Raw genomic sequence first — 267160 nt, 5'->3', positions numbered from 1 at the left:
ACCATGTGCTCCCCGACAATTTGATGTGAGTACGTTTTCAATTTAATAGTAAAATATGGAAACTAACCGTCTCTTCCACCTCGACAGTTAACGTCTTTGAATGCTCCCATTCTCGCCAGTATGCATATTTCAGCATGCTATTTAGCCGTGACCATGTTACACAGTTATGTTCAACCACAACTCCTAAAATTTTGTTCAAGACACACTTGGATGTCAACATTAATTAGTGCATGGTCCATAAAAAGTATACTCCATCAAGAGGACATACATCCATGCATATAGAGGGAGAGAGTCAGCTTTTGGTGGAAAAGAGGAAGTGAAAAGGTCCAGAGGCGTGGCCTCTCTAGTGACTGCATGGGGCATGAAATGACTTAGCCTTTGAATCAAACCATAAAAAGTTTTTTTTTCCATTAAAAAGTTTTATACCTTTTGTCTTTAGAAACAAATTTATGATGTCCAAGTTTTTTTAACTATAGAGGAAACCAAAAATGGAATTATGTAAAATTCTTTGAGCTTAGGTGAGTACACCAACAATGGCTTTTTGCTTCGATTTTACTTTTGTATGGTTTGTTCATTTGTTTTTGTCAACGTAAAAATGCATTTTACATCTATTGGAGTGGGGTTAGTTTTTAATATGGTAGAAATAATAACTAGCTAACTCAGCAGACTTAGTATATTTCAGTGGACTTTTGATATTAGGATCCAATAGATTTTTTTTTGGTCAAAAGGATCCAATAGATATACATAACCTTCTCTAACGAATAGCCACTATACTTATTAACTGAAATGGCTTGTTTGGCGATTTCTTTTCTAGTATAAATGGGATAACAGACTATCTATCATTCCATAAACCTTGCATGTGAATTTTAAATCTTTTGGAGTTGAGCCCAACTTACATTTTCATTTTGTCTCAAAAGATTTCTTGCAGCATAGTAGGGGTGGGCACTTTACCCGATATCCGAAGTGGCACCCGAACCCGATCCGAAAAATCCGAACCGAAATCCGAACCGAAGTAGTAAAATACCCGAACGGGTATTGAATAAAGAGAGATTGGATATCCGAACCCGAACGGATAATACCCGAACCCGAATGGATATCCGAAGCTATCCGAACATATGTATAATTAACCTTATATTTCTAGTTTATATTTCTCATTTTATATAAAATATTTATATTGATACTACACATACTTTAAGTTCATATGATATACATACAATTATGGAAAAAATGATTTGCTACCCACTTAAAATGCACGTCAAGTTTTTTATTTCAAAAATTAACAAAAAGTTACATCCAAAATTAAAAAAAATAACTAAATTAATGCATTTTTAGTTTTAAAATGTTATGTCCAAATCTATTAACCATTCAATCTATTAAAAATAAAAAATTAGTTAACTGAAAGTTATATTTTTAAATACAACAAACTTGAGAAATGAAAATTTTAATTTTTTTTTCAAAATCTAAATATCCGAACCCGATCCGAAATAACCGAATCCGAACTAAAAATACCCGAACCCGATCCGAAGTACAGAAATACCCGAACGAATTCTAAACCTCTATACCGAAATACCCGAAAATCCGAAATACCCGATCCGAACCCGAACGGGTACCCGAACGCCCACCCCTACAGCATAGTCACGATGGTTGGTTAGTTTTTCCTCTAATTTTTCTTAGATGGTTTATAAGTACAAATATGAAAGTCTTTCATGTTCAGAACTCTCCGGGCGAAATAGAGGTGATAAGTCCCGTGACGGAATAGTCCCGCATACGAAATAGGTTGTCATTCCACTGGATTGGTATAACATACTGATTTCGTCATAATTTTATTGCTTACATATTACTCTATATATAATTGTATAAAATCATCAGTTCATCACTACACAATGTTTGTTTCTCTCGACTCAAGAATCATATTCCATATTCCATTAGAAAAAGTAAAAATTAAAATGTTAACTTATTGTATAATTGTGTATGAGTTGTAGTCCATTTATAAAAAAAAAACTATATCTAGCCAGCCATTCACGTAACAGTATCACTTGGTAAATTTTTAATTAGAATGTTTGTTGTATAATGTATAAACATGGACATGCATACTGGAAGAAAGATGCCCTTAGGCAGGCTTATTGGGACAAGTAAATTCTGAGGCATATAGTGAAGAGTGAGTGGAAGAGTTATCATTCCAATGTTGCAAAAGAAACATGACTTTCTCTCTCTTTCTGCATTGCATGTCCCCTTTATCTACAACCACCTCTTCCTCTTCACGTCTTAACGAATATTCTCCTTTACAAATTTAATACATAGAGAGACATACCGATACATGTGCATACATAGAATATTATCATCATTCTCTCGTTTATTGGTCAAAATCAAATTTCTGCGTCAACCTACTTCTCTTTCTCCTGATTCCAAGTATTTTCATATGGTTTTGAGTTGCAGGCCACGCGAGATTCTCATTTTTTGTTTTTCACCTATACATAAACACCACTAAACTAAGTATTCAGTTTCTGACATATGTTAGAGCTAAATGCTATATTCATTTATTTCTAGTTATTATATATGCTGAGTGTATATAAGTTGGCCTAAATAACTTGAGAATCAAAACATAGCAAAGCAAGATAAGTAAACATTTCAAATAAGTAAACATTTCAAATAAGCAATTTGGCTATAAGTCATGGGAACTGGTTAGATAATGACAAAAATCACTGATAAGATACGAAAATAAAAGTAAAACTAAAGATATACGTATATTTTTATGTTCAGAAGATGAGATTTAATAATAGCAAGAACAATGCTGATATATATATATATATATATATATTCCAGCATTCTAATTTTCAAGGATTAGACTCTCACCATGGTTATTTGACAACAATGAAGAAAACAAAACACCGTCTTCAGAATTTTGTTGTTTGATTGTTGATGGCTTTTGAAACTGATGCTTTTGCGTTTTTTTTCTAAAGTGTTTTGTTGTTCGAACATGCATCACTTTTTTCATACGATTACGAATAGTGTGTACATACATCTATATAACCGGTGAGAATATTTGGAAGACATAAAAAGGACAAGAAACGAACTAAACACACAAAACCATAAGCTAAAATTACATTTCTTCGTTTTGCTATTTCGCACTGAACCTATCACGCAGAGACTGTCCATCCAGGATTGCAATCATGATCCACTTCCATGCTATTTTTAAAATGTGCACATTCTCTTGCTTTTCGTGTACACATTATTTTACTCCCTATAAAATGTTGAGATTTTAAAAGCTTACAATTGATTGATATACAGTATATAATATAGGTGTGTAAAAAACCTTGATGGCTTTCGGCTGAAACATGGACTCACTTCTCAGCTGAAATTACTAGTGCAAAGAAGAAAAGCCCATTTGAAAACCCGTAACACGAGTTTCAAATATAAATGCTAAGCCTAAGTAGGATCTTCTTCGTTGCCCATTAGATAGATAAGCATCGGCCCATACATTTTGGGCTGGCCCAAGATGACATCGGAATAACATATGTGATCCGATATATCTAAACTAAATTCGATAACTAAAAGCCCTGTTCGGCGCAAACTAGGGTTTCTGTGAGTCGTGGCCTATAAAATAATTTTTTTTAGCTATCTTATCATTCAGACGCTATCTCGCAGTTCCTTCTCTTTAGTTTTTTTTTAATCTTCAGTCTCTTGACTATCTGCTGTTTTAAATGTTTCTGTTTAAGGTTTGCATGTCGGATGGATTACTGCTAGTGTTTTGTTCTGTCTTTTCTCTCCACTTTTTGGAATCTAAAATTTTAATTTCGATTAAATGAATCGGAGCAGATGATGATTTTTTTATGCACTACAACGGTGCTTCCAATTAACCATGCGGATTATATAAATCGAGCTTTTTAAAACTGATGCTCCCATTCACCAATCTATAGATTTTTCTTCTTTTGCAATTTCATAAACTTCCGCTTAAAATGTTTGCTAATTGCTTAAATTGATTTATAATGGATTTAATCTCTTGGTTCGGTAGATTGAATTGTTTTCAACCGATGCCAATTAGGAATGTAACATCTTGTGATCCATCTGTTCTTGTACAGAAGAAACGCATAAGAATTAGTAATGGTATGTCTCAAACTAGTGTGAAAGGGAAACCACTGTTGATGTATCATGACTGCTTAGTTCAGATCCGTATTTTGACACTTAATTTATATTAAATCTGGCGCTAGTTAATTTGGAAATCTTGATTGATTTTGATGCTTTTCGATCAAAATGTTTTTGAATTTATATTAATTCCTATAAGTAGATTTGATCTGAACGTATTACACAGATGTAATTTGAATTGATTCTGACCTGTTGCTCTATAATACTACTAAAAAATTGTTCCATATCCAAAGGAGTTTAAAAGATAGAACAAGGCTTGGCTAATGAGCATGATTCGTTATTTGGTTGAAACGATAGATTCAATTTTTTCTATCAAATCATGAATGTTTAAAAAGGAATTATAGATTCTTCAAAAAATTTAAGTTTGAACAAAGAAGATTGATGGGGAAAATATATTAGATATCGAATACTTCTGCATTGTAGAGTGTGTACTTAACCAAAAATGTTTAATCAACAAATGCTGATGCTACAAATCAGCGGTTTCATGAATGGTGATACTTGCCTTGTCGCTTTAAATCTATATCGAATCCAATTTAAACTAGTGGAGTTGTAATAGTTTAGAAGTATTAGACTTGAGTTATTGTATGTCACCTATTGATTGTCATGTAGTGGAGTTGTAATGACAATTATTGATTAGTAGCTCAGATTACGATTGTTATCTTTGATACATAGATCAAATCAAAACAGTGATCTGCAGTTGCATTATTAGCCGGATAAGTTTAACCATATCGAAATTATTAATACTTTTTTAAAGATGTCAATAATGCTAATTTAAGGGATTAAATATTCAAGTCCCTGTGTGATCTTAGCCTTCGAAGAATTAACCACCTCCATAAATTCTAAATAACAAAGCTAATGTGTGTACTAATGTGTGTTTGTCATGTTCATACGGTTTTCCTATCGAAGGCGATTAGAAATCACGCGCCCCCAATTTCTCTTTCATTCCTAACTTTCGAAAACTTTTTTTCTTGGATCCGATCGCCTCTCCGGCGCGTTCGGCGCTGCGAGAGGGCTTTTGCCGACCCCGCCATATCCAAATCCATCTTCGGCGTGAAGGTTTGTCGGTGAGTGACTCTGTTTCGAGTCGTCGTCTTCGCAGAGGACGTCGTTAAATTCGTCGAAACTGAGAGGGTTTTGCGATGCGGTGCCTCTAGCGACTGTCCCGCCGCTTCATCCTCCGCACCACCGAAGCAATCTCCTCTCCCGACACCTAAATCTTTTCGCAAGATTGGAAGAAAAGGTCGCTTTTTGCCGCTACCTTCAAAGGCTATCCGGGTACGCGTCGTCTGAGCTAGAGGTTTCGGGACCTCGGACTGAATGCGATAGGATCATCTCTGTCACTCCGTTGAGTCAAGATTGGCGATTAGCTACTGAGTGATGCATTAACTTAGCTCCTCTCCCCTCCTTTGTTGTTGGTATTGGCGTTTCTTGTTATCATGGATTGGTATTGCAGGTTTAATTGAGTTGGGTTGTGGAGGTTCTTCGTTTCCTTGGAGCTCCTGGTAACACTTTGCAGTTGGAGGAGGTAGTAAGACTCGGGAAGTGGTAATGCTGCCCCTTTCTCTGTACCGATTTAGAGGGGGAGTGCGGTAGAGTTACTTGAGCGCTATTAAGTACCCGTAGTGTGTGTTGTCCCGTCTTTTGCTGAATCCGAATTTAGTTCTTTCCCAGTCCGGACCTAGAGGACAGTCCTTGAGCGGAATCGTTTTTGTCTCTCGGAGTAAAGCAAGTTGTGCAGGCAGCCGTTGAATCCGCTTCCTACTAGGAATGGCAATTGGTACCACCCGCCCCGCCGTAGCCCGCCCCGCCGCGGTGTCTCTCTCCGGCGGTTCTTTGCGGGTTGGCCCGCCACAACCCGCGGTCTCAATTGCCATGCCCAAACCCGCCCCGCTAACATTTTAAGACTCTGCGGGCAGCCCGCGGGTAGCCAAATATTAGTGGCAAACGGTACCACCCGCCCCGCCCCGCCGTGGCCCGCCCCGCCGGTAGTTCACGTCTCTCTCTCCGGTGGTTCTTTGCAGCACTGCTATCTCAGATAATAAATTAAAATCAAGATTAGTCTAACACTGTTCCAGTACAAAACCAAGTGTTACAAAAAAGGTATTGATTCGTGAAGATAAGACTCTGTCTTCCTACTTACACGTCCATAGCGACCAGTTGGATCGGTTTTCACATACTCGGAAACTTGGTTCATGTTCATGGTTGACCAATACTAGATTGCTGCTCCCAAAATTTTTGAGACGATGAGCTCTCTTTGGATCCCAAAAGTCGTCCTATTACTTCTTATTCTACTTCATCAAAGAAGCGTCAGCAGATAATACGTTGAACAGTACGTGGCCTTAATCACATAATATAATGAATAAATACCTTTATAGTCCAGGAACAAGAAGCACCGGTGGAGGCTCTAGGAAGGAGAGAAGCTCCGGTGGAGGCTCGAGGAAGGAGAGAGGTTCCGGTGGCGGGATCTCCAAGAAGAGAAGTTATGGTGGTGGAAAGAAGACGGAGAGAAGTTCCGGTGGAGGCTCGAGGAAGGAGAGAAGCTCCGGTGGAGGCTCGAGGAAGGAGAAAAGTTTCAGTGGCGGGATCTCCAAGAAGAGAAGTTATGGTGGTGGAAGAAGACAGAGAGAAGCTCCGGTGGTGGCCTTAGTCAAGGAGAAGAAGAACATGCATCCTCTGGTGTGCGTCAATGGAGTCGCGGCTTCTCTGAGAACATAAATCGCCATTTTCGTCTTTGTCTTTTTTTTTTCAGGTGGATACACAACAAAGAGGAAGTGGTGCGGGTTCAGTCAGACCCGCAAGACCCGCAGTGACCCAAACCGCAAAAGCCCAACCCGCATGAGACTTAGCCCGCGAGACCCGCTCACAAATGGGCCTACAGTATCTCTGCCCAAACCCGCCCCGCATGGGTCTTGTACGGGCCAGGCCCGCGGGCTGCGGTCCATTTGCCATCCCTACTTCCTACTAGTGTTCTGTTCCTTGCGTTCTAGTTTCTCGAGTCTTTCCTTTCAAGCCCGTCTCGGCTCAACCTTCCATCCGGCTATTACAAGTTTGTATCGATACTTGAAGTCCTGTTCGCTCCAAAGCATAATGGTTTCAAGTTCGATTGATGTCTGCTTCCATGTTTTTTTACCTTTTTTTGCCTTAGTAGTATGTTTTAAAGGTTTTACAGTTTGTTCAACATATCTTGTAAACCTCAACAGTTCATTTCTGAAATGATGTTTACAATTTAGCAAAAAAAAAAGAAGAAAAAATGTGTGTTTGTATTTTCATTTAATATGTCATTTTAAATATGCAGAATATGCTATGTTATTAAAAGACTACGTACTTAGATAATGATCATGATTTCACTTCAAATATACACGCACAAATCATCTGATTGTACAATTAATGGTGGTTTGGTTTAAATGAATTGCTATGCAATATATATATGCAAGTACAATAGATGATCATGATGTCACTTTCTGAAATTCTAATAACAAAAGATGATATGGTACTTTGATTTCAACTGTAAAGACGACATTAACTGGGGGTTATTGTTTCTTTAATCCGGACAAGCCGTGCTTTGTTAATGCTAGATTGATAGTGATGGATACTATTCAATTAAAGCGGTAATGGTAAAAACCCATGGGTTAAAACGAAGGCGCACACACAAAGTAACGCCCACTTTATCCGTCTCTTATTTCTCTTCCCTGGTTATGATTCCACCAAACTCGTGCTATGACTAAAGACTTTAAGCAAATAAGTCACATTAGTCGGCAAGACTCGACCGTTCGTATTATAATAACAAACATACACTCACGTGTTTCTTCAACTTATTTCCATTATAATACATATATAGGGACAAGAACCAAACCAAACAAATATATTTATAATCGAAGACGGTGTTTATAGGCACATTTTCTCTAATACGCAAACGGAAGCTTCATGAGGAGTCAAGATGGGCGTTAATTTTCTTTTCAAAATACTAAAAATACAACAAACGTAGTGGAAGTATAGCGCAAAAGGTCAATGACACTAGAGAGAATAATCATTTAAGAAATTAACAAACATATTTTTATAACATACTGTATTTTAATTCATAGAAAGTAACGTTTAGCATGTCGTCATTCCAAGGGAATGGAGAGAAGCCAAACGCAAAACGAACGTTGATGTATTGGAAGGTGAAATGAACATTTGGTTTCAAGTCCCAATCAACAAAGAGATGAGAGTTTCGTTTAGCCTGATGTGGGGAAGTAAGGAGATATTGATACTAATCTGCAACACACAAACAGAAGAAAAAGAAAAATGTGAAAACGTGTTATATAGCGTAACTAATTGAGAACACGTCAAGATCTTTCTTGGGCCGTATGTTACGAATAAAACAAACCGACAGATGCTCAGTTTCTTTCGATATTTCTCCTCATTTCCTCATCATTTTGTCAATTGACAATTTTTGGAAGTACACGAGAAAAGAGACACTATAAGTCAACGCGTTTTGATTACACCACAAATAATCTACACGTTCTTATATCCTCATATACAATCTCCGATATCTACGTATAACAACATGCATGTACTTTGTTGAACTAACAGAGGCATATCTGAAAGTTGTATGAGCTAAAAAAAGGCTCGAATTCTAATCATTTTCATGGTTTTAATGCAATAATTATAAATAAAGGATTAGGAAAAAATCTTTAATGTTATTTTTTGGGGGTTAGAGTTAGACCCTTGGATGGTAGGAGAACAATTACCTCTCCTTGCGCTTCTCAAGAAACCTTTGCAGTGACCTTGTCCTCTGGATGGGAAGATCTGTACACACACAAAAAAAAACAAAAACACACCTCCCTATCAGAAAACAAATATTTACACTTTGTTTTAGTTCCTGAACAATAGTTAATGGATCGGTCCGGTCAATTTTTTCTGTCTGACTTCTACATGCAAACCTCTACATGCAATTAATGTCTAGTATACTCTAGAAGAATCAACTACCGGGTGGCTCATTGTTGTGTTTCAAAAAAAAAAAAAAAGGTGGCTCATTGTTAGTTTCTACTTTCTACTAACCTCCTTCTAGATTCTTGCCAAAGAGCTTTGTCCTTAGGGTGGTCGGAGGAATTACCAAATGATCTTTCACAATCGATTTGTCTTTCTTTGGTGCTGTTTCCATGACAACCTTCAGAATATCATCAGCCTGGTTAGGAGACACTTGGTAAACGGAGACGGTTCCATTGTAGAAGATTGTCATAGGAACAGTTCCAGAGCTATGTTCCGTTTGCCTGAAAAGAGTTATTAAAATTTTATATTATTATTTTGTTTGCTTACTGGTTGCGCCAAGATGGCAAAAATAATAATGAAAGAAACTAACATGGTGAGAGGCGCTTGGACCGGAGAAATAGGGATCTGAGGATAATCTGCCTTTGGAGTAGACGGAACCGAAGGAGATATAGTCGATGAATCTGCATGGTTAGCACCAGAAGCTAACAACGATTTGATAATCTCCGGATGGATCTTAGAAATCGCACCTTGAATATCTGTAATAAAAATAATAATACCAAATAAAAATCGATAAAATGGTTCGTGACAAAAAATAATAAAAAAAGAGAAGTAAAACGAACCTCGGAAACTGCGACGACGGTCGAGAAATTTCTTGAACTTAGGCTTTGGAACGTTGTTGGTCTGCTTCTTCTCAAGACCGAAGAAGTCTAGCTCTGTGGTAACTCTAGACATCTTTGATCTGATCGTTCTTGCTAGCTAAAACAGAGATGGAGAGGAAAGAGAAAAATGAAGGATATGTTTTTTTAGACGAAGAGGCGCGAGAGGAAGAAGTAATGATAAAAAGATTTTTTCATGTGAGTTTTAAAAATAATAAATGATGTGTATCTGTAAGATAGTATAACGCACGAGGTTCATGTTTTCTCTTTCCTTGCAGTACAAATAGGCCAAACTTTTACACCATCTCCAACCCAACTCTATAATAAAGATCTCTAAAATAGAAAAAAAAATAAAAATAGTGTTTTTGTTCCAAAGTATTCCTCTATAATAGAAAAATGCTATATTTGTCTCTATAAATAGAGGAATGCTATTTTTTTCTCTAAATATAAGGGAAAAAATAGCATTCTTCTATTTATAGAAGCAAATATAGCATTCCTCTATTATACAAGAACACATTGGAGCAAAAACAACTTCTATATTTTTTCTCTATTTTAGAGATCTCTATTATAGAAATGGGTTGAAGATGCTCTTACTCATCCACTTTTTTTTTTGTTTATTTTCTGTTTTCTATCCTATATTCAAATTCATTTTTCTTTAGGCCCCAACCTCTCATCTTAACTAATATTTTAATGACCAAAACACATGCTAACAGCTTAATATTTTTAGAATTTGTTTATCACTCACCCGGAAAATAGCAGAAGTCCAATCAAAATGGTAACGTTTTAACAAAGAAAATATCTTTAATTCCTATTGGATCCCAACAATTATTGTGTAACATAATCATGTATAAATAGTGTACCTTAGATGTGTGCACGGTTTACGTTTTTCTACTGTAATTTCAAGATCCATAACGTTTCTAAAACATGTTTTTGGATTTGATTTTTATTTTACTTTCTTTTCTTTTATGAATTTTCTATTTATTAAACAGGAGCACAACTGCTTTTATTTGGCAATGTTCTTTCCGTATTTGCTTGTAATGTACAACATGTACTTGAATTTAGAATTTACATTACAGAAGACCTGCAAATTGAACAATACAGCTTTGGTGACCAAACTAAATGTCTTTTCTCGTAGTGTTCACCATGGCTTCTGACATTGTACGTTCCCTACTACAATATTGTATTTTCTAAAAACCTTATAAAAATTAACTTTTTTTCTTGCTTGTATCATATACAGTCCGGAGGCTTGTGAAAATAAATATAAACTAGATTTGGACCCGCACGCCTGTGCGGGTGTATTTTTTTTTTAAAATATGATGCTATTTAATTTTTATGTCACAATTTAGGGTTGAGCAAAAAATTCGAATTCGAAGAATTGAACTGATCCCAATCCGAATAAGTAGTACTAAATCTGAACCGGAATTGATTAAATATCCGAATTATTCAAAATTTTGGTATTTGAAGAACTGAAATCTAATCCGATCCGAACCGAAGTATTTTGGGTATCCAAAATAGATTTATATACTTATATATATTAATTATTTTTAGATTATATATATAAAAAATATCCAGAATATATATGATACTTTTAAGTTTTCTTAAATGCTTAAAAATATATACAAATAATCAAACGTAAATATCTTAAATAGTTAAAATATACTCAAAATTCCAAAAGTACTTAAATAATTATTAATTATCTATCCAAATATTTAAACCAAACCTATTTATTGATTATCCAAATCCAAACTAAATCCTCAAAGATCTCAAAATGAACACGAAATCCCAAAAAGACCCGAAAACGAACCATCAAATAATTTTTCTTATAATTAATAATATTTTATACATACAATCATATAAATAATCACATAAATTATATTTTAAAATTTAATGTGAAATACAAAAACCATAATTTAAGTTGGTGTTTGAAATTGGGCTTTGTGTTGTATTTTTCTTATATATATTGAAAACATTTTTATAATAGTTATTGGAAAATATGTTAGTAAAAATCAAATTTTGAATATATGTTTATTTTTGAATAAATTTTTGATATAAATCAATTTTAAATTATTATTTTGATTTGAATATATATATCAAGTAATATATACCCATTACTTTTTAATATAATGTAATGCACTTCCAATTTTTTAGTAGCATAAGCCCATTATTTTTTTTTCTAACTTACTGTTATCCATGTTTCCAAACAGTACTATTTTTTAACTATTATCTATATTGTCAAACAATTTCAATGTGTACTTCAACTTTAATAATATACTAGATTTTGATTCGCATACCCGTGTGGATGTATTTTTTTAAAAAAATATGATGCTATTTGATTTTTATGTCACTATTTAGGGTTGGGCAAAAAACTCGAATTCGAAGAATTGAACCGATCCCAATCCGAATAAGTAGTACTAAATCCAAACCAGAATTGATTAAATATCTAAATTATTCAAAATTTGGTATTTGAAGAACTGAAATATAATCTGATCCGAACCGAAGTATTTTGGGTATCCAAAATAGATTTATATATATATATATATATATATATATATATATATATATATATATATCATCATATATATATATATATGTCATCCTATATGTGTCATCATAGGATACAAAATATGTGTTATCTTCTAATTAATCGTATTTAATACGTACCATCAAATAAGTTTTCTTATAATTAATAATATTTTATACGTACAATCATATAAATAATTACATAAATTATATTTTAAAATTTAATGTGAAATATAAAAACCATAATTTAAGTTAGTGTTTGAAATTGGGTTTTGTATTGTATTTTTCTTATATATATTAAAAACATTTTTATAATAGTTATTGGAAAATATGTTAGTAAAAATCAAATTTTGAATATATGCTTATTTTTGAATGAATTTTTGATATAAATCAATTTTAAATTATTATTTTGATTTGAATATATATATCAAGTAATATAGATCCATTACTTTTTAATATAATTTAATAGATTTCCAATTTTTTAGTAGCATAAACCCTTTAGTTTTTTTTTTAACTTACTGCTATCCATGTTTCCAAACAGTACTATTTTTAACTACTATCCATATTGCCAAACAATCTCAATGTGTACTTCAACTTTAATAATATAGATGAAAAATTTAGCAAAAGAAGTTAAATAAATAAACATAACGAAAAAAAAATTGAAAGGGAAAGAGTCAGAGATGCATGTCTTTCACGTGTTGAGATGTAGTTAATGTTAAGACATCACTATTCACTACCAGGCAAGGTGCATTTCTCCATAAGTCTTTAAGGTTTTCGTCGCTTTCTCTCGTTTCCTAACAATTCTGTTTTGACCCAGCCTCTCTCCCTCTAAATAAAGTTAATACGCTTCTCTTATATTCCGTGAATAAGATAATTAATTCATGCATCTCACGTTTTCTCTGTCGATATTACTTTTCAAGCTAACCAATTCGCCTACCTTCCACGTACCAACTTCCCTTCTTTTGGTCTTTAGTCTCACATCTAAACTAATTGTAAAAACAAAAAAAAAACTCTTTTTTTTTGTCTCAACACATTAAATGTGTCATTTTAAAAAGTTGAAATAAATTGATGGTCTCTTTTTTTTTTCCGTCGAATAAAATTTCATTCCATGTGAAACACACGTTCTGATACACAAACTGGCGGATAATACAACGTCCCCAGAAGCAAGAACCCAAACAACAGGCAGCTAAAACCCACACCGGAGTGACTTACGACCACAACACAACACAACCAATCAAAGCAAAGAAACTAGAAACACCAACTAAAAACAACAAGCTAAAACTAACTACACAAAGCATAGAACAATCCAAAGCAAGAAACCTCCTGAATAGCACAAAGCAATGATCTGGAAGTATCGATGCTGCCCTCGGCCAACCATACGATACACTCCACTTGTAGAACCCAAGACTCTACGTCTTCCCAACTCGGATTTATCGCTGCCGCCTATGGCCTGCCGAACGATACCATCCCCACTCGTAACCAAGAACCACGACTTCATAACCCGACAAGAGGAATCGCTTCACGATACACACAACTTTCGGATACGGCTGGACTGCACTCTTTGACGTCCACTATTTACCTAGATAGAAGCCCGCCAAAAACTCCCCACAACCAAGCCTCGTCAAATCTCAATCAAATAAGAACAATGACATACCAAACCGACGAGAGATCATTGCATTTACCAAAACAGGAAGAGAAATTTGCGACTGAAATTGTCAAACACCAAACAACGGAACTGAGCCTCACTGCGACTGCCAGACTTCTAAACTCAGAGGCGCATTCCTGTGTCGGCCTCAGAACCTACGGCACTGGCACACTCTTTAGCCACAAACGATGAACCAGAATGTCAGACGACAAAAGACGGGTCTTGACTACAAAGCACAAACCAATAGGCCAGATATTGTTTCCAACGATGTCGAGCTCGTACCACCCGCTAGGGTAGGAATTCCTCACCAGCGTTGGTATGAGCCCCACCATGTACCGACGACCAGGTAATCTCCTACGATTGACCCAAGAATCAGGTAGCAAATCGCCTTCCACTCTCCATCGAAAATCTCCTCTGTGTCTCATTGTCCCATTGGAAGGGAGATCCACTGTGAAGGAGTTGTCTTCCATATTTATGCGCCATCGCCGAGTTGGACTCACCATGGATCTGAAGATTGAAAACCAGATCTGATTTATCCAACCTCCCTAAAAGCCGACTCCCTCCTCCTCTGCCTACTCATGAGTCTCACCGCTGCTCCAGATACAGCCAAAGACCGTCTCCGTTAAGAAGAAGACACATCTCCGGTTAGGTCTAAGGTGACCCAGAACCGCTAATATATCGACAGAGAGAGGCAGTAGAGAATAGAGCAAAGGAAAACAGAGAAATAAGGGATTAGAGGGGCCTCCGGCACCGGCAAACGCCGGACCGGAGTTAGGTTTGCTTAGGCGGCGGCTGTTCGCTTTCTTCTTCGCGAGAGAGAAAGGTTTTTAGGCGATGGTCTCTATATATATTTTTTTTTCTGTTTTAGTGTCAAGATTCGTACCTTTAAACGTGCTACTTCCTACTCAAATATTGAGCAATAAATAGAACTAAAATTCAAAAACGTATCACAATTAGACACACAATCGAAGTAGAAAAAAAATAAATGAGGTAATATACTAATATCAGTCTAGATATTTTTAAGATGTCAAATACAACACTTTTACATGGAATGTGTCATTGTGAGACGTTTAAGCTCGAGTAAGTAAAGTTTTCTTAGATGCTCAACTAAATCCCAATATTATACAAGCATTTTTTATTTTGAAGAAAATCCATTTCACAAGTAAAGATTTTTTTCTTGCAATTTTCACAAAATATGCGTATTTAAATAAATTACAAAAGTAGAAGGAACTAAATGGTTTTGTGTGGCCCAAGTATTTAACTTTTGGTGGGCTTAAAGAAACGTAAGCCCAAAAGTTTGTTCGTCCTCCAAATTCTTATCTTGTTTTGGAGCGATTGCTTGTTTGTTTCAGTGAGTTATGGATGGACACATATGAAGGAGACCTAGAATTCAACAGAGAAGAATCAACTATTGGACCTTTAAGCCCAATATTGGTTTTACGTTCTTTATTTATAAAGCCCATTAAGTGTGAGTCTATCTTCTTGACGGCATTCAAATTCAAAGCCTGTTTTCCTTTTTTTTTTTGAAAAAATGTTAAATTAATTCAAACAAAAAATCTGTTTTACAGAGAAGGCATATAATCGTGTCTTCTTCCTACCAAAGTCCACACAAAAATCGTCCCAGGAAAACCGTTCTCGTGACGGTTAATGGCGATCGTAAGTGCGATTTTTTCTCCTTCCCACTGATCAAAATTTGGCTCTGATCAAAGCAACAACTAGTGTTTCTGGTGATGCATCTACAATCCAAACGTCATCATGGTGATTGCAGTGATGAAAATAGCCATGGTTATGGCTCTTCTCCAACGACAAATACATAGTATTTTGTCATTTCTCTTTCTCGTAACCATGGTGGTTGTGGAGGGATTCGTCTTGATGATGATGATCATTAATCAGAATCTGGATTTTCAGGGTTTGAGATCAGTTCATCCATCGTCAACAAGAGGTCTAACGCAACAACATTCGGTACGTAACATGTTATTTGAATACATTCACGGTGTCGGTACAGGACAGTCTTACGGCAAGTTCACTATGACATCTTCTATCTCCGTGGTGGAAAAGGTCCACTGCGATGATATCTTGCTTATTCATCGCTATAGATGGTGCCTTGGCCGAAGAATTTGGGATCCAGGAAAGTTACAAGCTTTTATGAAGCAACTACATCACAAGATCAAGATGAGAAGATCAATTTTAGGAGAAACAAGAATCTTTTAAAATCTATATTTCGATACAATATATTTGGTATCGAAATATGGATAAATCTGCATTATCGTTGAAGCCATGTAAACCACCATGGAAAAAACGATCTTCCAAAATAGAAAATGAAGCCTTTTTGTTGTACGGCGACGTTCTTATAGTCGTTGAAAGTTGGTTATCCCAGTTTTTAGTTTTTGCAGTTGAATCAATATATTGGATTCAAAACTGGAAAATATCTATAGTTCTAAACTGGGATAAGATCAACATAATACAACAAAAGGAAGTGGTGTTTATGATGCGATGCAAATTTAAAGCTCGCAGAAGAACTGATAGAGTTGATACTCTATCAAAAAAGAAGACCGTGGAGGAAAAGCATATTTACAAGTTAATTCTTTTGATCTAGTGTTGTTTACTCTTCATCTTGATTATGCTATTAGTTGTGTTTTATTATCTTATGTATTGTATATGTATTTGTTTCTGTTACATTCTAATTAATAAATTCAAGTTGATAAAAAAAAAAAAAATCGTGTCTTCTTCCTCACTGAAGCAAAAAAGAGTGCGTTGAATAAGCTTCACACCTTCTTAATACTTCTTCTCGCTGTGTATTTGCTTCATCTTGAGCGTTGACGGTACCAACCAATACGGATGTCGAAAGAGGGATCGGAGTTCCGTATTAAGCGGGACAGAACCTGTACCAGGAAGGAATCGTGACGCCGAACGCTATCTATAGAGATCCGTTGGGTGCTCTGATCCATCAAACGATATATCTATTATCGCTATTGGTAGATCTTTGTTAAATTAAATGTTGTCGTCTTTTCATGCCTGTAATTTTTGTGATTCTATGTTGTTTCCTCTGTATTAAAGGTAGTTCCATTCACGTGATTGATTATTTCATGCAGGTTGCTGATGTCTGGTGATGGAACCGCCACAGTGGAAGCAACCAAGCTTCGCACTCCATGCTTGATAAAATGCACTTTTTTCTTCTTCTTGTTAAATATTGCATGTGAAGTTGAGTCGTTCTGTTGCATCGTGCATGTACCGAACTAAATTGAAAGATTAAGAATCACACCTATAAAATGTGTGTTAAACGGAGTATATACAATTGTCTAGTGATTCATCAATTGAACAGTCCATGTCTCGACTCTTGTCTCTTCTTCGTTATGAAACAAGACTCTTCACGTATAGATGTTTTGCACTCTTTAAGAACAAAAAGGTAATGACGGTGTGATGGGCTGTTCTGACCCGTTTGAGCCCGCCATACTTTAAGCTAAGCTGCTCGGTAGCCCGGCTTGTTCTGCTTTATGGTTTTCAAGCTCTACTCTGGTTTGTGAAATGGACTCCCTAAAATCATCACATTTCTTCCCTCTCCTCGTTGGCTCACTCACAGGTACTTACTTTTTTTTTTTTTGCTTAAACATAGTACTTAGTTTAGTGGAAAACTTCAATATATAGTAGACGGCATACGGCACACGAACATTTGTGGAGATCCCAGAATTTGCTTAAATTGATAATGTCACAATTATCATAATAGTGATAATATGTTTAGTTCACCTATTAGATAAATCAGCAGGGTTTGATATGCAAAAATCTTTATCAATTGAAGTTTATAAATATTATTACTATATTGTTTCCAGAGTTTTTTCTTTAAAAAACATAACTATTCATGTATTTATGTCTTTTCCTAGATTTTATCTAAAGATGGTCCCAAACTGAACAAAATATGATTCATAGTCGTGGTGTAGACATGTCAAGATTGTACTATTGGTTGTGTTTCTTAAACTCCTAGACAGTGAGTATTCTGGTATACTTCCCAGTCAATCGAGATCATGTAGATAATTGCAACTTATGTTTATAATACGCCACTGCTTTTGTTTTGTCTTCTCTTTGTTGACATTAATTTGCTCCTTGTTCTGTTTGGGTTTACAAAAGCATAACATTTGTCTGATAGGTCTTTGATTAGGGAAACATCAAGTCATGTGAATAATCCTTTAGCAACTTGAATAAGTTCATTCTTTTTAAAAATGGAGACTGGTAAACTAATAAACAGGGAGTTGCGTGGAAAGGTGAAAAGGAGGATAAATTTTTAGTGCAATACAGATGTACAACTGTAGTTGTCACCGAGCATATGCCTTGTCTGTTGGTTTCAGTGTTCAAAGCTTATACTCTTCTGTTTTGTTGGAATCCGGGAACAGTCATAGTTGCCTCTTCAGAGTGTGAAGTGGCTTAATTGGTTAGGTTCTTTGGGACCATTTAGATGTCTATCAATAGCAAGAATTTTAATCCCTTTCACGAAGTTTTGGGATTAGTTCTTAGCTATAAATGTCTAATCATGCCTCAAATAAAGGTCAATTAAGGAAGATACAACTGAATCTTTGATGGGGTCCATGATTGACAGTTCTTTTCAAGATACGTGTAGGATTTGCTTAGAGTTTGGAGAAGAAGAGGACCACAAGAGGAAAACATAACATGTGATGCGAGTAAAACTGCTCCTATATCAAACCCATTTGGTTGTCCAAAAAAAAGAAAAGAAAAATCAAACCCATTTGTTATTTATCATTTTGTCTCAGAAAGCTGAAGCTGATCCTCGAGTCACTCCCTCACAAGGGGTTTTGCTTCTTCACACGCAACCTATACACAAAATATCAAACTCTTTTTTGGGTATTTTATCTATATTTTAATATATTGCCAAAAACTTCCAGATCTTTTGGACAGGGGACTAGAGCATGCAATTTAGTGACCTAGTTCACGTATACTTCCCCATAGTAGTTTCGACCAGTTTTATTACCAACTTCAGATTATTTTTCGTAAAGGGTGTCAAAATAGACATCAGGATAAGGTTGATGATGATTATGTACATGTTTAGTAATTAATTATGGGGTTTAGGTTTGTGTTGTCATCAAGAAATGAATATGGGGAGTGTCACATCTATAGTTTTGCTTAGAGTCTCTAGGCAACATGTCTTTGCTGACTGACCTCATTCTCCTCTTTTAATGCTTTGTTAGAAGCCTTATGGGAACAGGCAAGAGCCATAAAGATATTCTGGCTCTTGAACTAAATAAACAAAATTTGATGAAACAAAATTATAAAAATACTCTCTTGTGTTATTTGAGTTTGTTTACCCAACTAGTTTCCTTCTTGTTTTATGTAGTTTAATTATGGTGTGGTGGTTGGGAGAAAAAAAGAAAAGGATTGGATTCAAGAGATTTATACAGTTCTTTTGATATGCACTTTCTAGTGCTTCTTGTGAAAATGTTCTTAATCTTGTTAATAAATCTCGCCTATTGTTTTCTCTCAAAATTTTCGGCTACTCCAGAGTAATGATCAACCAAGTCTTTGATTTATTGCTCAATAGCTTTTATATCACGTTTGGTTCTTGCTTCGTTTGTTTATGTTTATGTTTATCATTTTTTTTTTTTTTTTTGAAACACACTTATATTAAAAACCTTAACCGAAGTTAGGTGCAGCCATAATGGCAAGTTCAACATTCAGACTCTGTTTTGCTAAGCTGTCGGCAACTGTATTTCTCTCACGTGAGATCCAGTTGAAAGAAATAACATCAAAAGATTATCATTTCTTATTTGTGATTTTTCTTGAGAAAATATCACTTTGTATTTTTGTTTGCCTTTCGTAGTTTCTCTTTAGCGTGTAACGTTCACGAATAAGTTTACGAGTGCGTCTTTATCTTCTTCTTTTATTTTTGATAGTATATTTTGTTGTTTTTTTTTTGTTATCTTTGCGATTGTCTTTTGCATATGTATGTCTGCATAAAGAAAAATTTTAGTTGCTAAAACATTCGCATTAGCATTAAATTTCAACGTTTTGCATTTGTATTTTTTTGTTTGCGTGCAGCTTTAATTTGTTATTATGCACATTTGTTATTACCAATTTGGTTATTAACCGCTAGAGTAGGTAAGTAAATCTATGAGGAATATACATATGAATATAACATACATATATATTGAATTAATTAATTAAATCTATGATTAAAAAAAAGGAATATACATACACATATATTGAATTTGGTTGGTGGAAGTGACACATAACTATGCAATATGAGTGAAAAGGGCGTGTGTGCAATGATGATTTGTGAAAGTGTGTGGATCTCCCACGTCTCCTAACTCGCAGCCCACTTGGAATTTTATGCAAATTTGAATTTCACAAAAACAAGTCAGCATTATACGACTCTTTCCAGATTCTACCTTCTCTTGCTTCTTTTCTTTTCTTAATTTTTATTTTCATGAATATACACATGTATTTGTGTGGGTGTTACTTCTTAATAATCTAATTTTTTTTTTGAAGATAAAGATGAAATTCTTAATAATCTAATTAAACCGCTAAAAAGGTAAATTTGAGATGCACTTTGATTCTTCTCACTAAGCTGAATAACTTATGTTATGATCTTCTACTTCTCAAATAACGGGGTTGTGTTTCAAACAGGGGAAACTTGCGTCGCGAAGGACTAAAATGCAGTTCGGATACTATATGGGTAATATATGTGCACATAACACTACCACGATCGTCATTGTGACTGCGAACTACAGGGGGAGTAGAGATGAAAGTCGGCTCTCATTATCGGACTACTATTGTATTTGTATATCACTCTTACTGTATTTGTGTTAAAAAACGGAACCATTTAAAATATATCACATATATAATATATATCAGATATCAAAATTAATACTATATTGGGATATTTTTTTCATGAAAATATAGGTTGGATAACTACAAACTTAATTATAGTGGAATTGAATGGTTATATAAGTTTGGGAATTAGACAACCACTAACCGGTTAACTAAGAAGATTATGTCCTTCAAGAAAGAGATATCACTTTTTCCATATGGTAGAATTTCTTTTTATTTCATAGCCATTCAATAGAATTTTACATAGAAAAATAATTTTATGTTAGCTATAGAAATAATTGTTTTGCTAACAGACTTATTTATACAACGTTCTTTTCTCTCTATATATGTTGTTCTAATATAACAAAAACAGGACTTTAGCGAAATACTATAATTATTTTTTGACAGATTTTATCGTTACTATTTATACCCTATGATTTTGATAAAACAACAAGTTAGATATATATATTTCATACCACTTAGAGACTTAGAGTATATATACGTTACACCACACATGTTTATCTCTTATTATTATTTTATTTTCTTATGAAACTTATTCTCTTTTTAATTTACAATATTTAATTGTTGAATCATATTTGTTATGAAAGAGTATTATATTGCAAAATTCGGTGTAAAATGCGGGCCAAATCCAATATATATTATCCCAACGCATAATCCGAGTCAAAGAAGTAACTTGTGGGGAAAACCGAACAAAATATTTGAACAAATCCACTATCAACTATCGAATAGCAATAATGGCGTACGACCTATATTTTCTCTACGGGTCGGGAAAAATATTCTCTACCTTTCCTTGTGGCATACGGTACATGAAAACAATCCTTAAAATATCATAACATTATAAAAAAGTTGTTGATTAATATGACTCAATCGATAGTCAGTAAGATGATTAAGATTGCTTGCAAGTACAAGAAATCGCAACTATATGCTTACCACCACTAGTATCGAATATGCGAGTCGTGTGAATTAGCAGATTTAAGATATTATCGGGGTAACCTAGCCATGTTTGTTTACTTGAAAACCTAGTTTTAGGCACGTATCAGAATGCCTATACCGAAGCTTTCAAAAATATAATTCCTTAAAGATTTATGTCTTATAAATAATATAGGTTTATATGAAATAATAACAGAGTAGTTTTTTTTTGACATCATAACAGAGTAGTTCTGTTATGTATCACATTATAATATCGCATTTTTGATTTTTACAAAAAAAAAAGAAATAAGTTATCGCACTTATGTTTGGAAACATTGCCAATATTTATAGGTTAGGTTTTCCAAGGCATAAAAATAGTGGAGATGAATGTAAGACTTAATAAATGTATCTCTCCTTACGTCGCTGTTTCATTAATTCGAATATGTAATTGCGTAGTTGCAAAAAAAATTGCGCAGTTTTCTTTGGTAGGTTTTGTGTCTCACTAGGTCGAACACTTACCAGACCGTTACCTAACTTTCCAATTTAGTTACGTAAGGCATAGTAATTGGATGGAGACAAAAGTAACATATGCTGTTGAACACACAACTCAGTAACTCACATAGAATGTTTTTTTTTTTCAGTTTGGAGTAGGTTTGAAGATTGGAATGGAATCTTAGATAGATAGAGAGAGATTTGATACTCTTCGAATATATTATCCTCGCGGAATCTTGTTCTTATTTTTTGATTCTTTGAAGCTCTTCCTTTTGCTCATAAATTTAGTTATAACTTTCCATCTACTTTTTTGTTTGAATCTATTCCTGCATAAACTTTACTTGTAGTCCTTCCATGTTAGAATCCTATGACGACAGGGATTGTTTCTCCGTATTCTCAAAAAAAAAATCATTAAAAATATATATAATCTTGACTTTATATCTTTTATATATTTGTCCTAGTAATACAATTTCAAGAAGATTGAATAGTCGATGTTAACGACGACAAAAAAAAAATAGTCAATGTTAACAAAAAAATACTAAACTTGCTCTCGTTTACTCTATACTGGTTTTTCCAAAACAGTGTTTTTTAAAAACAAATATATTATTAAATAGTACAAGATGTAACAAAAAGATTAATATAATTTATCTTTTAAATACTATACTTTTTATTTTGAATTAAATATATAATTGAATCGAAATAAATTATTTAAAACATAATTCAACATGAAAGTTAAGTTGGATTCAATATGCTCTAAAAATTTTAAAACACACAAAACTTGAAAATTTTCTATAAAGTGAAAGTTTTCGAAAATTTCAATAGGACTATGTTGCATCATAATGAAATGAGCACATAGGATACATTTTTGAATGTTAGTCGTAAACAATGCACCAAGTTTTTTGGCACACGGTTTGTTGAATTGTGGAGCCAAATGTCACCTGATCGATATACGTACCTTGAGTTATGGAGCCAAAAACAATAAGGTTATTTGGTAAATGAATTATGTACCACAATTATTCATAGCCCTACTTGCCTCATCACTTAATAAAAGTTGACTATTATATAAAACAGTAATTTCAAATAATTTACTGTTAATTAGTTTTAAATGCGAAACTATTGATAAATTTAAATTTAACACGGTATCATAATTATCCGACATCATCCCATTAATATTATTTCTATAATTGTCAATGCTTGAACGTGATATAAAGTGTTAATTAAAAAAATTCATATTGGTAATTAAAAAATAATTAACTAATATACAAAATAGTGTAATTCGCTTATCGCCAATTTGAAACTTATAATAACTAGATACTTTCTCCGCGCTACGCGCGGCTAATATATTTAAATTTGTCATATTTATCATTTTTATTTATATGTAAATTTTTGTATATTAAATTATATATAACTAATTTTAAAATTTGATTTTTTTTTTATATTTTCAGTTTGAAGTAAGTAATTCTATTATATGTAACACAATTAACTAATAAAATATGAAGAATCAAGTCCGATATTTTAAAGTTATGTAAAAAATATATAATTATGTATAGAACATAAATTATCTTAGTTTAAAAAATCAGAATCTCATCTCGAATAAATTCACGAAAAGAAAAAGTACTCCAATAACCTACTTAAAATATAAAACCTCTTTTTCAAAAAATGCGTACTTAATAATATTCTTTTACATGTAATAGTTGAAAACTGACAATTGAATATCGATCTAGAATATTATTTTAATATATCTAATTGTAAAATATTAATTGTAATAAACAAATTTTGAATTTTGTAATATTACATGAATTAGAAGTCTTTAAATTCTAAAATCTATTTTATTAACATAATATATTTTTTATTCATTTATTATTTTGACGTTACAAAATATTTATTTAGTTTTATTTGTATATTAATTTTTTAATAATTTAGTTTATTTTTAAGTAATTTTAAAATATCAAGAATATAATATATTTAAAATTATTTATTTAAATATATTTAAAAATGATGTCTCATTTTTATGTGCGTTTGAGTGGAGCATTTTTAATTTGTAGTTTCTATATTTAAGCACATCAACATTGATCATTTACGTCGGTCATGCTTTAGACCATCTCCAATGTATTCTTCTATTTTTCTCTAAAATAGAGGAATTTTATAATATAGATGTATTTGTCTCCGATGTATTTTTCTATTTTCTCTCCTAAAAAATAATATTTTTGATATATTCTTTTCTAAGCTTACAAATAATTTTTTTATTTGTGAAAGTTGAAAACCAGCCCAATTTATTTTAGTATTTTATAAAATTATGATATTTTTTACACTAAATATTTTTTTACAAACTATTATGTAAATAAAAAAATATAACTATATTTATATAAATAATATATTCACAAAAAAAATTGGTAATAATTGTTTATGTAAAAAGTTAAAGGATCATTTTGTAAAAACAAATAGAAAATGTGACATAGCAAAAATATAGTTTTTCATTGACCGATTATTTTCGCTCAAGAATATCATGAGGGAATGCTTCCGGTCGGTTCATGTCGGGCCACATAAATTCTAATGATACCAACACTTATTTGGAGGTGATGATAACTTAGGAATATTTAACCGTCTAGGAGATGTATTTCGAAGCATTAAGAGGGTTACAGCCATTGTGTGATGAGATTAATTAAACTTGTGCTTTAATAGTCTAGTGAAGAGGATGATGGTCGTGGCTGCTTCGGGCCAAAAAAATTGCAAAACTTGATAGTATTTTATTTTAAATTTGAAAGCATACAGCTAGTGGCAAATATAGCTCAACTATTATAACTTCTACTGATATTGGGACAGTCTAACCTAGAAGCGTTTGATTATAGCTCTGTTCGTTTAACGAACGCGGAACAGAGACGCGGCGTCATAGATTTGTTCATAAGTTTTCCGGTGTTGCCGCTGAAGAGAGACGCGGCGTCAGAATAAAAGAAGCTTTCCGGTGTTGCCGCTAACGCCAAAAAAAGTAGCGACCATTATTCCTCATTTCTCGCTCCTCTGTGCGACTGAAAACAAAAGATTTCTTCCCCTGTTCTTCTCTCTTCCCCTTTGGATACTCCTTTTTTCATTCTGAATTTTGAACTCTAGCCGCTGCCGCAGCGTTCGTTTAACGAACGGGGCTTATGCAGTGTTTAGAAATAGTTTTGAACCAACCAATAATTTCCCTAAATTTTACATATGTAAGAAACTGTTAGTTCGCACATGAAACACTTGTATTTCTTCAAATTACAACGTTTAAATTTACTTGTGCCGTACGGCTGTGTTTACCAATACCTACAACGGACATAGATATATTATATATCCATGAACCTTCAACTATACTTAAAACAAAGGAAATATCAACTTCCTTCATACTTCGTAAAGAGAAAATTGACATACCTATCACAACCTGTAATGAGTTTCCTAGAGAAGTTCTTTGTAGGTCCATGCCTTCAACATCTAGATAACCTGGCCCTATCTGATAGATTCAGCGCTTCTCATAAAATCTCAACTTGGTCTTGAGAGACCTGAGCTTTTCATTCCAAGGGAAAACATCCTCCAAGAGAGAAACATGATACATATATGATGCGAGCTTCGATTCTGTAATCTCTGTCGTCAATAAGTCCCCTGAGATCTCTATGGTTTCTCTTAATAACTGTGAACATGTGTTAGCTCATCTCATAGTATCCCAACCTCGGCTTTGAAAGATCTGCGTGATCTTTCCAGGGGCAAGCACCTCACAGGAAGGAGCCTGACTCGAATATAAAATATCTTGCAAGCTCTCCTGAGTTACTAAACCTGATTCACCTACTCCTAACTAAAGCTTCACTACACACAACATTCATTTGGTAAGATCCCATCTTCTTTCATTTTCCTAAACAACACATCAGCCTCACGCCGTAAGCCTTTCTTATACAACCCCAACATCATCGTAGTGTACGTCCAAATATCAGGCACACGTCCTTTCAGATTAAGGCTACAATACAAACCCCAAGCATGTGCAACCTCACCAGCTTTACACATCCCGCGAATGATGATATTATACGTAACTATATCACCCTCCATCCCACTCTTCTCCATACCCTCCAACATCACCAACGCTTTCTCCACCTTCCCATTATCACACAAACCATGCAACAAAACATTGTAAGTGACAATATTAGGAGACACACCAGAACCAACCATCCTTCTCAAAATCTCTTCTGCAACATTAACCTTTCCAGCTAAACAATACCCCTGGATAAGAATCGTATAAGTCACCACATTCCTAATCACCCCTCTCCGAGACATCTCGCAGAAGAGCTTCATCCCATAATCAACCTTCCTAGACTTGCAAAACCCATTAATGAGAATACTATAAGTCACCACATCAGGGAAGCAGCGCTTGCTAGCCATATACTCAAACATCCGCTCCGCTTCATCTAACCGACTGTACACACAAAGCCCATCGATAAGCAAACTGTAAGTAACAACATCAGGCTCCAGAGACCTTCTAACCATCTCCATGTAAAGCTCCTCAGCCTCCAAAAGACTCCCTCTTTTCACAAAAGCGTCAATCAACGCGTTGAAAGTAAACACGTCAGGGCTAAGACCACTCTCACTCATACACCTCACCATCTTTAAAGCCTCACCCCATCTACTTGCGTTACAAAGTCCCGAGATAAGAGAGTTGTATGTAACTACATCAGGTCTGCATTCTTTGATCTGCCTCTATCCGGTGATACCAAACGATTCACTTGTTCAGTCGTCGTCACGGCTCGTTTTCTTGACAAACTACAGAGATAAAAGGAGCATGATAACTTCAGTCTTTATTCTATCTAGGAAACCCAACAAAATCATAGATGTACTTGTTCATTGAATAAAGAATGTGATAACTCACTGAAACAAATTCTCATTTTTGTGATATTCAGCGTCTCGATCTTAGACTCCATCAGTCAAGGTTTTACACCTAAATAAAACCCAAGCAGAAACAATATGTTAATGTGAACAACAACAACCACCACACAAAACTATAAATGAACATGTTACATAGCAAAGCAAAAATACAAACTTTCGATGAATCTCTTTTAAGCTATATCAAACTTGCAATTAAACGTGGATAGGCATAATGATTCAAAAGCTTAGGGAAGGTCCTGAATTGTTCTAAATGGATGCAGTGTTATTAGCTGACTATGTATTTCTAATAAACGTAAGGCAAAGCATTTTTTTCCGATTCAAAGATCCCTTTAAAAAACTTTATTATCTATTCGTTTTTTCAGAATTTTTTTTTTTAGAAAACAACGATAAATATTTAAAGGTCAGGAGAAGGATGTTGAAACCCTTTCATGAAGATGGTGAAACCTACAAATTCAACATTCTTCTTGATGTTCCTTGAATCCCAAAAGCGGAGGATCCGGCCAACAACCACCTGAGAAGTCGAACCAAGGCAGAGATCGTCGAAGGTTGAAGAGGAGAGGCTGTTTGAGCAACAGTAGCAGCAGAGGAGGACATTGTCGATGATGATTGGTTGAAATCTGTGCCGGTTCAACAAAGCTTTGACTTGATATGAGATACACTGCTCCAGTGTGTCATATGAATATATATATATAGGGGAGAACTTCGCATAGGTTATTAAACGCAACCATAATTGATTGTCTGAGTATCTGGGAGATGAGGAGATAGAAGAAGATAAACAGTGCATCCATTTAATCGTTGAAGACGGAAAGTTAATGTATGTGGGTGTGAGTTTTGTAGCTATGATGAAGAAATCTTAGATATAAACGGAAGAGAAAGAGAAGGCGACTTATCGGCTTCATTGCGCCAGAACAAATAAGAAAGGTCGAGATTAATGAACCTGCAGGTCCCACAAAAATGAGAGACGCTTACTCGGATGCTTTTAACCCGAAGGAAGTGAATTGCATAGAATTGGGCTTAAACAGAATCACAAAGCCCAAGCGGTTAAGTCTATCTAACGTGTATAAAAACTTGCTTCTGATTGGATGATTTTTCAATCTCACGTGGCATCCTTCTCTATTCAGTATATGTTCCTTTTAGTATAGGTTAGATACTGAACTTTAATAGACCTTACATTAAATGAACTAGTTGTACTTGTACATAGTACAATACATAACAAGAAAGAATCCCCAGAAACTTATCCTTACGAGTTAAGGAACGATTAAATCTTAATGTTACAGAAGATTAAATCTATAAGTTAAAGAATTTCAATAGTGGGGACCTTATTTGAAATCAAATCACATAATTGTTAACAATGAATGCTTTTTTCTTCTTCTTAGGATCTGAATTTGGAATGAGTAAAAATCTATGATTGTGTAGTTTCCACCGAATAATTATGACCTTTTGACATTAAAGTGATAAATACTCATGAGTCATGACACTCTAATTACGGTTTCGACACTTTTGACAAAAAGCTCTCTTCGACAGCCTCTCCATGCCATTGTTACCCTTTTTAGTTGTAATCCTCCATGCATATATGTAATCATATACACTCAGTGACTCAACTGCATAAATACACCTAATGCCGTCAATCAATAAAAATACACCTAAACACATATTAATAATTTCACGGTCACGTGCAGAGAGTAAATAAATTTCAACCGTAATAATTTCCACTTTCACAATACTAACGCTAATACCTTTCCATTAATAATAACGAGATTGCTATAGTTTCTTATTTGAATTACTTTTAGGCATGAGAATGTCGTTCATGGAGCAAAAAAGAAAAAAACAAACCAACGTTTAATAAGCTATCGCGTCTTCTTCTTTTTCCTTATTTCCAAAATGAAAATATATTTTCAGTTTGTGGTAGAATCTCCAAGTAAAGTGCATACGTGCAATGACTTGCAAACATATATTTATTGCAATAAGTGGACCGCTGGGAGAAGAATTGAAATGTTGGTTGGGAATGAAGTTAATGCATTGTTCTTGAATAAGGTGGTTAGTTACTTAGATAAAATTCAACTAGTTCAAGAAACAGATTCGTTTTCAAGTAACATGGAAAAAACCAAAGGAGAGTCGTATTAATATAAAATTATTATATAAGATAGTCAACATTAAAACTAAATTAAAGATTTCTTCTTAAACTATTGCAACTACTGGTCTCTTCATCAGAAGAGAAGATCTCCGTCGTGACTCCACTTGAAGCGTGACCGGAAGAAGGAGAGCTCGGCAAAAGGTTCAAATCCGTAGTCCTTTCTTTTCTCATGAAGTCGAAGAAGATTGGTTTGGTTTTATCTTCGGTTTGGTTTGTCGTAATTGTTTCAAGTTGGTCATTATTATATCTAAGATTCCGGTTATCTCCCTCGTCTTCGTTCTTGTCACCGGCTCTCTTCTTAAGGAAAATACGACAAAGAACCCAGTTCTGAGTGGGGCCTATAGAACTCTGAAGAGAAAAGGGAATCTATAAGTTTAGTGAAGCGACATGGTGTGGAGATAACCGGAGACTAAACCGGGAAACTGAGAGAAATAAATTTGTACCGGAGGAGAGGAAGAGAGCCGATATTCGTGCATGATCCAATCGGTTCTTGAGCCATGAGGTGGTTTGCCTTTGTAGAAGACAAGAGTTTTCTTTAAACCAACGATTTGGTTTCCTCTAGAGGTCACAACCCGTTTATCAATACCAGTAGCTTTCCAATAACCGGACTCAGTTGCTCTATTGGACCGGTTCCCATTTGGGTACTTGGCTTCCCTTGTGCTAAAGAAGTACCTCTCCTTTTCTAAGTTTCCTGTATATAGAAAAAGAGAAGATGATTTCATAATTCTAAAGCTTGTATTTGAGATTTAAACAGCCGTAAATGTACTTATGTTAATCCTAATTAAAATTAGAATTAAATTTTTGATAAATTGAAGACCACTCAACATATGTATAATAGGTCTTTAAAGTTTAGAGGCTGTGAATGTTTTACATGAGTCTAAGGTCGCTGGTTCGAAAAATAAATGGACACTAATTAATGAATTACAGCAGAAAAGCAGAAAACCAACCAGGTAAGTGCCAAGGATCAGCTTTGCAAACATCGACATCAGGAATGATGGAAGATGGTAATGGGGAAGAAAAGACTTTTCTCTTGAGATACTGAACCACAAGTTCTTCGTCAGTGGGATGAAACCTGAAACCAGGTGGCAGTCTCAAAACACCATTCTTAGCGAGATTGGTCTTATCCATGGATACAAACAGAGGAGATAGACGGGAAGAAGAAGAAGAGAGTGCGGTGTAGGTAGAGGGAAACAAGGATGGTGTGTTTTTATAAGGTAGAAGACGATACGAACAACTCCTTTTCTTTATTATTGTTTTTGGCGTAAACCATACTCAACCTGCTTCCTACTTTTGACGGCATTTTCATAAAATCTATAGTATTTTCTTTTTAATATTCATTACTATATTTTTCTTGTCTCTCAATTATTATTATTTCTAGTCGGTATCTACCTCCTCACCTTTTTTGTATCTTTGATCTGTAAAGTGAAAACTCTTCAAACATATTTTTTTTACTAGAAATCATTGTATATGCAAATTGAAAAGGACTACTTTACTAAAACAACAGCTCCATTTTTAATTCGTTTTAAGAAATTATAGCGTAATCAGGCACTCAAACAAAGTAACGTGGACGTGGTAATTTTTTACTACAGACATTAACCAACCTAAATTAAGTCGCCCATTAATTCTCTAATTTGCTTGTTAGGTTAGGTTTAAACGACGTATTCTTTTTGGTGTTGTATCTATCCAAGGCCACAGTGGCGGATGTAATGAAGGCTTACGTGAGTCATGTAACCCCTGTGAAATTAGTCTATATTTTATTTCTAGTTTAAATTTGGTGAAAAATCAAGATAAAAACTACCTAGTAAATTTGTGTTCAATCTTGTAAATGCCTTCTTATTTTTTTTCCATCTACGGATAGATACTATAAGTTGATGTATCAAACTTGTTTTTCATGACCCCTACAGAAATTATTTATATATCCGCCACTGCAAGGACACCATCCTCATTTGCGTGCTTTTGGCTTGAGAGAGTCCGAGAAGGTTTTTAATTGCGAAGGCGGGTCCGTTCAGGCCAGTCGATGATGAGGTCAGCTTATGTCACGCTGACAACCAGAGATTGCCCTCTGCGTTTGCACCCTGCGTATACATAGCCCTTTTAAGATTCTAAATTATAACAGATTCCACTGACATTTTACGATGAAATTTGTAAATAATTTGTGAAAAATGAGAGGGAGGGATGGGCATATGTATATGAAGGAGGGGGGAGGGGGGATGTTAGTAAGCCTCTGTTTTCTGAAGTACTTTGGGCAAAGGCTTCTGGAACTACGATAATGTTTTATACAATGTTCAACACGTTACATACAAGTCCAACAATATCCATCCAAATATTTTAGTTACAATCATTATTATATAACATACTCTATAACATGTCATATCTTGATGATAAAAATGCCATATATATCCTTGAAAAATCATAAGTTTCGCTGGCATGCTTTCTCTAGATAACAAACAATGTAACGTAAATCACATATCCTTCTTACGTGACAACTCCATAAGCTCTCTCACATATTCTATTTAAAAACTTTTAGTAACAAAAATAATTACACAACATGCCATTGATCAAAACATTATAATTTAACTAAATATTCATATAGTCCCTGTAATTACCTTAGCTTTGTCTACATTTGTATCACATATATACGTATCACATATAAAGTTGTTATCATTTATTTCTTCGGTATATGAGAACAGAAGTTTTTTCATTGATTTGTTTCAACACAAAAACATTACTATTTTCTGGACATACGTATTGGTCTAATTTTTTTATTCAAAAGGAATATAGATGTCAATAAACAACTTTCATATTACAGCAAAGAAATTTATCAAAAACGAAAAAACTTTTTGACTAAATAACGGTCCATATTATATTCTTAACATTTTCACCCAAAAAGATTATTACGTGTATATGTTTGAATCTAGAATAATTTTCTATTTCTATATCAAAGTACAAGTTGACCAACATTATTTTATGCAACGTATATCACAGTTTTTTTATACAAAGTCTTTTTATACAAATTCGGGGTTAGATAAAAGTTTTTATTGGTTATATGTTATCCGAAGGAGATGGTCGTGTTTACAATCGTGCCAGCTAACAAATATTGGTTATATTTCATGAACAAAATGTAATACTTATCTATATTTTTTATTTCTGTTTCTATAATAAAAAAGAGGATGATCAATCGTGCCAGTAATGACTGATTTGTATTCACTTGTCAGTAACGACTGATTTAATGTAATTAAGTTTTTTTTATATAAAGAAAAATGATATTTTTATGTATCCAAATGAAATGAAAGTGGTCTCTACTTATATATAAGAAAAAAATTTGAATTTTGATATAATTTTTATTATTTTTAATAAAAAAAATTTATATAAAAATACGTTTGAATTATTGAGTGATGATAAAAATCAAAAACAATCTGTAGCCAATCAGTCCACTCCCAACATGTGGCAGTGTTGGCCCACAATTTTTTTTTTAACTGTTGAAAATGTTGAAACCACCTAGATTGATCTAATTTATCAACAACATCATTGAAGAGAGTTCCAACTGTTGAAAACCCTATTGTGGGTGGTCTAAGGCAACTATTTCTCTTTCTTGTCCATCAAAATATATAATATAAGTTTTATATATAATTATCATGCATATAAAATATAGTAAATGATTATGGATTACTTTGATATATTTAGTTAGTCCATTTTTACGAAGTGGTTGCGCTTATTTATCAGTATATGGAAATATATTAACTATATTGTCTAGTCTTAAAAAAAGTGTTACATAATTGAATACTAGCAAAGCATTTATGCCGCTTGGCCAAATGATAGACATCAATCTTATTATTTAATATTGACAACTCAGACCACCACCAAAAGAAGAAATTATGGAACTCCTAGTATTTGATAACCATATGAAATACCCAAGACAAGTCAATGGTTTCTTACAAATGGAAAGAACAAAATACACACGTATGCATGCAAATTCGAACACCAATTTGATAAATTATTGGTGTATGGACCATGCGCTGCATATATACAGACGTGAGACAACAATATCCATGTATAATATACGTAGAAAGTACATGAGATAGAAATCAAGGACCGGCAACAAAATAACTATTAAAAAAGCGGTTTAATAATTAAAGTTAATTCCTATTAATATAGATAAATAAAATAAAATCAATGTCAAGGGGTCCGTGAAGCTGACAGTGTGCTGTAAGTTCCTCCAATCCCGTTGTCAACCTTCTTGTTTTGCTAGATCACATGAAATTGTTCTTTTTAATTTAATAAGTTAAATGATCGATTTCGTCCAAATATACGTTATCTTTAAAATAACAAAGGCGTGACGTTATTGTCGGTATAATAATATTCACTATTGCCACTACAAGTTACCTCTTTATTGAGACCAAGGCCGAACAAAACATATACATTTAAAATAGAATACTATCGTGGTTATTAAGGATATCATCGTCGCTGTTATATTAAAACTTAAAACGATAACTTCCACTCTTTTAGTTTTACTTGAATAAAATAACATATATAGCTTTGTACCACCAGTCGTTTTCGACGATCTAATATGATATGAGGTTCAGGAGAATAAGGTATTTATATGTACATAGCATTTTCCACCTGTTTTTATATGTTGTTTTTTCTGAAAATATATTTTTATATGTTGTTCTTAGTTCATTCAACAGTTGATTCTCATATTATAGTCCGATCTCTAAATTTGAAACGATAGTATATCAAATAAATCGGTATTGGTTAGCAATTTATATTATTGCTTTTTTAACTTCAGTTATATCATAGTTATAATGGATATAAACTCAATTCTAGAATCGTTTATTATTTTCGAATGAAGTTCAAATTTTCTTTTGCAAAACAGATCTCAACGTCTCAAGTATCTACCATTTAGAAAGGCTTCAGAGTCGCCGTAGAAGCGTTTATCAATAATGAAATAAATTTACATGTATGTTTTTTGTTCGTTGTAAATAACATGCATTATAGATTTAAACATGAGTGATGAGCGGTACTATGAAAAATATGATTCCAAAACGACAGCCAACCACATCAGACTGAAGTCTTGGAGACACAAAATGCAATGCAAACAAACCACTTATCATCTCTCCCTCTCTCCCGATTTCCCAAATCTTCTTTGTCTCAAATTTTATAATCACATTCAATGAATGGTCCCTTTCAAAATTGACAAAATTCCCAATAATAAATCTATTTTATTCGCAAATCTATTTTAATTTATTCAAAATGATTGCTTTCAAAACGTTTTATAAAATTTTTTTTTTAGTATTGCTTGTCCTCACATATTTTTCCTTTTATATATTTTATTGAAAAAAATTAAGTTGGAGTATAGGGAAAATATATATAGGAGGTTCCTACAAGCAAAAAAAAGGCAAGCACACGCACTCCGGTTACGACTTGGTCATCAATGGTCTACATTAAGAAAAATCAAATTAGGATTTCGTAAGTAATTTTGCGGCTCTCGTTTTTTTTCTCTTACCATGTTATTAAGAATTTCCATCACTTTGTGATATTACATTTTTTCTATTTAGTTTAGGCGTTACCGTATAATAATAAAGTGTGATACGAAAAAATCGTGTGAGAGCGTCAACGGAGTTTGCGTGGGGATGTTGGAGAGAAAGTGAGAAACGTCAAAGGTTGCAACTATAACTAAATGGTTTTGAATCCCAAATATACTTACAAGTTACTTGAATTAGATGTTCCATTTCATGCATGGTCTACTGGTTTCGTCCTAGACTCAGTTTTCTAATAGTTGAAGGTTCAATCTCTCATTTCTTTACGTTTTTCCCAAATATACTTTAAGTTTTATAAATAATATATATCACCTATACGATGAAAAATGAACTATTTCTAGATAGGAAATCTATCATACATGCAAACATTTAATTCTTGAAAAAAAATACCCGAATACTATATAGAAACTCTTAAATTGTTTTAGCGGAAAAGCTAGCTACTAGAACTTCCATAGTTATATAAACAATACATCACGGAAAAATATATATACTATTCTCTCCGTTCACAAAGATAGACTTTTTAATATTTTCACGCATATTAAGAAAACATATTAAATTACCATAATGAATGTATCGTTTTCTGTAATTTTTAATTTTTAATAATTTTTAACCAATAATAATTCAATTAATTTTTTTGAAGTTTATAATTTTTTCATAGAAAATACAAAAAAAATCATCTTTATAAAACACTTTTTTTTTTAAAAACGTCTATTTTAATGAAACTGAGAGAGTATAAAGTATATTTTTTTTGTTTCTGAAAGCTAGAATTTTTAGAATATTTACGATTGTTAAGAATACAACAAATATTCATATTAAATTTATTATTTTATTTTTACTATATATTTTTAATAACTATCAACCAGTTACAGTTAATAAATTCAAATATTTTTAATTAATAATTTTTTAAAAATATACAAAAATACTTTAAAAGCATTGAATTTTTTTTGTAAAACAATTTTTTATTTAAAAAATATTATTTTCGGAAACTGATGGAGTATTCCTTTACTCATTTGTCAAACGCGTGTGATGGTCGTATAAAATTAATTGCCCGCCCAGTTGTTTGGAAGGTTTCGTGCTTGGTTCCGAGATTCAAGTAAAATAATGATTTATAAACCCTTCATAAAACACGTACAAGCAGCAATCATATGCCATTTATGACCGATCCAGTTTAGTATAACGTCTACCCGAGTATGCAAGTGATAACAATATAACATCCATGCGAATTGTTTGGATTAGTACGCCTGAATATTAAACGAGCTTCACTGTAACCGTTTTTCATTATTACTCTGAAATTTTGATTCTTTTCTCGAAAATATATAAACCCAATATTGATTGTCGATATAGTTAGAAAATGATAGATTATAAATTTATGGTTATATATATATTTATAATTGGAAAGAGATTTTATATTTTCACGTCCCCGTTGGAAATAAATGGATTGAAGAAAGTTACATATGATTTGAGTTTTAACTGTTTGGAACAAGAAATTTAAAAATTGCAAGGATTAAAACATTTTAGTTTTTAGAATCGAATAAGGCATTTTTCTCGACAAATAATATAAGTATAATTTATTTTCTATATTCAAGGATGAGATAGGTTTTGCTTTTATCCTATCGAAATTATCTCAGTTTCTTCATTTTGAAGCTACACTTTGTCAATTTCAAAATTGCATCCTTTCATAAAAAACTTTTATTAATATTCTTGATCTATATATTTAGCTAATATTAATTAGTTTTCAAATATGCTTTTTAACCAAAAAAATGGAAAAGTTTCAAAACTCTCTTCAATTACCGTGGAATTATGCCTTCAAATAAACTCTGATTGAACAGCAACATAGTACAAAGTGAGCATATCATAGTTCAGAACGTGTGATTATTATACTCTTTCCGTTCCATTAAGATAGACTTAGAAGAAAAAAATTGTTTTACAAAGATGTATTTTTGTGTTTTTTATAAAAAATTGTAAATTTCAAGAAAATTTATTTAATTTTATTAAATTACTATTAGTTAAAAGTTATTGAAAATTATAGAAAACGATACATTTATTATGGTAGTTAATGTAATTTCTTAATATGTACGAAAATATTAAAAATCTATTTTCTTAGAACCGATGAAATATATTATAACATCTCAATGTAGCGCATAAGCTTCTGACCGAAATAGTTTAATTTTGCCAAAGTCTTAATTCAACTCTTTGCACAAAGCATCATGTAGTAAGACTATCAATGTGTATGGTTATAATATATTAAGAATCGAAATATAAAATTCGTCTTCAGTGGGTCCAAATCCTATGATATATGTGACCAACCATAAATATCTAAATATATTTACTCACAAAATACTATTCAGGATAACGTCACTATACGAAACCTAGATATACACAGCAAGTCTGCTGCTTATGTCATATATGTGAGCTTGGAAGTTGAAGAAAAACCCACTAAAAGAAAGAGAATCCTTTTAAGTGAAGCAACCTGAAGAATGAAGTTTTTCTTAAAATTACTTTTGAAATATGTTTTAATTGATTACTTTTGATGAGTTTTTGGTGTGGCCTTGAACATTGTATGGCTTTTTATGGCATGTGACTGAACAACTTAAAAACTTATCAAAAGATGTTTTAAGAAAAAACTAGATATTGACCCGCCCTCGAGAGGGCGGGTATATGTTTTGTTTTAAATTTTTTTGCCTAATATAATTTATATGCTTGTGTCTTTGTATCATATTTTTTGTATGATATAAATTTAATAGAATAGACAATTTTTGTAAGTATATTAAATAAATCAAGTTTCATAAGTATGTACTTGTGTCTTTCCTTGTATCATATATGTATTTTTTTTATACTCATATTTTAGTTTTTATATGTGATCATAGTTGCGTAATTTTCTATACAAAATGATTAGTAAAGTATTTTGATAATTGTATTGAATTTATTATAGGGTTAAACTATAAATTTGTGACATAGCCTTTTAGTTTATTAATATGGTACTTTATTTTAAAACAGTAATTAAAAAAAAAAGAACAAAGTATTGTTACAATTTTGTTTAGTAATAAAACAGTAATTAAATAGATACATTAAATAAATTAAAAAATATTATAAAATTGGAATTATTTAATTTCGTATATAATTGTAGTTACATCGTTATTACACATAATAATTTGTATCCACTCTATTAAAATAGAATCCTATTTTTTATCTACCATACACAAGTCTATGTTAGACCATTAATTAGAAATTTAACTAAACATTCTAAAATTACTCATATATAATATTCTCTTAACAAAAACAATATACATCTAAACAATAACATTTCTAAGAAAAGATAAATATTTTGTCATTAGGTAATTATCATTGACTGTTTATCATATTTAATATAGACCATATTTTATATATTCCAGTAACTAATTTTGAAATCAAAAAGTATAGCCCAATTCTTTTTAAATTATCAAATTAATTTTTTATATAAAAAAAATAAATAATATTTTATTGGTTGTAACTTTTTATGTTGATATTTTTAGTAAAAATAAAAACATTAAACTGAAATATAATATATTAAATAAAATAATATATCAAATAAAATAATATTTTAAAATATAACAAAAATAATTTAATTTATTCACATAAAAACATTTCGAGAATAAAAATTTCTAAACAAATAAGCTAAATTTTTTTTATAATTATATAAAACTAATGTTTAAAATTAAACTATTAATATTGATGTTGCATTTTAAATAAATAAACAAAAATAATTCATTAATATATGATTTGTACAATATCATCAAAAAAATTTCAACAAATATAAAATTTCAACTCTATTAAAATAGAGTCATATTTTTTTATCTACCATATATAAGTCTATGTTAGACCATTCATTAAAAATTTAACTAAACATCTTAAACTTACTCATATATGATATTCTCCTAACAAAAACAATATACATCTAAACAATAATATTTCTGAGAAAAGATAAATATATTATCATTAGGTAATTATCATTTGACTGTTTATCATATTTAATATAGACCATATTTTATATATTTCAGTATAAAATATTTTTGTAAGCTAATATTTATTGATATTGATAATATTTATATTTAAAACATTTCGAGATTTTTATAAGCTAATATTTATATTTATTGATAATATTTATATTTATATGATAATATTTACTCAAATTTCTAAATTGTTGAAGCTAATATTTTTTCGGATCAGTTCGGTCAAAATTAAAATATAAATAACTGAAATTATATTTATTGATAATATTTATATGCATTTAGAGTTATTAAAGGTTGATTAGTTACAAATTTGGTGGGTTTTAAGTAAGGTTTTCAACAATATGTTGAAAAAAAACAGATTTGTTTGGTTAAATAAATGTTTCTGAATCATGTTTGATTTTATTTATAAGTAAATCCCACCTTTGATACGTATATGATTTTTTACATATAGGAAAAGCATATATTTTAAAACTGTTCCACGTACACAATATTATCTCATGTAGGTTTTATTAGTCGAGAGTTTTTAGGGAATAGTGGGTCTTGTTTAATAAAAAAAGGAGTAGTGGATCCTGCATAATTAATGTAGAAAGTGTTTATACAACATTTAAATTAAAAAAGTTAGTTGTTATTAATATTAAAAAATAAATAGTTGGACATAACCTTTTATCAATGGGTCACACTGCTGTTTTAATAGAATATATTCTCTCACGTGTGTTGCTACCAATCCGTGTGCCAACTTTCTCTTCTTTTTTAGGGGAAAAGAAAATAGTTGTGCTTTTGAGAAGGGAGAAAAGTTGTTTATCAAAAAAAAAAAGTTGTTTATCTGATGCTTATTCCAAACTTGAAAGACACAAAGTTCCTGCCTATTAAAGGTTATACTTTCATCATCCTTTTTTTTTACTTTCTTTTTTTCTCTCTCTCAAATCTTGAAAAGAAAATACAATGGGATTATATGTTTATTCTCAGTAGAGATTGACATTTTAGTTTAAAATTGAATGTGATATGATTTTGTTTTGGTTTGGTCTAGTTTAATTTAATAGAAATCTACATAAATAAGAGCAATACTGTTTCGTTTGGCTTATCTAGTTGTATGTATTTTATCATTTTCGAATTATTTATTTTAGTTTGGTAGTATGTAAATTTGGTTTATTTAGTTTGGGTTTGGATACTGCCTTACTTTCGGCTTGAGAGTCAAATGACCACACTATAAATCAAACATCATTTTGGGTTGTTTAGCCATCTTAGTTTGGGTTTTATAAATCAAACATCATTTTGGGTTGTTTAGCCATTTTAGTTTGGGTTTTATATTAATTTTTTGAGGCCGTCCTAGCCTTAATAATGCGTACACTAAGATAAAAAGGGAGAAAGGTGTGTTGTTTAGATTGGGCCTTTTTGAGGACTTTGGTGTAGTACTTAATTAAAGATTTGAGAATTACTGTGTGGAAGCTGAGGTTTTGATGTTATCAATAAAAAATATTTTAGGTCTAGTATACCCATTATGAGTTGTTGGGCTCTCTATTTGACAATAAGCATATACCAAACTTGAAAGACACGAGGTCCTGCCAATTATGCATATCAATAGTCAGAACGGTAACACACGTAATGAATTTCAAAATTATTAATGCTATCAAATAATATAGATACTGAACAAAACATAGTTTTATCCTTTTGTTGCAGATATTTGTTTAAGCTAAGATTTAGGTAGACTTCAACACTCGAGATATTAAGCGGGAAAAGGAGCTCAGGAAGTTTGTATGGTAATTGTAAAGATATAGCATAAAGGTGATGTAATAAGAGTTCAGATGTTTCTAGTTCTAGGTGTTTCCAAAAGACAATAACTAAGGCCATCTTCAAAGGGGGAGCACATGGGGTGTGCTTGGGCTTAATATATTTGGATTTAATCTAAAAGTGGGCTAAGAGCAGTTTGGGAGGGCTTGTCGAAGAGCTGTGCTTAAGGGAAGTGCTGGTCGACGTGGCAAGTGTGTATTGGTCGAAAAAATGAAAGGAAACACGGGTTTTTCTTTTCCCCATTTCCTAGGGTTTGCGATCTATCTCTCTGTCTCTCGAATCCACAAACGGCGACGAACGGGAGAAGCCAGTTCCGTTCGATTTCCGACCGAAGCACACCGTGAGTCGATCTTTTATTTCTTCCTCACCGATCTTCTGTCATTTCCTAGGGTTTGGAATCAATTTTAAAATAAGTTTTTTTGTTACATTATTTAATTAATTTTATTTGGTTAAGCACACCCTTAATTAAGTGATCTCTTTGAGGATGTCCCATGTTCCTAGCCTAAATACAATATTATACTACTATTTTCACTCTAAGCACACACCTAACTGCTCCCCCTTTGAGGATGCCCTTAGGGGTACGTGTGGAATCTTCTGACCACTTGCTCAACATTTCTTTGTGTCTGAAACATATGCATCAAGTTCTAATGAAATTCTATAGAGCCCAAAATTTATCGGGCCCTTCAAACTTTTGAGTCATTATATCTCTGTTTCTGTGTAGTCATTTCCATATTTGACTCGAGGGTGACACTCAGCCATAATTTCATTTTATCCATATATAGGTAAATATTGTTATTTTCTTGGTCGAATTATTTACATTCAAAACAGAAAATATGGATAAAATGAAATTATGGCGGAGTAGTAGGTGAAAAGTTCATAAGGGTTTGAAGATGCACAATTGAAAATGAAAAGTAGCGGAGATAATCCAATGGGAAACAAAAGAATTAGAAAGATCATCTGAATTTTTTTCTCAAAATGTCATCTGAAAATCAAAATATTCATGGACACTATCGCCTAATTTCACAACATATATATGAAAGAAAAGAGACGTGCCAATGGCTGAATGAATACATCAAAAGCACATGCAAAATGATTGAGAGGACAGACCAGGAGTTAATAAACAGCTATTTCATGAAAACCTCTAAAAATCTGTTTAAAGTCATTACTTGTGACAAGAATAATTCTAGTTGGATATCTCGAATATTTAAAATATTCTGTCGGTATTTATTTACGATATATACATTTGTTATCCTAAATAAAGGTTTATAAAATACTTCAACAAAATAATACTGATTGTTAGGGATGAGTAAATATAAAATTTCACATTGTTTTGCAGTCTAAATCTGCAACACAAACGTTTGATCTCATAAGTAAAATAATATAAATATAAGAGAATATAGGAATTTTAAAATAAACCCCATAAGATATTTTTCCAAAATCCTTAAAATAATTTAATAAAATATATTGAACTAATAATATTTTATGATTGAGATATTCACTTTAAATTTCTTAGAGTTGTAATACTTTTGCCTGCCATATTATTTACTTCCTTTTTTATACACATTTTTTTTACTTCCTAGCTAAAACAGAAACAAAAAATATATAATAATTATTCTTTTACTTGAAGTTCAATCCGATTACAAATACACGTATTGGTTTACTTGTTTTTGACAATTATAGTAGGGAAATTGCAACTTATCTTTATTTTCTTATATTCACATATATCCATAAAAGGTGGTTTCCAACAAGAGTTGTTATCAAATATAGGAACCTGAGAAATGGGTCTATATGATTGATCCTTTTGAGAAGATGAAAACATTGAGAACGACAAACAAGGAGTTTCAAGAGTAGATCGATCTCCAATCATTAGTCATTACCAACTTACATTAGCTTCCTTCTCCCTTATATTACTCCTTGACTAATTTATTTGACCAAAATTTCATAATTACCAATGTACATTTCAAAGTATTAAATGTGTTCTTGAACATCCTCCAGGCAGAAGGGATGTCTGTTTGATTGTATTGATGTCATCTAGACATCTACACATCACTTATGGTTACATAAATACTTGTCCACCAATCAGTACTTTTTTTTTTGAAAAGGCACCAATGAGTACTTCATCGGCTAGTTTGTAAATTTTATCAAGATATACTGTTTGGTCACTGATATACTAATGTCGTAGACGGCAAAATACGTACTTTATACATGCAAATTTACAACACAGTAGGTTTCTTTTTTTTTTTTGTCAAAATTCTTCTTTTCTAGCGTTTTTTATTATTCATATGTACGATTGTAATTTCTTTAGAAACACCATTCTTAAGATTATTTAAACGATACTTAGTTAATAGCCTAAAACACGTAAGTGATATGTTGATTAGTTTTTTTTTTGTCGTTAACAGTTTTTCAATTTGGCCATATGTTAAAAAACTTTATAGCGTACAATCATTTAAATAGCTTTATGTGAGTCATTCGTATGAGCAGTGAGTAATATTGGCTTATGATCTCCACTAAGCCTATCTTCATAATTAATACTGATACATACAAACTTATGTTATCCTGATTAAAATATTGATTCAATTACTCAAGCGATCGTAATGAATCCATGTTCACGATTCATACTAAATACATAGAAACTTCTGTTATTCTGACTAGTTAATATAGGTTCAATAGAGCGATCATTAGGAAGTAGTGGTATATATCTGGTGAACATTAATATATCAAAAAGTTCAAAAGAAAAAAAAAACATTAATATACCAATTCTTCAACAAACCAGAGATACGAATCTATTATTAAGTTAGCTATATTAATGTATGCGTGTGTGGTAAAGCTAGATTCGTATGAACCGATTAAAATCAGAAAACGACAGGATCGGGGAGATTTAATTTCACCCACATGCTTGTTATTATTCCTTTATGTGGTAGCAACATATACAGATTTATACGCATACATCATTTATTAACGTGGGTCACCTAGGTTAATTGAATTATTGAGGTCTGATCAGCCGATGGTATTTTTTTTGTTTTTTTGCTTTTTATTTATTTATTTGGGTCAAGTAAGCAAAAATCCAGCCTAGAATTTCTATTGTTTTTGTGAAGTTCTTCGGTTTCTATTTTCCATTAAAAACCCCGATGGATATACATTGCAAAACTAATAACACAATGTAAACTTAATGTTTGGAGATTTAAAATAGATATGAAAATAACAGTCACTGACTCACTGATATATGAAAATTCTAGTTAATTGAGATGTCAGAAATTCTGTGATTTATATTTATGTCACGTGTTACACGATGATGGAACGCGTCTTCTTTTTTATAGTAATATATACTGTACATAAAAATTCGCATATATAAATAAAAATGAAAAATAAACACAATCGGTTTGGGATAAATCTATATTATTGAATGAAATAATACATGTCAGTGAAAATAATAGATGTCATTTACAATTTCTTTTTCTTTTATGTAATTGAACGTTCGCGATTATCTGTAGGTATACATGATCGTATGAAAATAGACAATACATAGAGAAGTTAGGGGCTGGGAATGTGATTGAAAAAATGCATGCAAATACAGCACGAGAACGTACGTGAACCAAAAACATATTAGGTACCAATCAATAAAAAAAAAGTAAGATAAACTAGAAAAATGTTTCAATAAACATATTAAACAAGTGATGGAAAAACTAAGGTGGAGGAGAACCACAAAAGTGGCACCTCTCATATTTTAGTAAATTCACGACCAAAAAAAATAGAGATATAGAGAGAGGGAGAACAAAGAGCGAATGATAATGATTTTTTTTTTTTGGGTGTAAAACGAATGATAATGATGACAAAAAAAAGAAAAAATGAGAACAAGAATGATTTAACAAAACCGATGATCGTTGTTATCATTCGCCTACCATGTCACTCGTCTCGTGTCTATTTCTTTAGGGGGTGATTGATTGAGATTTAGTTCTAAATTTTGTGTTATAAAATTTTATCTGTTGTAGTTGTATATTTATTCTACAGCTCATAAATTGCAAGTATATAGGAGTTTTACCTTTCTTTTAGCATTAAAAAAAATATGGGAGTTTTACCGTCATTTGCTTATTTGTTGGTTGTAACTTTAGAAGTTAAAGAAAATACCTACATTTCCTTGAAAAAGGAGAACTGTTTTGCATTTTCTTTATTTTTTCCGAAATAATATTTTTCCTTCAGTCAAAAAAAGAAAAAAAAGAAAATCTGATTCCTTTTATCATATTACTGAAACTAACGAAAGAAGAAGATGTATATTCAACCTGTTTCTCACTACTGGTGGATATCTTACTACGCTAGACAGTTACCAAAAGTGATAGATACATGCATCCTTATTTTTTTGATTAAAATACATGCATCCTTATTTGAAATTTGTTTTTAAGTACGCTTAAAATCAAATGTCATCAACCAAAAAGACTCAGTGTTTACTCGGTTTAAATTAAGTTCAATATAAAAAACAACGGAGTCCTGAAAATGTGAATTAAAAAGGAGAAAATTTGCAGAAACAGAAAATATACCCAAGACCTTTAACAAAAAAAAGAAAGAAAATATACCCAAGACACGAAAGCACAGTGAGGGAGAAGTGTCCAGCCAGCATATGATGACGTGGTCTATAGCTCTCTAGGGTGTCTACAAACTATAAAGAAACGCTTGGAGACGTCACATGATATGCACAAGAATTTCATTTTCATGCAATTAGTATTAATTACGCCTCTGCATAACACATCATTTTTCGTTTATCAACTTAATTAATTGTTCTCACGCGCGACGCTTCTTTTGACGCATAGATTTGTGCCTAAAACATGCATGATTTATCGATTTCTTTGTGTACAAGGCTTACAAACGTGTTCTTCTAAACAATTATGATCAGAAAATGCAAATGGAATTTTTTTCTTTTTTTTCAACTTTAACTAATCATTGAAAATACCATAATGTTAAAGAAAACGGCGTCTATTATCTGAGCGTAGATGCTTTCACCTATAAATTGCATTGGTTTAACCTAGTCACCATCTACAACTTTTAGATATTTTTGTTCTTTGATGATCAATTTCACCTAGACTTCTTTACAATTGTCAAATTCTAATTCATTTTAAACGTTTCATTTACGTCATCTATTTATATAAAGAAAATGCATACTTTTTGGACAACAAAGAGAATACCTATAAAATAATAATAAGAGAAATATACTTTAAAATAGTACTAAAATACATTTTTATTTAAAATAGCACTTAAGATTTTTTTTTCTTACAAAATAGCATTAGTTTAAAAAGTTGAAAATATATTTCATTTTACATTTCAGTTTAGTTATTAAATTTTATAATTTTTTATTTATAAAGTAGAGTTAGAGTAATTAAAAACATTGAATTTGGAGTAGTTTCAGTCATTTTATCTTTTAATTAATGCGATTTTAGAAGAGAAAAAATGTGTGTGCAATTATGTTAGGAGTATATATTTTTTTGAATTATGTAAAAGATTTGCTCAACACTTAAATTCACAATAAACAATTTTGAAAAACATAGCCAATGATGAAGCCTTCAATCCTATATTATGGTAAGTTAGGTCTATATTTAATATATTAATTTCATCAAATATTGAGGTGGGATATTTTATATCGTCCAAATCAAATCATATGTGAGTTAGAAAAGAAAGATGAGAAGAAAATATTCGCATTGCATTGTAATCTAGTGATGATTTCCACTATGTTGGTCGAAGTTGGGTAGACTTTTTGTCACCGTGATATTCATGTATGGTCTATAAACTGTAAAGTGCAAACTTACTATGGTAATCTGATTTTTGAAAGTTAATTAAAGAAGAAGCCGTGAAGGAAATAAAATTGTGTAGATTTGCATGTGAGATGCGAGTGGGGAAGAAAAGGACCAGAGTTTAGTGAATGAGAAAATGCAACGCTTCCTACTAATTTTTCCACTTGTCATGCAACCAGTCTGAGTTCGTTTGCCTTTTCGATTCTTATTATTATTTTATTATACTCTACACGTCACACGCTTCAAATAACTCAAAAATTAAAATCAAAATATTTTGACTACATGAATAGTAATTTAGAGGTATATATAAACCACCTGAGACTCATTAGTTTCCTACATGAAATAAAAAGAAACATCTTAGAGAGAGACAAGGAAAGAGTGAGAGGGATAGAAGAAAAGCTTTTAGGGTTTCAAAAAAACTGAGACTCTTAAAAAAAAAAATGGGCGTCATGATCAATCACCATTAGCTCGCTATCATCTTCGGCATCTTAGGTAACGTTTTAATGATACATCCACAAAGCTAAATGCTAGTTTGTTCCTCAGCTATTCTCTTTTTGCTCTCTATATAATAAAGAACTTGCAGTAGCAACAATAATGTGTAAGGTTCCCCTGTATTAGTAGACGTGAATTAAACAGAAAGGTACTAATTAAGAAACCAAATTTAACTGATGGGAAGTTTATCATTCATGAACCACCTACTTATATATGTACATATATTTCTTACTTTGTTTCTAGTTTTGGTTCATCATTTGGAATCATTAATGATCTCCTAATCCTGTATTTAAATCCCAAGCTACCCAAAAATGAAAATTACCCGTTTGGAAAGCTTTACAAATTGAAATCGTCACGCAATATTGTCCATATATACTCGGTACGTGTATTGAGGTTAATGTAGCAATTCAACTCCCCGTTGAAGTCTTTTATGTCTACAATCAACTTATTAATTTCTTTTTGTTGGGTATATTTCACGAAATTACAGGAAACGCAATATCCTTCTGTGTATTCCTCGCTCCGTTGTAAGTACATACCAATTCTGTATACTATTATACTATCGAGATTGGTTATGTAATAAAATAATTATTTGAGAATGATTAGCAACGAAAATGTTTCTCTGATTTTTGTTGTGAATTTCTGCAGGCCAACGTTTTATAGAATATACAAGAATAAATCGACGGAAAGTTTCCAGTCACTACCGTACCAAGTGTCGCTATTTAGCTGCATGCTATGGCTCTATTACGCATTGATTAAGCAAGACGCTTTTCTCCTGATTACCATCAACTCTTTTGGCTGTATCGTGGAGACTATATATATCGCCTTGTTTTTTGCTTATGCCACCAGGGACAAACGGGTAATTTTCTTAATATGTAGCTAAACATGGATAATAAATAATAATGAATCATGGCTTTGAACTATCTCTGATGCGTTGCAGATCGCGGCTATGAAGTTGTTCTTCACGATAAATGTTGCTTTCTTCTCGTTAATTCTAATGATAACCCATTTTGCGGTTAGAAGTCCTAGCCTCCAAGTCTCTGTTATCGGCTGGATTTGTGTTTCCATTTCTGTTTCTGTTTTCGCTGCCCCTCTAATGATTGTGGTAACTAAGCATTTTATTCACAAACTTAATTCAAAATATATTAGAGCTTTGGGGTAAAATAATCTTGAAATGTTTTTCTTGTGAAAAGGCTCGTGTGATAAAGACAAAGAGTGTAGAGTTCATGCCCTTCACCCTCTCTTTCTTCCTCACCATAAGCGCCGTTATGTGGTTTGCTTATGGCGCATTCCTCCACGACATATGCATAGCTGTAAGCATTTATTTCCATACAGTTTCATATTTTCTTGGTTAAAAAAGGTTTCTGAGATTTCGTTTTAATAATGATTTTGTAGATTCCAAACGTGGTGGGATTCATACTGGGGATGTTACAAATGGTTTTGTACGGAATTTACAGAAACTCAGGGGTGAAAATAGATACTGAGAAAAAGATAAATTCGTCAGAACAACAACTTAAGACTATTGTCGTAATGAGTCAGTTAGGTGTGTCGGAAGTGCACCCAGTTGACATCACGGTGGACCCACTCTCTGAAACCGTTCATCATGAAGATCCATCCAAACAGAAGGAGCCATCAATTGAAGATGGAAAGTGCCACGTGGGGACTGTGGCCCGTTTTGAATATATTTGAAGTGTTGATATGTCAGAAGAAAAAAAAATATATCTCTCTCATTCTTGTCTTGTTGGCCGGCCAAATAAAAAAATTGTATCAGTGGTTTGTTTTTTTTTGGTAAACATATCAGTTGTTTGTTTTTATTTATTTTTGTTTCGTAAGTTGAAATTATAGTGCTCTTACAGAATTTGATGTAATAAACCGCAGTAGCTAGATTACTTCTACTAATAAGCCGTTTGTCCATGTTTTTGATGATTACATTTGTCTTAAAGATATCATCGTCAGTTAGTAACTAAACCAATTACAAGACCGTTGACGAATGACGACATACTATCCCATGATTTTGAGAAAACAAAGTGATGATTTTGGGTCATTTATTAATATCCCATTAGTAAGTGACTCATTTATTTGCAAAAAAAAAAAGAGAGTAGCATGATCGAATATTTGTTAATCAAGTTATGTTTTGGACTAACGACATAATCCGATAATATAACAAAAATTGTTAAAGAACAAATGAATGGTTGCGGTTTATGACAAGTTATAACTATAGATTAATCTCCGTAGTTCGTAATCTACAAATATAAAAGAATCATATACAAGATTTTACTAGTTAAGTCACTTTACCTTTTTTTATAAAATAAATCTTTCTAAAAATCCAAACATATAAGAATTTTGAGTATTTAGAGGTAATAGAACGTGATTCACTGAGAAAAAAAAAAACAAAAGTTGGATAAGAAAAATCCTTTTCAAGAGAGAGGACACTGTCAAAGGTTAAAAAAAAGCCCCGACATAAATTTTGATAAGACCAACCATACTCTCACAATCTCAATCGCCTATCCTTAAAATTATTGTCAGAATGCGAGGGCATGTGACCCACGTTGTCCAAAACTAAGCGACGGTGGACATTAGCCACACCACATAACGCTCAGAAGAAAAAAGGTCTATCTAAACACTAATCTTGATTCTTGGATCTTTGCAATTCTAATTTCTATCATTGATCACACGTCAAAAATTGCCACATGTGACACATCACAAAACTAGAAAAGACTCTACACAAAGTCACATAAACATCATCAACTCTCCAGAATCTTCAATTAGAGCTTTGTTATTAAAAATTAGAGTCCCACTTTGGCCCATGTTGCAACATCACATATATAATGTACATCGTCAACTCTTTGTCACAATGTTTTTTTCTTTCTATGTTTCAAAATAAATAAGACCAAAAAAGTATCAAAACCCTAACCGGTGGTACTGTTGCTCTCTGAAGTTCGTTTCTCACTCTGTCTTCGCTTCTCCCTCGAACTCTCTCCCCACATTTTAGCCTCTGCGACCGCACGCTTCCTATCAGTGTCTCGGTTCAATATCCTAGCCGTCTCTCTCGGTGAATCTTCCTTCTCCGAACCTTCTAGATCAAACTTGCCACCTCCTTCATCGTTCCTTCCCCCTCTATCATTCTTGTTTGGATCATAAGCTTGGTTTGCAAGATATGAGATTGCAGTCACCACATCTGCTATAGGAGGACGTGTAGCCGCCTCCTCTTGGATGCACATTGAAGCCACAGATAATGCTTGATACAGTGCTCGTGTTGGAAACCTCCCCTTTAACTTAGGATCCGCCAGTTTTATAAACCTTCTCCTGTCGTTGAACATTGGACGAGCCTGTCAAAACCCAAAAAAAAAAAAAAACAGAATAAGAAACTGAATAAATGTAACCATAGGTTATTCTCTAAGAAGAAGAATGTAAAAGTAAGTTAATGATGATGAAGTTATTTACCCAAGCCACTAGGTTCTGTTCTCCATGAGGCATCTCACTGTCTATTGCTTTTCTACCGGTAATGAGCTCCAGAAACACCACACCGAAGCTGTAGACATCTGATTTAACAGTCAACTGCCCGGTCATCGCGTACTCTGGAGCACAGTATCCATAGGTTCCCATGACTCTAGTGGAGACATGAGACTTGTCTCCCGTTGGTCCGAGTTTAGCAAGTCCAAAATCAGAAAGCTTTGGGTGGAAACCTTCGCCCAGTAGAATGTTTGATGACTTGAAATCTCTATAGATAACCGGAGGGTTTGCTTTGTCATGTAGAAACTCCAAACCTTTGGCTGCACCAGCAGCTATCTTCATTCTCATGTTCCAATCTAATGCCTCCTTATCTGGTGGAAGATCTGCCAAATAGACCATCAACTACAACGTAAGTCTACATATAAACAAATGAATAAAGAATCTGCTAAAGTTAGAGTTGGCATTGACTGAGATCACCAGTAATTTATTTTTGAATATCAAGAGGTTTGGGCCGAAGCCCGTAACCACAATATGTAATATTAGTTTCGTCCCAGCGATCATTCGAACTGGGGAACTCTAACACAGACAGTGGTCTGGAATCCTTTCCAGTTGAGCTAACGACCTCTGGTCACCAAGAATCTTTGGGGTCTAAAGATTAGAAAAAAAAGTACAGGAGATTTACCGTGGAGGTGATCTTCCAATGATCCCAAGGGCATAAACTCATAGACCAAGAGGCGTTGATCTCCATCAGCACAGTAACCAATAAGGTTGACTAAGTTGGGATGATGAAGAAGGCTGAGCATGAGAACTTCTACAAGAAACTCTCTGTTACCTTGTAGACCGTTCCTGTCTAATTGTTTCACAGCAACAACCTGATAAAGATGAAAGAAAAGTAGATCAGCGATATGCAATGTCATCAAGCTAACATAAATTTAGAACTGTGCACCGAACTGTACCTGACCGGTGGTTTCAAGCCTTCCTTTGTAGACACATCCGAAACCACCTTCGCCTAAGAAAGTGTCGGGATGAAAGTCCATAGTTGCAGCAACGAGCTCATGGAAAGCAAATGTATGAGCAGCAATTTGCTCAAACCCATCTCTTGGAAGAAGTAGCTCTCTTTTTGACCTTACATTGCTCTTTGAACTAAGCTTCTCCCCACCTGAAACATCACTAAGACCAATTCAGTTCACCAAAACGCATCCATCCACACTCACCGAACCTAAACTCCAAAACCAAATCACCCTAAAAGCATAAAACTTGTATTTAATTAATATCAATGTCTTCAGGGAGACAAACAAATGCAAGATTCTGATATTGATTCAGTAGGATCATGTGATCTTTATCTTTCTCCACAAAGCTAGAAACTTTACACTAAGGACGAACTTGGGACTTCCCAATCAGATCAAAACAAGTGAAACTGAAGATAAGTAACACGAGTAAAAGAGATGAGAGAAACCTGAAGGAAGTGTAGAGAAGTTATTGGATACTATCGTTTGTGATTGTTTCTGAGGCTTGGATGATTCCTCAACTGGGTTCAGCTTCTCATCTTCACTCGAATTAAAACACGAGAAACAACCCATCTCTTCTTCCACTCAAAGTTTCCACACAAGGGATGAAGGATAGTAATCAAAAACTTGCAAAGTCCCTTTGAACAAGAACGAAAAAGCCAGAAACTTTTTTCTTGTTGACGGAGATAAGTTTCCATTCAAGGAAACAAAACTTCCTTTTTAGTGCAACAAAAAAAAGAAAAACTTATTTCTGCAAATATTTAATTTTCTATTACAATGATTTGTCTGGGTCAAGACAAGATAATTTTCAAATTTGTTTCTTCTTTTTTTAATCCACTGTGATAAAGCAGAATTGCGTTTTTATTTTGTTGTCAACTTTTTATGTGTGATTCATACCTTTTTTGTATCACTATCACCGACATTTTTTAAAAAAATCGATTTCATTGCTACTAGTTATAAAAAAAAATAGCAAATAATATGTTACAAGCAAATAGCAAAACCGGTGGAATGTATATATCAATTTGAAGGATTCGTGTTGTAATATTTGGCATGACAAGAAAAATGGTTAAAACTATAATTGATAATTGGTTCTATAACCTGTTGAGGATTGAGTCCACTTTTGTGATAGGAAAAAATTTTCCTAGCTACACGAAGTTTACTATCCCTTATATATTAATTGAAGAACATTTGAAAAGATGTAACCTCAATTTTGTATTAATTAAAAGAGACCCCAATGCATATGTGACACTCAATTACGTAGTCAATTACATTCAATTGAAAAATAAGTAGGTCCACATTCGATTTTTATATGTTGTTAGATACATAAGTTGGTCAAACTATATGATATAATGATATGATATGATATTTTCTTTCCTTAAAGAAAACCTACGGAATTACCATAAATGATTAATATATATATGACAATTAATGAGTTTAATAATAAAGATTTGATAACAATGTATATCTCCTCCATCATTTTTTGTTTAATTTTATATTATTAAAATAAATTAAACAATCAAATTAGCTATAAAAATAAAATTTAGATTTTTTCGTATATGTTATATTTTGAATTTTTTAAAACGACAATAAATGACTAAAACTATTAAAATTATTATGTTAAAAATTAATGATCAATGGTTTAACATTTTTATTATAAGAAGATACACATGATTTTAAAACCATATGAGTAAAAATATCATTTAATAATAAAATAAATATATATATATATTAAACACTATATACCATAAGATTACATAAATATTTTAATATTAAAACTTTCAATGAATTTTCAAGAACATTTATAAATTATAAACTTATTAAAAATTTCAGATTGAAAATTTTGTTATCGATGATTTAAATATTTTGTTATAAAACGATATGAACGATCATAGAACCGTATGATTATAAATTCTTATTTAATAAATAATTATATAAAATATACTATTCCTAGAAAAATAGGTTGGTCCATCTTAACTTATATTACACTTTTTATTAAACTAACTATCGAATTGATAAATAACGTACCAAAAAATGTTTTGCACTTTCCTTAAATAAAAGCTACGAAATTACCTAATATGATTAACGTATATGTGAAAATTAATTATAATGAATAATAAATATTTGATAACAATTTTTGTATCTTAGTTCTTTTTTTAATTTTATATTATTAAAATATATTTAAAAATCACATTAAATATATAATAAAAACATTTATAATTTTTTTATATGTTATATTTTGAATTTTTTAAAACGTCTATAAATTATTAGAAATTTGAAGATCCCCACTCTGAAAATTTTGTGATCAATAGATTATTTTTTTTGTCATAATAAGTTACAAATGATCATAAAATTGTATTAAGATGAATTTTTATTTAATATTATAAGAAGATACACATTATTTTAAAACCATATGAGTAAAAAATATCATTTAATAATAAAACATATATATTTATATATATATAGATTATAATATATACCATAAGATTACATAAATATTTTAATATTAAAACTTTCAATGAATTTTCAAAAACATTTATAAATTATAAACTTATTAAAGATTTCACATTGAAAATTTTGTTATCGATGATTTAAATATTCAGTTATAAAATGATATGAATGATCATAGAACTGTATGATTATAAATTTTCATTTAATAAATGACTATATAAAATATGCTATTCTTAGAAAAATAGGTTGGTCCATCTTGACTTACATTATATTTTTTATTAAACTAACTATCGAATTGATAAATAATCTACCAAATTTTTTTTTGCACTTTCCTTAATTAGAAGCTACGAAATTACCTAATATGATTAACGTATATATGAAAATTAATTATTATGAATAATAAATATTTGATAACAATTTTGGTATCTTAGTTCTTTTTTTTTAATTTTATATTATTGAAAGATATTAAAAAATCACATTAAATATATAATAAAAACATTTATATTTTTTCTTATATGTTATATTTGAATTTTTCAAAACGTCTATATATTATTAGAAATTTGAATATTCCCACTCTGAAAATTTTGTGATCAATAGATTATTTTTTTGTTATAATAAGTTACAAATGATCATAAAATATAACGCATAAGAATTTTTATTTAATGAATATTCAAACTAAATAATATATATATATATATATATATATAAACACTAATGATTTAAAGCAACAAGATTGGCTGATCAATTTAGTCGTCCAGTTGAAATCTTTCAAAAGTATGTGAAAAACTAAAGTCAAAGTAAATATGAATTTAGAATAGTAGTTATATTTTATTAACCAAATACCGAAAAAAACCGAACCGAACCGAAACCAATCCGATATCCGGATTAATCCAAATGAAGCCAAACTATTGTTTCATTTTCCAAAATATAATAAAAATAATAACTTAATCCTGCGCAAGGCGCGGGTCTTATCCTAGTAACATGGTGAAAACCATACCACTATCCGGTAGTCATGTCCTGGCAATGGGATTTGGAAGTTCAAAGATAATTGGCTAAAATTAGAAAACATGGGCCTCATTTTCAAGTTATATGAGAGCAAGGCCCGGCCCTCGATTACACTATACTTTTCAATTAAAATATAATAAATAATTAGCCCAAAATTTAAACTAAAAATTGCTCAATCCCAGCATTGAAAATGAAAACCTTAAGTTTGGTCAGATTGACAAAAAGTACAAAAATAAAAGAATTACAAAAAGAGAGATCGTGAGACGCATAATCATTCCCCCGCTCGGTCAACGGACAATAGATCCCTACCAAAAAAAAAGAACCTCAGAAATTAAAGTAAAAATACATAACTAAAAAAAGAGAAGGAAAAAAAGACAGAACACGAAGAAAAAAAGACAGAAAATTCAATTAGATAGGTTTTGTAGTTTTTCCCGGCGAAAATGGAGAAACCTGAAAACCACGCAATGGAATCCGAAACTCTTGATCACCACAAATCCGACGATCATTCCGATGAATCGGAACAACAATTGGCGACGGAGACTCCCAAATCAGACTCATCTTCCCAGCTCAGCCTCACCCAGGAGATGGAAGCCGTCGACGATTTCATTCAATCCCTCTCCTCCTCCACGGATCCGTTAAAAGAGATTCCTCCATCGGTGGAGCCATTCCCGGAGACGGTCGATTCCTTGGTCTCCAAGATGGAATCCTCCGGTCTGGGGCGTGACGAAGCAGAGGACTCTGCATTCATCCTCGCCGTTAACCGGATTTCAAAATCGGTTCTGACATTGAGAGAGCTCCGGCTCGATTCAACCCCGGTTTCCTCGTGGCTAAACCGGGCGAGCTCGGTTCAGAACCGTGCAGCGTCCCTCCTCGACGAAGAGTTTCGTCACCTCCTCGATCGTTCAAGAGAGAAGAATAAAAACAACAAAAACGCTGACTTGTCGTCCGATTCGACTCAGGTCGAATCGGACCGATGCGTCTTGCAGGAGGAAGAAACGTTCCCGGACTTTCCACCGGAATCGATCTCCACCCTCAAGAAGATCGCCGGAGCCATGATCTCCGCCGGCTACGAAGCGGAGTGCTGCATGTCGTACGAGATGTCGAGGCGCCACGCGTTCAAGGAGGAGCTCAGCGAGGTCGGGTTCGAAGGGATCAACGTGGAGGACGTGCAGAGGATCCCATGGGAGTCTCTCGAGGGAGAGATCGCCAGCTGGATCTCCATCGTCCGCCGCTGCTCCACCGTGCTTTTCCCCGGCGAGCTTTCTCTCTGCACCGCCGTGTTCTCCTCCGAGGACCACGCGGCGACTCGCAAACGCCTCTTTACCGGCCTCGTCTCCGCCGTGACGATCAGGTTTCTTGATTTCTCCGGTGCCGTGGTGCTCACGAAACGGTCCTCCGAGAAGCTTTTCAAGTTCCTTGACATGTACGAAACGCTGAGAGACTTGGTCCCAGCCGTTGAGCAGTCTGACTCGGATCTCATCGAGGAGATTAAGCTGGCTCAGACGAGGCTGGGAGAAGCGGCGGTGACTATATTCGGAGAGCTTGAGAACTCGATCAAGACCGATCAGGGGAGGACAGCTGTCCCTAGCGGAGCTGTCCACCCGTTGACTCGCTACACCATGAACTACCTCAAGTACGCGTGCGAGTACAAAGACACTTTAGACCAAGTGTTCCAAACAGAACCCGAACAAGAGACAAGACGAAACCAAAGAGAAGACGACGAGGAGTACAAAGTCTCAGCCTTTGGTAGACAAATGATAAAAGTGATGGAACATCTTGATGCAAATCTTGAAGTCAAATCAAGACTATACAGAGATCCAGCACTGAGATCCATATTCCTAATGAACAACGGGAGATACATTCTACAAAAGATCAAAGGGTCGACAGAGATTAGGGACTTGATGGGACAAGCGTGGACGAGGAAGAGATCAACGGAGCTTAGACAGTACCACAAGAGCTACCAGAGAGAGACTTGGGGGAAAGTGTTGCAATGTATGAACCAAGAAGGGATCCAGGTGAATGGGAAAGTGTCGAAGCCAGTTTTGAAAGAGAGGTTCAAGGTGTTCAATGCTATGTTTGATGAGATTCACAAGACGCAGAGTACTTGGATTGTGAGTGATGAGCAGATGCAATCGGAGCTGAGGGTTTCTATCGCGGCGTTGGTGATTCCGGCTTATAGGTCTTTCTTTGGGAGGTATAAGCAGCATATTGACTCAGGGAGGCACTCGGATAAGTATGTTAAGTATCAGCCTGAAGATATTGAGACTTATATTGATGACTTGTTTGATGGGAATCCACCTTCTATGGCACGTAAGAGGACTTGAAAAAAACTATGAGGGTGTGACATATGATCTGGTTCCTTTTGCTTCTTCTTATTTTCTTCTATGATTATTTTTCATTTCGATTATGTTTATAGAACCGTTTCTGAGACTACCATGGAAACTTTTTGTTTTACGTATTGCTTTCTCTTTTAAAAGTTTGGGAATTTTTATTTTATTTTAATGTCTTATGTTTTAAATTCCTTCAAAATAATCTAGGGTTGAAGGCACAAAATCATCTTCAAAATGTATTTGAATCTTTGTATGTTTAAGTGATGATTTTGATTCATGATAAGTTGATCTTGTGGTATACTATCGTGTAATGGGTTGGGTATTTCCATAGCAGTTGTATATAAAAATGTGTAGGGATGTAGAAACTAGAAACTTGGATTTATTAAAGCCCTTCAGAGATTGTATATAGAGGCAAGATATGTATACAAGTTTGGATTTATCATAATTTCAAATCTTCCTGAGAGTGAACAGAAGTAACTTAATATCAATGCATGATTTGCAGACTTGGATTCCAAGAAAGCAATAAACCATTTAAGCAAATTATTGATAACAGACATTATTTCAAAAAGTACACAGACAACAAACTTCTTAATGCGTGTGATTGATTTACTTATGAATGTGTAAATTTCAGCTGAAGGTAAAGACTTGGTCTGAGGAAGAAAGTTTTGATGGACTATTGACAATGCAAGTTTTGCAGACTTGGATCACAAGAAACCAACCAAACCCTTTTATCAACCAAGACAAGGGTATTGACAAATGGCATTATTCCAGTACTGAAAAAAAAAAACACAAATAAATAATTGCGGATTTGGATCTTAATCTGTTGGGTTAAACTTGGATCTGTATAACTAATTTTTTCTTACAGATCTAAGTACAGTAATGTGAAAACACCATGTCAAAATCATCTCGACCAGCCAACATTGGTTTTGTTTCACTAATTTTTTTTGCAACCTTTTTTATTTGGTTATATAGTTGAGCTTTTGGAATTACTTGATAGATAATGTGGTAGCAACTATTTTTATTTGGTGTATTGATAGCTTCTGCGGCTTTGCCTTTTGGGCCGGGACTGGGCCACTCATGATTAGAGTCCACGTCAGCAAGCAAGGGCCCAACTGTGATTTATGTGGACAATAATATTTATTAACAGATTGATTTCTCCATTCTTACGAACTCATCAGCACCTACCAAGACTGAGCTCTCATGGCGGCCTTCTCGATGACTCTGGTTCGTTTCCCTTATTTTCTCTCTCAAGTTTTCGTAATTTGCGCTACTAACTCCTCTCACGCTCTCCTCTTTGTTGGTGTCATCATCATCCACAGTTAAATCCAAAGGCTTTCTCAGCTGCTCCACGAAGACTCTCTCCGATCAACAACACCTCCGCTCTCTCTTCCACCTCTTTCCGATTGAACACCAAGTCTACCTTCGACTCCATCAAGTTTCCGTCTTTAATCGCCTCGTCGCTCCTCCTCCATACATCTTCCACCAAAAGAAACCGCCGCTGCTTGTCTGTTCAATCCAGTGCTGAGGTTGTTGTTTAGAAATGTGTCATTTGATTAGAAAGAGACTGACTTTGAGTTGAATTTGAGCACATTACTCTAGGGTTTTCTCTAGATTTACGAAAAGCTTTGGCCTTTGGATTTGATTTCTTGGTTTTTGGCATGTATTTACAGCCTTTAGCGGAGCCGCAATCGAAGATAACGCATAAGGTGTATTTCGATATAAGTGTTGGGAACCCAGTTGGGAAATTAGCTGGGAGGATTGTTATTGGTTTGTTTGGTGATGATGTTCCCCAGACTGTTGAGAACTTCCGTGCTCTATGCACAGGTAAGTCTCAATGATGTACCTTTTGCTCAAGTTTTTATGCGTGTTGGGAAGCAGCTTTAATCCTGTGAATCGTCTTTGCTCAATCAGGTGAGAAGGGATTTGGCTACAAGGGTTCAACTTTCCACCGTGTCATCAGAGATTTCATGATTCAGGGTGGAGACTTTGACAAGGGCAATGTGAGCTTTCTGACACCATGGTGTTCTCAAGTTTTGTTTTCGTTAGCTTCATTTGGGTTCATCTTGTGTTTCTATCTATCTACTTGGTTGATTTTTTTTTAAAGGAAAAAATAACCACGCCCGCTGAATAGAAACATTAAACTGAAAGAATATTCTTCACATTACTGCCTCTCCCAAATTGATAAGCACTGATGGTTGTGTGTTGGGGTCTTTGGAAGATCGAATGAGCAAAGTATGCTCTCGTTGGCAAATCTCTTTTCTGGCTGTCATAGAGTTTCTTGAGTGCTCATTCCATGTATTGTTATAAACAATAGCTAGAATGTAGATTTCAGTCTCGATCTGAGTTACTGTAAGGTTCTTCTAGTAACTGCTACCAGAGTTCCATTATAATGATACGAAGTCTAATTGTTGAGCAGGGAACTGGAGGCAAAAGTGTATATGGCCGGACATTCAAGGATGAGAATTTCAATTGTAAGTCTATTCTTCTTTATCTCTTGTGCACTCTAGCAATCGAAACTCGTCAGTTGTGATGCATTTCCGTATTCTATTGTGTTGACACGAGTAAATAACACATGCCTTCCTTTTTGTAAAAATTCATGAAAATAATGATGTGAAATATACAACTGCAGTATCCCATGTCGGACCAGGAGTTGTGAGTATGGCAAATGCTGGCCCTAATACAAATGGAAGTCAGTTCTTCATCTGCACTGTCAAGGTAAAACTTGCAAATATCCTCCCTCTATATCATATAGAACCCAATTATACAACCTAGAGATGACATTGGATATACATTGAAATGAAGAACCAACCAAGTCTTTGTTGCTAAGCTGAGTCCACATCAAATTTAATATGAACAGACGTCATGGTTGGACGGGAGGCATGTGGTGTTCGGGCAAGTTATAGAAGGAATGGATGTGGTGAGGCTGATAGAGGAACAAGAGACAGACAGAGGAGACCGTCCCAGAAAGAAAGTAGTCATTGCAGACTGCGGTCAACTTCCAATGTCTGAAGCTTAAGTAACAACATCCAAAACCATGCGACATTGAGATGGAACTATTAATGTGTTTTGCAATTTTACACGCTTTCTTCTTTTGTGAAATGGATACAAGTCCCTTTGTAATAAGATCAGTTTCAGTTTCTTCTTTGTGATCACTTTGTGAGGTTTAGCTGAGTAACAATATACTTAGGCTTTTGCTAATGACGCGAACAGTAGCACTCGCAGAAGCTACAGAAGAACAAATGAATCAAACAGAGCTTTATGCTGCTTATTATTAATGGTACAGAGCCAAAAGGTATGATGACAACACAAACAAGTCTTTTGATCTGACTCTTTTACTGGTCAAGACTCATGTCACCCCACTGAACCTTGTGCTTAGCAGCTAGATAATGAGCACCGACTGGACCACGACTCCCATAAGGATAGTACTCAGGGATTCTCTTCTTCTCTTCAATCTCTTTAAGCAATGGTGTGAATAGTGACCAAGCTGCATCAAGCTCGTCACTTCTTATAAACAATCTTCTTTCTCCTTCTATTGCATCCAGCAGAAGTCTCTCATATGCATCTGGTATCTCCTTTGAATACCTGAGAGTTCAAAAGTTAACATCACTTTTTGCTTGAGCATGTTATTATCTTTTCTTTTTTTCTCCTTAACTCACTCTCACTTACCTAGCGGAATACAGAAGATTCAAGTTACTGCGATCCAATCTCATTCCTAAACCAGGGACCTTATTGTTTATCTTCAAATATATTGCTTCATCCGGTTGGACACGTATCACAAGCTCATTTGTAGCTTTATCAAGATCACAACCAGTGTTCCTGTTATACAAATTCCCCGGAACATGCCTGAACTGCACCCTTATCTCTGCCCTGTGCATATCAATAAGAGTCAAGAGTCAATAAGTAAAAGTGTTCAGAAGTTTGAAGTTATATATGCACATACCTCCTTGTGTGTAGTGCTTTACCAGCTTTCATTAAAAAAGGCACACCGTCCCATCTTGCATTATCAATGAAAAGAGCAGCAGCTGCAAACGTCGGAGTCAGACTGTCTTTCGGTACAGTCTTATCATCGGTGTAGCCTGGATGTGTCACTCCTCCCTTTGTGTGGCTCTTGTACTGTCCTATCACCACATCTTCCATTTGAATTGGCCTCATTGAACGTAGAACCTTAACCTGAAATGGGAAACATGCTTTTCATAATTTTGAACCAAACACAACTTATAAAAGAGACTAAAAGAAAGAAAAAAAGAAGCCAAACCTTTTCGTTTCTGATATCCTCTGCGTCTAAGCTAACAGGTGTTTCCATGGCAAAGAGGGCTAAGATTTGAAGGAGATGATTCTGCATTATATCTCTTATGATTCCGTAGTGGTCAAAGTACCTGAATCAAAAACATTAAGCTTTCAATCCAATACATAAGAGATATTAAGAGTACTGATGAGTTTACTTTACCCTCCACGTCCTTCAGTGCCAAAGTCCTCAGAAAATATGAACTGCACGTTCCTTATGTACTGCCTTGACCATAACGGTTCAAATATAAGGTTTGAGAATCTAAGAACAGATAAGTTCTCCACTAGCTCCTTTCCTAGGTAATGGTCTATCCTGTAAAGAAGAACACAATGTTACAACAAGAAAGCTAAAAGTGCAATATCTTATATCTCCTACCTAAAAATTTGATCTTCTTCCAAATACTGCTTGAGGGATTTGGTTAAAGCAGCTGAAGTTTCAGAATCTCGACCAAAAGGTTTCTCTACGATGACTCTAGTCCATCCATTGACAGATGAAGCTGAAGAGCTTGCGCATTTCACAGCATCTACAAATATATTTGGAGGGATGGACAAGTAAAAGAGACGGTTTGAGATTCTTCCAGCCTGCAGAAAAAAAGAGAAAGGATTTTTATAAGTACTAAACAGAACCAGACTCCAGTCTTCTAGTGTAAGCAGTGCAGACATACCTCATGTTCCTTGAGCTTTTTGTCTAGTTCAGTAAAATGTTCTTGAGAATCATATTGACCAGAATGGTAAAAACATCTCTTCAGAAACTCTTCCATCTTCTCACCACAGTTTGCCCTGAAATGACATAATGATCTCAAACTAAAAAAAAGAAACATAGAGATGGAAACATAGGAGCTAAAACTGCTCACCTCTTATCAATCCTGCAGGTCAAAGTTTTGCTGACCATGTTTCTAAGTTCAACATCTGTCATCTTACTCCTAGAGTAACCGTATATTGTAAAGTGCTGTGACAAACAACATTAGGCTTTAGTATGCAAACCACAAAGACACAGCCAACCAATAATAGCTGATACTATTAAGAAGGTAGTGATATACCTCGGGAAGACAGTCTTCATAGTAAAGTGCGAAAAGAGCTGGGAAAATCTTCTTCTTGGCAAGATCACCAGAGGCTCCAACGACTGTGATACTAACCGTTGACTGGTTTTGACCATTAGATTCTGATCCAACCTTGGCTGCTTCTTCAGATAGAACTGATAGCACCTCATCTTTCAATCCCTTGAGAGATGACTTACTACTCTCTGTTGAATCTGAATTAGTGACTAATGCACCTAAAAAAACAATACAAATGTCACAGCAAGTCCCTCTTCTACTGATGTTAACATTTTCATTTAAGATTTTAAAGTTACATCTAAATGATTTCATGAGACTTGAAAGTTCCAATCTTTCACAAATACAATTTATACACGTAATGATAACATAAGAATTAGAAGTTTCAATTTTTCAGAAGTTGAATTTGCAGTTAATAAGCTTGTTTTTTTAAGGCTTGATCAAATCCAGTAAAGGAGGAGGAAGAGGAAGAGATAAAAAACTGACCATCTTGCATAAAGACAGAACTACGACCAGACTTCCTCTGGAATCTAACACAGAGCTCATGAAGTCCTTGAGGAGAAGCAGATAGGAACGAGAGTGATCGATGTTTGTTACCGTTAACCGGTGACAAAGAAGCAGAATAACCGGTACGATACGACCGGGAGGTGACGGAGGAAGACAAAGACGCCATCATCAAACGTACTACTACTTCAGAGAGAGAGATAAGGAGGATTTAGGCTTAAAGAGAAGGTTTTGATTTTAAAGAACATAAGAAACATCGAAAGGGCATTTCTGCAAATAAGAACCTTTTGAGATCTCCCAAAGGTTCAACACCAACAACTACTGTTAATGGGTATGGCAACGTGAAGGGCGTCCCGTCTGCACAAAAATAATATTCAATTCTCGACAAATCACCCACACTAGTGGACTTTTTTACTTTCTCTTTTTGTTTGTTCCATTTCATTACAAGAGATGTACGAATATTATACGTTTTATCAAAAAAGATGCTCTCTTCTTCTTTTGGGAACTGTCAAATCAAAAATGCTTAGGAAAACTTGCGAGTTTGTAACACTCTTACAGAAAAAAAAGAAAAAGATATAGACTTCTCTTCCCTCAATAACGAACAAACAATGACAATGAATACTCTCTCAAAACACTACTACAAATGTGGTAAGAAGAAGCTTAACTCGCAGGCCAATAGCCTGCACAAAATTCAAATCTCTCTAACATGATTCTCTTTCTACCAACAACAACAACAACAAAACTATCAAAAAAACCTCCAAAGAGATGATCTTGGAGAAGCTCAGAATCACAAAACGAGGGCGACTTTCTCATGAGATATCATTGGAGATGCGTTTGCTATTAATGGCTCGTAATGATCTGCTCCACCACCACACCAACCTAAAAACGAGCATAGACAATTTCATTAATCACCAAACTCAAATTAGATCTGAAAAAGAATCAAATGGTACCTGTGCCTTTCATGAATAGGAAGAGTGGTGATTCAATGACCTCACTTCTCGGTTTGTGAGGAAGGAAGAACACACAGTTCTCTTCCTCCACCATACCATCTGCCCCATGCGCTTGCACCTATCATTATAACACACAACCTTAGTTTTGTTATAATTTAGAAACACAAAAAAAAAAACTTTGATAAGACCAATATACTCACCACATAGATTTCTCGTTTGAACTCTGTGGCGAGACATTCAATCGCAATGTCATCCCCAAAAGCAGCTGCATGCCCTTGTCTATTCTCATCTACAGATAACAAACCATCTTCTGTATACTGCAAGGTGATGATATCATGCTCGTCTTCTGATGACCCTGATATCGACATGTACTTGGCCCAACTAGGCCCATCGTTCACCGGTAGACACCTCTCTCTGTAGATCGACTCTGCAGCTGTTTCTCTGCAAATGCATTAAGACAAGACATAAGCTTTTATACGTCCCGACAACAGATACCAGATCTGAGTTTGCTGTAATAAAAGAACCAAAAGGAAGTACCTTTGCATTCCGATCTGCATGAGCTCTTCAATGGCGGAATCTAGACTCTCACGCTCGTCCTTCTTAGCGAGCAGCTTCTCCTCCTGGACTATATGAATCCCCCACCCACTCTTCAGATCCGGCGAGTACATATGCCTAATCGCCTCCCCGATAGCCTCCTTCTCCACCTCTCCCGCGGATCCGAAATCCTCCAAAAACCTCCGCACGGTCCTCCGCCGTAGATCCCGAGCGTCGATCCCGCACGCCCCCATGGCCTTCTGCGACGCGGTGAAGAGGCAGTTCCCGTCGGATGAGACCTCTCCGCCGTGAGAGAGGCGGAAAACGACGGGCGGCGACGAGGTTTGTCCTTTTCCCGGATGCTTCCACAGCACGCCCATCGCGTGGAGACGCTGAAGGTGCCGTCTTTGCTGCTCCTCGAGACCGTAGACCTCGTCCCACGCGGTGGTAGCGGCGGCGGCGGCGGACATGGTTTTCTCCACCGCTTCGACGGCGGCGGCTGCGGTGGATTGGTCGACGAGATCCACGTCGTCGAGAGGTGCGGAGGCTGTCGGGGGTTCTCTCCATTGGACGGTCGGTGACGGAGATTGCAATGTCGCCGTTGAATCGCAAAGAAGCTTTCCCATTATTACAGATTAGGAGAGAGAGAGAGAGAGAGAGAGAGAGAGTTTTGTCTCAACGGCTAGATAAGGGATGTAAGAGAAATGCGTTTGTTGGGAGTTAACGGTCAGATCTGTTAAGACTATAACGCGGGAGGGGAGAGTAACACGTGTCGTAATCATAGTGGTTTACTTAAGTCCTCTGACTAACGAATGGCTGAGGTTTGACCGCGCTATGGTGGACCACGCCACTCGAAAACAGTAACCTACTTTTTTTTTTTATTATTGCCATTTTATCTTTTAATATATAAAATTTTCAATTTTAATCCTCTCTCGTTACCTTATTTGTTAAATTTGTCCCCCTAGCTGTCGTTATTAGCTGGCGCACACATGATGTAGCCTTTTTGGTAGATGACCAATTATAGTTAGCCACATCAGCTTTTGTAAGGGATTTGACCAATGAGAGAGCTAGGTCACACGTATGAGTTGTGTCAGGGATGGGGCGAGCTGCAACACATGTGCGGATTTGTCTTGGACGGCGTGAACAATGTCATGAATCGCGCGTTAAAGTTAACGGTTTTTTATTTCACTTGTAACGGCTAGAAAATGATAAATCTTTGCTATCCCATTGGCGTGTGTGTAATAATAACCTAAAGGAATAAGGGACCGGATTTAATGTTGTAATAGAAATGAAATGATATTATTGCATTTATATGAAAATCTGAGGTGAGTTATCAGTGCGGGTTCTCAATTTTTTCTCGATATCTTAGCTTACTCAAAACTTTATGCCTTTGTTATTCATGTAATTTTTTTTGGTTAATCCTCTTTTTATGTCACGATAGTTTAAGACAATGACAAGTTTTTCCGGCATAAATTTTAAACCACTGAGAAAAAAGACTATTAATATTTGAAAAGTATAATGCAAGTGCTTTTAAAATATAAATTTAAGTACCCAAAAAAGGAGCTGTGACCCCATAGAAGGCTATGGTTGCACTTGTTCAATAAGACGATGAAATGATAATAGTGGCCCAACGCGGTGTGAAGAAATCAGAAAATGATGGGTTTGTGTTAAAAAGCCCATAGATAGTTGGGCCTTTATGCCTAAGAAGCCCAGGAAGACATAAGAAACTCAAATCCCTCCGAATTTTAAAAGTGTAAAGTGCATCCAAAGATAAAAGAGAATATTTGAACAGACAAGCTAATCATTAGGAGTAGCTATGAATTATTTTTAGAATCTTGGTAAGGTAAAGCAAACACAGTTCACATATTTATTAGTAAGAAACAAAGAACTTATATAACTACCATATCAACATCTTTTTCCATTTTCTTGAGGTTCAATATCAACTTATTAACATCTATGTTCAATGTTCATATGCATAACAGCATGATAGACCATAATGTAATAATTTTTCTTTTATTTTTCAACTCTACCCAGAGAATGCGACGAAACAGAGGACAAAAGCATCGAAAGAATAAAAAAGCAAAACTTGGTAATGGTTGATCAAAAAAACCTAATTTCTCTCTCGACTCACTCACCCCCTCATAAACGCGGCGCTGATTGGATCTCGGGTGACCGGTGCGTGGTGGCTCCGTTAGTGCCACCGCCGGTCCTGTACGTGTTATTTCTTCTTCTTTTCTAGTTTGTGTAGTCGTAAGCTTTGGTGGTTGCAGATCTGGGCAAAATGAGGTCATGGTATAAAAGGTTTGATCGTCAAAGGTTCTGGTAGTGTCCGGCGGCGTTTCAACAAGGTCGTTCACACTAGATCTGAGGTGTTGGTCTCTCTTTGCTTGTTACGGTCCGGAGATTCGAAAGGTCAGTTTCCGGTGCGAGCTTTGCGGTGGTTCTGGACTGGTTGGTGGGGTCCATCTCCGGTGAAGAGTTTCGGTTTCTGCTCGCCTGAAGTGTCTCCGTTTTGCAATCCTCCATAAGCGGTCAGTCCTTTGCGGTTTTACTATGGTCTAGGGTTGAGGATGAGTTGTCTGGTGATGAGCTCAGTTTCAAAGGAGTGACTAGTCGAGATGCGTACTTTAGTTCTGGTTCGCGGTGGTTGTTATTCCGGTTCAGATGTGTGGTTATGGTTTCAATGTATTGTTGCGTCACCTCCTCTGATGGCTGAGCTCTTAGGATTCAACATCTTTCATCCTCCTTATCGTTTTGGTTTCGGTCTGGTATGGATGAGCTGAGTATGGGTTATGCTTAAGGTTTAGTTCTTGTATCAATAATGTGGAAGGTCTCTGTTTTGGTTTGTGACAAGAGTGTCATCCCCGGTTTTTATGAAGATCCAAATGGTTTAATTGTGTTACGATATAGCTGGAGCTGATGGAAGTACCGGCTTAACGTTGTGAGCTTTGAGGTCTCTGCTAAATTGGTTCTTTGGTTCTTAGGATAGGAAGTAATTTCAAGTCAACAAACAAGATCCTTCAGCTTGTTTCTATTCTTATTTTGAAGATCGGCGCGCTCTTCCCTTGTGGTTGATGGTTGCTATCATCAGGACATCCACTTCAGTTCTCTAATATGAGTTTCTAAACTTAAGTTTTAGTAACCCACCCTTAATTTTATTCATGCCTTTGTAATTTCGTCTGGCTCTGGAAGGATTGTGATCCTTGCCGGCTTTTGGCTCCGGAAGGAATGTATTCCTTGCCGGCTTGTGTAAAAGCTTTCATGTTGTACTTCAGTTCAAGTTTAATGAAATTCATAGATGACAAAAAAAAAAGGTAATGGTTGATTGAAAAAAGATAGGTGAGGTGGGCCGTATAATTGGAGTCCAAAATAAATAATAAATTAAAACGCTATAATACTTTTCTGTCTCCTCCTCCTTTTTTTTTTTTCCGTCAATAGTTTTTTTTAATTTATAAAAACGGGCCCAGCCCAGAAACAAAATACAATAAAAGCCCAACAAAGCTACAGGGCAAAACTCGTTACACAATTGGGCCCAATCCAGCGGCCCACCTTGAGAAACCCTAGAAACCAACACGGTTTCGAAGCGCGGCCGCCTCGCAGATCACTCTTTTCAACGCTTGGACACGTGTCAACATCCTCGGCGTCGAGGGTCACGTGTCGCGAGATCGACGCATCGCACCTGCAACTCATCCTCGCCGGAGATCCATCAGCCGGATCACCAGCCACGCCGGAACTCCAAAGTTCCGAACCTCTTCACCGTCAAGAGCTTTTAGGACTCAAATATCGGAGAGAATCGATCGCCGTGGCGAGATCTCATCCACCCCCGTTCACCGCAACCGCCCAAAACCTCGCATGCAACTTCACCCTTTCCGTCGGAGATCTTTCTCTCCTCCGACGCGACCAGAAACCACTCCAAACCAACGACTAAACACCGAAATAAACCCTAAAGGACTAGGGGACTGAAGCCGGCGACGTAAAGCTGTGACAGCCTTTACCCCCCGGGAGCTAGATCCGACGCCGGCAGAACTAAGGGAGCTTCCCCACCGCGGAGACAAAAACCGGCGTCGACGGAGCTGTGAGAGCCTCCGCCTCCCGGAACTAAAACTCGCACTAATGACACCCCCCCCCCCTCCTACCCGCAAGCCCCGCCGTAACTCCCGTACCAGAACCACACCGGTTGGTGACTGATCTGAGCTCCGACCGACGGACACTGAAAAAGAGAAGGAGGGACAGACCCGGATGATTTTATCGGAAGGAAAAGGGGCTCCGGCGACGGCACGGACGCTCACGCGCCGGCCGACCGCCGGATCCCCTTAGAAAAACTTTTCTCTCTCTAACTTCTCTCTCCTGCTTCCTAGGCTTTACTTAATCACCACAAGTAGATTACTCTCCTGCGTCTCCTCCTCCTTATCTTAAGAATAAAAAATAAACAATTTAAAAAAAAACAATAAACAAAGCTCTCACATTTGTTTAAGGCAGAGAAAAGACTGTTCATCCATCCTCTCGTCTACCCCCAAAAAAAACAATCAGTCATTGCAAATGAAGAAGAAAGGGAAAGTTCACCCATCTCCTCCTTCATCTTCCTCGTCTCGCTACCTCAACGAAGATGAGTCTCTCTCTGTGCTGAGGCTCCTTCCAGCGACGATTCTGGTTCTAGTCTCGGTTCTCTCGACCCAAGACAGAGAGGTTCTCGCTTACTTGATCACTAGAGGAAACTGCGGAAGAACCTCGACATCAAAGAAGAACAAATCCAGCAAGAACCACCACAAGCCACCCGTCTTCGACTGCGAGTGTTTCGACTGCTACACTAGCTACTGGTTCCGCTGGGACTCCTCTCCGAACCGCGAGCTCATCCACGAAGTCATCGAGGCGTTTGAGAATCATCAGGGCGAAAACTCGGTTTCGAGGAGCAAGTCCAAGAGAGGTAAGAAGAAAGAGAAACCGGGTCGTCGGGTCGAGTTAATGTCCGAGAGCCACGTGTCGACTCCAGATGACTCGTTGGAGAGGTTGAGTGGAGCTGAGGTGGTGGAACGAGAGCCGCGAGATGAGGAGGAGGTTATTGTAGTTGAAGAAGAGGAATCAACGGTGGAGATTCCGCCGGCAGCAGGAGGACACAAGGGATTAGTGAGGAAGGTATTGCCGGACGTGTTGGGTCTGCTTAATTCCAGTTTTTGGCGACTTTGGAATCCGAACGCGTAAAAGCATCCATCAGACCAAAACTTATGCTTTATTTTTTTCTTCTGATGTTTTTTCATAAGAAAAAAAAAAGATAATCCAATCACTATGCTTTAATTTTTTCTTTCTTTCATGTCTCTAAAGTATATCAATCACTACGTTGTTATGTTTGATATTCTTGGTTGAAAAACACGCAGGCATTATTAGCTTTCTTTATGTTGACTAAACTCTGAAATGTTCAAGTCATAGCTCAAGTCTTTGTGAATGGAGTTTTAAAAAAATCACATGAGAAGTTTATGCAATGGACTAATGGATTCAATGTTTAGCAGTTTAAAGCTCTTTAGTTTCTTGTGCATTTGGTTTGGTGGTGAGGCTCTACTCTCTCTAGGCGCAGTACAGCGACTTTGATGTTTTTTTGTTTGCTTAGGAACAAAGTCTGTGGATTAGGTAGACTGTTTCAGAGGAAGGGTGGGCCAACAAATATCTTTCCTTTTGAATAAGGCATCCCCCTCATAGTGATGAGAGTCTCATTCTATCATATTATATTGATTTATACAATATTTCCCCAATATTTAAGCATCCTCATGTTTATGTTTTAACCTTATCTTTATAAGTTAGATTAGGTTTAGAGTCATTAATGCCCGGACATCATCAATGCGTACTCTAGAAAGTACTTCATTTAGTGCTGTGATCTACTCAAGACGCAAAGATTCAGTTTTTGTCAACCAAAATCTTCTTTTTTTTCTTAATATAGTGAGATACCATAATCTAGTTTACTTTTTGGTAATGTTACTCTTTTTAGTAATGCAACTGAATCTAAGCCAAAATTTAGAACAAACCTTTAGTCGGCTGCAATTAAGTCGACGTAGCTCCCAATCCATACCGTACTTTTAAACAATTTTGAATATGCTCTTTGTCAGTACAAACCTTAACATCTTTCTACACCACTATCCCTCCACACTCCGTACACTTCCTTTTCTTTATTCTCACCAACCGCTTTGATACCCCCCATGCCTTGCTCCTCTAGGCCTAAACTTTCCTTCTTCTACTTCTCAAAACCCAATATCCCTTGATCCATATAATTAGGCCCAAATCATAATGGGTCAAGAAAGCATGGAGTAGCATCAAGAAATGGATAGTAAACATTGTAGAAAAAAAACGTGCGTTTTGCAATATTTTTCTTAGCTTTTCTTCTTTATAATATTCAAACATCATCTACCCTCTCTTAATAATTGTCCCTCTTTTTCTTTTTTCCTTCGCACTTTAATTGGTCAAACAAGCATGGACGAGCAACAGTGGATGGTGAGCTACTTTGTTTTTTTCTATTTGAAACTAATTAATAATTGTGAAAATGTTCAACCTCGGAAGATATTAGGGAGTAGGAACCCAAGATATTATCAACCACGTCTGCGCCAAGTAAAATTCTTTTGCTCATCTTCTACAAGTTTAATTAAAGTTTGACCAATCAACGTACATACGCGTATTTACTATTTACTGATGTAAAAATCAAACTATGGATATATTGACTTTTCATCATCTTGCCAAGAAAACGAAAAACGAATCAATACACGTCACAAGTTATATTCATTAATCTCCATTGATACACATCCACGATATTTATGCAACAAACCAAGCAATAATGATATATATTCGCCTTACAACTGGTATTAACTAACTATCATATTATATGTCTTCCCATGTACATCAAAACCTTTGTGTATCATCTGTAGCATGGAACGGAGAACCGATTTAGATTATTTCACGTGTAACTAGTCAATAGAATTCGGTGGTCCACAAAGTAATTCGTATTCAAAATTCGGAAAAGAGCCAGTTCATCAATTATTATCAACGAGTTTTCTCTCTCTCTATAAATATATATTTGATTCAAACATAGTAGACTTTGCTTGATCAAAGCAATTATGATAATATATATTATTATTATATATACGAATAATATGTAATGTAACATGACGTTCGAAAAAGGAAAAACATAAAACCAGATGACGTTCGGCGAAAAGAAAAAACGTGATCCAATAAGACGTCATTATAGATAAAATCGACGGGTATCCTTCGTTCGTAATGACATTCCACAGTCCATTTGTAAAAAATTCTATGTTCTTCATAAAACAAAACTATGTTCGTACGTGCACGTGCATGGACCGTTTTTTCATCTAGTTCAGAAAATCTAAAAAGCAGAATACTAATTGATTCGTATCCTTCCTTTTACAATACCTAGTTAGATATATAAACTAGCTGTCATCAGATGAACAGAGTATAAGTATATCTTGTAACAAAGTATGGATTAACGGGTTAATATAGTGTCATTATTAATTTCGTATAAAGCTTGATTCTTACGTGTCGTCTACGACACTGCCCCTTCTAGTTCTGGTTTTACAATTAACAGCGGGCCGCCTCTTCGTCTTTGACTTGGCAGTCTGCCTTAAAATTCCTATAAGATATAGATTATAGTATTATTTATATGCTTGTTTTCACACAAGATCTATATAATACCGAACAAACATACAAAGGCAAAAAAATATTCTCTTCTTTTGGAATTTAGGTCGATTCCACAATTAGTTAGGAATATGGAGGGATATCAAAATGGATCGTCCTACGCTCCGTTTTTGTCCCTGACATCGCATCAAAACCATTCTAAATTGGAGTTCCATCAAGGAGAAGAAGAGGCCTCGAAGGTTAGAGAAGGTTCTTCAAGAAGCTTGGAGGTGAAAAAGAAGGGGAAGAAGCAAAGGTTTGCGTTTCAGACAAGGAGCCAAGTTGATATCCTTGATGATGGTTATAGATGGAGAAAGTATGGTCAAAAGGCCGTCAAGAACAACACGTTCCCTAGGTTCATATTCACTCTTCCCTTGATGATTAGCTTATTTATTCATCTCCTTTTCTTTATATTCTTGACATAGTAAGAAAAGTTACACTGTACATATGTGGTTAAGCCAATCTTGAACAAACCTCAAATTAAGGTACATATTTCATTTAGATCGAGTCTAGACTGATTGTAACTAGTTTGCAGATATAATTTGATTAGTTCTAGAACGAGATCAATGATCTATGTTTCTTTATGTCAAAACCAATGATTAAGATAAAAGTCTTTTGGTGGAAAATCAATTAAATGTACATCTATGAACACATATTTTGATGATTTATTGCTCTTGTGAATAACTCAAGAATATATCTTCATATCATTCACATCAACTCTTGAATCTTGATTGATGTAACATATTAGCTAATCTGCATATAGATTGAATATCTTCTATATGCATTATTTTCCAGTCTATCTAAATAAACAGTGCCTAAAAGGAAAGATTTATCTAAAAGTGAATTTGGGAACAAATCTGACTGTTAATGACTCAAAAGCAATTCGCTATTAGGAGAACTGAAGTGTTTGTTTTCTTCTACTATACTAATGGTTTAAATATATGTGCAGGAGCTACTATAGGTGCACATATGCAGGATGCAATGTAAAGAAGCAAGTGCAAAGATTAACGTCGGACCAAGAAGTTGTAGTCACAACCTACGAAGGAGTGCACTCGCATGCCATCGAAAAATCTACAGAAAATTTCGAGCATATCCTCACCCAAATGCAAATCTACTCTTCTTTTAATTAAGCTCTCAATCTTTTATACCTTTTGTAGCGTATAATTCTGAGAGCTCGTGTTGTAAATTATACTTATATAAAAAGTATAATATTACATTGTATGCATGTTAAAAGAAAAACAATAGTCATCTAAATTTTATAAATATTCATTTAGAAACAAAATACTTAGGCCTAAATATTTCATTATCTCTAACAACTTACTGATATATCTTGGTTTTTACTGATTTCTAACCAATATTCTAAATATTTTATTAAGTCAAAATGTGTGTTTTAGAGTTTTTTAGTCTAATATCGAATCTTTTTGAAACACGGAGTTGAACTGGATGTAAAAATATGCATAGACGTCATAAGCTTAGCATTAGATCAAAAATTGTAAAATCATTTGCATCAACCTTACCAAAAGAATGATCATACTTTTTGTTTGTAAGAGAGCAAAACAAAGAACAATGAGTTAAGGTCAAGGCACTTGTTGTTGGTGTTGATTCCTAAGGGCAGTGAAGTGAGCAGCAAGCTGATCGTAGTCTGGAAGCTTAGGATGAACATGCTTAGCTTCCTTTAAACCTCTTTCTCCTTCTCCTTTTACCTTTTGATCAGGCCGCATTGTAAACACGTTGTACACTATATGGAAACACTGACCACTCTCTTTCTTTTGACGCCTTCTATTTCCCATGTTGTAGTACCTCCAACATTCCACGTCTTTGGGCATTGGACTGCTTCTTGCTGATCTCCTCCTTGACCTCTTTCTAGCTCTTGTCTCTTCTTTAGACTCTATGAATCTGAATATCCTCTGATCTTTTCCCACCACTTGCTCCTCTATGCAATCCTCGTCATCACAAACTTTTATTTGTTCCCTTGATGGTTTACTAAGACTCTCTTCTTGTTTTACCTCTAAGTCCGCGTCTGTGAGAGTGAACTTACACACTTCTGCTTCGCTTTCAGCCTACAGACACACACACACACACACACACACACACACACCAAGCAAGTACGAGATTATATACTCTCAACTCCCACAACATTAAGATGCATAGAAAATTCAAAGACTCACCTCTTTGTGAGATTCAGTAGTGTATTCGAGTGCCAAAACTTGTAGGCTAAACTCCGCTGCTATCTCAGACAACAACTTGGACTTGGCGTCATCAGATACTGAGATTCTTGAGAGTTTCTCTATAATCTACAATGCAAGTATGTTTAGTACTTGCAAGGCTCTTACAAATAAAGAGAAGAGAGGAAGAAGACATGGAACAAACCTGAGAGTTGACACGATTACCAGGCAGAAGATATAGAGCCGTTGAGACAAAGAGTTTCCCATACCTCTCCCCAAGAAGTGCCCTCAAGGTCCGTAGCTCAGGCAAGTCGCCACACCTCGCAGAGGCAAATATAAGCGTCGAAACCGCTTCGCTGACGCCATCAGAAACTTCTCTATGCCTCCGAATGTAAGAGAGGTTGAGGAGGATGACATCAGAGAACTGGAGAAGCAAGTGGTAAAGTGACAAGAGACTCTCATCAAGGAAGAGATCATGAGCCCGACGAAGAGCACGGTCTCGTTCACCAATGCGGAGTAACTGGACTATGTCGTGCCGTAAGTGTGAAGAAATGACGTGTTTCTTGTTTTTGAGAAGGTTTAGACGACGCTGAAGCTGCTTCAACGCTCTCTTGCACTTTGAGGCCTTTCGCCATCCAAACAGAAAACCAAACATGGTTTGTTTCTCTGTTCGTATGTAACTCACAAGCTTCAGAGATGGAACTCTTGAGTGTTTGTAGGAGAAAGTGGGGTTTCATCACGATTATGATGTAGAGGACGTGGCCCTTGACGGTTATTATTTTATTAAACTCATGCAAGTAATTAAACTTCCGATACACTAAATAAATTAAAAGTACATCCATACACATGCATATAAAACAATGTTCTAGAAATCGATAGGCACTAATTAGACAATTTATAAAGATTTAGCGAAATGAATTATTGATTTATTTTATATATTATGTAAAATATTATAGTTTTGGTATTTAATTATAAAATTATGATGATGATTATCAAAAATTAGATATAAAATCATACTAATTTAAATTGATTTAAATCTATTAAATAAGATTTTAAGAATATCGTTTCAGTTAAAGATCGATTCAAATCGATTTTAAGACGGGTGATGTAAAATGAGCTACATTTGTTCTCTGTCACTCCTTTACCTGAGCTTTGTCAATTGAGATCTATCTACATGTACTCAAATCTCTATTCAACGTATAGAAACAATGTAGTGAAGCTATCCCAAACTTTCATATCAATTCAATGCGTTACAACCATACATGTATGTATAGGAGTGTTTTTTTTACGTTCTCATCTTCCTTTTATAATTGCAAAACAAAAGTAGTATGAAGGAGAACTAGGAGGAGCAAGAAAGCATGCAGACGCCAGGCCTGTAAGCCCAAGCTGGAGGCAACCTAGCATACTTCTCCATCCCTGGCTGTTCCTCGTAAGGCCGTTTCATGAGACGTAGCAAGTTGTTGACCTCTGAGAAATCTCCTTGCTCAGCTGCATCTATTGCGCTTTGGCAAAGATAGTTCCTCAGAATGTACTTTGGGTTTACTGAGTCCATTCTTGCTTTTCTTTCTTCATCTGATGGTGTGTCACCACCACTCACCTACAGTTTCAAATCCACACACACATAAACAAGGAAGTTGCATCAACCAGAAAGCTAGATACAGGGAATAAACAATGTGATACCTCATGTATATACCCTCGCACCCATTTGATCCATTCTTCTTTTCTTTCCTTTCCAATGTCCAAAACCGCAGCTTTCAAGGGTTTCAACAACTCATCTTCAGGTGTGTTGGGGTCTGCTTTTACATTCGAAAGAAGCCTGAAGAAGTTTGTGTAATCGACTTTATCAACAGCCATGTTGTTCAGAAGTTTACTAATCATCTCTTTGTTGTACTTGGAAAGACCAAGCTTCTTTGTCATTATGGCTTCATACTCATCCATGAACTTATCACCGTACCTGACATCACAAGTCCCTTACTTAAGTACCTCCTAGCAATAGAACCAAGAATAGCACTTAGTTACCTCTCCATGGCGTAGTTAGCCTCCTTTTCATTTACCAGCTGAGCAGCAGCCAGAGCCTCAGCAAATTGAGCAATGTTCCACAAGCCGATGTCAGGCTGATTTGCAAAACAGTATCTTCTTCCAGGGAGGTCTGTTGTGTTTGGGGTGTAACTTGGATCAAAAGCATCTAAGAACCCAAACGGGCCGTAGTCAATGGTTTGACCCAAAATGCTCATATTGTCAGTGTTGAGAACACCATGTGTGAATCCTACACCTTGCCATCTTGCAAATAAAGTAGCTGTACGCTCCGCAACTTCAACAACCCATGCTAATATAATTAAAGAAGCAAAAAGAGTTAGTTCAGTATTCACCATTAATGTAACTATTGGCTATTAGCAAGAGTATCATCTAGGCCTGGCGTTTTTACCCAAAACCGAAATCCGAACGGAAAAACCAAAATCCAAACCAAAATTTGAATTAGGATCCAAAAATATCCCAAATTAGTTAAATATATTAATGTTTTTATATAGAGAAAAAGACTAGGATAGCACCAAACCAAATTTTTGTTCCCAAAGTAACACTCAAGGCTCAAAGTCACAAAAATATGTTTCATTAAAGAGGTAAATATACACTTATACCCCTTGGGTTAATTAATCCAATCTTTAGGGTTTTGTAATTAGGGTTTAAAATTTTATAAAAAATAAATACTAAAATAAAAAATAAAAATTTAAAAAACAGTTTCAAAAAGTATTTTTAAATTTTAAAAAGAAAATTTGAAAAAAAAATAAAAAAAAAAATTTGAAAAAAAAAGTTCAAAAGAAAAATTATAAAAATTTCGAATCTGAAAACACATAATCTGAAACTATAAAATTTTTTCTTTTTTTTATTTATTTTTATTTATTTTTGTTTGTTTGTTTAATTTTAAACTAAGGGTATTAGGGATATTTTACCCTTTAATGAATGTCATTTTTGTGACTTTCTCCTTCTAGTGCTATTTTTGAGACATAAACTTCAAAATGTGCTATTATTGACAATTGCCCTTTTATATATGTTAAACTAATTTAGATATTTAGAGTATTTTAGAGATTTTTGTTCTTTGTTTTATTTGTTATTTTGAATATTTATTAGTTATTTAGGTAGTTTAACTAGTTAGTCTTTGAGTAAGTTATAAATATTTTGAGTTTTTTGGGTCAATTTAAAAAAAAAAAAATTTTGACGACTTCAGACATTGATTATAACCCGGTCCCAACCGAAGTCGAAAATATCCAAACTGAACCCAACCCGAAAATTAGTACAACTAGAGTGAGACTTATGAGCATAGTTCTAAATTCCGCTTCAACTGAACCAAATCTGAACACTCAAGCATAGTATCATCAATGATTTGAATGGCGTCTCATGCAGCAGTTTGATGAACACTTCGTTAGGAAAGTTACCTGCATACTTGTTTGATGTTAGATCCACAACAGAATCATCATCATCATCACCGGTTTTGAAAGATAAGCCATCGCTTCTGTTCATGCTCTTCTCTATACATGGGAAATGATCTCTAATGGCATAGTCTGCCAGCTTCCCAACAATCTCAAGATCCTCTTCTCCTCTAGAAGCATGTATTTGGTATGACCCAAACCGAAGAAACGACTGAGAAACCCTGCAAACGATAGCACCAGGTTCTTCCTTCGCATTGCCACTGCAAAACCGATAGGAGCTAGTCAAAACCACCTAGACATGCATGTATGTTTGTTAAGGTTTGTGGACATTACTCATAAAACATGTCGCGAATGACACCTTGACCTGTCGTGAGGAGACAAAGGGCGCGAGTGGTAGGGATTCCAAGACAATGCATAGCTTCACTGCAGAGGAACTCCCTGATGCTACTGCGAAGCACTGCGAGGCCATCGGAGAAACGGCTGTAAGGTGTTCTACCAGCGCCTTTGAGCTGAAGCTCCCATCTTTCGCCTTTGGAGTTCAGAACTTCTCCGAGAGTTATGGCGCGACCGTCGCCTAGCTGTCCAGCCCACCTGCCGAACTGGTGTCCTCCGTAGCATTGAGCATAAGGCATTCTGTAGACAAAGATTATTAGAAACTTTGGTTTTAAGAAGGTTGAACCTAAAATCAGATTTGGGTAAGGATTACATACGCTCCAGGTAAAGGTTTAGCACCAGAGAGTAGGAGAGGGAAATCAAGCCTTTCAAATCTGAAAATCCCAACAGAACATTGCCAAGAGTTAAAACCAAAAGTCACACTCCTTATAACTAAATATGATGTTGTAACACTCCTTATAACTAAAGATTTAAAAAGTGATATAACTATTAGAGGAAATGAACTCAAGACTTTGGTCTGACAATAGACGTGAAGAATGGAACTCACTCTTTAGGATGTAGATCCAAGAGCTCCGCAACAGAATCAGACCATGCTACAAGCTGAGGATCATCTACTTGTACTGACGGGGAAACTTTTGAATAGCAAGCATGAAATACCTGCCCACTTACAATTAAACAAATCAAAAATCCTGATGGCCAAGTTAATTAGAATAATACATAACAACAGTGAGCAGAATAAATAACAACAATGAGCTATATCAACACAGAAGCAGAGAACAATCCACTCAACTAACACGTAAAAATACCAACTTGATTCCAATTTTAAACCATATAAAAACAAGTATTGACTTAGACAAAAGAATGAAATCAAATAAAGTTTCCTCATTTAACCTCAACCACAAGAATGTTGTTATTACCTTACGCGAGATAACATCGCTTCTCGGATCACCAGGCAGCTCCTTAACAAAGGAGTGGTCCCAGTTAAACTCTTCAAGCTTCCTTTTGATCTTACCACCCCGTATTTGACTCTGCACCTCTTCCCCTAAGGAATCAGTTTCCGAAGCCGGAGAAGATTCCATCCGACGGAACGAAGAAGAAGAAGATCGGGAAGGGACTAATCGTAATTCTCGGCGAAGAGAGGGGCAAAAAGGGAATTCCGTAGAGGAAGTGGAGAGATGAAGTGGTCGGAGATAGAAGAGAGACGACGGACACACACGCAACATCATCATCGCTCCTCCTCGGGACCTCTCCCCTCTGGGACATCATCTCCTATACCCACCCAGCTATATCTCTAATCTCTGTAAGACATGAAAACAAAACAAAAATGGTAAGTTAAATAAAAAGCCGGAAATTACATTTAACCCTAGAACATTTGAAGTATTTACCGGTTGTACCTACCTTAACCAAAGGAATAACCGAATTGAGTTGAACCACGAACCAATCCCTAATTTCGACCCGAAATTAAAACATAACCGTCCAAAAACCGAATGGTACCAATTCCCTATCTTAAATCCCCAAACCAGACCCGATTCCCTCTCATTTTCGGGAAGCCCTTCCCTCTCTCGACACTTCGGCGACACAACCGAGGGAGATCCCCGCTACCCCCACCAGCGACGGCCAATTCCACCGAAGAGGAGACTCCTGACCAGCAACGGCCAATCCCACCGATAGCGACACAACCGAAGGTATGTCTTCCTCGTCGGTTCTGTTTCTCCATCGATCGAGTTTACCATTTTTATGAAGAAACTACAAAACGTCGGTTCATTTCTTTAGGGTTGGAGAAAACGTCGGCTTTGTTTAGTGTTGCTTAGGGTTTTTTAGATGGCGACACCACCAAATGGTTAATTAAGTTGCTTAGGGTTTTTTAGATTCGGTCCATCGATCGAGTGACGGCTTTGCTTAGCGTATTTGATTGATTGAGTTCATGAATTAGATCTGTTGATCGAGTTCATGATGCTAGTTTTGGTTATATCGAGTGCATGATGCTTGATTGAGAATTTTATGCTAGCTCAGTCGATGGAGTTCATGATGCTTGATTGAGTTCATTTGCTAGTTTTCGGTTTTAGCAAATGGTTAAATAAAACTGAAAATGATATAGAATGATATAGATTTGGTCTGTGACTTTAGCAAGTTCCTTGACATGCGTCTAACTTTGTCTAGCTTTTGTTTCTTGTTTGCAGATGGTGCAACCGCAAGAACCTCATTTCTTCCAACCTTTGCTTCCTGGATTCCAGACTCACTTGGTAAACACACTCTCTGTATTGCCTTTTCTTGATTGCAAGAACCTGATTTCTTCCTTGTTTGTGTAACTTACCTCAAATCTTGATTGCAGACAATACCCATTGTATTTTTCTCCAAGCACATCCAAGGGAAGACGAATGGGAACACATGGACACTAACATCCGACGCTATGGATCAAACATGGCAAGTGATACAAGAAGAGAGGCGACTCACCCGAGGTTGGAAGGAGTTCGCTGAGGCACATGACCTTCGAATAGGAGACATTGTCATCTTCAAACTCAAAGGTTCCATGGTCTTTCACGTCACTCCCTTTGGTCCGAGCTGCTGTGACATCCAGTACACATATCCCAACTCAATGGAAGAAGCCCATGACCACCAGAACAATAGTAAGTGTGATTCAAAGTCACCGCACTAGCATAGGTTACTTATGAGGTTTTTTGAAGTTGTTGTTTGTTTCTTGTGTTTCAGCAGGAACAGGGGCTAGGTTTTCTTACTCGTGGGACTACTGTTTTAAGGCTGAGGTCACGGATTCTAATGTCCGTGAAGACAAACTTGTGAGTGAAACGAGTGTTCTTTTGTGTACTTACACATCTTTATGTTGTTCTGACACATATGTTTATGTTCTTTTGTTGCAGAATCTCCCTGTGGGGGCTACTGGTTGTAATGCTCTGAACAAAGAATGCAAGAAGGCGAAACTAGTGAACATAGAGGGAAAGGCGTGGAATGTGTCAATGCGATTTAACGAATCAGGCGGCTTCTACTACATCAAAGGGTGGAGAAAGTTCTGTGCTGAAAACAAATGCCACATTGGAGACAGCTTTGTCTTCAATGTGGTTGGAGATGGGAACACTTTGCCATTGATGTGTGTCTGTTCTCCAAGTAAGGAGTGTCTTAAATCTGCAGGTGACATTGCTTCTTCCTCCCGGGTGAACTAGGAAGATCATGTGTTCTAGTTGGGGACGCGTCTATGTTGGTTGTGACTTGATCTTAAGAGCACAATGTCTTGTGCTTTGAACTTATTTTGTGTGTCTTTTATATGTTTGCTTTTTGGTACTTTCAACTTGTTATTTTGATTTGATGGTACTTTGAACTTGTTATTTCGGTTTGATGTTGCAAACTTTTAGTTAATCATTTTCATGTCAATTAGTTATATAGAGTTTCGACTTTTGGTTAATCATTTTCACGTCCTGAATGATAATATAGATTTGGTCTGTGACTTTAGTTAATCATTTTTCGACTTTTAGTTAATCATTTTCTTGATTTTGGTTTGATGTTGCAAACTTGTTATTTTAGTATAATGTCACAAGACACACGCATAGAGAAGTAAACCACAAAACACATAAACATTAGATAGATAGTTTAAGTCATAAGACACACACATAGAGTCATAAGACACACACATAGAGAAGGAAAGTAGCAACATGGATCAAAGTACCATCATAAGACATAGAACAACAACAACTTAGAACAACAACAACTTAGAGCAACAAGATGGGATCATGGACGGTGGAGTTGGTAAAGCTGAGCCTTGAGGCGATCAATCTCCTCAGCCATCTCTTTGACACGGTCTACTAACTTAGTAACCTCGTCCTGAATCGCGATCACCCACGGCGTACGAAAGTGGAGACCATTATTCTGCACAAGTTTTATCACAAGTTATACAAGTTTTTCAAGTTTTCCAGTTTTACCAGTTTCCTAGTTTTCCTAGTTTTCTAGTTTTTTCTAGTTTTTCTAGTTTTTTCTAGTTTTTCTAGTTTTCCTAGTTTTTTCTAGTTTTTCTAGTTTTCCTAGTTTTCCTAGTTTTCCTAGTTTTCCTAGCAAGTTATGCAAGTTTTACCTGCTTAGCAGGTTCTAGTTATACAAGTTTTACCAGTTTTGCACAACATGAAAATTACCTCAAAGTTTTTGCAGGTGAAGTACCTCCTTCCAGGTTGCGTATCAAAATCATTGGGAAACTTGTTACACGGAGATACCTCGGGAATGATACCTCCACCACACGGGCACTTGGTCGGGACGCCGTACTGCGCATCAGCCACGAAACCAAGCATGTCGTTGTGTCTCTTCAAGGCCTTCATGTGACTGTACTCCTCGTCGGGATGAGTCATGCTTCAGTTATTACTGTCAGAGAGAAATGGGAGAAACCGAAAGAGATCGAGAGAGAGGAATGAGGGATGGAGTGGAGTGGAGAGAGAGAGAGAGAGAGAGATGGCTCGGTAAAGAAGGGGGAGGAGGGAGAGAAGTAGAGGGATGGAGTGGAGAGAGAGAGAGAGATGGGACGTGACATAGAGGGGAAATGGAAGAAAATAGAGAAAGAAAATGAAAATAGTTAAAATAATTAAAATAATTATTTTCCCTCATATGTTTTGGCGCCAATGTAATTTCATTTCCCTCCCCGAAATTTGTTCTTAGTTTTACATAAGATACTAGTTTTACGAGATTTGCTCATAGTTGTACTTTCTGTGGTTTATAATTTATTCAGTGTTACCAGTGCTTTCAGTTTGGTTTTCTTGTTTTACTTTCGATTTTAGTACTTGAACATGATATTTATCTTGTTCACTGCACAAATATTTGGGAAACAAACATTACCTGATAATCTCTTTTGTGACATGTTCTTCATTCACAAAGTGTGAGTGAAACTATAAGGTTTATTATGGAGATAGTAAGAGTTTTCATAATTTTTGAGAAAGTTTTGAAAAAAACATGTTTAATTGAATTATTAGTCAGACTAGAGTAATCATAATAGTAAATGTCATAACGAATCAAGTTTCCATCTACATAATAATAATGTCACACTCGAAACACAATGCAGTTTTACAAAGATGATAAAATAGTTTTCCAGAGTTTTCCAAAAAAAATACAAATTACAGAGTAACAAGTTGTGGTTAGGCCGTGTTCTGCTCTGAAGGGCTTGAACCATTTCCAAATAACAGCCAATTGAAACCAAAATTTTGCCTAGGCCGCTTTTTGTTCTGTGTCCTCCTACGGCGTTCTCCACCAGATGGAAGTCTATTAACTCTTTTCCTTCCCTTCCGCTTGATAGGATCCGGAGGTATGATCTTCAGCTCCCTGATGTGATCCGGGACTTCCCATACAGACATGTCTGGCACAGCATAAATTGTCCTGCAATACGCCAATGCCCACAGTTCCGTCCAATAGTATTTTGAGCACAACTCATGATATACTATGTTGATATCACGGCTCCTACCACCCCCATTATCCACCTCATTAGTGTAATAGATATAAGCAGCCAGTCCGTGCAGACAAGGAATCTTTTCATAATCCCACACCTTGCAAGTACAAGTTTTGGCAATCAAGTTCGTCAAAAACATCTTCCCATGACTATCCTTGACCTCGTACTCTAGCTCATAACTATTAAGCTCCCGCACAGGTAGCGTTCGCGCAAGAACCCATAGATCGTGCAAGTAGTTCTCAACCAGAGGCACTAGCATGGTACCCAATGATTGTGAAACAGCATCCTTCCGACGTTGATTAAACCAATCAGAGAATGTCCTAATGATACAATCCAGCATTGGTATCAAGGCCCACCTCCTTGCCTCTCTAAACACTTTGTTCATTGATTCCACGCTGTTGCTTGTGTCCAAGTTGTACCTGTCACGTGGGAAAAAAACCCTTGCCCATTTGTCTTTTTCAGTTTTCTCCTCCACATACGTGTAAGCTGAAGGGAACCTTAGCTTAAATCTTTCGTAAGCAGCATTGAAATCAGCCATTGTGTACATCTTTCCCAACTCCATGAATCTATGCCCGACTACATCTTTGGTGACGTTAGAAGCATGCCCTTTAACATTTTCCTTCAAATGCCATAAACAATGACCATGGTGAGCCTGAGGGTACACGTTTGCTATTGCAAATATCAGACTTGGATTTCTATCACTCATGAAAACCAGTTCAGAAGAGTCTGGTATAACGCTTCTAAGCATCTCAAAAAACCAGGTCCAACTAGCATGATTCTCTCCATCAAGTACAGCAAACGCAAGTGGATAGCAATGACGGTTAGGATCTTGAGCTTTGGCAAAAATTAGAACACCCCCATATCCGTTCTTCAGCCATGTTGCATCGACAACAATCACTTTTCTCATAACTGCAAACCCTTCAATGCAAGCTCCCAACGCTATGAAGAGGTACTTGAATTTACCTGAGTCATCCAATTTCACACTAGTTTTTGTTCCCGTGTTCATTTTCTCTAACATGAACAAATAGCTATACATCATCCTGTAGCTATCTTCCGGACTACCACGTGTATCACAAGAAGCCAAATTCTTTCCACGCAATGCTGTGGAGTAGGATATCATGACACCAAGTTTGGACTTAACCAGAGCCTTAATATCTTTTGGAGTTGGAGTTTGCACATCTCCTGGGAATTCCTCATTCAAAAAACTTGCCACTACTTCTGCTGACGCTCTTCTCTTGTCGTTGCTGTCACTTTGTTGTGTCCGCGAGCATGTATGCATCTTCGTGTAGCTTTTTATTGAGAAAATTTCTGTCCCAGCAATCCTTGAAGCTCGTATTACCCATTTGCAGTCAGCTTGCGAACATGTTATCACCAATCGATTTCGATCTGACTTTTTAGTGACATAACGATAACATTCACAATATGCAGCTCTATCCACCATCTCCTGAATTGCCTTCTTACTTGGAAATTCGTCATGTTTATTAAGACTCAAACCATCGCCCCATTCCTCTATACAACTACTCCGTACTATTGCAGGTGGCTCTTCAACATACTTATCGGCGGTTGGATGTACGGTATCAGTCTCCGCAGCCGTTTCATTCTCCGCAGCCGTTTCATTCTCCGTAGCAGTATCATTCTCCATACCAGTATCAGTTTCCGCAGCCGTATCATTCTCCATACCTTTATCAGTCTCCGCAGCCGTATCATTCTCCATACCTGTATCAGTCTCCGCAGCCGTATCAGTCTCCGCAGCCGTATCAGTCTCCATACCAGTATCAGTCTCCATACCAGTACCAGTCTCTTTAGCACTCACCTCGTTATTCCCCTGGTTCTCACCAACGTACAATGTAATGGCATTAGGTCCAACTTCATGTTCCAATAGCTGCAAATCGTTGTAGTTCATACCAACAGAACTTTTACCCGCTATCGAAAGTTTATCTTGTGGTCTCGCTCCCGACCTTTCACTACTCTCCACAACCAAAAGACATCTTTGGTTCTCTTTATCGACACATCCGAGGTAAACATAAAGATCGTCATCATCAGCAATAGTTACAGCTTTCTTGCAACGTATCACCATCGGAATGTAGCTCAATTTCAGTTTTTCCTTACGTTCATCCAACCCAAGCTTCTTATATATCTTTTCATGTAACATTGACAACGTCACATCCTCCACTGATGCCTTCACAGATATACCATACATGCAGTCTTCATATGTAAAATGTACGAATACGTTATTGGTCATTCTATCCTGCCAAAAATATCGCACAAGATCAACAAAAACAAAGTTATACCAGTTGTTCGAGTTTTCCTAGTTATTCCACTTTTCTCAGTTTTCCAACAATAATCCAAAACACTAGGTTTCGAATCGCATCTATCAACGTTTAATTCAACCACATTAATGCATTTTATACCAAATCGCTATACTAATTGACCCATCAACTAAACAATGCCGTTGTGCATTGCTCCTAGCTCGATTCCAAATACATGCATTTCTCAAGAGAAGTTGGGGGACCTGAGTTTACCTGCAATACCCAACTCTAGACCTCCGGAAACACTTTGAAAATGGAGGAGGAGGAGAGAAGCTGCGGCGACAGAGCCGGATGGGGGAGCGGGGATGGGGGAGGGAGCTGCTCGGGGAGGGGAGCGGGGGGAGCTGCGGGGGGGGAGGAAGAAGATTAAGCTTTTCTCAATTAATTTTTTTTTAATAAAACCATTAACCAAACTTCCCAAACCAACGATTTCAATCACAAACCCAACCCAATCACATTACAATTTTCGATTTTCATTCAACCCATCCCCCCAAATCAAGGTCAGTTTAGTCTTTCCACAATTCATTAAAGAGTTATGGGTATAGATGATTTTAGTAGGTATAGGAGATTGAGTGATGAGGAGGATGGACAAATGAGGTGATGTCCCCTCCCCTCTTCACATTTTTCTAAAATCCAAGTTTTGTTCAATTTAATTTCGGACCGAACCGGCTTCCTTGGTTTTATCCGATTCAGACCAATGTCGGTTCACTTGTTTTTTTGTCGTTTGTTGTCTTTTTCGTTGGTAAATAAAACCGAAATTACAATAAGAATTATTATCAAACCGGGTTTTAAAACAGAACCGAAAGAGATAGAAGTGAAACCAAAAAACGACAACCCTTGCCGTCGTTTTGCGTAACTCAAACCAAATCAACTGGGAAAAAACTAGGGCAATCGGCTTCACGTCCGCGGCTCATAGATTTCTCGGAAAATTGTTCACGGTTTGTTCAGTGATTCTCAATTCCGCTGCGTAGTATCAGCTTCCTGGAGATCTAACGTTTTCCGAAATTGAATTGGGCGGTGGGAAAGTTTCTTCCTTGAGTCGATCTTGTGATGTTTCGATCAAATCTATGATCTTTCTGGAGTAATGAAAAGTTTTGGTTGATCAAAAGTTTCAAGACTAGATCCAAAGAACACCCACGAAAGAGGTAAATTTCTTTTTGATGTTGTATTCCTTCTGCGCAATTTGAGTTTTGTTCATCTTGAGAGCTAGCATTGTGTGTGTTTGGTTCTGTCAGAAATTAGGGTTTAGGAAAGTGTAGTTCTTTGAATTTAGCTGAAAGTCAATGTATTCAATGATTAGGATTTTGCTTGAAACAAGGTTTATGTAGTTCGAATCTCGTCAAGCTGTGAACTTGTTTGTTCCATGAGTGTTACTAATTCGTTTTTGTGAAGGTTTGGTAGTTGACTTTTGTCAACGGAAGTTAGTACTCTTGGTTCACTTAGGATTCTCAGCTTTGACCTGAAAAAAAAAGTGAAGGTTTTTGTTCTGTTGAAGAGTGAGTGTTTTTGTTTCTTTCTCCCTGTTAATGTTCTGATGTTGTTTTTCTTGGTTTTGCAGGTCCTGCTTTGGTCTAAACAGGTCTCATTCCACGTTTTGATTCTTCAGCTTCCCTGTGAAGAAGCATCATCGGGAAATAACACAAATGGATTACCGACCTTCTGATAGTAGTGGTGAGTCTTGTCTTCTTTTAAAGGATGTTCTGTCTAGCCGTTTCTTAACTAAGCTGGTGTTAGTTTGTGTTCTCAACATTGTGATGTTCTTTTTATTGTAATTGTGGTACTGTCTTTTGGGTGATATATTGTTTTCATTTTGGAGCTCAGGTACGGATGATGACCTACCTCCATCACATCAAAATAGATATCAAAGAAGCGGGAGACCTGCCGGTAACGGCAGACCTTCAGTTCTCAACTCTGCTCCTTTATCAAGAGTGCACAATGACATGGAAACTCAAATTCATCTCATTGAGCAAGAAGCCTATAGCTCAATACTCCGTGCATTCAAAGCCCAGTCTGATGCTATCACTTGGGTACTTATCTTTCTTATCTTGTTCGTTAATAACTCCATGCTTATGTAACTTAACCATCTATAAAAATAAATTATTCAGGAGAAAGAAAGTTTGATCACTGAACTCAGAAAAGAACTTCGGGTGTCTGATGAGGAACACAGAGAGCTCTTATCAAGGGTTAATGCTGATGAAATGATCAGGCGAATAAGGTAGCCTTATTTTTTTAATATTTATCTTCAATTAATCGACAGCAAATTTTTGGTGCTAATGATGTTTAATTTAAAATCATGTAAGGGAATGGAGAAAGGGTAACAGTGTTCCTCAGATGGTTCATGATAATGCTCCGAGTCCAGCTGTTTCAGGATCACGTAAGAAGCAAAAGACATCACAATCAATGGGCCCTCCATCTCCTGCTCTGCACCCATCAATGCAACCATCTTCTTCTGCGCTAAGAAGGGGAGGTCCTCCTCCACCAGGTCCAAAGACGAAAAAGCCAAAGACAGTAAGTCACAGTGCTTCTTGACTCTCGTTCTCAAATTTTTAATTGACTAACAAAAGATAAGCCAATGCAGTTCCCAGCTACAGGCATTGCTGGGAGGCCTCAGGGAGGTGCATTGACCAATGAACCAGGTGAAGCAGGATCATACGACCCGTTGATTGGAAAGAAGGTGTGGACAAAGTGGCCTGAGGACAACCATTTCTATGAAGCCGTTATTACCAACTACGACCCCATTGAGGTATCTTATCTTTCATTCCTGTATATATGTTTAATGTTTTTAGTGCCAAAACTCCACTTTCTGATATTTTATTTTATTTTCTTTGAACATTGATAAAGGGGCGGCATGCTTTAGTGTATGACATTAGCACTCCGAATGAAACTTGGGAATGGGTAAATCTTAAAGAGGTAATAAAGATTATTACAGCAATACACGTCAATGAGAAGGCTTGTCAGTTATTACACTATCAGTAATAAGAGATTGATTAGTTTTTACTTGTTCATTGCTTCATTTCATTCATAATTTAGACGCAGAGAACATCAAGATCTGCTAAATTCAGTTTCTTTATTGCCATCAGGAGGATATAATTGTATTATTAGTGCTAATCTCATTCTTGAATTCTGATTATTCTTTGTGTCTATATCATAGATATCTCCGGGAGATATCAGATGGGAAGGTGAGGATTCTGGGGTTTCTCGTAAAGGAGGACATCCTGGGCAAGGCCGTGGAAGTAGTACAAAGGCCATGCCTCGTGGTGGTCCTAGCGGTAGGGGTCGGGGAAACATGAAGATACAGCCACACAAGGCACATAATGGCATTGGGAAGAAAAGTTTAGGCGATATTGAAATACTCCACACTGATACACTAATAAAAGAGGTATTAATCATCAAGTTTTGGATTATGAGAGAACGAAAGTTCACATCTAAGTATTGATTTTTATATAATATTTGTTACAGATAGAAAAAGTTTTTGGATCAGTTAACCCCAACCCAGCAGAGGTAGAGAAAGCAAAGAGAGTGCTAAGAGTAAGAACCATTGTTCATGCATGTGTTGTTGAGTTTTGGTCTTTGACTACACAAAAAGAGAAGCTGACTATAGTTTTTACTTGGAAATGGTAGGATCATGAGCAAGCTCTTGTGGATGCAATTGCAAGGCTTGAAGAATTATCAGACGGAGAAAGCGGTAATATTTGATAGGGCCTTAGCTCTTCTCAGGTTCACCAACGCAGATGGAGTCTGGCTGAAAGGTGTAGATGGTGGTGGCAATGTGAATCAATGAGGGAAATTTGGAAACTTGTATGGATATAAAGCAAACTGTATTTTGTTTTAGGGAGAAGATTTGTAATGACTTTTGTGTGCCACATTACTCCAGTAACTGGCTGTAAGCACTAAGCATTGTAAAATCCACCAGACGTTCATATAAATGTAGAATGTTGCAGAGACGTGTAAAACTCCTCGTTACAAGGATGAGAGGTCAACTCCAAACATTATGCTCAAACCAATGTAGTCACAACAAAATATTGCATATGGGCCCATATTGGGGCTCAAACGAAGGCCCACTAGACTCGTACGCTGTATGCGTTTTTTTAATTTAATTAAAGAAGAAAAAGGCTACACTAAGTGCCAAATAAGCAGCGACGTGGCGCCCGATAATAGCTCCACGACATTTGTACGAGAATGATATTTGTCTGACTCGGTCCAGCCTGTAAACGGTAATCTGTGTCCGTACAGGTTAAAGCTCATCCCTATAAGAATAGCCAAAAATGACGGATTTGCCCATCCGCTGTACATCTACAGCCTGTAGAACCGGAACTAAACTTTTCTTTTTGGTAAACAACCGGAACCAAACTTTAAACTTATTAGACGACAACTCTTGACGTGAAGCTCGTCACTCCTTGCTTCCACGAGAGGTTTTGTTTTTATTTTAAATGGCGGCGGCGATGAGACTCAAAGGAGGCGTTCTCATCTCGATCATCTTCTTCTCCATCGTCCTTTCTTCATGCCCACTTGCTCACTCTTCTTCTACAAAATGTAAGTCGCTCTCGATAATCTTTTCTCGATTCTTTGGTTATTCCTATATATATATATGACGACTCCGCTTTGTTTTTCTAGCGTTCTTTTGGTTAGAAGAAAGAGAAGATATGAAAGCCATGAAGAAGGTAAATGCTTTATTTCTAATGATATCATTCTTCGTGTAGAAAACACATATAATCATTAACTAAGCTACCTTTTGAGGTGAATGAATATACGCTTTCACCCGAAAGCTAGCTTTGTATTATGATATTCGTTTCTATTCAACTTTGGATATAGTATTATGATATTCGTTTGTATTTTTCCGTTTTAGTTTGATGACAAAATAAATATATATCATTTAATTAAATTTTTGGACGACAGGAGAATGAGATTGGTGTTGTGGGATCAGCTAACGAAGTTGAAGAAAGACAAGTTCCGACTGGATCTGACCCTCTTCATCATAAACACATCCCCTTTACTTCTCCATAGTTTAATTGCCTCTACATCTTCTGTTTCGCACAAATTCATAGTAGTTTGTAGGACTTTTACGTTCTTTACTTCACTCTATCGTTTTGTTTATCCGAGTCAAATTAATTTCAGGTTCTTAAATGATTAATTTCGTTAGTGTTAGTGTATAGCATTTCAATTGATCAAGAAAGTACCAATCATTTTGTCATCTTCTGAGAAATATGTAAGCGAAATATTTGTGGATGCTGAGAAATATTGTCATCTGAAAATGAAAACCATTTATGAGATGTGTTTTTAATTTAAACAACCTTAATTTGTATTTTAAACTTTGAATCATATTTTTTTTGTCTGACTTTGAATCATAAATTAAAAAGCCATAATTAGGCTCTTATCCTCTTATCTAAGGTGGAAATACAAGAAGATAAGATTTGTGGTAGGAAGTCCTTATGAAATCTTAAAACATATTGTACCTAAAATTCTGGTCAATTTTCAAAAAAATTGCTTACCTAATATATTGGTCAGAAATTATTAACACCTAATACAACTAAACCTTTAATGGTTATTTTCATGAGCCAAAACCAGAATCTAAATCTGAGTGTAAATCACGAATTTTGAAAACATTAATTAGAACTCTATCTTTTATTTAAATGCGATTTATGATCAATATATAATAGGTCGACAAAAAATATATATAATATGATATAAACTAGATAATAAAATTGAATTCAAATAAAATTTTAACATAGTTTTAAATAGTGTAATTTATTTTTAAAGTGTAATTTAGTTTGACTTGCTAAATAAAGTTAAATTTTATTGATTTTTTTTGACAAAGAATTTATATTGACATTCTGGTAAAAAAAGTAAAAGATAAATATTTTGCTGAATCTATTTGACAATTTAAATTAAAAGTGTTAAAATAGTCTATTTAACGCGGGAACACAAAAAAATATTATACCCTTAAATATTCCAAATCTTGTTTCTTTTGCTTATACCAAATATTTTAAGATTGTGTGTTTCCATGTGAATGATATAAGCTAAGATCACATATATTCTCTACACAATATACATATCCTTAAAACGGGGGAACGTTTAGATTTAAACAAAGCCGTAACGGCAAATAAATAAAAATAAATAAACAAATAAATAAACACAAGCCGTAACGGACCAAGCGAGGCACGTGACAAACACGCCCGGGCCTACTATATAAACCAGGGTTCCCCCTCCGCTATCAATTCACTAAGTGATTCTGTTGCGGCGCGTGGAGACGGTGAAAGCTATGGCCAATCTTCCTCCTTCGCTCGCTTCCCCCGGAGCTTCTTCCAGCAACAATCGCAGGCTCTCGACGGCGGAGCAGCTGGTGCTCGACATCTGCGATCCCAACCTCAGGGAGAATGCTCTCCTCGAGCTCTCCAAGGTCCTTTCGTTGTTTCTCTCTACGTGATTTGGACTTGCTTTGGGTTTAGGAAGTTTGATCGTCGTTTGGTTTTTTCGTTTTCGTAATCGAATTGTGGCGGTGAATGTAGGACGCGCTTTCAGATTTGTAGGGATAATCGTCGAGACTCTAATGCAAAATTGGACTTGCTTTGCTTGCTAACGTCTAGGTTTCTTTTGTGCGGTGAATCTAAGACGTGCTTTGAGATTTGTAGGCTAATCGTCGAGACTCTAATACGATTATGAAAAGTTTAGTGGCTTTGATGTTTGTTGAGCTCATTAGGCAGAGGATGTATATGTTCTTTTGTGCGGTGAACGATTTATATGATAATCGTCGAGACTCAGATACGAAATGGTTTTGATGTTTGCTGAACTTATAAATATTAATTTCGTATATTGATCTATATGTTCTTCTCAATGAAAATCATGTTTACCAGTAACAATATAACATATGCGACCTCCTGTTTATTTATTTATTTATTTTGCTTTTCTTTTAATTTTTTTTAGAGGAGAGAAATCTTTCAAGATCTGGCTCCGCTTTTGTGGCATTCTTTTGGAACCATTGCTGCTCTTACACAGGTACACTTTCTCCTCTAGATTCAGGGGTCATGATTCATTTCTATGTATTCATTTTCAACTGTTCCTCTATTCAGGAGATCACCTCAGTTTATCGTCTCCTGACTCCTCCGAATATGACTTCTGCTCAATCAAACAGGGTCTGCAATGCCCTTGCGCTTCTCCAGGTGCGTTCAAATCTTGTTGTCTTTCTCTTTGTTTTGGGAAATGACATTTAGTTTAAGATGAATCTAATTTCTATTGATTCGACCCTTCTTTTTTGACATCCAGTGTGTTGCTTCTCATCCTGAAACGAGAATGTTGTTCCTTAACGGTACAATCCTATCCCCGCAAATATTTACAATATTTATTGTTTTATTGTTTTGTTGGAAGCCTGTGTTTCAACTCGCCAAATTTTCCAATTCATTATGATGAAATCTTCCTACCAAAACTGGTTTTAATTAATAGCCACCTTGTCGGTCTCTTTTTAATTGAACACAATTTTAGATAGGATTTTTTTGGTTAAAATATGCTTAAGGCCATTGCTTTTCAAAATACAGCTCAGATGCCACTGTACCTGTACGCTTTCTTGAACACATCAAGCAAGTCAAAACCCTTTGAATACCTGAGGCTGACTAGCTTGGGGGTTATTGGCGCACTTGTCAAGGTATGTCTAGTTATAAAAACTGTGTTCATTCCCATAAGGCAGGAACCCTCCTTCTGCTTGCTTGCTTGCAACTGTTTAACTACGTAAAACACATTGTCCTGGTAAATATATTTTGTCAGTTTGAGAAACAACCATTTTTAACATGCGAAGACCGTTTAGTGAATACTGTTAATAAGACATCACCTAATCATTGTATTTTTGTGATATTGGTGTTGCAACTCTGTTCATTCGGTTTTGTAGGTTGATGATACAGAAGTAATCAAGTTCCTTCTTAAGACTGAAATTGTCCCATTGTGCCTCCGGACAATGGAAATGGGCAGCGAGTTATCGAAGACTGTAAGTTTGTCTACTCTTAGATGTTTATCTTTATATTCACATGCTTGAAACATGTTTATCAAGTTTCGTTTCAGTTACCATAATCGTTGCTTTATACAAATAACTTGTATAACCACTGCTTCTGCAATTAATGATTCTGATTGATTTGGTTTGAGCCCATGGTGTCAGGTTGCTACATTCATTGTTCAGAAAGTTTTGCTGGACGATGTCGGGCTTGAGTACATGTGCGCCACAGCGGAGAGGTTCTTTGCCCTGGGTCGAGTATTGGGGAATATGGTTACTTCACTTGCAGAAGGACCTTCTCCTAGACTGTTAAAGCACATCATACGCTGTTATCTCCGCTTGACAGACAACCAAAAGTCCAATATCTATCCCTACTTTCCTTCATTCAAAACATAATATATACACACTAATGCTTACACGATACGATTATTGATTAAATTCAGGGCCTGCGAAGCACTCAGAAACTGCCTCCCAGATCCTCTAAGGGATCCCTCATTCAGCAGCTGTCTCTGTGTAAGTTTTATGTCTCTTTGATAGCATATTAACCAATACCAATTTATTATCTATCAGTTTAGTTGTTATCTTGTCTCAGTTCTTTTGGTTAAATTGGGACATGGCTGTTATAGCTAATCTTCTTACTTCTTTTTACAGGATGATCCATCTGCAAGGCAATGGCTGCAGCAGCTGATCCACAACATTAGAGTTGGCCATCCAGCACCTCGAGGGTTCGAGCAAATGCGTGTGTGAAGTAAATGGAACCCCCGAGTTTATATTCTGCGCAAAAACTTTTACTCATTGGACAAAAAAGTTAGGCGGAATCAGAATTTACAAATGATGAAAAGCAACACATAACCAAAGATTTTGAGGATTTTTGGATATGTATTTGGATTTGCAGTTGATATCTAAAAAATCAAATAAATAAAAAAACTGAATCAAAGCATTAAACCACCCAAGTTTATGAAAATGTTAACAAACAGTTTTGTGAAAGCAGATGTAGATAATTTCAAGTCTATATTAGACTATCAGATCTTGCAGGTAGTCTCCTGAAGAGATTGAGCGGCACAGAGGGGAGCTTGTGTCTGAACCTTGGATGCCTCAGCACATAGATCCCTGTAAGTAGTGCCACAACCTGAAACGGTGTAACATACAGCACAACAGCAGCTATGAGACAGAAGAACAGAAACAATGTGGTTGCTCTCGGGTCTCGCCAGCTCAGCAGCGATAAAAACCGCTCTCCCTGTGTAGCTAGATCGCCTATCACGGTCTGAACACGTCCCCCTATGCTCCTGAGCCGGTCATAGCGCATCCGTACTATCTCAGGGGATCTGGAAGTTGGGAAAGTGTCAAACTCTTCATCTAGCTCGTCGGGGTGGACAGCGTCTGCGTGGGACAACCGTGTGTCCATGTGTGGAGGGTGCCTCGGTCTCCACCGGAAGTTCCATATCCCGATCAAGAAAAGGTACAAGAACACTGTCGGGAGGATGAGTTCCGGGTAGAGAACCAAGATTATAAAGAGAACATGAATGAGGATTGTGGTTATTGGGTTTCTCCAGTTGCAGATCTGATCAAACCATTTCGTCACAGCTACAAGACCACTTAGAACATTCATGATCCTGAAGAAGTTAGCTTTACTCCTCCTCATGCTCCACATATGCGAGTCCACGTCGAGCATGTACTCCACAACCTCCTTGCGAAGCGGCGGCTCTGCTCTGTTCAGCCTCGCCGAGACAATATTCATCGCCTGGTGTCGCAGGCTGTCCAGCTGAAGTACGGACAACGGGTGAATGTAATGCATTTTGGGTAGCAGCGGCTGAGAATACATATGAAGCATGTTGATGACAGATAAGCAAGTGAACCGCACGGCTAACTGTATTTCACCAGTTTTCTTGATCCCTGAAGGATGAAAGACGAGGAGTGGATATGAATGTGTGTAGATGCGGTCAGATTCAAGCGTCGAGAGACGGATTCTCACTTTCCCGATTCTCATATCTTTCCCGCTTCCTCCTGGAATGTGTCCGTTGTCAAATGCTCCAAAGGTTATGACAGTGCAGGTGTCAAACACTTCCCATGTGTACTGCTCGTTCCATTTAGGCATCAGACTATCGACAATAGTTCTTGTTCTGATCCACTTTTGCCCGTACTTAGCCACACAGTACGCATCTGTTGTTCCTTTCCCGTCTTTAGTCTTCATCGGCATCAGTCCGTGAGCGCTGATGATCCCTACTTCAAGCAGTCCAATGCTCGGCTTCCACAGCTGCTTCGCCGTTGGTCTCAAGTCGCTGCTGTAGTGAGTTGACTCATCAAGAACATGGTATCCTCCTTCAAGAAAGATCCTTAGATGAATCCTGCTAGCGAATTTTATTTCCTTCTTCTCTCCGTCCACCATGATATGCTTCTCAAGGTTGAACCACCTCGAGTGAAGCGGCCTGTGGTCTAACCTCCTCTGTACACTCTGCAACGGGATCCCACACCGTCCTAACGTTTCATCATTGTTAGGTGCAACTCTGTTTTCAACAGCGAGAATCAACGGCTCTTCAAAAGGCTCAGCGACAACGAACATAAGATCTTCATTCCACATAGGATTCAATGTTCTGTTCTGAGAAATCCGAGTTCTTAGAGTCTGGTTCCCGAGCATTGCTTTAACATAAACCTCAGGGAACTTAGTTTTATCATGAGGTATCAAATCTTGAGCCTCGATGACATTAACTCTCACATACCAAAGCTTTGGTGAAAGATAAACTTTGGACCGGATATTCGTCACACCTTCCGGTCCAACCGTGGCTGCATCCGAGTGCCAAGCATCAGAGAAGGCTTCATCAGCTTGTGTCCCCATCCAAACAGCTAACATAAGCTCTCCTTTAACCTTACGCCCATGTCGATCCTCCAACCGATACCACTGAGGAGCTAACGGACTATCAGGCGGAACTCGCTTAGGAATCTCGTTGAGATCAAACATGATTCCACCGATGAAGTCATCCAACATAACGTCTTTGTCTTTCACTATAACCTCCAGGATTGATGCTTGGATCCTCTCTTTTGAAAACGCAAACACTTGCCTCCACTCTGGGTTTGACTTCTTCTCGAAATGCTTGGTCATCCCTCTGTAGTTGCCTAGCTTCACTTCAACGTAAGGGTCGCAGCTTCCGGTCACGTCTTTTCCTGGTAGCTCTTTCGCCTTCACGACCCGGACGTAGAGGTAATGCATCTGCTCAACCAAGTCATAAGTGCAGGAGAGTTTATCACCTGTCACGGCTCCTGCACCAATCTTTGGTGAAGTCTCCTTCAGTGCAAAGTCTATGTTTTGTCCAGGTTTCTGCATCTTGTCTGAATCTTGAAACTAATGAGAAGCAGTTTCAGGGGGAAGCTGCTTGGTTCTGTTAAACCTTCTGGTTAAACAAAAGATAACACGAAAACAATGGATCAGTGAGATTTAAGAGTTCACAAATATGGCAACAACATATTAGTACCATAGAATATCTCTGGAATCAAGGTAAGGTTAATTAGAAAGGAGTTTGAGATCTACACTCTACTGAGAATAATATAAGTAGTTCATGGAAAATGAAAAGGTAGAAACAGAATATGTTAATTATATGGACTCTTGTTGAAGTTTTCTCACCAAATAAGCAGCTACCAAGACCAATAAAAGTTGACACACATTTCCCTACAAATAAATATTCCCAAAAAATTGTACTTAGCTTCTTTCAATAACATAAAAGCGACCCTTGTTTCCTTTCTCCTAATCTGATCCGAGCAAAGCTATAAAGTTTTTTTTTTAAAAAGAGTGAATATGAAGATTCGTTATGTGACCCAAAAAAAGAAATTAATCTTTGAGGGACATAGGTAAACCCCACAAGAAATGGACATAGGTAAACCCCACAAGAAATGTTTTTGTGTTCATGTCTTTAGTCTTCACTGTCGCTATTACTTGAGCAACTGAACAAAACAACAATACAACTACACATAATATAATATCTACAAACAAAAACTAACTTAAAAAAATGTTGACATGGTAAGGTAATGTACCTCAGAGTAGGGATCTAATGAAAAACGGAGAGATTAATTCAGAAATGCATAATTACCCCTTCTTGAATGGAAAGTTTAGAAGAAAAAGAAGATATTGAAACTGAGATGGAGAAGCAGAGTGAGAGTGAATGAAGAAGAGAGTGTACAGTAGAAAATAGAATATATGGGGACATGTGAGTGCTAAGATCTTGCTGCTTTTTGTGGACCTACTCCTTTTGACCTCTTCTCTTATTTTATTCACCATTCTTTTTTCTTAATTTTCTATTTGAACTTCCATTTTCACGCCTTTCCTATTTTGTTTTTCTTTTTCACTTATTAGTTTATTTCTTTTAATGTTGAGCGTATTGATTGAATGGAATCAATGTTGTAGAGCACTTGTTTGTTTTCTTGTCTACGGCTTATTTCATTGCACGGGACTATGCTTTCTGCAGCCTACAGGCTACAGTGCTCTCTTTTAAGAATGTTTCACATTCATGAACCATAAAACAAAGATGTGCAATTAATTACCATGCCAATTTATAAAACCTTTTGTCTATTTTTATTAATAACTTGCAACATACATTTGTAGATCAAATTGCATAACACAAACCACCTAACAGGCTAAACAACTAAACACAACCCTTATAGCTATTTCATAAGAGTTTTTCTTATTTTCCTCCCAATGTACTTAAGGAGTTTCTTTTTGTTGAATATTTCTTTCTTCAAGTTCGTACACTGAAGTAGACATTGTATGTTTCATCTCTTAAGTTGAACAATGGTGATAACACAAAGTTCCTCTGTGTTCCACTCATCATGAAACTCATAGGATTGTATTGACTCATTCCCTTCCTTAACCTAAAGCTTGCTGCCTGTTTAAACTTGTCATCACTCGCATCCGAATCACACTTGAGCTTCAGTTTCATTCCCGCCTTTAAGGTTTGATCGCTATACACAAAACAACCCTTCTTGCTCTCTAGCCTTAAAGAAATACTCCCTGGATTCCCATCAACTCCAGCTACTAACCGGAAGCTCGAGGCTTCTTGGTCAATAGAAGAAGAATCTTGAACCGCAAGGGAGCTATCAGTTGCTTGCGTCACAAGCATCCCAGGGAAATCAAACGGTTCTATCATAACCACACTTCCAATTAGTTCCTCTGGAATCGAAACCTTCCCTTTAGAATCAGCGGTCACGAGCCTGAAAGTTGCTGCAACCGCGGCTTGTGTCCCTGGTTCGGGTGATACTTCCATCGTGATGGTTTGGTTGTTATTTGACAACACGTATGATATGTTACCAGATTGTTGCGAGAGCGTGACAAGGTGAGTGTTGTGAGTTTCAGGTATAGAGCTTATCCATTTCCCATCTTTAGGTTGAGTTGTGATGCTCCAGTCCCTGCTTGTGAGTCCAGCTAACAAATAGGGACCATAAAGTATAGCCTGAAGTGATGAGTATTCAGGCCTATCATCTGAAATAGTCACCATAAAAGGAAAAATAGTGAAATAAGCTTATGTTGTCAGAACAGAGTTGTATACAAATTTTTATACACTATGATATATCTACTATCCTATGCTATACTTATAATTTGGCAGAGTGAGGACAGTGATTTCAAAAGATTTATGTTGGAGAAAAGATCACACGTTGAAAACTTAAAATGGGACTTAGTAATATATAAGAGATTTGAGCTAATTCATTTATCGTCACTTGGTTTTAAGTTGGAGGAATGGTGACTACACCTTTTATAGCTTCGGTTCTGATACTCAACGGTAGCTCCATGGTTACTTGATCTCCGGATTTCCAGTTCTGTTTGATTGATAGAAAGTTACCTGCAAAGCAAAAGTCAGGTCCAATATGATCTCTCATTTTTACATAGTGGAGTCTAGCAGTTTCCGCTTTTAGCATCTAAAAACCGTTTCTAGTAACCTTTTGTTGATAGATAAAGAAGTTAACAATACATAATGCTCAAATCACCTGAAGCTGGTACTTTCAGAGGTTGTCCATTGAAAGATACTTTAGCACTTTCAGAGTTTGTCCAAACAGGTATTCTTAGATTCAAAGTGGACTCCTTCCCCATTCCCTGCAAGAAAATCAGGTCCATTAGAATCTCTATTTACATAAAACGAGTTGCATCTGGTTTCAGAAGCTTACCCCCTTGGAAGAAGAGAAAGAAAATGTCACACGCATGTAAGGATCCCATGACACAACAGGTATAACTCTCTGAGATAGTGTAAGACCAGTAGTCTTCCAATCAAGTGAGCTTGATATATACTGTGTGACATATAGAGCTGGAGATTCTCCATCTTCTTGAAAATATATAGAGTCTCCCAGTTTTGAAAAGGATTCAACTCCTGTGAATGGAGACAAACAAAAATCTCAAGCTTTTATTTGTTTTTCTAAGTAAAAACAATGTAGCAAACCAGCGTTACCACTTACCAGTGCCATAGCAACACCAGAAGGAATCATAGGGTGTTCCCCAACCGTGATAAGTCACAGCCTTAGAAACACCTTTACCCAATGGGAGCATGTAGATCATTAGTCCAGGCTCAGTTCCTCTTTGAATCCCAAGCACACCGTTAGTCAAAGCACGTTCATAATAGTCTGCATAACTAACTTCTTTTGTCCACCTAAACAGATTCCTAGACACCTGAAATTGATATGTTACCACCTTGAGCTATATAAAAATAGAAAAAGTGTTGAATTCATACCTTGAGCATGTTATAAGTAGTACATGATTCCTCGTTTTCAGTTTGCAAAGTAGTCGCCATTCTCTTTGGATCTTGCCTGGAAACAACATTTCAAGATTATAGTTAAGATCATGGTTAAAATGAACTAAACTCTAAAGTTAGGTAATGTTAGTAGTACCAGAACTCATTCACTGATGTTCCACCAGTTGCATAGCTGTGAGAAGCATTGACTATATCCATAAAAAACATTGATATTTCCTGAAAAAGAAGATTACAGAATCAAGAAAAAACCAATTTTTACTTCATTTAATCTCACACTTTTCTTGATCATGTTTCAATACCTTATGGAGTGGATCACCAGTGATCTCATAACGGAGTTGAGATCCAACCACAATGGGAATATGTGTGTTAGAGTGGAATCCACTTATATCATCAGCCTGAAAAGAAACTCTGTTATGTTACCATTCACATACTTATTCAAGCTAACCATCAAGTTAAACAACCTACCTGAACTGCAAGCACTCCAAGAAAGCAAGGTTTGTCAAAGAGATGTGCCAGGAGCAAATACTTGGAATCTCCCTGCAGATTCCAATAAAAAACTATGATATGAACACAAAGCTATGTAGAAATCTAAGAGTCTTAACTCACAGTAATGCTGTATATCTGATAGAGAACATCATTCATGCCACCAGTCTCCTCGTTTAGTGATTGCCAATGTCTTTCAACACTGTAAGTCTTTATCACATTACGTACACGGCCGTAGAAGTAATCACCCATCCATGTTGCCATTTTCAGAGCTTGAGTGTTCCCAGCTAACTTGTATTGATCCACTAGACCAGTTAAAATCTATTAAGACATAGAGTTGAAACCTTTCAGTATAAACACAAGCTGACAAGCATACTAATCTACAATCTTTTTTCTTTTTGAATAAACCAGAACATGTAATATTAGTTTCGTCCTATCGGTCACTCGAACTAGGGACCTCTGACACAATGGCCAAGGGTCATTTCCAGTTGAGCTAATGACCTCTGGTCTAATCTACAATCTATATCGGAGGTTATGAGTATTCACCTTGTGAATGGTGTAGTAAGGAGCCCAGACAGGAGTTATAGCTTCAAACCGGTCAAAAAAGCTAGAAGGGAAAGCAGAGAGATAGCCAGTGCCAAGTTTCTGTTGGCAAGTAGATAAAGCTGAGACAAGAGCCGACATCTTCTCCTTGAGAGTATTGTTATGAGTACTTGCCCACATGTAAGCTGTTGCACTCAGATAGTGACCTTCAAAACAAACAATCAGACATCAAATCTATTACTTGCATACTATGAACAACTTGTACTAAAGAAACTGTATCTAAATTGAGGAAAGGATGCAGCTCTATACCGACAAAATGGCCACGGAGTTCACTATCTGGTCTCTCCCATCCTCCATAGTAACTTCCTGGAGCATCAAGGCCAGCTGCTTTACGGAAGCTCCAGGCCAAACTATCAACATCCAACATCAATAGATACTCCAGGTTTGTCTGCTGAGCTCTCCAGTGGAAGGAGTTTGGGTCCAGTCTAACGTCGTGCAGAGAAACTTCCTTGAGAAAGCTATCAGAGTTCTTGATTTTCCTGTACATCATAGTCCAACCGTATTCATCTTCCTCTTCCCTCAGCATCTTTCTTGGCAGCAAACTAGACCAAGCTGTGTCATCAGTTGGTGTTAGATGGTAATGAGAGAACATCTCTGTCTTTAGAGATTCGTTCTTTGATTGGAGAAGCGCATTGCGGAATGTGTGTGAGGAGAGCTGTGAAGGAGTGTTTGTACATTCTTTTGCTAAACAAAGAACAGAGATTATGTATAATAGTAATAAAGCAAAGGTTATGATGAGACAAGACTTCATCTCTTTTGTCTTAAAAGAAAGACCAAACTCAAAAACCAAGAATCACAAATTCAGATTCCAAGAATGAGAAAGAAAAGACTCAAACACACATTAACAGTTAGAGATAGTTGGAAGAAGAGAGTAATGAGAGCGGATGTATATAAAGTGTAAGAAAGCAAATAGAGTTTTGAAGATTTAAGCAATGTCTGCCACAAAAGAAAACAGAACAAAAGATGTAATATGATCACGTGAAGGAGAAAAAAGAGGGTAATGTGGATAACAATTCAGAGAAAAAAAAAACAAATAAAAAGAATCGAGGAGGAGGTCACGGATGCTTTGTCGCTTACGTTGCTTTGTGTGTTTGTATTTTGACTCTGTAAAAGGGAAGAACTGTTTCTGTTTCGATGAGAGATCAGTGGGATGTTTCTGGTTTTTCTCGAGATGTTGAAGAATAATGGACCACTAAACAAAAGGAACACCATGTCCAAAACTGTATATAATTAATAAACATATTTTAAAAACTGTATACTATTAATAAATGTTGACTTGAAAATGTATCTTTTGTTTGTGTTTAACTGTCTTAAAAAATAATTAAGATTCTAAAGCTTTTTTAATATTCTCTAGAGATGTATTATTCAAACTTATTTAACACTGTTTAATTTTGAAGAAAACTAACATACTAGGTTCACAAATTAATATACTAATTTGTTTGACAGCTGGATTTATATAACAATAGTATTTAAGTAACTGGAATAGGGTGACATGTGACTCATCTCTAACAGTAGTATTAATAGGTTCTTTTTTTCTTTTTGCCACAAGTTATTTTTCTTTTTTAATCTAACCGAAGAATCTTTAGCGACCGATTCTATGGATCCCAACGATGCCGATTTTTCCCTTTTTTTTTTGCTACACTTTATTTGTTGTGTGACTTAAAGCTTTTCTTGTTTTGAAATCAAAAAAATGTATACTAATAATCAAGTAGAAAATGATTTTTTTTACTTCTTAGGAATACATATCTCTTGAAAAAAAAAAGGAATACATATCTCTTGTACATACATAGTCTGGCCTGTGAAGGCTGCCTCGATGATTACAACGCGTAACGTGTCCGACGTTCTATCAAGTCCTAGAGAGAGATACATATAACGGGATGTCATGCAAACAATAACAAATCTATGTCAAAGAAGCCCGTTTTGAAAAGAAGAAAAAAACGTGAATATAAAATTACTAATATAAATCATAAGCATCTTTACTCAAATCAACTTTGAAATATGTTTCAAGAGAAGAAGACATGTGATTTGTGTTAATGCATGTTATTGAAAAGAATAAAACGTGAAGATAAAATTACTAATATAAATCATAAGCATCTTTACTCAAATCAACTTTGAAATCTGTTTCAAGAGAAGAAGACATGTGATTTGTGTTACTGCATGTTATTGAAAAGAATAAAACTTGCATTGTCATGTACTCCATGTATGTAGATCTAAAGAATAGTGAGTATTAGATATAAATAAATGCTCCAAAAGATATACACTGAAATGACTTGTTGTGTAGTTGTGGAGAGTGATGGCTGGTTAGTTAGATGTACTCGTCATTTTGTCAATTGAGAAGAGAAAATCTTATGGACATTCCAACAATATTTGTTATTTTCATCTGGGCTCAATGTATTTGATGCCGTCAGTGATTGGATCAGGTTGTCAATCTTTGTTGGGAAAGCCAATGGTTAAAAGTTAAGGTAAATCACTGATGACGGTTTAGTTTTTTGTTGCTTCAAGAAAAGAGCATACGTCAATGTTAACAACCCCAACGTCTCTAGCTTTTTCGAGTATGCAAATGATATATACATCATACATCATACACGTTTACAAGACTGGCGCTCTACCCAAAATTAACGAGTTATTCTTGAACAATATGGCTCAAGCTTCTGGATCCTTATGCGTTCAGTACTCTGTTTTTGTGACAAACAAGAGTCGTAAAATAGTATTAACGCATTTTAAAAAGTGTCCACACGAAGGATCTAACTACGGACCTTCAGTTTACAAGACTGACGCTCTACCACTGAGCTGTACGGGCCATTTGACAACTTTACTTGTTACAAATATTTATACAAATTTATTCATTAAGAGTGCTGGCCTTTATGAGTATCTTTCCAGTCGTATTATAAATAAATTAATATAATATAATATATCCATATACATATAAATTTGTGAATATTCTGGAAGTTGGCTAAGGTGAATTAGTGTTAGCATAAAATGATAAAACATGGGTTTTTAAACCCTAACACAAGTTAGATTATAGTTCTAACTTTACGGATATATAATTCTTTGCCACATGAACAGTCCGATTATAAAAAATGATAATTTCTCATGAAAAGATAGATGTCAATTTGTTTTAAGAAAAAAACATATAAACTGAATGAATATTAAGGGTGATAAAATACAGTGGCAACCTTTTCAAGTTTTTTTTTTGGCAAGATAAAAACCTTTCAAGTTTTTTCAAATATTCAAAGATAAACGCTTAGCATGAACGCGATATTCAAAATAAAAGATACATATTGCAAATGGCAAGCCATTAATTTGATTACGAACAAACCCATTACAATACTGATAACCTTAAAACGAGCATAGATATGACCAAGAAAACATAGTTGGAATGATCAAGATCTTATTATTATTAATAACCTGACTAGTTACCATCCCGACATTTAGTGGCCGCAAGAACTACGACTCGGACCAGATACTAACTTACGACCGGAATAAATTTTCTCCTTGAACTCACTCGTCTGGCGCTTTCCAAATCCATCTCCAGGAGCTAGCCCGATCACGTCGCAACCACGATAAGGTACCATAGCCACTGAGCACGTGAAATAAGCTATCAAGAAGAGCATAACTTTGAGAAGCTTCTTCATCTCCAAAAACTTTAATTTTTTTCTGTTTGGACAACTCCAGAAATTATTAAAACACTTTATCTTGACAAAGAATTATATATCCGTAAAGTTAGAACTATCTTGGGTTAATTGGTAGAATGTCTACATTGAGAAAACTATTAAGTGAATAACCATGTACTAAAGTAGAGTTTTTGATGTGACATTTTAACACAAATATGAACCATTTTCTCATTTTCAGCATGTGAACATGTGATAAATACATTATATTAATTATACTATACTATATTTATTAGATATGTAGTATGAAACAAAATATTCTTACATTTTCATTATTCTTTTGTCTCTCTCGATTCGTCGTCTTAAAAATTCTTCCAAAAAAAAAAAAAAAAAATATATATATATATATATATATATATATATATATATATATATATATATATATATATATGTGTGAATTTTTAGGGGCATTCTATTAATATATACTTATATATGTCATCTTCTAACCATTAGTCTCATATGGTTACTTTCTTAATTTTTTTTATAGTTGTTGCTCCTAATTTCCCAACTACCTTTGTTGGGAAAGCCAATGTTTAAAATTTAAAAGGTAAATCAGTGATGACGGTTTAGTTTTTTTGTTTCTTCAAGAAAAGAGCACTATCTACACGTCAATGTTAACAACCCCTACGTCTCTAGCTTTTTCGAGTATGCAAATGATACATCGTACATCATCATACAGGAGATGTCGTGACGGATCAAAGAGATGAATGTTTAACATGTAGAGCATTTTTTGTATAACTTTGTATATGTTACAAGTCCCATGAATCATATACATGAACAAGCCAAGCCCATGAGTGATGATTGGTCAAGCCCAACGCTAACCCTTTCAGTCTCTTCGCCTTCCCTAAGGAGGGAAAATTCCCAATTTTGAAATCAAACACAGAAAAGTCCAAAACGTTCTCTGTAACCAACCTCGATCCCATGGATGAACCCGATTCGGATCCCGGATCCTACCCAACTCCGCCCGCTTCGGTCCATCTCGCATCCTTCTCATCTCTCACTCCGCCTCCCTCTGCTCGTCTCCTCCTCTCACGCCACGTCACTCCTCGTACCCGCCCACTCGAATCGTCCACGCCCCTACCTTACCTATCTCTCCAGGGTTTGCTGGACGAAGCCAGCTCGGCGCGATCCATCGGCGGCGGTGGACTGAGCCGAGAGGAAGCTCTCGCGTGGGAGCTCTTTACACCGTACCAGAGGTTCCTGATTGTGGCGGTTATCGGCGTCGCCGCTGCTGAGTCGAAGAAGAACGATGTGATGGCTCAGCTCCAGAACTCGGTTGATCTCAGGGTTCGCTATCGTTCTTTTATATCTCTCAATTAAAATAGAGCGTTAATCTCGGATCATGATTTTTTTTTTTTTTTTAAGTTTACGTTATTTGTTTTTGAATTGCCTTCATAAGTGTTTACGGTTACACAATCGTGTGCTCATCTCTCTAGATCTCCATGTTTTAACTCATTAATTGTAGATAATCACATTTTGAGGATTTTATGTTTAAATTGTTAGAGAAGCTTTTACAGTAACAAGTGTTTTAATTTTAATTTTAATCTGTGGTGTGGATTTGTTTCAGGACCAGCTTCTTTCATGTATGCAACAGAAGCTGGATAATTTGTGTCAACAGCTAAGTCTTACCAAGGATCAGTCTGGAGATGGATCCAAGGTGGTAGATTATGATGGTGATCTACAATCAGCTATCAAAGTAAAGTTTGGATCTGAGAATGTTAAAAAAATTGTAGACTGTGGTTGCTGGCTATGTGATCAACATCATCACTCCTCGCCTGCTATACAGGTTTGTGTGCTCTCTTGCTTTTCAATGGAAATTACTGAGCAATCTCTATATGACCTCATTGTTTTTGCTGTTTAGGATAAAGCTCCCGCAGGTATGGTGATTGACGCTGAGCCTGAGGAGAGGCGTATGTCTTACTTGTCAGATTGGTGTTCTAGTGACACTACTGCTGCAGAAATGCATGTATGTTTCTGTGACTTTCTGAATCAATCTTTGTGGTGGATCTTTTTTTTTTCTTTGTTGCAAATGAAGATCATTTGTTTGGAATGTTTATTGCAGTTTGATAATCTTTCACTCGACCAAGACATGCTTTCTCTCAGAAAAGAGTGTCAAGAGAAGGATGAAACAATAAAGGACTTAACTTCATTTCTTCAGCTAACCAACAAAGCTGGTTCAAAGGTAATTCTTTCTTTTCATAAAAAGACCTTAAGTTTTGATCATTTTTGTGTCCTTATAACTTGGACAAACATGTGTATTTTCTCTCTTTAACAGCGAGAAACAGAACTTGAAGAGATTGTTCGCAGGAAGAAGATAATTATCAAGAAGCTCAAGAGGGACGCACTGATGTTAGAAGAAAAGGTGAGAAACTTGTCTAAAAAAATTCGTATCTTTCATCCTAAAACCTTCCTTGTAACAACAACTTCAGCATTAAGAATGTTGCCGTCCATTCATTGTCAAATGTGTAGGTTACGCAGCTCACTAGGCCACGGAGGTGGTCCTGTTCAGCTGCAATCCCGAGCACCCGTGAATTCCCAATGAGACTGGACAATCTTCTTTATGATGTGGATGCTTCTACAAGTTCTTCATCCTCAGATTCAGAAACTCCTCCTGCATACACACCTCGACCAACTGTGTTGGAGGATGCTCCAGTTGATTCCATCAAGGAGGAGCCGTCAGCTTTGGGACAAACCCAAAAATCAGCGCCAGATAAATCATTGGTCTCACTTGTGAAAGCTGTGGAGACGCCTTCAGTAGTTAGTCCATCGACTAATGGGAAGCCTGTTTCAGTTTCCTCCTCTTCTTCTTCTCCAAGGATGAGACGGGCGTCTTCTTCTAGTGGTGATTCAAGGAAACCTAGAAGGCCAATTCAGGTTGCCCCAAGAGCTTCCTTTGGTTCGAGTAAGAGATGGGTTTAGTACACATTTGTGTGTACCGGTAAGTATCTAAAAGCATGTAGCTAAAAGAATGATGTATATTCCAGAATTACGTTTCTTAAGGATGATGACTTCATATCAGTAACTCTCAGTACTGAGTTTTGAATTGGGTTCTTTGAGTTTGAACTTTGAAACATCAGAGTGTCTGTTCAATCGGTTAATGAAACAAACATATTGTTATCTACATCTTGGCCGATAGTGCCTTTTTATTGTCATCACTCATCACTACCTGATTTGAATTTGGGTGAGAAGTGAGAACTCTGAAAAACAAGCACATCACATGTCCAACGATTAGAGATTCGAAAATATTTTTGTGTAGAAATTATTTGCTTCCCTTGTATATTTATTTACCAATTAGATGAAGTGAGAAACTCTACAAAAAAAAAAAAAACATTTCTATATATTTCTGTGCAATTTGTTACCATATTTTTTTTTGAAACACGCAATTTGTTTATCGTTTAAAGTTTAAACTTGTATTATTATATAATTTTAAGAGAGGGTCCGTTTTATTATATGTGGCCCACGAGGCCCACTTGATTTTAAATTTGAGAGTTAACCGGGTATTTAACCTAAACTCTCGGCGGGTCGGATCCACTTCCCAGAGAAAAGGCGGGAAAATTAAGGACACTCCCAATTCATCGGCGAAGCAGCAATGGAGAAATTCTTGGTTCCGAGAGAGCCGTCGCCGCCAAAATCCACAACTGTAATAAGGTAATTCGATCTCATCTACTTGGGTATCTCTTCCTTCTTCGGCCATCTTCTTATGGTGTTTGATTGATCCTTAGAAGGCGACCATGGAAGCGATCTCTAATCGAATTGAACGGACGATTGGAATCACGCTACCGACACGAAGTATACACTCTCCTTGCTCATTCCTACTCCGAGGTCTACTCTCTCTCTCTCTCTCTCTCTCTCCATCTCTCAAGTGAATTTACATTTTTTGAAAGGCTAATTCGATTTTGTTTTTGTGTAGATTGGGAGATTTTCACACCTTTATCACCTGAACGAGAGACCATGTCATACCCATGTACGTACGATTTTTTATTTAAGCTTTTTTTCTTTCTTTTTTCTCTCAGTGTGTTTTTGACTGAGAGCCAAGAATTTGTAAATTTTCAGATTAGCGACATTCTACACGGCATAGATTCCTCCTCAACGTTAGTCTCTCTCTTTTGTTTCTTATATTTTACAATTTTAATTTTTTTTTTAATTGAGTGATTTTGTAAAATTGAATCACTTTCCAGGGGAGGCGTTGCTGGGCTTGAGTTTGACAACCAGGTTTACCTCTCTCCACCAATTAACTTTTGTGTCTGTATACTTCTTTGGTTTCTCTTGGTACCATTTCTTTAAGGTAAAAGGTTTTTGTTTTTCAGGGAATATATATAGTTTCTGTCACAACATCAGGATGCTTGACCGTCCATGATTTTGACTCTCTATATTGCCATAGTAAGCTTGCCCCAGGTGATTCTTCAAACACTGCTCCTCATATTATGCTTCTTATTCAAGTTTGTATACCTTTGTACATACATTTTTTGAATCTTGAGCTAATTTTGTTGAGTCATTGTCATTAACAGATTGTGTGGAAGATGAGAGTAAGCATGTTGTTCATTTGTCTTTCCCTCCTGGTAGGGAATTCAATGTGGCTAGATGGAATCCCACTAACCAGAATGAGGTATGGGCTTCAAACGTTTCCTTCTTAGTTCCTTCTTACATCATCATTCCAACACATTGTTCTTACAAGCAATTATATTTTCCTATAGGTAGCTTGCACATCGAGGAAACGTGATAAAGTCTCTATCTTCGACATCAGTTACATGTCTCCCAAACCAACTGAGGTATGTTTTTAAACATCTGATTTTCAGATTGCATGGATTTAGCTATACATTGTTACAACTCCTGAGACCACATCATCACGAATTAGGCATACCTATCTCTGTTTTTTCTTTCTTAGGCATAATAAAATTTCCTTTCCAGTATGGGTTCAAGAAAATAGCGAATATAGGAAATAATGTCTGATGATTCCCATCACGATTATAAGATAGCCAGGACATTTTTAATGGAAATTACACATGGCCATGGTTCATCAAGTTTAGTCTGTTCTACTTAGGCTACTTCTGTTAAATATTCATGTCCTTCCACCCAAGTTTCAGTAATTGTTCTAATTGTGATTCAGGAATTGCAAACTAGACAGAAGCTCTCGATTATTGGCCGCAAAACTTCTAGTGGTTTATCTGATGTTGCTATTAATAGAAATGGAGATTCAAGGTTTGTACAATGGCTCATCCCTGGATGCAAAACTATTATAGCTTCTTTCTTCAGCATTTTTTTATTGACTTGTTCTTTTTGCAGAGTATTTTCTCCAGATACGCTTGGTACCGTTCATGTGTGGGATAGAAGAGCAGGCGTATCTCCATGTATAGAACTTTCAACAAACAGATATGATTCGCTCAAGAGTATTCAGATACACGTTGATAATCAGGTAATCATAAAACCGCAGTAAGCTTTTGGTATCAGATTTAGTTAGGCCCCAAAGTTTTGTTTCGGCCTAGTGACCATGTTTCTTTCATTTTCCATGTAGACTATTTTTGGAGCTGGTAAAGAAGGAATCATTCATATTTGGGACCTTCGTGGAGGAACAAACTCTACTGCTTTTCAGAGCCGCAAAGATGTAAGTCTTCCACGGGCTTTATAATTTATCTGTAACAAACTCTACATGAATGATACCTTTATTCTCCTGGCTCTGCCAAAAATGTATTTTATCATCTCGTTCTGATGTTGGTGTCACGTTCAGATGAGCCACTTGCCTTTGGCATCTTTACATCTTGCACCGATGCTACAGAAGATTGCATCTCTTAAGGTAAGTTCTATCTTTTGTTTTGCATCTCTCTCTTGTGCCATCATTCCAGCAACCTCGTGAGGCTTCTTTGGTATTTTCTTGTAAGAATTTGAATCCGTTTGCAGGCACAGTCAGAAATAGTTCCCAAGGAAATCCATTCCATCAATGTAAACCCATCTGCTCCTCATCAACTGGCCTTTCACCTTGACGATGGTTGGTACGTCACTCTCTCATCAACACCTCATTTCGCCTGGGTAAACAAAACGCTGTTTTCATTTTTATATCTTTTTGTCTGTTGTGATTTCTCTATTGCAGGTCTGGTGTTCTTGACATTTATAAATCTGAAGTTACTCATGTACATTGCCCTCCTCCAGCTTGGTTGTAAGTTAATAAGCAAACTCAGGAACTTGCAGCTTAATTTGTAACAAGAAGCGATTAAACTGATTTGATTGTTGGTAATATTGAATTTTGGTTCACTAGGGATGGTTTCAACAATTCAGCTGATTTGATCTTGCGGAAACCGACATGGCTGCCAACATCATCTGTAAGCTCTGCACTTTGTACTACCATTAACTGTCATAACTTCAGATTTTATGACCTTATCTGGCCTTTGCTTACAAAGTTACATGTTTCCTATTGCAGATTTATGTGGCTGGGTCCATGAGCGAGAAAGGGATTCATTTTCTTGATTTTCATCCAAGCTCTAGGTCTCCTTGTCACGTTGACTACGAGTATGGATTTATTAGAAACTCCCCATATGTTTTGTTCTATCTAAACTTCATGGGCTACATCCCTGACATTGCCAATATATTGCTGTAGTGAGGATTCACAGAGAAAGGAGAAGAGAGACAAGTGTAATCACAGTAACAAGTTTGTTTCATTGTCTGAATCTGTCACCGGCTGTGCTGCGCATCCTCTCAATAGCATGATCGTAGCTGGAACTCAGGTATTGAAGTTTGCCTCAATCTCTGTCTTTCTTGGTCACGATGTTTTTGGATTAGTGTTGGCCTGTTGGGCTCATAAAACAAAACAGTGAAACAAACGGACTTGTTGGGAGTCGTACAGTGGTGTAACTGGCATTGTGATTATATTTGAAAAAGTGTTATAATGATAAGTGGATTTCTGAGTTTTAAAAAAAAAACTGGTGATTCTTCTGCAGAAATCGTCGCTGCTATTGATCGCGCAGAGACATTGCTCATCTACAACAGAAACTGTAGAAGGTGAACTGTAGCATCTACTAGCTGGAGTAGGCTTCTGGGCGTTGTAAGTTTGTAACATTTACGAGATTATAAGTTTTGCTTAAATGGGTTCCAAAATGAGGATAGGATACTCATGGAAATGCTCCTGAGTGATAAAGTTCGTGTTGTGTATTAATAACAAGATTTATAAGCAACAGAAACAATAGGTTCAAAGCTGATCCATCGTAGAACACAACCAACAAACACACATTTTATTTAACAATGATTTTATCATCATTATATTATGAACAGTTCAACACTTTTCTCTTATGAGTCTTGCCATTTTCTCGTTGACTTTACAACATTATTGGAAAAACAAATCTTAAGAAATGATCAAATCCCACAGGGAAATCTATCTTTATGCTAACAAATCTATCCTAAAAAAAAGAGGAGATGAAAATGAAAGGAAAACAAGGGGTATTTTCGAGAACTTAGTCTCTGCCCTTCACATGCGCGCTCTTTATTGGTCCTTTATAGAGAAAAGAGACAGATCATTCTTTGACTTTTTTTCTCTCTCTCACACAGACATCATCCTCATCACACCCTTTCCTCGCACGCTCACATTCACCACCTCTCTTCTATTCTTGTTTCATGGCTTCTTCTGAAACAAGAATGAAAAAGGGAAGAGCTAAAGAAGCAGCCATAGCAAACGGAGTGAAGGTGAGGTCACTTCAAGCTGGTTTTATGCAGAAGTCAAGCCCATCCTCAACTCACAGTATCAGAATCCCTTCTTCTTCCTCAGCTTCTCGTCCTCTCCCCAACCTCTCTGCTCATGACTATCCTGTTTTCACTCCTGTAACTACTCTCTCTCTCTCTCTCTCATTATGTTTCTTCTTTGAGTTCCATGTGTTTTCTTCACATTTTCTTGTCTCTAACTTGATTTGATTCCAGACATTATGGGACTGGGTTTGTTGAATTTTTTTTAAAAAGACATTAGATTTATTGGTTTAATCCGGTTTAGGCTTGCTAATTAATTGCAATTCGGTATCCAATTTGTTCTGAACAGTCAGCTTATATATTTCTTTATTTATTGTAGATGTCTTTATGCAATTTGGAGCTTCACATAACATTCATTTTCCAAAAAAAAAATCAAAATACATTACATGATTTTGGTTACTTCATATAACATTCATTTTCCAAAACAAATGTCAAAATACATTATATGATTTGGTTAATCAATTTAGTAATTTAAACCACTGTGAAGTAATTTAAACCTACTCTTGGTTTTCCACTTTACACATTTTCTGTGCTAAACTTCTCTACTGTTCTTGAAACAGAGCTATGAGGATGAGCCTGCCTCTACATATTATCACAAGAATCTCACTCTATCTGAGCATTGGGATGAATCAGATGTTGGTTTAGTGGAAGGAGATGAAGATCTTGACTTGAGACACACTTATCACTCTGATTCCTACAAAACCTCTGCTTCAAGAAACACTTCAAACCCTCAGCAAGATTCTCATCACCACCATCAGTCTCATGTTTTGTCATACGCTCTCAGATCCCCACCTTTACATTCTTGTACATCCGCTACAAGCAACTGTGGCTCGGTCTCTTCTTGTAATGAGTACAAACAAAGAGGCTTCGACACCATGAGCTTGAATAACTCTAATCTTGTTGTTCCCTTGACTGATTCGCACTCCGTTGCTGTTTCTTCTCACCCAAGAAACCGTGGAGGCAGAGGGATGTCTTGGTTGTTCCCCAAGTTAAAGAGGAACCCTAATAGAACAGACATATCAGAAGAGGTGTTCAAGGACTCTGGTTCGGATATTGAGAAGTTGAAGAGAGAGTTAATGGAAGCAAACAGAAGCAGAGACGCTGCGTTAACACAAGTCTCAGAGATGAGAACTTCATTGGGAGAGTTCAGCGAGAAGCTTCAGTACTTGGAAAGTTACTGTGACGGTTTAAAGAAAGCTCTGAGAGAAGCAGTGTCACGAAAGAAGAACTCAGAGATGCCAGTGAGTGAAGATGTGATGGTTGAAGGGTTCTTGCAGATCGTCTCAGAATCAAGACTCTCCATAAAGCAGTTCTTGAAGACATTAGTTACAGAGATAGACGAAGAAGACTCGAATCTGATTAGTAACATCAACGCTCTCCTTCAACCACACAACTTATCATTCACCTCTAAGCACTCCAAGACCATTCAGTACCACTTAGAAGCCATCATAAGCCAATCTGTACAGCAAGACTTCGAGAACTGCGTCTTCCAGAAGAACGGTAAACCGAAACTTCTTGATCAAGAACAAGAACGACAAGCTAACTTCTCGTCTTTTGCTTCCTTGAGGAACTTGAGCTGGAGCGAGGTGCTGAAGAAGGGTACAAAGTACTACAGCGAAGAGTTCAGTAGCTTCTGCGATGAGAAGATGAGTTTTATCATTACAACGTTGAAGTGGACAAGACCCTGGTCTGAACAAATGCTTCAAGCGTTCTTTGTAGCTGCGAAATGTGTGTGGCTGCTTCATCTGCTTGCCTTCTCGTTCAAGCCAGCGTTAGGGATCTTGAGAGTTGAGGAGAACAGAGAGTTTGAGACGAGTTATATGGAAGATATGGGTGCCGATAGAGACCGGCAGAGATCGTTAACGTCACGTGGACCAGCATGGGTTAAGGTTATGGTGATGCCTGGGTTTTATGTTCAAGATAGGGTTTTGAGATGTAAGGTTCTTTGCAGGTACAAGTCATTAGGCTGAAGATTGCCACTCTCTAGTCTAGTCTAATAATTTGTGTAACTTTAATATCTGATAACTAGATTGTTAGCAAGGCCTATCATCTTCATTTGAATGAAAAAAGATTGATCGGAGGACTTTTTAATATACATCATATCGGCTGAATCAATTAGTTTGATAGGAACACATAAATAGTAGATTTTTCTTTGAAAAAAACGTCACAATACTTAACTCGGATTTTGAATATCTTCCAACTAATGCCTATAAGTAACCAAATCACTTATTACAAGATTATCAAATAAACCAAACTATCACATAACTATGATTTTGTTTCAGACCAAGTTTGAATCCCGGAAAAAATATTTTAGCATATTCCTGATCTTGTCTACTATTTGACCACACAACCATGAATGTAAGACTTCTATCTTTCTTTTAGAGAAAACAATGTTAGTGGATCAAAGAAACAATAAAATGAACATTTTATATTTTCTTGATCAATTCGTATAACTAAAATATAAAATAGGGATTGCAAGAGTATAGTCTTCCTAACCTAGAAAATAGTTGCAAAACTATTGTCTAAACAACAAAAACAAAGAATTAAAGAAAAAAATAACATATAAAATAGCATATTCTATAGAATAATCCCAAGAGAAATAGCAACAACTATAATTTCTTCTATGACATTTTGTGGCATTCACTTTTGTATGTGTGACTCTAATCAACAACTACTATCTACCGATCCAACAGGGCGGGATGGGTTATAGGTTAAAAGATAACAATTGCTGATAATGTAGATGTGGAAATGTCCGATTGTGAAATAATTGACATTATTGCATGAAGGCCATTTTCAATGTGTTTTTCTTCAAAGATATTTTAATCAGAGACAAGTCTAACAAAATGTTCTCCACCACAAATTTCATGTAATGCATAATGATTAACCAATTAGAATTTTTTTACTAAGAAGACAGTCCCTGAAGTGAAAAATTTATAGTAATCTTTTCGTTATTATTAAAAACAAATATATAATACACATATAAAATTATAGGCTAAGATACATCACCATGTAAAGTAAGATTCAAGTTTAAGCTAATGCTTTGATTCAATGGTATTTTGTTTATTTCCTTTATTTGGAGCTCTATTCTCATGGGTGATAATTGGTTTTTTAGTTAGTAACCACTTTGTCTTCATTTAGAAAATGATATAATTGTATATGCATGATTAATGTTTCAAATAAATAAACTTGATGTTATCATTTCGTACAGTCTCAAAGGAGTTTAATACACATGACCCTACACTTGTACACAGTGATTAACCTCACACTACTGTATTGTTATTTTTATGCGATTATTTTATGTGTTTTCTGTGTTTAGAGTCACACTAACGCTTCAGTTTAGGGTTAGTGTTAGGAGACGTCTGCATAAAGTTATTTTATACATTTCATTTTAGGAGTGCTATATTTGAAGTTTAGTTAATATACTACTATAATATCTATTTTTTTTAATAAGAATTATGTTTAATCTGCATTCCTGTCGCTTAAGAAGTAGCAATTTGAAAAAACCGAATATCTTCCCTAAGACTTTGGCCTTCTCCATTAGAAATCATGTTCAAGATTCAGTATTCTAACTTCTTTTATATAATTTATATGTGAATGATTTATTTATGATTGTATAAAAGTTATGTATATTATTTCCGTATGGAAGACAAAAGATATTAATACTAATAAATCATATGTACATTTTTTTGTCGGCCTATAACTCATGTATATATGAGTGTAAATCGAGAGGTGAGCGATTTTGACCCACGTTTATATCAATAAAAAAAGATTTTTTTTTTTTGTCGGCATATCAACGAAAAGATAAAAATATGGATAAAGGTAATAATATTTTCTCCATAACAATAATTCGATTTCTTCAAGTATACGTGTTGGTGCGCGAGAGGTGGTTGTGTGAAGCCGAAGCAAAACTTTTGTTCGGCTAAGCCTATTATAAAACAAACTAAGGGGCGATTGGTTTTCCCGCTACCACCCGCAAACGCAGCTTTTGCGGTTGGTAGCGGTTGTCGGCGGTTTGCAACAATCACTCAAATCGCTCTAAACCGTTTCAAACCGCTTCAAACCGCTCCGAATCTTATAAATTCAAAAGCTGGCTCCAGCTAGCGTTTGCGGTTGCGGGCGGTTGCGGGAGGGTAAAAAAAATTTCTTTTTTTTTAAAACAATATATATACAAAAGTAAAAATATTTAATAAAAACTTTAAAATTGAAATTATGAAAATATTAAAATATATCTATTATATTTTAATTAATATTATAAAATTTTACAATAAAAACAATTTCAATAAATTTTCAAAAATTAAAATTATAGCTTTCTAAATATAAATTTTATATTTATATAATTTTATGATTTTTGATATTTTTTATAATTATATTAAATGTAAATATTGTTAATTTATTATTTGACTGTTACCACATTAGGTAGTTAACCAGTCATAAGTCACCCGCAAACACATCAATTTTTAACCGCAGTACCAGTCGTACAAATCTCTTAAAACCGCTAGAAACCGCAACCGCCCGCATCCACAAACTCCCGCAACCGCAACCGCAACCGCTGCGTTTGAACCAGTCAGGCCCTAAAAGGGTTACGACACTCGTCGACTTATTACAAATCAAAATATGCTTATATACGTAAACAATTTACTGAAATAACGTAACATTTGCTTACCTTGAAAATGAAGACAATGAAGACATCTTGAATAGAAAATATATTATGCTCTGATGGATGAATATATATTAATGTTATATAGTATTATATATACACACGTAAGGTTAACGAGTTAGACATGTCTGTAATATGTACCTTGTAAATGAAGAAACTAATGGAAATGGTTAATATATTAAAAAAAAAAGAACAAGTGAAGATCACTTCTTCTTTTCGTCTTGATGTTTGTATTTTGGGTCTCTCTCAAAACCGTTTTCGTCCATGACCGATCAACTAACGTTTCTTCACTTGGTGAAATTACAAACATACATTTGTTGTTGGTGTATTTTATTTACAACAAACAATATTTGTATCGACTCAAAATGTATAAATAATTTGAAAAAGAGCCTGGGTTCGTTAAGTTTTAAAACAAAGCAACACACTATATATTATATAATAGTATAATATATATATATATATATCAATGTTTAAAATAAGGAATAAATATTGAAAAGGAGGAAGAAGAAAATTGGTGTAATGTTTTTTCTTCCCAGAATTGTAAGCAAACCATACAACCATCCCTTTCATCATCATCATCATTCTCCCTTCATCAAGTCTTCTCTATTTCCTCTCTCTATTATAAAAACAAACTTCACTTGTTCACGTCAATAAACTGAGCCTTGAGAAAGATTAAGAGAACAATTAACTCAACAAGAATGAGGAAACCAGAGGTAGGAAGTTCAGCCACTCATCAAGTAAAGAAGATGAAGAAGGGATTATGGTCTCCAGAGGAAGACTCAAGGCTGATGCAATATATGATAAGCAGTGGGCAAGGATGTTGGAGCGATGTAGCCAAAAACGCAGGCCTTCAACGATGTGGCAAGAGCTGCCGTCTTCGTTGGATCAACTATCTTCGTCCTGACCTCAAGCGTGGTGCTTTCTCTCCTCAAGAAGAGGAACTCATTATTCGTTTTCATTCCATTCTCGGCAACAGGTTTATATTTTCACCGTCGTTTTGGTTTGTTGACAATTAAATAAATTAATAAGCTAACCATGGTGGATAAAATTCTTCAAGCATACTATTATTTTTCAGGTGAATCTTGTTTTAGATTGTCTAACTTTTTTTTTGCCGGGGGGGGGGGGGGGGGGGGGGAATAGTAAAATCGCATAGAAAGCCAATTAAATACAGCGTGAAGTTCGGTTATATACATAAACAATGTGTATACTGCTCACCTGTGAATATGACTATATAAGATACATGATCTCTATAGATCGTAGAAATGTATAATCGAACTTCATGATGAAGATAGAGTTTGGTTTGAAATTTCATTGGCACAATAACTGTTGTTCAAAGGGATGAATGATTGTTTGTGAAGAAAATTGACCCAATTGAAAGTTGACATAATAATAGTAACATTAGAAAATAGACGCAAAAACCAAACTAGGAATGAGTACATTACATGTAATTATGTCAGTATGTGAGTAGTCAAAGTTGGTTAATCGTGGGTGCTAAGACTTAAGAATGCTTCTTATAAAAAAAAAACTTGGTTTTTAATGAAAGGGACTTCTCTTTAGCACCTCTTCTTCTCTTCTTTAGGGTTTTACTTCCAACCTTCATTTTCTATTTATACATTTATAAGGTTTTTTATTTTACTGTCACTTTCTCTAAAGATACATTTTAAAATTTATGTTTAACGTTGGACATGACATAAATTTTTGTATATTTTATACTGTATACTTCTGCTAAATTTTCAACCATTTTATACATACAAAAACTTTATTTGATTTTATTGTGCATATATAAACTAATTGACTCCTGGACTTATAATGTTTATCTTTTATACTTATTAGTTAATTTTAAATAGAGATAAATTCCATTGTTGTCAAAACCTATGTCAACGACACTTTGTTTGAAGAAAAAGTAAAAGTTCTAAAACTATATATAGTTATTGTGTGATTTTTAGTAGTGGTAGTGCTTTGTTTTCACTTTTCATGTACTTTAGATCTGTTTCTAATTCCCATGCAAACCGTGCATGTATCAATTTTACATAGCATCGTACGTCCCATTAAACTACTGTCCTCTCTTTCTTCTTCTTGGGTTTCATAGGTGGTCTCAGATTGCAGCACGGTTGCCTGGTCGGACGGACAACGAGATCAAGAACTTTTGGAACTCAACAATAAAGAAAAGGCTAAAGAAGATGTCCGATACATCCAACCTCGTCAACAATTCATCCTCATCACCGGACACAAGTGATTTGTCTAATAATACCACATCTTCTTTGGAGCTTAAAGACATTATAGGAAGCTTCATGTCCTTACAGGAACAAGGATTCATCAACCCCTCTTTCACCAACACACCAATAACCAACAACAATCCATTCCCAGCACCACACATGATCAGCCACCCTTGTATTGACGATTTTACCCCTTATGTAGATGGTTTATATGGAGTAAACACAGGGCTACAAGGGGAACTCTACTTTCCACCTTTGGAGTGTCAAGAAGGTGATTGGTACAAGGCAGATATTAACAGCCACGTAGCCGAGATGAAAACTAATGGAGCTGGAAACGTACCTGCAGAGAGTATGAGAGTGGAAGAATATTGGGACCTTGACCAGTTGATGAGCACTGAGGTTCCTTCGTTTCACTTCAACTTCAAACAAAGCACATGATTTTTTGTTCACGTCATTTTTTTTTCTGTTGCGGAATTATACTCGAGAGATTCATAGCCACACATAAATGCAAATACTGATATATACATAGACATTGAAAAGTTAGAGAGTCTTTTGTATTTCGAATAATTGTCTCGTACAAGGGCTTGACGTGCCAAGTGTAATGATTAGTCAATGGAAACTATATATCCCTCAATAAAATATGAAATAAACACATACATTTGTAGTTATTTTTTCTCTATGAGAAACGAAAGATATAACGTAAAATAAGAAAATAGGTTACAAAAAAAAAACATAAGAAAACAAAACTTTTGAGCTGAAATTGTTAAACTTGAAGAGAATTTGTAACAGGGCACTATGTGTGATATAAAAATCATGCTCGTTTGGGCTTGAAAAGTAAAACCCATTCCAATAGACTCATTTGCTATGTAGATCATGTACTACGTATACTCCTTAGAACATGGCTGTATATCGGCCTGTCAACTACGTAGACCTATGTTTATGATTGATTTGTATTTGTTTCAGTGAATTAGATACATATTTGCAGACAATACGATTGACTTCATCCTCTTTTTTTTTTTTTTTTTGGCTCAACATCAACTTTTCATTTACCAATTAGGGGATTACATGATTTTTAACCACAAGGATTTCAACCACTTTTACATACAAAGTGATTCAGTACCATCAAAAGATCACTAGATTGGATCATAGACTACCGAATTTTATACTTTGATGTAATTAAACCCAGTGAGAACAAGCTCTGTCACAGACAAAGAGCTGTCTCTTCAACCCCTAACATTCTACCACACCAGTGAAAAACATAAGCCCGGATATTAGCTATTCCTAATCAAGATTAACCTAATAAAACCAAGTGCCAGTCACCAAGAGATATGAGTTCAGTACTTGGACCAACACCTCAACACCGAAGCGATGCATTCTTGACCGGAGTAGCTTCACCAGCGACCATGCCTCACTCCATCGCCAGCCAACGGAAACAATCCGTGCTGGGGAAAATAAAAGTCGGGCCTTGGCGGAAGCATCGAAACTGGTACAGTATTCAAGCTTCCAATGGTGTGGGCTCCGCTGTCGACAAGGTGGAGGAACCGCCGCCGACACTGGGAAGCTGAGCCTCACCGCGAACCAGCTACAGAACTCGCTTCATCAGCTGACCACTCTGACAAAACAAGGCTCTGCGTCACGCTGTTCCCGAGAACCGAGAAACATGACCATCTTCAGCTGCCGTCACGTCGATCCTCCGGCCTCTCACCGTCGCACGAGGCGGAAGATGCTCCCCACTGAGTCACGCGCCGCCGCCGAGGAAGAGAAGCCCTAGATCTGGAAAAAGGAAAACCCAGATCTGGTTCTCAATCCAGCCCTAAAAGCCGACCTTTCCACCTCTGTTGCTCCGTAGCCTCGCCGTTCTTCCAAAAAACACCGATTGAACCCGTCTTTGTTCGATTGAAACTCGACGCAGCACCGACAGACTCAGAACAACATGCATATCGGCCATGGAGAAGTCAAACAGAAGAAAGGAAAAGCAAAAGGAAAAGGAGGAAGGGTTGAGAAGGACGACCTCCGGTACCGGCGAGCGCCGGACCGGAGTTAGGGTTTCAAGCTTTTAGTGGAGAGAGTTGAGAGAGAGAGAGTTCTTTTGTTGACTTCATCCTCTTTAATTTGACAAATATCATACATATGCCTTGTGAAAAGAATAAAAAAGAACAAAATAATTTTCGTATTTTCCAAAAATGAAAATTGTGGCCCCCACATTTTCCACGTGTCACACGTCCCAGCCGATCAATTGCGTGTCACTTGGACCCACATTTCTCAAATAAATTACGAAAATGACATACGATGATAACGTCCCAAATCTGCGCGCGCTGGCATCTTTTATAGGGCGCCACGAGACAAAAAAAAAATCACATTCTTTTTTTTTCTTCTTCACTTACTCAAAAATACAAAGAAAAAACAATTTTGAAAAACAAAAATCCCCAAAAATTAGGGTTTCTTCTGCCCAATCGTATTCGTCTCTCTTCTCCAAATTCTTCTCTGGCTCTTTTCAAATTCTGATTCTTTTTGTTTTGTCTCACTCTGAGCTCCATCGATTACATAACTTCAGGGGTCTTTAAGTCATCATCATAGGAACACGAAGACGATTGCAAAAAACTCCCTCGTGAATATCCTCTGGGTATGCTGCTTTTGTCTTCTTTACTTTGTGTATTTTTTTGAATTTTATCTCTGAATATGAAGATTCAGAAAATTAAACAGAGACACGTGCCATCAAACGATTGCTTGAACATTATTAATAATAAGAGTCCGCTTATGTTAGTTTTGAGTTGTTGAAGTTTTCACCTTTTTGTTTGTGCAATGCTTGATAACACAAAAGCTTACTCTTTTAAATTGATGAAATTTACTTTCTTTGATTCGGTTTTGAATTGGTTGTTAACTAGTGTTGTTTTGAAGAGATGCAATCCAAGGGAAGTGGGAATGAAGTGGAAGTCAATCACCATTCTGGTGAGCAGCCAATGATGTATGCAGAGGAGCCATGGTGGAAAAAAAATAACTCTTTTGGTGTCGTTCCTCAAGAGATACCTTCTGTGGTTCTTTCAAAGTCCTCCTCTTTAGAATCAAACGATGTTCACTCAGCGTCTGGAGACGATGGCGCTTGGAAGGATACACAAGCTGCTACTTCGTCCCCTTCAGGTTTGTCTTATCTTCTTGGTTTTTGTGAGTAGACATAGTCATTCTTCTAATGCAGTATCGTTTTGATGCCTGATCTCTTGGGATGCGTGTTGATTACAGTAACTTATTAAATGGTTACTCATGCTCTCTATATAATAGCGTCTCTCATTAATTTCAGTAGATAACCATGGAGTGGAAGGGAATGATCCTGCTGCTTCTGTGGGTAACGTGCATGATCAGCAGCAACTTGTACAACCACCAGAGCTTGTTGGACACTACATTGTATGTGCTTTCCTCTTAGTCTTGTTTCAGTTTTTGAGCTGTTTAATATGTATGATGTACTCAATCTGTATTTGCAGGCTTGTGTCCCAAATCCATATCAGGATCCATATTATGGGGGAATGGTGGGAGCATATGGACATCAGCAATTGGTATCTTGTCTAAACCTCTCTCAATCTTTACAATAGTTACTTATGGTGCAGTGTTTATGTGTGTTCTTGCCACTAATCACCCTTTGTGGTGCTTTTGTTTGCTGTCTGGGATGATTCTGGTTTCAGAAGTTATGCTTGTTAGAGTCAGTGATATGTTCTTGAAACCCTCTTTAGTGATCCTTAAACAAATCTTGCTAATTCTCAGGGTCTGATGAGTCTTGAGTGATTTCGATCATATGACTCTGTTTGTTACATTTGTTGAAGCAAGGGTTTCGTCCATATCCTGGAATGCCTGGTGAAAGAACAGCACTACCGCTTGACATGACACAAGAGCCTGTTTATGTGAATGCGAAACAGTACCACGGAATTCTAAGGCGGAGAAAAGCACGCGCCAAGGCCGAGCTAGAAAGAAAACTTATCAACAGAAAGGTAGTCATTAATGAGTGAAGGTCCAACTGTTATGTAAAGTCTATAAAGTTTCCTTTGTACCTCGGTTTAACTTGTGGCGTCTTTATGTGACAGCCATATCTTCATGAGTCAAGACACAAGCATGCAATGAAAAGGGCAAGGGCTAGTGGAGGCCGGTTTGCCAAGAAAACTGAGGCTGAAGCAGCAGCTGAGAGAGAAAGAGAAAAGGGTTCGGCAACCAACTCACCAGGCCCTGAACCAGTTGAAACAGACTCTAATGATAGTCTGCCAAATCTATGAGAAAGAGAGACAAGCTGGCAAATCATTCTTGGCTTTTAGATGTTGTGTGTTTGCTTAGTTGTTCTTGTCAGAGTCTCATATTACAATGTACAAAGAGAGACGAGTTATGTTAGTTATTAGAGATTCGGAGACGAGAGACAGGGGAATAGTCACTAGGTCTTTGTTTATATTCTTTTTTTTTTCATAAATTACATTTGTTGAATCGTTGAGCCGACACTGTTATTACAGAACTGAAGTTTCTTGTCTTTTTTGTATCTCTCTTTAGACATGATCAGATAATTAGATGAGAATCCACCGTGAAAAGCACGCGCTAGTTGGAATCTTTAGTGAGGCCCCACCAAACAAAAACCCTCAAAAGAAAGAATCTTCCTTTCCGCTGATTCTCTCCACTGCTCTCAATCTATCTACCGCCTCCCCTGAACTAAAGGAGACGACTTTAACAGAGAGAGAGAGAGGGAGGAGTCGCATCAATGGCAATGACCTCATGTTTCTTCACTGTTCCAATCTCTGAATCCAATCTCACACGTCCCCACCTCGCTTTCTCTCCTAGACTCCCTTCCTCCTCCTCCTTCACCGGCGTTATCTCCGCAAAGTCCATCTCTTTCCACCGCCGCCTCACTATTTCCCCTGTTTTCTCCGCCTCTATCGACAACGGCGGCTCTGACAACAACAACAACAACAACGGAGGGGATGGTGGTGGTGGAAGCGGCGATGGAGACGGTGGTAGTGGTGAGGATAGGGATAGGAACAGGAGCGAGGCGATGATGCTATTGGCGGAGTCTGGGACTGAGTTGGAGAGTCTTCCCAAGGATCTAGCGGCTGCTATTGAGTCTGGTCGGATTCCTGGTTCGGTTATCACGAGGTTCTTGGAGCTTCAGAGGTCGGCTGTGATGAGGTGGCTGATGCAGTTTGCTGGGTTTAGGGAGAGGTTGTTGGCTGACGATCTCTTCTTGGCTAAACTCGCCATGGAGTGTGGTGTTGGTGTCTTCACTAAGGTTTTTGCTTTCTTATCCATAACAAAGTTTGGAACTTTTAGTGGTTTCTTAGCGTTTGTTTTAATTTGGTAGTAATCTTTCATGACAATGTTAACCAATTCGAATAAATTGTGAAAATCTGCTAGTTTGGCTAATATTTGTATTTTTGATTTTTTTTGTGTGTTTACAGACTGCGGCTGAGTATGAACGGCGTAGAGAGAACTTCTTCAATGAACTTGAAGTTGTCTTTGCCGATGTGGTAACTCATCTTTCTCTTGCCTCTTTTGGTGTAGCTTCTGCAGGCAGGCCTATGTGGTGATCTTTTGTCTTAAGTGTTTCTGTTAGATCTCATGAATGGTCTTGAAATTTCACTATTAGGAATTTCTGAAATTGTTAGATGGTAGGAGAGATGAATACTCTTTTAGATGGCCCGTTCAGGTAGACGAAAGGTTGTGTAGTTTGTGGTTGTGACTTGTTGTGATGGGGTCTCCCATTTTTCACCATTACTCCATTAGTTTTATTTTTTGCTTGACTTTGACAAAACAGTTGAGATTTGCTTTGTCTTTGAGGTGAGAACCAAATATTGAACTGTACAATAGTCTCATTTGTTTTCAACCTTTTATATCTTCGTTTAAAAAAAAAAAAAAATTATGATGAATTATGGGTCAACCTTTTCTGCTGTGTCACTTTGTAAGTTAAAGCTCTTTCAACTATATAGCAAGTAGATACTCATAAGTTTTGTCTTTTGTGTGTTCATTGCGATCTTCTTCTGTATTGTATTGGATCTAGATATTTTTTTTGGATAAATGGAGTGTCATTTTTGTTTTTTTTTTCCTTTGTTTTAATTAAGGTGATGGCTATCATTGCGGATTTCATGTTAGTTTATCTACCTGCTCCAACCGTGTCTCTTAGACCACCTCTCGCACTTACTGCTGGTGGCATATCCAAGTTTTTCCACAACTGCCCTGATAATGCCTTCCAGGTATCATTTAAAAAATATTGCTTAGAACATACAGTATAAGATTCGAAAAGCTTGCTCTCGTCTAATCATCCAACATGTTTCCTGCAGATTGCTATCTCCGGAACCTCTTACTCTCTCTTGCAAAGGCTAGGTGCTATAGCGGTGTGTAGTGTTCCTTTTTTTTTTTGTCAATTTTACTCCACTGTTGATCTCAGTTACACGTAATAATTTGTTTTATTTAAGGGCTGATAGTTTCTGGATAATTAATATATATCGTTTGTGTGTGTGTTGTGCAGCGCAATGGGGCTAAGCTGTTTGCCGTTGGCACTACATCATCGCTGGTGAGTCAAAACATACATCTAAATCACATTTTGTCTCTACACTTGTTTTGACTTAACGAATCTGTGTAATTGGTTAGGTTGGTACTGCTGTTACAAACGCATTTATAAAAGCAAAAGGAGCCGTGGACAAGACTTCTGAAGGTGAAGTCGAGACTGTTCCAATAGTCTCCACAAGCGTTGCATATGGTGTCTATATGGCGGTTTCTGCCAACCTAAGGTACTGTCTGTGTTTTCTTTTTTCTAACAAACATACTGCAGTTTTAGCATTTTAGATTGGATAAGAGTGATGAGGTATGTTTTTGCAATTAAAACAGGTACCAAGTAGTAGCTGGTGTGGTAGAACAACGTTTCCTGGAGCCAATGCTACACCAACACAAACTTGCGCTCAGTGCTATGTGTTTCGCTGTTAGAACTGGCAACACATTCCTGGGCTCTCTATTGTAAGCACACCAAGCCTTGGTTCTTGCTCCCTGTCCTAGCAAATTTTTACTCACTCACATGTTCTTTGTTTTATTGTTGTTGATTCCAGATGGGTGGATTATGCGCGTCTCATAGGGATACAGAAATCTCATTGATGAGTTAGAAGCAGAAGAAAGAACGTGATCTGCTTTCTGACTTAATGTTATACGAAACTACATGTGTCTTAATTCGCAATTGTTTCGATGATTCCATGCAAAACCTATGCTATTTTCACAAAGCATATATAAAAAAAAAAGACATTATGCATTTGGGGTTTGAAACGTCTTTGATTATCTACAATCTCTAAGCCTCATGGTTGCCACATCTCCACCATCATATTCCACGTCGCAACATTCCACTTTTCTCTCCTAGAAACACAACAATCAAACTGTATTAATTGCCATAATTTTGTAAAAATGCATATTCACATAAAAAGATGAACGAACCTCTTTGGGAGTTTTGGGAGAGAAGACTCTGATCAAAGTGATAGGATCAGCAGATATATTACCAGAGAAGGAACAAGAAGTCATGTTTCTACGAAACTTCGTTGTGTAGGAAGTAACAATTCTTTCCTTCTCCTGTTCAACTGAATCGAAGAAGAACCAGTGAGGAGCTTCACACGGATCTCTAGAAACCGGTCTCGTGTTAAACATATAACCATGAGGCCATCCTCGGAGCCAAGGGCGGAATGTCTCTATAGGACGCTTCAAGTAGCTTCTTGGGAATACATTCTCGTAGATGTGAGCTGAGTATCCCCACGAGACCGAGAAGATCCAGTTACTAGCTCTAACGGGGCATATCGACTGTTTTAGCATCCGTGATTGGTCCACGTTGGCCGCTTTCATGATGTGAAGGACTGAGCCAGGACGGCTCATGTTTGGGAAAAGTGGTGCAACGCTCTCGAAGTGGTGGAGGCTGAGAAGTGGAGCTGTTGGGTGGGACGAGAGTAAACCGGACAAGTCATCTGTCGCATATACAACATTCTTTCATGAGATACAATTTTTTTTGTGCAAACCATACTAATCATGTGTACACCATATTACTTCATTTGTTTTGATGTATGTTTGATGTTTTTATATAGTATATATTAAGGAAATATATTAAATCTTTTTTAATAAATATATCTTTTATGATTAACTATTATATACTCCTCCATTTCGAAAAGATAGATGTTTGTGCAGATTGTAGGGTTTTATGGGAAATGATGATTAGCATATACTCATGTTGACTTAATCCTCTTCTCACTTGTTTCAGATCCTCTCGATCATCAGTTTATAGTACAACATAATGCTTTGAATGAAACATTGACATTTGGGGTCTTGAGAAAAACTGGAGTTTGGGATGCGTCTTAATTAGTGATTATTGGTTCCATTTCCTTCTTTGGATTTGTGATTGCAGCTGTAGTCTCAAAACTGTTCCCACTCTCTGACAATCTCATGATCCAAGCAGTCGAGAATGACAGGTGCACACACACTCTAGTTGTTCAATATCAAGTGTTTGTTTGTGTATCATTCAATTCTTGTTATATTAATGTAGGGGATTGTAGATCTCTATTTGTAATGTTTTTATTTAGATAGAAGTTGGTTTCACTTTTTCTAGTCCAAATCAAAATAATGTTATATTGTATCCAATTGCTTTTGATTCGATATACTGCTTCTTGGTCTCACTGACTACCAACATTTCTGGTTGATGTCTTTTTTTCATTGGCTAAGCATGAAGCTGTTTAAGTACACATGATATAACAAGGTAGGGTTTGAGTTCCACTTTTGGTTTCCCCTTCATATTTTAAATCTGATTTTAGTATAGTTTCTTACTTCATTTGGAGACCAAACAAGAAAAGTCATAAAACATTTTTAAAATTATCGTGAAATGATAAATTATATAAAAACTGAAAAAGTTATGTATGGTCATGTGCACAAGGTTGAACTTTCGAAGGACTCTTTTGTCTCATATTTTATGGCTTCATCTCTCTATGATTAATCCATGGAGTCGTATGCTAGTGCATATGTCCTTCCTGGATCCATGTGAGTGTGTAGGTCTAACTTAGATACTTTTATACACATACATTATGTAGTACTTTTACTTTGTGGTTCAGTGTGATATATATATATTTTTTTTGGCAGCCATGGTTCAGTGTGATATGATGATGATTCTAATGTCATACTTAATCTCTCGTATTAACTGTTGGGAACTAATCTCTCGAATTGCTAGCAAATGCTATAACAGAGACTCAAAAAAGACAAAGCACCACCACAACAATCGTGGAGACAGAAAGAGGTGCATTATTTTCTTGTTCATTTAATCACGACCGTCAATAATATCACATCACAAAGTTATCAATAAAAGAAATCTTACAAAGCAGCAGTAGATTTTATCATAATTTTTAAAAAAATCATTCCTTTTTCTTAATTATCCCCTTTATTTCTTTTACAACAATATCTAACTAGGTGTTTTGCCCGCGATACGGGCTTAAACATTTTCATAAATTTTTGAAAAGTTCTTTGTATACTATACTAGTTATATTATGTTTTCCAAAAAGAATTCTTGCGATCAATTTAGTATCATCTATGCATTGTCTACTCTCGAATATATAAATATATATATTTTTGAACAATTAAATATTAAAATATATTAGTGGTATAATTTAAACTTGGGTCTCTAGTTAAAAAACAAACCTTGTTTCCAATTTATGTAAAGAATATTATTTTTTTGAATGAGCAAAGATTTAAGGATGGTTATTGTTTTAAGAACATTAACTTGTTATTTCTGAACAATTAAATATTAAAATATTTTAGTGCTATAATTTAAACTTGGGTCTCTAGTCAAAAAACAAAACTTGTTTCCAATTTATGTAAAGAATATTATTTTTTGTGAATGAGCAAAGATTTAAGGATGCTTATTGGCAAATAAATGTTTGAGAACTTTTTTTTTTTTTTGAGATTCTACTGCTATAATAGAAGGGTTTTCTAAAATTTCATTTTCAAATTTCATTTCTATATTTATTTATGATATAGTTTTTCATTCTATTTTAACAAAATTTAACGTTATTAAAATATAATTTATTTTTTTTATTCATAAGATACAACTTTCAAAATAATTTGACAATTAAAATAATGGATGTAAGATTTAAAATCCACTATGTAATTTGTTATTTGAATATCACAACAAAAAATTACATAGCGGTAGAGTTTAGGTTTTTTTAACTTTAAGTTTTGAGATTATTTTTTAGTGTTTAGGGTTGGTAGAGTTTTAGCGTTAGATGGGATTTATGGTTAGGTTTAGGTAGGGTTTTAGGGTTAGGTTTAGGCAGGGTTTAGGGTTAGCAGGATTTAGGGTTAGGTAGGGTTTAGGGTTAGAAAGGTTTTAGGGTTAGGTAGGGTTTTTAGGGTTAGGCATGGTTTAGGGTTAGGAAGGGTTTAGGGTTAGGTAGGGTTTAGGGTTAAAAAAGGTTTAGGGTTGGTAGGGTTTAGGGCTAGGTAGAGTTTAGGATTATGTAGGGTTTAGGGTTAGGTAGGGTTTAGGGTTAGGTAGGGTCTAAGGTTACGTATGGTTTAGAGTTAGGTAGGGTTTAGTGTTAGACAGGGTTTAGGGTTATGTAGGGTTTAGGATTAGTAGGATTTAGGGTTAGTGGGGTTTAGGGTTAGTAGGGTTTAGGGTTAGATAGGGTTTAGGGCTAGAAAGGATTTAAGGTTAGAAAGGTTTTATGGTTAGGTAGGGTTTAGGGTTAGTAGGGTTTAGGGTTAGTAGGGTTCAGGGTTATATAGGATTAGGGTTAGGTAGGGTTTAGAATTAGGTAGGGTTTAGGATTAGAAAGGTATAAGGTTAGTAGGGTTTAGGGTTAGATTAAGGGCTAGAAAGGGTTTAGGGTTAGATTTAGGACTAGAAAGGGTTTAGGGTTAGGTAGAGTTTAGGATTAGGCAGGGTTTAGGGTTAGGTAAGGTTTAGGGTTAGAAGGGGTTTAGGGTTAGGTAGAGTTTAGGGTAGGAAAGGTTTAGGGTTAGGGTTAGGTAGGGTTTAGGGTTAGGTTTTAGGTAGGGTTTTAGGGTTAGGTAGGGTTTAGGGTTAAATAGGGTTTAGCGTTAGGTAGGGTTTATGTTTAGGGTTAGGTAGGGTTTAGGGTTAAATAGGGTTTAGCGTTAGGTAGGGTTTATGTTTAGGGTTAGGTAGGTTTAGGGTTAGGTAGGTTTAGGGTTTAGGTAGTATGAAGGGTTTAGGGTTAGGTAAGGTTTAGGGTTAGAAGGGGTTTAGGGTTAGGTAGAATTTAGGGTAGGAAGGGTTTAGGGTTAGGGTTAGGTAGGGTTTAGGGTTAGGTTTTAGGTAGGGTTTTAGGGTTAGGTAGGGTTTAAGGTTAAATAGGGTTTAGCGTTAGGTAGGGTTTATGTTTAGGGTTAGGTAGGTTTAGGGTTTAGATAGTATGAAGGGTTTAGGGTTAGGTAGGGTTTTTAGGGTTAGGCAGGGTTTAGAGTTTGGTAGGGTTTAGGGTTAAAAAGGGTTTAGGGTTGGTAGGGTTTAGAGCTAGGTAGAGTTTAGGGTTATGTAAGATTTAGGGTTAGGTAGGGTTTAGGGTTACGTAGGGTTTAGGGTTAGGTAGGGTTTAGGGTTAGGTAGGGTTTAGGGTTAGTAGGGTTTAGGGTTAGAAAGGTTTTAGGGTTAGGTAGAATTTAGGTTAGGTAGGTTATGTAGGGTTTAGGGTTAGTAGGGTTTAGGGTTATGTAGGGGTAGGGTTAGTAGGGTTTAGAGTTTAGGGTTAGAAAGGTTTAGGGTTAGTAGGGTTTAAGGTATAATCCTAAGCATTATTTTAAACCAAACCTTAAACCCAACCTAAACCTTTCCTACTACCTAAACCCTAAATCCTACCTAACCCTAGAGCCTACCTAAACCTAGACCTTAACCCTATCTAACCCTAAACCCTACAAAAACCTAACCCTAATCCCTAAACCCTTCATACTACCTAAACCCTAAACTTACCTAACCCTAAACGTAAACCCTACCTAACCCTAAACCCTATTTAACCCTAAACCCTACCTAACCCTAAACCCTTCCTAACCCTAAAACCCTACCTAAAACCTAACCCTAAACCCTATTTAACCCTAAACCCTACCTAACCCTAACCCTTCATAACCCTTAAACCCTACCTAAAACCTAACCCCAAACTCTACCTAACCCTAACCCTAAACCCTACCTACCCTAAACCCTACTAACCCTAAACCCTACTAACCCTAAACCCTACCTAACCCTAACCCTACATAACCCTAAACCCTACTAACCCTACCTAACCTAAAACCTTTCTAACCCTAAACCCTTTCTAGCCCTAAACCCTACCTAAACCTAAACCCTACTAACCCTAAACCCCACTAACCTTAAACCCTACTAACCCTAAACCCTACCTAACCCTAAACCCTACCTAATTCTAAACCCTACCCCTAAACCCTACCTAACCCTACCTACCCTAAACCATTTCTAACCTTAAACCCTACCTAACCCTAAACTCCTTCTAACCCTAATATTTATGTATGCATCCATAATATTTTTTTAAACGGATTTTTCTTTAACTAATGTATTTATTGTAGTTTTAAATATATTATAGTTTTCGTGCACTTGATTAAATTTTTTTGGCGTTGGTGGTATTTGAAGTGGTTGAGAATCTGAATGGATATTTACTTTCATAAAGTTTTTGGTGTATGTTTAAAAATAAAAATTTATAAAGGCTTTTAAATCATATGAATATAATATTCAACACACTACTGTTGACTGTTTATATACTTAAAATTCTGAAGTAGGTAATTGCAAATTTGCTTAACTCATAGTTTCTTTGCTACTTTATAAATTATCACAGGATAAGGTACATATGGTAAAAATTGCTTTGATGATAATATAACGTCCATATCGTAATGTGTGTGTGTTTTTTGTTTTATCTACTATGTATTAACAAATAATTAACTCAATATATATAGATTCATTACTAAAATAAATATTAAAATAACTCAATATGATATTTTTAATTATATAATTAAAAAAATTATTTGATTAATATTTAATTATATAATTATGTTTTTAACGTTTTACTAAAATACGTTTTCATATAACAATACAATATATATATATTATCTTTTTTAATTATAATTTTAGATTTTGGATAATTCAATATTCTATTTTTAATTATATAATTAATAATTTTATTTAATAAATATTTAGTTATAGAATTTATGTTTTTAACTTTTTACTTAAAGACTTTTTCAGATAAAATACAATATATACAGAAGTTATCTCTTTTTAAAATTATATTTTCAAATTTTGGATAATTCTTACTATTTTTAATAATAATCAATTATCTAATCAAAATCAATTAAAATTTCGTTCTTATTTTTTTAATTTATTTATACATTTTATTCATTAAGGGTTAAACGATATTAACCACTCTAACTTTCAACGTGAGAACTCCATTGCGAAAATTTACTTCGCAAATAATAGTTTTGAATTATATAATTAAAAAATTTGTTTGATTGATATTTAATTATATAATTTATGTTTTTAACGTTTTACTAAAATACTTTTCAGATAACAATACAATATATATATAGAAATTATATTTTTAAATTATATTTTTAGATTTTAGATAATTCTTTTTTTTTTTGAGAAAAGGCTTTGCATATAACTTAAACGGTCTAGAAGACAATTGTTTTATGGGCTTTTTGCAGTATTCAATATTCTATTTTTAATTATATATATTAATAATTATTGCAACGTGAGAGTTTTATTGCAAAAATTTACTTCACAAATAATAGTATAGATAGATATTTCCATCGTTGAGAAAAAGAGCAACACAATTTTCTTTATGAAGCCGTCGTAATTACTAAATTCAACTAATGAAAATAAGGAATGCAAGTACCGAATAAAGATCTTTTGCAATCTTAAAAATTCCTTATTTGCATTTAATTAGAATAAAAAATGTTGACAGAACATGAATAGAATGTGCTGAGGTGTATAATGTGGTTTTATTTCTTGACAGCAAATTATTTGTTTTTTTTAATTTATTTTACATCTAGAAGACGTCAAATAAATCCGACCTAATTAAGAATCTATAGATTGTCAAACCTATACTAATTACAACACAGTCTGTGTAACAAAATACTACAAAATCAAAATTTAATTGAAGGAAATTACGGTTTCCTATAAAGTTGAATAATGTTAAAAGAAGAAACATTTCCCCAAGTGGTCTCTTACCAGTGAGGAGAGAGCACCAACTGGAGCGATAAAGATAGGAGTGAGACTGAACTCAATTTCAAAAAAAAAAAAAAAAATCAAAACAAGAAGCGAGCGAAGAGGAGGGAAGATCTCCCTCTTTGATTCTTTCTCAACTTTGCTTCAAAAGCTCTGATCTTTCTCTTCTTCTCCTTAGAAACACTAAGAGCAGCATCCAAAGTTGATTACTTTACTTGGTCGGAGAAGCCATGGATTCCGGCGACCCGACAGCTTTGCTTTTAACGAAAATCAGAAGCTTGGAGCCAGACTACGCTCCGAAGATCATCGGATACCTTTTCTTACAGGATTTCTCCGAGAAAGACTTGATGCATCTCGCTCTTGGACCTGAATCAGTCCTTCACTCCATTATCTGTAAAGTGAAAACTCAGTTAGGACTTTTATCGAACAGCTTATCCGCACCTTCTACTCCCCCGTCTCCTTACCCTATCTCTCGACCACCCATTAACGGAGGACTCTCTCACTCTAATGGGTTCATGGGTTTCCGGCGAAACTCCCCGCCGTCTCCTTCTTCCACCTCTCCCTGGTCAATCAACTCCCAAAGCAACGGAGACTCTGCTACTGTTTTACTGGATGATCAGCAGCTAAACGATTGCCTTTCGTTTCTCGACGATTCGTGTGAGAAAACAGAGGATGTTTTTGCTGATCCTATCGATAACGGAGAAACCCATCTGCACAGGAGGAGTTTCTCGGCTGATAACGTTGACGGTAATGTCATTGCCACTGATTCTCCGAGGAAAGTTGAAGACTTTATGAGGCAAGAGGAGATGATGAGGTTGAAAATGGCTTATCAGCGTCAGAGGCTTGCTTCTTCTCAGATCCTTGGTAGGGTTCCTCAGTTGCCGTACGATAAAAGAATGGACTTTCTCTTGCATCAACATGCTCACAGGTATATAATAGAATATGTTTTGAGATTTTTGGATAATTTTTTGGTTTAGTTTATTTTAAAGTATTGAGCTTTGTGCTTTCTTTCTCCTTTGATGCAGAGATGGCGGACTGCGTTTTGGTGATGAAAGGTATTGGAGCAGCAGCCCAGGGAGGCTTGAGAGGATGGAACTAATGGCGATGCATTATAATGATATGTCAAACTCTGTGGCTAGACAGGTTTACTTGACGTTCCCAGCTGAGAGCACGTTTAAGGATGAGGACGTTGCAGCTTACTTCAGGTAAACCATCTCTGTTCAACTAGTGTTGGATGAAGATTATACTTCTTGTAAGATTTATATGGAATAATCAGATTAAACAGTCATTATTGACTTGTTTTTTTTTTGTATGAAGCCTTTTCGGAACAGTGCAAGATGTGAGGATCCCATACCAACAGAAGCGTATGTTTGGCTTTGTTTCATTTGCCCATCCTGAGACTGTGAAGGTTGTACTAGCTAGAGGGAATCCTCATTTCATTTGCGACTCACGTGTACTTGTCAAACCTTACAAAGAAAAAGGCAAAGCCTTGGACAAGTATGGTGCTTTTTTTTCCCTCTTTGTAGTCTTTCTTATTTGTGTTTCAATGTGTCATTCATTGTAAATGAAATGATCACAGGAAACATCATCATCTGCTACAACAGCAGATTGAGTTTGGGAATCACTCCCCATGTACCAGTCCATCTGGGATTGATCCTAGAGAACAGTCTGATTTTCAACTTGGTTAGTCCCAGTTTCCTTCTTTTCTTAGGTGTTTACGTTCTGCATTTGTTGTTAACTAACTTGTTTTCTTGCTTTGTGGTAGATTCGAAGATGTTCTATGAGAGGCGGGAGATGATGAGAAGGAAAATGGAGCAAGCTGATCGGCAGAGGGCTATTGAGTTTGAAAGAAGACGCTTCATTAATTTGCAGCTTCCTGAGTTCAAGAATCATCACCGTGGCTTTTCTGTGGGGTCTCCTGGTTATTTTCCATCTGCCAGCAACCAAAGCGCCGATATTCAATCTGAACTCAATAGTGCCGCTGATGCTTTTGAAGGTTGGTGAAGTGAGCGCTCTTAGTTTTGAAATTTAAGAAGCTTTCAATCTCTTTATTGTTGTTGATTTGTGGTGTGGCAGTGGTTGATGATACCACCGTGCTGCATCCTTACTCAGTAACCGATCCAAGGAGTATTAACAACGATAATGATTCAAACGGTGCAAAAGAAAGGACCAATGAGAGTGAACCTGACACTGGAAGCAATATAGAGCTTGTTCTTCCTAGTAACCTCTTCCCTTCTGCAACATCTACCGATGATTCTGCTGAAACTAATGCAGATGCTGGAGTCTCCGCCTCCTCTAGTTATGGAAATGACCATGAACCACCAGCCACTACCTGTATTACCTGATGCAGTAGGCTATTTCACCTCATAAATGCCAAGGGTCAGTGTACTCCCTAATTGATTCTTCCAATTTCTTTCAAGCTATAGATGGATAACAATCCCTTTTTTAATCTGTCTCAGGTTTATTTTTTTCTTATGGATAAGATGAGGCTACCTATGTGTATGAAATAACGGTAAGCATCTTTGATCATCGATATTATAGAAGCCGGGAATGAGTTCATACAGTGTTTATTGTTGATGCTCATAACTTTTTCTTGGTTTGGGATTTGTGCAGACAAATTAAAAAAGGCATACACAACGAAGTAGGATAATGTAAATATATGGAGTAGAGAAAGAAGGTAGGAGAGATGATAATATGTTATGAATATCGCAAGTTTCGTCTGGTGATAGTATACTACTAACAGTCAGATGCGTTGGAGATACTTAAAAAAGAAAGACAAATCTATATGGTAACTTTCTTTTGTGCTATTATTTCTCTTTGCTTGGGTTGCTAATGTGGTTTGTGTGGTTAATAAACCCACAAGAGTCTCTGATGTAAGAAAGAACAATAGAAGGTTCTGTAACTTTATATATTTAAGTACTAAGCTGTTTCGTATACGCGTCCTGAATCTGTCATTGACATGTAGGAAATGAAGACCATACATTTTAGAGACTTTTGTAGTCTTGGACACTGGACGAACGGAACCAACACTAAAAATTTGCAACTACTTGACAATGATAACTAAACTGAAACGGGGTACGTATACGACGTTTTGGATCTATACCTAATGTTTCACACGTGTAAATCTTGTTTCTTGATAAACAAGGGAACAAGAAAGAAGAAGAGAACGGAACACTGACATCGTATCCGAACCATCTTCCAGATAGACCACGTTTCCGTGCAGCTTGTACAGTAAACATGAGGTCGAACATCGGATCCAAGGTTAGATATTATATATATATATATATATATATTGAATATATACATGTACTAAAACTTGTATTGTTGTCACTGACAAGCAATATGTTATGTATAAAAGCCTTTGGCAGATATGATGGCCCAGGATTCTAAATGCAGATGGGGAAACTACTTCGGCTTTATCATCTTGCCTTTTCACATGGGTTTACAAACCGATCCATTGGTCTATCTAAAACTATCCAAATCCATGATGGCTCGAAAGAAGCATTCTTATCACGCTTTACTAGTGTATTTTAGTATCAAAATCGCCATAAAAGTGTTTGGAACTAAGGTAAATAAGGTGATTAATGAACTTAATTAACTAGAGATTTGCTTGCTATTATCCGGACAATAATAACAATGTATCGCAATATTGTTATTATATTAGGCAGCAGCAACAATATTGAACCGACCCGTGAAGAATTTAACTACATGCGTTTCAAACATCGTTGGTCCCATGGAGGAAATCAGTTTCCGTGGCCATCCTATCACTTATATCGCTTTAAGCTCTTACGGACACTCACAAGTACGTAGTTTTTTTGGTTGGTTTTTGCATAATTTAATAATCAAAGGAAGGCTGTTTTTTATGAACTTGCTTTCTGCGTATTTGTGTTTGATAGCCGTTGTTGGTACATTATGTAAGTTATGCGGGGAAGATGATAATCTCGTTAGCGGTTGATCCTACAATCATACCGGATCCTCACAAGATATGTGATGATATGGAAGTGTCACTCAAGTCAATGAAAGCTGCTCTTTCTGAAAGAGGGTTACTTTAAGGCTTGTGAGTTGTGAGCATTTAAATTAAAGCGTGTATATCTCATTTATAAGAATGAATCAATATTTTAATCTAGTTTTATTATATTATTTAAATTAAAAATTATAAATGAAATTGATTTTTTTTATAGAAATACATTTGTCGTAAAGCATCTAATAATTTTAAAAAAAATTCATTTGAGGCTTTCATCTCTTATCTCTATTTTTTCTTTAATTATTTTCAGATTTTACTACAAGTATACATATACACATGTCTGCAGAGTAATGTCAAGGTCGGCCGGTCCTAGTTATTGAACAACAAAAAGTGTTAAGAAATGTCTCAGATACTATAAAGTTACATGCAATGCATACAACAGCCTGATCTTCTAATATGTGAAATATATTTGCAAATAACGTGAAAACTATTGTATTATACGTATAGATATTATATCAACGGCATTGAAAAGAAATACAAACTCTAAATATGCAGGTTTAAATTATGTGCAATTTTTTTAGCAAAAAAAAAAATATGTGCAATTTGTTTTAGCAAAAATAAAAATTATGTGCAATTTTTTTTAGGTTACAAAATCGTTTACAACTTACAGAATTAAAATTTTAAATTTATACATACAATGTTATCCATGATATATTATTCATATGATAGCATCAAAATACATTGTCCACATTCTGTTATTCAAAATACTTTATTCACAGTACTGTATCCATAATATGTTGTTCATGATGTTTTTATGATATATAAAATAATAAAATAAATCATAAAATATAAAAAAATAGAATTACATCTCATTGTTCAAATTTATTTCTTTTGTATTTTTCATAATGTAGAAAATGAGCACACAAGACTACGAGAGATAAACTATTACTTTTGGTCTTGGAAATAAAAAGAATTCGAATATTGGTTGGGTATACTATATAAGCACATGAGTAACATTAACACAATACTTTTTCTTACAACTTGCATAATGTTTTAATCACAACCACACAATCTTTAAAAAATACGTCTACAAAAAAAAAGGTATGCATGTTAGTATTTTGTTTTTTGTCACGAAGTATGCATGTTAGTAAATGTCAACTAAACATAGTTCAATTCATATCCGATTGCTTTTTCATTTGCTTTCGTCGTAAGGAAAAATATTTTTGTCAGCTTTTACACGAAAACAGCCCAAAGTATTCTTTTTTCTAAAGATGTCTTTTTTGATCAATTCCAGAATTGTCTTATAATGTAAATATATGTCTAAAAGTGTAATGCACTCTTTAGAAAACAGCAGAAGACGAATGTAACTGACATTGACATGTAGGAAATGAAGACATAATACATTGTAGAGATCTCAAATGCAAAATAAACTTAAAATTATGACTTTTCTAGTCTTGGATACTGGACGAACGAACCAGCATACAAATTTGCAACTAATTTGACAAAACAAAATAGTCGTCTCGAGTAGCACCCCCCCCCCCCCCCCCCCCCCCCCACCCCCCCAACAATCAACCAATATAATTGATTTCAAACTTGATCCATAGGCGACCATTTGTCTCGAGTAACACCCCTGGCAATCTCCACGGTAACCTTGTTTGCTTCACGAGCGTGAATCTTGTAACACTTCTTTGGTAGGTGGTGTATTTAATAACCAAGTAGGCAAGGATGACATATGAGGCATCAAAACAATTGTTGTAATTTTGTTAAAAAGAAGTTAATGGTCAATCAAAGTCACATGAATGTAAAAGTGTTACGTTACTATGGTTAGACAAATATTATACTTTTTCAGCCCGACCACTTGTGATTTTCATTGTTTGTTTGTTTGTTTGAAGAACACTTGCATATAATCAAGGGCGGATCCAAGTGATTTATTTAACTGGTGCTTTTAGTAGATGCATGTGCTTTTTAGTTCATACTATATCTAGCTACCCCTATCTACCTTATAAATAACAATATATAAGATAGAAGAGATAGGAATCATCGAAGATGAAAGAGAGAATGACGGATGAGGAGGAGGAGCCGCTCAGCCCGATGGCCCGTGTATTCCAATCGCCAGACGTAGACTACTGCGTCGTCACCATCATGGGCTTCAAAACCAAGATTTGTCCAGACGTCCTTATTGATGCCTTGAAGCATAATGTCTCCAAGCTTCCTCGTTTCTCCACCAAACTGGTACCAACACATATATAGACCTAAAATAATGGCTATGTCGGGGACATCACCAAACCTAATTTTTTACTTTTGTCGAATTATATTTCTGATATTTATATAACTGTCCTAGTAGTTAAAAAAAAAAGCATAACATCAAAATTATATACATATAGATTTTTTTTTGTTGCTGTTGAAACAATACATATAGATATCGACTAGAATCTTTGCACAGGGCTTCTATATTGTTTAAGATGATCCTGTTTTTATACATCTAAACTTTTCTCCAAATTTTTTTTTTTTAAATCCTCCTAAATTGTTCTTGGGATTTGGTCTAATTAATTTATCTTTAATTAATAGACTGAGAATGGTGCAAAATGGATAGAGGCTAAAATCAATGTACAAGACCACGTGGCTGTACCATACATAGATCCAGAAGAGATAGGTGAAGATGGACAAGGCTTTGTCGATGACTATATCTCACGTCTCACGATGATTCCTCTTGATAGATCAAGACCCTTGTGGGACATTCACATCCTTAACGTCAAAACCTCAGATGCCGAAGCAGTCGGTGTAATTAGATCTCACCATTCATTGGGAGATGGAATGTCCTTGATTTCCCTCATGCTTGCATGTACCCATAAGACATTAGACCCCCAAAATACTGCTATTCCTTCCTTGAAACGGCGTGAAACGGTGCTGCATGGCCTTAGAAAACAAGGCTGGTTCTTAAGGTTGAGATGCACCGTTTGTTCTATAGCGACACTGCTTTGGAACACACTTGTAGATATGTTGCTTCTTTTGGCGACTGTCTTGTTTTTGAAGGATACAAAGACGCCTCTAACAGGTGGTGAAGATACCGGGAGGAATCGAAAGAGATTTTATCACAGAGTTATCTCTTTGGATGACATAAAACTTATAAAGAACGCTATGAATATGGTACGTTACGTACAGTTTGTTTTCATAACTATAATTTGAGGGTTACTCTAATATATATACAGTGGATCTTTAACTCATCTTTCGACTGTTGCTAGAGTATCAACGATGTTCTAGTTGGAGTTACACAAGCTGCTCTTTCTCGTTATTTGAGCCGGCTATATGGTAAACATAAATTCAATATATATGATGTAAATACTCCCTCCGTTTTTTATTATAAGTCATTTTAGAGAAATTTTTTTGTGCCAAATTATATGTCGTTTTCGGTTTTCTATGTAAAATTTATTAATAATTAATGTTGTATGACCAATGGTAATATATCTTATATTTTTCTATTGGTTGAATTGTGGTTAGGTAAATAATTAATGATGTTTTTGTTTAGAAAATATAAGAAATTAATGGTTTTCTTAATCTACGTGCATAGCTGTAAAACGACTTATATTAAAAAACGGAGGGAGTATGTAATATTAAGACTTAAGAGTTAACTTTCTAGCCTTAAAGTTAATTCTAATATAATGAAAATAATAATACGTGTTCGATCTATATCTAATGTTTGACAGCGTGTATATCTTGTTAGTTAATGAACAAGGAAAGAATAATGAGGAAGATGACGGAGCATTGACATCGTATCCGAACCGTCTTTCCAGATAGACTACGTTTCCGTGCAGCCTGTGCAGTAAATCTCAGGTCGGACATCGGATTCAAGGTTAGATATATTATTATATATACACCTCATCAAGCTTGTATTGTTGTCACTGACAATCAATATATGTTATATATAAAAAGCCTTTGGCAGATATGATGGCCAAGGATTCAAAAGGCAGATGGGGAAACTACTTTAGCTTTATCATCTTGCCTCTTTCCATCGGTTTACAAACCGATCCATTAGTCTATCTAAAACTATCCAAAGCCACCCTGGCTCGAAAGAAGCATTCTTATCACGCTGCACTAGTATATTTTATCATCAAAATGGTCCTAATGGTGTTTGGAACTAAGGTAAATAAAGTAATCAATGAACTTTGTTTGCATTTATCCGGACAGTAGTATATAACGCAATCTTGTCAAATATTATATTAGGCAGCAGCAACATTATTCAATCAACCCGTGAAGAATTTAACTGCATGCGTTTCAAACGTCGTTGGTCCCATGGATGAAATCAGTTTCCGTGGCCATCCTATCGCTTATATCGCTTTTAGCTCTTACGGACACTCACAAGTACGTAGTTATTATTTTTTTTTTGGGTTGTTGCATGATTTAATCAAATGATAGGCAACTTTTGCTATTCCTAAACTTATGTATTTGTGTTTGATAGGCATTATTGGTACATTACATAAGTTATGCGGGGAAGATGATGATCTCGTTAGCGGTTGATCCTACAATCATACCGAATCCTCACAAGATATGTGATGATATGGAACAGTCATTGAAAGCGATGAAAGCTGCTCTGTGGGAAAGAGGGTTACTCTAAAAGCGTGTTTTATCATATTTCTAAAGTTTGTATTATAGATCAATTTAAACTTTTTATAAGAAAACAGCTGTTATAAAAGTATTTTATGGGTTCTCATATTTTTCATTTAACATCTTGTCTTTTTTTATAATTATTATTTTCATTTGATTTATTTTACAATATTCATTAAGATAGTTGCTGAAATCTACAGATAGACATGTTTATAGCATTTTAGACCAAAAAGTATATGTTTATATAAATACATGTCTGCAGAAGTGCAGATTAATACCAAGGGGACCGGTCATAGTTGTTAAACAATGAAAACAGTGTTTAGAAAATGACAAAGATTTTAGAGTGTGCATACAAATCATACATAAGCCATGTAGAATCTAATGTGTGAAATATAATTGTGATCTAACAATTAAATCATGTGAACTATTGTATTATATATGTATGATATTACACAAAATTGAATTAAAACTCTAATATGCAGATTAATAAATTTTATGGAAAACTTTTACTATGTCTTTTTTTTTTTTTTTTTGAAATACTTGGAAAGAATAACTATATGTGGATTGCACGAATTACTCTGGACCATTCCATAAACTCATGATACCTTAGCTTAATTAAAAACAAACCTTTGATGTATTACAAAGTCGTTCACAACTTACATAATTAGACACCTGAAATCGTTGTCGCTTCGGTAACCAATTTTACTGGTATTTAATTTCCAATTCTAGGTGTGGACAAAGGCTTTTTAATCTCTGAGTTTAGACCCATCTCTTGCTGCAATACAGCTTACAAGGTTATTTCCAGGCTACTCTCCAACAGGCTAAAGAAAGTGCTGCCTTCTGTAATCTCAAACACTCAGTCAGCTTTTATCCCCGGAAGGCTACTAGTGGAGAATGTCCTCATGGCTACAGAGCTGGTCAATGGGTACAATTGGAAAAACATCTCAAAGCGATCTTTACTTAAAGTCGACCTGAAGAAAGCGTTTGATTCTCTCAATTGGAGCTTCATTCTACTCATCCTACGAGTCTTGGGGTTTCCTGAATCTTTTGTAGGTTTGATCGCTGAATGTATTACAACCACTCGCTTTTCGGTCTCAGTTAATGGTGAGCTCGGAGGATATTTTAAGGGAGCACAAGGATTAAGGCAGGGAGACCCTCTGTCCCCTACTTATTTGTCCTTGCCATGGAAGTCTTTGCTCAAATGCTGAACAGAAAGTATGCAGAGGGAAGTATCGGGTATCACCCAACAGCGTCGAACCCCTCAGTAACTCATCTGGCATTTGCAGACGATATTATGGTATTTTTCGACGGTCAATACGGGTCTCTCCAGCAAATAACTCTCACCTTAGAAAGCTTCTCCACATGGTCTGGCCTGTCAATGAATCGAAACAAGACGGAGCTATATGTCGCAGGAATGAGCCAGATAGAATCATCGGAACTAACAAGCCTTGGCTTCTCCCTTGGCTCTCTCCCTGTTCGCTACTTAGGCTTACCTCTTATGCACCGCAAATTGCGTATCTGCGACTATAGGCCACTCCTGGATCAACTAAAAAGGCGATTTTCATCTTGGTCCACAAGGGCTCTCTCTTTTGCAGGACGTAAGCTATTACTTTCCTCTGTGACCTTTGGTACTCTTAACTTCTGGTTCTCATCTTTTGTGCTGCCAAAAGGGTGTATCAGGGAAATTGAGTCCCTGTGCTCAAGATTTCTTTGGAATGGTAATATTACAAACAGAGCAGCTGCAAAGGTTTCATGGGAAACAGTTTGCCTCCCTCGTTCTGAAGGTGGTCTAGGCCTCCGAGACCTTCATACTTGGAACAAGACTCTTGCGCTCAAATTAGTCTGGTTACTTCATGCTGAAACTGAATCCCTTTGGGCCGTATGGACTAAGACGCACAGACTAAAGGGCGCCAGCCTATGGAGTATGGACGCAAAGAAGCAGTCCTCTTGGGTTTGGTCTTCCATCCTGAAGCTTAGACCTATGGCTGAGCAATTTCTTCGCTGTCAGATCGGTAATGGCGCCTCAGCAAGCTTTTGGTTTGACTACTGGTTGCCTATAGGCCCCCTCATTAAGTACTTTGGTGATGCTGGACCAAGACACATAGGAGTTCCTCTCAACGCCAAAGTAAGTGAATGTTGTACCCTCAATGGTTGGTCTCTGAGGCCAGCGAGATCTCACAAAGCTGAACACCTCCAGATCCTCCTCTGTTCAGTTCCTCTGCCCTCTTCATCCACTACCCCTGATGTCTACAACTGGTCTGTAAATGGCCAGTCCCTGGACTCTTTTTCAACTAGTAAAACCTGGGACTGTGTGAGATGTCGGGGCACTACAGTAGATTGGGAATCTACTATCTGGTTCAGCGGACACATTCCTAAACATGCCTTCAATATGTGGGTGGCGAACCTTGATAGATTACCAACTCGATGTCGATTAGCTGCTTGGGATATAACCATTGTCAAGACTTGTTTGCTTTGTAATCTCTATGATGAAAACAGGGACCACCTCTTTCTTCGGTGCCCCTTCAGCGAGCAGTTATGGAACATCATCATTAGGCGCCTCGGATATAGACCGTTCTACTTCCATACCTGGTCCGCTCTTATTGCTTGGCTTGACACTAGAGACACAACAAGCCCTCTCACACTTAGACGCCTTGCAGCTCAGGCAACCATATACAGTATTTGGATCGAGCGCAACAACCGTCTTCATCAACGCATCTCTTCTACACCGGCCAGACTCTGCAAGGATATTGACAGACTCATCAGGAATACAATCCTAGCAAGGAAGAATCGTAGCAACTTCGGTGGGCTAATGCAAGTATGGTTCAAACATACTGTCTAGTGTGATGTGGATTTTCTATCTCATCATATAAGCCTTTTGTTGTTTTTTATCTTTTTTTGGCATCAATCGGCTTTACCACTTAATTTTTTGTAAATTTACAACTCTGTTTCATTTTAATGATAATTAACATACTTATCAAAAAAAAAAAAAAAAATCCTTGCCAATTGCAGGCAGAGTTATTGATAGTTCCCCAAATGAAAGAATACTCTTTTCCAACGACACTGGTGGCAGTTTTTAGCAAACCAATGTAGGAGTATTAAATAGATGAACATGTAGATATGTTTGAATGTGCAAAGCAGCAGCGGCGCCATTTTGGGTGACTTTTCGCAACCACGCTCCATATCACCATTTAATAAGATGATAAGACACATGCACATGATCATACTAAATTATGTTTCTCATGGCACAAGTTGACCTTTTGAGTCCAGTGACATACCAAACAGAATTGAATGAAACTATTTTATTGGATGATGTTTCTCGTCAATCAAAGTATTAACAGTTAATCTATACTAACATTAAAAAATGTAATCGTATAGTTGTGAGAAAAAAAAACAACATTTTTCTTCCCCACCAATTGTACCACTAAAAATTTACGTTCTCCTTAAATAACACTGAAGACATGAGCAAAGAAACATACATCAATGAGGAAAGAGAGAATGAGAGAGGAGGAAGAGGAGCCCCTCAGCCCGATGGCTCGCGTATTCCAGTCGCGAGGCATAGACTACTGTGCCGTCACCATGATAGGGTTCAAAACCAAGATCAAACCTGCCGTCGTCCTTGATGCCTTGAAGCATAATGTCTACAAGCATCCTCGTTTCTCCAGCAAACTGGTACACACTTATGCATATCTACATATCTTGGAACCAGCGGTCGACGTACAATATAGACACGTTTATTACATAGCCAGCATGGTTATTTTTGAGATTTTGAAGGCCATATATAATTTAGTAAAACTTTAAAATAATTTTTTAAACAATATAGAAGTATGTTTAGTTTATATATTGCTTTATCGGTTTAGATTTCTCGTAGCTTTTCTTGTTGTTCTGTTTGTAATTTTGTAAAAACAAAAAAAAATCAAAAATATGAAAACCTTTGACAAAAAAGTATTTTAGAAAAGCCCTATTTGAAGTGGTTCGCTTAAAGTTTTCTTACAAGACATCATATATATGTTGGATAAGAAGTTGCACCAGGCTTCTAAATAGTTGAAACGGCCATGTTCTTTTAGACTGATATATGCACAGATCGTACCTAAATTCTATGTAGGATTTAAAAGTGTTTTTTCTACATTTGTCTTAAACGTCACAGTCTAGTGATGGTGCAAAATGGATCGAGACGGAAGTCAATGTAAAAGACCATGTAGTTGTACCATACATAGATCCAGAAGAGATAGGTGAAGATGGGGAAGGCTTCATAGATAACTATACTTCACGTATAACGATGAATCCTATGGATAGATCAAGACCATTATGGGACATTCACATCCTTAACGTCAAAACCTCAGATGCTGAAGCAGTCGGTGTTGTAAGAACTCACCATACGTTGGGAGATGGAACGTCCATGGTGTCCCTCTTGCTCTCATGTACACATAAAACATCAGACCACAACAGAGTTTCAACTACTATTCCATCGTTGAAACGGCGTGGAAGATACAAAAACAAAGGCTGGTTCTTAAGGTCGATGTTCACCATTGGATCTACAATGACGCTGATTTGGAATACAATTGTGGATATGTTGCTACTTTTTGCTACTTTGTTGTTTTTGAAGGATACAAAAACACATATCAAAGGCGGCGCAGATGTTGGGAGTAATCCAAAGAGGTTTTATCATAGAACTATATCTTTGGATGACATTAAACTTATAAAGAACGCTATGAATATGGTACGTTACACTTTGTGTTCATAACTATATTTGATTACTCTTTAATTTATTTCAGTGGATCTGTATTTCCTTTTTTCACGTGTTGCTAGACTATCAACGATGTTCTGGTTGGAATTACACAAGTCTCTCTTTCTAGCTACTTGAGCCAACGTATGGTACACTTTAACTTCAATATATATGATGTACTATCAGGAGCTATAACAATTAACTTGCCATAGAAAATATCCTAGCGTAACTAGATTGTGATACAAATCTACATCTAATGCATGTACGTATTACATGTATATCTTGTTTCTTGACAAACTAGACACTAAGAATGAGGAGGATGGAGCATTGATACCGTATCCGAACAACCTTCCAGGTGGAATACAATTTCGTGCAGGTTGCACGGTAAATCTGAGGTCAGAAAAAGGGTTGAAGGTTAGAGACACACACCTAACATTTTAATCTAATGTATAATCATGTACACTTCATATATGTTGTTGTTGTTGTATAAAGCCTTTGGCAGATATGATGGTCAAAGATTCAAAATGCAGATGGGGCAATTACTTCAGCTATATTGTTTTGCCCTTCTCCATCGGTTTACAATCTGATCCGTTGGTTTATCTAAAGTTATCCAAATCCATGATGGATCGAAAGAAGCATTCTTATCATGCCCATCTAGCGTATATGATGATTAAAATCTGCCAAAATTTGTTAGGAGCTAAGGTAAAATAAAGTGATCCATTGATCATTAAAAGATTTGTTTTGTAACTGTCATGAAAATATAACACAACTATTGTCACTCTAGGTAGCAGCAAAACTGTTCAATAGAACAGTGATCAACACAACAACAAGTCTTTCGAACGTTATTGGTCCCATGGAAGAAATCAGTTTCGATGGCAATCCAATCACTTACATTGCTACAAGCGGTTACGGACACTCACAAGTATGTAGCTTCTTTACTTCTCCTTCGTTGCATAAACTAAATAAATTGTACGTATATAGCTTAAATAAGTCGTTATTTTTTTCGTCCGACACATGTGTTTCTGTGTGTTGATAGGCATTGTTGATGCATTTCATGAGTTATGCTGGGAGGATGACAATCACGTTAGCGGTTGATCCTACAATCATACCTGATCCTCACAAGATATGTGATGATATGGAACAGTCATTGAAAGAGATGAAAGCTGCTCTATGGGAAAGAGGGTTACTCTAATGCTATCGTGAGCCACTAGCATCCATTTTAAATGTTTTTTTTGTAGTACCAACTATATCAATTTAGTCATATTTTTTATTTGTCTGATAAGTGATAATTTAAATAAAAAACAATTTATAAACTAGGGATCAAAATTATGTAGTACATGCCCTACGTAAATTTTCATTTCTGGATCTGCCATTTCGCGTACAATAAATACAAAATTTATAAACCAGAAGAAAATTAAGATATTAAAAAAGTTTAACTTGTTTTTTTTAAGAAAAAAAATGTTTATGTATTGAAGCCTGAAGAAATACGTTGGGGGAAGATGAACATAGTTGAGATTTTTTACTAATGGGCTAAGACTAAAGGCCCAATAAGACCGCACCGGCATGACCTAAGTTCATGTTTGCTTGTCAGTTGTCACTGTGTTTTGTCTAAAACTCAAGAAAAAAAAAAAAACCTTTCTCCGTCTCCGACGATGACTACCGGCGACCAGAGCAAGAAAAGAAAACAGCATTATCTCCCTCAAAATGTATTCCTTCTGTATCCCTCTGTATTATCTTCACACACTACGTTCTTCTCCGAATCTGCAGCTAATTCTCCTTGATCGTTGTTGCAGAGACCAGCGAAGAAGAAGGGAGCTTACCCTTTGAAGCCAGGTGTACAAGGTTTCTTCATCTCGTGCGATGGCGGGCGCGAACACCAAGCTTCTCAGGAAGCTATTAACGTCATAGATTCCGTAAAGTTCATCTCTTTTTCCCCTTTGATTGATTTAATCTCCTACTAACTGTTCATGTTGTGCTTAGTGTCTCTGTTTCTTCCATAAAGGTGATTTCTTTATTGAAGTGTTTCCTAATTGTAACGTGTTATAGTTTTTTGAGGAGCTAATGCATGGAACTGGCTTGAAAGTAAACTCTTCTGGGATGCTGGAGAAGCCAGTAAACAAAAAGGTTACATTTTCCTATAGCGATGATGAGGATGGAAATGAGGAGGACGGTGAGGGTGATAATGGTGACGAAGAGGGAAACAAAGGGGATGGAGATAAGACTGAAGTGAGAGAAGGCGGTAATGATCAAGTGAATGAGAAAGAAGTAGCAAGTGAAGTCAAACAGTTGGCAGAAACTAAGACTGCAAAGGAGGAAGAAGATGAAGTGAACGATCAAAACGGTGTCAAAGAGCCTCCAAGAAAGAAGACGTGCACGGAAGAAGCAAGTGAATCAACAAAAGTAAGCGTAAATGCAGAGAAGTCTATTGATAAGCTGATTGATGCTGAACTAAAAGAGCTCGGAGACAAGAGTAAGGTAAAGCAACTATCTATGAGTTTGTATGTTTTAAATCTCTTTGTGGATCGTAAGTGTCTTATTATTTATATTCTGACAGAGACGGTTTATGAAGTTAGACCCTGGTTGCAACGGTATTGCCTTCATCCAAATGAAAAGGAGAGATGGTGACCCAAGTCCTAAAGATATTGTACAGCATGGATTGACTTCTGCTGCTGCAACTAAAAAGCATATATCAAGGTTTGATCCTACTTTTTTTTTTTAAAATCGTACCAAGAATTCTATAACTGTTATGCCTTTGTTTTGCTAATATAGATCTTGTGACGCTTAGGTTCATCCTAAGACTTGTGCCAATTGAAGTGTCGTGTTACCCTTCAGAGGAAGAGATTTCAAGAGCCATCAAGCCTCTTGTAGAACAGTATTTTCCCGTTGAGACTGATAACCCCCGGAAAGTAATAATATACTATTAGCACCATTACTGTGTATCCCTTCCTGGATTCTCAGATGCTTATCCTCTCTCTTTTACTATTATTGCAGTTTGCTGTGTTGTATGGAGCGCGTGCAAACACAGGCGTTGATAGGATGAAAATAATAAACGCCGTGGCGAAATCTGTACCTGCCCCTCACAAAGTTGATCTGAGCAATCCAGAGATGTCCATCGTGGTTGAAATTGTTAAGGTGAGAACAAGGATAAGTGTTAATGTCTTGAGTTTTTGCATTAACAAACTGGTTTGGTTATAAACTCAAAATGGGATTTTGTGTTGCAATTTGCAGACAGTATGCTTAATTGGGGTGGTAGAGAAGTACAAGGAGCTGGCAAAGTACAATCTCAGGCAGCTCACGTCGACCAAGTGACAATCTCATTTTCTGTTTTGTTTCTTAAGAGTCCAAGACTAGGATGCTTCTATGTTTACTAGTAGTGTTATAGATTATTCTGGCTTATAACTTATGATCAATAAGATTTTCTCTTTGATGAGTTTGGCTGTCTATCAGCATAGAACATGTTTGGTTCCATGCAGTAACAGATTTGATTATGTTAAATGGTGTCTCCATCAAACAAAAACACAGGTTTCAAGGAAAGTAAATTTGAGCTGTTAACCGCATCTTCTCTGCCGCCTATATATAGAGTTTAAGAAAATCAAATTAAAGAGTTGAGATAACTTCCACAGTTAGCTAATGATCTCAAGCACATGACCAACATGGTCTTCAGGGCATATAAGTTAAGAGAAGAACCAACATGCAGACAAATGATAACGCTAATGGGAGCAGAACTAAACTGCCTTTGTGATGAAGACAGAAGGGTACAAATTACATTTGGTAAAGCTAACAAACACCACTACCAATGGATTTTGGTAGAAAATGGATTCAACATATTCTTTACATACAGTCACATGTTTACTAACTCCCTCCAGTCTGAAAAGAAAAACGAAATTAATGTTAAAATTAACTCTGGTTCTTGAATCCCCTTTTTTTTGTTCAATCTAATTCTAAGTCGACCACTTCACTTTAGTACCTACTCATCCAAGTTACAGTCCCAACAAGCCAAACATAACTTCATACTACCACCAAACATTTTGCTCCTCTGTTTTGATTCTCTACTCTGATTCTTCTAACTTGATCCCCAGCTTAATAATACTCTACCAGCCTCTAACAAATTCACAGCTTAGGATGGGACAGGGGATGTAGTAGATCTCTCATGTGGACAGGTGGGAGAAGGCTTTTCACGACAGAGATGACACCGGAATCCAATCACCATACTTGAGTTCTTCTCGTTAATCCCACACGCATCTCCATGGTACCATTCTAACAAACATTACAGACAAAAAGAGAAAAAATAAGGCTGAGAGAAAAGGAAACCAACTCCTGCAATTTTAATCATGGTGAACCAAAAGAAGGTTAGAAAAATGGATTTACTTTCACAGAGTTCGCAAGCGATGAATGTTGATCCGGATTCAGAGTCCATCGAGCCACATAAACGACACTGACGTTGAACTTGATCAGAATCCGAGTTCTTCAAAGGTTTAGAACATCCATCTCTCGAGAACTTACTGACGCGTTCATCATCGGGCTTTCTTGATAAGCGAAGTCCATCCAACCAATAGCTGAAGCTCCTTTCTGTTCTCTTATTTCTTACGGGGATCTCTTGTTTTACTTTCTTAGGCCTGCCTCTGCCTCTTTTGGTTTCCAGTTTCCGTTTCTTACTCCCTCCAGGAACTGGACTTTCATCCTGCAGCCGAATAACATGCTTCGGTCTCCTGCCCGAACGTCGCAATGGTTTGTTTGCAACAACCTTTTTACGATTCTTTGACCTAACAGATATTTTCTCTGCCAGTGACGTTTTTTTAGTCTTCTTTAGCCGAACTGATTTGCGAGCAGGTACGATGACCTTTTTACGTTTTTGTGTCTGAACTCCAATTTTTTTACGGAAACTCCCTGGGGGCCGTCCTCTTCTACGTACGATGGGTTGTTCTTTTGCTAGCACTTCACTTCTGCATGCGAGACAGATGTAGTTGCCTTCTTTATCCGCTTTCCTGATATGCTTTTTGTGAAATAATCCTGAAAATTATATCATAGGTAATGTCAATAACAAGCTCTCACTAAATAAATATTTTCTGAAACATCATGTTAGGAGCCAACTCTTGATTAAGATTGAGTCTAACTACTAACAATTCTATAGTCTTAAGGAGATCACATTGGTTAGTCAACTGGTTAAAGCAGCTGTACCGCAGGTCAATACATCCAAAATTGTTAGGATTGAGTCTAACTACTAACAATTCTATGTTTCTTGTGTCTACCCCTTTCAATTCAAGATAGTTTTGTGGAGTTTGTTTGTGAAGGGCTAGGTTCTTATTACCATAGCTTTTGCAACGAAAAAAAAACTCTTTAACACGAAAAAACAGCAAAAGAGACTCACCTTTGCAGATGTGGCAGCACGCAGCATCACTGTCAATGAAGGAAAACAAACACCATTAAAAGGCAGTTAAGAAAGAACTCAACAAACAAACCAAAAAAAAACTAAAATATATGTTTTGTAGATCAAATGCCATGCTATCAGGTTCTACGCAGAGTCCAAGCGACAATACTTTTCAATCTTAGTCAAGATAAGATTGGTACGCTAATCAAGACACGGACCTTTGAAGGCAAAAAGGGTTGTGATAAGTACATACCTCAAAAGCACATCTTTTTTACATTGCTCACACAAAGAGGCCTCAGGTCTTTCTGCTCTTTCAAATAGGTATGAGAATCCTTTTCTCTCTGAGGACATTTTCCGTACTCTGTCTATCTCAGAGTGTCTGAAGGAGCCTCCTGGCTTACTAGCTTTACGTACAGCTTTTTTCTCTTCAAATCCTTTCAGAAGATGTAAAGGCACATATGATTCATTCAGCCAGAATTTTTTTCTTTCACTCGAGGATTCTTCAATCATGCGACCATTCTTCAACACAACATCCGGAATATTTCTCCTCTTACCGAAGTCAAGGAGATATTTCACAGTTTCTTCCTCTACGCACTTCCTACGGACAATTGCTTTTTTGAACAGCCTGGCAGATTTTTTGGACTCTTTGTCCGATGCAGGAAGAAGATGACTGTTTTCGATATCATCCCAGTTTATGTAAGAATGGAGTGTCCTCACCTATAAATCACTGAACTGTTAGCTGAAAGTCGTCCAAGGCTCATCCCACAAGTAGAGATAACAAGACAAGTGATAAGTGTATAGAACTGCAAATGTCAGTGAAATAAAATGTGGATGACAAACACTAAAATTAAATCTACTTCACCGCAATATGACAGTTAGAGTAGACAAAAAAAAACTTAAAGATCTCATTTAGTTTGACCATCAACACTCATGCGTAGGGCAAATGGAAACCGAAATTCTTGTCAAAACGTGCATTACCAATTAACCCTTATTGCTTGTCAATGGCAGCGAAACAAGAAATACATTCAGTTTGCCCAAGTTAATATTACCTGAAAACCGAGCTGCTCTGTAGTCGTAGATGAGTCAACAGCAGCTTCCCAGGCAACACGTCGGCTTCTCTTAGCGGGCTCTGAATTCTCAGGATACAGTATTCCTGGAATATTCATACTTCCACCTGCATAGTGCAGAGTGCATGGAAAAATGTAAAATCTAAATGGAAGTGAGAAGAACAAAAGAAAAGTTAAAACACCGTAGAAAAACAAACGTGAAACCAAGAACAAAAGAGAAAATATAAACCTTGTCTAGCAGCCTTCGAGACCAAAGAGCGAGGTAAAACCTTCCAGTTGAATAGTTCTCGTGAAATTCTGCCGCCTCTCCACCAACACATGGCCAGTGCACCATTTTTCTTTGCAGTAGGGTTAACACCCGACTCCAACAATGTCCCCCGCCTTTTAGCAGTCTTTGATGCCAAAGCAATGATATGTCTAGAGGAGCCCATTTCTACGGAAGAATCGACATGGTTTAGCCACTGAAGTGAAAGAACACGATGATGCAAATTTGCCTCTAACTGCAGAGGTAGTTCACAAAAAAACCATTAGTAAACAACAAGTTGGCGCACTCCCGGGATTTAATGAAGAAGATTTGACTTTCGCCAAAAAAATGATTCAACTTAGAAGCATTGCCATTGCAAAATGAAATCTTGAGAAAAACTTACTTCAACTAATAAATGTCTCAAGCTTGATATACTTGATGCGTTCAGAATGTGTTCACGCCAAATTCTCGAGTGCTGTGGATTTAACCATGGACCAACCAAAAGACCTTGCAATCTACTTTCCATGGATAACATTTGGCAAATGATAGCCATAAGATGACTTTTCTTATCAATGGATTGACTGTTAGCAACTTCAGTTTCCGAAGGACTCCGTAGAGCCCCGAGACTCATGTTAAACAAACAATCTGTCTCACTCCCGGCATCCTCAGATTTGCAAGAATGACACCATCCACATTTTTCTTTCCATGCATCTAGGTAGAGGTCTTGGATGTTTCGCCATTGAAATTTAGTGGTCTTCATCAATATAGTCTTCACCTGGGTAGAAGTTATCTCTTCATCAGATCGCATATCATTGGTACGGCTAACTGACTTACGCGCCAGCTCTTCAGAAATTGCTGTAGTCATCTGAGCAAATATGTACTGGTTTCGGTAGCCTGTTTCGCTATGCACATTCTGTTTAATTCCTTTCCTTGTGTTTATTCTAGCCAAATCATGGGACGATGCATGGATATTCAAATTTGGCTCCTTCATGACGACACCCAATCCATTTTGTACAGTTTCAGCAGAGCCTTCGGAACTCAAACTATGGACATCTAGTCCAGTAGCTGAATTTAATACTTTCCGACGAGTCCTATGACAATGATTATGTGGACCTCCATTGCTAGATGTTTCCTCCAGCCTTTTCTTAACTCCAGACGTTGGCTGTTTTTCTGGAGATGAAGCCTTAGACCCATCAATAGAAGAAATCATTCCTTTGGCTGACTTATCCAAGCATACGGACATTTGTGAATTCACACCGCTGATGGTCCTTTTCAGCCCAACAGGGATATTCCAGTGCTTTTTAATTGCATTTATTACGCCAAGATAGAAACTACCGCATGACTTGAGCTGCTCCAATACAAGGATCACATCATTCACATGGTAGTAGTTCACTGAGCCTGGGCTGTCTGTATCGATTCTGCAAATTCATAGTGGACAACATCAGCCAACATATGAATAGACATAGCAGTTCCTACAATCAGCATAGGAAAGAAGTTCCTAGAAGTAGATGATAAGAAACATTCCATATCGTCATACATCGAGGGTAAAAAACATGCAATTCAAAACGAAGGGTAAGAAACTGCATCTAAATAACAAAAAAAAACCAATTCAAATGTCCAAACATGCAACTCAACTTACTGGAATATTTACAGGAACGACAGTTTTATCATGTTATATGCATATTCTAGTTAATCCTACGTGGTTTAGTTAAGGCTACAGCTAGCTAAAATAGGGGTTGTTTTTAAAGCTAAAACCTTCACTTACGAGCTCTGGCATATAATCAACATCTGTCTACAGTGCTCGCAAGACATTATCACAAAGTTGTACCACTGAGGTAAGGTAAGACGGCAAAAATTTAAACTATCATTACAAAGGTATATTTATTTACTAAGCAAAAATATTTAGTGGTGACTCTACTAAATTGATTCCACTGAGATCATGCACTAACCCTTCTTAGAACAACAGGATAAAAAAAAGAAACTTACACCAATAAGTAGCCACAACTGCTGTAGTATCTTCGGCCATGGGGATCAATATCTATAAACTCTGCTCCTCGAATTTGCTTTTCAGGCTTTAATCCTGGTACAAGCCGATCGAATGCACATTCAGGACAGTACCAGTCACCCTCAGGCAAAAGGTCACTGGCAACACCGACACACTTAGAATGATAGGCAGCCGGACAACCATCACAGCAAAGTAAGTTCCCATCAATTTTACAAAGACAACAGTAGTCACTGTTCCGGTCAAACGAGAAATCAATGACCTCATCGTTCAAAGAAAGATCATCCGCCAGCTCCATCATAGTTCGCTTTCTGCGTCTCACTTCTGAATTTGTCTTCCTGTCAGTCTCCATTTCAGACTCAGCTGCAAAAGATCTTTTATCAAGCTCTGATCTCACAATTTCAGCATCAGTCATATCATCACACAAACGGCTAAGTATCTCAATTTTCAGATTCATGGGCTGTCTGAAATACTCATTTCTCAAATAGTTAAATCGAGTTAGATCCACTCCGGGTTTGTCCTCAGACCAAGAAAACAGCAGGTATTCGACCACAAAAAGGGGATAATTAACCACATCCAACGTATCCCAATCAAGACTCCTGCATTTAACACACGATCAGCAGATGAGAACCAAAACCGGAGAAGCTTATGTCCATAATACAGCAATAAAAGTAAAGTATTCATGACTCAAGACAGAAACTATTAACCATACCTCAGGCAAGCAGCCGCAGATCGGTCACCTTCATTAACGAGTTGTTTCAAACGTTTTCTTAATAGTTGCAAGACCGAAACATGGATGCTATCAAGTAATAGACTAGGAGACATGCACCTCAGCGCTTCCACAAAATCCTTCAACTCAAAGGGACTCAGAAACAGCAAAGTGCTGAAGGACCTCAGGCACGAGTAAGCAGTGAAGACATTAAGTACGGGAAGACCATCTAAATTCAAAATATGCGAGGATGGAGGTAACTGTGGCTTTGGCGGAAGCACAGACATATTCTCAGGTTTTTCATCAACGATCCAAGTTTTCTCGTCTGTCAGACTACTAACTGACGGAGAAGGGGATACTTCATCAGCTAAGCAAGCTGAAACAGTGCTGCTGACAGGGAATCGAGCTGACAGTCTACGAGCGCTTCTTCTCAACCGAGGCTGACTCGTGAATTCCGGATTCTCCAAGCCTTTTCTTCTTTTCCTCCTACCACTTGTGTATTCATTCGACATTTCAACAGTCTTAGCATCATGCTCCCGCTCAGCTCCATTAGAATTGGGAGTATTGACATCCTGCAGGGAAACACCGTTCTGCTTCCCTATCTCCTCCAAAAGCTGAACGCTGGACACTTCAGCAACATGAACTTCTTTACATTCTCCAGCCTCCTCGAAACCATTTTCAACCTGCATGTTGGTTTCTTGAACTATGTCACCTCCTCCATCCTTGCTGTTAACCTCCAGGTTCAAATCAAATCCTCCCTCCCTCTCCAAATCACAGCTCGCATCCACATTCAGATCAATAAAGCCCCTCTTTTTACCACCACAATCCTCCTCATAATCGATACTCACATCAACCAAACCTAAACCCTCATTCAAATTCAAATCCAACCCCGTAGTGACATCAAACCCCCTATTCAAATCCATACCTAGGGTTTCCACAGGACCACGATTCAAATCAACATTCCCTCTCAAACCAACGAGAGCACTAACCTCAGCTGATTCCAAAATCTCCGTAGCGCCATTATCGTAAACGATCTCGTAAAATCCAGACGAATCGTCGCGAGATCGAACCGTCCCGGAGCAAAGCCCAACCCCTTCGATCTCTTTCCTAACGACTTTCCCCACCAACTCCATTTCGATGTGGTGGAGAGCTTTGCTTTCGCTTAACGGAAACGGAGAGCGAATCTATGAACCAACGAAGCGAAGCGAACTCATTGGCTAAAGTATGAAAGGGGATGGCGATAAAGAGGAGAACGCTTATAACGTGCAGGAGAGAGAGAGGGACGGATAGAGATTCTCTCTCTTCTTTTCTTTGTTTCTCTCTCTCTTCGGGGAAGAAGGAAAGTAGAAAGAGAGAGATCTCTTTACAGAGTAACGCTTATTAACGAATTCTCTGGTCAAAGTGTGTGTGATATGTTTTTATTTTTGGCCTTATTTACCTTTCATTGATAAATCATTTATAATTAAGCTATGATGATTTAAAAATTGCATGATAAAAAAATTTAATTTCTCTTAATTATTTTTCTATTATATTTTATATAGGACAAATTTCAAAAATATATTTTTATTTCTATCACAAAATAGCATCCCAAATTTGTTTTTATAAAATAGTATTTATTAATTAAATAAAATATCAAATTACCTTACATTTTTAAAATTTTATTCTAGTTCCACTTATAAATACCAAACCTTAAATTTTAATAATTGAACTTTAAATATAATTATATAATATATTTATTTTGTATTCCCTCTGTTTTACAAAGATAGATTTTTTAGTATTTTCACACATATTAAAAACACATTAAACTACCATAATAAATGTATTTTTTCTGTAATTTTCAATTTTCAATAATTTTTAACCAATAATAATTCAATAAAGTCAATTAATTTTCTCGAAATTTATAATTTTTTTATAGAAAACACAAAAAATACTTCTTTGTGAAATAATTTTTTTTTTAAAAAATATATCTTAATGGAACGGGAGGAGTATTTCTTAATGAATATTTAGAAGAATTTTAATTTTATAAACCCAATCATCATTAAACTATAATTCAAATGCTAAAGTGTTATAAATTAAATTGTATTTTAAGTAATTTTTCAAAATTAAACGTTTACAAATGATAAATTTCACAAAAAGTTGAATTTTTACTTAGCAAAAAGAATTGCGTTTGGATTTTGGCGTTTCTGTTTACAGTCAGTAAAAAAGCAAATCTGTAGATGCGCTTAAACAAACAAAATCTAAACCTGAAACAACAACTTTAAACCGGGGGGTTAAAAAAATAACCTGCTACTAATGATAAATTAACAGCTCATTATAATGTCGAAGTTGTGAATAACTCCGCCAAAGCTGACCGTCTCTCTCTCTCTCTCTCCGTCTTTCTCTCCCCCTAAAGCTACCGGTCTCCGCCGGCTAGATCTCGCTCTTCACCGCCGGTAAGTTCCTCCCTATTAAACTTTCCTCTCCCGCATCGTTATCCGCGAGATGGGTCGTCCTAAGTTTCTGACTTTGTAGCATTCTTCTGAGAAAGTTATTTAAATGTTGTGACTTTGATGCTTCAGTCGTTTTTTGTTAGACGTCAATGCTTGAATGTTCGTTCATATGATCTCTCTCTCTCAGACTTATTCTTCAATTTTCATTTTTTTCTTTCTTTCTAATTTCATCAGATGACAGAAGGTACGAGAGGAGCAAGAGGTCCCAGATCATCATCCTCTGCTCCTGTAATACTCGACATTGAAGATTTCAAGGTAAAGGCTTCACCTTTGTGATTGCTTTATGTTTTGAATCATTTAAAGGATTCTGATTTTTATTGGTTACCACTCTCGCAGGGTGACTTTTCATTTGATGCGTTATTTGGGAACCTGGTGAATGATCTTTTACCGTCTTTCCTGGAAGAAGAAGCTGACTCAGGCGATGGACACGGCAACATCGATGGTTTGGCTAATGGGCATTTACGCGGGGGGCAATCTGATGCGTCCAGGTTCTCTCAGGTGTCTTCTGCTCCTTTTTTCCCTGAAGTAGATGGTCTCTTGTCTCTCTTCAAAGATTCTTGCAAGGAGTTGATTGATCTTCGTAAGCAGGTGAGTTTGTGTATTGGTTTCTTTCTCCTTCCATCCTTCTGAAAATTTAAGGATTTTGTTTGACATGTTTTGGAAAGGTTGATGGAAGGCTTAATACACTAAAGAAGGAAGTTTCAACTCAAGATGCCAAGCACCGGAAGACATTGACTGAGGTTTGTTAGAACAAACACTTCTTCTTTTTCATTAGATTTCTTGAATTGGATTAAAAGGATTGTCCTTTTTTAGATAGAGAAAGGTGTGGATGGTTTGTTTGAGAGCTTTGCGAGGCTGGACGGTCGTATTTCAAGTGTTGGACAGACCGCTGCAAAGATAGGAGATCATTTGCAGGTAACATTAGTCCTCCATGTAACGAACTATTTGGTGGTGATTTATCCAAATGTTGACACATGCCTCCTCTCTCAGAGTGCAGATGCTCAGAGGGAAACCGCTAGCCAGACGATAGAGCTTATAAAGGTAAGAAGACCGCTTCTATGTTGGAATCTTGGTTAATTAGTTAGATGGATGCTTAAAGTTAATCCTTGTTCAACAAATGCAGTACCTGATGGAGTTCAACGGCAGTCCAGGGGATCTTATGGAGCTTTCCGCTTTGTTTTCTGATGATAGCCGCGTAGCTGAGGCTGCTTCTATCGCTCAGAAACTACGTATGATTGTGCTAGCTATATTCTGTTTATGAAAGATTACAGTTAAATTGGGCTATAATTTATTTTGATGCTTGCCTTGTTAATATCAGGATCCTTTGCTGAGGAAGACATTGGAAGGCAAGGTGCTGCCGGAAATGCAACCCCTGGCAGAGGACTGGAAGTTGCAGTTGCTAATCTTCAGGATTACTGTAACGGTAAACTATTTTGCTACACTGTTTTTCTTAATAAATATTCACTGAAGATGATTAGTGTATTCTTAAGTTCAACCTTTGTGACATTTGAATACAATCTTGTAGAATTGGAGAACAGGCTTTTATCTCGTTTTGATGCTGCATCACAGCGGAGAGATTTATCCACCATGTCAGAGTGTGCTAAGATTTTGTCACAGGTGAATTACTTTACACTGATTCATGCACCTTTGTAGTTCTATTCTTGTATATGCTTCTTGATATTTAGTTTTCTTCTTCTTGATTTTCAGTTTAACAGGGGTACAAGTGCCATGCAACATTACGTGGCAACACGTCCAATGTTTATTGATGTGGAAGTCATGAATTCAGACATTAGGTTGGTGCTTGGCGACGACGGTTCTCAGCCTAGTCCTAGCAATGTTGCCCGTGGACTTGCTTCGTTATACAAACAAATTACAGGTCTGAAGGATTGCCACTGATCTAGATGCAATACTTGAAACATGCTTACTATGCTGATTCATATCTTTTGTTACTTCTCATGTGTAGACACTGTACGCAAAGAAGCAGCGACCATTACAGCTGTTTTCCCCGCTCCAAATGAAGTTATGGCGATCTTAGTTCAGGTAAATGGGAACCAATATATTGGACACTGTACTGTGACACCGGCATATGAATAAGCTATATACCAACTCATCTTTTACTTTACGCAGAGAGTTCTCGAGCAGCGTGTCACAGGTATTCTTGACAAAATCTTGGTGAAGCCCTCTCTTAGTAGTCCACCACCTGTGCAAGAAGGCGGACTATTACTAGTGTGTAGATACCTCCTTATCTTTCTTTTTTATTTATTTCTTGTCTATCTGCCTAGTATAAATGGGATGAGAACGTTAACTTTTGGTTTTTGTCTTTAGTATCTTAGAATGTTCGCGGTTGCATATGAGAAAACTCAAGAACTAGCTAAAGACCTCCGAGCTGTTGGATGCGGTGACCTGGATGTTGAAGGTCATTTTGGTCCCTCTTGTTATTATGAGTGATAGAATTTTGTTTCGTTGGTGCTAAGAGTCTTTTATTTTGACTGTGCAGATTTGACAGAGTCCTTGTTTTCCTCGCACAAGGATGAATACCCTGAGCATGAGCGGGCCTCCTTAAAACAACTGTATCAAGCAAAGGTTTTATAAGACTTTTTTTTCATTTTCTCATTCAAGTCAGTTTTTTTTATTTTGTTTATTAGTGTGAAGTACTTAGATGTGTGTGTTTCTCAACAGATGGAAGAATTACGTGCTGAGAGTCAAGGCTCGGAATCATCTGGGACAATAGGACGCTCTAAGGGTGCTTCAATATCATCTTCTCAGCAGCAGATAGCAGTCACCGTTGTGACGGAGTTTGTTCGATGGAGTGAAGAAGCAATATCCAGATGCACACTGTTGTCATCTCAGGTTACTCAAGTTAACAATTTATGAGAACATTAGAATATTAACAAACAAATAGTTATAAAATATTGATTTTGGCAAAATTATCTGATATAATATTTTCTTTGTGCAGCCAGCCACACTTGCAGCCAATGTTAAAGCCATATTTACTTGCCTGCTAGATCAGGTATGCTGTTCAATAAGATTCTAGAATCACTCATATACATTATGCTAATACATTATGAGTTCTTGCAGGTGAGCGTATACATAACTGAGGGACTTGAACGGGCAAGGGATGGCCTGTCTGAAGCTGCAGGACTGAGGGAGAGATTTGTTTTGGGCACACTTAGCAGAAGAGTGGCCGCAGCAGCTGCTTCTGCTGTAATTACTCACTCTTTCCCACTATTTAAAGTCTTCATTATTCCAGTTGTTAGGAAGAGCTACTTATAATTCCTTTTGATTATTTCTCAGGCAGAAGCAGCAGCTGCTGCTGGTGAAAGTAGCTTTAAAGCCTTCATGGTTGCTGTGCAACGTTGTGGTAGCAGTGTTGCTATAGTCCAGCAGGTACGTTTTATGGTTATCAGTTTGTTTCAATTATTTAATAGAAGTATTCAATAGTTTAGTCTTTTGCTATTGAAATTCTATATTTTGGCCCCTATTCGAATCATATAAATTTGTTTTTTTTCCAGTATTTTGCGAATTCTATTTCTCGGCTTCTCCTACCAGTGGATGGTGCACATGCTGCTTCATGTGAAGAAATGTCAACTGCTTTGTCCAAAGCAGAGGTTGCTGCTTACAAAGGACTCCAACAGTGCATTGAAACTGTGATATCCGAGGTTAGTTGTTTTTTTTGGGGTGTAATCTACAAGCAGAGATCCTTGAGGATAAATGCTGAACAGGTCAAGAGTCATTCTTAATCATGTCTTTTTATTAGGTTGAAAGGCTGCTTTCAGCTGAGCAGATGGCTACCGATTATAAATCCCCTGATGATGGATTTTCTCCTGACCACCGCCCAACAAATGCATGCATAAGGTTGGTCGATCTCAAACTCTATCTTCCTCTAATGGTGATGGAGTCTTTCAATTTTTCCCGTGTGAAAAGCCAAAAGTGTGCTTGTTCCTAGTATACTTTGTAGTTTAAGAAACCATCTCTCAACACTGTGCTCTTTTTAATATTTTTTTACAATGAACTTGTTACTTTGATCTCTAACTCCACTATTTTGTGTAGAGTCGTGGCTTATCTCTCCCGGGTACTTGAGTCAGCCTTCACTGCTTTAGAAGGTCTTAATAAGCAAGCCTTCCTGACTGAACTGGTATGATTTGTATCACCAAAGATCTCATTAAGCCTTTTTGCTTACCATTTTGTTTATTCGAAAAATACTCTCCTATATACTACTAGCCTTTCATCTGTGGGTGGTAGTCTAGCATTATTACAACTGAGTGATCCGATCCTCTAATGTTTCTGCATCATATGACTGATGCTTTATGTCGAAAAGGGTGAGGATTTGTAGTGAATTTTCTTTGTTATTTTCAGGGAAACAGGCTAGACAAACTACTACTAACTCACTGGCAGAAGTTCACATTCAATCCCAGGTATAACCATACCAAATTTGGTATCTCTGTCCACTTCTTAGTGTTTGATGTAGTCACTCCTCTTGGTATAGATTATTGTCAGATCAAACTCTATTCGCACTAACTAAACAGATCCATTCCATTGCAAAAGGAAAAAAAATTATGGTCTTGTGTGAAATAAACCTTGGGTTCTGTTTTGTGGTATGAATAGTGGAGGACTGCGGCTGAAGCGTGATATAAACGAGTATGGAGATTTTGTAAAGAGATTCAGTGTTCCATCTGTGGAGGAGAAATTTGAGCTTCTGGGCATGTAATAACATTCTTGATCCCTGGTCATGCTATTGATTCTTTTCTTTTATAATTAGTGTAATAACAACTTGCACTACTTGTGAGTGTAGAATGGCGAATGTATTCATCGTTGCTCCAGAAAGTCTGGCGACATTGTTCGAGGGTAGTCCAAGCATTCGCAAAGACGCGCAAAGGTAAGAGAAAGAAACAGTAGGACAACTTGAAAAATTGTAAATGAGAGAGCAGAGAAAGCAATGTTTGTTGATCTCTTATTATAAATGAAATGTTATGTGATGACAGGTTTATACAACTGCGGGAAGACTATAAGAGTGCAAAGCTGGCAACAAGACTCAGCTCGTTGTGGCCAAGCTTGAGCTGATGATATCAAATGTTTAAAGACACTACTTGAACCAGTCCTCTACTGCCAGAGATATTTTATGTATATTACTTGAATAAATCATATGCCCTCAACTCCCTTTGCTCTCTTCCTATCTATGAGTCAATCAAACACTTTGAACCAATCACTCCTTTGTTTTTTTTTTTTAAACTAATTCACTCCTTTGTTAGTTGATTCTATAGCCAGTTAACAAATTTGGAAATTTTTGTCACACTTTGATACAGTTTAATCCTTGTTAATGCATGATTAGTTTGCAAATTACTCTTTCAACTATCTGCAACAATGCTCTTGTTTTGTAGCAACTTTTAATCTTTTATGACTATTTTCCTACATTTTTTCCATATAACTGTTTTTATTATCGCATGAATTTTGATTAAATGTAGAAATCTATTCTATTAAAACAAAAACATGACATATGACCTATTGATATAGCCGTAATCCAACTATTTAATGCAATTACTAAAAAAAGTTATTAATTATTTAAAGAAATATTATACAAAAAACATAAATATGATTAAAAACACGAATATAAAAATTAAATTTCTAAAAAAATATACTTGGGAATCTAGTATATAAATAAAATCATTTTTGTTGTATATAAATAAATTTAGTCCACGATTTATGGACTCTTATGTTCAACCTCATATTAAATAAATAAGTTAAAGAAAATCATTTTTTTTCTTAACACCGCTCGATATCTGGTGGAGAAGCGGTGGTCTTTATCTGCGGCGGTTCCCGTTCCTCTGCTCTTTGCTCTCCTTTAGGTCTCCAAATCATCATTCTCATATATCACTTTCCTCTCTTTCTATCTATCTCTGAGCTATTGAGACTCCTCTTCTTCGTAGTTTTTTTCGTGTGCTTGCGTAATAGATTTCAAAAGGAATCATTTTTTTCTTCTTACCACATAATCGTTCCTTCTCAGATTCTGGGGATCCAATTTTCTTTTTTTCCTTTCGCCGCCATGAGTTCCTCGATCCAGATCGTTGTTGAGACGCAAGTGGAAGCTTTGTCTCTTAAAGATCAGGTTTTGTCCTCGTTTAAACCTGATTGATTAATCTATGTCGTTTGCGTTGACTCGGTCAATCCTTAGCTATTGAATCATATGGGTGCTTCTCTGTTTTGCTGTCTGAATTGATCTGTGTATGCTCTTAAAATTGATTATAATCTCTTCACCTGCTTATTCGTTTTGTGCCTAATGTACATGGGTTAGTTTAAATTTTGGATCTTTGGTTGGATTAACTGTTTTTCCTTGCCTGACGTTGAAGCTGTGACTTGTGTCCGAATTTGGTTTTACTTGTGTCCGAACTTGGTTTCTTTTCCGTTTCTTATTACAATCTCTTTTGACCTCCTTATTCGTTTTGTGCTTAATGTACATGGGTTAGTTTAAATTTCGGATCTTTAGTTGGATCTACGGTTTTTCCTTGCCTGATGTTGAATCTGTGACTTTGAGTTTGGTTTCTTTTCCGTTTCTTATATTACAATCCTAGGCAAATCCTTTAGGATGATGTTGACTTGACTCTCTCTCGTTATTATTCGTTAACGAGGTTGATTGAAGATGTAGTTTTCTCTGTGTGTTGGTTAGGATGAAAAGAAGATTGAAATAGTGAGCAACGAGCTGAGTTTCGGGAACCATGGCGGATGCTGTGCAATATGTTTGGACACTATACCTCTCCAAGAAACTGCTATGGTCAAAGGCTGTGAACATGCTTACTGGTAAATCTCTTATTGATTCTTTTCTCAATCCAGCTTTATTATCAGCTTCGTTGATATGATTTTTTTTACTGACCTCATCTTGTCAGTATGCAAGTTTTTTTTTTGTTTTCTGTGATATTCCTAAGTCCGATTACTATACTAGGCACGTTAGAGTTTGTAGATTAACACATTCGTTTATTAGATCAAAACTAGTGAAACTCGTTTCTTTCATTTGCTTCTATGTACATTCTCCTTTCGTTTTTAAGAAAAATGATTCATTTCTTCTATTGATATATAGTGTAACGTGCATACTACGTTGGGCAAGTTACAAGGAGAAACCTACCTGCCCACAATGTAAACATCCATTTGATTTTCTCAATGTCCACCGCGCTCTTGATGGAAGGTACAAATTAATTTCAATCTCTATTTATATTTTGCACCATTTTTTAGATGTACTGTACATTGTTGTTCTTTCTAACTAGTTATGTTTCACTGCAGCGTTGAAGATTTCATGTTCGAGGAGAGCGTGTGCCTTCTCCTAAGAGCATCTTGGTTTCTTCCACTGGAAGCAGTGGAGCGGGTTTCATACAACGGCAACGACAACTACGATTTCGACATTCCACCTGAGTATATTCCACCAGAGTATGAAGAGGAAGATGATGAAGATGACCTCGACGAGTTTTATCTGCACGGTTCGAATCTTCGTTTAGGGAACAGGAGGTGGGGCGACAATGGATTCGTCAGGTCAGGCCGCCAAGAAGCAAGGCCGGCCCAGGCCCAACATAAGCACCACCGAGGTGGCCAAGCCTCTGGTTCTGAATCAGGCTCCTCTTCCTCCTCGCGTGAGGCAAAGGAGGAGAAGACTAACAACAGTGCTGCTGCAACAGGCAGGCGTGCCAAGAGGGCTATGAAGCGTGAAGCTGCAAACAAAGCTGCAGAAGTAGTTGCAGCTGCGAAGCACGAGGCTCTTTTGGTTAGGTTGGGAAGGAAGTGAGTGATTGGTTGTATCTATGTAATTAAAATCAAACCACGACCTCTAAATGCACCTAACTTCCTTACTTGAGAATCTGTACAGCAAGTTGTAGTATCTAATAATGGTCGAACGACAAAACTTGCTTTATATTTTGTCGTCGAAGATCCTTTGTTAAGAGTTTATTCGTTTAATCTTTACAAATTTCTGTCATTGCTTTTATGAGTGAGATGTAGTATTGGTTTATGATATGAAAATTGATAATATGGAATGACGATCGAATGGTAATGGTAAAATCATTGAGTAACGAATCCGAAGTAATGTAGATTTTAGCAATATTTTAATCAGTTATATATTACGTATGATGTTGATATTATTTGCAGTATTCGGCAGACTCCACATATAATCTCAAATCTGAAAAAGACAAGAGTCACACACACCTACAAGATCTTTTACAGTTGGGAAATTTGAGTTGTATACCGTCAATAAAACAAATACTCCCTCCGTTTTTTATTATAAATCGTTTTGAAACTATGCACATAGATTAAGAAAATCATTAATTTCTTATATTTTCGAAACAAAAACATCATTAATTATTTACCTAACCACAATTTAACCAATAGAAAAATAGAAGATATATTATCATTGGTCAGACAACATTAATTACTAATAAATGTTACATAAAAAACCGAAAACGACATATAATTTGGAACAAAAAAGTTTCTCTAAAACGACTTATATTAAAAAACGGAGGGAGTACTACATCTGTTTTTAATGTTACATTTTTCACACACTTTAATAAAACACATTAAATTTGCATATTTTTTTGTGTTTATCTTTGTTTCACAATTTTAAACTAATAACAATTCTGTAAGTGTAATTAAGTTTTTTGAAATTTGCAATTAGTTAATAAAATATGTTTTGAAAATGTAAAAAATGAATCTTTTTAAAACAAATTTTTTTCCTACAATATGTAATATTAAGGAACAGAGGGAGTATGTAGTTAATTAGGTTCAGATATTATCTATTTATTTAAAATCAAAATCAATGTCAAAAGTTATGAAAATATTTTTTTCCTTCTAAATTATAAACTTAATATATGCATGCATGCATCCTGATTTTTTTAATTAAATATCAAACTAGGATTTTTTTTTCTTTATTAAAATTTACAACAAATTAAAGAATTACTTACTGTCTACACATTTCTTATGGACATGCATCCAAATTATGATTTCCAAATATATTATTAAATTAAGAAAGAATATATTTTTCTTTTGAAAAATATTGATTACCGTGAGATATTACATTTTGTATAGATTGGAGTAGTACAAGCTCAAAGTAATATAAAGAGATGGAGCTCTCAAATGTAATGACCCAAAAAAAAAAGAGAGATGGAGCTTTGTAATTTCTAAAATGTCTCAAGAAGTGAGTTGTGGTGAGATGGAACCAAGCATGTGGTCCAAGCTTCCTTCAGATCTCATTCAGTTGATTTTTGAAAGTCTTGGTTTTGCAGATTTTCAAAGGGCTAAATCTGTTTGTTCATCTTGGCGCTATGCATCCAAACAATCTTCACCAAACAATCAAAACCCTTGGTTGATTCTATTTCCAGAAAAAGGTAAAGATTACTGCCTCTTGTTTGATCCCGCGGAAAAAGAAGACAAGTTATATAGAATTCAAAATCTAGGTGCCAACTTTGAAAATAGTAATTGTTTGGCTACTTATGGAAGTTGGCTCTTGATGCAAGACGATCATCAATACAATATAATATACATTTTGAATATATTCACCTGTGAGAAGATCGATCTGCCTTCCATGAAGTCTCAACTTCGCATTGAGGAGACTGAAGATGATATGTTTCTTGTAAGATTCGACAACAACAGATATGTTTTATTCTGGTTTGACGAGAAAACCAAAGATTATGTGGTTATGTGGATAATCCAACTCCGATTTTTGGTTTATTCCAGAAGAGGTGATAAATTTTGGAAACAAATTGAGATTTTTGACTGTTTTGCTGACATGGTATACAAAGATCATAAACTTTATTTGTATACTAGTTGGTCTCGTGATGTCAAAGTCTTGGATTTTTCTCAAGACATTCCGCGACAAATCTTTGAGACGCAAGTTAACTATGATGATTTGGGAAAGTGGTGTCTTAATACTCATATATGTAGGATCAAGAATGAAAATCTTGTAGTCAGAGTGACTGGTGAAGTTCTGAGGGTTAAGAGCATAGTTTCGTACAATTCTGATGTTTGGTACTTCCGCATCTACAAGTTGGATTCATCAAATAGTGAGTGGGAGAAACTTGATTCTTTGGGAGAAGAAGAAGCGATATTTTTGGATCTTGGTATCACCGTGCATGCCAACACCATCCAAGGAATCGATGGAAATTCAATATATTTCAGTGGCAATCATAATTTCTATTATGATTCTTATTTGGGTCATTTTTGGAGTGAAAAGGATATATTTATCTTCAATATTGGCACACAAGAAATTAAAAGACCACATCCAAGTATCTTTTCGTCCATTCAATTATCTAATGCTCGATGGTTTGTCCCAAATTTCAAACAAATGTGATTGGGAATCTCAACTCGATTAATGTATCTTTTTAATTATTTTGCAAGTGAGAGCGTTAAATTTATCATGTTCACCAGTGAGAAGATCGATCTGCCTACCGTTTTATCTCTATATTCAGCTCTCTCTGTTTCATTTTACTAGGAGATTAAAAATGAGTTTGGGATTACTATATGGGTTGTCGTAGTCTCAACCCTAACACATATATCATATACATCATCTTGGATTTGGTTTGTGCTATGTGCAACGCCTTCGTTATCAAATCTTTTGTTTATGGTTGGTAAATTATATTTTTTTGAATAACCAGTATATTTTTACTTTTTTGAATAACCAATAGATTTTGAATTGATGCCTTGGCTTAAACACAATACCTTCTGTCTGAACACAATTTTCAAACCGAAAACAGTTCGCTAAACCCGAAAATAGTTTCCTAAACCCGGCCTGAATGAAATATCTAATTCTCTAAATTGAGACACTAAACACGATATCCTAACCCAAAATAATACCTTCAATGGAGAATCATCTTCCTGTTGATTCACCCGTTCTCAAGCACCACATGACGCATAGATATGCAGCATTAAAAAAGAAGAGTGTGTTAAAAACTTAAAATCAATGGGGTTATTACGCTAGAATGAAGAAAAAGTGATTTTTCCAAAAAAAATAATAATAAGAAAATTGATTGTACTCAAATATGAAAATAAAAAAGATTTGCATATATCTTAAATTCAAAATGTTTGGTAACTATACTTTTCATATTTTAGGATATTTAGTCATGATTATATAAGTGATTTACAAATTTTATTAAGAATTGATTGTACTCAAATATGAAAATAGGAAAGATTTGTATATATCTTCAAATATTTGGTAACTGTACATTCCATATATTAGGATATTTGGTCATGATTATACAAGTGATTTTTCAATTTTTTTCTGTTAAGAAAATTGATCTTACTCAAATATGAAAATAGAAAAGATTTTCATATATCTTCAAAATATTAGATAACGGTACTTTCCATATTTTAGGATAACGATTATCCATAGACTACAATTTCTACTCTGTGTAGAAATAAGACAATAGGTTCTAAATCAAAATTGACTAATTTTAGAATATTGAATTGCAAGCGTTAAAAACAGTAAAAAAAAGATTGCATATTCCTACAAATTTTAGAGTTATATAATATGCATTCAAAAGAAATTTAGAAAGTTTTGAAATATATAGATTACTTATTCAAATAAAAACAGATTAGCTAACAAAACGTAGAATTCAATTTTTACAATGTCATTTTCTGTATAATATAAAATCTACTATAACAAAATTTGAAATTTTTATTTAACAAGTTTTAGTTTCCGACAAAATACTACTACAATGATGAGAATATTTTTATATTTGGGGGGGGGGGGGGGGGGGGGGGGTCTTGTAGAACTATTTTATTTCATTAGTTTTGATAAATACAAAGGACAATAAAAAAAATTGGTCAAGAAAATATTGACAGAAATAGAACAAAATGATATTATCTTATAAGTACAAACATGCTAAATTTTTGGTCAATATTTCCAAATGAAAAATGTTGCAATCTGGGTCAAATTCAACACATTCTTCAATTTGAAAAATATTTCCAAATGAAAAATATTTCATGGTCTATAAATACCGTCTTGGCTCTTGAGTTGCAGCATAGTATAATCAAATTCAAAAAAAAAAAACAGAAGAAAGAGAGAAACCATGAGTATTAGCTTAAGGTTTATAGTTGCTGGTCTTATTCTTTTCTTTGTCTCGCGATACGCTACATGTAATTTCTTTTTAAAAGTATTAGATATATATCTCCCATATATATATATATATATATATATATATATATGTATATGACTATTTCATACGTATAAATAATTCATTTTATTTTATTTTATCTTTTTATAGGTCAAGCCATGATGAGAATCCCACTCAAAACGAAAACCTTGTGGAACAAGGACGATGTGGCTTTAACAAATGATCATGACAATACTTACTTCGGGCAAATTATGGTAGGAACTCCGGGTCAGCCTTTCAACGTGTTGTTTGACACCGGGAGTTTCGACCTGTGGGTTCCTTCTTTAGAATGGCCTAAACCGGGAAGCAAAAGGTATAGATCAAGCGCATCAAAGACTTTCAAACGCGATGGTAAGCTGTATAATATTCCATAAATATGATATATGTATATAGCTATATATATATATAATTGGTGGGTTTTGTATCTGTGAATTTTAAACCTATCTGCTATATATATACATATATATATATATATATATATACACAGGGAAGAAAGCAGAAATCAGATACGGAGCAGGTTCTCTGAAGGGGTTCATGAGCAACGATGCGGTCGAGATAGGCGGGTTACGCATCAAGCAGCAAGCGTTCATTGAGGCAACTGAAGCTCCGGGTAAACGGATTTACCAAAGGCCGTGGGATGGCATATTTGGACTTTCAGGCTTATCGAAATCGACCATCACAGGAGCTCGTCCCATCTGGAGAACGATGATGGATGAAGGGGTGGTTACAAAGAAAGTGTTCTCGATATGGCTTCGACGATATAGTGATTCTGGTGAAAACGGTGGAGAAATAGTCTTTGGAGGTATAGACCAAGAGCACTTCACGGGAGCTCATACCTATGTTGATGCGGAAGGGCCGCATAACACCTTCAAGATTAACTCCTTTTTTGTGGGCAAAATTGACACGAAAGTTTGCTCCAAAGGATGCAAAGTTCTTGTGGACTCGGGGAGTACATACATTCGTGGTCCACCGGTAAGTCTTTCTGTTTTAATTAATTATCTCTCATCATTTCATTTGTTAAATTAAAATTTAACATTTTTCTCTGTAATTGTAATTCTTAGAATTTGATCGTCAAGATTAATAAGCAAATCGGAGTAGCAGCAGACTGCTCTAATTATGACAAGCTGTCTGAAGTTATAAGAGCATGAGCATTGGTGAACCCCTCTTTGGGGTTCACCAACATTTTTTATTATTTTTTCGTGGGCCCATGAACAGTTATGAACTTGGATATGCTGTTTTCTGCATTAGTGAACCCGATGAAGGAATTCATAGGAATAAAATAATAATATTAATTTTTTTTAAAAAAATTTAAAATATTCAGAAAAGATGAATAAAATATTAAAACATATTATTAAAATTATGAAAACATTTTATTCAATACATTAAAAGTACATTACATAAAAGAGAAATTTTTCTAACATACATAACTTATTTATTCATCTTCATCACCGAACTTTTGCCATATATTTTCCATCAAATCAGCTTTCAAACGAGCATGCTTCTCTGGATCTCGAACTTCTCTGCGCATGCCTAACATATCACCGACATGAATGCTTTCTCTCCTTGTCACCCTCGAAGTTCTGCTTGATTCTCCGGACTCGAACTCAGAAGTATCAATTTGAGCGTATCCGTGTCGTTCGTTCTCTACTATCATATTGTGCAATATGACACAAGTTCTCATGATCTTTCCTATCTTCTCCTTGTCCCATTGGAGAGCTGGGTTTTTAACAATTGCAAACCTCGATTGCAATACTCCAAAAGCCCGTTCGACATCTTTTCTGGCGGATTCTTGCTTTTCTGCAAATTTCTCGGCTTTAGGACCTTGAGGAAGTGGGATGGATTGGATAAATGTTGACCAGTTTGGATAAATTCCGTCAGTAAGATAGTAGGCCATACGATAAGTGTGGTTGTTGACCTTGAACTTAACTTTTGGTGCTCGACCATGTAAGATGTCATCAAAAACAGGGGACCGATCAAGAACATTGATATCGTTGAGGGTACCTGGTAAGCCGAAAAATGCGTGCCATATCCAAAGATCTTGTGATGCCACGGCTTCTAAGACAATTGTCGGCTTTCCTGAACCACGTGTGAACTGACCTTTCCAAGCCGTTGGGCAGTTTTTCCACTCCCAATGCATGCAGTCGATGCTGCCTATCATCCCCGGAAACCCCCGTACCTCTCCAACATCGAGTAAGCGTTGAAGATCCTCGGCTGTAGGTTTTCGTAGATACTCATTTCCAAACAATTCTATTATTGCATCCGTGAAATTTGCCAAACACAAACGTGATGTACTGTCACCGAGTCGGAGATATTCGTCATATGTATCTCCCGATTGACCATATGCCAGCATACGTATAGCTGCCGTACACTTTTGAAGTGCAGATAGCCCGTTCCTCCCGTGAGCATTTCGTCTTTGCTGAAAGTATGGAACTTCATTACTTATACGTTCGACAATGCGAAGGAACAATGGCTTGTTCATTCGAAAACGCCTCCTAAACATTTCCGGTGGGTATGTAGGATTTTCTTTGAAATAATCGTTCCATAGTTGATTGTGTCCTTGTTCCCGATCTCTGTCGATATAAGCACGTCTTTTTGGCTTCTTACCTTGGACCTCAACTATTGAGTCGATGTAATTATCAACTACTTCGTCGACCATTTCTTCTATAGCTTCATCAACTTCATCACTTGATGAGGATGACATTGTTGATGTTTTCTTCCTAACATGACAAAAGGGGATTTGTAATTTAATATTTTATTTTAAGAATCCTATTTTATTTTAACTAAAAATCTTTCTAATTATCATAAACCATTTTTTTTAAGAATCCAATTTTTAACTTCAATCATATTATATTTTAACTAAAATTCTTTCTAATTTTCATAAACCATTTTTTTAAAGAATCCAATTTTTTCTTCATCCATATTTTATTCTACAACCATATTTTCTTACCAATCTTGAAGGTAGTTGCTCTTGTTTGTTGTTGAAGGTAGTTGCTCTTGTATGTGTGTTTGTTGGTCACGGACTTCACTCCTTGGTTAGCCATGCGAACTGGTGATTGCTTCCATTGCCACAAGCCAGGTCATTGGCCTTTACGTTGTAGTTTGTTGTAGGTTTTTGTTGTTTGAATTTAGTTGTTGTAGTTTGTTGTATGTTGTACATCCGTGAGCAAGAGAAGAAATAGAAGATCACTTTGAAATAAACAAGACAAACAAGAGCAACACACAGAAGAGAAACAATAGCAAGAGAAGAAATAGAAGATCACTTTGATTAAAAAGCAGAGAGTAGAGACATCATTTAAATAGAGAGACATAGAGTTACAACATAGTACATCCGTGAATCAAGTTCAGTACATCCGTGAACCAAGTTCAGAGTTACAACAATAGCAAAATACATAGACATAGTACATGATTGACCTGCAGTGTAGAAAGAAACATAACCCGTGACCTGCAACAACCTAAACTTCCAACCCGTGACCTGCAACACTGTCACCTCCAACCCGTGACCTGCAGAAGAAAAGCTAACATAATCAGTAAAGCAAAGCAAGGAAATACACATCAACTACTCAAGCAAAGCAAGAAAATACACACAATAGACATCAAAGCATTTCAGAGATGAGTTTATTCTTGAGAGCCACTTCATTATCAGAAAGTGTGTCTATGTTTTTGGCTAGCAAACGATCAAGGATCTTTTGTCTGGAAATGGTATTTTTCTCAGCTAGGATGGTATGTATATGATCATAAGCTGCTTCATTTGGCTTCTTGCGTTTAGCAGCTTTGCTAGCCTTAACACCAGGAGGCCTAACCTCTTCCTCCTCACGCACCGCCTCCGCACCACCTTCCTTCCTTTTCTCCTTCGGCTGAGAGTGTGACCTCCACTTCTGATCAAACCGGAGTTCCCTCCAGCAATGTTCAAGCGCAAACTTGAGATGGTAGTCATTGAAATAGATGTCATGCGCAGTCTTCATGACATCATTTTCACTTTGCGCACCTCGTTTATGAGTCTCCCACCACACGGACACCTTTTAGGAATACCGTACTCAGAATCCGCCACGAAACTTAACATGTTGATGTGTTCATGTTGCTTCTTTGAATGTCTTCTATCTTCTTCCGGATCCATCTGTCAAATAAATCAAGATTTTGTTAAATAATTACTCGTAAACCACTATCACGATCTGCAACCATAAACCTATCACTCCATTTAACCCATAAAACGAAACCAATCACTCAATTTATAAACCCATCACTCACCCATAAAACGAAACCGTAATTGGATTTCAAATCTCTGCAAAAATAACCCAAAAACAAAAAACAATCACGATCTACAACCCTTGATCGAAACCCATATGACGATTTAGATCCCTAACTCGAAACCCCCAAAAAATTTACAAAATCGAATAATTGCTTCCCACCCCAAAATCGACCCAATAAAGCTATAAACCTACAAGGAACTCACCTACGCTGGTGGAGAGAAGAGGACGTCGTCGATTACGTCGAGAAAAACGCCGGGAATCGTCGTCGCACGATAAGTCGCCTCTCACGGTGAAACCCTAGTTTTTCAGAGAAAGGGGAAAATGAGAAGAAACAAGACGTGGCCCGACTTTCCTCCTCGTCAACGCGGAACGCTTGACCAACCAGCGTACGCCGCGTGGCAACATCCGCCCCTTACGGGTTCATGCGCAAGGCCCGTTTCATCAAACTTATCGAATTTTTCTTTTTTTTTTAAACCAACGGGCCTAAGATTTCGAGCCCACGAACCTCTCTTAAACCGCTAATGCGGATGGTCTAAGCTTCACAATAGCCGCAAAGATTTTTACCCTGACACCACGTGATGTAAGTCCCAGACAATACACATATATATTATTATTTTTTCTTTCACTATTCTCTTTACTTATTTTCTATAAAAAAAATCCTAGTACATTGAGAGAAAGAATGGAAAATGCAAGAGTGTATTCGCCGATGGTACGACTGATTTATGGTAAGTTTTTCATCTTTAATTTTGTTTAGTATATATCTTTAACTTCGTCTTTTTAAATAAAAATCTTTAAAATTATTTATGTGTGTTTTTGATTGTGTAGGCAACTTGGCACGCCATTCATTCGATCATTTCATACTGTTTGGGACTACCAGACTCCAGGAACTGTTAAAGTCGGATTCGCCAAGTCCAAATAATTTATCTTATTATCTCCTATCTTCTGGCGGTATCATGATACATACTCTATAAGTTATTAATTAAAATAAAAAGAAAAATTCGCAATATTTCTCTTGTAGTTTCTTTTCGGTTCATTAAATCAAGAGATGTATGAACTTATTATCAAGAGATGTATAACTATTACTATTTCTTTTATATTTTAAATTTATTCATTATCATAATTTATTATATTTTGATGATTTTTTATTATTATTTTGCTGTTTTTTCATATTTTATCAAATATATTTTCTTTAATATTATATTTTACATTTTTTATATTATTATATCACTTAAAATATTTTATCTAGATTGTATATATTTAAATAACATATATAAGTGATGAAGATATTCACAATCATATATAATTTTTTATTAAGTTTTTACTATTATAATTTTGTCTCTTTGCTAAAATTAATTTATATAAATTTTGGATATATTTTTGTTGGTATATATATTAATTATATTTCATAGTAACATTTTAAAATGTTTGTTTTGAACCTCTAAAATGTTAGGCGCTAACTATTTAAGACTACCAGACTCTAGGAACTGTTAATTTGGATTCGCCAAATCGACTTAATTTCTCTTATAATCTCCGCCTCGTGTTATTATGAGACATACTTTATATTTTATTAATTAAAAAGTATCAAACATGTTTTCTCTATGTAGTTCTTTTCCGATTCGTTAAATCAACATGTAAGAACTAACTATAAACTACCTACAAAAGATTAAAAATCATTTTTATTATAATATTAAAGAATAGATGTAAGAACTAATTATAAGAACATCTTTATGGAGGATATCAAAATGGGTTTCTTTCTATTAAAAAAATAAAAAATAATTAAAGTAGCTAGATGAAATAGAATGAGACAAGTTTTTTCATGAAGAAACCCAAAAACAAATCGATAGCACTTGTCTTTACATTAATATTAGTGAGATATCCATATAGATATCCACCAATGATGCTCTAATTTTTTTTAAGTTTATAATAGCAACTAGATTGGTAAAGTTCTGAAAATCAATACCTAAATCCACAAATAATAATAATTTAATATAATATATATTTATTTAAATTTATTGTGAACCACTTAAATCATGACAAATGGGGAGCTGCAAAGCATGAGGCTCTTTTAGTTAGGTTGGGAAGGAAGTGAGTGATTGGTTGTATCTATGTAACTAAAATCAAGCCACAACCTCTAAATGCACCTAACTTCCTTACTTGAGAATCTGTACAGCAAGTGGTATATCTAATAATGGTCGAACGACAAAACTTGCTTTGTCTTTGTCGTCGAAGATCCGTTGTTAAGAGTTTATTCGTTTGATCTTTACAAATTTCTTAGTCATTGATCTTATGAGTGATATGATCATGAAGAGTAACGAATCCGAAGTAATGTAGATTTTAGCAATATTTTAATCAGTTTGTAATAGTTTAACAATTTATATATATATATATATATTTGTAATTCGCTTATATATTACGTATGATGTTGATATTTTTTCCTTCTAAATTATAAACTTAATATATGCATGCATGCATCCTGATTTTCTTTCTTTTTTATCAAATATCAAACTAGGATTTTTTTTCTTTATAAAAATTACTTGTTTAAACAAATTAAAGAATTACTTACTGTCTACACATTTCTTATGGACATGCATCCAAATTATGATTTCCAAATATGTTATTAAATTAAGAAAGAATATATTTTTCTTTTGAAAAAAATTGATTACCGTGAGATATTACATTTTGTATAGATTGGAGTAGTACATGCTCAAAGTAATATAAAGAGATGGAGCTCTCAAATGTAATGACCCAAAAAAAAAAAAAAAGAAGAGAGATAGAGCTTTGTAATTTCTAAAAGTAGTGAGTTGTGGTGAGATGGAACCAAGCATGTGGTCCAAGCTTCCTTCAGATCTCATTCAGTTGATTTTTGAACGTCTTGGTTTTGCAGATTTTCAAAGGGCTAAATCTGTTTGTTTATCTTGGCGCTATGCATCCAAACAATCTTCGCCAAACAATCAAATCCCTTGGCTGATTCTATTTCCAGAAAAAGGTAAAGATTACTGCCTCTTGTTTAATCCCGAGGAAAAAGATGAGAAGTTATACAGAATTCAAAATATAGGTGTCAACTTTGCAAATAGTAATTGTTTGGCTACTTATGGAAGTTGGCTCTTGATGCAAGACGATCATCAATACAATATAATATACATTTTGAATATATTCACCTGTGAGAAGATCGATCTGCCTTCCATGAAGTCTCAACTTAGCATTGTGGAGACTGAAGATGATATGTTTCTTGTACAATTACATGACAACAGAGATGTTTTATTCTGGTTCGACGAAAAAACCAAAGATTATGTTGTTATATGGATACTCCAAGCCCGTTTTTTGGTTTATTCCAGAAAAGGTGATAAATATTGGAAACGAATTGAGCTTTTCAACTTTAATTTTGACATGGTATACAAAGATCATAGACTTTACTTGTATACTAGCTCTCGTGATGTCAAAGTCTTGGATTTTTCTCAAGGTATCCCGCGACAAGTATTTGAGACGCAAGTTAACTATGATTATTCGAGAAAGCCAGAGGATGTTTTCTACTATGATGCTCCTCTTCATGTATGTAGGAAGATCAAGACTGAAAATCTTGTAGTCAGAGTGACTGGTGAAGTTCTGAGGGTTAAGAGCATAGTTTTGTGCAATTCCGACGTTTGGTACTTCCGCATCTACAAGATGAATTCATCAAATAGCGAGTGGGAGAAACTTGATTCTTTGGGAGACGAAGAAGCAATATTTTTGGATCTTGGTATCACCGTTACGCTTGCCAACACTATCAAAGGAGTCAACGGAAACTCAATATATTTCAGCGGCAATCATAATAACTATTGTGATTCTGATTTGGGTCATTTTTGGAGTAAAAACGATATACTTATCTTCAATCTTGGCACTCAAGAAATTGAAAGACCACACCCAAGTATCTTTTCGTCAATTCAATTATCTAATGCTCGATGGTTTGTCCCAAATTTCAAACAAATGTGATTGGTCTCAACTCTATTAATGTGCCTTTTCAATTCTCTTCCAAGTGAGAGCGTTACATTTACCATGTTCACCTGTGAGAAGATCGATCTGCCTTCCGGTTTATCTCTATATTCAGCTCTCTCTCTGTTTCGTTTTTCTAGGAGATTAAAAATGAGTTTTGGATTACTCTATGGGTTGTTGTAGTCTCAACTCTAACATATTTATCTTCCTGCTATAATTTTCTCATATACATCATCTTGGATTTGGTTTGTACTATATATGCAACGTCTTCGTTGTCAAATCTTTAGTTTATGGTTGGTAAATTTCAATTGTGAGTTTATTTAGTTGGTTTATGTGTTGAATGTGTTGTGAGTAAACGCCATCAGCATTTTGGCGACGAAATTTATGTGCTTTGAGATAAACGAGCTTTCTTAGTTGAGACCTGTGACGAATGCATGCTCTGTTTAAGGACATGGTCTTCAAAAATATCTTTTTTTCTCAAGTATGTTTTGATGTCCTGAACACAACACCCTCCTGTTGGAACACAATTTTTCAAACCGAAAACATTACACCCTAACCCAAAACAATACCCACAACCGAGAAATCCCCATCATGTAGCTTCATCCAGTTCCCATGCACCACATGACGTATAGATATATGTATAGATATGCATAACAGAGAAGAAGATGGTGTTAAAAACTTAAAATCATCGGGATTCTTACGCTAGAACGAAGAAGAACTGGTATTTCAAACCAACACTTATGGTTTGGTGGTGATTAATTTGAGGTCAAAGTCCAATGCGGTGAAACCATCAGGGCACTACAAGAAAACAGGGATTTCCCTACTGAATTTAGTGACTACAGCTGCGGTCGCTAAATATACCGACCGAATACCTACTATTTAGCTACTGATTTGCGACCAACCACAATCAGTTACTAGTTAGTCGCGAATTTACGACTACAAGACATAGTCCCTATTCAGTCGGTAATTTGCGACTATTTAGCTACTTATACTAGGTCGCTATATTTTTGTCGGCCATCAGTCGCAAAATACCGTTACAAAACACGTGGAAATCATTATTGAGTTTAGTACACCGGATTTCGCAAAAGCAGTAGCAAAAGAGTAGCAAAACAGTAGCCAAACAGTCGCTAAATATTCTATATATAGATGAAAACCGACACATTTCTTATTTCATCACCCGTGTAAGAATCATATCTTTAAAGAATTTCAAGAAAAAAAAATCGTTAACAACAATGACGAGCAATTATAACAACTATATTAATTTTCGTGCTTGGATGTACAAGAGAATTGATGAAGAAACGGGGAATTTCTCGAGAGAGTTTGTCGCGGGGGTAGAAGAATTCATGACGTTTGCAAATAGTCAGGAATTAACGCAGAGCAATGGTGGTAAGTTCTTTTGCCCTTGTAGTATTTGCAGAAACGAAAAATTTCTCTCGGGGCAAAAAATCTTGAAACATATATATAGTAGAGGATTTATGGAAGATTATTATGTTTGGTACAACCATGGAGAAGAAATCGACATGGGATTAGGAACGAGTTATGTTGATCCGACACATTTAAGTGGTAGTGAAGAAGTTGGTAATTTAGTAGAAGATAGATATGTGGAAATGGTGAATGATGCATTTCGTGATAATTTGAATTATGATAATTATCAACAGGATGATAGTTATCAAAATGTTGTAGATCCGGTTTCCAACCATTCAAAAAAATTCTACGATTTGTTAGAAGGAGCAAAAAATCCTTTGTATGATGGTTGTCACGAAGGGCACTCGCAGTTATCCTTAGCTGCTCGAGTTTTGCAAAATAAGACATATTATAATATGAGTGAAAAATGTGTGGATTCGGTATGCCAAATGTTATCAGACTATTTACCACCTGGAAACCAATCAACTGCTTCACATTACGAGACAGAAAGGTTGATGCGCAATTTGGGCCTCCCCTACCATACAATTGATGTTTGTGTTAACAATTGTATGATCTTCTGGAAATAAGATGAAAGATGGGATAAATGTCAATTTTGTGATGCACCAAGATGGAAGCCTAAAAATGAACGGCGTAGGACAAAAGTACCATATAGTCGTATGTGGTATCTACCTATTGCTGACAGATTGAAGAGAATGTACCAGAGCAAGAAGACTGCATCAGCAATGAGATGGCATGCAGAGCACCAAGCAAAAGAGGGTGAAATGTGTCATCCGTCAGATGCGGCGGAGTGGAAATACTTTCAAGATCAACATCCCCGTTTTGCAGAAGAACCTCGCAATGTTTATCTTGGCTTATGTACGGATGGCTTCAATCCATTTGGAATGTCTAATAATCATTCGTTGTGGCCAGTGATCTTGACTCCATATAATCTACCCCCTGGTATGTGCATGAAGACAGAGTACTTGTTTCTCACAATTTTGAATTCTGGACCGAATCACCCGCGAGCTAGTCTAGATATCTTCCTCAAACCTTTGATTGAGGAGTTGAAAGAGTTATGGTCTACTGGAGTTGAAGCATATGATGTCTCCTTGAATCAAAATTTCAATCTTAAAGCAGTGCTTCTTTGGACGATAAGCGACTTTCCGGCATATGGCATGCTATCAGGATGGACGACCCATGGGAAGTTGTCTTGTCCAATTTGCATGGAAGATTGTAAGGCTTTTTATCTGACTAATGGAAGGAAGACCTGTTGGTTTGATTGTCATCGAAGATTTCTTCCTCGTAACCATCCACTGAGAAAGAATAAAAAGGACTTCTTGAAGGGAAAACACGCTTTGAATGATTTTCCACCTGAATCTTTGACTGGTGAGCAAGTTTATTCGGAGCTGTTAAATGGTGTCAATCCACCAAAAACATCTAAGTGTGGTGGAAATGGTCATGACAAGAAGAAACCTGGATATGGAAAACGCCATAATTGGCACAAGGAAAGCATATTCTGGGAGCTGCCATACTGGAGGGACCTCATTCTTCGACATAATCTTGATGTGATGCATATAGAAAAGAATTTTTTTGACAACATCATGAATACTCTTATGAATGTGAAGGGTAAGTCGAAAGACACAATCAAGTCAAGATTGGATATAGCACTTTTCTGTGATAGGGAACATTTACATGTTGATAGCAATGGGCAAGCTCCTTTCCCTCCCTACACATTGGACAAGAACGCAAGAACAAGTTTATTGGAATGTGTGAAACATTCGGTTAAATTCCCAGATGGTTATGCTTCAGACCTAGCTAGGTGTGTTGATCTTGAGAATGGCAAGTTTTCAGGCATGAAGAGTCATGACTGCCATGTTTTTATGGAGAGGCTACTTCCATTTATACTTGCAGAACTCCTAGACCAAAACGTCCATCTTGCGTTATCAGGTAGTAATTTTTTGTTTTTTGAAATTTTGATATATATATGTGTGTTGATAATTAGTGTTGTACTCACAATGTGCAATTTGAATATATATTGTAGGTGTTGGTATATTTTTCCGTGACCTTTGCTCGAGGACTTTGCAGAAAAGTCGGGTCAAACAACTTAAACAAAACATAGTTTCGATAATCTGCAATTTGGAAAAGATCTTTCCACCATCATTTTTTGACGTGATGCAGCACTTGCCTATACATCTCCCATACGAAGCTGAACTAGGAGGCCCCGTGCAATATAGGTGGATGTATCTTTTTGAAAGGAATTTCAAAAAGTTGAAAGCAAATGCAAAGAACAAAAGATATGCGGCAGGATCGATAGTTGAAGCATATATCAACCAGGAGATCGCTTTTTTCTCGGAGCACTACTTTGCTGACAATATACAAACGAAATCAAGGTAAATACATAGATATGATTCATATGTTCACTTTTTCAGATATAAAATGTTATATTTTCATCATTTGGGCAGGTTCACGAGATTTGATGAAGGTGAAGTCCCCGTATATCATGTCGAAGGAGTACCTGATATATTTACTCACGTAGGTCGTCCAAGTGGAGAAATGCAAGAAATATGGCTATCCGAAAAAGATTATCAATGCGCACATTCATATGTTTTGCGAAATTGTGAATATTTTCAGCCATTTGAGAGGTATATAATTTGACAATTGTTAACCTTATGTTTTTTTTATATATGCTACTTTGATTTCTCATATTTGTGTTGGTCTAATATAGGATGTTCGAAGATTATATCAGTGCAAAATATCCGGACATTTCCGAAGAAGAACTCTCCACGAAGAGAGCAGATGAATATCATATATGGGTGAAAGATTATGTATGTCTTAGTAATTATACATGTATTAAGTGTTTTTCGTTCTTTATATTGATATATATATATATATATATATATATATATGAAATTTATTGATACAGGTTAGCTACTGGAGCAACACACATCCTTTTCCTCTCTGGGTTAAAGATATGGCGAATGGACCCATGAATAAAGCTAAAGCATGGCCTATCTATTTCACAAGAGGTTTTTTGTTTCATACACAGAAGCATGGTGAGGGACGAAAGACTTGTAACTATGGAGTATGTGTTAAAGGAGAGAGTTATACAAATATAACTGATGAAGCACATTACTACGGGATCTTAACTGATATCATAGAAATCAAGTATGAGGGGGCGGTCGATTTGAGAATCACACTTTTTAAGTGTAAGTGGTATGATCCTGTTCTTGGTAGAGGCACTCGGTGAAGCAATGGTGGTATCGTTGATGTTCTTTCATCAAGGAAATACTACAAATATGACCCATTTATTCTAGGTACATACACACACATATATATATATATATATATATATATATTTTTTTTGACATCAGGTACGTATAATATGTATATATTGATATTTGATATTACACAGCTTCACAAGCAGAACAAGTTTGTTATATCCCGTATCCATATGTAAGGAAACCAAAGCAATTGTGGCTTAATGTTCTTAAAGTGAATCCGAGGAGATTAATCGTTGCTGGAGAATATGAAGACGTAGCCTCGATTACGTTACAACAAGAAAACGATGATGCTGTTTTGATGACTACAGTTGAAGACCTACAATTTGAGCATTTGGTACATGCTCGAAAAGAACCAATAAATCTCGATTTCGAAGTGGGAGATGGAGAACCAAATGACGAATTCCGATGTAATTTATCGTCTTCTGATGATGATGTTTAAGTTATTTGAGGCAATATGTAATGATATATATTATTGAAACATTAACTTTATGGTGTGTTTTTTTATAAAAAAAATTGTATTTAGCTAAGTAATCCCACCTAAACCATAAGTAACCCGCCTATAAACCCTAAATTTACTAAACCCAAAAATTTGATAATTAGAATCCCTCCTAAACCCAAAAATTTAACTAATCCCGCCTATAAACCCAAAATTCAGTAAACCCGCCTAAAACCAATTATTTTTGGCCCTTTTAATTAGATTTTTTTACTACTCATCGGCAACCCTAATCACTCTCTAACTCTCTCTCGATCTCACACCGCCTCCTCTCTAACTTGCGATTTCACTCTCGATCTCGACCTCTCACTCCGGCGATTTCACCGAAGCTACTCCGGCGATGGGTGGAAAGAGGAAGCGCAAACTCGTGGCACCGGGTTCGTCGATTAATAAAACACCAAGACCATTACCGACTCGGTATGACTTCGTCTCTAAGGCGACGACGTCGAATCTTCCACCGGTGGTTCTCCCTAACAACAATCCGGCGCCGTCGGTAAGGGATTATCCACCTCCGAGGCAACTCTTTCCGTCCTCCACGTTCCCACCTTCTGGATCTGCTCCGGTTCCTCAAACTCAGCCTCCAACTCGAGTACCTCAGTCTTCTGGCGGTGAAGGTACTTCATATCCTCAACCTGGGCGGAGACAATCTCAATCTCCTCCACTTGAAGAATCTCCATCTTCTCCACTTCATGGAGCTCCATCGCCTCACAGTTCTCAAGCACAAAACTCTCATGGAGACCCAGAAGATTTTGCTGAGTTCGAAGCTCCAGTTGAACCTGATCTCTCGGAGGACGTGATGGATGTATTAAACCGTATGCTAGCCCAACCAGGCCGAGAGGAGTTGACAACGGTCCTGTCTCCCAAACTCGAGCCTGGTACAACATGGTATGGTTGCTCTACTTTGTGTCTGTTGTGTGAGGTTTCAGTTTGTCTCCATGAGAGTTTTAGTGTGCTTAAGTTTGAGTTCGAGTTTTAGCTGTTTGAGTTTGAGTCTAGTAAACAATTTTGAGTCGCGAAGTTGAGCTAATTATATGTTTAAGCTTATGTCCGAGTTTTGGCTTTTCGTTTCAAAACCTTAGTTTTTTTTTTTTTTTTGGTTCTGTTGTGAAGATTTTAATTATGTTTCGCTTTTGTTTGCGTTTCTCTTCTTTCTGTCTGTGTGTGAGTATTATACTAGTGTCTTCTCTCTCCTTGTTTGAGTTTGAGTTTGCTGATTGAGAGTCTCTGTTTTTTTCCTCTTGTGTTGTAGGTTTGGTTATGACAAGTCCAGCTTGACCCGTAGGATAACAAAGATTATGAAAAAGAAGTTTAATAAGCCTTTCTATAGCTGGACCTGTGTGCCTAGAGACAGACAAGAAGGATACTTCGTTGAATTTGCGGTAACCTTCTCTATCTTTTACATTCAGTTTATAGTTCTTTCTGTTGTGACAAGTAAAGTATGCAATGAAACTAGTTGGAACAAAGAACACTGAAACATATGTAAAGTTGCTAGCAACCATGCACGATAAGCTTATATTTTCTCTGTTGTTTTGTAGAAAAAACACACATGGAATCCCATGTTGACCGGTCTTGTTCAAGAACACTTTGAATTCATTTGTCAGCTTCGAATGAAAGGTATGGTCAGTGATGTAAGGACCTCTCGCGACCAACCGAATTGGATAGGAGATACACTCTGGAAACAAATGACTGCTTATTGGGACACTGAGGCAGCAGTGGCAAAGAGCCGCAAGGCATCAGCAGCTCGTTTGTCTGAACGTAATGGTCTTGGTATTCACAAGCATAACTCAGGACAGAAGTCCTATATGCAACTCGAACAGGAGTTGGTGAGTATCATTTTCTTTGTCTCGTTTTCTTTAACACTTGTCTCTTTTTCATGTGTGTCTTTCTTCCATTTCATTTCAGATAGAGGAGTTGGGAAGACCTGTGAGTTTTGGTGAAGTATTCATCAAGGCTCATACAAGAAAAGATGGAACCTATGTTGATTTCAAAGCAGAAAAAGTTGCTGAGGCTTACAAAAAGAAAAAGGAAGAGAAGTTGGCTGACCTTAGGAAGGATAACACTGAAATCTCAGAGGGGCTTTTGCTAGCAATAGAAGAGGACAACGAGCTGTTTATTCAGGTCTTGTATTTTTTTTTTAATATTTTACACATAAGTTTTTGCATTAAGAGTTTGGTGTTGTTTTCCAGCTTGGAAATTGATTGATAATGACTTACTCATTGTTTTCTTTGTTGTAGTCAACTTTCTGCAATGACAGAGGAGACCTTTTTGGTATTGGAAGCCTGAAGAAGAAGCTTAAGAGAAAACGAAATGACCCGAGCAGCTCCTATTCTTTCATGCACATGCAACAAAAGCTTGAAGAAGCTGAACTCAAGATAAAAGAACAAGAAGCCCGTATTGCCAAGGCTGAGGCAGACCGTGCTCTGGAACAAGCTATTAACCAGGCTAAGATGGCTGAGTTCTCCATTTTGCACAAGTACATGCGTTTAACTGACCAAAAATACCTTGATTTCATTGCCTCTGAAGCATCATCTCCAGCTCCTCCTGATCAGTGAAAGCTCTGTGTTCTTAGGTTATCATATTTAACTATCTTTTGGTGTTTGGTATTTTGAACATATAACAACTCTGATAACTTTTTGGTATGTATCCTTTGGTATTTTGGTGTTTGATTCGGGATGTATCTTTTTGGTATTTAGGATTCTAAAAACTTTAATCTACTTTCAGTTTCTTCATTTAGCATCTGTCAAATAATTAATCCCACAAATAAAAATCAAAAGTGAACCAAAATAAATAAATACCAAATCCCAAATCAATGTTTGTATCGCTAAAAAAAAAGTAGCTTTGTAGTCACTTAACAGTCGCTAAATACGTTGATAATCAGTCGTTCCCCGTGGCTACCTCGGTCAGTAATCAGTCACTAGTCAGTCGCTATATTTCCCGACAGTTTAGCAACTGTTATATTCGTCACTAAATACGTCACAAAAGCAGTCGCAAAATCAGTCGTAGTTTAGCGACTACGTTACGACTGCAGCTAGTCAGTGGCTAAATACCGACCGATTAACGACTGATTTATTTAGCGACGCACACTATAACGACAGGCGTAATTAGTCGTAAATCAGTCGCTAATCTTGATTTAGCTACCGATTAGCTACTATTCTTCCAGTAGGTAAAAACCTGTTTTCTTGTAGTGGGGTTCTAGTCACAGCTACTATGAAATTAACATGTCAGCATTACCAAAGACATAGGATATGTGGGCGGAAAACATAAGCTACTAACATGTGGTTAGTCTTGACCCACTTTTATGAAGACCAGGATATCATGTATAATTCAAAAAAACAAATAGAATCGATATTTCAAAAAAAAAATGTTAAGAAAATCGATTGAAAATATGGAATATAAAAGATTTGCATATATCTTAAAAGTGTTTGGTAACTATAATTTCCATATTTTATGATATTTGGTCATGGTGGGTTTTTAATTTTTTTGTTAAGAAAAAATGATTGTACTCAAATATGGAAATAGAAAAGATTTGCATATATCTTCAAAATATTTGGTAACTGTACTTCCCATATTTTAAGATATTTGGAATATATAGATTACTTATCCTAATATAAATATATTATCTAACAAAGTGTGGATATTCATTTTGTTCTGTGTCATTTTTCGTAGAATATAAAATCTATTATCCGTAGAACAAAATTTTAAATTTTTATTGAACAAGTTTTAGTTTTCGACAAAATAGTACTACATTGACATGAGTTTTTTTTTTTGAATTGTTCCTATTTTTCGTAATTTTTGGTTTTGTAAAACTATTTGTTTCATTAACTTTGATAAGAGAAAGAACAAAAAGACAAAATTGGTCAAATAAATAAAGACAAAAATAGGATAAAATAATATTATTCTATAAGTACAAACATGCTAAATTTTTGGTCTACATTTCCAAATGAAAAAATATACTAACTAAGTGTTCAACTATCCTCTCTCCCCTCTCGGTTTCTGTTTCTATAAATACGGTCTTAACTCTTGAGTTGCAGCATAGCATAATTAAATTTTGAAAAGAAAAAAAAACAGAAGAAAGAGAGAAACCATGACTATTAGCTTAAGGTTTATTATAGCTGCTGGTCTTATTCTTTTCCTTTCTCGATATGCTACAGGTAATTTTTCTTTAAAAAATATTTGATATATATATGTGTGTGTATATGATATTTCACATGTATAAATAATTCATTTATTTTGCCAGGTGAAGCCATGATGAGAATCCCACTCAAAAGTACGAAAACTTTGTGGAACAAGGACGATGTAACTTTAACAAATGTTAATGACAATACTTACTTCGGGCAAATTATGGTAGGAACTCCGGGTCAGCCTTTCAACGTGTTGTTTGACACCGGGAGTTTCGACCTGTGGGTTCCTTCTTTAAAATGGCCTAAACCGGGAAGCAAAAGGTATAGATCAAGCGCATCAAAAACTTATAAACCCGATGGTAAGCTGTGTAACGGCCTTGGCCCGATGAACCTTATCAAATACTTTAACTCAAACCTTTTCGTTCAAAAAGCTCTTATTAAAACTCAAACTGTCTTACATAAAACCGAACTCAACTAAAAACTGAATGTCGAATAAAACTTAAGAAGAAATGGCTGAAAGAAAAGAATCCAAAATGAAAGACTCGAGAAAACACTTGCACCATACGGACATCTACTCCCGCTCCCTCTCGGCCATACCTGTAAAAAGAGGGGTGAGTACACAATACTCAGTGAGGGCAGGTTCTAGGAACCCACGAACTCAGCTCAGGAAGAGCAAACAATCACAAGTCATGAGCTAATAAGATCTATTACACAGAATCCCATACTACCCGACATGAACTAAAGACCCTACAATGCATATCCTTTTCATCTTTTCCTCTTTTCCTCTTTTCCTCTTTTCCTCAGTGGGTAGCCCCCCACTAGGCTTCTACCCCATATTCATGTGGATTCGCCACATCTCCTATGGGTGCTTCCATATTCATGTGGATTCGCCACATCTCCTATGGATACCTAGCGTGGACTACTTACCCCACCTACAAACCTTAGACTCTCTATATGATCCCTTATTCGTACTTATTCTTACATCTTTCACTTATCATTCACAACACGTCTCATCATCTTATCATCATTTCTTGACCACCCTACATGCCTATGTTCTTATCACTTCAACATGTACTACCGTCTAAACAAGATCAATCACATAACATATCACACATACACACAAGATCTAGATCTGATTAACAAAGGACTAAGTCCCATTGATTACTCAACATGAGACAAGTTCACAGCAAGTCCTCACCTTAGCTTTTTGCAGAAGTAGGTCTAGATCTAGGTTTGGGAAACAGTCACTTCTCGAGATCTGGTTAGAGAATTGGATTCACACAAGAGAGAGATGGGTTTAGGATCTGTCATTTCCAATGACTTAGAACTAGAGATCTTAGGTTTACCTTTAGGGTTCAGATCTCAGTTGCTTGCACGAAACTGAATCAAGGAGGCGACGGCTAGGGGCTCGGTCGCGGCGGCTAGGGCTTCGCGGGCGGCTGGCGGCTGGCTTCGCCGGAGGTGGAGCGGCGGCGGCTTGAGGCGGAGGCGGCGGCGGGGTTCTGCTCGGGCAGGGCTTCGCTTGCTGTCTCTCTTGTGGCTGAACCCTAGGGGAACTTCTCCTTTTATAAGCAATGGGAGGGGTTATGTCTAGGGTTTCTTCTTCTTGGGCCTCCTGCACTTGAGTTCCCTTTTGGGCCGGGCCCGGGATGTTACAATTCTCCCCCACTAGAAAAGGATTCGTCCCCGAATTCTGGACCTCCTCCTGGTCCCGCTCCGCGTTTCCAAGGATCTCGGGGTAGTTAGCCCTCAAGTGCGACTCATGTTCCCACACATCCTCGTGGATTCCATCCCTCTCCCATCGTACAAGAACCATCTTTTCCTTTCGTCCCCGGTTATTTACTTCCTTTTCCTCCATAATCTTTATGGGTTTGCTAACCAAGGTCAAGTTACGTTGCGCATCCTTAGGCGGGTGCGGCAAGATCAGCTCAGGCTCTCTTATGACCTTCCGTAGCACGGAGATGTGAAACACGTCATGGAAATCTGATAGTTCCGGCGGTAGTACCAGACGATACGCGACTGCACCGATTCTCTCCTTTATCACGTATGGACCCATGTACCTGGGTCTCAGCTTTTTCAACTTTCGGTTTGGGTCATTCCCTCGAAAAGTTCTCATTTTCAAGTACACCTCATCCCCTACCGCAAACTCTAGTCTCTTCCGGTGTTTGTCGGCGTAACTCTTCTGGCGGTCGTGAGCCGTTTTCAATCTGTCTCTGAGGAGTTCTACTTGCTTGATCGTTTCTCCAACTAGTTCGGGGGTCATATCTCGTTTCTCCCCCACTTCGGTCCAACATAAGGGGGTCCTACAGGGTCGCCCATACAATGCTTCGTACGGGGACATTTCGATGCTCGCATGGTAGCTGTTGTTATAAGAGAACTCCACCAACGGTAGATATTCGCTCCATTTACCCCCCCATTCCAAAACACTCGCCCTCAACATATCCTCGAGTGTCTGGATGGTCCTCTCGGATTGTCCATCCGTCTGTGGATGATACGCGGTGCTAAGGCGAACCTTGGTTCCCAATGCTCTTTGAAATGCCTGCCAGAAAGTTGAAGTAAACTTCGGATCCCGGTCAGATACTATGCTCACCGGTACCCCATGTAACTTCACTATGACGTTCAGATACTCGCGTGCTAAGTCCTCCGTCTTATCGGTGGTTCGTATAGGTAGAAAATGAGCCGTCTTTGTCAGGCGGTCTACTATCACCCATATAGCGTCCTTGTTTTTCGTGGTCCGCGGTAGCCCTGTGACGAAATCCATTGTCACCATATCCCATTTCCATTGTGGTAAGGGTAACTCCTGCAACAGTCCGCCTGGAACTCCGCGCTCCGCCTTAACCAGCTGACAGGTCTGACACCGGGCTATCCACAAAGCGACATCTCTCTTCATTCCTTCCCAGTGGTAGTACCGCTTCAGATCTTGGTACATTTTTGTCCGTCCCGGGTGAATTGCGAATCGTGATTGATGAGCTTGTGCCAGTAGTTCGTCCCTCAAGTTCCCTCCCTGTGGTACGCACACTCGGCCTTTAAACAGGATGGTACCATTCCCAGCCGTACGGTACCCGCTCACCTCCTTGTCGACCATCTTTTGGAGTGTGGAGTCCGTTTCCTGGGCCTTACTGATTCGACTCAGCAGGTCGGCTTGTTCCACAACCTCTAACCCGGCGCCCTCTTCGTTCACGGTCGTCGCACAGAGGTGCAGTTTTGATAAGGCTGTGGCAAGTTCCTGAGTTTCCCTTGCTCCGGAGATGTCTGATTTCCTTCGGCTTAAGGCATCTGCCACCAGGTTTGCCTTCCCGGGGTGATAATCGATGACCAGATCGTAATCTGCTAGTAGTTCCATCCACCTGCGCTGCCGTAGGTTCAGATCTCCTTGAGTGAACACATATTTCAAACTCTGGTGGTCCGTGAAAATTTGTACCTTCTCCCCATATAAGTACGATCTCCAGATTTTTAATGCGAATACCACTGCCGCTAGCTCTAAATCATGTGTCGGGTAATTAGACTCATGTTTCCGCAGTTGTCTGGACGCGTAGGCGATCACTTTTCCTTCCTGCATGAGTACGCACCCCACTCCGATCCCGGAGGCGTCGGTGTAGACCACAAATGGCACCCCTGGTCTAGGTAGGACCAGTACTGGGGCTCTAGTCAGCATGTCCTTTAGTTGTTTGAATCCCTCCTCGCACGCCTCTGTCCATTCGAACCTAACCTCCTTGCCCGTAAGGCGGGTGAGTGGCCTGGCTATTGTGGCGAACCCTAAAACATACTTGCGGTAGTATCCCGCCAACCCGAGGAAACTTCGTACTTCTGTTGCGTTACTTGGTGTTGGCCATTTCGTGATCGCGGTGATCTTCTCGGGGTCCACCGCTATCCCTGCTTCGGAGATCACATGACCCAGAAACCCAATCTTACGTTGCCAGAAACTACACTTGCTAAGCTTAGCATATAACCCATGCTCCCTTAACTTGTCCAGTACGATACCCAAATGGCGTCTGTGGTCCTCCCGGCTCTTGGAGTAAATTAAGATATCGTCGATGAAGACAATCACACACTGGTCCAGATAATCTCTGAAAATATCATTCATTAGCCCCATGAATGCTGCCGGCGCGTTCGTCAGTCCAAAGGGCATTACTACGAATTCGTAGTGTCCGTACCGGGTACGAAAAGCTGTCTTCCTAATATCTTCTTCGTGAATAGGGATTTGGTGATAACCTGAAGCAAGGTCTATCTTCGAGAACCAAGTGGCTCCCTCCAGCTGGTCCATAAGTTCGTCTATACGGGGTAGGGGATACTTATTTTTAACGGTAACTTTGTTCAATCCCCGGTAGTCGATGCACAGTCGGAGGCTCCCATCCTTCTTCTTTACAAAGAGTACCGGCGCCCCCCAAGGCGAGCTACTCGGACGTATGAATCCCTTTTCCACTAGTTCTTCCAGTTGTTTCTTCAGTTCAGCCATCTCTGCAGGCGCCAAACGGTAGGGGGCCCTGGAAACCGGTGCGGTTCCGGGTTCTAGCTCAATCGTAAAAGCGTTATTTCGTTGAGGTGGGGGTCCGCGTAGTGGTTTGAACACATCGGCATACTCTGCTGCTACAGGGATACTCCCCAGATCTGGCGCTTCGGTCTCACCCACCATTTCAATAGTGGCTAAAAAGGCTTCTCCTCCTTTCCGGATTGCTTCTTCAGCATGGGCCATCGACACCACAGTTATTCCGGTCCTAGTTCTCATTCCTCTGTACACGATTTGCCTCCCATCAAGCGGAATCCTAACGCATGCCTTGGCACACTCAACCACTGCTCTGTGTTGTGCTAGCCAATCCATTCCCAAGATCACCTCGTAACGCCCCAGTTCTAACTCCAGCAGGTCTCCGGGTAAGTTCACACCTGCAGGATCACCGGTACTTCTTCATATCTACCCCTCGTGGCCATTTTCTCTGTTCCTGCCGTCTCGACTCCCGTCACCATGGTGTTGAAGTTCCCCTTAAAGTCCCACTCACGCGTAAGTCTAGGGCTTACAAAACTGTGAGTTGCCCCGGTGTCGAAGAGAGTGAACGCTGTCACTCCTCCGACCGCGACAGACCCTACACAACACTAACGCTAAGCTACACGACTACTACAGTTCTTTTCATATAACATAATCGTATTGTTAAATCAAACGTACCCGCGATCGGTTCGGCTCCTTCGCGACCCTCGACGGCGTACGCTCTTGCCCCCGCGGCTTGCCCCCTCTGCTGTTGGGGTTGTGCCCCTTCCGCGTTTCCTCTTTGGAGTGTTGGGCACTCCCACGCCAGATGTCCCTCCTGGCCGCAGCGGTAACAGCGCCTGCGTTGGCCTTGTCTATCCTTCGGGCAATCCCTCGCTATATGTCCGCGCTCGCCGCAGGTGAAGCATGCTCCCATCCTGCACTCCCCTGCATGGAATCGTCCACACCTTTCACATGCGGGCCTTAACGGAGCAGGCTCAGCCGCGGGTTGTGCATCCCGGGGCCGTTTGGTACCCCGGTTCTGGGAGTTCTGGTTCTGTTTTCGCTCTTCCTCGAGCCCTGATTCTTGTTCTGCGGCTTTCTCAATCAGCTCATGGACATCACGATAGTCCCTCACGTTGCAGCTATTCCTCAGTTCCACTCTCATACCTTTGAGGAAACGGCGGATTAAGTCGTGATCACTCAGGTAGTGACCCGCAAATCTCCGAAGTCGGTTGAACTCGTCCCCGTAGTCTCGTACATTCCTCGACCCTTGACGGATGTCCTGAAACTTGCTTTCCATCGCGTCCATGGCTTCTAAGGGAAAGTACTTCCCATTGAATGCCTCCAGGAAATCATCCCAGGTCAGTCGTATCCCGTGTGACCTTTCGACCACTTCGTCCCACCACACTAGTGCGTCGTCTTTAAGGTAGTGAGCAGCCAGGTCCCTACGGAACTCCGGTGGGCACCTTGCAGAAGCGAAGTTCCTCTCGAGTTGACGTCTCCAATTATCCGCAACAATCGCGTCGGCCTTTCCATTGAAAAACTCCGTCTGCATACTCTTCATGTGTCTCAGCATGTCCCAGTAGTTGGGTCCGGGGGCGTGCACCACCGCAGGCGCTGCCGGGGGTGGAGGCGGTGGTGGCGGATTCTGGGCCGCCCTAGGTGGTATGGGGTTGTCCCCCGCATCTGCGGCGGCTTCACCATTGGGCAGATGACCCCCATAGGCGTCGCGGTATCTTTGCAGTTCTGCCAGGAGCGCTGCATTCGCCACGTTCGGCATTTCCACTGGGTTCTCATTCTCAGGCGCGCCCCCTCTTCGGCTTTCTGCCTCGCTGGAGGCTTGAGACGCGGACCTGGTGACCCGTCGTGTCGCTCTCAGGTTGGCCGCAGCTGGCCTTGCAACTCTGGCATTCTTGGGAGGCATCCTGTTGACAAGTGAAGGAGTATTAGCCACGGTTCTACTCAAATTCTATTGTCCACCGAGTGAGCTAGGAGTTCCGTCCGAGTGGTGCATTTTTTTTTTTTTTTGAAACCCTTTTTGAAATACTTAGAAAGACGTTCGGAAGAAGTTCTTTTGAAACCCGGGTTTTCCTACTTCTACCCGACCCTTCCCTACCCACCCGGGACAGCACCGGGTGGGTTTAACCCGCTCTGATACCAATTGTAACGGCCTTGGCCCGATGAACCTTATCAAATACTTTAACTCAAACCTTTTCGTTCAAAAAGCTCTTATTAAAACTCAAACTGTCTTACATAAAACCGAACTCAACTAAAAACTGAATGTCGAATAAAACTTAAGAAGAAATGGCTGAAAGAAAAGAATCCAAAATGAAAGACTCGAGAAAACACTTGCACCATACGGACATCTACTCCTGCTCCCTCTCGGCCATACCTGTAAAAAGAGGGGTGAGTACACAATACTCAGTGAGGGCAGGTTCTAGGAACCCACGAACTCAGCTCAGGAAGAGCAAACAATCACAAGTCATGAGCTAATAAGATCTATTACACAGAATCCCATACTACCCGACATGAACTAAAGACCCTACAATGCATATCCTTTTCATCTTTTCCTCTTTTCCTCTTTTCCTCTTTTCCTCAGTGGGTAGCCCCCCACTAGGCTTCTACCCCATATTCATGTGGATTCGCCACATCTCCTATGGGTGCTTCCATATTCATGTGGATTCGCCACATCTCCTATGGATACCTAGCGTGGACTACTTACCCCACCTACAAACCTTAGACTCTCTATATGATCCCTTATTCGTACTTATTCTTACATCTTTCACTTATCATTCACAACACGTCTCATCATCTTATCATCATTTCTTGACCACCCTACATGCCTATGTTCTTATCACTTCAACATGTACTACCGTCTAAACAAGATCAATCACATAACATATCACACATACACACAAGATCTAGATCTGATTAACAAAGGACTAAGTCCCATTGATTACTCAACATGAGACAAGTTCACAGCAAGTCCTCACCTTAGCTTTTTGCAGAAGTAGGTCTAGATCTAGGTTTGGGAAACAGTCACTTCTCGAGATCTGGTTAGAGAATTGGATTCACACAAGAGAGAGATGGGTTTAGGATCTGTCATTTCCAATGACTTAGAACTAGAGATCTTAGGTTTACCTTTAGGGTTCAGATCTCAGTTGCTTGCACGAAACTGAATCAAGGAGGCGACGGCTAGGGGCTCGGTCGCGGCGGCTAGGGCTTCGCGGGCGGCTGGCGGCTGGCTTCGCCGGAGGTGGAGCGGCGGCGGCTTGAGGCGGAGGCGGCGGCGGGGTTCTGCTCGGGCAGGGCTTCGCTTGCTGTCTCTCTTGTGGCTGAACCCTAGGGGAACTTCTCCTTTTATAAGCAATGGGAGGGGTTATGTCTAGGGTTTCTTCTTCTTGGGCCTCCTGCACTTGAGTTCCCTTTTGGGCCGGGCCCGGGATGTTACAAGCTGCATAATATTCCGTAAATACGATTATCGTGTAATATTTTATGCATGTATAGTTATATATAATCGGTGGGTTTTGTGTCTGTGAATTTTAAACCTATCTGCTATATATATGTACAGGGAAGAAAACAGAAGTCAGATACGGAACAGGTTCTCTGAAGGGGTTCATGAGCAACGATGCGGTAGAGATAGGCGGGTTACGCATCAAGCAGCAAGCGTTCATCGAGGCAACTGAAGCTCCGGGTAGACGGATTTACGAAAGGCCATGGGATGGCATATTTGGACTTTCAGGCCTATCCAAATCGACCATCACAGGAGCTCGTCCCATCTGGAGAACGATGATGGATGAAGGAGTGGTTACAAAGAAAGTGTTCTCGATATGGCTTCGACGGTACAGTGATTCTGCTGAAGATGGTGGGGAGATAGTCTTTGGAGGTATAGACCAAGAGCACTTCACGGGAGCTCATACCTACGTTCATGCTGAAGGGCTGCTTAACAAATTTATGATGTACTCCTTTTTTGTGGGCAAAATTGACACGAAAGTTTGCTCCAAGGGATGCAAAGTTGTTGTGGATACGGGGAGTACATACATTCGTGGTCCACCGGTAAGTCTTTCTGTTTTAATTAATTATCTCTCATCATTTCATTTGTTAAATTAAATTTTAACCATTTTCTCCGTAATTGTAATTTTTAGAATTCGATCGTCAAGATTAATAAGCAAATCGGAGTAGCAGCAGACTGCTCTAATTATGACAAGCTGTCTGAAGTTATAAGTTTCACAATAGCTGCAAAGACTTTTACCCTCACACCACGCGATGTAAGTTGCCAGAGACAATACACATATATATTACTACTATTCTTCCTTTCACTATTCTTTTTACTTATTTTCTATAAAATATCCTAGTACATTGAGAGAAAGAATGGGAAATGCAAGAGTGTATTCTCGGATGCCGTAACTGATTTCTGGTAAGTTTTTCATATTTAATCTTTAGTATATATCTTTAACTTTGTCCTTTTTTTTAAAGAAAAACTCTTTACAATTATTTATGTGGTTTTTGATTGTATAGGCAACTTGGTACGCCATTCATTCGAGCATTTCATACTGTTTGGGACTACCAGACTCCCGGAACTGTTAAAGTTGGATTCGCCAAATCCAAATAATTTATTTTATTATCTCCTATCCTCTGATGGTATACTCAATAATTTATTAATTAAAATAGAAAAAGAAATATCGGCAATATTTCTGTTGTAGTTTCTTTTCGGTTGTTAAATCAAGAGATGTATGAACTTATTATAAACTACTTACAAGAGAGTATAACTATTGCTATTATTATGCTGCGTGGCAATTGCGACTAGAGTTTAATCCGACTAAATTACACTTAACTTCTTTCATTATTAATCCTGGACATTAGTTACTTGTATGATCATTTATTATTTCGAGTAAATCACTCGATCTCAATTAATTTATGATTGCTTTAACCAGTTTTTATCTTCATTTCTTTACACTCAACAAACTAACTTAACCCTGCTTTTAAAATAAAGATACAGTGATTCAGAAAGGAAAAAAAAACTACTATGTATAGTAAATTTTGAAATGATAAATAAACATGCCACGTAGAAACATGCAACAATTTCACGGAAAAACCATCCAAGTTGGTATACACAATTTATATCATACATGAGATCACAAGAACAATTTATATAATTCAATCTACTTTTCCGTCTGCAGTTAAAGTTTTGAAATGAGAAAATAAGTTCTTGTGGACTCGGGGAGTTCCGACATATATTTTACTTCTATATTTACAATATTTTTTTTTTATATTTTACTTCTATATTTACAGTAATTAACTAACTAATAATAAATATTTATATTTATTTGTTTTAATCTGTTTTTAATAATAGTTATTTCATGAAATTTTATATTTTATATTTATTTATTATTATAATTTCATTATTTTTTGCTGATTTTTTGCTGTTTTTATATTTTTATCAATATTTTTATTGAATATTGTGTTTTCACATTTGTTGTTATAATAGTTTATCACTGATAATATATATCTATATTGTATATATTTAAATTAACATATAAATGATGAAGATATTCACATCACCTATATAATTTTATATTAAATTTATTATTATAGGTTTGTCTATTTGCTAAAATTAATGTATATAAAAGTTTTGGATATATTTTGATGGTCTATATTAATTATATTTTCATAAATATTTTATAATAAAATTTGAAAATATTTGTTTTGAGCCAATAAAATACTAGGCAAGAGGCTGACTGTTTGAGACTACCAAACTGTTAAAGTTGGATTCGTCAAGTTGACTTAATTTTTCTTATTATCCCTCACTAGTGTTATTATTGTACATAGTTTATATTTTAGTAATCAAAAACCTATCAACTATGATTCTCTCAGTAGTTTTTTGGGTTCGTTAAATCACTTGTGTTTTGCTGATGATCTATTAATCTTCCTTGAGGGATCAGTAGACTCTTTGATGGGAGTTTTGGCCGTCCTAACTGAGTTCGAACGCATGTCAGGTCTGGCGGTTAATATTGAAAAAACATCAATGTTTAGTTGTGGTGTTCCTGAAGATGTTCTTGAGATAATTGCATCCAGGCTCCATCTTCATCGTGCTTCACTGCCCATTAGATACTTGGGTCTCCCACTAAGCTCCAAAAAGCTCTCTGTGAAAGACTATGACCCTCTTCTGCTTCAGATCAAAAAGAAATTGGGATCCTGGACATCAAAAACCTTGACAATGGCAGGAAGATTAACTCTAATCTCCTCAGTAATCTCAGGCATAACAGGTTTCTGGATGTCGGCTTTTTTACTCCCCAAGTCTGTTTTGCAGAAAATAAATGGTCTCTGCAGTTCCTTTTTATGGCATGGTACGATCGGAATATCGACAGGAGCCAAAGTGGCTTGGGAGGACCTCGCAATGCCGCATGCTGAGGGTGGTCTAGGCCTGCGAAACTTGAAGTCAGCTAATGAAACATGCATCCTGAAGCTGATCTGGATGATATTCTTCAGGGGAGGATCTCTATGGGTTGCTTGGATGAGATCAAAATATATATCTTCCACTTCTTTCTGGGCATTATCTGACAAGAACTATGAGTACTCTTGGATGTTCAGAAAAATTCTCTCCCTGCGCCACAAAGCTTTATCTTTTATCAGTGTTGAGGTCAGAAGTGGATATTCAACATTTTTTTGGTGGGATCCTTGGACACCATTTGGTATCTTAAGAGAGATTTTAGGGTCTGAAACCTCTCTCGGTATCCCCTCAAGCGCGACTGTTGCGGATCTTCGCTCTGGTCACTACAAGAAATATGTACATTCTTAGCTCACGAAAAATGCTATAATAGGGCTTTCATAGCATTTTCTCATATGCTATGTCATCGGCAGCCATCGTAGATACCCTTTCTACGATAGCATTTTTTAAACGCTACAAAATAATCAGATACGATAGCAATAATTGAATGTTATTATTAACTTAAATGTAGCATTATTTTTTTGTTACAAATTGATTACGATTCATGTATTCATGCTATGATAGATCTTTTCTATAATAAATTAAAAATAATCATAATTAAAATAAAATAATTGACAATTAAACCAAAAGCTGTTTTATAATTAAAAATAAAATAAATTTTATTTATGAATTAAGATTGGTTTACAAATAAATTCCGGTTTACAAAATTAAACCAGAAATTAAAAGCTAAAGTCAAACCACTACAATTCCAACTCGGTTTAAACTAAACCAAATAAAAAAAGCTAAACCTAAAAACAGAAAAGAAGAATCCAGCCGCATCCTCTCCTCCATGAGACTTCGTCAACTCCATCAGGTTTTTACACCTCCACCTCCACCTCCACCGGCTCCGAATGCCATGGCTGAAGCGAAGACTCAATCTGGTGGTAGAGCCACCGGTGTTACGGCTGAGCGACGAACTTATATGCTGGCCATGCCTTCTCCGCCGTCAGGCTTTTAATTCCTCCACCATCACGATTCTTCTACCTCCTCTGCTGTCAAGCTTCTTCAGACTCCTCCCTCCCGATCTGTTTCCTATCTTCTTCTTGTTTTAAATCTGCATCTGAAAAAAGGAAAACTTTGAGAATAGAAAAAATAAAAAGAGTAATCAGGTAAAGAAGTGGAGAACGAGGAGGTGGAAATTGAGATACTTCTGTCGGAGGTGATGGTGTTGGCTGTTGAGACAGTTTAGATTCACGGAGGAGGCATATTGAGAGATAGATTAGAGGATACGAAGAAGTCAGAGGAGAGGAAGAAAGAAAGAGATGAGAAGAAAAAGTGTATTTTTTTTATCTTAGTGCATTGTGGTCCGTTAGATTCATTTTTATCAATGGTTGTGGTTACACAAAGCATGATCCTCACCCTTCTATGTGATAGGCTACTTTCTATTGACCAATCAGATGTTATGTATTTGTTTTCCTATTCTTTTTTTAACACCATTGATTACTTATTCTATTTTGTTTTTAATATTAAAAAAATATTTATGATAAATTTTCGTTAATATGAATTATTTTGAGAAAAAAATATAAGATTTAGAATTCACAATTTAAATTGTTTAGATTTATATTTAAAAATTTAAACTTTGTGATTGATATTGGGATATAGTATTGAAATTTAATTTTAAAGTTTAAGATTAATTTATAGTGATTAGAGTTTAGTTTAAAGTTTAGTGTTTATTATATAAGGTGTATAGCATATATGAGAGTTATATTTAATAAGTATATTTTGATTATATCAGTTTTAAAAAAGAATATTTAGAGTTTATGTTTAGTTTATAGTGAAATTTGAGAATAAAATTTTAAAAATTAGATTTGTAGTTTATGTGTTAAGATTTGGTGTTTAAGTTAGAAAATATTAGTTTTACTGGGTAGATTTATAATTTATGGTTAGTACATAGGGTTCAGATGGGGTTTGAGGAATATCCGAATATGGTTTGGAGTTTAGATATAAGGTTTGTAATTTAAATTTTTAATTTAGTGGTAGTAAATGTTATAATGAATTATTAAATATATTAATTATTAATTATTAATCTAGTGGTGAGACTTAGTTATAAATATTTCTAGAGTATTGAATGTATAGATTATGTTTGAAGTTAAGATTCATGATAAAGAGTTTGATTAAAGATTAAAGATTTGTGTTTAGAAAAATATAGTTTAAGATTAAGAAGATTAAATTTTTAGTTTAATTTAAAGATTTAAAGTTATAGTATGAAAAGATTAGAGTTTTAAGGGTTATCTTTAGAGTTTAGAGTTTGAAACCATGTTTAGGGTTTAGGGGTTCAATTAGTTTTTCTTAGCGTTAGAAAAATGCTATTATATGTCTTTGATAGCATTTTTGAAGCTGATTAAGTAATGTTTTTGGCGCATTTTCCAATAAATATTGGCGGAATCAATGATTTTATTTTCTCGCTCGCTTAATTTTTAAAACAACATTAATTAAGTGCTATTTTAGGTTTTACTCTATCATAGCGTTTATCTAATGCTATTATATAATACGAACAATTTTGAATCATCAACGATAGCAGTTCAGTAAAACGTGCTATAATAATATGCTATCAATGTAGACTTTTTTTGTAGTGGGTAATGGATGGACGCTTCCAAATGCAAGATCAGAGAATCTAGTTCTGCTTCTATCCTATATCACAACTCTGCACTTGACTACAGGCTCAGACCAGGCGGTTTGGTCAGTGAATGGATCGAAATGTAAAAGTTTCTGCTCCAAGCAGGTTTTCAACGTTATCAGAAGGTCATTGCCTCAAAAGCATTGGGCTCCTTTGGTGTGGCATAAGGCTTCAGTTCCTAGGCATTCAACTACTACTTGGCTATTTATTCTAAATAGAAATCCAACCTTTGATCGCCTTGTCTCTTGGAATGTTGATCTGGAACCTATTTGTTTGTTATGTGGAGAAGGAGATGAATCGCGCAATCATCTATTCTTTGAATGCTCTTTCTCTGGAGTGGTGTGGCGATCAATGCTTCGGAGGTTTCACTTGCCTTCAGTGCCCCTGGTGTGGACTGATATCTTGTTATGGCTCCCTAATGCCCACTCGGATTCTATGGTTAAACTGGCAATTCTTCAAGTATGGCAGGCTGCTATCTATGAGCTCTGGAATGAGAGGAATAGACGGTTACATGACGGTTTGACGCTGCCGCCTGTTCGTATAATGGGATACATATCTGCTGCTCTAAGAGATAAATGCTCAGCCTTACTGTCCCTTAGCCATCCCTTAGGTCCTCGCCTTGCTCAGTTCTGGTTCGATCCCCCATAATCACCAGTCTTCATCTGCTCTTCTTATCTTTAATCTATCAGTGATGTATCTGATCCTTCTCTCTGCTTCTTATATTATGTAATATGGTGCTTGCTTGCCTTATGTATCTGCTACCTTCTTTATTAATGAAAATCCTTTAACAAAAAAAAAAAAATCAAGAGATGTAAGAGCAAACTGAGAAACTTTTTTTTTGTTTCTAAAAAAAAGTAAAAATAATGATATTCTATTGCTATTATTAATTTTAATTTATTTTAAATAGATGGACTAATAAATGAGAAGCAAATGATTTTGAGTATCAGAAACATATGCAAAAATATTTTTACCCCGAACCTCTGTGTCTTCTCTCTCTTAATTTTGTATTTTTTTCTTCTAAAATTATTAGATACCCACTACAAGTCACCGTTAGAGAAGTTTTTTTTTTTTGCTAACATTATTTTTTTTTTTTTGCTAACATGTTAGAGAAGTTGTAAGAACTATTTCTAAACTTGTTACAAGAGAGTAAACATCAGTTTGTTATAATATTAAAAGAAGAGATGTAAGAACTAATTACTTGTATCTATAAGTTTCTAATGTCACAAGTAATGATTTGTGATGAGATGGATTCTCTTAACAACACAGAAACTGAGATTCAGAATCTGAATAACCATAATAATGGGAATAATTTAAAATTTTACTCCGCGGGATTAGCTTATTAGCATATTTTTTTAGATGAATGTCATTTTGGACATTGGTTACGTCAAATCTATTCACTAACATTACATGTAGTACCATTTAAATTGTTTTTTCGTTAGAAAAATGGTTTAAACATGTCTCATCTTCTTGACTCTGCTTTTGAAGTTGTAGACTTGTGAAAATCGATCATACTAAGAAACGAAAGGGCATACATATTGGCCCAGTATTTTAAGTCATCCTAGCCCAATAACGGCCCAATAAGTCATTCACCTTTCAACATCCTCCAAGTCAAATCTCCGGCGAACGTTTGCCACTTTGATGGATTCTCAACCTCCGGCGAACGGGTCCTCCCCGTCGACGATCGGAGGAGACCTTTGGAATCGCGTCGCCTCCTTGATTCCAACTTCCGATTCCATTTTCCCCGGAAAATTCTCCAGTCTCTATCGCCAAACCTTCGCCAAGAAACGACATATCTCTTTTCCTCTTCCTCTACCGTAAGATTCATCTCATCTTCTCTGACTATCGCTGCAATCCGATACTGTTTTGACTTTTGTTTGATTATCTTCAGCAACATCTCGGCGGATACGTCTAGGATCTACGTTGCGTTGGAGGAGATAATGGCTGACGTTCTCTCCAACTTGCATGATATCCAGAAGAGTTTGGAGTTTTGGCAATCTAGAGCTGAGGTGAAATCAATCAATCAATCAATCAATCAACACAACGTTCCATGTCTTTCACTTGATTATATATAGTAAAACGACGTTTTTTGGTGTCGTTTTGAGTACTGCAGGGCTCTAATGCTCGGAAAGCTTACTTCATGGTTTTTGAGAGAGGACCTGTAGCTTTTGTTGATGAGAGTGTGAAGCTCGTCCGCAAAGGTCTTAGTGAGGAGGATTCTGCTATGCAGCATCTTTGTCAGTCGTCTTCGTCTCATATGTTAGATAGGATGAGGGTTTTGATGGAGTTGAGATCTTCACTCGCTTCCTTTCTTGCTCAGGTTTATCATCAATCAAAAAATTTCGTTCCTTTTTTATGAAGTTATGTGCTTGTGACTCACTACTTTCAATGGGTGCTTTTTAGCTTTATGTTGAGTTGGATAAGCGTGGTGAAGATCTTTTGAAAAATCCGGAGAAGTCACTGCCGTCGTTGTTGGTTGTTATTGATCGATTGTTTTCGAATTTGGAGGGCTCTTTCAGCCATTTACATGCTGCACGCGAGGTAGAACACACACTGGTTTTTTTTACTTGCTTGAGTTTTACTTTGATTTTACTGACTTGTATCACATTTACAGTCTGATTCTTCTATTGATGGAAGTTACTCAATGCCTCTTGTCTTTGATCGACTGCCTGAGGTTAATGAAGAAGGATCCCAGTGGACTGATTGTGAACTTACCGATGCGATCAATCTGGTTCATAAGAATTTGGAGAAACTTAACTCATATTTATCAGTTATGGTAGGTGTGGCTGTAGTTTATTTATAGTTGTCACAGCCATTTAATGACGAATATCTTCATTTGAAAACAACTCTTTTTTTTTTTTCTTTTTCCGTTTCTTTTTTCAAAAGGTAGGCAAACATCGAAAACCAAGGAGGATGACCCTGTACTGGGTCCGATATACATGTGGTGCAGTTGGGATTTCTGTCTTTTCTATATGGCTACTACGCCACAGTAGTTTGATGGGAAGTTCTGACATCGAGAATTGGATTCATGATGCAAAAGAGGCAACCGTGAGCTTCTTCAGTGATCATGTTGAGCAACCGGTTTGTTTTTAGCCTTTCTCAACTTTTGGTCCAAATGGGTTGTTACGTAAAACTCTATTAAGGGATTAGAAATAAAGTGAAAAGTGATGGCTGATGCAATTCACCGTTTGGTTCTTATTCAAAGTGGATGTGTGGCAAGTTAAGATGATCGAGTTATTAGTCTGTTACTTGGCATTTTGTTTGCTTGGAAATTTCTGAATTAGACTCCTGATCTTGCAGCTGCTTGCCATTAGGGATGAGCTTTTTGATACTTTCCGGAAAAGACACAAGGGTGTCATGGAAGCTGAAGAAGTGCAGCTGACGCAAGACTCACTGCATAGGTTGATGTTCATTTCCTTCTTAATGTTTTTATCCTGGTTCTATTTCCTTGCTATTGTATATAGCAATTCACTTTTTATATTTATATAGTTTCACTGATCTGGGGATTCAAGTAACCATAACCAAAAATATCTGTAATCGTTCCTTTAGTGCTTCTTATTTTTGGTTGCATTCCTAATTTTCTACTTGCTATAGAATGCTGAGGAATTTCTGCGAGCAGGCTACGCCTGAAAAGGTATCAGACAATGCAACGGATCAGGAGATGCTTGAAGTTGTTATGCACCGGTACAACTCTGAACATTACTCTTTGTTAGGCAGCTAAAGGCACATTAAATTGCATTTACAATGGATTTTGCCTTCTAATTTCAGGTATGAAAAGGAACTTGTGCACCCTATACACAACCTCCTTAGCGGAGAGCTTGCCCGGGGTATGCTTATCCAGGTAATTTAAACTCATTGGCATGAAAGCTGTAGATTACTGTTTGTGAGATTCTAATCACATCAAAATTATTTTGTCTTTCAGGTCCAGAAGCTTAAACTGGATATAGAAACGTAATACCAGTAGGCAGTAGCTCTGAGTTAACTTTAATACAGATCCCTTAATCATTTTGTATATAACTGAATATTATTCTGCTGCAGAGCCATGCTGGAACTGGAACAGATACTTCGTGCGAATGAGATAAACTTTGCCATTCTAGCTGCATTACCTGCATTCTTTCTCAGCCTTGGTATGCTCGCATTGCTTCGGACATGGCTTAAACAGGTGATTAGATTTTATAATTCAAGCCAAACCAGTTGATACTGATACATATATGTTGTTCAACTTTATATTTATGAGACTCATTGTTATCTTTATTCCGTTTGATTTCACTGGTATGAATAGGATAGCAAAGCTCAAGGACGCGGAAGGATTGCGCGTATTCACAGGAGGCTACTCGTCGTTGAAATTGAAAAGAGAATCATGCAGTATCAGAGCTACGTTGAACAAGGACGTGTAAGATGTCCACTATATTATTTCTGATCATTATCATTTCTACGAATGGGTTCTTTGAAGAAATCATGTGAAAAGTTTCTGGACGTTTGTTTGATGCTGTTGCAGGATAAGGATGCAGAAACCGTATTCGGTTTGCTGATATACAGCCTTGAGCGTTTGTACCGGGTTGTTGAGACTCCTGCAAAAACTAGCGGCGAGTGGGATCTGTAAGTTTTCACACTGATCCCATTAAACGTTTAGCTACAAAACAAAATAATCAATCATAAAGAATCAAAATCATTCTCTGCTAGAAATGAACGATCTAAAACTCCTAAGCCAGTTGTCTTATGATACAAACGCTTAACTCATGGTTTTATTTGCCCTCCTTTTATTCTTTTGTGTGTTTGGTTATTATGTGTGCCAGAACTAAACTGACTGATGTGTTTGTATAAACAGAGTGAAACAAGATCTGATCGAGTTAGGAAGGCCACAGCAGGAAACGTCGTACAAGCTAACTGTGACACAGCGACTTACTACTGTTTACGACTGCTTGCTTCCCTCTCTGAAGCGACAATAACTTGTCACGGGTTCTTGATCTCCCTTTGTGAAATACCAATTTGTTCAAATATTTTTCAACAATTCTTGCGTGATGGCCTTTTGGGAAGCTGCAACAAAAGCCTTTTTTTTTCACTTGAGATGGTAAAACAAAGTTACACTTGGTTTCTTTGAGAATTGTAAATCACAATCAGTTTTAACATCTCTTATCAGGTATACAACTGCATGTGACTCACACATCTCCGTGTGACTCACTTCAATGCCATTAGCTTCCTGTTTTTACTTTATAAGCTATGACAGATCACAGCCTTGCATGAGAGATCATCATCAATGAGCCACAAGTTCAGTTCCGCAAGCTTTGTCTGAATGATATTGGAACCAACCTCAGGTGACCAATACACCACCGGTTTGTCATCTTCCAACCACTGGTTTACGCTCTCGGCATTAGTATTCTCTGCAATACTCATCGTCTCTACAGTCTTTACCTTTTTCCCCTTTTGCTCCAGTAGCTCTTTCACTAGCTGAATAAAATCTAGACCATGTTCTGGGGATGGATTCTTCGTTGCTGAGGATACAATGCTAGGCATAAGCTCATTCCTCCACAGCTTTCGACTGACCGGTGAAGATAGAACAATCAATACTCCAGAGCTTTCTCCTATATAGAAGTCGTATCCTGATCTGATGCTGTCAAGGAGTATTAGATCTTCATCCACCAAAAGCGCATTACTCGAAAACACCCATATGCTGTATCCTAGCTCCAAGCATTTCATAACAACATAAGCACTGCTCAGAGCCTCCTTGACTGAGTCGCTTTTGATAAACATATCCGCATCAATCACAGGATGTCCCCTTCTTGAAAGATCATAGAGAAGCTCTGATCTAGGACCTATAAATATATGGTTCCGAGTATTAATACTCTCGAAATGGCAGAGTAAGTTCCTGATAAACATCTCGTCTGCATCAAATAGACTGACCAGAACTATGGTTTTATCTCTCTGCACTGACGGAAGAATGGTGCCAAGTTCATTCAAGCTCCTCACAACTCTACCAGTAACAACTTCACCGAAACAGTAATCGTACCACTTAAGGTTGGTCAAAGGTTGGAGTTTCAGAAAATCAGAACCGGTGAAGCTTTGGTTCAGTAACTGAGAGTCTGGTCCAACGGTTTCTCTATAGTTAACACCAGCATCCCTGTGAGAGACGCTTAGAGCACTCTCGTTAGGGAAGTTGGTGTAGATGTTGAAGTAGCCACGTGAGTGGACAAACTTTATGAACCATGGTGTCCATATTCGTTCTTCTAACGCCCTGTACCATTCATCTGTCACCTGAGCAAGCATAAACAGATAAAAATGGCATAAAACTTGGAGTTTGTAACTAGTGGAATCCATGAGGAAGATAAGTACAACTCCAAAGTTACCATGCCACTAAGGTAAGGCTTCTTGTCCTTTGATTTGTGCTCGTCGTACCATAGTCTGAACTCTTTCCATGGCTTAGGGAAGAGAAGCTGTCCCCAAGTTCCCACTAACTGGTATAAGAAAATATTAGTTTTGGGATCTACTTGTAGTTTATTTCCATTTTCACCTGCATTTGATCATTACATCAATAAGTGACTGTTTCAGACATTTCTAGGAGCTGATAAACACTAACTATGAGGACCAGTGGCGGAGCCAGCCAGACTTTCTAGAGGGGTCAATTACATTATAAGCATATAACATATGGGTCAATAGCTAAAATTTGTAACCTTTTCTTAGTTATTAACTTCAAAATACATGTAAAATTTTCTTTTTTCAAAAATTCACATGGGTCATTTGACACCCCTCACAACATGCTACCTCCGCCACTGATGAGGACATGAAATGAAACCTTACTTCCTGTCTCTACAACTAGAGCTGCTGAATCACTAGAACAATAAGTGAGTATTTCAGACATTTCTAGAAACTGACAAACACTAACTAGTAAACCAGCACATCAATCCCTACCAGGGCCGGCGCCGAACATATGCCGATGAAGTATTGGTCTATATAGTCAGCAAATTTTTTGGAAAAATATACATATATATTAACCTCCAAATTTATTTTAACAAATTTATATAAACCATTAATAAATTGTTTATAGTCCACAAAATCTCAGGGCCGGCCCTAAACATATGCATGAAGTATTTGTGTATAGTCTCCAAAAGTTTTGGAAAATTTTGCATTTATATGAATCCCCAAATTTTTTTTTTTTTTTAATAAAAAATAAACCAATATTAAATTATCTGTACTCCTCAAAATCTGAGCCGACAATGATCCCTACTTCATGTCTATACAACCTGAGCTGTTAAATCACAGACAAGAATGGTACCTGGAACGAGCCATGGTCTCTGAAGCGAAGCTCCATATATAGAAGGGTTGAAACTAGAAGCATCATAGTAGTAGTCACGAATCACGCGCTCAAGAAACCCGAAGTAAAGCGGAGAAACCTCAAGATCATCTTCAACGACGAACGCAAACTCATGATCTGAGCTCGGCCACCAAGCCTCCAGCCACTGTCCCTGCAAGCCAGCGTTACCGGTCCGGTAATGAACCAGTTTCTCCCCAAATCTCCACTCGAACTTGTCCACAAAATCCAGGATCTCTTTCGTGCTCCTCAAGCTATCTTCCACGGTTGTATCATTTTGGTCGAGTGAGAAATGATCTATATAGACGTGGAGGTGAACGCGTCCTCTGTCGCCTGAGACGCCGTACTCCGCGGAGGAGAGAGATCGGAGACAGCGGGAGAGGGAGTGGAGGCGGTTAAACGTGAGGACTTTGATGAGGAAAGTGAAAGGCGGGACATAATTGTTGTTCTTGTTGTTCTGTCGGAAAGTAGTGAGAGAGTGTTTGGTCTCGGGGACGAGGAGGAGGAGAATGATGATGGACATGCAGAAGAGGAGAAGAAGGATATGAAGTACGTTCTTCTTGTGTTGGGCAAGTCCCATCATTGCCATACATGGATTCACAGGTTTCTTGTTTAATAACTTCTTAAATGAAATGTGAATCAGATATTTTATATGTTGGGAGAAACTGGAAACAAATCATTTAAAGATATATATATGGGACAGAAACTGCAGTTTATTTGAGATTTAACTTTGTTTATATATGCGCTGTTATTATTGTTATATTTTTGAGAAGGGGTGTTAATTTAATCATTGGTTTAAAGTGTTTTTTTTTCTCGATCAACTTTAACGTTAATTATTGGATCTTCTACTTATTTATTACAATATATTGAAATTTTTAATGTTTTTGACTCTTGTGTTTACAAATATTTATTGTTATTCAACTAATTTTGTAAATATATCATATGAAATTTGACGTTATTTATGTTTACTGATTAATTTTCATACTTACCGCGAAATTGAAGATTTATAAAATTGGATAACTAGTTTCATATATAAATTTGTGGGTAAAATGATAAATGAGTCAATGGCTTTCTTTTTTTGGTAACAAAATGAGTCAATGACTATATCATGAGAGTAGTTGACCAAAAAAAAAACGCTATATCATGACTCATGAGAGTTGAAAATATCAAAATGAGTAAGAACTAAGAACTATTAAAAGAAAAAACAAGTATTCAACACCAACATTGTATGTCCCAAACAGGAAATGAATCTGGTATTTGACTTGATATGTTATCATCCTTTTTTTCGTCGTATGACCACATGTATCGATACATAGCGCCTATAAGACCATGCATGGAAACATGACGTACAAAAATTAAGATCTATGGAACTGAGATGTGTGCCTGCTCAACACTGATAATAAAATCAAACACAAGCTAGTAGCCATAAACTACAAAAATAATTTAGATATGGGAGAAGGAGTAATCAACAATCACAATCCAACTTATATAGTAACACATTTGTTCGTCAAAAAAAAAACTTATATAGTAACAAGTAGTCCCCACATTTATGTATACATCTCACCCAACGCCCAATTTTGTGATTATCTGTGTGTGAAAGTGTTTGTGATTGTCTGTGTGTAAAAGTGAGGTCGGAGCTCATGGTGTTATAAAAATGGAGTGCGTTGTGTTGTTTTATGATGCTCGTGGTTCGGTATGGTCTTTTCTTTTGAAATCTTCCATGGGTTTGACTGTCAATTATTTAATTATTGTGGGCTAACTAAAAACAGATTAAAATTAAAAGGACGAACTTGCAAATTTAATTTTCTTATTTATGAAATTTTCCAAAGCCTGAGAGAATCGGAAGAGAGAAGGAAGCGATGGATGAGCAAGAGTTTCGCAGCCGTCTCCAACTCTTCCCCGTCGTGCGCTCTCGCGACTACCGTGTAAAATCTCTCTTCTCTCTTCCCTTTTTCTATGGACAATCTCTTTTGTTGCTTGCCACTGTTAATTTATCTACTTGGTTCTGTGTATGCATTCAAAAGGGCAACTTGGTATCAATCTTAGGTTCTTAATCTGATGTTTAGTAGTAGTCTTGTAGTCAAACATCTATGACGTTCCTGAGATTGGGAGTAGATATATATAAGTCATGTTCGTTTGCTTGCCGCAGTTTTTAGCAAGCGTGGGCGTCAATGAAAATAGTTGTTTCCGACGCCGACGCAGTTTTAATTGCAGACGCAGATTTTTTCGGCGATCGACGCGAGGACGCAGCGTTTAGGTAGACGCAGACGCGCAGTACCGGCGTCAATAAAACGAACAAGAGTTTATTAAAAAAATTGACGCCGACGCAGCCGCAGGTAGCTGCGTCAACCAAACGAACAGCACTATAGTGACGGAGTGTTCTTAATATTTGTTTGAATGTACTATTACAATTGTAGCTATGTATCATCTAAGTCTGGAAGTTTTCATCTGATCCAGAATGTATTCATAACTCTTGTCTGTGTTTGTTTTGGTTTCAGGCTGGTTTAGATTCATCAAGTTCAAAGCAATCAACTACACACTCAGTTGTTGAGCGAGAGGTACATTCTGAGCTCTTGCGGCTCCTTTTTCTTTATTTGCTTTATGATGATGTTACACGATTGTAATTTTGATGAAGCTTGGAACCATTTTATAGGAGGTAAGTGAGTGGCACGACGCACCCAGTGTTGTTGAGCCAGAAGACTTGAAAGATCAAGGTATGCCTCTTGAAAGCATTATCTCTTTAGCTTTCTCTCTGAAACCTTTTTTTTTTTGTTACATAATTTGAAACAACTCTTATACCCAGTTACTCAAATGTGTCTTCTTAACTGTATTAAGTGAAAATAAATCAGCTTCTCACAAAGTTCACTGGTGGTAATTAGGATTCTATGTGATTTGTTTTTGGATTATTGGATCAAGAATATTGCAAGTTGCTTGCTTGTTAGCTTTTGTTGTGTAATTACCTTAGAGACATTTGATCCAATTATAACATTTCATTTTTGTAATTTTGTGTATGCCATCTGTGTTTTCCTCAGCATACTGTGTATATGGTTTTTACGTGATCTGACCAATGAAATGAAACCATCCTTGATCCAATTATACATGTATTTTTTTACTTAACACGTAGTTGTTGAAGAAGCATGCGGTGTATTTTGCTCCTTTCAGAACATATGCATCGTTCTTCTTTTTTTTGCTGCATGATTTTGTATTCAGTTTCCTAATTTCTAGACATTTTATACAGCAACATTCTGGGATAAGCTGAAAGCGGCTGCTGAGAAGAAGGTAAATTATCACCACTGGCTATTTCAAACGTTTTCTGTTGTTAAAGGAGATTAATAGTCTACTGTTTGTCTTTAGAGTTGTAGCTAATTGTTTAGTAAACCAAGTATATAACTTAGATACTTCTAGTGACAGAACTGACTCTTGTTCATCTTTGATTCCACTACATATAACCGGAATATTGAGTTGATTATAAAACGTCAATGAACATCGTTGCAGGTTGGTGAGGTTGAAGCAGAGAGGTTTTGCAAGGCTTTCGAGAAACTTCACAAGAAACTTGTATGTTTCACACACTCACTACTAAGACGTTCTCTGCAGATCATTACTAATTACTGTGTTTTGGTTTCAGGTGTATGAAGAGCTGGATCCAGAAGCTGCAAAGCGATACTTATTAAACTCTTAAACATTCATGTCTTCGTTACTATATGCTTCCAAAGGTTTCATTACGTGGAGATATTTCGACTCCCTTTTTTACTTTTTTTTATTATAGCAATTAGGTATGAGTGGTGAGTGGCCAAAAATCTATTCTCGTGTTCATCTAATTATGATTCTCATCTTATAGGGTAGAAAAAGTTATGTTTGAGACATGATTTCTCTTCCTATGTGGAAACAGCAAGTCTTTCCCAAATTCTCCATATACTTAATCGGGATTTTTAAAATTAATTTTGTATATCTACAAATGTTTATTTCTCAAAAACTATTTCTTGTCCCTACATTTCATCTAGTGTCTTCAATGAGAAAGTAGTAAGATATGTTTTTCTTTGTCTTTTTATTTCCGGTCATATCTTGTTCCGACAGCTCTCGTTCTGTTTCTTACATATTAACCACACCTAGTAAAATGTAAAGTCATAGCAAAAAGCATCGTGTAGGATTCGTGGTAACTAAATTTTAACCGTATACTAGCAAGCTGTTTCAGGTTGAATCTCAGAACTGTCGTTTCTGTTAAGATGAAGCTCACATTTCGTATATTTGTAGTTTGGTTAATTAGTGTACTACAAGGTGTTTATACAGCTTTTCTGTAATAGTGTTTAATTATTGCGTTGAACAGAAATAAAATTGATTAGTTTTGGAACCCATTGTAGTTAATATTTTAAGCATGAATTGTAGTCTGTATCTTTCACATCCATCTCTGTAAGAGACTAGCTGTATCATAATTTCAATTGAACAATGATGTTAGTTCTTTTCTTTTCCTTTGGCCTCAACAATGATGCTCAATTTATAATCATCAAAAATATTCGTACCACACGAAATTTCCACCAGTTATTCTTTTCAAAAGGAAAGATGAGATAATCATGCGTATCAGTAATAAACTAAACGTATTTATATTAATTAGATGAATATCATAGAGAGAGATGAACAAATAAGCAGCATTTTCTACTCTTGAAATCGATCTCATTCCTCCACATAGAAAGAGTTACAAATCACGGCAGATCACGTACGATATAATGTATATCAGTGTAATACAAAAGTAAATAAATATGGTTTTGGGTTTTGTTTGCACATATATATATATATATATTTTTATTCAGACAAAAATTCACAAAACTTGGAAAAGCAAAAAAATATTTATCAATTGTGCAAAGGATTAGGACCTGTGAAGACCCTTCTCTTTCCATCTTCAAAAACATTCTCACCACCTTCATATGTATATATTCTTGATCCTCTTAACGCAGCATTGTCATTAAGATCATCAGGCTTTGGATCCAAAACTCTAGGTTTCTTTAAGCTTCCATGAGTTGAGTGATAATGAATACCAGCAGGAGAGGAGGACGATGAAGCTTTAGCGTAAAGAAACAGAAACAAAAAAAGAAGGATGATAAAGGCAACAGTAGTGATGTGTTCCCTAGGTTTTCTTCTGGAGTAGTTATTTCTCATCTTCAAGATATATAGAGTTTCTCTATAACTGTGAGAGATGAGTGTTAGAATTGATTTTTAGAAAATATAAGAGGGAAGAATAATCAGAAGTTCTGATCAAGATCTCTTAAATTCTCTGTGAAAGTCTCATGGAATGAGAAGAGAAGAATGAAAGTGATGGAAGAAAAGCTAAGGAGCTTTTAACAGATGACTTGCTCCAAAAGTTTGCTGCTCTCCTTTCCTTTTTCTTCACAATACCTTTATAAAAATAACAAAGAGAATAAAATTAGAGTTTTTGTAATTATCATTATTTTTCTAACTAAGCTTTGGTTGGATCATTTCAAAAGATATTAGCTGGATTAAATTGATCAGTGGTATCAATTAAGTGTAGTTAATATTTTTACTTGTAGTGGTTAAGTTAGGGGGAGAGTAATGAGGGTGTCAAAAAGCATGTATAGAGTAATTAAGTGAGGGGTCAAAGAAGAAAGAAATATAAAAAGGAAGAAGAAGGGGCCAAAAAGGGGAACTGGAGTGATGATTCTAAGACTTAGCTTTCTTTGGGGAGAATGATGTTGTCTGTATCTTCACTCCCTTTTCTCATTGTGTTATTCCTCACCCACATCTACACTCACACACATGAAAAAAATCCACTCCCACTTGAATGTCCCCTCTTATTTATATATACATCTGCTTTTATCATTTTCCATCTTGTCTTTGTGGAATATTAAACTCCTTTTTTTTTGTTTTTATTACGAATTAGGAGGAACGAACTATCTACTACAGTTCTACACACACCACATTTGACAAGAAAAACATATGTAGAATTTCGAATTTCTTATTTTATCTAAATCATGGATCAACCTTCATTTTTTTCTAAAACAACATTTGAAAATTTTCATAAATAAGAAGAAACAAATCAATGATAGTTTGATGACCTTTTTTGTTATCAATTTTGAAGCATATCTCAATGGTACATATGTTTTTCAGATGGTAATGAGACTACTTTATTTTCTTAACCAAAAGTAAAATATAATTTGTTTACTACGAGAATGCAAGAGGTTCAATACATGTTTTTTTAACAGTAGAAGATTGTCATCCAAATCCTTTGATTGTATTTAGTGAATTTTGTTAATGATTTAGTGTCAACTGCATATATTTTCGTTGTCAGCGTCAACTGTTGTTATACATGTGCATGGTTATGGAGCTTCTAGATTGAGAAGTTTAGTCGCACTGTAACTGGGCCGAGCCCAGGGGGCGTAAAGCCCATACATAATATTTTAAAAATTAATTAAAAGAAGGTAGAGAATATTATTATTGAGAACTTGAGAAGCAAAAACAAATAAGAATGATTAACCCGATTGGTTAAGAAGAAACAGAGAGAAAACTCTGAAACCCTAAGGAAGACGTAGTCCCCTCTCTCGATCTCTGTCCTCTCTCTCTCCCTCCACCACTTTGCTTTGCTCAATCAAATTTGCGCGGGAAACCAGACCAACCGCTTTCTCCCGTTTCCCTGCTTCTGGGATTCGAAGAGGTGCTTAGATACAAGCTCCGTAGCTAGAATTGATTTCTCCACGAGATCTGGGGCTTGTTCCAACGTGTACGTATTCGTGTTTCTCTCTGCTTTCTCGTATTCAATTGACTCTGAGATTGTGTTTAATTGATGGGTTTTGTCTAGTTTCCCTTTCGAATTCGAATCCTTTGATCATTTTTCGTTTTATCAAACTCTAAAGGTATCACCTTTATGGTATTGACAGGTTTTCGTAGAATAACACAAAAAGGAAGAAACTTTCTTGTTGACTTGGTTACAATCGAGCTAGGATTATTAGTTTTCAGTTGATTTGGGAGAGTTTTGATTCGCAATTTATGCTAAATTCAGATATTATATTTTAGCTCTTAGTTTTGTTGAGACTCTTTAACAGTTTCGGTCACTAATGCAATGTGAGCTGGTGGCTTTGTCTTGTTAGTATATGCATTAAAGAATCTAAATTTGCAAATGCTTTAGTGTACTAGTGTGATCATGCAAAAGCAATTGAGAGCTGTTCGATAAAGAAGATGGAGCCTGAACGTACCAATTTTGGAGGTAAAACTAGTTTTCAAATTTGGAGCTTTCTTCAATCATGTCACCGTTGAGGTCAATGTGGTGGTGGTTGGTTGTATATAAGTGCAGGTCCGAGAGAGTTGTGTGGTGCGGTGGATCTTATATCTCAGTACAAACTACTGCAACACCATGAGTTCTTTTGCAAAAGATCGCTTTCTGCGTCTCTTTCAGATTCTCATTATCTTCATGATGTGGTTGGGGACACTGAGATTAGAAAAGGAGATGGAATGCAGTTAGACCAGCTTACTCAGAGTAATACGTTACAGAGCCGGGAGAGTAATAATACCCGCATCCAACCTTTTGATATGGATAAGCTTAAGGAGGCTTTCCAGCTTAATGATGTGACTCCTGTCGAATTGCCTCTAGTAAGAATCTGCTCTCTCTTGGTGCTTTTGAGTTTTAACGACTTAGTATAAATATTTGACATTGCATTGAACTTGAAAATGGGATCAATGATGAATGTCCTGTAACATTCAATTCTCTGGTTAATTGACAATCATAACCTGATAATGGATATCCTTTAGAGATGATTGACCGAGGTACTAGAACATGAACACATACTGTTTTTTTCTTTCAGGCAGAGAAGGGGGCTCCAACAATTCCACCAAAGTCAAAACGTGAGTCCAAAGATAAGGACAGGAAACATAAAAAACACAAGGACAGGGATAAGGACAAAGATAGAGAGCATAAGAAGCACAAGCACAGGCATAAAGACAGAAGCAAAGATAAAGACAAGGACCGAGACAGAAAAAAGGAGAAAAATGGCCACCACGATTCGGGTGATCACTCTAAGAAACATCATGATAAGGTAAGACATGTCTATTTGTTGAACCTGTCTGTCTCGCCAAATGTTAATGGAAGTGGCAGCTTGCTTAAATATTGATTTGGCATCAAATTTAGCAGATCTTAGGCTGCTCTTTATGTATATTGTTTGTTTTCTGATCCTATGGAAATCACGTGGAGCGTTGATATTGCAGAAAAGGAAACATGATGGGGATGAAGATCTAAATGACGTTCATAGGCACAAGAAAAACAAGGTAATTTGACTTGAAGTTCCCACCATTGTTCAAGGTTTCAGAGTTGGTAAATTACTAAATTTATTGAGTCGTCGATTTATCTGGTTGCAGCATAGGAGCTCAAAGCTTGATGAGTTGGGTGCTATAAGGGTTGCTGGCTAAAATTGGTAGACAATCCCAATCCCTTATATATTAATTGAGGAACATTTGAAAAGATGTAACCTCAATTTTGTATTAATTAAAAGAGGTCCCAATGCATAGGTGGCACTCAATTAGGTAGTCAATTACATTCGATTGAAAAATAAGTAGGTCCACATTCGATTTTTATATGTTGTTAGATACATAAGTTGGTCAAACTATATGATATAATGATATGATATGATATTTTCTTTCCTTAAATAAAACCTACGGAATTACCATAAATGACTAATATATATATGACAATTAATGAGTTTAATAATAAAGATTTGATAACAATGTATATCTCCTCCATCATTTTTTGTTTAATTTTATATTATTAAAATAAATTAAACAATCAAATTAGCTATAAAAATAAAATTTAGATTTTTTCGTATATGTTATATTTTGAATTTTTAAAAACGACAATAAATGACTAAAACTATTAAAATTATTATGTTAAAAATTAATGATCAATGGTTTAACATTTTTATTATAAGAAGATACACATGATTTTAAAACCATATGAGTACAAAATATCATTTAATAATAAAATAAATATATATATATATATATATTAAACACTATATACCATAAGATTACATAAATATTTTAATATTAAAACTTTCAATTAATTTTCAAGAACATTTATAAATTATAAACTTATTAAAGATTTCAGATTGAAAATTTTGTTATCGATGATTTAAATATTTTGTTATAAAACGATATGAACGATCATAGAACCGTATGATTATAAATTATTATTTAATAAATAACTATACAAAATATACTATTCCTAGAAAAATAGGTTGGTCCATCTTAACTTATATTACACTTTTTATTAAACTAACTATCGAATTGATAAATAACGTACCAAAAAATATTTTGCACTTTCCTTAAATAAAAGCTACGAAATTACCTAATATGATTAACGTATATGTGAAAATTAATTATAATGAATAATAAATATTTGATAACAATTTTTGTATCTTAGTTCTTTTTTTAATTTTATATTATTAAAATATATTTAAAAATCACATTAAATTTATAATAAAAACATTTATAATTTTTTTTATATGTTATATTTTGAATTTTTTAAAACGTCTATAAATTATTAGAAATTTGAAGATCCCCACTCTGAAAATTTTGTGATCAATAGATTATTTTTTTTGTCATAATAAGTTACAAATGATCATAAAATTGTATTAATATGAACTTTTATTTAATATTATAAGAAGATACACATTATTTTAAAACCATATGAGTAAAAAATATCATTTAATAATAAAACATATATATTTATATATATATATATATATAGATTATACTATATACCATAAGATTACATAAATATTTTAATATTAAAACTTTCAATGAATTTTCAAAAACATTTATAAATTATAAACTTATTAAAGATTTCACATTGAAAATTTTGTTATCGATGATTTAAATATTCAGTTATAATATGATATGAATGATCATAGAACTGTATGATTATAAATTCTCATTTAATAAATGACTATATAAAATATAATATTCTTAGAAAAATAGGTTGGTCCATCTTGACTTACATTATATTTTTTATTAAACTAACTATCGAATTGATAAATAATCTACCAAAATGTTTTTTGCACTTTCCTTAATTAGAAGCTACGAAATTACCTAATATGATTAACGTATATATGAAAATTAATTATTATGAATAATAAATATTTGATAACAATTTTGGTATCTTAGTTCTTTTTTTTTTAATTTTATATTATTGAAAGATATTAAAAAATCACATTAAATATATAATGAAAACATTTATATTTTTTCTTATATGTTATATTTGAATTTTTCAAAACGTCTATATATTATTAGAAATTTGAATATTCCCACTCTGAAAATTTTGTGATCAATAGATTATTTTTTTGTTATAATAAGTTACAAATGATCATAAAATATAACGCATATGAATTTTTATTTAATAAATATTCAAACTAAATAATATATATATATATATAAACACTAATGATTTAAAGCAACAAGATTGGCTGATCAATTTAGTCGTCCAGTTGAAATCTTTCAAAAGTATGTGAAAGACTAAAGTCAAAGTAAATATAGATTTAGAATAGTAGTTATATTTTACTAACCAAATACCGAAAAAAACCGAAACGAACCGAAATCAACCCGATATCCGGGTTGAACACCCGTAATCCAAATGAAGCCAAACTATTGTTTCATTCTCTAAAATATAATAAAAATAATAACTTAATCCGCGCAAGGCGCGGGTCTTATCCTAGTTTTTTGTATTCTGCAATCCTATAGGTGTCACGGAAGAGGTTTAGAAGCAGTTTTCAACTCACTGTAGACTATATATTAGGTAAGCATCTTTGTTCAATTAGCTTAGCGTTCTTGTCCAACTTGTGTTGATACTGAACAAGAGGATTTGCTTTGCAGGTTAAAAATTTCAAAAATGGTGGATTCATTCGTTGAAGGTGAAATTTGTGAAGAAGAAGAAAAAGCAGAACTTGTATTTCATTTGATTTAGTGACACTTTGTAACATTTTGGTCTTTGGAGTTTTTTTATTATTCCATCTCTTTTCTGTCTATAAAATCAACACTACTCTGAATGTTTACTATTCATGTAAAATAATTAGTAATCCAATTAGTGTTGCTGAATAAAGAACTGTTATTTCAATTATGAACTATTATCTTATCTGTATGCCACTATATAATTGTAAAAATTGATCAACTATAATATAAACTATTTTCTTAAAAAGGATGTCACATTAAAATAAAGGTTTAATAGTAAATGCTTGGAAGACTATCAAAAAATTTCAATCAAACACACATTTTAACTTGAGAAGCCATTACCAATTGCTCTCCATCTTTTACTCTTTTCCACACATCACCTATCCTAAGGTAGCCTATACCCTCCTCTACATCCTCCAACATCAGATTCCCTTCTGATTCACTTTCAGTTTCCTCATCTGACTGTTCTTTATCCATCTCAGCTTCTTCCTCATGTGCTTCCAATGTCGCTTCATTTGAGCTGAGATCCTCTGTACTCTTCCTTGCTCTCTTGAATGCTGAGTTCTCCAACTGCTGAGTACTGCACTCTGCTACTCTTTTCACATTGTTGTTCCCTTGTGCTTGTTTTGAGATCATATGAGCATCCAGGTTGTCCAGAAGAGGTAAACGTCCGGAAGATCCAATGATCCGAGGCAACATACCAATTGGACAAGTGCTCCATGTTCTCGCCTTTCTCCATCTCTTATTAGCTTTCTCCGTCTCATTTCCTTTCTTCTTTGAGAGCTGAAGTTTGACAGACTCAAGTCTCTTGCCTGCACTTCTTAGATTCTTCTCTTGTTGCTCAAGGAGCGTCGTAGGAGAACTCGGCTTTGATGGAACACTTGTGGAGCTTTTATCAACGAGAGGGAGGCTTTTCAGCTTCTCCTTCAAGACACGCCCTCCCACAATATCCCCAAGCACACAACCTGATTTCAAAACCAGCTCATGTCCCAAGGCTCCTAGCAGCAGACATTTGCGTATAAGTTCCATAAGGAAAGCGCTTGGTGGTGTCGCTTCTAGAGAACTGTTCCTCTGAAAGTGCTTTGACACAGTGAGAAGACCCACAAGCCATGCAAACAAGCAAGGGAGCTGCTCAGCTTGAGAAACTTCTTCTGCTGACTTATCTGTAAGATTCACATCTGAAAAATACAACAAAGCAACTTAAGAAGTTTAAGAACAATCTGGCAACAACCATTTAGGACAAACCCAATAGTTACCTGTTTCATATCTTCTCTGTTCATTATTCTGGATCATATCAAGAACTGACTTGAGTAGAGTCAAAAGCAACTCGGGTTCTCTGTTGGATAACACCATGATTACAGGCTTCCACACATCTAGAAAGACCCTGATATCTTGGCCAGACTGATTCTCAAGTTCTGCCGACTTTGAAGAATCCAAGGCCTTGAGTAAGAACTCAAGCAGCACAGATGAGATCTCTGCTGAGAAGGAAGGGTATAGCTCAACAAGGCTGCTCACAATCTTCCTTGTCCTTTTATTAGAACCTGAAAATCACAACAATTACAAAATGCAACCGAATAATTAATCATCTAAACTGCTTAATTATCTTGAACAAGAAGGGAGACATATATGAGTTCATTCTGATGCTTACATTTTTCTTTGACCAAAGGGGAATCATACTGAGGATTCTGCTTAAGCTGGAAGCAGAAAGAGAGTTTCCTGAGTTTGGATTTGACTTCTCTTCTGATGCTAGCAGTTCCATCTCTCTTCAATCGAATTTGTGCCTTTTGAGGAACCCAATAAAAAGATTTCAACCATTCAAGTGCCTACAATGAACCAAGGAAGCATGCTAAACCAATTGTTCAATAACTACACCACTCCAAGAAAAAAAAGATCTTAAGAGCAAATTTTGTGATATAACAGAAACAAGACCTTAATGTAAAACGCCAAAATAGAATTAAGAAGTAGAAAGTTTACCTCATATGAAGCATCTCGAAGCACAAGGAGAGAAGGGAGCTCACGGTGAGAACCCTCTACAATCAAACCAAGTATAAGCACAAAACAGTATCCAGAAAGTTAAAAGTAAAACAGCAAAGGAAAGGCACCCTCAAAGATTCTTACCATGACGAAGATCGATCAATTTACGAGGGATACCCATTGCTCTAGCAGCAACCGCAATTGAAACTTCGTCTCTCTTCCTTGTCTTCTCTATTAGACAGTTCACAAGCCTTCAAACATAGAAGACGTTAGTCTTAACAATAAAAGTTCTATGGAATCACTAAACCAACCAAAACTTGTAGTCACCTGAGTATTCCCATTGTGTAAAGCATCTGCAGTAAATGCTCTGAATACAATGCATCTGCTGGTTGTTCCTCTCGCCTTTTTTCAATCACAAGAACAGAAAACAATAAAACATCCAATGATGTAATAAAAGAGACCATAAGAGATCATAGTGACTAACTCAATAAAGCCATCTTTGAGCTGGATTTCAAGAAGGGTGCAAGTGACATCAACAGGCCCTGGAATACACCCTCTGCTTCTCCATGTCCTAACCTGAAACCCACAACATAAATTCGATCAAAACTTATAAAAATCAAAACTTTACATGAATCTCAACTTTAATTAAGCTCCTTGGGTCTAAAGGAGTAAGACCTAATAAATATTTTCATATAAAAATCCAAACTTTACAGGAATCTCAACTTCAATTAAGCTCCTTGGGTCTAAAGGAGTAAGCTCTAATAAATATTTTCATATAAAAATCCAAACATTACAGGAATTTCAACTTCCATTAAGCTCAGTTTCATATAAAAATCCAAACTTTACAGGAATCTCAACTTCTATTAAGCTCCTTGGGTCCAAAGGAGTAAGCTTTACTAAACAGTTTCTATATAAAAATCAAAACTTTAGGCATACCCTTTGCAAGGCGAAAGCGAATCTATCAGGAGAAGAAGAGAAGAGAGACTCTCTGACGGAGTCCCACTCTTCCCAGTTCAGCCACGGGACTTGTTTGCAGCCGTCCGATGATGGTCTCTCTTGATCATGTTCGTTGTTGAGATACGATTCGAAGTCTGCTTCAATACCCTCTAGAGACTCCATTGAAGAGGACTCGGCTCGAAACAAAACTTAGCAGAAAGGAAGACAGAACAGCTGAACTGAAACCCACCTTCGATGTCGGAACGTATTAGGGTTTATGAAAAAATGGAAATAATTGCAAAATCTGGGTTATTGTTTTAATAGTTTTCGATTTAACCCCATATCTATTTTTGGTTAAGTTATAGTCCATGGGACTTAAATTATTATAAGTTGGTTCGGTCTACTCAGCACAACACAACATGGTACGACCTTTTCTAAGTTGTAAAGAAGACAATGAATACTGACTGACACAAGCTTTGATCTAAAACAACAACCCTATTTTGTCCGATTATCTGCATATCAAATGATTAGCATCATCTTCATTTACTAATATCGGTATGCAATGTACATAGACTTGTGTGTAATAGAGCATTTGAAATCGTAAGGTCTTACTAATTGATAATAAAGTTAAATCTTCAAAAATCCTGATGTGCTTCTTTCGTTTGATATATGGCTCATGATAATGATCGAGACCATTCTTGGTGCTCTGGTCCTAACACACTTGCAACTTTTTTTTTAAACAGGGAACGTGGTGGGAGGGAGTTATCTTCTTTCATGGATATACAGCATAATGGTGAATCATAGACAATAATATCATTGTCCCAGGAACCTAAAAAAACAACAGCTGCTTAAGGTAAGAGATAATAAGAGTGGATCCAATGATTTTGTTTGTCCTGTAAAACTAGCTTGGTTTAAAGTATGTTATATTGTTCTTCCAGAGAACTAAGTCCCCAGGAACAGCACTTCAACAGTTACTACAGTTATCTTACAGCTCAGGTTACATATCAACAGTTACTACAAACCTTTTTTTATTTGCTCTCTGATCCTTAGACATTGGATTAAGTTCACGACTAAAAAAAGATTAAGATATGTGTTATCAAAATTGTGCACATCGCTGTAACACACTGCAACATGACAGTATCAAGCAACAGACCAGTACAAACAAACAAACAAGAGTTACTTATTATTAGTGTACCAAAGGCTTTGCATATTGCCATTCGTTTCAACTCCGCTGATCTTCTCTCCATCAACACATGCTTTATGCCGCACAATGATCTCTCCTCGTCTAAATTTGTGTTTCAGATACATCCATTTTGTTTAGGAAAGGATCACATTTCATTTCATAGCACCCATCAACTTTTCAAGACAAAGACTTCAAGAGTTGTAAATACCTTTAGAATGCGTTCAGGGTTTTGGAAACATCATGTTCTAGCTCATCAACATAGTCTTTTCTTTCAGAAGAACGTACCAGAACTTCTGAAGATCATCCCATGACTTCGCAGCTCCAAAGCTTTCCAGCCTTGACCGAAAGGACCAAAGTCATGGCCACCACCTCTCAAGCTCTCATCGTGTTCATCAACATGAAAGGGACCTCCAAGTCTTGGACTAACCCGCATTCTCCAATCTTCCAAACGTCATCGTTTTTCAGCTTGAACTCAAAGAGAAGCTCGTTGGAACTAACATTTGCTCCGAATCGGAATGTGTACAGATGCCCTGCTAAAGGCAGATACAGAGTTTTACTGCCATATTTAAACTTAACTTCCACTTGCGTCAATTCCTCATTATAACAAGTGTCATGGTCACCTTTATTAAGCAGCAAGATGCAAGCTTTAAATCTCATGGATTTGGGAAGAGGGTTATCATTCAACTTGATTGTCAATGGACCTCCGCCAATAGCTCGGTGAGTGAAATATGCAGGCACTTGTCCACCTGGCAAGACTGCAAATTCACTTTTCTGGATGATGAGGTTTCTCGCCTCTTGATTCAGTTTGAAGCAGTTGGCAAATTTGAGCCAAACGAATTGATTGGGAAAGGAGCACTCTATCATCTCCAGGGACTCGCAGTCACTTGCATCAATGTAACGGATGGAATCTGAAAGCGGTGGGACGGATACCAGCTTTCGGCATCCCTTGACCACGAGTTGACTCAGACGAGAGATTTTCTTGACCCACGGAGGAAGCTCTTGTATCTCTGTGTCGGTCAACCACAGTTCTGTGATTCTTTCAAGAGCATGAGGGGATTCCTTGAGGTTTTCGAAGTATGACATCTTCAATATATCAGAACAAGGCCTTGACCTGATCGAAGGAGGCACTTGTTCTATTGCAGTTCCTCTGAGGTCGAGCTTTTCAAGGTTTGTGGAGATCTGGGGAAAACTTTTCAACATGGAGCAATCACTGAGATTAAGGAAATACAAAGATTTCAAGTTGATGTTGGTGGGAAGCACCTCTAGCTTACTGCACCCTTGTAATTCCAGCCACCACAGCTTCTGAAGGTTCCCAATGGAAAAAGGAAGTTCCACCAGGTTTGAACAAAATCTAAGGTCCAACTTCTTTAAGTTGGTGGCATTCTCAACAAAGGAAGGGAGCTCCAACAGATTTGGCAAACTACTAAGATCCAATGTTTCGAGATTAACGGCATTCCCAATAAAGGAGGGAAACTCCACAAGACTTGAGCATCCCTTGATATATAATTCCTTCATGCTATTTCCAGGCAAGGAAGGGAGTTTGATTAGACTCGAGCAATTACTTAGATTCAATCTCTTAAGGTTAGTGGCAGTTGAGAGATCAGGGAGCTCCTTCTTTTCTTTTTTTTTTTTTTTTTTTTTTTTTTTTTTTTTTTGAACACTGCTCCTTCAAGTTTACAGAATTCCTCATATCCATCCTCTTGAGACTCCGTAGCGGCTGTACAGACAAATAACAAAAACATGGTTGTTTTAATGAACCAGACTAGAACCAAACTTAAAAAAAAACTACATAGACGGGTGTGGCAAGATCAGTTTTTTTTTAAGTAACTAAAAATGCACAATTGATAGATTCGAAGCAAAAATAAATAAATCAATAACTTACTTTAGTTACTTCCCACAACTTCTCAAGCTTGCTGTTAGACATGCTTAGTTCAACAAGGAACTCAAAGTTTACATTGCAAGGAAAACATGTCATTGGACAATGACTCCACTTTAGTAATCGAAGTTTATGAGGTAGATAGCTCAGACCTCGAGTTGATTTCATGGTAAAGTGAGAACAAGAAACTTTTAAAAATTGGAGATTTGACATTCCTTCAAAGGCTTTCTCACTTATATCTATTTCTTTACCCTCTCTGCTGTAGTCTAAATTTATGCCTATGACACTTTTACTACCCTGGAATAAAAGAACAAACAAGAAACTAGAGTTTGTTAGTTATCAAATAAACCAAAACTTTCAAGGAGCAATGCAATGAAAGCCACTTACTGTTGCATCACCAGTCAGTACTTCACAAACCTCTCTTTCGTCATAGAGAAACTGGCGCTGTCCAGGCTCCTGAGATTGTTTACAAACAATTTCTCTACCTAGTTTTTTTAGCAAACTATGCATCTCTATAACTCCAAGGAGGCTGATAGATATGAGAGATTTGTCAACTAAGACGTTAAGTCTTTGCCTCACTTCCACGAACTTCTTTGCAAGATACTCTTCCACTTCGTTAATCCATTCAGATTTGTAGCAGCAGGCTATATAAAGAAACAAATATTTATCTTCATCATCTAAAGCATCATAGCTGAACTTCAAAATGCTTCCTATATCAGAATCAAGGCTAGTCCTTAATCTTGGTATCGCATTTATCCACTCTTGCTTGGACATTCCCTTAAAGTAGGAACCCATAACCCTTAGCCCCAAAGGGAGTTCACCAGAAAGTTGTGTAACTTCCCGAGCAAGCTCCTCAAAACCATCTTTAGGGGACTTTTGACCAAAAGAATACGTACAAAAGATTTGGAGAGCCGCATCACTTGTTGGAAAATCCACCTTGTAAATGTGGTTAACACCATGTGCTCTAAAAATTCTCCGGTCTTGTGTTGTGATTATAATCCGACTCCCGGGACCAAACCACCAAGCCTCTTTCGCTACAGCATCTAGTTGTACTGACCGGTCCACGCCATCAAGAACAACAAGAACTTTCTTGTCCTTCAACCTATTTGAGGCAACTCCCAAATGCGAAACCACCATATCCTTATGGTTTGTTATTTGAGACATAAACCGTTGATGTAGTTGCAACTTTAAGCTGTAGTCATCGGAACACAGTCTTGTAGGGTTTGGTTTGAGATCATCCATAAAGACACTAAGTTGAAAACGGTTGGAGAGTTGGTTGAATGCGAATCTAGCGATTGTGGTCTTCCCAATCCCAGGAGGACCCCAAATCCCGATCATCCTCACCTCATCTGAGCCTAGGCACAATAATGGTTTCATCTTTTCTAATTGAGCTTCCATCCCAATTAACTCGTCCAAATCATTTGATGGTGTGAAATTATTCAGCATGTTCGAAATATCAGTGGTGATTTTCTTAATCATGTCCGCTTCATTATCCCTAATAATTGGAGAGTTCAATGCATCCATTAAATAATCATATTCACATCCGTAAAGAAATATGAAATTTGTGGGATGTGTAAGATTAATCAAAAATGTATAGAGAAAGCAGGAATAAAGAAAAAGAACTAACCAGTTGCTTGAATGATAGCCAGCGATTGTAGCAACTTTTGCAAAAGCTTGTCTCCATCTCTTAATGCATTCCTTTGTTTTACCAGCACAAGTTTTTCTAAAGACTTTCCCAAAATCTCCGGTTAGCTTTTTCACATTAGAAGGATCCACTTCGTAGAAAACAGGCATTACAGTTTGACCCAACTCTTCTCTGCATTTCATAATCTCCACCAGTTCATCAAGACACCATTTTGAGGAGGCATAGTTCCTAGAGATCAAGATAATTGCTATCTTAGATCCTCTGATGGCCCTAATGAGTTCGGGACCGATGGATTCTCCTCTTCTGATTTCATTATCAATGAACGGAGTGATTCCTTTTCTTTCCAACTCCATCTGAATGTGACTGAAAAATTTTCTGCGTACATCTTCCCCGCGGAAGCTAGGAAAGACATGATGCGTCCAGATGCGAGTAGAAGGTGGAGGAACTATTGAAGGAGACAAAGAAGACGAAGGTGAACAAGAAGAAAAATAATTATTTTCTCCGTTATCCACTTCATGGAATTTACGTTTTGTCATAAGGTTGATATGATTAAAAAGGAGGATCAGTATTACAGAGCTTTAAAGGGAGCTATGTAGAGGAAGAAGTTTTTAGGATAAACACAGAGCTTTAAAAGGAGCTATGTAGATGAATAAATTATTAGGATAAACACAGAGCTTTAAAGGGAGCTATGTGGAGGAAGAAATTATTTCGATGCCGTGTGTACATTGAACACAGAAGGTCGACTAGGAATGTTAAAACTATACTAGTAGCAATAATAGAGGAGGAGGACCTACAAGAACCTCTGTATACCACAAGAAAATTACACAACCACAAGAAGTAGTAGGATATTTCCTCCCCCCTGGTTACCTATTTCCTTGATATTTCCTTAACAGAAAATTACACAACCACAAGAAGTAGGATATTTCCTCCCCCCCTGGTTACCTATTTCCTTGATATTTCCTTACAGAAAATTACAAGAAGGACAATAATAGAGGAGGTCCTAAGAGTAGGAAGAAACTATAAAGAAGCTTTGTATACATGAACACAGAACGTTGACCCCATTGACTAGAAAGTTGAATTACGAGCAAAAAAACGTGGGTCGACTGTCGCTTTTTCTCCTTTGATATTTCCACACAGAAAATTACAGAACCGACAGTAATAGAGGAGGCCCTACAAAAGCAAGTGGCAAGAGAGGAAACTTCCTTAGTAAATATGAGATTCAGGAAGCATAAACAAGACAACACAAAACACAACATTTTTTTTCTTGTTAAGTAAGAAAAATAGTAAAAGAAAGAAAGTCATAGCACAAGCTTGATAGCAGCAATTCAAGACTTCATAACTTTCTTATATATGGCTCAAACAGAAGGTTTAAAAGAGAGTTTGAAAAAAGCTGAGGAAATTTTGATTTTTGTTGAACAACTGAAAATTCCACATTAAGTGAAAAAGTTAGCTCTCTTTAGGAACAACTGAATGATACTTCTGCTACTCAGATAACATATCTTGAACGTATCAACGAGGACAAATTAGCCAAAGACTGAAGCAAGGGATGAGGAAACAGAATCCAAATACAAATACATTAGAAGAAAGCAAAAAAGGAGTCTTCAAGACGAGTTGGAGAGTTTCAGAGCAAAAAGGTTTCACTCTGGAGAAGTTAGCATCGCTTGAGAAACAGTTCATGGAGTCATATCTTCAACTAGAACTCGCAGTAGCAGCTGTTGAATCTAGCAAAGGAAAATGTGATCCAGGATCTGCCTTCATACTGACCATATTAGTGTTATATATCAGTGCAATTATCTGCCTTCATTTGTTGAGCATGATCCGGTTGATGACATCAACAGGCAAAGCGTAGGTTGGATCAATTGCTTTGACTCCACGGTACTCAAGAAGTGAAAGCCCTGCACCAAATTTTTGATGAAAATGAGATTTGATTCAACAAAGATGAGCTTAAAGAGACATAACTAAGTTAGTAATTACATGCAACTCCAAAGTAGGTGTGGTAGATATTAACATCATCGTCAGGTCTGTCTGAGATGCCTCCATTCTCCAAATCCTAATCAAATCATGAAGGATGTAGAAATATGTCATCTATCTTCTAAGTCTCTCAGTCAAAGGGAAGGTCTCACTCAAGCTCTAAGTGGTCATGAGACTTTCACGTGAGCTGGATTCTTTGGAAATAAGGAAGTGAGGTCAAAAGTGTAATTGATCAGGAGCTGAAGATATTATCTTCATCAGATCACATCGTCTTCTTGATCGACGGAAGTTACGACGTCGAGGTCTGTAACAGAATCAGAGAAGAGACGAGCTTGAGCTCGATCGGAGTGAGCGAGAGTTCAGGAGGAGAGCGTGAGCTCGAGTCCGACAGAGAGAGAGATCGTGAGTGAGAGAGAGCTAGTGAGAGAAGGAGTTTCTCTGTGTATCTAGCTAAGCTCATCTTCTTGTTTCTTCTTCCTAGATTATACTCTTATCTCTTGGTGATTGTAACAGAGATAGAGAGGAAGAAGATCTCCTGTGATTGTACTCTTCTCAGTTTCATCTATTGGAAAGGTTGAGAGACCTAATTCTCTCTCCGGTGAGTATAGCGGCTTCTCCACATCGGAGAAGTGCGGTGAACACCGGGTTACCAAAAACTCTTGTGTCGTTTACTTTCTCGCTTGATTCGATTCCACACTGCGATTGATTGTTTCCGCTAGATTTGCGATTTGAGATACATTGAAGCTTGCAGGAAACCGATAGAATCCTCAACAAGTGGTATCAGAGCGCTGGTTATGGCGATTCAAGGACTCATCGGTAACGAATCTTGATCGATTCTGAAGAAGAAGAATCAGAGTTTCTGTAGTCTCGAGATCGCATCGCTCTCATATCAAGTGTGACGAATCAGAGCTGATGTCGTTCATTATGCAGCGTCAGCGTCAAAGGAAGAAGAAAGTGATGTTTGCTTGTGGTAGACGAAGAAGACGTCGGAAGCGTAAGAAAGAACGTACACGGAGGAAGATCCAGTCGGATCTATTGGTTTCTGGTTTGTAAAACCATGTGCAGAAGCAAGGTGATCTATCTTGAGGCTAGAGTCATAGTCTGGTGTGAGATTATGATGAAGAGACTTGCTAGCTATGTTGTGTTATTCACAAGAAAGGAAAGATCCGTAGAGGCTGAAGCAAGAATGAGATACAGAAGGGAGAGATAGAGTATTCAGAGGAAGGAGAAAGCAAGTACAAGATAGAGAGATCAAGTAAAAGATCATAGCTCTTGAGTCACCATTGCTTTCCCCTGTTCCAGCTGCGTGTCTTTGTTGTTATCGGAGGAATTGAAGGCTGAGTGTTCGTCGTCTTCTTCGTAGCTGCTGATATACTCCTTTCCGGTAATATCTCATGTTGGAGATTATTCAGGTTAAGTCAAGCCAGACTTAAGGAGCTTGAATCAAATCAAGTTCAACAGATTTCAGGCTCAAATCTTGAAGATAAGGTGGTCTTGTTTCAATACAGTCACAAAGGTAGTTTGTGATGGATGGTTAATCATTTTCTGCAAAGGATAAGGGGAACTGAAGCTTGCTGAATCACAAGTAATGTGTGTTATCTTTGCAAAGGATGATCAAGGCTCGGGTCTGGTGTCAGATTGTGTTTTGGTCAGCTCGTTTGTGGAAGAAATATGCAGTGTTGTTTCAGAAGATGGAAAAAATGGCAGTTGGGGCACTTATGAATCTCAGGTCTAGGGGACGCCTTAGAAGTTGATGTTGGTATGTGTTTCAGTGGCTATTTGGGTGTTGATTAAAGGTTCCAGGATTTAAGTGAAAGGAAGTTGCAGAGAAGCATGACAGTGAGGTTTACTCAGTTGTGGAACAAGACAGGTTCAGATTTTGAAACTTCAAGGTTGGTTCAGTTTTCAGAGGTTCTGAGCTGAAGGTCTGCAGGTTCAGTCTGAGGGTAAAGGATCAGATTCTTGTGGATATGAGGAGCTCAGGTGGTGATGATCAGGGTTAGAAAAAGATCATAATGGAGCTTGTAGCAACAAGGCTGGGTTTCTACTAAATGAATCAAGGCTGTTACATTTGTGACTACTCTTCAGTGGCAGTAATGTGATAAACAGAAGTGGTTCTGCGTGGGTTCAGTCTCAGGAGTGAAGTCAGTCTCATTAAAGGAATGAGATGAGAAGCTTCTGGTTATTAGATGAAGCGAAAGAGTCATCAAGTTAGTGATGCAGAAACAGGTTTTATCTTTAGGAAGAAGCAGCTTGAGCTAAGCTTTGGTGAGATGTTGTGAGTAACAGGGGCAAGCTCGGTGAAGAGGTCTTGTTGTCTTACTCAAAGGTGTCTCTGCAGAAGACTAGAAGGGATGAACTCTGAAGCAAGGCTGATTGAATATCAGTGATAAAGAAACTAGAAAAGAAGCAAGTTTCTAGTTTTGTGTTCCACTGGAAAAGAAAGCAAGAAATTGGTTTTGCTGGTTCTGTTTCCTCTTGGACAGAGATGTTACAAGCTCAGGTCTGCAGGTGATGTCTCAGGTTATGGTAGCTCACGTTTTTTAGAAACTAAAGTCCAAGACAGGTTAAAGTTTCAGAGACAAGAAGGTGGAGCACGTGAGACAAGAGCAGAGAGCATGGGTTCTGATTTTGATTAAAATTCAGAAAGGATGAAGATGCCAGCGTGTATGAGACTATTACAGGTCATAACATACAGAGGATGGTCGAAGCACTTTCAGTTTGGTGGTACATGAATTGCTTTGAAGAAGCAATGACTCCTGGTGGTTTCTCGGGTATAAGTGACTGAGATTAAATGGCTGAAAACAGAAGATATTTGTCATAAGTTCTGACATGTATGTTGAAACAAGAAGCCATATATTCAGTCAAAGTACACAGAACAGTTTAATGGATCAAGAAAAAAGTGCAGGAAGGTTTAAGGATGGTTATAAGTCTGAGAAGTGAATTTGTGTGTGAAGAGAAATTCAGTAAGGTCTGAGAGGTTTCTGTTTCAGGTGGAGTCTTGCCTCTACAAGTGTTGTAGTGCACATCTTCAGATGTTTTTTGGCTTCAGGTGGAGCAGTGCTACTGGTTCAGACGAATTTCTCAAGTCTTCTCAGTGTATTGTTGGGTTAAAGTTCCTGCAAATAAGCTTGCAACAGCTTATGCAATTCATTCTGGTTTTGTGTGGTAGCAGGAAGGAAAAGAGAACCAAGTAGAGTGTGTACAAGAGAATGTGAAGTGTAGTGACATCAAGGCAGAATCAGAGAGAGAGAAACAGTTTCTGGGTGGAGCTATTTTCAGCAAAGAATCTTGTATCATCAGAGTTTTAAGCAGCAGTAAATAAAGGTTTATGTTGGCTTTGCTGGAGAAGAAATCAAAGGTGTTTTGATCTCTGGTATAAGGTGAAGATTGATGAAGTATTAGTCTGAGTTTTTTGCATAAATCAGAATGTGGGCAGGCTCTGAAGTTAAAAGAAGATAAGGTTGCTGAAATATAAGAAGTTGCAGGTTCTGTGAATGTCTTGAGATGAAGTAGACTGAAGTGATCATGGTTATTTTCTCGTATGAGGATTGAGAAACAAGTTCTTGCTGAAGTTTTCTCAAAGTGTATCACTTCAAGAAGGTATAATGAGGCGTGTGAAGGTAGCATAAAGAGAGACATTTCAAGAAGCTTGCAACTGATTTGAAGTCTTAGAGAAGGCTGAGGCAGAAACATGTTTTCAAAACTGATTTCTGAGACAACAACTTGAGAAGTTATAAGTTGTCTGGTTGCATCAAAGAAAGTTGAAATCTTCTCAGTAAAGAACACTTGTGAGATTGAACAAGTGTGGAGCCTAAGTGTGAAAAACACTAGAGGAAGAGTTAGTGAGCCAAGAAGAGTTGTTTTGGTTCAGGTCCGAGAAGATCTATGATGCAAGTACCAAAGGTTTTGGTGGAGTTTTGCACACTGTTGATTGTGTTGCAGGTCTGGTACAGCAGGGGAAACACATCATGGGCTCGATGTTGATGTGAAAGATGCTGTAAAGAAAGTATCTCTTGAGTATCTCAGGTTCTTATGATGAGAGATATGGTTAAAGAGTACAAGGAGTGATTTTCGAGCTACTGGTACTGTCTTGTTTACTCAGGGAATTGGAAAGGGAACTAGGGTCGAAAGTACTCACAGCAAGGTGAAGCTATGAGGCGTGATCTGTTGAGTTTCAACAGCGGTTCAAGTTCAGGTTTCAAGGTCGAGTTGGCTAGGCAGAGGCTGGTTGAATCAAGGGTTGATTCAGGGAGGAAACTTATATGTTTCTGGTTTTCTGCAAGAGATTTCAGTAGTATTTTTTGATTATGATCTCAGGTGCTTTTGCAGGGTGGTGTTCAAGTCAGTGTGTTCATCAAGTGGTTGTGAGGAAAATCTCAGGTTAAGCAGTTGGTGTCTACTGTTTGTTGAGATTGGTTTCAAAGGTTTTGAATCAAGGAGCTTCTGGTTTGAGGCAAGTGATTCATGTTCCGCAAGTGATTCAAGTTCTGAAATAGTTTCAAGCTAGCATCGGCATCAGATTTTGGCAGAAGGTTGATGACTTTAAATCACAGTAACAGGTCAAGCATCAAGTGAGCAGCTTATGGATTGTGTTGAGTTACTGATGGGTGGTCGTCTCAAGTTTCCGGTTTTATAGAAACTGCCAAAAGAGAATCAATGAAGAAGTTGAGCTTAACACAAAGCTGTGTTAAAGCGTTTATCAACTTAAGAAGACAGTACTCAGGAATAAAAAGTGATTAACATCACAGCCATGACTTGTGAGTTTTCATGTCTGGTTCATTGATGGTGATTGATTGTATGAAGACAAGCTATTGAGGTGGAGCTTCGGGTAAGAGGTTCAAAGGAGCAGTGGCAAAGAAGTCTTCAGGTTGTATCAAGATGGATACGGGTTGAGATGCTTGGAGGAAACTAATTTCAGGAAGTATTGAAGCTGAGCAGTGATGCTCAAAGATGGATGAAGTTGAATATGCTTTATTCAAAGCTATATGAAGCTGAGAAGATGCAAGAATCTGCAGGGAGTTACAGATGAGCAAGTTTGCTCAAGTACATGAGGAGAAAGCTCAAGGGAAGGTAGAGCCATGAAGAATATCGATGACAAGGTGGAGATTGTAGAAATATGTCATCTATCTTCTAAGTCTCTCAGTCAAAGGGAAGGTCTCACTCAAGCTCTAAGTGGTCATGAGACTTTCACGTGAGCTGGATTCTTTGGAAATAAGGAAGTGAGGTCAAAAGTATAATTGATCAGGAGCTGAAGATATTATCTTCATCAGATCACATCGTCTTCTTGATCGACGGAAGTTACGACGTCGAGGTCTGTAACAGAATCAGAGAAGAGACGAGCTTGAGCTCGATCGGAGTGAGCGAGAGTTCAGGAGGAGAGCGTGAGCTCGAGTCCGACAGAGAGAGAGATCGTGAGTGAGAGAGAGCTAGTGAGAGAAGGAGTTTCTCTGTGTATCTAGCTAAGCTCATCTTCTTGTTTCTTCTTCCTAGATTATACTCTTATCTCTTGGTGATTGTAACAGAGATAGAGAGGAAGAAGATCTCCTGTGATTGTACTCTTCTCAGTTTCATCTATTGGAAAGGTTGAGAGACCTAATTCTCTCTCCGGTGAGTATAGCGGCTTCTCCACATCGGAGAAGTGCGGTGAACACCGGGTTACCAAAAACTCTTGTGTCGTTTACTTTCTCGCTTGATTCGATTCCACACTGCGATTGATTGTTTCCGCTAGATTTGCGATTTGAGATACATTGAAGCTTGCAGGAAACCGATAGAATCCTCAACAAAGGATGAGAGCTTTAAAGAAAATTAGCAACAAAATGTTGAGGACAAACCGGACAGTCCAAGATGAACTTGACAAGCTTTTTTTGTTGATCCAGTGAACTCTATCTATCATGATTAGACTCACCAAGAATAGCAAACCTAGCAACAAGAAAGTGTGTTAAGAACTAAGGAAAGTATACAAGTGTTTATCATCAGAGAGAAGCTTTAACGCCTACATCAGGTAGTTTCTCCGGTCGTCCATTTAAACCCCCAGACTTGACTTGTCTTACACACAACCACCAGCCAAGTAAGTCCTTATCAACATGGTGAAGACTCCCAGTGATAGCAAGAGCCCCCACGCAACAGAAAACTACAAGGAAAAGTAGAAACAAAAAGAAACAATGCAGCAAGCTTAGTAAACCACAACGAACATGCTTGTCAGCTACAAGCTCACCCATCTGCCATAAAATTATTCACAGCAGATTCAGTTACTTGATACACATATGAAATAATCACCATTAAAAGAGTTTAACTTGGCTCTCAATGCAGCAAGCTTAGTAATCTACAGGAGTATCACTAAAATAAACTTTAATTACCATTGGTCAATTATGTTTTATATTAAAAAAAACCCAACTTTCAAATTCAGATAACGAAGTGAGACCCAAGCAAAAGCCAACCTTAACTAGAAATTGGACAACATCAACTGAGAGAAAACTCAATACCTGAAAGGAAGAAGACGTAGAGCTCATCAAATCAAGCCACTAGAACTTCTTAACCTTTTCGTCTAAAACATTAAACCTTCTTCCTTAGCCAAAAGGTTTTCATGGGAAGAAACGGATCTTCTATATACAGAATCAGAGAACCCAATCCCGATTTAACCGGTTTTATTGAATTAACTCGTTTTGGTTAGGACTCATACCGGATATGAATACAATTATTATACAAGTCATGTTTCCTTTTTTCAGTGGGCCTTTATTATCAAGCTTATAATTATTAGCCCATTGGGCTTAGAAAGACGGTTTTACCCTTTCTTCCAACTCCTTATATAGAGTTTCCTCACTGACTTTTTATCGGCGACGGTTAAGCGAAATCTCCGGCGAAGCTATGACGACAATCAGTCTCCGCAAGCAAAACACGAGGCTCCCGCCGGAGGTGAACCGCGTGCTCTACGTCCGTAACCTCCCCTTCAACATAACGAGCGAGGAGATGTACGATATCTTCGGCAAGTACGGCGCGATTCGCCAGATTCGCATCGGCTGCAACAAGGACACGAAAGGTACTGCCTTTGTCGTCTACGAGGATATCTACGACGCGAAGAACGCCGTGGACCATCTCTCCGGGTTCAACGTGGCGAATCGGTACCTGATTGTGCTGTACTACCAGCACGCGAAGATGAGCAAGAAGTTCGATCAGAAGAAGAATGAGGAAGAGGTTGCTAAGTTGCAGGAGAAGTATGGTGTCTCTACTAAAGATAAGTGAACATGTGTGTCGTTTGATTTGATGATTTAGGGTTTTTTAATTGGGGAAAGTTTCGAGCTTTTGTTTCGTTATCTGTATTGAGTTGTATGTTGAACTTGTTTGGTCTCTTGTCCTTAAATCGACAAATCAATGAAAAAAACCTCTTTTTAGTAACTAGTAGCTATTGCTGTTACGAAAGTTTGTAGCTTTGATGAATGATCTTGGATAATAATACTGTTTTGGCATATCAATTTACTTAGATTGTGCTGCAAAGCATTAGTTTCTCAAGGCTATTTTGAGTCGATTTGGTTCTGTGTTGACACTGTTGATCTTGTGTTTAGCTTTGACACATACAAGTGAATTGTCAATGAAGTTTGAGTCATATCAATTTTTCTTAGATGTTGCTGCAACACCATAGCTTTGTATCTTATAAGGACTGGTTTCAAGTGTTTTGCTAGAGAGTAAGAACAAATATCACTAACACATACAAGAGAATTTGAAAAAGAAGTTTTAAGTACATTGAGAAACCCCATGGCACTTCAAGCAGCAGCAGTAGTAGTAAACAACCAGAAAAGAAAATCTACATACAAATCAAACACCTCCCCATATCCCCAATTAATGATTTTTTTTTCCTTCTCCACCCTTAAAGATCTCCTCCAGTTCATACTTATAATTTTTTTTGATGTGCCTTTGTCTTTTTCTGCTCTCTTTCTATCTTCTCTCTTCCTCTACTTCAACATTTGGGTTATTTAAATGAAAGTTCACGCCGTTTCTTTGGGATCTGATCCGGGTTTCCTTTTCTCATCATTGCCACAAATTCATCATAGTTTATCCGACCATCCTGCATCAGAAAATTTGGTTTATTAGTAATGAAACTTAGAAGCTTTATTTCAGTTTGGAAGGGGACTGTTGTTTCTTACATTGTCTCCATCAACCTCTGAAATTATCTCTTTGATGTCTCTGCCATCACTCATCCCAAACTCCCGGAGAGCTTGCTCCAGCTCTTCCATTGTGATATATCTGGTAACATCAAAGCATTATTTGAGGTGAACATTTGAGTTCACAGCAACCTTTATAACAAAAAGTGTTAAGAGTACTTACCCGCTGTTGTCTTTGTCAAAGTGTTGGAATGCTGAGTAGAGATGTTCTTCTCTGTCAAGTCTGTTAATATGCATTGTGGCTGCGATGAACTCACCATAGTCTATTGTTCCGTTACCATCAGCATCAGCCTGTAGAATCAGACCAAAAATCAGTGGTGAGTCTCCTTCCTTGTTGCTCAGCATATGACAAAAGCTAAAACTGTTGTTAGAACGCAAAAGGACTTACAGCTTCCATTAACTGCTGAACTTCGTATTCTGACAACCTTGTACCTTGCTTAGCTAGTCCCTGTCTCAGCTCCTCGAGTGTAATTGTTCCACTGCTATCAGTGTCCATACCTTTAAACATCTCCTTCAACCCCATGATCTCTTCCTCTGATAAGCAACCTGCTATCACCCGTAATGCAACTTTCTTGAAATTGTTCATTGCTTTGAATTGCTTGAGCCTGGACATCACTGCATTGTCAAGAGGAACATCTGGTGCTTCTCCATCCTCCTTGATCCATGGATGGTCTTAACAAAAAAAAAAAGAGAAAAACATTAATTGGCATGGAGAGAGAGACTTATGTTTTTGTGTTATTGGTGAGATGCTTACTGAGAACTTGAGCAGCAGTTAGTCTTTGCTTTGGATCAGAGTTGAGCATCTTCTTAACAAGATCCTTCGCTTGAGGTGAGATGGATGGCCATGGATCACTTGAGAAATCAACATGGCTCTTTAAGATGGCGTTGAATATTCCATTCTCCGATTCTATCATCATCAGGTAATCACAACACATGAATACATATAAAACAAATCATCTCTAGGAAGAGAATGGAAATAGCTTTACCAGCCCAGAAGGGTGGAACACCACATAAGAGGATATACAACATGACACCAATACTCCAAATATCAGCTTCTGGTCCATACTTCCTTTTCAAAACCTCTGGTGCAATGTAATAAGCACTACCAACTATATCCTTGAACACCTCCCCTGGCTTGTAAAAAACAGACAGACCAAAGTCTGTGGCCTTGAGAGGAGAGCTCTCATCTTTGCTGAGCAGCAGAAAGTTCTCAGGCTTCAAGTCTCTGTGGATAACCCCCATTGAATGGCAAGTATGAATAATCTGAACAATTGTTCTCAACAAAGAAGCAGCTGCTCTCTCCGAGTAATGTCCTTTAGCAATAATCCTATCGAACAACTCTCCACCAGCGCAAAGCTCCATGACCAAATGCACAGAATGCTTGTCCTCGTAAGCTCCTTTAAGCTCGACAATGTTTGGCTGACCAGTCATGTGATGCATTATCTGCACTTCTCTTCTTACATCCTCAATGTCTTCTTTGTTCACAAGCTTCCTTTTGGCAATGGTCTTGCAAGCGAACTGCTGACCTGTTGCCTTCTGCGTGCAGAGATGCGTGACACCAAACTGTCCACGGCCTAGCTCTTTGCCTAGAGAATATGAGGCTTTTACATCTTCCATGGGACGGCCTAAGACAGGTCCTATAGGGCCTTGCTTTGTTGCGGGAGGTGGTGAAGGAGGGGCGTGTTTGGATTGTGCTACAGGAGGTTCAGCCGTTGGACCAGCCGTGTTTGAATCGGTCAGGCCCTTGTCTTGTGTGTGTCCATCTTCTGAGTCCCGTCCGGAGCAACAATTCCCCATTGTTGCATTAAAGGGTGGGGGAGAGGAAGGAGAATTAGAAAGGTTGTGTTCTTTGTGTTCTCTTGTTTTCTTCCTCTGGTTTGTGTTTCTTGATTGGCAAGGAAAGATAAGGTGTTTTGGTTGTGAATGGCTATGAATAGAATGTTTTTGGCCTTTGGGTTCAAAGGGTTATAGGTTTTGTTGATAGAGAGGAAGTTTAGGACCAAAGCTTGTCTGTAATTTTGTTATTTAAAGTAAAACAGAAAGAGGTTTAGGAGTTAAGACAAAGGTTGAGAGCTAATCCTAGGGATTTCTATTTGTTACAGAACTGTATGTTCTTATCTTCCACATGTCATTTCCTATATCATCAACAGTATATAAAATTGGCCTCGAAGTTGACTTCTTGTAAAAATCAATTCATCAGATCTGATGTGTGGAAACATCAAGTTCTATTTCATGGGATTTTGACATGTATTACAAAATTAAAACCTAACTTTATTGAAAATCGTCATTAGTTACTTTATGAACAAAATAATGACCAGATAATAACATGAAAATCCAGCTGGCTACAAATGTTATCTTTTCCAGTTAACATCGTCGAAATATTTTATGACTAGTTGCAATTACCATCACCGAAATTTCCAGTTAACATCATCGAAATATTTTATGACTAGTTGCAATACCATCACCGAAACAATGTAACATTGAAGGTGTGCCATTTACATCGAAAATGCTGAAACCGGTACCACATTAGTCCCATGGAAACGTTTCCGGCACGAGTAGAACCCGAAAACAAGCAGAGCCATCACAAAATACAAACACCAACATTACAATTAAGAAATTAGTGTTTAGCTTTGGCAATTGTATTAAACCCATTTTGTTTCTTTTAACAGTTTGTCAAACAAATGAGTCAATTTATATAACCGAGTGCGCAAGAAAATTCACTTTGTGAAAATAAAGAAAAGCGTTCTGGTTTCTACCTATCTAAATGAGGTAAAGTGGAGGAAAATGATAGCACGTTCTCAGTTGACATATGTTTGGTCCATAACGTTGTTGTAATTAGGTCACGAGAAGAGTGATAGTTGACATGGCTAAATTCAATGCCGTACAAAGACATCTAGAGACTATATAGATGCATATATTACATATAAATGTGTTCATGAAAAGTAAAGTAAAAAATAAGAAAATTTCAAGTAAATATTAAAAATAATTAAATCAGAAACTTATACAAAATAAGGAAATTAGTGTGTTTTTGAAATTCCTTATACAAAAATTTTAGTGAATTAGTTACTGTTATCAAACAAAGCAAAGTGAACAACTAAGAGCATTTACAATGGTTGACTTCATTTTTATCTTCAAATATTAACTTTCTTCAAAATAAAGAAAAAAATGAAACAACATTTCTTCTAATGGTCTATTTCATTTCTTCTCAAAAAAGAATATTCCAATTATATTCTTATTTCTAGTTTATCATTAATTATTAAAAGCACTTTATATTTTTTTCATATTTAGTAATGTTACCCAACTATTTTTTTAATACTAATCTAACACAATAACTAATTAATATAAAGTAAATATTATCATAAAATAAAATTAGCACACATAGCATAAATAAGTAAGCAAAGAAAATCAGATTTTATGAAGAAGCATTAGACATATATTTCTTTTACGAGAGTGATCAATTAAAGCGTTCCGAAGGGAGAAATGAGCTTCTTGATCCTTGATTTTTCAAAATCGAACCAAAATATCTTTGAATATACTATATGTTTTGTTATACCTAATGTTGCAATTAAATAAATGAAAATAAAAAATAAATATTATAAATTAATTGGGTCATATTAACAAATACAGTTTATTTTACCAAAAAGTATGAACATATAAAAATTGAGGACCAATTTATAATTTAAAATATTCTTCTTCAGAAAATGAAGATGTGAATAGTGTATCTTCAAATCTGAAAAAATCTTGTTCATGACTTTATTTTGAAGCGAGAAATGAAATACCAGTAAAACCATTTTTTTTAAATGAAGCAAAAAATAAAAATTAAAACAACTTTGGAGTTGGTTTAAGAGATAGTAGATTTTTTATGTCAACAAAGCAACATAAACATTAAGAAAATTAAGTTATATATTAAATTTATATACAGTATAAATCTATGTAAGTTAGGACACAAGATAGAGGTCCTTTTCAAGATCAGCTACTTCAAGATCAGCTACTTTCCAAAGACGCAAAATGAGATTGCAGATTCGTTAGCTAGGAATGCACATTCTTTTCATAGATCTTTATGTTTTATTGGTTGTTCTATTCCGGTTTTGCTTCCCAGACCATCTCAAATCTGAGTAATAGAATAGCCGTTTGCCGTAAAAAAAAAAAAAAAAAGATAGAGGTCCTTCCCATGGTGTGGCAGCTTGGATGAGTGTGCATGATTTGAATGTTAATTAGTAAAGACTAGGCATCATATACTAACATGATCCATCTTTTTCACTAATTACACTGTCTTTAGTCTGAAAAAAATCAACCTCTTAAAGTCTTAAAGTATATTTTAAAATTGAAGCAGACATTTATGTTCAATATTCACCTCTGCTTTCTTCGTTATGATCATAATAACTTCATAAGTATGTATTTTTTTTTTTTGAATGAATGTAAAATTATATTCAATCAAAACTGTGTTACATCTAGTGCTTCTGTTTTTTTATTTATGTACTATAATGACTCTAAAGTAAAATGGAGGGATTTGAACATCTCGTGTGCCAAACCAAATGCGCAGACTCCTCTCCAGATATGCATGACCCTTTGCTTTGACTGCAAGCAGATGTAACCTGATCGTTTTATCTACAAGTTTATTCAGAATTGTAGCTTCTCTCGGCTCTTCTCCATGTCTTCTTGAGTTTCTTTCTCTCCATATACTGTGCACTGCTGCCTGCAGTGTGTAGCGGAGCAGGAACATTTCTGTTGAAGGGAGGCTCGATCCAGAGACTTTTGCGACAATAGCATTCCAATCAGTGGTGAATTCATTCTTTAGCAGCCCCTTAACCAATGATTTCCATACTTTAGCAGAATAAGGACACTGAAAGAAGAGATGTGGGCAGGTCTCTTGAACTTCATGGCATAATACACACTCTGTGTTTATTGCAACATTCCAAGCTTGCATTTTATCCCCTGTTTGCATTCTATTTCTCATTGCAATCCAGAGCATGAATGAGTACTTCGGAGTGGACTGGGGAAACCATACACCTCTACTCCAGTTACACATTTGATGCCGGGGTCTCAACTGTAGCCAAGTCTTTTTTGTTGAGAAACTGTTTACAAATTTTCCTTCCTCTCTTCTCCACAGCTGAATATCATCCATTTCACTTACCCCTCCCTCTCGTAATTTTGCAATCTCATCCTCAACATCATTAAGTATGCTTACTCTGTGTCTTCGCCATCTGTGGTTTGATAGGACGTCAGACATCACAGCGTTCTCCGCCATGCCAAGTGCTATGATGCCTCTATCCCCAATCACCTCCTTTAAACATCCAATTTGTGACCATCTTTCATACCAGAAAGAGGTATGCTTCCCATTCTTAACCTCCACTCGCAAATAGTGTCTTGCTGTATCTCTCATTCTCAGTAGCTTCTTCCACATCCAAGACCCTAAGTTTGTGTTCACTGATACTGACCAGAAAGACCCTTTTCTTATCAAGTAGCAGTGAATCCATTTGACCCACATAGAGGACCTCAAAGATGATATTCTCCATATTAGCTTCAAGTTATGCACTTTGTTGATCTCCTTTAAAGACCTGATTTCCAACCCTCCTTCATTCTTTGGCAAGCAAATATCTTGCCAACTGACTTTTGCTTTTGTGGTTTTCAAATCCGGGCCTGACCAGAGGAAGGCTGCACACAGACGCTCAACTTCCTTCAAACAGCTGCTTGGAAGTTTAAAGGCCGCTAGCCAGAAGTTCGCTAGGCTCATGATAACTGAGTTGATCAACTGAAGTCGGCCTGCGTGAGAAAGAAAACGACCAGTCCACGAACTCATTCGCTTTCTAATCTTCTCCACTAGTGGCATATAATCATTCACTGTCATTTTCTTAGTGAGGAGAGGTAGGCCTAGATAGCGTACCGGAAGCTGTCCTGAAGCAAAAGGGAAGCTCGAGAGAGTTTCCGCTTCCTGCTCTCTAGTTACACCAGCCATATAGAGAGTTGATTTCTCTAGACTTATTTGCAGGCCCGATATCACCGCAAATTCTTCAAAAATTCTAAGAATGCCTTCAATGGACTCCTTTGTGCCATCCGTAAAGACCAACAGGTCATCCGCGAAACATAGGTGTGTCAAAAGAATGTTCTGATATCTCGGGTGGAAACCTATCCCCTTTCTCTCTCCTGCCTTATCGATCATACGTGAGAGCACATAAGTATGTATTTTTAGATTTACACTTTATTTCATGTAAATTTGTTTTATAAATCAGTTTGTGACAACTGAAATCAAACAAGTACAACTGGAAATGATCATGAAAAAAGAAAAAAAAAACAATAACTGAATAGAAAAAAATTAATCAAATGGCTCAGAATTGTTAAAAATGATCCACTATACACTGTTAAAAAAAAATCGTTTTTTTTTCCTCATAACAAACAAAGCCCTAATTTATCGATTTGGGGGAATCGAAACGCCGAGGCATTTGGTATTATTCAATAACATCGCACTCCTCTCGTTCCTCATCCTCATCGCCATAGCTCAGCTTCTTCTTTTTTCTCCGGATCTGCATCTCCGTCGACGACGCCGATCAAGATCAATCAGGTTCTCTCCCTCCCCCTCTCTCTCTCTCTCTCTCTCTCTCTGGCAACCTCTCGTCACTGATCTATACCACGATTTAGATTACTCATCAGAATCGCCTTTAGGTTTTCTTGATTCGCTCGAATTTCGCCCCTTCGTTGCTCAATCATTACTTATGGTTCGGATTCGCCTGCTTAGATCATCCTCCGCGTTGAGATTTCGCGTTTTGAACGTATTCGATAGAGACATCTCCAGAAATGTTGTTGATAGGCGTATTTTGATTTCTTGCGATGGATCTATGCATTTTCTGATATTCGGTATTAGGTTGATGTTTCTGTACCTCTAGCTTTGACATTGCAGCTCGAGTGACCGTTGATCTTTGATGTTTAACGAGAAGATAGTGAATGATTAGCTTAGGAAGCTTATGTATTGACTATTCTCGTTTGTGTGAAAACTGCAGGATAACTTTGTTTTTGAGAAGATGTCTGCTGTATCCAAGAGTAAGTCAAGAGACAAGAAAGTTGTGAATGATTCACAGAAGACACCAAGCCAAATCTTAGGATCCATAGGTGCAACTACTGGTGGTGCTTACAATCCTCTCTTAGGGACTTTTCAAACCGTTGAGACACTGAATGGTTCCTCATCGCTTCACAACAACGGCCGTTTCAGAAGCATTGATGACTCGGATTCAACCGGAGCCGACTGTGATTCCGTCTCTAATAACGGTAGCTGGTCAGGTGATTCGGAGGATCACAAAGAGAAAGTACTACCTACTACAGCTACCGCAAAGCAAGAAGCCATTCCCGGAGCAGCTGATAATGATAAGCGAGAGAAGATGCGGCTGAAGAACGAGAGAAAGCACCAGCGGCAGAAGGAGAAGCGAGCTCTGGAGTTGCATGAGCGGTGCTGTCAGTTTCTGATGTCGAGGAAACTTGAAGTTCTCGTTCAGCAGGTGCAGGTCATAGTGATGGGGGTTTCTCATGAGCGTGCGACTTACGCTCTGATGTTGAATGAAGGGAAGCTAGAAGAGTCTGTTAATTGGCTGCTTGATGATAGTGGGGCGAGTGTAGCTGATACGAAACTAGATCCCGCCCCTGGGAACTTGAAGCTTGACATATCGCAAGAGCTGGGGAGAATCTTGGAGTTGGAAAGGGAATACAAGTGCGCCAAGCAGGATGTAGAAAAGGCTGTGGTTACAGCGGAAGGGGATATTGAGAAAGCAGAGGAATCATTAAGAAGACAGAAGCAAGAAGAATCTACTGCTTCTGTAAAAGCAGAGGATGTTAGTGATAATGCGTCCGTTAGCAGAGCCCCTTCTGTGCAAGCGATTCAAAACAGAATAGCCCAGTTGCAACCTAACTCAGGTATGTATACTGCAGGGGGAGAAGAATCTAGAAAGAGTCTCGGTTACCTTAGGGGATCCAGCTATGTTAATGGAGAATCCGGAAACCAAAGAGTAGATAGAATTCACACGGAATTGCAGTGGTTGAAAATGCAACAGAATGCTGCTATGGAAGAGAAGAAACGCATGTTAAGTCAACAGACACAACTGCCACGGCCAAGAGAAGAAACGCATTATGTGTCGGCTCAAGGTAGTCAATTCAAGAGACTTCAGCAGAGGGAACCAGTTATGGCGATGCAGCAACAGCAACAACGCTCTCAGTCAGCTAACACGAATACCTTACCTGTCTCTACTATGAACTCACCCTTTACCGTATCAGCAGCAGCAGGAGGAGGCAGCGATTGGTACTCTGCAAATAGATCTGAGGCGGCTCAGTCTAACGGGTACTTGCCCACAAGAACTCTCCCTCCTGGTGATCTGAACTCAAACCTGATGTACCAGCAACTTCAATACCAACAGTATCAAGGCCAGGTGAGCAACGGTCACAGAACGGCGGGGGGTTCTGCTTCTGTACAGCATGCTGTGGCTCCAGCTGCTTCTCTTGGGCTCTTCTCGGGGTATGGATCATCTTCATCTGCGGTGGACTGGAACACGGATGGGTCAGTGGGGCATTCGGATTACAACAATATTGATTGGAGTTTAGACAGAGGCCTAGCTAGTCCGAAACCAAACCAACAACAGTACATGGCTACGGCATCCCCATACGAAGCAAACATGAATGGAAGGACAAGATCGATGGGCATGGCAATGGGAGTGCAGGAAGCTGCTTTAGTTGGTAATGGTAGAGAATGGACATCGCCGTTTGAGGGTAAAGATCTGTTTAGTTTGTCTAGACAGTACGTGCCTCCTTCTCTTTGAAAGTGAAACTGCTTCTAGAATAAAGATGATGATGGATGGGTATGAGTTTGTGGTTACTAAATGTTGCTTGCATGTTTGCTCAATCATAATGGGTGTTTCAAATTTCCTAATATTTTATCACAGCATATCTAACAGGGAGATCTATCTCAAAAGGCGACCCAATAAAAAATTGAGCACCATCGACTTGTGAGCATTCTCTGCTAAGAAAGACATCATCTGGTTTCGTTAAGAGTTCCCTCTGATATTAGGAATGAACCACAAATAATCAACTTAATTAACACGTAACAAAAACGTGAGACGATAACTAGGTGGTGACAACAAGCTTATTGTAACTAACAAATGTACTTATCCCATGTAGATAACAGGAGCAGCCACCAACTACAAATTAGTTGTATATTCTCTTAGTAGTAATAGTCTAACACATGTCATACACGCGCATTAATTACCGGAATGATTAAAACACACATCTCTTTTAGCAATAAAGTCATGGAATTGATAATTGACGGAGACAGAGAGAGTGGTATGAATGGCCGCCAATGTCCCCACTTGTTACATTCACATAAAAATCATTATGTTTCTATGTGTTTTCTGTGTGTTCCAAAAAAGTATCAGTAAGAAAAAAGTTGCAAATCAATCCAAATAATTTGATATGCCTGAGAGTATCTGAGTTTATTAGACTCATGTACATTTGAAATTTGAAAAGTGGTGGACGTGCAATTTTTACTTCTGGCATTCTAGGACAGAGTTATTTGTGTCAGCTAGTACATAGGAGCTATTATAATAAATTGGGTTTAGGTTATCTAGATACTTTGACAAAAAATAAGTTCTGTGTGTAGACATTGTCCCCAATACATTTGGTTTACAATTGGAGTATCATAAGTATATATATAGTTTTGCTATTGACTACAAAAGTGTGGAATTTAGCAATTATTTTTCTAAAATACTTTGGCATGTAAAGTGGTGGATAAACTACTCCACCATCGTCAAAGTATGTTAAATTACAGTTTCCAATTTTCAGGAAAAGTTTATATTAAGTAAAGAGGATTAATAAAGTTTCCATTGTGTTTATGTAACCATCTTTTCAAACTCCTTTTTCTCTTTCATCTTTCCATGTTCTGTTTTTTATATTATTGGATTTTCGTTTTTGTTGTCTTCTGGGTTTAAGCCATTTCTCTCCAGACCTACTTTCTCCACAGCCTCTACTTTTCAGCTGGTACTGTTTGCTTAACTTTTTGTGTCATCATCAACTTTCTTCTTTACCAGTGTGAATCCTTCTCTTTAGAGGTCCTGGTGTGTACTACTATCTCTATAAGATCTCAGTTTTATCTCTAGCTCTTTTCTGGGGGTCTTCTTCTCAAGAATGAGCTGATTGATTGATACTCAAATTCGCAGAATAAGAAGATTTTGTTTATAACTCACTACTGGTAACTTCATTTCCCCACTTGTAACGATAGTTCTTAGTACCTTCATGTTTCCGTGCTTAGAAAAGTACAGATTTTTTATTTGTTTATGGCAAAGTTTAGATCCATTAGTCTTTGTTACATATCGCTGCTTAACTAACTTTGGGTTTAGATACTCTGTCACTGCTGGATACAGTGTTCTTAGTCTTGTTTTTGTTGAAATTTTCAGAGCCATTGTTGTGAAAGTAGCATTGGAGAATGGCAGAACAAAAGAGTAGCAATGGAGGAAGAGAAGTTGTTATCAACGTCTCAGGTGAGCTTTCATCATCAAAGATGGCTTCACCAGACTCTGCCATCAATAAAACCTCTTCCCCTGAGATCTCTAAGCTTACTGGTAGCCCTCACAAGCCTCCCAGATCTCCCAATCTAAGCAATACCGGTTTAATTCAAAGAAAATCTTTTTCAAGATCGGTTTACTCCAAACCGAAGTCCCGGTTTGTCGAACCACCTTGCCCCGTAGACACAAGCAACCTAGAGGAGGAAGTCAAAGAACAGCTTGGCGCTCGTTTCTCCTTCAGAAGAGCTTCTCCTAACAACAACTCCACAAGGAGCGTCGGGTCCACAACACCTCTTACTCCAACTAAAGCAGCTGAGGTTGAGAAAGACGAAGACGAAGAGATCTACAAGAAGGTGAAGCTGAGCAAAGAGATGCGTAGAAAGATCAGCTTATTGACTTTAATAGAGATAGCTTTCTTCTTAGCGGTCTTAGCCTCTTTGGTTTGTAGCTTAACCATCCACGCCCTGAAGAAACACACCTTCTGGGGGCTGGAAGTGTGGAAATGGTGCGTGCTCGTGATGGTCACGTTCAGTGGAATGTTAGTGACGAACTGGTTCATGCGCTTCGTCGTCTTCCTCATCGAAACAAACTTTCTCTTAAGAAGAAAAGTGTTGTACTTCGTCCACGGGTTAAAGAAGAGCGTTCAAGTCTTTATATGGCTTAGTTTGATCCTCGTCGCGTGGGTGTTCCTCTTCAACCGCGACGTGGATCGTTCCCAAGGGGCCACCAAGATCCTCACTGCTATCACGAGAACTCTCATCTCTCTTCTAACCGGATCATTCCTCTGGCTGGTAAAAACTCTTTTATTAAAGATCCTCGCGGCGAACTTCAACGTGGTTAACTTTTTCGATAGGATCCAAGACTCTGTGTTCCATCAGTACGTCCTCCAGACACTCTCTGGGCCTCCGCTCATCGAGGAGGCCGAGAGGGTGGGGCGGGAGCCCGGGACGGGGCATTTGAGTTTCGCTAGCGTGGTGAAGAAGGGAGAGGTTAAGGAGAAGAAAGTGATCGATATGGGGAAGGTTCACAAGATGAAGCGTGAGAAAGTCTCTGCTTGGACGATGAGGGTTTTGATGGAAGCGGTTAGGACTTCGGGGCTGTCTACTATCTCTGACACGTTGGATCAGACGGCGGCTTATGGTGATGGGAAAGAGAAAGGTGATAGAGGGGAGATTACTAGTGAGATGGAGGCTTTGGCTGCTGCTTACCATGTCTTTAGAAATGTTGCTCAGCCTTGCTTCAAGTGAGTTAATAACCAATATTCATATACTTTTTTTCTCTGTGCATTCTCTAATGGAGATCTCTGTTTTTTTTTTGGTTATTGTTTTAGTTTCATAGAGGAGGAAGACTTGCTTAGGTTCATGATTAAGGAAGAGGTTGATCTTGTGTTTCCTTTGTTTGATGGTGCTGCTGAGACTGGTAAAATCACTAGAAAAGCTTTCACAGAATGGGTGGTAAAGTCTCCTCAAACACTTTCATGCTCTTTGTTCTTAGAGATTAATTAATTATATTTATTTATTTTTCATATTAAATATTTTTGTTAGTAATTATGTAAATATAATTTATAATTTTTTGATTAGTAATATTTGTAAGATTTTTTATGGAATTTTTATTAATAAATTTATTTAGTAAGTGTATTATTAAATAGTTATGATTTCTTAAATATAAAATTTTGTATTAACATGCTCAATTATAGTCAAATGTTAATGATAATATTGACTAACATTGCTATACAATTAACTTCATGAAATTATCTTAATCAATCATCAACATAATTGAATTGAATTATTTTATAAAATTTTATTTTAATTTATATTATACTAAATAAAAACGTAAAAGTTATATTGTTGAAAATATTAAGCATTCAAAAATATTGGACCGGTATTTATTATTACTAATCAGAGTCCGTGTTTCTTGAGTTTAACCACTTGTGTTGTTGTTCCTGCTATATGATCAGGTTAAGGTGTACACTAGCAGGAAAGCTCTAGCGCATTCCTTAAACGACACAAAAACAGCGGTTAAGCAGTTAAACAAACTTGTGACAGCGATCTTGATGGTGGTTACCCTTGTCATTTGGCTGCTGCTTCTAGAAGTAGCAACCACTAAGGTTTTGCTCTTCTTCTCCACTCAAATGGTGGCTCTGGCTTTTATAATCGGAAACACTTGCAAAAATCTCTTCGAATCCATTATCTTTGTCTTCGTTATGCATCCTTACGATGTTGGTGATCGCTGCGTTGTCGACGGTGTCCCGGTAAAAAAACTCACCACCAAAAGATCCATTACGTTTCCGTATATACTATGTCTTACATACATACTTGAAGTTTGTTTTCAGATGCTGGTTGAAGAAATGAATCTGTTATCTACAGTGTTCTTGAAGCTTGACAACGAGAAAGTGTACTATCCTAACGCAGTTTTAGCCACGAAACCGATAAGCAACTACTTCAGAAGTCCTGATATGAGTGAAACAGTGGAGTTCTCTATCGCATTCTCAACACCAATCTCAAAGATCGCACATCTCAAAGAAAGAATCGCTGAGTAAGTATCACCGTTATTCATTTGATTCTTTATCAAATCTTTAAAGAGTTCTTGATTTGGTTTTGTTGTATGGAAACAATCAGTTACTTGGAGCAGAATCCACATCACTGGTCACCTATACACACGGTGGTGGTTAAGGAGATAGAGAACATGAACAAGCTGAAGATGGCTCTATACAGCAACCACACCATCACGTTTCAGGAATACAGTGAGAGGAATATCAGAAGAACCGAACAGGCTTTGGCTATTAAGAAAATATTGGAGGATCTTCACATCGATTATAGTCTCCTTCCTCAACATGTTCATCTCACCAAGTCCGACAAAAATTAAAAACCCGGTTTGATTTTTTTTACTAAACCGTTTTTAAGATATTATTATCAAACGTTGTGGTGAATTGTTTTATGTTAGACTGTTAGATTATATGATGAAATCAATACTGCAAGTTCTAAACTATTTTTTTTAATAAGAATAGAAGATGAAATCAGTATTCCAAGTTCTTAATGAAATGGACGTTGTTCTTAACTTATTTCAACATTTTTATTTCACATCAGTCGTTCAAAAAAAAAGGTAGATTATAAGATGAAATCAATACTGCAAGTTCTAAACTGTTTTTTATAAGAATAGAAGATGAAATCATCTAAGTTCTTAATGAAATGGACGTTGTTCTTAACTTTTTTTTGGTAAAAAAGGCACGTCGTTCTTAACTTATTTCAACATTTTTTATTTCACATCAGTCACAGACTCACATTACCACATTATTATAGTGGATACATTAATATCAAAACAAAAGAATTACAAAAAAAACAAAAGTTAACATGGTTTATCAATTTGTTATGAACTTATGTCCAAGGATAGAAAAACTATTATTTGAAAGTATTATTAGATTACACTAGGATTAAAAGAATATAAGATTAACTAATGTTAATGAATCATACTAGATATAAGGTACACAACACATATCATAAAGATTTTTAACCAATAGTTTTGATGTATTAATCCAACACATATTCTAAACTTTTTTACCAATGCATTCACTAACGCGATCATATCATTTATTGTTGATGGATTAAAAAAAAATTTCAGGAAAGATTTTATACTAGACGTTAGAATGAAATACAAGATACCTTTGAGATGGCTGTCATATACGATGCCAGAGACTAGCTGGTGATTTAGAGGATACAACCCCAAAATGGTGAGGGATTACATATTTATGGGAAAATATCTTAATATATATAAACAACAGTAATGTAAAATCTGTAAACGTAATATGCATGTTTTGATTTTTTTTTTTTTTTTATCGTTTACCCATCTAGGCTAAATCAAGTGGAGAACATACGAACCGATCCTCCGAGGAGCATCTCCATCATGCATGTTTTGGTTAGATTTTAACTTTCTGTTTTGTTTCAATATACGTTGTACTATTGACCAATTTTTTCTTTTTTAAACAGAATCAACAACGAGATGTGGACTCATCAATTCTCATCATTACCACTGGTCCACTGCAAAAATATTATTCGTAGTAAACACTTTTAACTTAAAAAGAGTAGTAACTATAAAGAATACGCAAGTTCATGTAGTTGTCATCTCGCTGTTCATTCATTTGGCAGCGTCACGAATGGAAGATGTTGTTGTAGACGCTCCTGCATATAGAGGAAACTGAGCTTTTATGAAAACAACGGTGCAGATTAGCAATCGCCTCGGTGGTAGCTTAACACTAACACTCCATTGTAAATCGAAGAATAACGATCTCGGTGTCCAAACTCTCGCACCAGATATATAGTTCTTGGTCATTTATTTTAGACCAAATATATTTGGAGCATCACTCTTTTTCTGTCGTTTTATGTGGGCTTAAGAAGTATTAGATTTCCACCCGCACAACCGTGCGGGTATATATTTTCATATTTATATATATATATATATATATAGATATTTGTTTTACATAATTATTATATATTTTTAATGTTACTCACATATTTAAATATTTGTATAATTATGCCAAATATAATAATTTTATAGTTTTCATGCTGTAAATTAAAATCATCACATATATATGTTGCTTATTATATATTTGTCCTATTGAATTTGCATTTGATTGCTAAACTAATTTTTTTAATGCATGAAACAATATATATGAAAACAATTTTGTATTTATTTTATATAATCATGATCCGTAATTCAAATCGCTAGATTTTTTTAGTAATTTTTTGATGTTTATGAATTTTATATAATAAATTACTGTATATTAAAAAGTTTAAGATAAGTTAAATTTTTATACATGTGTTATATAGTTTACTAATATTAACTCGTTCTACCAATATATTATATTTTTAGCATAAATATTTTATATTTATAAAAATAAAATATGTTAACTTATCAATTTAAAATAATTTTATCATGTTCAATATAACATTTTTATTTTAAAATGATTGATATTATTAGAAAAGTGATAAAATAGGATATAATTTTATTCTTTTAGTAACATTTCATTACTAATTACAAAATTAGTTGAAAATATTTATATTCAATTTATGACAATTAAGATCTTATTATAATCTTTTTCAAGAGATTTGTTAAAATTTTAATTTTTTTTTTTTAAAAATAAAAGATATTATGATTAAAGTAGTGAAAAATGCTATATATATATTAGCATTAGTGATATACATTTAATATAAAATTTAAATGATGGTCCAAATAAAATATCACTCGTCAAAAAATCATTATTTTTATTTTATTAGAAAACAAATTTGAAAAAAAATTAAAATAGAAATAAATATTTATTTCTAACAAAATCTTTAAAAATTATTAGTAAATGTATTTCGGAATTAATTAATTTCATTTTATTTAAATTTTCGTATATAAACCAAAACTATATTCAATTTTAATTTCTAATTATATTTTATGATAATTTAAATTAAAACTAACTAATTTTTGAAAGTAAATTTAAAAAGATTCTAAGAAGATTTTAAAAAGATTTTGTTAGAATATTTTAAATATATTCATTTGTATTTCAAATAAAAAGATAAATATATTAAAAGATATAATAATAAACTTATGTAAAATATGATATTTTCTAGGAATGGTCCAAACTAAAAAAATCACATATGAAAAGAAGTCACGACTTCTGTTTTAATATATTAAATATATCTTTTTATGAATAGGTCCATTTTAAAAAAAAAAAAACAAATGAATCAATTTTGTGACTTCTGTTTTAATATATAAGATTCGTTTGATATTAGGATGATTGTAGAGACGGTGTTCATAAGGGTAATGCATGCATAGAATGTACGTGGAATATACATTGCCGGCTTAACACTATATAGGGCCCTTGGGCAGAAAAAATAATTTAGGCCCTTATAATTAATTAAACTTAATTATATTATTAAGTATTATTTAAAAATATATAAAAACTTATCTTAATGTATTAATTTGTTTGTGTTTTGTAAATATAAGAAATTCAGGCTATTTAAAAAAAAACAATTGTGTAAATATGAAATTAAAAGTGCAAAATAGAAATTAGATCCTTATTGTTAAGAAAATAAAAAAGAAAATTGAACCCCTTTATGCTACTAAATTTGATTGATTTTAGGTGGACTCTGGATGAGCGCACTGTTTGCCCTCCCACATGAGCCTGCCCTGGGAATATACACCAGAACAGGCCATGCAGCTTTAACCAAAGGAGCAATTTATTTGATTTGTGTTACGATTGGAATAAGTAATTTTTATATTTTTATATGTTTTAGTAGATTTTTAAATATCTTTTGAAACTAATGATAGATTTAACTAAACTCTTAACCGAAATCATACACAATTATTTATGTTCGATTAGATTTTACTTTGGATACAATTTATTTATAAACAGATTTTCTAAAGAAAAAAAACTGAAGAAAATGAACCAAAATCAGATTAAAATCTATATTGCTAACCTTGTATATGAATAACTCAAACTTAAATGGACAATGCTTACAGTTAAACTTTAATAATCATGCATATATATATGTAATTAAAAACTTAGTTATTTATCAAATATTTTGCATTCTCTATTTCTAATGAATATATGGTTTTTATCAAATATTTTGTGTTCTCTATTTCTAATCAATGTATGTTCTTTAAAAAAAATAGATTGATCAATAAATTGTGGGTGCAATTGCATTCTTACATAAGGTAGATCCACCCCTGACTTTATATATTCATGTTTTCAGGTTAGGTGTGGATCCTCGGATCTATTGAGATTAGTTCTTAAATAATTTTTAATTTATTTTTTTGTTAAGAGTTTCTCACAAACCTATCTCAACATTTTTACTTGGCAGCGCAATCACAATAATTTTATAGCTTACCATATATTACAAGATTTCTAACCAATAGTTTTGACGTAGTATCTGTTTTGCAAACGTAAAACAAGCAAAAAGAATATCAATGATTTTTCTTTTATGATAAGATTTTTAGCGATCCACATCCAGTAGACCATGAATTACATAATTATGGGAAAATATCATTATATATGTTAACGTAAAATCTGTAAATTCCAAATAAAATCAACAACGAGATGAGCTCATTAAAGGCTTCTTATAAGTACCACTACAAATAGTGTTCGTAGAATACACTTTGAAACTAGGTAATAACCCGCCTTGCGCGGATGTGATTATTAGTTTCGATATTTTAATAAAAAGACATTAATCTGTTTAATCTGGATATTGGTTCGGTTTAGTTTTTTTTTTAGTTTTTAATCTTCTAAAATATAACTATTATTTTAAATTAATATTCATTTAGTTTATTCGGTTAAAATGTTCGATTTTTTTTTGTTTTTCCGGTAAAACCCAAAAATTAATATTATTTGTTTATTTTCATGTTATGCATTTTAGATTTGTCATGTCGAACCAATAGTTTCATATTATAGTTTCTAACAGATAATATTTAATGAAAAAGAAAGAAAATATTAAGACAATCATTTTATACAATTTGTCGGTAGTGAAAGAAGCAATAAGAAAAAATATATCAATTTTCAAAAGAATTAGATATTCAGTTGTTTATGTGTATGTAATATATAAAAATAGTTGACAATATATAAAGATTGTTAATTAATATGAAATGACATTTTGTTCAAAATAATAAAATTAAATTTAAATTAAAATAAAAAAGGCTTTGACATTAGTCATTTTTCATAAAAGAAATAAAATTGTATCCGTAAATAGGGTGAGGCCAAATCGAATATATAGGTATTTGGAAGCATTCGTGCCGATTCAATCTTTAGCCACCTAGATATTCGGTGACTCGGATATCTGAAATGTTTTAGAATTTTAAAGAATATCGATTTGATCCGTAAATAAAATAAAATTTTAAAATAATTGAAAATTTTAATAATAACATTTTATTACAAAAATAAAACATTATTTAACTTTTTTAAATTTTAGTACCTAATATATTTAATTTAATTCATAACATATATATATATGTATGTATGTATATATAATTCTTTACATATGTGTATATATATTCATATAGCAGATCAAATTAGATATATGTTCCTAAAATTATTGGTATTTGTGATTTGCTTTTTGTTTGGTCATTGAATTTTAGTATTTGATTTGTTTCGTAGAGTTACAGATATCCAAATTATTTGGTTCAAATCAAAACGGATAATGATTCGAATCAAAATTTATGAATATTTTGCTCAACTTTATCTGTAAACAATAAAAGTAATATATATATATATATATAGTTTGGCTTTTGATTCGTTATCTATTTTTATTTGAACCGAAAAATCCAGAGTTTTATTGGAACAATGTATGTGAGTTTTATATTTAAAAACGCAAAATACATAGTGTGAACACATTTATGAATATAGTGTGAACGCGTTAGCATATTTATTATCAAATCACTGTGAATCTGACACGTGCATATTTATTATCAAATCACTGTGAATCTGACACGTGTCCGTTATAGTGTGAATGCATTTATTACAATATTTCTCTTTTAATATATAAGGGATTAAAAAAAGTATAGCAAAAGTGACGAAATGGGAAGTTTACGTGGTGGTCATATCTCTATTCGTCCATTTGGCGGCGTCACGGGTGGAAAGTATTTTTGGTGAGGGGAGAACGGTGAAGATTACCAATAAGCTTGGTGGCGGCTTAAAACTAACACTCCATTGTAAGTCTAAGGATGACGATCTCGGTGTCCAAACTCTCGCACCGGATAGTAGTTGGTCATTCAAGTTTAAACCAGCTTTTTTCGGCACAACACTCTTTTTTTGTAATTTTGATTGGGGTGGAGAATCCCATTGGTTTGATATCTATGATGATGACAGAGATCGTGTGAGTGATAATCAATGCTACTTATGTTCGTGGAATATAAACCGTAGTTATCCATGCAGATTTGACGAGAGTACCAATAGATTTGACCTATGTTATGATTGGAATAAGTAATTTACATACATATATATATATATATATATATATTTTTTTCTTTTTAATTACATTTCTGAAACCTGATTTTCTTTGAAAATTGATGATATTTTTGACTAAACTCGAAAATGTAATCATACAGAATTATCCATATTTGGTGATAATTTACTTTGGATGCTTTTTCAGAAAAAAAAAAATCCGAACAAAGTGAACCAAAATAAAACTGAATCCATATTGCAAACCTTATATAAGACTAATCCAACTTTAAATAAACAATGCGTAAATATTGATATTCAACCATAAAGCATTAATATACTTTTGTTTCAAGACAATGTAGTGAACCAATTATATATTTTTATAAAAGAACAAATTATATTAGCAATCGTCTAGGTAGTGGCTTAACACTAATCCTTTATTGTAAGTCTAAGAATAATGATATCGGTGTCGGAACTCTCGCACCGGATAGTTCTTAGTCATTTGATTTTAGACCAAATATTTTTGGAACAACCCTCTTTTATTGTCGTTTAATGTGGGCTCGAGAAGCACATTCGTTTGATATTTATAATGATTAAGAGTAACCCATGCGTCGATTGTACGTGGAATATAGGCCAGAATAGGTCGTGCAGATTTAACCAAAAAACCAAATGTATTTGACCTATGTTATAATTGGAGCAAGTAATTTGCATATGTATACTTTTTTCATTATTTTACTTAAATTTCTACAACTTGAACTTATTTGAAAATAATGATAGATTTGATTAAACTCTAAACCGAGATCATACAAAATTAACCATATTCAGATTTTACATTGTATAGTATTTATTCATAAACATAATTTTTAGAAATAAATCGGAACACATCAAACCAAAATTAGATTAAAATTCATATTGCAAACATTATAATAACTAAAAGAATTATTTACATAAAATAAAAACTATATAATTCTTAAATTCTTATTGAATCTGGTTCCATTTGGATTAGTTTTAAATTTATTTTTTCTGAGTATAAAGTTTTGAACCAATATATGTATCTATAAATTTTTAATTTATTTTTTTGTTGGAGTTTCTTACAAACATATCTCAACATTTTTATTTTGTAGCACAATCACCTATATTACAAGATTTCTAAGCAAAAGTTTTGACGTAGTGTCAGTTTAATTTGGAAATCTAAAACAAAACAGAAAAATATCAATGATTTTATCTTTTATGATAAGATTTTTAGAGATGCACATCTACTAGACCATGAATTGAACAATTATGGGAAAATATCTCTATATATACATGTTAATCTGTAAAGTGATATATGTATGTATGTTTTGATTAGGTATTAGCTTTGACTTTTGTTTCAATATACATTGTACTATTGACCCTAAAAAATTTCAAAATAGAATCAACACCGAGATGGGCTCATCAAAGGTTTCTTATGAGTACTATACTACAAATAGTATTCGTAGAATACACTTTGAACTTAAAAAAGTATAGCAAAAATGAAGAAATGGCAAGTTTATGTGATGGTCATATCTCTATTCGTCCATTTGGCGGCGTCACGGGTGGAAAGTATTTTTGATAGGGGGAGAAAGGTGGAGATTACCAATAAGCTTGGTGGTGGCTTAACATTAACACTCCATTGTAAGTCTAAGGATGATGATCTCGATGTCCAAACTCTCGCACCGGATAGTAGTTGGTCATTCAAGTTTTCACCGGCTGTTCTCAAAACAACACTCTTTTTTTGTAATTTTACGTGGGGTGGAGAATCCCATTGGTTTGATATCTATGATGATAACAGAGATGGTGATGGTAGGGATTTTCCATGTTACTTATGTCGGTGGAATATAAACCGTAGTCATCCATGCAGAGCTGATACCAATAGATTTGTGAAACAATGTTATGATTGGAATAAGTAATTTACATATATATATATTTTTTATTTTATTACATTCCTGAAACCTTAATTTATTTGACGATTGATGATAGATTTGATTAAACTCTGAACTGTGTTAAACCATAGGAAATGAAATTGGCCAGCGAATTGTTTTGTGTAATCAATATTCAAAAAAAATATTTAGATGATAATTAGACGTTTTGTAAAAGATTAGCTTCTAGTCGAACACCTAAATGATGTCTAGACCAAATTTAAAAAAAAAACTCGCTCTTAAAAAATTGTTCCAAACGCCTACGTAAACGAATAGATGTCATATTAATCGATTTTCATAATGTGTGTAATCAAATATATTAAGTTTTTTCTAAATTTAAAGAATTATATTTTTAGAACATATTGTGAATAAAAATTCGGACCTCTACCATAAAATATTTTACTTTGATTAGGATAGTTTTATCTTAAATTTATATTAGAATTACCATTGTCGCTGATACAGCATTGGAATTTGGAAGCATTGTTAAGAATCACTTCATCTCTGGGCCATGCAAAATCTCACGACACAAATACTAGTCTATAGGAACTGCGACATGCATAGTTAGGAGTTTGGATAGTAAAGCTGGAACTGGAACCGTGCGTGTGATATATATTTTATTTATGTGAATTAGCTTTTGTTTTTGAGAGAAGTAATGATGAAGATTGTAATCGAAACTTTTAAAGATGATCAAAGTGAATAAAAAAAGGAGAAGTAGAGCAAAAGCTCTCGACTTTTCTCTGTTCCCATTGAAGCATCAGTACTTCATGCTCATCCATCGTTACAACACTTTCCCTTTATTTTAAAATTACACCTTTTTCTTTATTTGTTTTTCTTGTTGTAATTGTATTAAGCTTTAATATGTACATTCACGATCTGCTCTCGGGGACGATCATGCATTTACCTCCATCTTCCACATTCCTCTTCACCGTCTTTTTAATGTAACCGTTGCTGAGGTAGTTTCGTCTTCGGTATAGGATCTGCTCTCGGGACGATCACATTATTTACTGGAGAAAATCTAGAAACAGAGCTTTATCCTCTGTTTTTCTTAACTTCATAACGTTGAGTTAGTTCAGAGTCAGAAGATGAGAAGATACTGGAGTTGGAATCAGAAGAAGACGACACAGAGCCAAAGAACCGATCTTAGTGAAGTTTCCGGTCAGGAACTGATTTCGGCCTCAAAATTCTTGCTCCGAATAAGCAAAGATGGGCCATGCAGGTTCAACCAAGCTACTAATGCCTTTGATGTATGTTATTATTGGAACGGCGATCGAAAAGAATAGGTTTTCTTATTGTTATTATTTTTCTTGTGTTGCATGAAAAATTCTAGTAAAGAATGAATGTTTTAACAAAGAAACAAAATACAAGATACGAACTATACCATTTAAATATAATCATTTGAGTCATTTCAATTTGGATATATGTCTGTGTGTAATTGTGAAGAATAACAGGTATGGAAGTGTGTTAAACAACATGAAATGAAATTTGGCCAGTGAGTGTGTAATTATTATTCAAAAAAATCTTACTAAACGCTTAGTGTCTACCTGGACGTTTAAATGTCTTTTTAACCAATTATTTTGTAAATCATCGTAGAAACTCATTTCGTTATGATCGATTTGGCGCCTAGATGAACGCCTAGATGAACGACTAGATCAATTTTTATAACATGTATAATCAAGTAAATTAAAAGTCCAAACTTAAAGAAACACATTTTAGAACATAGACATCTACCCTAAAGTATTTTGCTTTATTTTAGATATTTTTATTTAAATTATTTTTCCATGAAGAAAAGGTAAATAAATAAAAATATTATAATTACTAGAGTTGCCGATACATGTTTTATTAGATTTTTAAAACCTGAATTTATTTGAAAATTAATAGTAGATTTGATTAAATTTTGAACCGAGATCATACAAAATTAACTATATTCAATTTTATTTTGTATACTATTTATTTATAATAACATGTTTTAAGAAAAAAATATTCAAACAACTGGAATCCATATTGCAAACCTTAAATAAGAGTAATCCAACTTTAAATTGGCAATGCTTTAATATTAATATTCAACCATAAACCATTAACAGTCATTTGTTTCAATAAATGTATTCAACAAGTTGACCAAAAAACGTATTCAACCAATTATATTCTGGAAACGAAATCTAGCCTGGAAACGCCGGTTTCATCACCCTCGAGGAGCTAAGCCAAGCTCTCTCTCGTCTCGGCCTCAACGCCAATCTCTCCGGTCTCAACTTCGAAGACTTCCCCTCTCTCTACAAGACTTCAGATCAATTTCAAATTAACAAGATGAGTTCTCCTCTCTCTCTACCTCAGTCATGGTTGTGGATGGGGAAGATGAGTTCAAGACTCCAATTGAGAGAAGGAGAGATTAGAGAGACAGCAGAGAAGGAGAAGAAGAGATAGATGAAGAGAAGAGACGTCTCTTGTAATCCTTAATTAGGAGACGTCTCCTGTATTTATTACAATTTTTTTTTTTAATCATAATTATACTAAGAAACCTATCAAAGAGACTTGGATAATGATTCTCTAATGTTGTCATGCATGTACATCTAATCGAAACTTTGTTACATATATATATATATATATACCAATTCAAAATAAACAAACATTATTCAACAGAAACACAAATCACTCGATTCTTGAAAAGATGACAAATATCCAAAGAACACGAGTTCATGTGGTAGTAATATTTCTACTCATCCAAATAGTTCTCTTCCAAGTGGAAACCATTGCTTCAAATGTTCATCCAAATATCTTTACTCGTAAATCAATGGTAAGGATCACAAATCGCCTCGGAGATGGTTCGACATTAAACCTCCACTGTAAGTCCCCAGACGACGATCTCGGCCTCAAAATTCTAGCTACGAATAACTCTTGGTCGTTTACGTTTAGACCAAATATTTGGGGGAACACGTTTTTTACTTGTCATTTCACTTGGCCTCGAGGACACTCAACCGTCAACACACTTCGATATATATGATGATATTAGAGATGGTGTTAATAGGCGTACTCTATGTATCGACTGTTTCTGGGATATAAGTATAGATGGGCCATGCAGATTCAGGCTTCGAATGTTTACGACCGCCCTGCCCCGCACCGTAGTTAACAGTAACAAAAATCTCTACATATACCATATATCTATACGTTTTTATAACTGTTAAAACCACATCGCAGTTGAACCGTTTGTCCCGCACCGCTCAAACCGCAGTTATCATTCGGAGCCTCAGTCAAGCAGCTAATCTCTTTGATATATGTTATAAATGGAACGGGGCTCGAAAAGAACAGGCTTTTTTATTATTATTATTATTATTATTATTATTATTATTATTGCGATGCAAAGGAAGTTTTTAGAAATGAACGGAACATTGAGCTAAAGTTAGATTGAAATCCATATTGCAAACCTTATAATATAAGACTAATCCAACTTTGAATGGATAATGCATAAATATTGATTTTCATTTTTCAACCATAACCATTAATATTACTTTGTTTCGATAAATGTATTTAAAATTGTATAACGATTATTAACGCATATCATAATTCTTCTCAAAATTCTAACAGTTAACATACATAAACATTCCTTTGTTTCATTAAATGTATTCTAAACGCACAAATATGTTAATGCACATCATAATTCTTCTCAAAACTCTTAACATTTTAACATACATAATATTAATTAAAATAAATTATGCATACAAAGTAAAAGTACATTACAAATTTTATAATTATATTCAATAAAATTCAGTCAATAAAAAGTATTTATACACTTTAAAAACCCGGATCAAAATCTAATAAATCATGAATATTCCTTTGATTCAATACAATGTTTTTTGTAACACAATACATTGTATTCAACCAATTCTAAATTGGAACAAAATCAATGTCCTCATGTACATCTCATCTCAGACTTGTTATATATATCAATGCAAAAGAAACAAAGATCATTCACACAACTTTCAATTCTTAAAGAAATGGCAAATATCCAAAGAACACAAGTTCTTGTGGTAATGATAATATCTCTACTCATCCAAATATCTCTCTTACAAGCTGAAACCATTGCTTCAGATGTTCATCCAAATATCTCTACTCTCAAATCAATGGTGAGGATAACAAATCGCCTCGGTGATGGTTCCACATTAAACCTCCACTGTAAGTCCTCAGACGACAATCTCGGTCTCCAAATTCTAGCTCCGAATAAGTCTTGGTCATTTACGTTTAGACCAAATATTTGGGGGACGACAGTATTTTACTGTCATTTCACATGGCCTCGAGGACACTCAACACACTTTTATATATACGATGATTTCAGAGATGGTGTTCATAGGGGTATTCCTTGTATCTACTGTTTCTGGGATATAAGCAAAGATGGGCCATGCAGGTTCAACGAAGCAACGGATGCTTTTGATATATGTTATTATTGGAACGGGGATCCAAAACAATAGTTTTGTCTTATTATTATCATTCGTGTGCTTTTTAACTTTTTATTTTCTTGTGTTGCACGATTTTTTTAATAAATAATGAATGTTTCATAATAGTTTGGGAAAGACAAGGAAACAAAATACTCCATATGTTTCATTTTAATTGTCGCTCTAAGTTTATACATACAGATTAAGAAAATATATGATTTTGTATATTTTTAAAATAAAAACATAATTATCTATACAATTAACCATATTTCAACTAATAGAAAAATAAAATGGAGAATATCGTTAATAATTTTTGCATTAAAACTCTAAAACGATATTTATTTTAAAATAAAAAATTTTCCACACAACTACAATTAAATCTAAATGGAGAGAATATAAGATATGAAATATATCAATTAAATATAATCATTTAGATCATTTCAACTTGGATTTACGTTTATGAGTAATTGTGAAGAAAAACATGTATGGCAGTGTGTTAAACATTAATAGGAAATGAAATTGGCCAGCGAATTGTTTGTGTAATCTATATTCAAAAAAAAAATCGTTATATGCTAATTAAATGCTTTGTAAAAATATAGCTTCTATTCAAACACCAAAATGATGTCTAGACCAATATTTTTCAAAATCACCGTAGAAAATTTGTTTCACTTATAAGTGATTTAGCGCCAACGTAAACGATTAGATGTCATCTTAATCAATTTTTATAATGTATGTAATCAAATAAATTAAGTTTTTTTCTAAATTTAAAGAACTACAATAAAAACTGTATAAATTAATAATGTTGGGACCTATAACATTTTATTAATTTACAAAAAATATGTTTTAGAATTTTCTATTTTAGAGGTATCTATTATATAAAATAAGAAATAACTAATTTTACCGTATATACATTAATTATGTTTTTGAAATTTGACTTTCATAATATTTTTCTTATATTGATTTGTATATATGAAATATATTTTATAGAATTTAAATGTGGTTTTAAATATAATTTTACTAAATATTATCAAAATATATTGAATAGTTAAAAATAGAGATATTATCATTGTAAATATAGAAAAAAATCAACTTTTTGTTTATACATAAATAAAAGGGCAATTATTTTAAATATTATTTTTTTAGTTTTTGTCACAAAAAAATAGCTTTCAATAAAGAAAATAACCAAAATAGTTTTTTTTTTTTTTTTTGAAAATTTATATTTTTATTTTTTAAAATTTGAAATCATAATCCTTAAAACCCACCCTTTAATTTTAAACCCTAAGTCTATATTAGTTAACCCTAAGGTATAAATGCATTTTTACTTTAATAAAACTTCTTTTGGTCATTTTTCTCATTGAGAACTATTTTTATGACAAAAACTTAAAAAGAGTTATCCTGAGAAATTTCTCTAAATAAAATGCATATATATAAATTATAAGTTTATAATTTTAATAAGATCATATATATATACAGTACTTTAAAAAAATATTATCTTATTATTTTATCGATTTATTTCATATTTTGAATCATTTCAACTTGGGACCAGAAGAATTTATTAATTTATAATGTTTATTAATATATTGAGTATTAATTTATAGAGTTTTTACTGTGTATTTTTAGAATATATTGTGAATTGAAAATTCGGACACTACCATAAAATATTTTACTTTGATTTGGATAGTTTTACCTTAAATTAATATAAGAATTACCGGATCGCTGATACTGTGATACAGCACTGGAATTTGGATGCCTTGTCAAGAATCAGTTCATCTTTGGGCCATGCAAAATCTCAAAAGTGTTATGATGAGCCCACTGGCCACACAGAACCATGTATTTGAGTCGAAGAATATTTAATATGAGGAAGCAAAACACAAGTATTATAGGAACTGCGACATAATATTTTCAAAAGTTATCGTGCTTTCTCTCTCCTAACACTCTAGATCTCAAAACACCATTGTCATCCGCCTCTGGTCCGGGCGGCGCGTCCGAGCGCGTGCCGGTGCCAGAGGGCTTTCTCCTCTCCACTTTGTTTGCTCTTTGCTTCTCTGACCTTCTCGTGCTCTCTCCGCTTTGTTTCCGGCTCTAGTTTGGCATCCGTCATTGGCTTCCGTTGTCTGCTCGCGAAGATTGACGATTCCGGTGGTGGTTTGGCTCCTCGTGGAGCCGTGACGCGGTGTAGTGGTGCGGGTCGTGCTGGTGAAGTCGGTTTTTAGGGTTTATGGTGAGCTCGTTTTTCCCTTTCTCAAGCTCTCCGGTGTTCCGTCGTCGTGGGGGGGATGCGCGGGATCTTGTCACGGCTGGGTCCGGTGGTGGTTCGTTGCTACGGATCTATCGCGTCGTGCTCGTTCAGTTGAGGTGGTGGGTATTTTGGGTCTCCTCGGGTCGGGGATATTCCGGTCCCTGCTTGCCGCAACCAAGAGTGCTCCATTCTTTGGATTAGGAGGCAAGTTTCGAGTCGGATGTAATCGTGGTGAAAGTGTTCGATTTTGTTTCTTCGTGTGTGTGCTGCTGGTTCGATTCGAGTGGTCGTCTATGGCCATTAGATGGTTCCCAGTTTGCTCTGCCTCTCTTTCGTTACTCCCTCCTCTAGCGTCCTGTTCTGATTCTCCGACGGTGTAGGCGACGGCCTGGCTTTAGGAGTTAAAGTCTCTTGTTCGTCATTGTTGTTTATCTCCTTGGCTCTGGAGGTTGTTAATTTGTGGTCAAGAAAAGTTCTTTGGTTCTCAAACGCTTAGATGCTTAGGCGGTTCTCGGGAGTCATTAGCCGTCTTTGAGTCAGCATCTCGTCCATGCTCACATCCGAGCGCCACGGTGTTCTTGTCCCTCCGGTGGTGGTGTTGCTGGCTTTCTTGCATTGGTTTTGAGACTTCTTTTCAGGTTGTGGCGATGTATACAACCCGTCTTTCTGCAGGTTTCATAGACGGTTGAAGCGTGTGCTTGCTCGTTTTGGGATGCGGTTCAAAGCGTCGTGTGGCGTTTCATACATTCCGGCTTTGGTGGCGTT

The 267160-nt window shown here is 36.3% G+C and overlaps 55 protein-coding genes, 2 long non-coding RNA genes, 3 other non-coding genes and 1 pseudogene across 102 annotated transcripts in view; 39 read left to right on the top strand and 22 right to left on the bottom strand.

Moving 5' to 3' along the window:
- The window catches only part of LOC103856009, an 11067-nt gene extending 9950 nt beyond the window's left edge, over positions 1-1117 (bottom strand). For both annotated transcript variants that reach the window (XM_033286590.1, XM_033286591.1), the window contains exon 1: positions 1-1117. This exon is cut by the window's left edge and continues 2950 nt beyond it. The gene's annotated coding sequence lies outside the window, so the exon portion shown is untranslated.
- Positions 1118-3681: 2564 nt separating this feature from the next.
- LOC103856007 (protein TIFY 9) lies at positions 3682-11299 on the bottom strand. 2 transcript variants are annotated; one of them, XM_009133078.3, is made up of 5 exons: positions 9735-11299; positions 9485-9650; positions 9239-9395; positions 8874-8931; positions 3682-8397 (listed from the first exon to the last, which is right to left on the bottom strand). In XM_009133078.3, exons 1-5 carry the CDS (start codon positions 9844-9846, stop codon positions 8393-8395), a joined length of 498 nt encoding a protein of 165 aa, XP_009131326.1. In that variant the 5' UTR covers positions 9847-11299; the 3' UTR covers positions 3682-8392. The 2 variants fall into 2 exon arrangements, with proteins under 2 accessions (XP_009131326.1, XP_009131325.1); XM_009133077.3 differs by having other exon boundaries at positions 9184-9395; positions 9735-11296.
- On the top strand, positions 3811-3900 carry LOC117133104. The gene has a single exon (XR_004456945.1). It is a non-coding gene; the product is annotated as a small nucleolar RNA SNORD36 (small nucleolar RNA).
- A 1466-nt stretch (positions 11300-12765) lies between the features above and the next one.
- On the top strand, positions 12766-20769 carry LOC103856006. The gene is made up of 2 exons (XR_004456035.1): positions 12766-16910; positions 17028-20769. It is a non-coding gene; the product is annotated as an uncharacterized LOC103856006 (long non-coding RNA).
- A 4620-nt stretch (positions 20770-25389) lies between these two features.
- Positions 25390-27660, bottom strand: LOC103856860 (pentatricopeptide repeat-containing protein At5g16640, mitochondrial). Its single transcript, XM_033289104.1, has 2 exons — positions 27592-27660; positions 25390-26880 (listed from the first exon to the last, which is right to left on the bottom strand). Exons 1-2 carry the CDS (start codon positions 27658-27660, stop codon positions 25999-26001), a joined length of 951 nt encoding a protein of 316 aa, XP_033144995.1. The 3' UTR covers positions 25390-25998.
- A 1471-nt stretch (positions 27661-29131) lies between these two features.
- LOC103856005 (NAC domain-containing protein 83) lies at positions 29132-30482 on the bottom strand. 2 transcript variants are annotated; one of them, XM_009133075.3, is made up of 3 exons: positions 30148-30482; positions 29644-29891; positions 29132-29566 (listed from the first exon to the last, which is right to left on the bottom strand). In XM_009133075.3, exons 1-3 carry the CDS (start codon positions 30326-30328, stop codon positions 29231-29233), a joined length of 765 nt encoding a protein of 254 aa, XP_009131323.1. In that variant the 5' UTR covers positions 30329-30482; the 3' UTR covers positions 29132-29230. The 2 variants fall into 2 exon arrangements, with proteins under 2 accessions (XP_009131323.1, XP_009131324.1); XM_009133076.3 differs by having other exon boundaries at positions 29132-29548; positions 30148-30464.
- Positions 30483-46615: 16133 nt separating this feature from the next.
- Positions 46616-48706, top strand: LOC103856004 (bidirectional sugar transporter SWEET15). 2 transcript variants are annotated; one of them, XM_018657248.2, is made up of 7 exons: positions 46616-46783; positions 47085-47162; positions 47271-47307; positions 47429-47639; positions 47721-47885; positions 47974-48093; positions 48176-48706. In XM_018657248.2, exons 4-7 carry the CDS (start codon positions 47511-47513, stop codon positions 48467-48469), a joined length of 708 nt encoding a protein of 235 aa, XP_018512764.1. In that variant the 5' UTR covers positions 46616-46783; positions 47085-47162; positions 47271-47307; positions 47429-47510; the 3' UTR covers positions 48470-48706. The 2 variants fall into 2 exon arrangements, with proteins under 2 accessions (XP_018512764.1, XP_018512763.1); XM_018657247.2 differs by lacking the exon at positions 47085-47162.
- Positions 48707-49529: 823 nt separating this feature from the next.
- LOC103856003 (serine/threonine-protein kinase PBS1) lies at positions 49530-52345 on the bottom strand. Of its 2 annotated transcripts, none has more exons than XM_009133073.3 (5): positions 51690-52345; positions 51190-51392; positions 50916-51105; positions 50225-50616; positions 49530-50109 (listed from the first exon to the last, which is right to left on the bottom strand). In XM_009133073.3, the coding sequence occupies exons 1-5, from the start codon at positions 51811-51813 to the stop codon at positions 49690-49692; spliced, it is 1329 nt and encodes a 442-aa protein (XP_009131321.1). In that variant the 5' UTR covers positions 51814-52345; the 3' UTR covers positions 49530-49689. The 2 variants fall into 2 exon arrangements, with proteins under 2 accessions (XP_009131321.1, XP_009131322.1); XM_009133074.3 differs by having other exon boundaries at positions 51190-51403; positions 51690-52344.
- A 2121-nt stretch (positions 52346-54466) lies between these two features.
- LOC103856002 (exocyst complex component EXO70B1) lies at positions 54467-57187 on the top strand. The gene has a single exon (XM_009133072.3). It carries the CDS (start codon positions 55134-55136, stop codon positions 57015-57017), a length of 1884 nt encoding a protein of 627 aa, XP_009131320.1. The 5' UTR covers positions 54467-55133; the 3' UTR covers positions 57018-57187.
- Positions 57188-58175: 988 nt separating this feature from the next.
- Positions 58176-60175, top strand: LOC103856001 (photosynthetic NDH subunit of lumenal location 5, chloroplastic). Its single transcript, XM_009133071.3, has 7 exons — positions 58176-58247; positions 58343-58549; positions 58694-58847; positions 58935-59023; positions 59440-59494; positions 59653-59738; positions 59881-60175. Exons 1-7 carry the CDS (start codon positions 58224-58226, stop codon positions 60037-60039), a joined length of 774 nt encoding a protein of 257 aa, XP_009131319.1. The 5' UTR covers positions 58176-58223; the 3' UTR covers positions 60040-60175.
- An 88-nt stretch (positions 60176-60263) lies between these two features.
- LOC103856000 (glucose-6-phosphate 1-dehydrogenase 2, chloroplastic) lies at positions 60264-63367 on the bottom strand. Of its 3 annotated transcripts, none has more exons than XM_033286568.1 (11): positions 63148-63367; positions 62846-63049; positions 62348-62580; positions 62162-62256; positions 61973-62087; positions 61684-61889; positions 61471-61620; positions 61241-61399; positions 60964-61209; positions 60690-60890; positions 60264-60605 (listed from the first exon to the last, which is right to left on the bottom strand). In XM_033286568.1, exons 2-11 carry the CDS (start codon positions 63033-63035, stop codon positions 60356-60358), a joined length of 1845 nt encoding a protein of 614 aa, XP_033142459.1. In that variant the 5' UTR covers positions 63036-63049; positions 63148-63367; the 3' UTR covers positions 60264-60355. The 3 variants fall into 3 exon arrangements, with proteins under 3 accessions (XP_033142459.1, XP_033142458.1, XP_009131318.1); XM_033286567.1 differs by having other exon boundaries at positions 62846-63052; positions 63148-63252; XM_009133070.2 differs by having other exon boundaries at positions 60964-61193; positions 61279-61399; positions 62846-63284.
- Positions 63368-63431: 64 nt separating this feature from the next.
- On the bottom strand, positions 63432-65039 carry LOC103855999. Its single transcript, XM_009133069.3, has 4 exons — positions 64351-65039; positions 64014-64254; positions 63814-63931; positions 63432-63742 (listed from the first exon to the last, which is right to left on the bottom strand). The coding sequence occupies exons 1-4, from the start codon at positions 64971-64973 to the stop codon at positions 63651-63653; spliced, it is 1074 nt and encodes a 357-aa protein (XP_009131317.1). The 5' UTR covers positions 64974-65039; the 3' UTR covers positions 63432-63650.
- Positions 65040-65325: 286 nt separating this feature from the next.
- Positions 65326-67765, top strand: LOC117132472. The gene is made up of 2 exons (XR_004456036.1): positions 65326-66436; positions 67662-67765. It is a non-coding gene; the product is annotated as an uncharacterized LOC117132472 (long non-coding RNA).
- A 984-nt stretch (positions 67766-68749) lies between these two features.
- Positions 68750-69738, top strand: LOC103855998. The gene has a single exon (XM_009133068.3). It carries the CDS (start codon positions 68887-68889, stop codon positions 69544-69546), a length of 660 nt encoding a protein of 219 aa, XP_009131316.1. The 5' UTR covers positions 68750-68886; the 3' UTR covers positions 69547-69738.
- Positions 69739-69916: 178 nt separating this feature from the next.
- Positions 69917-73297, top strand: LOC103855997 (probable WRKY transcription factor 75). The gene is made up of 2 exons (XM_009133067.3): positions 69917-72370; positions 72965-73297. Exons 1-2 carry the CDS (start codon positions 72108-72110, stop codon positions 73143-73145), a joined length of 444 nt encoding a protein of 147 aa, XP_009131315.1. The 5' UTR covers positions 69917-72107; the 3' UTR covers positions 73146-73297.
- A 51-nt stretch (positions 73298-73348) lies between these two features.
- LOC103856859 lies at positions 73349-75189 on the bottom strand. The gene is made up of 2 exons (XR_004456033.1): positions 74386-75189; positions 73349-74309 (listed from the first exon to the last, which is right to left on the bottom strand). It is a non-coding gene; the product is annotated as an uncharacterized LOC103856859 (transcript).
- A 162-nt stretch (positions 75190-75351) lies between these two features.
- Positions 75352-86572, bottom strand: LOC103855996 (protein adenylyltransferase SelO). The gene is made up of 9 exons (XM_009133066.3): positions 86346-86572; positions 78916-79238; positions 78546-78655; positions 78316-78372; positions 77939-78238; positions 77612-77865; positions 76200-76506; positions 75861-76134; positions 75352-75777 (listed from the first exon to the last, which is right to left on the bottom strand). The coding sequence occupies exons 2-9, from the start codon at positions 79225-79227 to the stop codon at positions 75520-75522; spliced, it is 1872 nt and encodes a 623-aa protein (XP_009131314.1). The 5' UTR covers positions 79228-79238; positions 86346-86572; the 3' UTR covers positions 75352-75519.
- On the top strand, positions 79251-81382 carry LOC103855994 (B3 domain-containing protein REM7). Of its 4 annotated transcripts, none has more exons than XM_009133065.3 (5): positions 79251-79683; positions 80179-80241; positions 80331-80625; positions 80711-80793; positions 80875-81382. In XM_009133065.3, the coding sequence occupies exons 1-5, from the start codon at positions 79486-79488 to the stop codon at positions 81172-81174; spliced, it is 939 nt and encodes a 312-aa protein (XP_009131313.1). In that variant the 5' UTR covers positions 79251-79485; the 3' UTR covers positions 81175-81382. The 4 variants fall into 4 exon arrangements, with proteins under 4 accessions (XP_009131313.1, XP_009131312.1, XP_033142485.1 ...); XM_009133064.3 differs by having other exon boundaries at positions 80708-80793; XM_033286594.1 differs by having other exon boundaries at positions 80711-81382.
- LOC103855993 lies at positions 81564-86339 on the bottom strand. The gene is made up of 2 exons (XM_009133063.3): positions 82135-86339; positions 81564-81874 (listed from the first exon to the last, which is right to left on the bottom strand). The coding sequence occupies exon 1, from the start codon at positions 85669-85671 to the stop codon at positions 83122-83124; it is 2550 nt and encodes an 849-aa protein (XP_009131311.3). The 5' UTR covers positions 85672-86339; the 3' UTR covers positions 81564-81874; positions 82135-83121.
- Positions 86573-86614: 42 nt separating the features above from the next.
- On the top strand, positions 86615-89691 carry LOC103855992 (protein EMSY-LIKE 3). 2 transcript variants are annotated; one of them, XM_033286587.1, is made up of 12 exons: positions 86615-86811; positions 86848-86883; positions 87297-87307; positions 87345-87409; positions 87560-87765; positions 87844-87953; positions 88039-88246; positions 88317-88481; positions 88580-88648; positions 88890-89117; positions 89198-89266; positions 89360-89691. In XM_033286587.1, exons 4-12 carry the CDS (start codon positions 87382-87384, stop codon positions 89432-89434), a joined length of 1158 nt encoding a protein of 385 aa, XP_033142478.1. In that variant the 5' UTR covers positions 86615-86811; positions 86848-86883; positions 87297-87307; positions 87345-87381; the 3' UTR covers positions 89435-89691. The 2 variants fall into 2 exon arrangements, with proteins under 2 accessions (XP_033142478.1, XP_033142479.1); XM_033286588.1 differs by having other exon boundaries at positions 86647-86883.
- Positions 89692-89946: 255 nt separating this feature from the next.
- LOC103855991 (CLAVATA3/ESR (CLE)-related protein 40) lies at positions 89947-90869 on the top strand. The gene is made up of 3 exons (XM_009133061.2): positions 89947-90271; positions 90353-90399; positions 90635-90869. Exons 1-3 carry the CDS (start codon positions 90169-90171, stop codon positions 90740-90742), a joined length of 258 nt encoding a protein of 85 aa, XP_009131309.1. The 5' UTR covers positions 89947-90168; the 3' UTR covers positions 90743-90869.
- Positions 90870-91804: 935 nt separating this feature from the next.
- Positions 91805-94661, top strand: LOC103855988 (CCR4-NOT transcription complex subunit 9). Its single transcript, XM_009133056.3, has 9 exons — positions 91805-92135; positions 92660-92731; positions 92806-92895; positions 92999-93041; positions 93268-93374; positions 93615-93710; positions 93879-94069; positions 94157-94226; positions 94365-94661. Exons 1-9 carry the CDS (start codon positions 91998-92000, stop codon positions 94458-94460), a joined length of 903 nt encoding a protein of 300 aa, XP_009131304.1. The 5' UTR covers positions 91805-91997; the 3' UTR covers positions 94461-94661.
- On the bottom strand, positions 94633-97997 carry LOC103855990 (FT-interacting protein 3). 2 transcript variants are annotated; one of them, XM_009133060.3, is made up of 2 exons: positions 97181-97997; positions 94633-97099 (listed from the first exon to the last, which is right to left on the bottom strand). In XM_009133060.3, exon 2 carries the CDS (start codon positions 97030-97032, stop codon positions 94723-94725), a length of 2310 nt encoding a protein of 769 aa, XP_009131308.1. In that variant the 5' UTR covers positions 97033-97099; positions 97181-97997; the 3' UTR covers positions 94633-94722. The 2 variants fall into 2 exon arrangements, with proteins under 2 accessions (XP_009131308.1, XP_009131306.1); XM_009133058.2 differs by having other exon boundaries at positions 97737-97997.
- Positions 97998-98230: 233 nt separating this feature from the next.
- On the bottom strand, positions 98231-102916 carry LOC103855987. Of its 2 annotated transcripts, none has more exons than XM_033286563.1 (12): positions 101771-102916; positions 101465-101667; positions 101042-101239; positions 100901-100972; positions 100735-100830; positions 100572-100651; positions 100415-100490; positions 100140-100353; positions 99858-100054; positions 99681-99786; positions 99446-99535; positions 98231-99177 (listed from the first exon to the last, which is right to left on the bottom strand). In XM_033286563.1, exons 1-12 carry the CDS (start codon positions 102270-102272, stop codon positions 98438-98440), a joined length of 2574 nt encoding a protein of 857 aa, XP_033142454.1. In that variant the 5' UTR covers positions 102273-102916; the 3' UTR covers positions 98231-98437. The 2 variants fall into 2 exon arrangements, with proteins under 2 accessions (XP_033142454.1, XP_009131303.1); XM_009133055.3 differs by having other exon boundaries at positions 99858-100057; positions 100143-100353; positions 101771-102272.
- A 1333-nt stretch (positions 102917-104249) lies between these two features.
- TRNAT-UGU lies at positions 104250-104321 on the bottom strand. Its single transcript has one exon. It is a non-coding gene; the product is annotated as a tRNA-Thr (tRNA).
- Positions 104322-104765: 444 nt separating this feature from the next.
- On the bottom strand, positions 104766-105228 carry LOC108871236 (the record flags this gene model as incomplete). The annotated part of the gene is made up of 1 exon (XM_018657487.2): positions 104766-105228. A coding segment is annotated over one exon (276 nt), but the record flags the coding sequence as incomplete, so codon positions are not given.
- A 681-nt stretch (positions 105229-105909) lies between these two features.
- Positions 105910-108313, top strand: LOC103855986. Its single transcript, XM_009133054.3, has 6 exons — positions 105910-106479; positions 106760-106978; positions 107054-107158; positions 107255-107374; positions 107468-107554; positions 107662-108313. Exons 1-6 carry the CDS (start codon positions 106114-106116, stop codon positions 108109-108111), a joined length of 1347 nt encoding a protein of 448 aa, XP_009131302.1. The 5' UTR covers positions 105910-106113; the 3' UTR covers positions 108112-108313.
- Positions 108314-108539: 226 nt separating this feature from the next.
- Positions 108540-113235, top strand: LOC103855984. Of its 5 annotated transcripts, none has more exons than XM_009133052.3 (18): positions 108540-108840; positions 108918-109014; positions 109103-109156; positions 109246-109283; positions 109371-109404; positions 109500-109587; positions 109701-109798; positions 109887-109961; positions 110300-110391; positions 110476-110605; positions 110705-110794; positions 110918-110983; positions 111088-111179; positions 111278-111343; positions 111443-111506; positions 111605-111693; positions 111782-111908; positions 112122-112445. In XM_009133052.3, exons 1-18 carry the CDS (start codon positions 108782-108784, stop codon positions 112191-112193), a joined length of 1431 nt encoding a protein of 476 aa, XP_009131300.1. In that variant the 5' UTR covers positions 108540-108781; the 3' UTR covers positions 112194-112445. The 5 variants fall into 5 exon arrangements, with proteins under 5 accessions (XP_009131300.1, XP_009131298.1, XP_033142472.1 ...); XM_009133050.3 differs by having other exon boundaries at positions 108915-109014; XM_033286581.1 differs by adding an exon at positions 112726-113235 and having other exon boundaries at positions 108554-108840; positions 108915-109014; positions 109103-109283; positions 112122-112225.
- LOC103855985 (IRK-interacting protein) lies at positions 112733-115012 on the top strand. The gene is made up of 2 exons (XM_018657072.2): positions 112733-112995; positions 113478-115012. The coding sequence occupies exons 1-2, from the start codon at positions 112792-112794 to the stop codon at positions 114885-114887; spliced, it is 1614 nt and encodes a 537-aa protein (XP_018512588.1). The 5' UTR covers positions 112733-112791; the 3' UTR covers positions 114888-115012.
- Positions 115013-117501: 2489 nt separating this feature from the next.
- LOC103855983 (transcription factor MYB46) lies at positions 117502-120458 on the top strand. The gene is made up of 2 exons (XM_009133049.3): positions 117502-118550; positions 119664-120458. The coding sequence occupies exons 1-2, from the start codon at positions 118273-118275 to the stop codon at positions 120226-120228; spliced, it is 843 nt and encodes a 280-aa protein (XP_009131297.1). The 5' UTR covers positions 117502-118272; the 3' UTR covers positions 120229-120458.
- A 1651-nt stretch (positions 120459-122109) lies between these two features.
- Positions 122110-124294, top strand: LOC103855982 (nuclear transcription factor Y subunit A-1). Of its 16 annotated transcripts, none has more exons than XM_009133041.3 (6): positions 122110-122413; positions 122676-122928; positions 123086-123189; positions 123264-123338; positions 123603-123767; positions 123861-124291. In XM_009133041.3, the coding sequence occupies exons 2-6, from the start codon at positions 122691-122693 to the stop codon at positions 124044-124046; spliced, it is 768 nt and encodes a 255-aa protein (XP_009131289.1). In that variant the 5' UTR covers positions 122110-122413; positions 122676-122690; the 3' UTR covers positions 124047-124291. The 16 variants fall into 16 exon arrangements, with proteins under 16 accessions (XP_009131289.1, XP_033142497.1, XP_033142494.1 ...); XM_033286606.1 differs by having other exon boundaries at positions 122114-122413; positions 122689-122928; positions 123104-123189; positions 123606-123767; XM_033286603.1 differs by having other exon boundaries at positions 122116-122413; positions 122689-122928; positions 123101-123189; positions 123606-123767.
- A 114-nt stretch (positions 124295-124408) lies between these two features.
- LOC103855981 (protein RETICULATA-RELATED 4, chloroplastic) lies at positions 124409-127081 on the top strand. The gene is made up of 8 exons (XM_009133040.3): positions 124409-125041; positions 125211-125279; positions 125871-126002; positions 126090-126143; positions 126278-126322; positions 126400-126539; positions 126637-126762; positions 126852-127081. Exons 1-8 carry the CDS (start codon positions 124517-124519, stop codon positions 126895-126897), a joined length of 1137 nt encoding a protein of 378 aa, XP_009131288.1. The 5' UTR covers positions 124409-124516; the 3' UTR covers positions 126898-127081.
- LOC103856857 lies at positions 127072-127656 on the bottom strand. Its single transcript, XM_009133984.1, has 2 exons — positions 127228-127656; positions 127072-127149 (listed from the first exon to the last, which is right to left on the bottom strand). The coding sequence occupies exons 1-2, from the start codon at positions 127654-127656 to the stop codon at positions 127072-127074; spliced, it is 507 nt and encodes a 168-aa protein (XP_009132232.1).
- Positions 127657-134232: 6576 nt separating this feature from the next.
- On the top strand, positions 134233-138546 carry LOC103855979 (zinc finger CCCH domain-containing protein 55-like). Its single transcript, XM_018657099.2, has 13 exons — positions 134233-134930; positions 135028-135207; positions 135320-135499; positions 135582-135685; positions 135768-135998; positions 136079-136381; positions 136462-136514; positions 136616-136790; positions 136968-137077; positions 137148-137263; positions 137361-137570; positions 137667-137804; positions 137899-138546. The coding sequence occupies exons 1-6, from the start codon at positions 134233-134235 to the stop codon at positions 136345-136347; spliced, it is 1662 nt and encodes a 553-aa protein (XP_018512615.1). The 3' UTR covers positions 136348-136381; positions 136462-136514; positions 136616-136790; positions 136968-137077; positions 137148-137263; positions 137361-137570; positions 137667-137804; positions 137899-138546.
- On the top strand, positions 137056-138054 carry LOC103855980 (O-acyltransferase WSD1). The gene is made up of 5 exons (XM_009133038.2): positions 137056-137077; positions 137148-137263; positions 137361-137570; positions 137667-137804; positions 137899-138054. Exons 1-5 carry the CDS (start codon positions 137056-137058, stop codon positions 138052-138054), a joined length of 642 nt encoding a protein of 213 aa, XP_009131286.1.
- A 1113-nt stretch (positions 138547-139659) lies between the features above and the next one.
- Positions 139660-142688, top strand: LOC103855978 (annotated as a pseudogene).
- Positions 142689-145989: 3301 nt separating this feature from the next.
- Positions 145990-148604, top strand: LOC103855977 (O-acyltransferase WSD1). Of its 2 annotated transcripts, none has more exons than XM_009133034.2 (7): positions 145990-146237; positions 146713-147285; positions 147375-147435; positions 147593-147705; positions 147784-147993; positions 148076-148213; positions 148328-148604. In XM_009133034.2, exons 1-7 carry the CDS (start codon positions 146049-146051, stop codon positions 148481-148483), a joined length of 1440 nt encoding a protein of 479 aa, XP_009131282.1. In that variant the 5' UTR covers positions 145990-146048; the 3' UTR covers positions 148484-148604. The 2 variants fall into 2 exon arrangements, with proteins under 2 accessions (XP_009131282.1, XP_033142474.1); XM_033286583.1 differs by having other exon boundaries at positions 147375-147467; positions 147601-147705.
- Positions 148605-148873: 269 nt separating this feature from the next.
- On the top strand, positions 148874-150786 carry LOC103855976 (THUMP domain-containing protein 1). The gene is made up of 7 exons (XM_009133033.3): positions 148874-148997; positions 149085-149204; positions 149338-149766; positions 149846-149985; positions 150077-150197; positions 150283-150423; positions 150520-150786. The coding sequence occupies exons 1-7, from the start codon at positions 148944-148946 to the stop codon at positions 150598-150600; spliced, it is 1086 nt and encodes a 361-aa protein (XP_009131281.1). The 5' UTR covers positions 148874-148943; the 3' UTR covers positions 150601-150786.
- A 232-nt stretch (positions 150787-151018) lies between these two features.
- Positions 151019-158094, bottom strand: LOC103855975 (DDT domain-containing protein PTM). The gene is made up of 9 exons (XM_033286562.1): positions 156685-158094; positions 155957-156571; positions 154374-155388; positions 153956-154226; positions 153709-153833; positions 152913-153376; positions 152660-152688; positions 151660-152301; positions 151019-151548 (listed from the first exon to the last, which is right to left on the bottom strand). The coding sequence occupies exons 1-9, from the start codon at positions 157812-157814 to the stop codon at positions 151409-151411; spliced, it is 4431 nt and encodes a 1476-aa protein (XP_033142453.1). The 5' UTR covers positions 157815-158094; the 3' UTR covers positions 151019-151408.
- Positions 158095-158899: 805 nt separating this feature from the next.
- On the top strand, positions 158900-164510 carry LOC103855974 (exocyst complex component SEC10b). The gene is made up of 25 exons (XM_009133031.3): positions 158900-159113; positions 159345-159425; positions 159507-159758; positions 159836-159910; positions 159984-160085; positions 160161-160211; positions 160294-160399; positions 160489-160593; positions 160696-160787; positions 160878-161046; positions 161134-161210; positions 161298-161396; positions 161496-161586; positions 161668-161753; positions 161850-162020; positions 162127-162180; positions 162249-162374; positions 162465-162557; positions 162683-162829; positions 162928-163025; positions 163221-163305; positions 163527-163585; positions 163776-163874; positions 163963-164046; positions 164153-164510. Exons 2-25 carry the CDS (start codon positions 159345-159347, stop codon positions 164229-164231), a joined length of 2481 nt encoding a protein of 826 aa, XP_009131279.1. The 5' UTR covers positions 158900-159113; the 3' UTR covers positions 164232-164510.
- A 339-nt stretch (positions 164511-164849) lies between these two features.
- On the top strand, positions 164850-167124 carry LOC103855973. Its single transcript, XM_009133030.2, has 5 exons — positions 164850-165013; positions 165172-165273; positions 165832-165962; positions 166240-166344; positions 166440-167124. Exons 2-5 carry the CDS (start codon positions 165211-165213, stop codon positions 166933-166935), a joined length of 795 nt encoding a protein of 264 aa, XP_009131278.1. The 5' UTR covers positions 164850-165013; positions 165172-165210; the 3' UTR covers positions 166936-167124.
- A 232-nt stretch (positions 167125-167356) lies between these two features.
- Positions 167357-169534, top strand: LOC103855970 (probable F-box protein At4g22060). Its single transcript, XM_009133024.3, has one exon. It carries the CDS (start codon positions 168325-168327, stop codon positions 169486-169488), a length of 1164 nt encoding a protein of 387 aa, XP_009131272.2. The 5' UTR covers positions 167357-168324; the 3' UTR covers positions 169489-169534.
- A 1611-nt stretch (positions 169535-171145) lies between these two features.
- Positions 171146-176641, top strand: LOC103855971 (procardosin-A). Its single transcript, XM_033286592.1, has 7 exons — positions 171146-171272; positions 171401-171640; positions 171777-172261; positions 172351-172426; positions 176070-176116; positions 176200-176261; positions 176362-176641. Exons 1-7 carry the CDS (start codon positions 171206-171208, stop codon positions 176453-176455), a joined length of 1071 nt encoding a protein of 356 aa, XP_033142483.1. The 5' UTR covers positions 171146-171205; the 3' UTR covers positions 176456-176641.
- On the bottom strand, positions 172413-176055 carry LOC117132469 (putative nuclease HARBI1). Its single transcript, XM_033286585.1, has 2 exons — positions 175740-176055; positions 172413-175403 (listed from the first exon to the last, which is right to left on the bottom strand). Exon 2 carries the CDS (start codon positions 173988-173990, stop codon positions 172722-172724), a length of 1269 nt encoding a protein of 422 aa, XP_033142476.1. The 5' UTR covers positions 173991-175403; positions 175740-176055; the 3' UTR covers positions 172413-172721.
- A 252-nt stretch (positions 176642-176893) lies between the features above and the next one.
- LOC103855972 (probable F-box protein At4g22060) lies at positions 176894-179562 on the top strand. The gene has a single exon (XM_033286589.1). It carries the CDS (start codon positions 178348-178350, stop codon positions 179503-179505), a length of 1158 nt encoding a protein of 385 aa, XP_033142480.1. The 5' UTR covers positions 176894-178347; the 3' UTR covers positions 179506-179562.
- A 1963-nt stretch (positions 179563-181525) lies between these two features.
- LOC108871146 lies at positions 181526-184679 on the top strand. Its single transcript, XM_033286565.1, has 5 exons — positions 181526-182856; positions 182951-183299; positions 183372-183551; positions 183635-183734; positions 183833-184679. The coding sequence occupies exons 1-5, from the start codon at positions 181587-181589 to the stop codon at positions 184154-184156; spliced, it is 2223 nt and encodes a 740-aa protein (XP_033142456.1). The 5' UTR covers positions 181526-181586; the 3' UTR covers positions 184157-184679.
- Positions 184680-184797: 118 nt separating this feature from the next.
- LOC117132468 lies at positions 184798-187412 on the top strand. Of its 2 annotated transcripts, XM_033286577.1 has the most exons (6): positions 184798-185192; positions 185241-185568; positions 185933-186062; positions 186219-186506; positions 186586-186801; positions 186918-187412. In XM_033286577.1, the coding sequence occupies exons 1-6, from the start codon at positions 185024-185026 to the stop codon at positions 187233-187235; spliced, it is 1449 nt and encodes a 482-aa protein (XP_033142468.1). In that variant the 5' UTR covers positions 184798-185023; the 3' UTR covers positions 187236-187412. The 2 variants fall into 2 exon arrangements, with proteins under 2 accessions (XP_033142468.1, XP_033142467.1); XM_033286576.1 differs by having other exon boundaries at positions 184798-185568.
- An 8158-nt stretch (positions 187413-195570) lies between these two features.
- Positions 195571-197878, top strand: LOC103855967 (aspartic proteinase A3). The gene is made up of 5 exons (XM_033289102.1): positions 195571-195700; positions 196838-197322; positions 197412-197534; positions 197622-197683; positions 197785-197878. Exons 1-5 carry the CDS (start codon positions 195571-195573, stop codon positions 197876-197878), a joined length of 894 nt encoding a protein of 297 aa, XP_033144993.1.
- A 4458-nt stretch (positions 197879-202336) lies between these two features.
- LOC117133064 lies at positions 202337-203018 on the top strand. Its single transcript, XM_033289101.1, has 2 exons — positions 202337-202432; positions 202476-203018. Exons 1-2 carry the CDS (start codon positions 202337-202339, stop codon positions 203016-203018), a joined length of 639 nt encoding a protein of 212 aa, XP_033144992.1.
- A 395-nt stretch (positions 203019-203413) lies between these two features.
- LOC103855965 (protein DGS1, mitochondrial) lies at positions 203414-207522 on the top strand. 5 transcript variants are annotated; one of them, XR_004456031.1, is made up of 15 exons: positions 203414-204184; positions 204256-204376; positions 204481-204687; positions 204771-204908; positions 204982-205143; positions 205254-205448; positions 205668-205768; positions 205962-206051; positions 206136-206208; positions 206290-206318; positions 206406-206529; positions 206650-206760; positions 206866-206966; positions 207196-207380; positions 207430-207498. XR_004456031.1 is itself a non-coding variant. In XM_033286570.1 (14 exons), the coding sequence occupies exons 1-14, from the start codon at positions 204009-204011 to the stop codon at positions 207314-207316; spliced, it is 1746 nt and encodes a 581-aa protein (XP_033142461.1). In that variant the 5' UTR covers positions 203414-204008; the 3' UTR covers positions 207317-207515. The 5 variants fall into 5 exon arrangements, 4 of the variants coding, with proteins under 4 accessions (XP_033142461.1, XP_018512551.2, XP_033142463.1 ...); XM_033286570.1 differs by having other exon boundaries at positions 204259-204376; positions 207196-207515; XM_018657035.2 differs by having other exon boundaries at positions 207196-207515.
- Positions 207523-207531: 9 nt separating this feature from the next.
- LOC103855966 lies at positions 207532-211423 on the bottom strand. The gene is made up of 3 exons (XM_009133021.3): positions 209638-211423; positions 208712-208875; positions 207532-208619 (listed from the first exon to the last, which is right to left on the bottom strand). Exons 1-3 carry the CDS (start codon positions 210260-210262, stop codon positions 207579-207581), a joined length of 1830 nt encoding a protein of 609 aa, XP_009131269.1. The 5' UTR covers positions 210263-211423; the 3' UTR covers positions 207532-207578.
- A 56-nt stretch (positions 211424-211479) lies between these two features.
- Positions 211480-213612, top strand: LOC103855964. The gene is made up of 6 exons (XM_009133019.3): positions 211480-211598; positions 212172-212231; positions 212327-212387; positions 212912-212952; positions 213169-213228; positions 213299-213612. Exons 1-6 carry the CDS (start codon positions 211533-211535, stop codon positions 213350-213352), a joined length of 342 nt encoding a protein of 113 aa, XP_009131267.1. The 5' UTR covers positions 211480-211532; the 3' UTR covers positions 213353-213612.
- A 636-nt stretch (positions 213613-214248) lies between these two features.
- Positions 214249-215881, bottom strand: LOC103855963 (CLAVATA3/ESR (CLE)-related protein 22). Its single transcript, XM_009133018.3, has one exon. The coding sequence runs from the start codon at positions 214822-214824 to the stop codon at positions 214519-214521; it is 306 nt and encodes a 101-aa protein (XP_009131266.1). The 5' UTR covers positions 214825-215881; the 3' UTR covers positions 214249-214518.
- Positions 215882-216128: 247 nt separating this feature from the next.
- On the top strand, positions 216129-220758 carry LOC103855961 (mediator of RNA polymerase II transcription subunit 19a). Of its 3 annotated transcripts, none has more exons than XR_630798.3 (8): positions 216129-216400; positions 216814-216883; positions 216971-217266; positions 217479-217709; positions 217879-217938; positions 218029-218098; positions 220380-220459; positions 220537-220758. XR_630798.3 is itself a non-coding variant. In XM_009133017.3 (7 exons), exons 2-6 carry the CDS (start codon positions 216856-216858, stop codon positions 218077-218079), a joined length of 666 nt encoding a protein of 221 aa, XP_009131265.1. In that variant the 5' UTR covers positions 216158-216400; positions 216806-216855; the 3' UTR covers positions 218080-218098; positions 220380-220461. The 3 variants fall into 3 exon arrangements, 1 of the variants encoding a protein (XP_009131265.1); XR_630797.3 differs by having other exon boundaries at positions 216158-216400; positions 216806-216883; XM_009133017.3 differs by lacking the exon at positions 220537-220758 and having other exon boundaries at positions 216158-216400; positions 216806-216883; positions 220380-220461.
- Positions 220759-220813: 55 nt separating this feature from the next.
- Positions 220814-224294, bottom strand: LOC103855960. The gene is made up of 8 exons (XM_009133015.3): positions 223522-224294; positions 223070-223161; positions 222913-222987; positions 222730-222836; positions 222586-222641; positions 222260-222434; positions 221868-222152; positions 220814-221789 (listed from the first exon to the last, which is right to left on the bottom strand). Exons 1-8 carry the CDS (start codon positions 223702-223704, stop codon positions 220921-220923), a joined length of 1842 nt encoding a protein of 613 aa, XP_009131263.1. The 5' UTR covers positions 223705-224294; the 3' UTR covers positions 220814-220920.
- Positions 224295-224584: 290 nt separating this feature from the next.
- LOC103855958 (probable disease resistance protein RPP1) lies at positions 224585-229001 on the bottom strand. Its single transcript, XM_033286613.1, is given in 5 exon segments — positions 224585-226323; positions 226364-226421; positions 226587-226877; positions 226968-228075; positions 228208-229001. Coding segments are annotated over 5 exon segments (3258 nt in total). The 5' UTR covers positions 228762-229001; the 3' UTR covers positions 224585-225076.
- An 8012-nt stretch (positions 229002-237013) lies between these two features.
- LOC103855957 (splicing factor 3B subunit 6-like protein) lies at positions 237014-237618 on the top strand. Its single transcript, XM_009133011.3, has one exon. It carries the CDS (start codon positions 237064-237066, stop codon positions 237436-237438), a length of 375 nt encoding a protein of 124 aa, XP_009131259.1. The 5' UTR covers positions 237014-237063; the 3' UTR covers positions 237439-237618.
- Positions 237619-237854: 236 nt separating this feature from the next.
- Positions 237855-240285, bottom strand: LOC103855956 (calcium-dependent protein kinase 17). The gene is made up of 6 exons (XM_009133010.3): positions 239342-240285; positions 239110-239262; positions 238744-239027; positions 238519-238646; positions 238338-238437; positions 237855-238258 (listed from the first exon to the last, which is right to left on the bottom strand). The coding sequence occupies exons 1-6, from the start codon at positions 240150-240152 to the stop codon at positions 238163-238165; spliced, it is 1572 nt and encodes a 523-aa protein (XP_009131258.2). The 5' UTR covers positions 240153-240285; the 3' UTR covers positions 237855-238162.
- Positions 240286-244702: 4417 nt separating this feature from the next.
- Positions 244703-247262, top strand: LOC103855955. The gene is made up of 2 exons (XM_009133009.3): positions 244703-244914; positions 245351-247262. Exon 2 carries the CDS (start codon positions 245372-245374, stop codon positions 247148-247150), a length of 1779 nt encoding a protein of 592 aa, XP_009131257.1. The 5' UTR covers positions 244703-244914; positions 245351-245371; the 3' UTR covers positions 247151-247262.
- A 233-nt stretch (positions 247263-247495) lies between these two features.
- Positions 247496-251909, top strand: LOC103855954 (mechanosensitive ion channel protein 10). Of its 3 annotated transcripts, none has more exons than XM_033286566.1 (6): positions 247496-248363; positions 248780-250130; positions 250218-250341; positions 250845-251138; positions 251220-251422; positions 251506-251909. In XM_033286566.1, exons 2-6 carry the CDS (start codon positions 248809-248811, stop codon positions 251750-251752), a joined length of 2190 nt encoding a protein of 729 aa, XP_033142457.1. In that variant the 5' UTR covers positions 247496-248363; positions 248780-248808; the 3' UTR covers positions 251753-251909. The 3 variants fall into 3 exon arrangements, with proteins under 3 accessions (XP_033142457.1, XP_009131256.2, XP_009131255.2); XM_009133008.3 differs by having other exon boundaries at positions 247496-248440; XM_009133007.3 differs by having other exon boundaries at positions 247496-248574.
- A 5935-nt stretch (positions 251910-257844) lies between these two features.
- LOC103856852 (S-protein homolog 4-like) lies at positions 257845-264516 on the top strand. Its single transcript, XM_033286611.1, has one exon. The coding sequence runs from the start codon at positions 263674-263676 to the stop codon at positions 264190-264192; it is 519 nt and encodes a 172-aa protein (XP_033142502.1). The 5' UTR covers positions 257845-263673; the 3' UTR covers positions 264193-264516.
- The last annotated feature ends 2644 nt before the right edge of the window (positions 264517-267160 follow it).

The sequence above is a fragment of the Brassica rapa genome, chromosome A03, assembly GCF_000309985.2.
Source record: "Brassica rapa cultivar Chiifu-401-42 chromosome A03, CAAS_Brap_v3.01, whole genome shotgun sequence".
In the NCBI taxonomy this organism is placed as follows: Eukaryota; Viridiplantae; Streptophyta; class Magnoliopsida; order Brassicales; family Brassicaceae; genus Brassica; species Brassica rapa.
This window is presented reverse-complemented; position numbering and strand designations above follow the sequence as displayed.

Bases quoted from the DNA above. Each gene is read 5' to 3' on its own strand.
- LOC103856007 (XM_009133077.3), bottom strand. From the start codon at position 9,846: ATGTCTAGAGTTACCACAGAGCTAGACTTCTTCGGTCTTGAGAAGAAG. The intron at 9,396-9,484 runs GTTAGTTTCTTT...AACTCTTTTCAG, and splicing joins GTCCAAGCGCCTCTCACCAT to GCAAACGGAACATAGCTCTG. The intron at 8,398-8,873 runs GTAATTGTTCTC...TGTGTGTTGCAG, and splicing joins CTTGAGAAGCGCAAGGAGAG to ATTAGTATCAATATCTCCTT.
- LOC103856860 (XM_033289104.1), bottom strand. From the start codon at position 27,660: ATGTCCTCCTCTGCTGCTACTGTTGCTCAAACAGCCTCTCCTCTTCAA. The intron at 26,881-27,591 runs GTTCGACTTCTC...ATCACCGGATAG, and splicing joins CTTCGACGATCTCTGCCTTG to AGGCAGATCAAAGAATGCAG.
- LOC103856005 (XM_009133075.3), bottom strand. From the start codon at position 30,328: ATGGATAAGACCAATCTCGCTAAGAATGGTGTTTTGAGACTGCCACCT. The intron at 29,892-30,147 runs GTTGGTTTTCTG...TTCTATATACAG, and splicing joins TGATCCTTGGCACTTACCTG to GAAACTTAGAAAAGGAGAGG. The intron at 29,567-29,643 runs GTACAAATTTAT...CTAAACTTATAG, and splicing joins GGCTCTCTTCCTCTCCTCCG to ATTCCCTTTTCTCTTCAGAG.
- LOC103856004 (XM_018657247.2), top strand. From the start codon at position 47,511: ATGCTATGGCTCTATTACGCATTGATTAAGCAAGACGCTTTTCTCCTG. The intron at 47,640-47,720 runs GTAATTTTCTTA...GATGCGTTGCAG, and splicing joins ATGCCACCAGGGACAAACGG to ATCGCGGCTATGAAGTTGTT. The intron at 48,094-48,175 runs GTAAGCATTTAT...ATGATTTTGTAG, and splicing joins TCCACGACATATGCATAGCT to ATTCCAAACGTGGTGGGATT.
- LOC103856003 (XM_009133073.3), bottom strand. From the start codon at position 51,813: ATGGGTTGTTTCTCGTGTTTTAATTCGAGTGAAGATGAGAAGCTGAAC. The intron at 51,106-51,189 runs GTACAGTTCGGT...CATCTTTATCAG, and splicing joins GGCTTGAAACCACCGGTCAG to GTTGTTGCTGTGAAACAATT. The intron at 50,617-50,915 runs GTAAATCTCCTG...TCTATTTGGCAG, and splicing joins ATTGGAAGATCACCTCCACG to ATCTTCCACCAGATAAGGAG.
- LOC103856002 (XM_009133072.3), top strand. From the start codon at position 55,134: ATGGAGAAACCTGAAAACCACGCAATGGAATCCGAAACTCTTGATCAC.
- LOC103856001 (XM_009133071.3), top strand. From the start codon at position 58,224: ATGGCGGCCTTCTCGATGACTCTG. The intron at 58,248-58,342 runs GTTCGTTTCCCT...CATCATCCACAG, and splicing joins CGGCCTTCTCGATGACTCTG to TTAAATCCAAAGGCTTTCTC. The intron at 59,024-59,439 runs GTGAGCTTTCTG...ATTGTTGAGCAG, and splicing joins GAGACTTTGACAAGGGCAAT to GGAACTGGAGGCAAAAGTGT.
- LOC103856000 (XM_033286568.1), bottom strand. From the start codon at position 63,035: ATGATGGCGTCTTTGTCTTCCTCCGTCACCTCCCGGTCGTATCGTACC. The intron at 60,891-60,963 runs GTATGTGCATAT...TGATATGCACAG, and splicing joins AAAGCACTACACACAAGGAG to GGCAGAGATAAGGGTGCAGT. The intron at 60,606-60,689 runs GTAAGTGAGAGT...TTGAACTCTCAG, and splicing joins AATCTTCTGTATTCCGCTAG to GTATTCAAAGGAGATACCAG.
- LOC103855999 (XM_009133069.3), bottom strand. From the start codon at position 64,973: ATGGGAAAGCTTCTTTGCGATTCAACGGCGACATTGCAATCTCCGTCA. The intron at 64,255-64,350 runs GTACTTCCTTTT...ATGCATTTGCAG, and splicing joins ATGCAGATCGGAATGCAAAG to AGAAACAGCTGCAGAGTCGA. The intron at 63,932-64,013 runs GTGAGTATATTG...TTATAATGATAG, and splicing joins TCAAACGAGAAATCTATGTG to GTGCAAGCGCATGGGGCAGA.
- LOC103855998 (XM_009133068.3), top strand. From the start codon at position 68,887: ATGAAGAAGAAAGGGAAAGTTCACCCATCTCCTCCTTCATCTTCCTCG.
- LOC103855997 (XM_009133067.3), top strand. From the start codon at position 72,108: ATGGAGGGATATCAAAATGGATCGTCCTACGCTCCGTTTTTGTCCCTG. The intron at 72,371-72,964 runs GTTCATATTCAC...ATATATGTGCAG, and splicing joins AAGAACAACACGTTCCCTAG to GAGCTACTATAGGTGCACAT.
- LOC103855996 (XM_009133066.3), bottom strand. From the start codon at position 79,227: ATGATGATGTTGCGTGTGTGTCCGTCGTCTCTCTTCTATCTCCGACCA. The intron at 78,656-78,915 runs GTAATAACAACA...GTAAGTGGGCAG, and splicing joins GCGATGTTATCTCGCGTAAG to GTATTTCATGCTTGCTATTC. The intron at 75,778-75,860 runs GTATCACATTGT...TTGAAACTGTAG, and splicing joins TGCGAGGGTATATACATGAG to GTGAGTGGTGGTGACACACC.
- LOC103855994 (XM_033286593.1), top strand. From the start codon at position 79,486: ATGGTACCAATTCCCTATCTTAAATCCCCAAACCAGACCCGATTCCCT. The intron at 79,684-80,178 runs GTATGTCTTCCT...TCTTGTTTGCAG, and splicing joins CGATAGCGACACAACCGAAG to ATGGTGCAACCGCAAGAACC. The intron at 80,626-80,707 runs GTAAGTGTGATT...CTTGTGTTTCAG, and splicing joins CCATGACCACCAGAACAATA to CAGGAACAGGGGCTAGGTTT.
- LOC103855993 (XM_009133063.3), bottom strand. From the start codon at position 85,671: ATGACCAATAACGTATTCGTACATTTTACATATGAAGACTGCATGTAT.
- LOC103855992 (XM_033286587.1), top strand. From the start codon at position 87,382: ATGGATTACCGACCTTCTGATAGTAGTG. The intron at 87,766-87,843 runs GTACTTATCTTT...TAAATTATTCAG, and splicing joins AGTCTGATGCTATCACTTGG to GAGAAAGAAAGTTTGATCAC. The intron at 89,267-89,359 runs GTAAGAACCATT...TGGAAATGGTAG, and splicing joins AAGCAAAGAGAGTGCTAAGA to GATCATGAGCAAGCTCTTGT.
- LOC103855991 (XM_009133061.2), top strand. From the start codon at position 90,169: ATGGCGGCGGCGATGAGACTCAAAGGAGGCGTTCTCATCTCGATCATC. The intron at 90,272-90,352 runs GTAAGTCGCTCT...TTGTTTTTCTAG, and splicing joins TCACTCTTCTTCTACAAAAT to CGTTCTTTTGGTTAGAAGAA. The intron at 90,400-90,634 runs GTAAATGCTTTA...TTTGGACGACAG, and splicing joins ATATGAAAGCCATGAAGAAG to GAGAATGAGATTGGTGTTGT.
- LOC103855988 (XM_009133056.3), top strand. From the start codon at position 91,998: ATGGCCAATCTTCCTCCTTCGCTCGCTTCCCCCGGAGCTTCTTCCAGC. The intron at 92,136-92,659 runs GTCCTTTCGTTG...AATTTTTTTTAG, and splicing joins CTCTCCTCGAGCTCTCCAAG to AGGAGAGAAATCTTTCAAGA. The intron at 92,732-92,805 runs GTACACTTTCTC...TCCTCTATTCAG, and splicing joins CCATTGCTGCTCTTACACAG to GAGATCACCTCAGTTTATCG.
- LOC103855990 (XM_009133060.3), bottom strand. From the start codon at position 97,032: ATGCAGAAACCTGGACAAAACATAGACTTTGCACTGAAGGAGACTTCA.
- LOC103855987 (XM_033286563.1), bottom strand. From the start codon at position 102,272: ATGAAGTCTTGTCTCATCATAACCTTTGCTTTATTACTATTATACATA. The intron at 101,240-101,464 runs GTGAATACTCAT...ATGTCTTAATAG, and splicing joins CTTACTACACCATTCACAAG to ATTTTAACTGGTCTAGTGGA. The intron at 99,178-99,445 runs GTGTAGTCACCA...TGACTATTTCAG, and splicing joins CAGAACCGAAGCTATAAAAG to ATGATAGGCCTGAATACTCA.
- LOC103855986 (XM_009133054.3), top strand. From the start codon at position 106,114: ATGGATGAACCCGATTCGGATCCCGGATCCTACCCAACTCCGCCCGCT. The intron at 106,480-106,759 runs GTTCGCTATCGT...GATTTGTTTCAG, and splicing joins AGAACTCGGTTGATCTCAGG to GACCAGCTTCTTTCATGTAT. The intron at 107,555-107,661 runs GTGAGAAACTTG...TCAAATGTGTAG, and splicing joins CACTGATGTTAGAAGAAAAG to GTTACGCAGCTCACTAGGCC.
- LOC103855984 (XM_033286581.1), top strand. From the start codon at position 108,924: ATGGAAGCGATCTCTAATCGAATTGAACGGACGATTGGAATCACGCTA. The intron at 109,799-109,886 runs GTATGGGCTTCA...ATTTTCCTATAG, and splicing joins ATCCCACTAACCAGAATGAG to GTAGCTTGCACATCGAGGAA. The intron at 110,984-111,087 runs GTAAGTTCTATC...ATCCGTTTGCAG, and splicing joins AGAAGATTGCATCTCTTAAG to GCACAGTCAGAAATAGTTCC.
- LOC103855985 (XM_018657072.2), top strand. From the start codon at position 112,792: ATGGCTTCTTCTGAAACAAGAATGAAAAAGGGAAGAGCTAAAGAAGCA. The intron at 112,996-113,477 runs GTAACTACTCTC...TTCTTGAAACAG, and splicing joins ACTATCCTGTTTTCACTCCT to AGCTATGAGGATGAGCCTGC.
- LOC103855983 (XM_009133049.3), top strand. From the start codon at position 118,273: ATGAGGAAACCAGAGGTAGGAAGTTCAGCCACTCATCAAGTAAAGAAG. The intron at 118,551-119,663 runs GTTTATATTTTC...TGGGTTTCATAG, and splicing joins CATTCCATTCTCGGCAACAG to GTGGTCTCAGATTGCAGCAC.
- LOC103855982 (XM_009133041.3), top strand. From the start codon at position 122,691: ATGCAATCCAAGGGAAGTGGGAATGAAGTGGAAGTCAATCACCATTCT. The intron at 122,929-123,085 runs GTTTGTCTTATC...CATTAATTTCAG, and splicing joins TGCTACTTCGTCCCCTTCAG to TAGATAACCATGGAGTGGAA. The intron at 123,339-123,602 runs GTATCTTGTCTA...CATTTGTTGAAG, and splicing joins CATATGGACATCAGCAATTG to CAAGGGTTTCGTCCATATCC.
- LOC103855981 (XM_009133040.3), top strand. From the start codon at position 124,517: ATGGCAATGACCTCATGTTTCTTCACTGTTCCAATCTCTGAATCCAAT. The intron at 126,144-126,277 runs GTGTGTAGTGTT...TGTGTTGTGCAG, and splicing joins AAAGGCTAGGTGCTATAGCG to CGCAATGGGGCTAAGCTGTT. The intron at 126,763-126,851 runs GTAAGCACACCA...TGTTGATTCCAG, and splicing joins ACATTCCTGGGCTCTCTATT to ATGGGTGGATTATGCGCGTC.
- LOC103856857 (XM_009133984.1), bottom strand. From the start codon at position 127,656: ATGAGCCGTCCTGGCTCAGTCCTTCACATCATGAAAGCGGCCAACGTG. The intron at 127,150-127,227 runs GTTCGTTCATCT...TTGTGTTTCTAG, and splicing joins CTCCCAAAACTCCCAAAGAG to GAGAGAAAAGTGGAATGTTG.
- LOC103855979 (XM_018657099.2), top strand. From the start codon at position 134,233: ATGGATTCCGGCGACCCGACAGCTTTGCTTTTAACGAAAATCAGAAGC. The intron at 134,931-135,027 runs GTATATAATAGA...CCTTTGATGCAG, and splicing joins TTGCATCAACATGCTCACAG to AGATGGCGGACTGCGTTTTG. The intron at 135,686-135,767 runs GTTAGTCCCAGT...GCTTTGTGGTAG, and splicing joins ACAGTCTGATTTTCAACTTG to ATTCGAAGATGTTCTATGAG.
- LOC103855980 (XM_009133038.2), top strand. From the start codon at position 137,056: ATGATAACTAAACTGAAACGGG. The intron at 137,264-137,360 runs GTTAGATATTAT...TATGTATAAAAG, and splicing joins GGTCGAACATCGGATCCAAG to CCTTTGGCAGATATGATGGC. The intron at 137,571-137,666 runs GTAAATAAGGTG...TTATTATATTAG, and splicing joins TAAAAGTGTTTGGAACTAAG to GCAGCAGCAACAATATTGAA.
- LOC103855977 (XM_033286583.1), top strand. From the start codon at position 146,049: ATGAGGAAAGAGAGAATGAGAGAGGAGGAAGAGGAGCCCCTCAGCCCG. The intron at 147,706-147,783 runs GTTAGAGACACA...TGTTGTATAAAG, and splicing joins GGTCAGAAAAAGGGTTGAAG to CCTTTGGCAGATATGATGGT. The intron at 148,214-148,327 runs GTATGTAGCTTC...GTGTGTTGATAG, and splicing joins GCGGTTACGGACACTCACAA to GCATTGTTGATGCATTTCAT.
- LOC103855976 (XM_009133033.3), top strand. From the start codon at position 148,944: ATGACTACCGGCGACCAGAGCAAGAAAAGAAAACAGCATTATCTCCCT. The intron at 149,205-149,337 runs GTAAAGTTCATC...AACGTGTTATAG, and splicing joins CTATTAACGTCATAGATTCC to TTTTTTGAGGAGCTAATGCA. The intron at 149,767-149,845 runs GTAAAGCAACTA...ATATTCTGACAG, and splicing joins AGCTCGGAGACAAGAGTAAG to AGACGGTTTATGAAGTTAGA.
- LOC103855975 (XM_033286562.1), bottom strand. From the start codon at position 157,814: ATGGAGTTGGTGGGGAAAGTCGTTAGGAAAGAGATCGAAGGGGTTGGG. The intron at 155,389-155,956 runs GTAAGTTTCTTT...ATGAATTTGCAG, and splicing joins AGTTGTGGCTACTTATTGGT to AATCGATACAGACAGCCCAG. The intron at 153,834-153,955 runs GTTTATATTTTC...TGCACTATGCAG, and splicing joins CTCGAAGGCTGCTAGACAAG to GTGGAAGTATGAATATTCCA.
- LOC103855974 (XM_009133031.3), top strand. From the start codon at position 159,345: ATGACAGAAGGTACGAGAGGAGCAAGAGGTCCCAGATCATCATCCTCT. The intron at 160,400-160,488 runs GTATGATTGTGC...TGTTAATATCAG, and splicing joins TTCTATCGCTCAGAAACTAC to GATCCTTTGCTGAGGAAGAC. The intron at 163,026-163,220 runs GTTGGTCGATCT...TATTTTGTGTAG, and splicing joins CCAACAAATGCATGCATAAG to AGTCGTGGCTTATCTCTCCC.
- LOC103855973 (XM_009133030.2), top strand. From the start codon at position 165,211: ATGAGTTCCTCGATCCAGATCGTTGTTGAGACGCAAGTGGAAGCTTTG. The intron at 165,274-165,831 runs GTTTTGTCCTCG...TGTGTTGGTTAG, and splicing joins CTTTGTCTCTTAAAGATCAG to GATGAAAAGAAGATTGAAAT. The intron at 165,963-166,239 runs GTAAATCTCTTA...ATTGATATATAG, and splicing joins GGCTGTGAACATGCTTACTG to TGTAACGTGCATACTACGTT.
- LOC103855970 (XM_009133024.3), top strand. From the start codon at position 168,325: ATGTCTCAAGAAGTGAGTTGTGGTGAGATGGAACCAAGCATGTGGTCC.
- LOC103855971 (XM_033286592.1), top strand. From the start codon at position 171,206: ATGAGTATTAGCTTAAGGTTTATAGTTGCTGGTCTTATTCTTTTCTTT. The intron at 171,641-171,776 runs GTAAGCTGTATA...ATATATACACAG, and splicing joins AAAGACTTTCAAACGCGATG to GGAAGAAAGCAGAAATCAGA. The intron at 176,262-176,361 runs GTAAGTTTTTCA...TTGATTGTGTAG, and splicing joins GATGGTACGACTGATTTATG to GCAACTTGGCACGCCATTCA.
- LOC117132469 (XM_033286585.1), bottom strand. From the start codon at position 173,990: ATGTCATCCTCATCAAGTGATGAAGTTGATGAAGCTATAGAAGAAATG.
- LOC103855972 (XM_033286589.1), top strand. From the start codon at position 178,348: ATGGAACCAAGCATGTGGTCCAAGCTTCCTTCAGATCTCATTCAGTTG.
- LOC108871146 (XM_033286565.1), top strand. From the start codon at position 181,587: ATGTGGTATCTACCTATTGCTGACAGATTGAAGAGAATGTACCAGAGC. The intron at 182,857-182,950 runs GTAGTAATTTTT...TATATATTGTAG, and splicing joins CGTCCATCTTGCGTTATCAG to GTGTTGGTATATTTTTCCGT. The intron at 183,300-183,371 runs GTAAATACATAG...TCATTTGGGCAG, and splicing joins AATATACAAACGAAATCAAG to GTTCACGAGATTTGATGAAG.
- LOC117132468 (XM_033286576.1), top strand. From the start codon at position 185,024: ATGGGTGGAAAGAGGAAGCGCAAACTCGTGGCACCGGGTTCGTCGATT. The intron at 185,569-185,932 runs GTATGGTTGCTC...CTTGTGTTGTAG, and splicing joins CTCGAGCCTGGTACAACATG to GTTTGGTTATGACAAGTCCA. The intron at 186,507-186,585 runs GTGAGTATCATT...ATTTCATTTCAG, and splicing joins TGCAACTCGAACAGGAGTTG to ATAGAGGAGTTGGGAAGACC.
- LOC103855967 (XM_033289102.1), top strand. From the start codon at position 195,571: ATGGCTGAAAGAAAAGAATCCAAAATGAAAGACTCGAGAAAACACTTG. The intron at 195,701-196,837 runs GTTCTAGGAACC...ATATATGTACAG, and splicing joins ACAATACTCAGTGAGGGCAG to GGAAGAAAACAGAAGTCAGA. The intron at 197,323-197,411 runs GTAAGTCTTTCT...TGTAATTTTTAG, and splicing joins CATACATTCGTGGTCCACCG to AATTCGATCGTCAAGATTAA.
- LOC117133064 (XM_033289101.1), top strand. From the start codon at position 202,337: ATGGACGCTTCCAAATGCAAGATCAGAGAATCTAGTTCTGCTTCTATC. The intron at 202,433-202,475 runs GTCAGTGAATGG...TGCTCCAAGCAG, and splicing joins GGCTCAGACCAGGCGGTTTG to GTTTTCAACGTTATCAGAAG.
- LOC103855965 (XM_018657035.2), top strand. From the start codon at position 204,009: ATGGATTCTCAACCTCCGGCGAACGGGTCCTCCCCGTCGACGATCGGA. The intron at 204,185-204,255 runs GTAAGATTCATC...TTTGATTATCTT, and splicing joins TCTTTTCCTCTTCCTCTACC to CAGCAACATCTCGGCGGATA. The intron at 205,769-205,961 runs GTTGATGTTCAT...TACTTGCTATAG, and splicing joins ACGCAAGACTCACTGCATAG to AATGCTGAGGAATTTCTGCG.
- LOC103855966 (XM_009133021.3), bottom strand. From the start codon at position 210,262: ATGGCAATGATGGGACTTGCCCAACACAAGAAGAACGTACTTCATATC. The intron at 208,876-209,637 runs GTACCATTCTTG...GATCAAATGCAG, and splicing joins GAGACCATGGCTCGTTCCAG to GTGAAAATGGAAATAAACTA. The intron at 208,620-208,711 runs GTAACTTTGGAG...ATGCTTGCTCAG, and splicing joins AGCCTTACCTTAGTGGCATG to GTGACAGATGAATGGTACAG.
- LOC103855964 (XM_009133019.3), top strand. From the start codon at position 211,533: ATGGATGAGCAAGAGTTTCGCAGCCGTCTCCAACTCTTCCCCGTCGTG. The intron at 212,388-212,911 runs GTATGCCTCTTG...CATTTTATACAG, and splicing joins AGAAGACTTGAAAGATCAAG to CAACATTCTGGGATAAGCTG. The intron at 213,229-213,298 runs GTATGTTTCACA...TTTTGGTTTCAG, and splicing joins AGAAACTTCACAAGAAACTT to GTGTATGAAGAGCTGGATCC.
- LOC103855963 (XM_009133018.3), bottom strand. From the start codon at position 214,824: ATGAGAAATAACTACTCCAGAAGAAAACCTAGGGAACACATCACTACT.
- LOC103855961 (XM_009133017.3), top strand. From the start codon at position 216,856: ATGGAGCCTGAACGTACCAATTTTGGAG. The intron at 217,710-217,878 runs GTAAGACATGTC...TTGATATTGCAG, and splicing joins CTAAGAAACATCATGATAAG to AAAAGGAAACATGATGGGGA. The intron at 217,939-218,028 runs GTAATTTGACTT...ATCTGGTTGCAG, and splicing joins ATAGGCACAAGAAAAACAAG to CATAGGAGCTCAAAGCTTGA.
- LOC103855960 (XM_009133015.3), bottom strand. From the start codon at position 223,704: ATGGAGTCTCTAGAGGGTATTGAAGCAGACTTCGAATCGTATCTCAAC. The intron at 222,988-223,069 runs GTTAGTCACTAT...GATTGAAAAAAG, and splicing joins CTCAAAGATGGCTTTATTGA to GCGAGAGGAACAACCAGCAG. The intron at 222,642-222,729 runs GTAAGAATCTTT...GTTTGATTGTAG, and splicing joins ATTGATCGATCTTCGTCATG to AGGGTTCTCACCGTGAGCTC.
- LOC103855957 (XM_009133011.3), top strand. From the start codon at position 237,064: ATGACGACAATCAGTCTCCGCAAGCAAAACACGAGGCTCCCGCCGGAG.
- LOC103855956 (XM_009133010.3), bottom strand. From the start codon at position 240,152: ATGGGGAATTGTTGCTCCGGACGGGACTCAGAAGATGGACACACACAA. The intron at 239,028-239,109 runs GTAAGCATCTCA...TTTTTTGTTAAG, and splicing joins AACTGCTGCTCAAGTTCTCA to ACCATCCATGGATCAAGGAG. The intron at 238,259-238,337 runs GTAAGAAACAAC...TTTCTGATGCAG, and splicing joins CAGAGGTTGATGGAGACAAT to GATGGTCGGATAAACTATGA.
- LOC103855955 (XM_009133009.3), top strand. From the start codon at position 245,372: ATGTCTGCTGTATCCAAGAGTAAGTCAAGAGACAAGAAAGTTGTGAAT.
- LOC103855954 (XM_033286566.1), top strand. From the start codon at position 248,809: ATGGCAGAACAAAAGAGTAGCAATGGAGGAAGAGAAGTTGTTATCAAC. The intron at 250,131-250,217 runs GTGAGTTAATAA...TTATTGTTTTAG, and splicing joins GTTGCTCAGCCTTGCTTCAA to TTTCATAGAGGAGGAAGACT. The intron at 251,423-251,505 runs GTAAGTATCACC...GGAAACAATCAG, and splicing joins CTCAAAGAAAGAATCGCTGA to TTACTTGGAGCAGAATCCAC.
- LOC103856852 (XM_033286611.1), top strand. From the start codon at position 263,674: ATGCAAAAGAAACAAAGATCATTCACACAACTTTCAATTCTTAAAGAA.